Genomic DNA, 288358 nt, shown 5'->3' with positions numbered 1-288358 from the left:
ATCCGTATCAGGGATTACTTGCTTAGAAGAAAAAAAAAGTCATGAATGAAGCCTGATGTTTGACACTGTATTTTGAGATGTTCCTCAGAGGGCCAGAGAAGAGACTGCAGCATTGCCCAAAACAAAAAATATTTTCTTGGTTTTGACTCTTCATGATTTCAGATGGAAGCTGGATCTAATAGAAGGTATGGCAAATATCATCTTAAAAACCAGGACTCACCAAGGAAGATTGTAAATGTTGGTATAAATGTGAGCAGGAACTTTTCTTCGGTAACTAGGTAAGCTTGATAATCCGTGAAGATTCTTCCAATCCCAGGGAAATTCTTGCCTCGCCCAAATGAGAGTACCCTTCAAGCCTTATCTGTACCCTTTGGAGAAGTACGAAAGGGTCACTGCAGCTGTTAGGTTTCAGGGACCTTCATCAATGCTGTGTTTCAAATGAACCTCACTTGGCACTCAAGGAAAAATAAGAACAGCAAAAAGCGGGGAAATATAGGATATTATGAGAACACATTGCATTATGCCCTACACTATCTCAAGACTTATTTTGTCCTAATTAATGAAGACCTTTTTCTACTTCCAGAAGTGAATGCAAGCCTATATGTCTACTGAGAACTGGATGTAGGTACAGCAATTCCGAAAACCAGACTACGCAAAAAAACAATCCCCAAAAGTCAAGACAGAGCAGTGTTATCAAAAATCGTCATACAGAGGGACATCTCTTGATGGGCTCATTTCACAAGCCACTTCTAAACCTGTGTAGGCATTTGATTCTACAGTATTCCTGCACCAACATCTCTCTTTGCTTCAGAGGATAAACTATGGGAGATTATCAAGCACTGCCACCTATGCTATAGGAAGGCAAAAAGAGGCGATTACTAGCAAGCGCTTCTCCAACTACCTGCAGGACACAAAACTGCATTACATAGAATACATAGAATAAACCAGGTTGGAAGAGACCTTCAAGATCATCGCGTCCAACCCATCAACCAATCCAACTCCGCCCAAGCAACTAACCCACAGCACCAAGTACCCCGTCAAGTCTTCTCCTAAAAACCTCCAGTGATGGCGACTCCACCACCTCCCCAGGCAGCCCATTCCAATGTGCAATCACTCTTTCTGTATAGAACTTTTTTCTAACATCCAGCCTGTATCTCCCCTGGCGCAGCCTGAGACTGTGTCCTCTTGTTCTGGTACTGCTTGCCTGGGAGAAGAGACCAACATCCGTCTGTCTACAACCTCCCTTCAGGTAGTTGTAGAGAGTAATAAGGTCACCCCTGAGTCTCCTCTTCTCCAGGCTAAGCAACCCCAGCTCCCTCAGCCTCTCCTCGTAGGGCTTATGTTCCAAACCCCTCACCAACTTTGTTGCTCTTCTCTGGACTCGTTCCAGCAAGTCAACCTCCTTCCTAAACTGAGGGGCCCAGAACTGGACACAGGACTCGAGGTGCGAGTACAGGCTCAAGCAGTGAACATAATTTGTTAGCAAAAGTTGTAGTAAACTAAAATTAAATTTTAAAATTGCCACAAAGCTGGAGAAAAATTGCTGCATCCTCTTCCATAATGTAACAATTTCTGGTTAATTCTGGGGCCTTCGAAATATTTGTACATTATGATTTTAACTTGGCTGTAGGAAACTTGTGCAACAAAATTCTGAGAGATCTTAGGAAAGGGAAGATGGTATTCCTAAAAGACAAAACAAAACAAAAAACCTGACTACACTGTCTTTATTCACTCATACTCTCACACTTAACATACCTACAAGCTCCAAGTTTTCCTTATCAATACATTTTGTGGCTCCAGTTTGGTTCCCCATCTTCTTGGCACCTTATCTTTAAGGTTAGTTCTTCCTCTTCATTTGAATGAAATCACACATCTAGCATTCTGTAGCCATGAACAGCTCTCATTTTATCCCTTGTTCTACCATTTCCTCTACAACCAGTGCAAATACTTCTTTTCCCCTACACTAGTCCTAATATAGGTCTACATATTTGTAATAACACAAACAACAACAAAACCAAAACAAACAACCCAAACACCTGTACATGTTTATGTTCAGTTTGAGAAACAAGCTAGAGCTAGAAGCAATTAGAAATTAGGATACATAAAAATCCACAAATAAATTCCTAAAGAAGCATTTGTGATGCTATGACAAAAAAGCATCAAATGGTTCCTTGTAGAAGATAAATAAATAAAACCCTATCTACTAAATACATTTGTCCCTTGGAACAATTCCAGACACTTAACATGGTAAAAAGCATGAATATAATCTAGCATGGCTGAAGAGTTCTAATGACCACCAACAGGGAGAAACAAGTGATCCTAAATTTCTTGTGAAAGGAGAAAAGTAAATATTGGATTAAGAATTCACTCCTGCAGATATATTACTTTAGTAAAACTATACATACAGTGTGTAGCATCTGCATAACAGAGTGTTTGATTCATTTGCTCAGTCCAATTCTTTGTTTTGGTGGAAAGAAATAGAAATTAATTCTATGTGAGGAAGAAATCGATAACAACACTTTAATCACCAGCAGAGTCAGGACAGAAGGTACAGCACAGCACCAGCTCTGTCCCGGTAAGGACACCTGACAGGCAGATTAGTCACAACAGGCATTGATTATGGCCTGTCATATGACAGCCCCTCTGCTATTTATGTGCAATTAGTATCAAATTTCATCCTGGGTTATTGCCATTTTGGATTTGATTTTACTTGGATCTGTTTATACATGAATGCACCTTCTGCAGTTGCATCCCTTGATGAGAGCTGTTTTCTCTTGAAATTGATGGGATATATTTTCAGTAAGGGCATAAAAATGCTGTAATATGTAATTTCTGCCTTTAAACCACTGCTTTCAAAATGCACACATCGTTAGTCTTGTGCTCAAACACATAATCAGACAAGGGCACAGACATGAACTCAGATCAAGGCTCACTTTAGGCTTTTCACCCCTAAAAATGAGATGAAGTTAATACTTCACCGTGTTAATTTGCACCTGTGTTATGGTCAGCTCAGGAAAAATGCAGGCTTGCTCTGCCAGAAGCATGAATAATCTCAACAAAAAATTACATGGATAGATCAGCAGCTGTCTCCCAAAATGCTGGGACCAGACCCCCTAAGTGTAAAAGTATTTTTATTCTGAGGTTGTTACATTACTGAATGCCTGAAAACATTTGAGAGCTGCAGAATGCCAGCCCTGCACTTGAAAAGAGAGCGGTAGTGAAGCTCCACAAGTAACTGGGTTTCTTCAGAATGTGAAAGGCAACAAAACTCCAACAACCACCAACCAATCAAAAAAACTCTCCAAAACCAAAATGCAAATTAGTCATACGTGATTGCATTTTGATTCACTCATTTTACCGTTTGCTAAAAGGTGGCATACAATACGGTTAAACTTCAAACTCCATAGATGCGTGGTTACCAAATAATACAACTAATAGCTAGCATTGAGAAGTAAAAAGGAGACAAAAAGCTAAAGGAGATCAGGCTTTGCTACTTTTCAGATACATCATAGTACCACTTAGAGTTAACCAAACTACTTTTAGATACCATCTCTTCCATGCAGGCTTCATGTTGGATTTATCAACGTAGAACATATCTGATCTTGCCCTTCATTCTTCACTGCCCTACAGTCACCACACTGCTAAGTTTGAAGGTATTTAGAACGTCATTGTGAGGCAGTGATATGATAGGCCCAGGGGACAATAGCTCATATTGCAATATAATAATACACTAGTGTGGTAGCATATAGAGTACTAACAATTTATATTTCTATGGCCAGCACAAACATTATGAATCAGCTTTGAATTTCAGGGTCTTTCGCATCACTCTGATGAAATCCCTAAAGAATTATGGAGGGAAGAAAATAAACCTGAAATGTGAGCATACCAGATGAAATCTGCATTGGCCTACAGGTTTCCTGGTTTCAAGTACATGTATACAAACTGATTGCAACTGGACTTAGGAGATTCATTTTGGACTCAAATGAAATAGTTGTCAGCTCCTGATACAGTAAAAGCTCAGAAAACAGAATATTTTGGGGTTTCTTGGGGTGAGGGTCCAGTTTAAAAGACTGGAAGTCTTCCATCCAAATGCACATGGTTTTTTTTCCCTTTAAGACAATCTGTTACCCTAGGCAAGATTTCTTCCGACCATTGTCTGACTATGATTTAGTCTCCAGCTGAAACTGGTGGTAAATCTCTTCTACCTCTCCCAAGTAGGTCATAGAGCACTCCTAATCAGTACCAGTGTGTTGTTTTTGGTTTTGTTTTTTTTTTTTTCATCTGGGGCCACTTACTGGCCAGGAATGGATGTCAAGGTAAATTGATAGCCAAAACACTGTCATGAACTACAACAAACTATGTTACTACTAGAGATGACCTCCTGCAATCTCAAGGAAAGCTAAATAAGCAAACCCCTGCAAATCTTTACCATTCTGCCAGACTCATGCAAAACAACCTCCTTTATACAGATAATAACCAAGTTATTCTGAGAGCAGCCTGTGTTAACATCGGAAACTGAAGCCCCATGAAAACAGCCATGGTCACAGATCATCTCTGGCAGCACGCAGAGGCAGCTCAGAAATGGAAAAGTAACACCCACAGAATCACAGAATGCATCAGGCTGAAAGGGACCATCTAAGGCCATCTTGTCCAACCCCCTGGCAGCAGTCAGGGACATCTCCAACTAGATCAGGTTGCTCAGGGCCCCATCAAGAGTGATCCTGAATGTCTCTGGGGATGTGGCCTCAACCACATCACAGGGCAACCTGTTCCAGTATTTCACCACTCTCACTAAAGAACTTCCACCTTATGTCTAACCTAGACCTACCCTGCTCTAGTTTAAAACCATTGCCCCTATTGCTACAAGCACTTCTAAACAGTCCCTCTCTATCCTTCTTGTAGGCCCCCTTCAGGTATTAAAAGGCCTCTATTAGGTCTCCCTGGAGCCTTCTCCAGGCTGAACAGCCCCAACTCTCTCAGCCTGTCTTTGCAGGAAAGGTGCTCCTGCCCTCTTGATCACCTCTGTGGCTTTCCTCTGGCCCTGCTTCAGCAGGTCGCTCTTGTGTTGGAGCCCCAGGGCTAGATGCAGTACTCCATGCGAAATCTCACCAGAGCACAGAGGCAGAATCAGATCTCTTGATCTGTTGGCCACACTTCTTTTGATGCAGCCTAGGATGCCACCGGCCTTCTGGGCTGCAAGTGTGCACTGTTGGCTCACATTCAGCTTTCTGCCCACCAGTACCTTCAAGTCCTCTTCTGCAGGGATGCTCTTAATCTCATCATCCCCAGCCTATACTGATACCAACCCAGCTGCAGGACCTTGCACTTCGCCTTATGGAACCTCATGAGATTCTCCTTAGCCCACTTCTCTAGCCTGTTTGGATCCGTCTGGAATGCATCCTATCATTCAGTGTAATTAACTGCACCATTCAGCTTGGTATAATCTGCAAACTTGCTGAGGGTGCACTCAATCTTCCTATCTATATCATTGCTAAAGATACTGAACAGTAATGGTCCCAGAATGGAACCCTTGTCACCCATCTCCATCTGGACAATAAGCCATTGACCACCACCACTCATTGGTGTGCTGCTTATTTCTTGCTTTATCTTGAAGGGATCTAGCACTGTTTGAAATTTAAGAAACACATTTTGCCTTCAAGCATCCTCGGCACTTGCCCAAAGTATTATTCTAAAGAGCAACAAAGGTTGCTCTTCAGGTTGGACTTGATGATCTTTCAGGTCTCTTCCAACCTTGGCGATACTGTGTGAAAAGATCTTCCTGTTCACCTTTCTTAATGGACCTATGTATTCATCCAGACAGCATGTTTCAATGTCATCTCTCAGTGCTCTACACTGAAAGTCTGACATATCTTTTTATAGCCAGTCGACACTATAGTACATTTCTGGTGATACTTCCAAAGGTAGCCAGAACTGAGAACTAGATTTTGAAATCGAACAGTAATTTGTATCTAAGCCCCACAAAAGAGAAGGAGAGGAAAGAGATTCTTCTCTTTGTACTTTAGCCATCTGGTTGCTGAACAAAGTTACCTTTCCACATGATGTGACTGTTAGAGAATGGGAATCCCCACATAGCAAGGAAACTTTTTGGGGTTTAACCCAAGGCATCATTTGTGCCTGAGTTTTTTATTTGGCTTTTGGGTGTCTCAGAAAGCACAGCTCCCTGCATGTACTAAAACCTCACAATGCAGTGTCAAATATCATTATTACAGTCTTCAAGGGAAAAGAATGTGGTTAGATATTTCCTTAAGTTAATGTGGACAGAGATACAGTGCAGAGTAGTATTTTTATCTGTTCACTGATATAGGAACAGAGCTCATGAAAAGCAGTCAGTGTCCGTTCAAATGTTCAGAAACAAGACTAGAAAGTAGACCTCAGCCTTTTCCATTTGGTCCCCTTATGGTCATCCATGGACCTTACCCATGATATTTCATGGAGCAGTCCATGAGTAAGGCCTGAGGTTAACAATCTCATGGGTAGTATAGATCATTAATCAAGATTTGGAGATGTTTTGGGGTCTAGAATTTCCCTTGCTCCCTTTACCACAAAACTGGGTAGCCATTCAAATTAGTGTAAATTAGCCTGCCTGAAGCTGTCTTTCTGTGTAAACAGGAGATTAGAAGCATTGTATAAAAAGTAGTGAAGTAATGTTTGAAATGCTGCAGTTACTGCATGAGCTTGTCATTAGTGAGTCATGTTATTCTTTCCTAGGCTCAGTGTTAACAAGCTGCCTCTCATAAAGTGGTGGTGTGCAAAATAGGAGCAGGTGAAAAATACTACTTGTCAGTAGTTTGCAAGACATTGTGGAGTATTCCCAAAGCTCTGCTATCAGTTTGTTCTGACCAGTACTGTAAATTACATCTATAGTGATAACCTAGACTACTGGTATTTTGAATTGTCACAGCATCAGTTAGTGAGGCACTTTCCACATACTTGTAATCATACTGGTAATGCCCTGTCTTTTAAAATTACCCTGAGCTGACAGGGTGCTCTTATCTTTTCTGATAAGAGATTTTCTATGAAGATGCAGGTACTCAAAAAACACTGTAAAATATGTCTGTATTATTTGGTGTATCTGAATAGGACAGCCAAACCACTTTCAGCTTCATGATAAAACAGATTACTGCTGGTTTAAGTCTCACAGGGTTCCCAAGATTATCAAGTTCCTGATCATTTTTCTTGTCTTATTATTGCCTTTGGAAACTACCAGAGATTCATGGCTGGGACAAGAGATTGTCAGGGCTGTATATTTGCTGAAGAACTGTATGCATCATTACAAAATGCAAAAAAAGGAGAAGTATTTATCAGGAATTCGCTTAGCATATTTTCCAGTAAGGTCTCTGGTACTGACTGTGGTAGAGACAGCATTTCATGAACACTTCAAAACTGTTTCTGAAGAAGCCAAATGATAGAATAAGAAAAAGGATAGATAAAAGTAACCCCTCTTTAGCACCAAGTAAAAAGCCTATGCTCAGCCTGTGCTGTCAGGTCTTTCTTCATTGAAAATTGTCTTCCAGGTTAATTTTACAGAGGACTTCATCTGAAGATGATCCAGGTGTGATGGGAGACGTTTGGGGTCTATGCACCCCACAAAGCAGTTACACCTCTATGTCACATGGCATGGCTGTGGATGGCTATTTTCAACTAAAGGAAGACAGGCAGAGAAGCAGAGGGACTTACAGCTGAGGAACCAAAACAAAGGCCAGTACTTGCTTCTACCAGACTTATCCATGATTTTGATTAAAAGTCACTCAGTATGCCTTCTCGAAATGGGAATAAGGACACTGCATCTCATTAATTTAACTACATGCATTTTGTGGCATAAACCAATGTCACAGTATGCTTGCCACAGCTCAATGCCATTTGAATGCAAGTTCAGACTTACGGCACTACTGAAATATAAGCAATGACAGTTGCTTTATGCTAAGGAGATGCTTGCCCTTTCTAAAGAGCCAGACCCAAAACACGCTGCATGAACCACAGCTCCAGCTACAACTGCAAAATACATCTCATATGTTTTTTACCCTGTACTTCTTATTTCAGAGGTTCACAGTAGTGAAATTTTTCCTCTCTCTGTGGTACATTCATTCAGAATGCATCGGGGAATTATTACTTCATGCCGGTCAAACAATTCACTGATTTGTTTACAGAAAACTGTGCTAAATAGCTGGACTGTTGTCATGACCCTTCACCCAGATCTTTTGATAGTGGTTACTAGAATGTCATGTAAAAATAAATTAAACAGCATCAAATAAGTTCCTCCTAAAAGCAGTTAGTGTAAGCAGAAAGCCAAATTTCATACTACATCCAGCAAATTAAGTTCTTCCACAAACAGTTCTTGTGAATGAACTAGTTTCACAGCAACATTTACCACTGAGTAGTCCACATCCCTATGAAACACAGATAGCTACAAGCAAATATTATTGCATAACTGCATATATATGCTCCGATACAATACTCAGCAAAAGACTAAAGAAAATTCTTAACAAAGCACATTCCTAATTCTTTAGATCACTTTTCTTGTCATGCTTGCTGTGATTTTTCTGCAGAATTACCAGGCTTAAGAATCATGGTAGTTTAAAGTGAACAAATATTGGTAAAACACATATGTTGCAGATTCTGAGACTACATTTAGCAGATTTAGATTAGGGCAATTAAAGCAAATTTCCTATATTAAAAGAATGTGAGACTTAATCCCAAACTCTCTTCCCCCCGCCAAATGAAACCAGTCCTTTGCAACACCACTTCCAAGAGCACTCAGCCTTTCTTACGCTGAATCTCTTCGGCAGGTATCACATTTCTGAAGGAGTAGGGCAGTTCTTGCATGAGAAGCCATCTGCAGCCCAGCGGAGAGCTGTAACTTTCCATTGCCAAGACTGCTCCTCCTCGTTGTGTGCCGCCAGGCTGGCCTGACCTTTCAGCAGTGCAGCCCCTGTCTTTGTACCCTGTTTATGTGCATTCCAGCAGCCCAGCGCAAGGTTAAAACCAGGAGAAGGGGACAAGGAGAAAGGTGAGGAGACAAAAAGCAAATGAAAGAATTGAAAGGCAAGATGAAATCTGGAAGCAAGGGGATTTGCTACACAGTTACAGCTGTAAATAAGAGACTAATTCAGTTTCCAGTGAAGTTTGTGTTGCAGTTACTATAATCACACAGCACACTTTTTCAGTCAAATCTCTTGCCTAACTTGCAAATGACTTTGCAAATTGGGGCCCTAAATACAGAGCCCTCTGCTGAGGGTAGTTGAAATGTCTTCAGTGTCTTTTTTATTTATTTATATAAATACCATTCTCCCTCCTTCCCCCCTCCCTTTTTTTTCCTAATTTTTAATTGACAACTTCAGATGGAAGGCTACACACACTACTTCCTTTCTTGTCCTTATTACAACCAAACCATCCTTTTCCCTTATCCTGTCTGACCTCCAGGGAGAGCAGCCAGTGTCTGCCTAGCTGTGCTATTGAGCTCACCATGAACAGACAGGAGCCAAAAGAGGAGCAGAGCCATGGGAATATCAGGGCTGCACACACTCTTCCTACCATGCAAAGTGCTCTGCTCTTAAGTCCAGATCAAAAGAATCAGATGCCTGCCTTGAACAAATGCTCAGTACATCCTCCTTTGCCTTTCCTTCTCTTACTTTCTAACATAATAAGCCCTCCTCAAAGGGCTAGACCCTATGCTAAGCTCCTTTTAGCTCCCAGATTAAGGCTATAAATTGTAGGAGCAAAGAGAAGCCTGACTCAGAGTTTGCTGGGCTTTAAAAGCCAGCTGTCTGCTCCCTGTTGTCCTGGAACCTGGAAAGGAGTGGTGGTGCCATACCAGGCATATGAAATACCTAGCTGTATAAGCAGTAATAGAAGTCATATGAGGTCAGAGGAGGAGCTTGGGGTCACTTTTTTTTTGGGACTGATTCTAAAAGCTGCGCTGTACAGTCAGTACACAAGGCAGCAAACACTACAAAATGAAAGTTTCATTTTAGTGGGATAGGGAAGTTTGCTTTCTAATGTGCAAAATATCAGGGAATACATAAGACAGAAAGGAAGGGTTGACACAAGATTCAGGAAGACTGCTCCTGACTTGTTTGGCCCCAGAGACTCAGCATTTGCAAAATTTAATGACAACAGAAATATAAGACCCTATAGTTTATTGCCTTACCATGCTCAATGTTCTGTATCCACCACGTTTTCATATACAAAACATAACTCCATGAAATTAACTCAGTTTGATTTTAGCTACAGAAGTGACTATTTTCTTACAGGGAACAGCATGAGGCTTTTGGCAGTCCAAGGGTTTACCATCCTTTTTCTGTCCAGCAGAGTTCCCTTAGGATAAATGACACCTGCCAAAACCCAGACAGAGGTGGAACTACTATAGCCAGAGTAACTTTTCCAGTTATTAGTGATTCACAATGATTAATGCACTCTTTCCCCCCAGAAAAAAAAAAATAAAATTCAGAAAGTCCAGAACTATTCCCTGGTTTTGATTGCTCTCACTAATGCAAAACATGAGCACCTTCTCATGACTAATCTCCTATCTCAAAGTGGGTCCAGTACGTGACTGTTGAGCACTACACTAAATCACCATGTGCAGTTGGAGCATAGGTCATAACTCCTTTTTCTTCACTTTTCTGATCCTCTGAGGCCCTATGGTCTCAGGAGGTCTAGCACTCAGCTGATTCTGAGGGTGTATTTTTCCACTGATGGTAATTTCTATGATTAGTTTTTGGATTCTATGATTAATTCTTACACAAGTATTATCACATCATCTCTTCTCTCAAAGGGCATTTATCATCTTAATAACTTCTATCATTTAGTTACAAGGTTAAAAGATTTATTACAATTGGCTCTTCATAGCTTCCTGCAGTGTCTTAGCTGGTCTTCACCATTCTAGTCTCCTTCATTATGTCCTTCCAATACAAAACAGTGTGCTCACTAATCTAGGTCACGAATTGGTTGTCATTGCTTCTTGTCTTCTCTCAACAAGAAGAAATCCTGCTATATGCCATGAATCCTTACAGGGATGTTTTTACAGCAGCAGTGGACCTCAGGACTCCTGCTGCTGGAATTAATGAGAACCTGCCAGTTCCTGTCACAGAAGCAGCCTGTCTACAGATAGGTACCACTTTTATATCTCTCTGCTACAAAAAAAGGAAGACTTGTTACTGAAACAATAAAACATGCCATCAGAAAACAAGGACTTCAGGTTAGGGTTAAATGCAGACATACAAACAACACAAAACTAATTTACTACCACATTATCTTGAAATAGATGGACTTGCTAGAAACATCCTACCTATGTAGTTATTTAATGTTCAGACAGTCTCTGGACTGGAAGGACCCCATGCCCTACTGCAAAGGTGTTAGCAGGCGACACTCCAGCTTTATTTAATTCTTTGTGAGTCACTTTATACCTCTGAAATTTTATTAATGGAGTTGTATTTAGTTTGGCTGTTGAAGGTGGGGTTTTTTGGTGTGTTGTTCCCCTCCCCCTCCTTTGTTTGGGGTTTTTGTTTAGTTAGGTTTGGGGTTTTTATGGGGGGGAGGGGGTGTACACTAGGAGCTGCAGAACTCCATGGAAAAATTAGTGAGCAAAGCTTCAAAGATGTGCCCAATCAGAAGAAAGGATCACAGAAAGCTACCTAGGCAGAAGATAAACTGTCTCTCTTGATTCCTAAAATTCTTGAAGGATGGCCTAAGGATATATTTGGCTTCAATTCCTGGCTTCTCTAATACTAGAAAACACACCATCAATCCACCTGTACTAGGAGCACATACAAGAAGACTGTGCTTTCAACGGACACAGCCCTTGAAGCAAGGGACTAAGGCATTTAACTCGATGAAATTTGGCTCCTGTTGTGTTTTAAGAACAAGTGTATGTATACAAAGCATAGGTGAGCTGCGTGGGAGTTTTGTCAGTTATATCCCTGACATCAAGACAAATGCAGAGGAATAGAAAAATGTATTTGTAATTTAGGAAGAAGAAACCAAATTGGTGAAAAAAGAACTCCCTATATGAAATTAATTCACTCAAAACTAGGTAAACAACATCTCCTATTAAATTAAGGGTCTTTTGTTGTGTGAGTGTACTATGAATTTGTAAATCCACAGAATTAGACAAACCTTTTGGAACTTAATCCAGCAACATGCTTGTAAATCTGGTAAAACCAGTAGTTATGAATAATCATCTTGCAGTAGTACCTATAAGAAAAATGTTAGTATAGACCTGCAAATTTTGAACCATCTATAGCTATTTGCTCCCAGTTTTCAGGAGGCTGCAGACAAAACATGCTTAGTACAAAGAACATAAAAGTTCACTGCAAAACTACGAAGCAGTTTCCAACTTGCCCAGAGTAAAGGAGTGTTCTTTTCTTCCAGCAATACAAAGTAGATTAAATTTAGATTCCTGCCCAAAACAGATGTCTATAATACTTCCCATAGTAATGAAACCAATCCAAATTCATAGCCTTTTAAATATTATGAAAAGAGTAAGTGTATTGACACAAGTCAAAGAGGAAAATAAGAAGAAAGATAGGAGTCAGAACCTTCTTCTGGTTTAGACAACAAAAAAGTGGGATGTGCCAGAGTCCTACTGGAAATACATTTTCAACCTTGCTACTGGTTGGAGCTGGAGGCAGGGAGCTGCACCATTGTTGCCTGTTTCAGGCTCTCAGATACAATTTGGTATCTTTTCCTCTAAGAATATTATGAAAAATCCTCCTGGCCAATTCCATCAGACTTAAGGGAAAAAAAAAAAAAGAACAATTAAGAAGAGTTATAATACAGTGTTGGAACCCATTTGACTTCAAGTCATATAGACAATTATATACTTCACTTGGATGAGTCATTGCTCCGGTTGTAGAAACCATAATGTTGCAATAATTAACTATTAACTAATATGAAAAGGTTTATTTCAGTAATTCTTTCTTCTCTCTGTACATAACAACCATAACTAGAGGGACATTGGACCATGTGCAGATCTGCTATTTATGTCCTTGAAAGATAAGCAAAAAGCAACAATGAAAGAAACAAAGCTCACTGCAGAATAATATTTATTAGAATGTGCACAAAGTGTATTGAACACACAAGTGATAAGAATGATAGTGAAACAACTAAGAACTGAATGTGACATCTGAGCTTTATAAAAATCACAGAAGATACAATAGCCCATTATGAGGCTGTAGGATACAAAGACGTTTCAGCTAAAAGGCCTTAAGTAACCTTGCACTGTGCTACACTGAAGGGCCCCCATACTAGCAGCTCTATTACTTCAGGCTGGATATGGAAATAGAAAGAATCCATAAGAGAGAATGTGAGGGAGTTTTATACCCTTAAGTGAAAGTGGCAATGGGCTATATTGTAATTATGAATTACTATAAAGAAGCATGAGTCCCTCTAACATGTCTAGGCAAACTGCGTTCATAATCACAAGACAGTCTACACCAACACTGACTGTTAAATTGTTCAAACATGACTGACATAGCAGTAACAAACTTCTCCAGACTCTATGAAAATTAATGTTGTATGGCATGGGTGGGAAGGCAGGGGTGGGGAAAGGGTTAATGTATAGTTGGCACTTTCAATTAGAAGATTTAACATTACCTACTACTGAATACAGAGAAGATATGAAAAACTAGGTGTGTGCTAGTTATTTACAGCAAGTTTCCTCCTTTTTCCATATTGTGAAGTCACAATTCAGCTGTGAATTGAAATGCAGATCCTATCCAGACCAGTAGATGGCACAAACCATTTATTTCACCATATTAATCCCATTCTAATGCTTTTTAATCACTCATACTACAGTACCTATGAAATGCACATCATTTTGGTGCCCAGTCAAACACATCCAGTCTACAGGAAAACCAGTAGGTTTTAAATGCCAAAACCATCTAAATATTTACAACCATAACAGTTCATCTTTGGGCAGACTTCTGAGCATATTCCTGCACAAACCACTCATAGCAGAGTCACTCATGGGTTATCAGGGTCTGCAGAAGATTTTTCTAAGCATGAAAAATAGGTACTAAACTATAGATAGAATGTTTATGATTTCAAAAAGAATACACACTCCTGAAACATCAGTTCTTTGCTATTACAAACATGTTGGAAAACTTTAATTCTTGGAAAGAAAAGGGAACAAAGGCATTGAATCACACTATAATAGAGGCCTGGGGAAGTCTGTTCTGAAAAGCATGGCTCTTGCTCTTGTACAATTTTGACAGAATTCTTGGAATACTACAGGAAAAAAGATTCAGGCCAACTGACTCCATTTTCTGGGTTGCAAAGATAACCTACAGCTACATAATTATAGGATTTAATGATACTTAATTTTAAATTTTCAAATACTGTGACATATCATTGTACAGAGCAAATCACTTACCTTTATAGATGTTATTCTCTGCAGAAGCACTATAAAGAGCTATGCAATCAGAAATTAAATAATGCTCATATCTGTTGGTTAAACTACAGCTTAATAGCATGAAAAAATCTGTAAATTACGTGGAGATTCATGGTTTAATTTTAATAGCAAGTAAGTTATCAAATAATTATGAAAAAGAATGAGCCAGGTCTAATGGGTTGGAATATACATGCAAGAATGTTTTTCTGAACTGAGCCAAAAAATTCTGAACTAAAATGTTAATACTAAGAGCGTATTGATTTTTCCTCTAATCCAGTAGAGCTGCAGGTAGACAAAGCCCCAGGCAGTGCTCATCCCCCCACCTCTCATTGGATCTACTGTGCATGCAGATCTGTTCAACAGGTTGCTCTGAATGGAAATCTTTGGTTTTGACACGTTTATTTTCTGCTGAACCCATCCACCTTCTGCCACATGCTTGTTAGATCCAGTGCAAGGGTAGAATAGAACTTCAGATGTCCCAAACTTCAGTGTAAAGCCTAACTCTGATTAGAAAGTGGGACAATGTATTCTGGGACATTAGATGAGAGTATTTTAATGAAAACAATCACAATTTTACAGATAAAACTGAAGACAACAGACACTTTCTCACTGCTGCAAAAAAATCCTATTGGCATAAATAACGACCTCATGAAATGTAGTGCTGTTTTCAAACCAATATTATTACACCACCATGTAGGTGGTTAATACCATAGTTTTACTGCAGGAACGGACAGCAGGGCTGTTTGCCTTAAATTCTGAACAGCTCAGACATCCACAAAACATTTTCAGGTTGTCACAGAGAGCAGTAACCTGGTGAGCAAAAACCAAGAAAATTCTCCCCCTTGTCACTCTCAACCATCAGGCAAAGGTTCTAAATTCACTGATCTCCACCTACCTGGCAGTATGAATTTGACTCTTGTGACCACAACTATTTCTGCTGCTTTAGCCTGAAAGTAACTGCTCCTTGTCTGAAGAGATTTATTCTTCCTCTGAAGAGCTGGTTTGCTGAAGGTGGCAGTAAAGGTAGCCTTCAAAATTTTGATCATCTTATTAATGGCTGAGGAAGGGAAATCAGAGATACCAGAAAGTTAACAGGAAGCAGAGACAAACATTTATACATCTCCAGGACACTATTTCAGCTGAAGAGGCTGTGCTGTCTCTCCATCTAAGACACACTTTCTTTGTAACACATTTCTGCTAAAATGAGATGCATTGGTGTATACCTGCTACTAGAGTTGTTTATAGTAGCCTGCCTCATTTTGACTTAATTAGTAAGTACTTGCCCTCAAGATAAGTGAAATTTGCTTCCAGACTCAGCAAATCTTCAGTGTTCTACTCTAAAAGAGCAGAATAGTTACCTAGTGTTGAAGTTTTGCTTCTCACAATATCCTGTCAGTGGTGATTTCCTGACATAGAGAGAAAGCAGAGCATAAAAAATACAAACTAGGTACTTGTGGTGGTCCAGCAAAAGAAAAATGGTGGTATTTGACATTTCTTTGATGACTGTGCTGAGAGATTATATTTGTACCTCATGAAGGATGCCCCTATATACACAGAAATGGATTGAAATTTGTTTTGTCACAGCCACCAAGAGAAATCCTGGTCCAAAAGCAGCTGGTAGAAAAGTGTTTTTCAGCTCAGTTACATCAATGTTAGTTCAGGTGGAACAGCTGATCTCATTCTATTAGGACCAGATTATTTCTTGGCTAATCTAATCTCCCTTCAACTTTTGGGAAACGAAAATTCAGTGGATTTCTCCTTAAGTCAAACACTTAGGATATAATAATGACTTTGCTAAACTTACACCACAATTACAAGCCCAAGTTTACAGGACAGGCTTGGAATTTCACAGGACAAGACCCTTGCACTGTTGGCAGAGTACTGAACTGTAAACCAAGCATACTTAACATTAGTATTCAAGCAATGAACTTCAAAGAGCAATTTGCCATTTTGAATCAGTATTAATCTAATGGTAGACTTGTAGTAGGTGAGTATCCATAAACCCAATTTTCTTAACATGACACAAGGATAGAAATGGGAAAATATTTGCTCAAAGATCAAATCCCATGGTCTCTAAAGAAGAAGGAAAGTGCTGGATCAGAAACAGGCTAAAAAGACTACCTCAGCAGGATACTGGAGAAGGATCAACAAGTGGAATTGCTCTCTGACAATGAGTATTGCTGAGATGAAAAGCACAAAGTACTGGCTGACAAAAAGAATAATGATTAGACTCACATGCTTTTTAGATACAAGATGGAGTAGACTGATTTATCCCAGCTGAAAAGCAAAATACTGATTATTGGTTATTTCCTTATAAACTTGGATGAACAGCACCCTCCAGGCTACAGGAATGCTACAAACATTTGGTGGAAAGTTTTCTTCCAGTAAGCAATGTAAACACTATCCTCCCAAAACTCTAGTAAAAATCTGTGTTAAGAAAGGAAATATGAACTGCATTACAAAGGTAAGTTAGTTAAAATAGAAAGCCACTTCACATGACTACATAGGTATGGGTATCCAAGAAGACTTTAAATGTTGTTTCTCCCAACACTGTACAGAAATAGTAGGCAGTCCAAGGCAATAGTAGGCATTGAGTTTGCAGACTGGTCAGCAGCAAGTTCCAAAAACTTTCCAAGGTCCTCAATTTTGTTTTCTGAACAACAAAAGACTTCCAGCAACAATAAGTGCTGGAATTAGCTCCTCTGGGCCAGGGATTACTATTCAAAGAGTGATTTCAAATTTGAGATTTTTTTCCCCTAGCCAAGGAAGGGAAACAAATGCCATACTTAAGTATTTTAGCAACTCTTGCCACAGAGACAATTTATTGTCTCAGAACAATAAGCATACATACGAAATTAAGTACTCAGTGGATAAATCCTGGCTACAGTCTGTAAAAGGAAAACAAAACAAACCCACAAACAACAAACCAACAACCCAAAGCAGAATAAAACCTGCTCCTATGGAGCCCTCTCAGCTTCTCTCCAACATGCTGATTTTGAATGCCTTGCAAGGCTACCACCTCACCTGTTGTGACAGTGGTCTTTCCTCCAACTAACATGCTTGACTCCACAGTTTCAGGTCAAAAATATTCCTCAGTATGTATGGACATTATTTTCTGTCTCAGTAAATTTGGGAGTATAGCATCTGCTATTGCCTATGTAAGTGCACTATGCTGTGAATTATGAGGTCCAACAACTGGCGTTACATTGAGTCATAGTAAAAAAATAAATAAAAATGATACCTCAGAGGTAAAAGCACTCCTCTTTTCCTCTTGTGGATAGCTATTGCAAAGCTACAATTAACCTCAATTAATAGGGAGGGTAAATGATACAAAGAATAGAATAGAATAGAATAGAATAGAATAGAATAGAATAGAATAGAATAGAATAGAATAGAATAGAATAGAATAGAATAGAATAGAATAGACCGGGTTGGAAGAGACCTTCAAGATCATCGTGTCCACCCCCTCAACCAATCCAACCCACCTAAACAACTAACCCATGGCACCAAGCACCCCATCAAGTCTCCTCCTGAACACCTCCAATGACGACTACTCCACGACCTCCCCAGGCAGCCCATTCCAATGGGCAATCACTCTCTCTGTATAGAACTTTTTCCTAACATCCAACCTGAACCTCCCCTGGCGCAGCCTGAGACTGTGTCCTCTTGTCCTAGTACTGGCTGCCTGGGAGAAGAGACCAACATCTGTCTGTCTATAACCTCCCTTCAGGTAGTTGTAGAGAGTGGTAAGGTCACCCCTGAGTCTCCTTCTCTCCAGGCTAAGCAACCCCAGCTCCCTCTGCCTCTCCTCGTAGGGCTTATGTTCCAAACCCCTCACCAACTTCGTTGCTCTTCTTTGGACTCGTTCCAGCAAGTCAACATCCTTCCTAAACTGAGGGGCCCAGAACTGGACACAGTACTCGAGGTGTGGCCTAACCAGTGCAGTGTACAGGGGCAGAATGACCTCCCTGCTCCTGCTGACCACACTGTTCTTGATGCAGGCCAGGATGCCATTGGCCCTCTTAGCTGCCTGGGCACATTGCAGGCTCATGTTCAGCCTACCATCGACCAGTACCCCCAGGTCCCTCTCTGCCTGGCTGCTCTCCAGCCACTCTGACCCCAGCCTGTAGCTCTGCATGGGGTTGTTGTGGCCAGTGTGCAGAACCCAGCACTTGGATGTGTTCAATCTCATGCCCTTGGACTCTGCCCATCTGTCCAGCCTGTCGAGGTCCCTCTGCAGAGCCTCTCTACCCTCCAGCAGATCAACTCCTGCCCCCAGCTTGGTGTCGTCAGCAAATTTACTGATGATGGACTCAATGCCCTCATCCAGATCATCAGTAAAGATGTTAAAGAGCATGGGGTCCAGCACTGATCCCTGGGGCACACCACTAGTGAATGGCTGCCAGCTGGATGTGGCACCATTCACCACCACTCTCTGGGCTCGGCCCTCCAGCCAGTTCCTAACCCATCACAGTGTGCTCCCTTCCAAGCCAAGAATATGTTGTTCAAGTGTTCTTAATGAGTGCAGCACTTGGCACTGTTTAATCTGTAACAGGTAGCTCTGCTGAGGTGAAAATTGAAGTGGCTAATGCTTAATCCAAAAGGAAAAAAGGTGTCTCCCCCCTCCCAACACCAAAAGCAATTCTTCTAATGAAAGCTACCTAGAAAAGTTCAGAGTGTATTTGACTGCATCAGTAGGTCTTAATTGCCCTAAAAATGCCCCATCCAAGACACTCACCCACACTGTCAATGTCCCATTTAAGATCAGGTTGAAGGCCCTGGTCCTTTTCTGAAACACACTGGTAGGTTGGGTAGGTGTGTGTTCTGTCATGCACCCTGGTGTGCCTGACTTGAGTGGACTTCCTGCATCCCTGACCTCCAGGCTGCCTTATCGCCACATATGTAATTTTTGACAGTCATTACATTTCTGATGATCACTGGGCTGCACCCAGAACGTGTCAGTGTCACAAACCTCATCCAGTTACTGGAAAACTAATTTTCTGCAAACCTTACCTCAGACAGTAAGTAGTATAGCAATTAAGATCTTTTTAATTGTTCTTGCTGTTCCTTCCTCCCATTAAAATCAATTAAAAAAATATTTGAAGGGCCAACTTTATCTATAAGACTGGTGGAACAACAAAAAAGATGAGTTTCACTAAAGATAAAAATAGAGGAAAATTAAAGGGGTTAGTTCTGTACAGGAGTTAGTATAGTTTCTACTGTATTAACATTTTCAAGTAATGAAGTTTCCCTCAAAGCCCTTGAGATACATTTTATATTCCATACACAAGAACTATTTCTTACTGCCGTGCTCAGTGCTATTGCAGTTCTAGTAACCTCTTGTGGACTATGCAAAAAATAGCACTCCATGCCTGTTCTTTGTATCAGTTATACAAATGTCACATAAAACAGCAGTATTTACCTACATAGATTAATCTTTATGCCATCAATCCAGGCTGCTAATAATTTTCACTTGCAAATGAATTTTTAAGCAGCATTGTCCAAACTAGAATATCTTGGGCAATACATCACAGAAAAAAGAAAAATATTTCATTTGAAGGATTTTAATTTCTCTTATTCTTAAGGCCTTTTTAATTGAAAATGTCTCTGTGGGTATGAAATTACTTTGTTATATATGTATGTAACTTGGCTATGCAGTTGCATACTTTTGAGGAGGAGTTATATTGCATTCTATTTCAGACATACAACTCAGTATGAAGCAGGGAGCACCAACATCACGAACTGATTGGATGGCTGTTAACCTGGGAATGTCCTCTTCTAACCTACACATGCAGGTACAGCAAAAGATCCAAATAAGGTTGGGTAATTCAAGCATCTGATTATTATAAAAAGCTCCAAACACAGGAGGATATGTTTCTTTGTCTTATTTCGCCCCCAGTTTTTTGTATTTCCAAGTTATGCTTCTATATACAGTCAAGTCATTATGAACCTGTACTGCTGCTGCAAGAAGAGTTCTGTTGCCCTTCTCTACCCACTTAGTCCTAGCTACATACCTATTGCTACTGGTAAAAATGTTTTCTACAGCCATAGTGATCCATATTCAGGTTAAAACTAATCACTTTTTTCAGGTTAGATTTCAGTGCCAGCTTAAAGCATATGTGGAACTATGGCCTCATTAACAAGTAAATTTTATCTAATTACCAGAAGTCACAAGGGATGACCCTGCTACTGTAACGTTTCACAGCTTCCACTCACAAACTTTGTGGGTTCTGTTCTCCCCTTTCATCAAGCCTGTGACCCAAATACCAGCACATACTAACAAATTCTTATCACCCTTGAGACACGGGTTGTATCTGCAATGGTCCTTGTTTCATAAATTACTGCACTACTACACGGCAAACAGTTCTTAACAGAAATTTCTCACCCAATTCTGCAGGCTTAGCCTCAGGTGGTAGAGGAAGATGCAGTGTCGGGCTGGGAAAATTCAAACAAATCCTTCAAGAACCTCTTGTAAAACTGTTACCCAATCCCCACTACAGGCAATACACCTTCAGACTAGGAGATGGCCATTTCCCAGTTTGAAAATCTGTTCCATTCAGGATTCCAGAAGACAATAATTTTATTCCAGCTAAACTAGATACCTTGGTTTGTGTTTCTGCTACAAACTATTAATCTGCCATATATACAAGTAGCATACATATTGCAGAGAGGAAAAGCTTCGCTTCTGGACCATTTATGAAATAACAGAGGCCTTTTATGAGCTTTTATCACTAACCCAGGAGACTGGAGGCTAACAATAGCACATTTTATTCTGCAACAATTTACTGTATCCATTTTTTTACCAAAGAACACAACTAAAGTACTCTGAAAGTTTATAGATTATCATACTTACTTAAAATAGTTGAAACATTTCAGATATTTAAAATAGCTGAAACTAATGAAATAAAAACATTATCTATTTCCATGAGAAAATCTCCATGATTTCCCTTGAGTTTGCCTTTTGTGTGTAGTCTAGACTATGATAATAGAATTGCCAATTATTTTTATTACATAACTTTGAACACTAGACTCTCATAGAATTTGTTGTTAGAAATATTCTGCTCTGAAGAAGAGGACAATGTGTGGCTTAAAAAAAAAGAAAATCCTCTATTCTTGGTTTGCTTTTTCAAAGTCTGGAAAGCTGAATCCATTAAACATATTTCAGATTGTGCCATATAATTATCTATAGGAAGAATTCCTTTTCTTACACTTCTTCCTGTGCATAAGAAAGCAGTAGAACTCCTCAAGCAAGGAGAAACGGGATTTGGCATTAAATCACTATTCCAAATGATAAAGTGATCATCCCAAACCAACATTAAATAAAACTTGTATTCACCAATTCATCAAGTTATTGGATTGAAAAGAACCACATTGAAACTGTACATTCTACTAGTCACTCACAGCTAAAAAAATTAATTACTTTTTTCCATTCAGCCTGGAGAAGGAGGCTCAGGGGTGACCTCATTGCTCTCTGCAACTACCTGAAAGGTGGTTGTAGCCAGGGAGGGGTTGGTCTCTTCTCTTTAGCAACCAGCACCAGAACAAGAGGACACAGTCTCAAGCTGCACCAGGGGAAGTTTAGGGTCGAGGTAAGAAAGTTCTTCACGGAGAGTCATTCGTCATTGGAATGGGCTGCCCAGGGAGGTGGTGGAGTCACCATCCCTGGAGGTGTTCAAGAGGGGATTGGACGTGGCACTTGGTGCCATGGTCTAGTCATGAGGTCTGTGGTGACAGGTTGGACTCGATGATCTTTGAGGTCTCTTCCAACCTTGGTGATACTGTGATTCTCATTATTTACTCCTACAAGCAGGATATAGAATAGAATAGAAAAATAGAATATTTTTCAATTCTGCTGTGATTCTCATTATTTGCTCCTACAAGCAGGACATGTTTCCTACCACCCTGAGAAATTAAAGGTAAAAAAATAATTGTAGGGAAATGTTGCTTCATTCATGGCCATATTTCTTTATATACTTACTGTGCTTCTCAACTAGATAAGAGATAGGCAGGCTTACACGATTTACAATATTTTTATATTAAAAATAGGGTGGCTTTTGATGTGGTTTCTGCTAAGTACTGTTATATTAAATTATTTTTGGTCCTGTTTTGTCCTCCATAATGAGGCCTTCTGGATTACTTCTCTGCACTATTTTACAGTTGAAATGGATTTAAAAAAAACCAAAACACTTCTTAATGGTCAGTGTTGTTAGTGGAATCCTGCTAATGGTTTATTGATCATACTTGAACAATCTATTGAGTATCACAGGCACAATGTCCTTCTCCCTTTTAAGAATCTCATATTTTAAACCCCATCAACATTATGTGCTAATCATTTTCCTGAGGTAAAAATATTAAGCTGGAGGAGTTGGCATCACTACTTTTTAATGACAGCTTCTTATGCAGGAATTATTCAAATTCATAGAAACCATTTAGGAAAAAAAAAACCAACAGCCCAAACAAAAAACAAACCCAAACCAAAAAAACAACGAACAAGTACCCCCCGAAAAACCACAACCCCAAACAAGAAAAGAAACCCCCACCAAACCACCCCCTCAAAAAAACAAAACCACAAAACCAAAATAAAAATAAACACACAAACACCCCCCCCCAACCAAGCAAGAATAAAACAAAGCCCCACAAACAAAACCTCAAACCAACAAAAAAACAGCATGAAAGTTCATTATTTTGCCACAACCCCACACCTGTTTGGCTGCAACATTTCACATGAAACAATTGTCTATCTGCTCACAACTTTAAATCTAGCAATTTTAAATAAAGCAAGTGTGAAAGAATTAGCAGATGAAAATTAATTTTATTTCATGTACATTGCCCTAGAAATTTTTTCAGTTTTCTAGTTTGCACATGGATATGTGACTTAAAACTACAATTTAGAATCCAGAGTCCTTTTCCATCTACAGTCTAGAGCATTTTAAAGAGATCTGGGTTTAAGGCTAATAGCTGTTAGGTGACACTTACCTAAATGATATCATATTTCTTTCCTATTGCTGGAGACATAAATGCCAGTATTTTAGTTGTCTTCCATAAAAAAATACCTTGTGAAACAGGCTGGCCAGAAAAAGTAATCTACATATTAAATTCTGGTAGGGGAAAAGTAGAACCAAACCAAAGACTCTATGAATAACCAGATTTTTCAACTAAGTTTGTAATGAGGTTAAAATGGTTAACAGCACACCAGGATTGCATCTGTACAACACTCACACTGTGTTAATATGGGCTTTCATTCTGACCCAGACAGTTCACTGCCACACTTACAGAACACATGCTTCTAATTATCAATTTTCTCCATGCAGGAAGCTCTCAAGACCTGCATTTCCCAAACGATTGAAATCTAATTCCCCAGTAAGAAAACACATCCAGCCATCTAGCCTTCAATCCATGAGGAAAGATGAAATTATAAAAAGCCTGTCCATGAACATGTAAGAGCTGGCCATCCATACCTGCTAGCACCATCTTCAAATTTTGGGCAGTACAATTACTTTGACACAATGCTTTCTTACAGGGAAAAGTGCAACTAACTTTTGACATTGAAGGAGTCCCCCTTGGAAGTGTGAAGATCCCTGTCACAAGTGGAATGTGTGGTGGCTTCTGCCACAGCTTGCTAAAGCACAAAGTTCACCCAGACTCCTCTTTAACTCCTCCTCTGGACTTGAACTCTCGCTTGCTGACAGACCAGTCTAAATCAGTGGAAAGCTTTTGTTTTCCAAAATATATCCCTACAAGAAGGAAAATGTATACAACTAGTCATAAGATATCATCACAGACAATGGAACAGTCTGATCTACAATGTAATTGTGCACTGACAGACAAACTGACACCTTATGTTCTTTTAGAGCATTAAGTTTCCAACAGGTTTGGACACACAGTACTGCCATTTGCTTTGGGGTAGGATGATTTTGTTGACTTTTCTAGTCTGGATGACAAGTTTCTCATTCTATACTGCCTACAAAATAAACTGAATAAACTGCTCATTGATACCTGGACACATAGAAACAGATTACAGGGATGCTGACCACACTTCCCCCCACCAAATCTAACCCCCCTTTCCCACCACACCACATCCCCCTCCCCCCCCAAAAAAAAAGAAGAGTCGTCCAAAGGATTCTTACAAAGGAAAAAAAGGATTCTAAGGATAAAACCACTCTTTTTTCCCAGTCCTAAATTTCCCTTCAGAGTCCACACAGGACAGCCAGAAAGAAGCATGATCAAAGATTAAGTTTCGTCACTTGTATGAGAGAAACACACACACACACACACACACACACCAGCATTTGAGCATTTGAAAAACATAGCTTGCCAAAGGCTGAACATTAATATATGGTAGACTGAAAAGAGAGGTGAATAGAATAAAGATGACAACAGAAAACACCTCTCTAAGTCAAGTTCACTGTGAAAACATGGAAAACAAAAATCAAGAGCCTTAAATTGGATCAAGACTGCTCACACATTAATCATTAATAGCAGATCTACTCAGGAAGCTCTAAGATCATCTTCAGAAAAACTCGGGAAGAATTTTACAGGCTTTATGTCAAAACAGTGTTATTTGCCTAAAACTGAAATGTGCAGTTTCCTACAAATTACTGCTTAATATCACCTCTCCAAGAAAAGCCTAAGCAGTGATTCAGTTCATATTCCTTCCCTAACATTAAAAAAGAAAAAGTTCATTGATTTCCAAAAGCTAAAGAAACTTGGTTTGGAATTACAGTCAGGTGTTCATCACTTGTGGAATGAATTTTAGTTTCATAGGCTAACACAGAACTGGAAAAGAATCCTGATAGCCAAGGTATATGTATGACAGTATGCAAGGGTAAAGACAATGAATTAAAACCATGTGGAACTGCCCCAGGGTACTTCAGAGTTTAGGCTCAGTAATGATGTTATGACTGGATTGAGATAAATCAAAGTTATACAGTAGTCTCATTTGGAGGTATAACCTGTATTTTATCCTGATACTGATGTTTATGAATTTCATAGTCACAAAATCTATCAATTATCCTCTATCACAGTCACAGTCCTTGTATCCACAATCCCAGTTATACAAGGGGTGCTATTGTTATCTGCAGACAGAATTTTTTTTCAGATATGTCTTCCTCACTAGGCAGTTTAAATGAGATTAATTACTGAAAGATATGTATAGCAAAGCTAAAACAGCAAAGATAACTGGAAAAAATATTAGCTTTGACAGATTAAAAAAAATGAATAAATCAGTGTTATGCAGTTATTAAGCATTTAAAAAAAAATAAAATCAAAATGAGATAATCTCACCTGCCCTTACTTTTAGAAGTGAATGTTTCAAAGCTTACCAGATCTGCTTTACTGAACTCTGAGTTTACCTCCTTGCAAGATTAACATAGCTTCGTATCACTCACTGTTTGCAGAACAGCTCTGTTCTGGGACATACACCTGAGACTTACATGAGTTTTCTAAAGTGGTTTGGGCCGGCAGATATCAGAATCATTCATAGAGCTTTATTTGTTAAAATTTGAGTAAAGTTTATTACAGTTTAGTAGTTCTTGAATAACTTCAACAATTTAGTTAAAGATTTCTCTTTAGTTACTGAGCATTACTATACACAAACATTTCCTTTGCATTACATATATCTATGTCATTGTACACATATTTACACACTCAGTTCCATTTTAAAGGTTTTCAGTAAAAATACTGTAAATTCACTTCTTTGAAGGATGTGACTGGAGCAAAAGGGAAAGTTTCTTATCTTTCCCTTTGCCTCCTCACCACATTCAGGCATCAGCTATTCCAATGTATGTGGTAAGCAAGATTTGGCTAGCAAAAAAATTCCATCAGCAGGAAAGACAAAGGTCACACAGTTAAAGGACTGCAAAAGGAGAATTTGTCCCTTGCAATATATAGCAGGTTTTTCTCCACAGTGTTTTGCTTGACTCCCTCAAATTTAGTTTTCATCAATTTGTACGTATTGTGAAAACTAAATTTTAGTTTTCAGTAAAATGGCTACTGCTTATTTACAGATATTTTAATGATCTTAAAATAGTCATTAGTGTTTACACATCATAACGTCAGCAAATTTATCAATGACTATTCCCACCTAGTTTTTCCTCAGCCGTGTTTTACACACTTCATACCTTTACTCTCTCTTCCTAAGTGTTAATTATTGATCACCACCAAAACAAGCCCATTTGTTTCCAGCATACTGATAATGATATACCCAGGCTTATCTATAATATCCTAAGTGGTCTCAAAATGAGTTTGAGGTGATCACTACCCTGCTGCTGTTCAAATTGTTGCCCACAGATTCTCCCTAATTACAGTCTTTGCTCTGTCACTGAGCAAAGGCCTATCTAATTTGGTCTCAGCTCTCTCCCTCAGCTACTACAATTTTCCAGGTTTTCCCTTGTACTGAACTTACAATTTTTTCCCAAGGACACATGAGCTTATATTTTTCCTCTCCACTCAGTTACATTCAATTTCCTGTTTGCAAGATTTTTAGATTATGTTGCATTATTTCTTTCTACTCAGTGTTTGTAACACCCAACTTAAGATCATCTGAAAATGCTTTAAATATTAATACAGCCTCTCTGAAATAATTAATCTAGGATGTTCATGAAAACAGACAAATTGCTTTCTTCCACATAAGAATAAATTAAATGCAAAATTATCTTGGCCACACAGACAGTACAGTCAAGAGCGATTGTGATACTGTACTAACTTTGGAACATTTAACTAACATCAACTATGTAAAAAATAAGAAATTGTTAAAGTGGGCTTGAGAAGGAAGTTAAGAAGAGCAAATTGACTCTGTGGGTCAGTCTTTTCAACTGTATCACAGCCTAGCAAAGCATGTGCAAACAAGTTCAGCTAAAGGCCATAGGGAGGAAGAGAATGGATGCCCAAACAACAATCAGAGAACCCCCACAGTATAGAATGAGCATGCATACAGGAGATTTCATAGAATCAATAAGGTTGGAAGAGACCTCAAAGATCATTAAGTCTAACCTGTCACCCAAGACCTCATGACTACTAAACCATGGTACCAAGTGCCACATCCAAACCCCTCTTGAACACCTCCAGGGATGTGAATATGCTAATAGCTTCTTAGAAAAAGAATGATTATGTATGAGTTGTAAGCATACATTCTCTGATTTTTACTGGATTTGGTACATTTAGAGTGATCCCCTACGTGTCTGCCACGGAAATAAGGAAACACCTGCTTCCTAATATGTCATGGGTCTTGCCATATTCGGTAACAATTGAAAAATGAAATATGTAATTTAGAAGAAAAAACATAAAATGATTAAGAACAACAATAGATGCTCAATGAGAAGAGGGACACTTCAGCAATATTAGCTCTGCCATTTCTAGAATTACATGAAGTGAGAGTGTAAGGATAAAAAGTTTTCTACATTCCTTTCATTAGCCAAGCATTTACTAGTCCTACCATATTAATAATATGAGAATTAAGGCGGATAGCTGTAGAATCAAGTGGAAGCTACAAGGATTCCTTTCCCGCCTTCAGGACAAAGGTTTTGCAATGGACACTGTATGGTAAGGTAAAAACTCTGCAGTCATTACACCACCCCCCACCAAATGAATGGTTTTGGGAAATTACTTTTACTGAACAATGAGGTAGATGAAGCTGTTTGCAAAGATACTCATGACATTAACAGATTGTTTTAGCTGTGTGTTACTCAGACATCCCTGAAAATTTACAGCTGGCAATTTCCTCTGAATTTTGATTTCGCTTCAGCTGCACTCAACACCTGCCTTTTCTTTTACTTAGCTGTATTTTTTCCCCTTATCTGGTCTTTGTTTACTAATCCTGCTTCACTCAGTAAAAAAATTACGAGAGTAACTTCCTGTTTCTCTTACTTGTATGATGACTCCTGCTTTCAGAACATTTGCTTTCCTGGGTGCACACTGCCTAGTGCTAGTACACTACCCAAGAAAAAAGTCCTGCTTTTGAAAAGCTTCAGGAGATCAAGTTAACTGTAGCCAAAGACGACTGGCTAAATTGATATAGAAAATTTATAGGACCCAGAAAGTGTTCATCATTAAAAACAAAAAAGAAAAAAATTACATGGGATTATTTACACATACTTGGGTTTTCTTTTTTTGCAAAGGAAAGGTAAAGCTAAATAATTTTATTAATTTCCAGTTTCTGTGTAATGTCTCTTCATCTGCTTAGTGTGCAGTACCAGTGACACTGGCATACACTCATACATGCTTTAAAAAAAAGAATCAGCTCAAAGCACCAAATTTTCAGAGAATAAAGTAACAAGGGTTTGAATCATTGTGAAAGATCAGTACAGTAGATCTGTAAACACTGCTTCAATATAGCCCAACAATACAGCATGTTATAGTAGGGTACAAGGCAGCTAACCATTTCAGGATGCTTTATATAGGCCACAAAAATACTTGACAGCATTAAAATAAACATTACTAACGCCTATCAAACAAAGAAAATAATGTGATCACATTAGGAGTTAAACTGTTCAAAGAGACCAGAAGTAAGCAACATTTTCACATACAAAAATACTCCTGAAGAATTATATTCAAGTTTTTTTCAAACCACTCAGCCCGGAAGGGACCTTAGGATATCTCTGGCCTGACCTTCTACTCAAGGTAAGATTGATGGTCTGAATTCAGACCAAGATGCTCATAGCTTTTTTGTGCTTAATTATCTTGATAGTGAAAAACAGCCTCCTCATCTCCAGCAGTGAGAGTACGTCTGTTTATGCCTGCTGTCTCTAGTGGTACTACCATGTTCTCAATAACGATCACTATTTATTATAAACTCAACACAGGCAGTGAGGGCTCCTAGTAAGCCTTCCCTCACCCATCTCTTCTCCAGGCTGAAGAAGTCCAGGTCCTTCAGCACCTCCTTCATTTTGGTATCCAGCCTCACAGTTTTCTTGTGCTGATGGACCAGAAACCAGGCGTAGCATTTCAGATGTAGCTAATGAGTGCCAAACAGAGAGGAATAAGCACTTTGCTTGATCTACTGGTTATGCTCCTGTTGATACAGTTAGCTTTTATCACTACCAGGGCACTGATGACTTGAAACTCAAGCAAATTCTCCTATTGATTTCAGCAAGCTCTAAATACAAGATGGAACATCTAATAAAGGAGTCAACAGACAGAATGGTGGCAACAAAACAGCAAGCATAAGCTTACAACAACTACCAACAGTATGTGTGGCAGAAACGTTGCGCTCCAGACATATCCTGTTAAAACAGCTGCTTTTTACATGACTGTGCTCAGTTTCTAAACCAGCCTTTTCCTAGCTTTGTAGAGAAGAAAGAAATACTCCATTTTCTCATGCTACAGCATGTTCAGCCACAGCTTGCATAAAGATAGGAGGGCAATTTCAGGAAAAAAAAAAAATTAAGCTATGTTATTTGAGATAATCAGAGACAGTGATACTGCTTCCTACTACAGAAAAATCAGGAACTCCCTAGTCAAGTACAGGATTTAGCTGTTGTGCTGGTTACTGTTGCAAAGACCACATTTCACTCAGGGGAATTACCAACACCTGATGAAAATATGAAAAACCGTATCTGCTGATCTTAAATGGAAATAGTTAACATTCAGTTTAGCAAACCAATTTCAAGGATTTAAACTGCTTTCTCTTGCACAAACCCCAAACAAAATCAATAATAAAAAAGAAAATAAACATTAGTGAATGTTCTGCACAAGTCAAGGAGTTAAAAGGATCTCACTTTTTGGTCTTTTACATCAGTTTGCTTTGAACACCAGGCTAGCTAGAACATCAAAACACACATAGACATACTGTTTATGCTAAGTTACAACCCCATTTTAACCCATCAACAGCTTGCTATGTCTATTTGTGCTAATTGAAGCACTTCCAAATTGAACCCCATCAACTACAATGCTACCTTCAATTGTAAGTCACACTGCAGAAACTACATATTTGTTAATTCTTACACAAGCAAACCCACCAGAGCAAGATAAGGTGAGTTACACAACACACTTTGTTACCATCATGAGAGAGATGTTACAGGATGCAGTTACTTTCATTCATGACAAAAGACTGCAGGCATATGCTGCAAAAATTTTCCCAAGAGATTTAACTTCTGAATTAAGTACACAAAAAACCCCACCAAACTCACAAACCTAAAACATAACAAAAACCCACAAAAAAAACCCAACGAACCAAAAGCCACCAAAACCCTAGCCCTTTACAGTGACTCTTTTAAGACGGCTGTTGCTTGCAAGAAAATCTCAAAGTTAGTTTCCATTCATAATGAGCAGAGTAACTCACAATTTGTGAACTTGCTCACTACATAGACATCACTTGAATATGGGTCACAAAGCTTCTACAAACACATTCTTAAGCTAAGGCAGGATCAGAAAAAGCATAACTGTCAATCACACCTCCTCCTGCCCCCCAACTCTCCAGTTGACATGTGAGTATCCTGGTGGCATGGCAATTTCTCCAGTAATATATCACACAGGATCTAATCTGGTATTCCATGACCTTGCATCTCCCCAGCTTCCGGGCAAAATATAAATGTCTATTGGTTACAAGTGTCATTTCCCTAACTACTCCAGAATTGTACAGAAAACAACCACAAAACACAACCTCACAAACTGAAGATTGAGAAACTGAAATGCCTGCAATACTTTTAGGACTTGGAATGCAATTGAGAACCTTGTATACTACCAGAAAACTTTAGTGAACACTGTAGAAACCAGACGTTAAACTGTTAACCTTTCACAGAAGGAATGGATTTAAACCAACCAACCACCACCAACAAACAAAAAAATATATATGTAGGAAAAATGCAGTTTTGAAGCATGATCTAGTGGTTTCATGGTCAATACACACTACCTGTAAAGGTAGAAAGCTAAAAGAAAGATTTCAAAATTAAACAACTAAGAGTATTTTTTGTGACTTAGCAGAAAAAACAGTCTGATTGTCCAGTTTGTTTCTGCTAGGACACAGGTTTCACAACAATGCTAATTTACTGGTGATCTTTATTTATCCTAGTTGAGATTCTCTGCATCCTCATACTCTATGACCTACAGTATTAGGGAAGACAACTACACTGAAGCTAGTTTTCAGAAATAAAAGGAGCTCGATTTTTTTAGGCTAAACTGATGTATTGATTTAGTTTTGACAGACTTTCTCCTTGGTGATTCTCTGCTACTGAGAAAGTGTGTGGTAGGTTGAGAGAGGGCCCAGCTCTCCCTCCCCCACAGAGAAAGAAAACCACAGCTAACTCAGTCAGAGAAGCAAGCTATATTTACAAGCATATATAGAAAGCAGATTATATATAACACAATATATACAGGTATTTACAATATATGTACAGAAATATACAGCAAAGAAAAATAACACAACAAAATTCCCTCCTCAAGAGGAGGGGTTCCCTTCCTGTAACCCCCTCTCTCCCCCCTCTACCTCCCTTTTTTCCCAAAAAGGGGTTAGAGAGAGAAAGAAAGGGAGTTATTAAGGAAAAGAGATGTTATTAGGCTTCAAAAGCACATGCAGAATTAGTTTGCTTATCTCAAGGTCAGCTCTGCTTAGTTTGCTGAGAAGCAGGCAGGCAGAACAGGCTGAAACCCAAACTGAGAAAAAATTCCAACTGCCCCAAAACTTAAAGTTGCATTCTGCCCGTCCACCAATGAAATTCGTTTAGAATATCAGAGTGTTTTCGTTCTGGTACCAAAACATTCAGCCAGAGTGTTCCCAACACTGTCTCTCTCTTAAAGGCACAGCCTCAAATGGTCACAAAGTGCCTGTTCGAATAGGAAACACATCACATCATTACTCAGTATCTAGCTTTAATGGTGTAAAATGCCCTCCTTTTTTGGACTGTGATCTCAAATGTAGCCTCAGCTAAAGAAACATACGTACTGGGGTAAGATAGTCTTCAGTTAAATTTTGAACTACTGCATATACTTGGCAATGTCATAATTTCATGTGGTATTGTAGAGCTAGTAGTTTAGCTCATGTAACATAATGGAACAAGCTCTCAGCATGAATATATAAAAACCTGCTGACGGACTCCTGGTTGAAAGAGTTAGCTCCCACATAAATCTACTAATGCCTTTAATGCTTTTGTAGAAGCTAATTGTTTTTAAAGCAGCATGAGACTTTATTTAAAGGTAAGCTTTAAGACATTCCCAGCAAGCAGTCAAAATATTATACACATAAATTGTAGAGAATAAATTGTTCCAGTAAGGTTACTAATGCTGTCTTATAAAACTTCAACATTCATGTAGAAAGAACAGAGAAAAAGCTTTAAACTGGTGGTACAATCATCTCTCAACTTAAATACAAATTACTTTTGCCAACAAAAACAACCACCATCCTCCCCCAGACAACACCACCACCCAATAAGACAAAAAAAAATTACAGGATAATAAAAAGTAGAAGAAAATAAGGGAGATTGAGGCAGCTTGAAGTAAGAACTCTAGTGTTATTGAACACTTTATGTTTGCATTCACATCTTACAAGATGATCCCAAAGCCTTTTTCCAGAAAATTTTATTCTCCCCTCCCAAATGGCATCTCACCCTGCCCACCACTATCCCAAGCACACTATGGCCAAGCATTTCTTTATGTACTTTATATTCAGTTATGCAACATATTTTTAACAAGAGAACTTATGGAGAACTTATGGCAGCATGTTCAACCAAAAACTTCTTAACAGCCTCTAGGTGAAAAACAAACAGTAACTAAGAAGTTTGTATTTCACATGCTCAGACAACTAACAAGGCAGACCACTTAAACCCATAATCGATAAAGAAATTATATATATTTACATAGAAGCACAAATATTCACTCACCATTTTCCAATTCCTTTTTGTAACTTGTGTTTTAACTAACAGAACAGTAAGGAATCAAAAGGCTTGCTTTTGGTAAGCTTGTCTATTAACTCTTATAACTGCAATTTTATTTTACAGGCAGCTGTGATTTGCAGTGTAAGAAAACAGTTTTGCAAACAATAGTGGTATCAATCTCTATATAACCCACTCAATATTCCCGAGTAGTTCATGGGACTGCTAAGGACATTTAAAACCTTTTCCAGAAGACCAGTACTAGTACTTCCAGATCTTTGCTGGGCTTCCATTTTGAAACAAACAAAACCGCACACATTGCCTAAACAAACAGCAAACAACAAAAAAAGTCAGACACACTCCCTAAAGCCCTGAAAAAGTATTTGGCCAGTTTCTCAAAGACAACTTCAAAGGATTAGATTTTCTGTTTTAGAGAAGAGTGTAGACAATATAAAGAGACTAGTTTTGTGAGCAAGTCAGCATTTCTGAAAGGATAAAACTTATTTGCAAAGTCTCAAGCTCAACACAAACAATACAGCACTATTTCTATTTGGATACCATCAAGAAGACATGGTACGCTATGACCCAGCCAGTATGGATTTAGGAAGGGCAGGTCCTGCCTGACCAACCTGATCTCCTTCTATGATCAGGTGACCCACCTGGTGGATGTGGGGAGGCCTGTGGATGTAGTCTACCTGGACCTCAGCAAGGCCTTTGACACCGTCCCCCACAGCAAACTCCTGGCCAAGCTGTCAGCCCATGGGTTGGATGCGAGCACACTGCACTGGGTTAGGAACTGGCTGGAGGGCTGAGCCCAGAGAGTGGTGGTGAATGGTGCCACATCCAGCTGGCAGCCAGTCACTAGTGGTGTGCCCCAGGGATCAGTGCTGGGCCCCGTGCTCTTTAACATCTTTATTGATGATCTGGATGAGGGCATCGAGTCCATCATCAGTAAATTTGCTGACAACACCAAGCTGGGGGCAGGAGTTGATCTGCTGGAGGGTAGAGAGGCTCTGCAGAGGGACCTCGACAGGCTGGACAGATGGGCAGAGTCCAACGGCATGAGATTTAACACATCCAAGTGCCGGGTTCTGCACATTGGCCACAACAACCCCATGCAGAGCTACAGGCTGGGGTCAGAGTGGCTGGAGAGGCAGCCAGTACCAGAACAAGAGGACATAGTCTCAGGCTGTGCCAGGGGAGGTTTAGGTTGGATGTGAGGAAGAAGTTCTATACAGAGAGAGTGATTGCCCATTGGAATGGGCTGCCTGGGGAGGTGGTGGAGTCGCTGTCATTGGAGGTTTTCAGGAGAAGACTTGATGGGGTGCTTGGTGCCATGGGTTAGTTGTTTAGGTGGTGTTGGATTGGTTGGTGGGTTGGACGCGATGATCTTGAAGGTCTCTTCCAACCTGGTTTATTCTATGTATGTATTCTATGTATGTATGTATTGGAATGTGCTGTCCAGGGAGGTGGTGGAGTCACTGTCCCTGGAGGTGTTGAAGAGGGGATTGGACGTGGCACTTGAAGCCATGGTTTAGTAACCATGAAGTGTTGGGTGACAGGTTGGACTTGATCTCTAAGGTCTTTTCCAACCTTGTTGATTCTATGATAAACTCTATGAATCAAGAGTATCACTTCAGCAACAAGTTCAACTAACAGTGTATTATGGTTCCAAAAATCAAAGGGAAAGTTTTGCTTCAGACTAGGTGGTGAAAATAAAGTTTGTTCCTAGAAGGACATTTAAATACTTCACAATATTATCCTCCTCTTAGAAATTAAAGTTTTCATACATTTTAAATGGCTGGCTTTCCTCCCCCCCCCCCCCAGTAAGGAGATTAAGGCTACAAAGAAATGCATACACAGGTACTAGACACCTTCACTGCATGTTTTTCTATATGAAAGTTGGTAAGCACAATCTTCTACTCTTTCAGGTAGGGAGGCATATAACAATAGCCTGTTGAATTTGCACTACACTGAAAAGCCAGTCTTTGTCCTGAGCTCACCCCTGTTCACATCTGGTAGATGAGCATTCCTCACAGAATTCAAGATTTCTCTTATCTATAGACAAATCAGCCTTGCCTCAACCACACCTCAGAAAGCAACAGTGAAAGACCTGATGAACACAGATGCTGATGCAGGCTAGATACCCCATGAATGTAGGCATCCTGAAAAAGGCCACCCCTCCCCCCCCCAAATCCTTCCACCCTACAACAGGCCTTGGTAGAGGAAACTAGCCCACCGAGGTAAAGGATAAGCCAGCACCCCTCACTGTTGCCCCTCCTGCCCACACAGCTGAGCACTTAATCGTCTGCCGTCTGGGACGCCAGATTAGGACTACATCCGAGGGCTCACCATACACACCATAGACTACCCCAGCACCAAAGCGCCCTATGAAATAAGGCTCGCCATTGCCACACAGCCCCAAGCCACCCCCTCAGATAGCACCCAGGCTAGGCAACTCCCCCCTCAACTCAGTGCTGCATTCCCAGGGACACATCACCTCAGCGGTAATGGGATTTTAGATGAGCCATCCCAAACAGGCTGAGCTCTCCTTTTCCTCATAGTCCACGCGCCCCCTCATCCTATTCCCGCTCGGGCACGAGCCACGGCTCCCAACCGCCGCCACCTGCCCGCGAGTTGCTATTGCCCCTCCCCCACACGCGCCGTCCCCTCGGCAGCCTGACAAGCCGCGCTCACACACGCGCATCACACAGAGGCACTAGCCAACTAGGACCCAGAAACCCTGGCGCCCGCCGTTTGCGAATTCTAGGCGGTTCCGCCTTTGACCGACAGTCCATCTCGGCCTATCAGACAGAAGCGGCCCTCTCCCCCCTCCCCTCTGAGCGCAAAATGCTGCTGGGGAGGAGGTGGATCCCCTCCATTTTATCCACACCTCCTCCTCCCCCATCCAGCGCCCGCTCTCTCCCTCCGCCCCTTCGAGGCGCGCAGATAATCGGCAGATCTTCTGCCCAATAAGAGTTGAGGCCGCTTGCGCCGTGGTATGGCTGAGGACCAATGGGAGTAGCGACTGGGCGGAGGCCCGAGGTTTCCAAACGCTCCGAGGCGCCATGGGCTGAAAACTAAACCGAGATGGAATCTCCCAGTCTGAACCGGTTTGAGCCGGTTCCGAGTCTGTGGCATTAGGAGGGGGAGACGCGCCGCGCTCAGTCCCTGCTACCACTGCTGCCTCCACCGTCGTGCATGCGACCTGTTCGTAGGGGAGCCCGTAGGGGGAACCGCCGGTGCAGCTGAGGGGGCAAAGTTTAGTGCTAGCCGGGGGGGGGTGGGAATGGGGAAGAACTGAGTGCTGGTCAGGCCTAAAGGAGGGCGGCAGCAACAGGAGTAACGAGAGACCCAGCCGCACGGGCCCCGGCCTGGGCAGCCAGCGACGTGGGAAAGAGAGAACTGCGGCCCCACCAAGCCGAAGCCCCAAGCCAGGGCCACGAGGAAGGTAGAAGCTCTCCTTCTTCCCTACCCGGGGCCTTGATAGACCGGAGCTCTGCGCCGACCCCCTTCTCGCCCCGCACGGGAGGAGAGAAGCGCGCCCCGTCTCCTGCGCGGCCGGCGGCGGGGCCTTGTGCCTAGACTGAGAAGAAGGCACTGAGAAGAGACCCGCCGGAGGCCCGCAGGCTTGTTCTGGGCGCCTAGTGCAGTCAGGCCAGGGCACGCTGACTAGGTGGTAGTGTGGGGAGAAGTAACGCTCGTAGCACATACCCCACGGGAAGGAGAGTACTCTCGTCATTACCCCCCCCCCCCCCCTTCGGGTGTGGGTTTTTTATTTTTCCCTCCCCCCCCCCCCCCCCCTTTTTTTTTTTTTTTCTTAGTGGGGCGTGCGTGTTATTTTTGGTGGTGTTTATTTTAATTTTTTTGGCGTGTGGTTAGAAACTTCGTTCACCCGCCCCTACTTTTTAAAGGAGGAGGCTGTAAGAAATACCGAGGTAAGTTAGTACTGAGGTTATGGGGAGGGGGGGGGGGGGGATTGCGATGACTAACGCGGTGGGGGGTATGTGGGGAGATCTCGGGAGAGGGTGTGGGGAAGTGGGAGGGTACGGCTCTTCGTGTGACCGTGTGGAAGGAGTAAAGTCTTCGCTGTGGAAGCAGAGGCTTGATGGGCTCTGAGGAGAAACCCTGAGGAGGGAGGGTGTGCGGCGTTTAAAAGCAGGTTTGAGGTAGAAGCATCCTAGGCCTGGCAGAGAGGGTGCGGGGATGCTGGGGCCACGGGAAAGATGGCAGGAGGACTGGGAAGCCGCTGCTGAGGCGCACGGCGGGGGCCTGCCTCTCGTTACGAGGGAGGCTGAATGGTCTAGGAGGGTTGGGATCGGGTACGGGCAAAACGGAGGACATAATCTGTAAATTATTAGGAGTGGAAGTTTCCAGAAATATTTTTGTGTGTCTGTGCAGCAGTATTGAAACGTCCGCCTGGATCACGTGGGGGCCCTGTATAGAGCGCGGGGCTGGAGCGGAGGGAGGGAGCGGAGGGAGGGGCTGCGCCGCCGCGGGTCCGCTTCGCTCAGCAGGGCCCCGGCCCGCCCGCCATCCGCGCGAGGCTCCGCGGCTGCCGTATCTTATCCCGGACCCCCGGACCGGTTCTCGCACCCTCTGCGTGTCCGTCAGCTGGGGCTCTGGCCCTCGCGGGAGCAGCGCGACCCTGGCTTTGCGGCGGGAGCAGGGGAAGGCCTGTGCGTTGGGTGGGTGTGAGTTATTTCGGGTGCGGCCATGGCGAAAATGAATGCTCCGAGGTGTAGGGGAGATATTTGTGAGGCGGTGTTATTTAACCTCGTACGTGGGCACACGTGTGTAAAGTAGTGAGGGGAAGAAATTTTATTGTGATCGTGGGTGTGAAGTGTAATACGAATGTGTTTGTGATGTCCTCCGTTTCATACCATGTAGCTGGAGGAATTTACAAGTAATGCGACGAATTCGTTGGAAGAGGACAGAGAGGTGGTTATTTACGTTCAGTCGCGGAATTGCATGGCTAGAAATCGGGCAGTGACTTTCCCAGGGTTTCTTTCTTTTTTTTTTTTTTTTAATTGCTACCCCTAATGAGCATTAAGTAACTGAGTTGAAGGTGGTCTGTGCTTTATTGTGAATACTCAACACTTCTTACTATCAAAATGTATGTTTCTATTCCAATGTATTAAATCTGGGTATATCATAATAAGGTTCTGTTAAACTTAGAGGTACCAGGGTCATCGAGAGTTGGAATAACTAAGTAAACAGTGCTGTAAATGCAGTTCTTTTGACCTTCGGTAGATGTCAGATTCTTGCTACCTTGTAGTTCAGCTTTTTCCCCCTATTTTTTTTTCCTGTTTGTCTGTTAATTCGCAATGTTGAAGGGTTGATTAGTGATAGTTCTTAGAGCTGCGGTTTAAACCTGTTTCGGAGTTCAGGCATGGGGGGGGGAAGTATACAAAATCAAAGATCATAAACTAACGGGTGCATAGTTAGGAGAAGGTAATCGAGTTGATTTTAGTTAGTACTGACCACAAAAGCCGCCATTTCTGTATTTCAGTTTTCGAGTAGGTAGGTCATTTTGAAGATAATGCAGGGAGTGGCAGGGGGACCTATTCAAAACATTTCCTTTCTGCTTCCATGTAGTTAATAACTTCTCTTGGTCACGTGGCTCGTCGTTTGTGCTCATAGGGCTGCTAAAAAAGCACCGAAATAAGCTTAAATCTGAAATGAATGACCTTACCTGAGGAGCGGCTGACATACGACGTTTATTGTAGTTTGAAAACCGCTTTCCGGCTCACGGTTCAGCCGTGTAGGCCAGATGTGAACAAAAAGGGGCGTGCCTGAAAGCAAGCTTGGCCGGTGGGAGTATTAGCCGCTCTAAGCTGTAAAGAATATTAATTGGTGCAATTTACTTACAGTAGTGGTGCTTACTGATTATCTGCGAGATGAAATTGCTAAATGTTCTTCTGAGTTAAATGAAAGAAATAGGTTTTTCTTGTAGTTTTGTTGATTGCTTCTATATTTAACATAGGAATTTTCAGAACTTTAGTAGTTGAGTGGGGGTGTATGTGTATGGAGAGGATAGATGTGGAGTGTTAGTTTTAATTCATTTCGGTTTCTATTTGATGTTTATTCTCTTACATTTTTCAAGGTAGATGTAAAAAGGCTGACTGCATGTAGGGATGAAGCCCTAATACTGAGTTTTTACTTCAAAATAGAGTTAAAATGCTTGACTTTTGAAATTACTGTCATTCAGTATAGAAGTAAATGAAATTGATGTTACCTGCAAATAGGCATTTCTAAAGAAAAGATTTTCCTAGTCTGTATGCTACTGCAAGACTTTCAATTAATTGCTAATTACTTGGATTGAGGCACAAGTTTGTCTTGTTTTCAGTTTTGAACCTGACTAAAGTATGTAAGGCATGAATTCTTACATATACAGGATGTTAGTTAGAGCAGATCTGACTTCTAGCCTGTTATAAAGAGCATGGCAGGGACTTTCTCTGGAAGGATTTCAGATTGTATCACTCTGAATATGCATATCACTCTCATGTAACTCCGAGGGATCTTGGAGTTGTCCAAGTTGACTTCTGGAAAGGAGGGTGAATAGTAGGAGAGGCTCTTTAGGGGGGAGGAATACATATAGAGTTGCCAGTGATTGTGAGAATAGGGCATAAATGGTCTGTGCTCCCAACATAGGGGGTGGTGTGAAAAGGGTGAAGTGTGTATTACCATCCACAATTTTATGGCTCCTGGCCTATTTTCTTGTTTTTTCCTAATTGGCTTTATCTTGTACCAGTCTCTGTCTGGAAGGCATTTCACATGCACACCCACAATCGCACACACTCCCCCCTCCCCCCTCAACCTGACTTCCTTTGCATAATATTGAGGCTGCTGTATCTAGGACAAAGAGTTAATGCATATGTCGCTGGTTTTATGGGACTTGAAACTTCGAGTAGAATTCCACTTCAGTTTGAAGTGATCTAATGTGGCACAGGGGGTAACCAGCTGACTTAACAGTCCATCCCCTTCATCCTCTCCAAGTGCCTTTAGTTAACTGTCATAATTTCAGTGGTAATTTTTTTACTGTTAGATAGTTAATGTAAAGTGTGTTTTTTTTCAGGGTGGTTTGGAGGGTTTAGATCTTTGGTGTGGTTATTTCTTGTTTTGGTGTGGTGTGTTTCCCCCCCCCCCAAATATTCGAGAAATGCCTTCTGACTAATTTCTTACTGTGTATGTATAGGCCATATTTCAATTTCATAAACAATTGTTGAAAAGCTTTTAGAACTAATCTAAATGTTGGTATTTGCCTCAGAAACTCAAAATGGGACAGAGATTGCACCTTAGGGTTTTGGTTATGACAATACTAAGTATTTCTTCCAGCAAATTTACCAGTTTGTTCAGAGCCCGGTAAGGGTTCATACCTGCTTTGAAATAAGTTGTAGGTTGGTGATGATACACCCTGTTGATTAGTGGAACTTCCATGCTTTATTTGTTGAGGATGGGGTGTGAACTTTTTGTCCTGCTGCTGAGCCTTCTAAGGAGTGTTCTGTGCAGGGCTGTTACTACTGGTGTAGCTGCTCTCATTCAAATGGGGTTCACAAGTTGAAGCACTTGCTTTTACAAGTACATTTAATAATAATTTCTCATTAACTGATCAAAGTTCTGATATTTATTTTGCAGTAATCTATGCCAGCAATTATGACAATGTTAGCAGACCATGCAGCTCGTCAGCTGCTGGATTTTAACCAGAAACTGGATATCAATCTCTTGGACAATGTGGTGAACTGCTTATACCATGGAGAAGGCGCACAGGTAATACGGACTTGGAACCCATCTTTATTATGTGTGTTTAATCTTAGAACAAATCAGTAGAGCAAAATTCAATAAAAATCAGTAATATTGGTGTATTTACCCTGCTAGTGATTGGAATATTGCTAAGTATTCACATGTCCTGGTTTAAAGGCAGGCCTCTTGTGTAATGTGAACATTGAATTGATTCCTAAAACTGCTAGTTTAGTATGTTAATTTCTAGCATGCCTTCTGCTGTTGAAAGATACTATCAAGTACAATTTGGTAAGAGCACTTCTGCATGCAGCTTTCCTCCTCTGACTTGAGTTGTTCAGGAGGGTCTGAGCTAACCTGTTACGGACAGGATAGTGAAACCATAAGTATAATGCTAGGCTCACCGAAGGACTGTATTTTAAAGAAAAATCTGCAATCATGCTATGACTGTATTTATAGCTATAAAGAAGCATCTTGCTTGTATTTAAGACAAGAGTTCTTGTGAAGTTTTTTTCCCTCATTACTCTTTGCAGAAGTTCTTGCACTCTTTTCTTGGGATTTAGTGCAGATTGTGAAGTCTTAAGCTTGAATTGGGCCAATGTATTTATGTGCTTGCACATATTGTCTTAGATTAACCTTGTATTGCTTTTATCTATGTCTTGAACTACTCTGGAAATCAGGCTTAAATGCTGAAAGCAAGTATTGCTATGAGGGATGTTGGCATATATCCTCTTCTGGAAGATTTTAATTGTTCATACTTAGCACATGGGGAGTTTTGGTGTCAGGCACCTCTTGACTAAGATACTCTTGCAGAACAATTAGTAGTGAATTAAAACAAGACAAAGTATCTGGTGCTTCTGTATTCCTCCCAGCTGTTAGAATAAATAACAGCATACTTGCTTATGCTCATTTTATGTATCTCTTAAAAAAGCTTTTTGAGGCTTGCTAATGGGAGTTCCTACAAATTTTGAAATACCTTGCTGGTTTCTGAAATACTTATATTTTGAGTTTCTCAAGCTCAAAATAGTTACTTGGGTCTAATTTTTTTAATAATCATATGACAGGAAATTGCTCGTAGCCTTTTCCTTGAAAGTATGGACTTATGAGTGCTTGCTTTGTGAATAATGTTTGTTGTACTGCCTTACAAAACAGGTGGTATTTAGTATGAGTGGGGTTAAAGTTGGAGAGGTTTATAAGGAGAACAGGGTATTAACGCTAAGTCACAGGATACACCTGGTTGAAAGAGGCCTCAAAGATCATCCAACACTTGACCCAGCACTGAAGGGTCAACAATAAACCATGTCTCTAAGTGTCAGAGCCACACACTGCTTGAACACATCCAGGGATGGTGACATGACTACTGCCCTGGGCAGACCATTCTAATATTTGATAACCTTTTTAGTGAAGAAATATTTTCTAACATCCAGCTTAAACCTCCCCTCGTACAGATTGGAACCATTTCCTGTAGTCCCCTTGCTTGACTTGAAGGAGAAGAGGCAGGCCCCCTCATTGCTCCAGCTTCCCTACAGATAGTTCTAGAGAGTGGTGAGGAATCCCTTCAGCTGCCTCTTCTTCAGACTGAACAACCCCAGCTCCTTCCCTCAGATGTTCCTTGTAGGTCATGTGTTCCAGGCCCTTCACAAACCTCATTGCCCTTCTCTGGACATGCTCCAGCACCTCAGTGCCCTACCTGAAGAGAGGGGCCCAGAACTGAGCACAATACTTGTGTGGCCTCACCAGTGCTGAGTGCAGTGGGATGATCACCTCCATTTTCCTGATGGTCACTGTTTCTAAGACAAGCCAGGATGCCATTGGCTTTCTTGGCCACTTGGGCACACTGCTGACTCTTATCTAGCTGGCTGTCAACTGATACCTCCAGGTCCCTCTCCAAGTCACAGCTTTCCAACCACACATCCCCATGGCTATAGCTTAACATGGGGTTGTTGTGACCCAGGTGGAGGACCTGGCACTTGGCCTTGTTGAACTTCATACAGTTAGGCTTGGCCCATCGATCTAACCTGTCCAGATCCTGTTGTAAAGCTTGTCTACCTTCTTGCAGATTGACACAGCCACCCAGCTTGTCGTCATCTGCAAATTTGCTGCGGGTGCACTCAATCCTCATCCAGATTATTAATAAAGATGTTAAAGAGGACATGCCCCAGTACTGAACCCTGGGGGATGCCACTAGTGACTGGGCACCAGCCAGATTTAGCTCCATTCACCACTACTCTCTATGCTTGGCCATCTAGCTATTTTTTTACCCAGTGTAGACTGTGCTTACCCCGTGCAGAATCTGCTTAACTAAGCCTTGTGACATGAGTTGCTGAAGGAAAATGCTGCAGGAGATGGTGTCAGAGGCTTTACTGAAATCTAGGTACACAATGTCCAGGGCCCTTCCCTCATCCACTAGCTGGGTCGTGCTGTTGTAGAAGGAGATCAGGTTAGTGAGGCAAGACCTGCCTTTCATAAACCTGTGCTTACTGGGCCTGCTCACCTGCTTGTCTTGTATGTGCCATGAGATGGCACTCAGGATGACCTGCTCCATAACTGTTGTTTTATTGAGGTCAGACTGACAGGCCTGTAGTTCCCTGGGTCATCCTGCTGAGCTTTGTTGTAGGTGGGTGTCACGTTTGCTAGTCTGCTGTGAACTGGAACCTCCCTGGTTAGCTGGGACTGTTGACAAATAATGGTGTCTTGGTGAGCACATCTGTTAGCTCCTTAAGTAACCATGGATGGGTCCCATCTGGTCCCATAGACTTGGCATGTCTAAGTGGCATAATAGGTCATTGATCACTTTCTCCTGGATTGTGGGGGCTGCTTTCTGCTCCCCATCCTTGTCTTCCAGTTCCAGGGTGTGAACCTTCATGGAGCAGCTGGTGTCACTGACAAATACTGAGGCAAAGCAGCTTTTCAGCAGCTCAGCTTTTTTCTTGTCTTTCGTCACCCGGTTCACTCCTATATCCAGTGGTGGGTGAACATTATCCCATGTTGTTCTTTTGCTGTTAACATACTTAAAGTATTTTTTCCTTATCTTTAATCACACAGGCCAGATTCACTTCTAAATGAACTTTGGCCTTTCTGGTTTTCTCCCTACATATCCTTGCAAGACTTCCTGAGTTTCCTGCCCCTTCTTCCATGGACAGTAGACTTTTCTTCCTGAGTTCTACCCAAACCTTTCTACTTAGCCAGGCCTTCTGCCCCACCAGCTTGTTTTCTGATGCAGGGGGACAGCTTGTTTCTGTGCCTTGAAGATTTTGCTCTTGAGGAACATCCAGCCTTTCTGGACTTACTTATACTTCAGGACTGCCTCCCAGGGGATGCCATCAACCAGTCTTCTAAACAAGTCAAAGTCTGCCCTCTGAAAGTCCAAGGATGTAGTTCTACTGACTCCCCTCCTAACTTCAGTAACTCTACCATCTTGTGGTCACTTTGTCCAAGATGTCTACCAACCTTTACATTTACTAGTCCTTCACTGTTTCCAAGCAACAGGTCTAGTAGAGAGCCATCCCTTGTTGGCTCATTCAGCAGCTGTTACAGGAACTTGTCTTCCATGTGCTCCAAGAACCATTGGGACTGCTTCCTGCCTGCTGTATTGTATTTCCAGCAGATACATGGTAAATTAAAGTCCATTCCCAGCCACCTGTAAAAGACTTCACCAACCTCATGGTCCTGGTTGGGTGGTCTACAGCAGCCCCCCATTATGTTGTCTGCTTTGTTGGCCTTTCCCCTGATTCTTATTCAGAAGCGTTCAACCCTATCATCACGCAAAAGACAGTCGAGGCCTTCCCTGACATACAGAGACATGCCACCGCCTCTGTTTCTGGGCCAAGCCCATCTGAAGGAACCTATAGTCATCCAACACAGCATTCCAGCTATGGGATTCATCTTACCATGTTTCCATCAGGGCAATAATACCATAGTTTTCCTGCTGGACAATAGCTTCAAGATCTTCTCGCTTGCTAGCCATGCCTCATGCAGTGGCATGGATAACATGTCACGGGGGGCGTCTTTTTGTGGGGTCGGGGTCCGTTCCCTTTTTGGTTGCTCCTTGGGGCTATTGCGAGTCCTAGCTTGTCAGTGGCCTTAGCATCTTCATTATTTCATGGCCCACTATCCCCTACCTCTCCTGAAATAGCAGTGGAGCCATTACACTGTCCCACAGGTGTCCCAGGCTTGTCTCCAGTGGGCCTGGTCTTTCCCTCGTTTAAAGTCCTTTCAATGAATCCATCCAACTCCCATGATAAAACCCTTCTCCCCATTTGAGTGAGGTGTACCCCATCTGCTGCCAGCAGGCCTGGTATTGTGTAAATTGACCCATGATCAAAAACCCCAGAGTTCTTCTGGTGGCTCCAGGCTCAAAGCCAGGAATTAATCTCATGGATCTCCTTCAATCTGTGTTGGTCCCTGCTACTGGGGTTGATGGAGAACACTGCCTGTGCTCCCACGCCCCCTGATCAGTTGACCCAGGGCCCTCAAGTCCTTTTGGCAGCTCTCAGTTTTCTTTTTTATAGTTTGTTATTGCTGATCTGGAAGGTCAGTAACAGATAATAATCTGTGGGCACCCCACAAGCTTTCTTGCCACATCCGTAACCTGGGCCCCAGGGAGGCAGCAGACTTCCCTGGAGGATTGGTCAGATTGGCAAATCAGACCCTCTGTCCCTCTCAGAAAGGAATCACCACCAATAACCCTTCTCTTTTACTTGGTAGAGGCAGTTTTGATAGGTGGTGCTGACTGCCTTACTTACTTTTGTTAGCTCCTTGGGAGCATTTCCATCTTTGTCATTGTTTGACTGTCCCTCAGAGTCAAGGGCCTCATACCTGTTAGCATACTTGTCAACTGGAAGTGTGTGGGGTGCTAGGGCAGGAGTCGCCTGCTCTGCCATTTAGGGACCTGTTTCCATTCATTCTGAGCTCTTCCATTCATTCCATCCTCATTCTGAGCTCTGATAGTTGATCCTGCTTTGGGGAAAGCAGGGTGTGACTCCTTTTTTTTTTTCTCTGACTTGCCCTCCCTGATGCTTCTCGGCCTGCTGACCTGCTCTTGGCATTCTGTTACCAAGTGGATGAGCTCCTCTACCTGGGCATGTGCCCACAGGTGAGCTCTGTGCTGCCCTTTTGTCTTAGCTGAGCACACTGCAGCCTGATGCTTGTGTGGTTGCATGCCTTCCCTCAAGCTCAGTCTGGGTAGCTGAATCAGTGGTGGTGGGGGCAGCATGTGAGGAGGCTATCACCTTCTGCTGGGTAGACACCTTTGGTTCTGCAATGAGGCTGGTAGTTTTCCCCTGCCTGTGGGAACTGCTGTGCCATGCCCTTCCTGACATGTGGTGCCCTCTTTGCCCACCCTGTTCTCCAGCACTCCCTGGGGACACTTAAATGGTCTGTGGAAGATGTGTCACTGTCCATGCTTTGCCTGCCTCTTGTGAGAGGTGTTGGCTCAGAGTGGGTTGTGTGTGGGGGTGTCGGGTCTCTGCCATAGTTTGGAAGGGAAAAAAAAAAGAAACCCTGCCCACCAATTTTAATTTTTTGCTGCCTTGCTGAACTGCCACAGCATCCGTGTCAGCTCTGGAGGTTGATAGCAATGCGTTAGCTGAGATCAGATTGTCACTGTTCTGGTAGTTCGAGGTTCAGATCAAACAGCTGAGTAGTTTGCTATTTAGAAAAATAATGCACTAAGAAGCAAAAATTCAAGAGGTGGTGCTTAACTGGCAGAGGTGAACTATGATATAATTGTACTTTAAATACATGTGCTAATATGTGTCACTTGATTGAAACTGGTTTGCTGTTTCTGGACATTTCCAAAGGTGAAGACATTTCAGTGAGGCTCTGAGCCCTTCTTTTTAAGGAGTTCAAAAATCCCTACAGGAGAAAACACTTTTCTGTGGAGGCTGACAGCTCAAATAATGACTCAAAGGGTGACAGGAATAATAGAAGTTGAGGGAAGTAAATATTAAAATTGAAAGATTAACAGTGGTTTGCCCAAAAGTAGATTAGGGTAATGTTAGGTTAAAAAAGAATGCAGCCTGGATGGCTCATGCTGAACTTGCTTTCACATACATCACCTGTTTCCTTCTGTTTAATTTTTATCTCTTGCAAAATTAATAGATGCTGACCTGTACTTAGGCAAGAAAGAAACTGTTCTGTCCTAGATGTTTACCTGAGTTCATCCCAGACTCTTAATTCCATTGGTCTGTTGAATTGTTACATGTTCAGAAGAATAACTCGTTCCCTGATTTTGGTAGCAACCACACAGAGTTCAGTTTTGATCAATTATTACTGCTCAATTTTTATGTTGTTTTTATGAAACTAAAGGAATTAATGCCCAGAAAAGGGGTTAGTGGGTGTGTGAGAGGAAATTTTTTTGGTGAGAAGGATGTTGAGTCTTCTGTATTTTGTTGGTGTTGAAATTTGATCCTGTATGTCACTCCTACTAGAAGCACTTAAGGAGGCCTGTATAAAAAGACAGTCAGGTTGAACCTGGAAGTAGTAGCTGCTCTTTTCTGCCTTATACAAAACTGCATCAGAAGTGGTGGGTTTTGTTTTTCCTGCTGGGGGCATGGAGGGTGGGGTTGTTTGGTGATTTTGTTGTTAGTTTTTTTTGATTGGTGTTTGTTTGGTGGGTTTTAAGCTCTGATGTCATGCTGTGAGATTATGGTTGTACTGCCTTTGGATGCAAAAGGACTATTTGTGTGGTACTTTTCCATATGAAATCTACGGGGACTTCCTAGTCAATAACAGGCTGGGAGTTGCTCCACTACGCTCAGTTGTATTACGTAGGGATGCCAATTTTCTACAGATACTTCAGACATTGTTGCTCTTTACTCTTGTACCTTCCAATTCAGTAAATCCTATACCCATCTTAACTGTTCCTCATGTTATAATGTATATAGATTTGTGACCTTTTTGAGATTTCTGCCTTACCGAAAATACGTATTTTCCTAACACCAGGTGATTAGCTCTGGTATGTTCTGGCAGCGGACTATAAGTCTGTGTAGCTTATAGTAAGTTCTGTTGACTTTATTTCTAAAGTAAAGCTTTAACTGCTTAGTAATTCCATTGAGTCAGTTCTACAGTGCAGTGAATGATCCAGCTGATTTCTGTTTACTGTGATACAAAATGTTCATCTTGCAGGTGATAAACTTTGCAGCGAGATTCGTCAGTACACCTGATTTTTGGAAATGGCAAAGGGAATTTGGCTCCCTAAAACAACAAAACCAACTAAAAAGCACAAAACCTTATGGACTTCCAGGCTTTTGGGAAGGATAGTTAAAATTCAGCTATTTCAGTGTGTAATTACCTCAGATGAGGTTTTTGCAAGTTACCAAAACCATAGTATCTAGTACAGCAGCAATGGTGTCCCAAGGAAGAACAAATGATTACCATGACCTTCCTCCTTGCCCCATCAGTTTTTATTACTGTTAAATAAGCTGTTAGATACTGAAGGGATTCCTCAGAAGTGGAGGCTTGAGACTTCTAAGGCTCTGCTCCTTGGTTTTTTTCCCAAATAAAATACATAGTTCCTGCATTAATAACTTTGCATCATGCTGACAGTACTCCTTAAAGTTGGCATTTTACATGAATGCTTCCAGTAGAACTGGAAAGTTTGGATGCCCTTGAATAAAATTTTACCTAGGTGGCTTTCTTGAAGGGAAGAGCTCTTTATTTCCTAGTATATTTTCTGTCATGTGCTGTTTCTCCATGTTCACTGCTGGTTTAGGCAAATCATTTGGTATGGAAGAGGGACCTATGCAGATGACTTTTTCTGAATTTGGTTTTTAATAAACTTTTCAGTGGCATGCAGAAGGAGGCTTCAGAGACTTGATGCTCCTGATTGTGTTGTGCCTAACTCTTGGATAAGTGATATAAAGGGTGTACTATAGTGATGTCTTTGCTGACAATATATAATTTCTTAATCTAATGCTGATACTTTTATTCATCAAATTTGCTTTTAGCAAAGAATGGCACAAGAAGTCTTGACGCACTTAAAAGAACATCCTGATGCGTGGACAAGAGTTGATACTATTTTGGAGTTTTCTCAGAACATGAATACCAAAGTAAGCAAATTAACTTTTATTTGGTTTTCCTCTTTCTTCCATTCATGAACTTTGAGGAAGGTATCTCATTTTTAGCGACAGACTTTCTTGACTCAAACGACATTTTTTAATTGTCTTGTTCCCAAAGTTGGCTTTAAACAACTGTAATTGGAAATACAGGTGGATGGTGTTTTTTTTTGAAGGCATGTACAAGCATAATGCTAGTTCCAAAGATTAGTGTCTGTATCTATCTGAGTAATGAAGTCTCCTAGAGCCACATTTTGTCCTTGGGTGAGCATTTGGCTGTGTTTGATCATACTGAGAGCCATGTGCACTTAACTGAGGAGAGAATTTGTCCCTAGGCATACAAACCTCCTTGGGCCAAGAATTTGAGTGGTCAATGAAAGTCAAACACCCCAAACGCTCAATAGTACAAGATGAGTCTTTATTAATATGCAGAACACATTTGCTCTGTACTGCTGTTTAAATCCATCCATCATGGTGGAGACTAAAAGGGTGAACATCCTTTTTTTTTTTTTTGGTTGGTTTTTTTTTTTTTACAATTTTAAGTGCTTTACCTAAGACTTCTGAAGTTTGAACAGAAAAGTTTATCAGAATGTGTTTTCACTGTCTTAAGCTTGATGATTATTATCTCCAATAACTGACATGCTGCTTTTTCTGGTTGATACACACTGTGTTCGAACAGAAAATAATCGTGTTTGGATAGTTTCATGAAATAGTTCAATTTTTTTTTTTCATTGCTCTCTACAATTTAGGGGAAAACAGTTTAAAGAACTTCCTCAAAGTGCTAACCTTTAAGTAACAGTGTTTGCCTGTTTGCTTGCCTGGTAAACTTTGCTTTTTATACTGACAGACATTACTAATGTTTAAGTTGATTCATCAACAGTATTTTTAAAAACTCAAATTTGTCTTGTGAAAAATGAGATGATTAGAGGAACAGAAAGAAAGCAACAGGTAAAGAATTCTTCAATTTACATAAATTGCAAATGATTTGGTGCTAAATTTCTGCACTATGACATTTGGCTTTATGCAATCATATTTTTTCTTTAATTAAAGCTGTTAACACTACCTGATATTAATCATAATGTTCCATTATGTTGATTGCTTGTAATAGGAAGAAAAGGGGTGTCTTCCTGTGCAACTGACACAGCTAGGCTTTGACGGCAGGCCTCCACAAGGTCTACCCTTTTGATTCCCTTTAACTGAATTCTGTTCATCAATTGTTTTTGTTTCTTGGGAGGTGGGAGGGAAAGGGATTCGGTGCATAGCATAAGTAATAATAAGGGTGCCATAGACATTTCTACCATAGGGATCATTTCATGCTTTTTTTCAGTATGTGCTGTTACCTGTCCCTCATCTTCATAACTGGGCAGTTCTAAGGCAGTTACAAGCAAATGAAGGGCAAACAAATTTTGAAAGACTCCCATTTTAGGTGTAGTTGAGATGTGTTCACATGTACTGGTGCAGTAAACTGATAAAAAAAATATGCTTGTAATAGTTTGTGGCAGAACTCCTAATAACTCCTAATTGATGTCAGTGACTTTCTGGGCTTGGTGTGTCTTCATTATATGGAAAATACCAAAAATTAAAACCATTAAATCAAATGAGACTTTAAAACAAAAACCCCAGAAAGCCCCTTGCAGAGGGTTCAGGCAGGCTGCTGAAGCCCTTGAATGTTGTATGGTAAGAAGGAAATGTAGGTGAAGATTGTATCCAGTGATTTTATTACTGCTGCCATTTCATTTTGTGTGTGTTCAGAAAAATTAGTATTGCTAGTCCTGAGGAGATGACTAAGACCCTACCAGAGGGCAGAATTGAAGTCACCTATGTACAAAAGAATGTATAGGAACGTAGATATCAAGAATCTCTTCACAGTTTGAGGTGCATGAACATGAATTAGGTATTTGAGAACATACTGAGGGATTGAAGTGGCAGATTATTAGAGGTGACTGTCCTTATATTTGAGAAATCCTAAGTGGAAGGGGAAGGGATAGATTGTGAAGATGAAGTCTGTTCTTAGTTTTAAGTTTTGTTTGGTGATAAGTGTTTTTAGAGAATAAAACTTGACTTGTGGTTCTGGTGTTAAAAGCTAAATAAATTGACTTTTGGAAAAAAATTTGGAAGCAAACCCATTTTTTTGTTTAACTGCTATGTGAAAGGGCTATGACTAAGTATGCCTGTAGAATGTAAAAGTTAAGAGTTCAGATCTGCTTCAGGAAAGTCAGCACTGTCTAATTACTGCTTATATTTTCAGTGTTTTTAGGAGGTTTTGTAAGTATGTTTTCTATTGTGAGCCTAGATAATTGTGGGTGACACCTGTAAATTTATAGCGGTGACGAAAACCTATCCGGTGAAGTGAAGCATTTTCTTAAACAATATTTTCATACATTTTTCTTTATTGATGTTCCCATGATTTCATTTAGCTTTTGTATTAAGAAACTAATTAAATTTACAAATTAAAATCAAGTTCAGAAACTTTTGCTGCTGACCATGAAAAAAATGGACCCAGTTTCTATTAATGCATATTTTTTTTGGTACCCAAGGTTATGGAAAGTGATTTGAAAATGAAGGGTGTATCTTGTGGAAACTTGGGTCCCATAGAGAAGCAAGGGAATGAAAGTTATGTTAAGATGAGAAAACAAAAATGCTATTTTAATACAATGTAGTTTGGGACAGGCTACATTGTGTGCTTGCAATTGAAGCAAAGTTTATATGATCCCTTTGGTTGAAATTCTACTGATCCTACTTTGTATAACAACTAACCATTTTAAAGAGGAACTCTTATTCTCAGCCAACCTTTGTACCATGAAAACTTGAGTTTACCTTTCAGGCAATGATCGTATTTTATTTTTTTTTTCTTCCTAATCCACTGCACATAAAGTAAACATCAAACTCCTCGTCCCCTTTTCTCTTCTGTCTATTCATGCTAATAGGGTTTTGCTTATTAAAGTTCTTGGATCATATAATCACAAACTTCTTTCCCTGTTACTGTGAGTTGGCAGTAGGGACAAATGGGCAGAGGGACTGGCCTTACCGATTACTTTGCAAACGTAATGGTTTTGGGTAAGAACATAGGAAAGAATTCCTGAAAGGTAAAAGGATTTCCAAGAACTTACATTTTTGTTATTCTTTGACTGAGCACAAAAGTTCATCTTTAAATAGTAGAAATAGCTGCCATATTGGGGTGGGCATTGAAATTAAATAAGCCTGTGGGTTGTCTTGCTGTTCCTAAAGTAACATACCAGTGAAGTTTGGGAAATACTTTCTTTAGAAAGTGCCAGTGTCAGGAAATGTGATGCTTAGGACAAGATACTTAAATTTTTTTTTCCCCCCCCTCCCCTCCCAGCTCTTAGAGGAACAATAGGAAGCTTGAGACCATCCAAGCTGCTAAATATTTTAGAAGCCTGGTTGTGTTTATACGTGAATGTCTGAGCAGTCATTTATGATGCAAATTCATATCTGGCTGCTACTTTCTCTTTTCCAGATAGTCAAAATTGTCTGCCAAAGGGTTTTTTCTTTTTTCCCCTCCCCTCCTGGTGTGAGCATGATCAAATAGCAGGACTTAGTATAGCAAAGAATAAAACAAGAAAAAAAATAAATGCATGAAAACTCAGTAAATGGGTGAATAGACATGTATTTAATAAAATTATTAGTTTAATAATCTTGAAGTCTTAGCTGTTAAGTGTGAATGCCTGATTGAATGAGACTCCTAAAAATGAATTAATCCTACAGTAATGTACTCACATTTTGTTCTTCTCCAATTTCAGTATTATGGACTGCAAATCTTGGAAAATGTGATAAAAACAAGATGGAAGATTCTTCCAAGGAACCAGTGTGAAGGTAGGGAGGGATTTTTGTCTTTTCTTGTTTTGCGTATTAATTGAGATACAGACCATCAGTACCCAAATAAGTAATCTTCAGATTCAAAACCAACTGGGCTGGTAACTTTTCATCATGTCATAAGACAGTCCATGCTTTTTTTAGATGATGAAACAATGTCTTCCTTTATGTAGTAATGGTCTCAGAGGGGTGGTGAGCACTTGAAATTCTGTACATTAAAAGGGAAGGTACAGGGTGTGACTGACAGTATTGAAACATCATCACTTAAGTGTTGTACTGACTTACAGGCCAAACTTACCTGGAGAGGTCTAACCCTAGGCAGCCTATGAGGTTAACTTCTGGCTTTTGAGGTAGAGGTTTTGTTTTCCTGTGCTTGGCACCTGAGGCTGTTTTCAGGCAGTCAGATACTATGGAGTCTATGTAAGTCATGTTAAGTGTGCATGCAACTAGATTGTTGTAACTGGGAGTGCAGTGTAGGACAAACCCCAGTCTTCAGTCATTGCAAGAAATCTGGAAGTCTTAAAATAAATGCTGTGGTTTAGTTTTGTGTGATTTCCCTCCCTTCCTTACTGCTTGCAGTGAGTTGAATTTTAGACAGTAGCTATGATAAATGGTACGGGATTAGTACTTGTCCACATAGCTTTCTATTAAGTTATGATTAACTTGGAATTCAAATACTAAGTACAACTACTTCAAGTTGATGATGACTGTCACCATTCTATACTTGGGTTTTTACTAAACGCTAGTTTTGTAACTCACTCTAAATTCCTTCCTTTGTGCTGTGAGCTTTTGAGAATGCTAAGATGTGCTTTAAATTTTTACTGCCAGTGCTTTTGTTCTAAAACTGTATTGATTAAAACATAATTGTAAATGTCTATGAGAACAACTGTGTAGAGGGAGACATTTTTGCAATTATTCTTCTCAGGTTTTTTTGCCTCCTAAATATAAGTTGACAGATAAAATGAAGCTCTTTTTGGAAGCAGAAGTGAGGTTTCACATCCATTATATTGTTGGAGGCAGGCTCGCAGATTTCTGGAACAACTTCAACTATGCCTTAGATCCAATTATGTTCTTTTGAGAGGCAAAGAGAGCATCCTGAAGTTAAGTCATCTGTGTGTTTTTTAGTTTGGAATATCTCAGCGTATTCAGATCTTGTAACCTTCCTGGCTATGAGCACTTGGTTTCAGCCATAGGAAGTTCTGATTGTGGGAGCAGAGCAGAGAAAGTAAGGAGTCAGTAGTTTGAAGCAGTTCCTTAGCTTAGTACTGTCTGCTGGTAAAGGGAGGTGTAGAATAGGAGATCTCACAGAGGTAGACTTGTGTGGAATTGAAGTGCTAAATACAGAAAATGATTCAGTAATTTTAAGTTTTAAGATGACATGGACTTGATGCATAGAACAGCTGGGAAGTAGTAGGGGTAGGGTAAGGTTGCTGGCTGTGCTTTGGGTCATAACTGTTTGTTCTTGAGATGCCAAGATACTACTGAATACATACCTGAATGAATTCTGGAACTCACATATTGGAGATACTTAACTGCTTGCAGGCATGGTAGTGCTATTTGACTGGTTCCTGTCACCTGAGATGAAATAACAGTAGCTCATAGTATTGCAATGCAAAATAAAGTTAATATCTGCAGTTGTGCAATCAATTTTGTTTTATGCTTATTTTCTTGACTTGTATGTCTTGAAGACACCAGAGGGGGGGAAAAAATCCTAAGAAATGAGTGTCCTTATGTTAACCTTTTAAAATACTTTCCCCTTGACAGAACTAAACTGGCAATCTGGAATTTACTTTAATCCCCACATAAGTTAGCTTGCATTTGCTTGTCTGCTTTCATCTCCTCTATAGAAGAGGAACCAAATGTATTTAACATACCATGACATTGGATGCATCTTGGGCTCAATGGTGTAGGAGGGAGGGTAGGTCACTAATCCAATTTCATTTGGCTGCTGGTGGTGGTTGGATTTTACTTTTTTTTTGCTGATGATACTGGTTGGTACAAAAGAACTGTTCCACAGCTCATTCAGATGGTTTGATTACCTGGGAAATAAGAAAACGGCTTAAACTGAGGGGGGTTTTATTCCTATTTTAGTCATTCCATCAGCTCACAGGATTTCATTATTTGAAGTGCAACTAGTGAAATGCAGGTGCAGGAAACAAACTTGATACAACAAAATAATGCTTAGTGACAAAGCAATTTGGCTTCTAATTAAGTTACTATTATATCTTTATAAAGCAACATGTCTAATAGGATTTGTGCTGTGAATACTGCTGACAAATCTTAATTCTGGTTAAGATGGCACTAAATCCATTTATGAGAAAATAATTGTTTTGTCGTTGTAGCAATAGTAGTGCTTCAGAATTGAAGTTAAGGGCAGGCCTGAGTTGAGAAGTCAGTGAAGGAATATTTTTGAAACAGCCTCCCTAAAGTTTATTGGAGAAATAGAATGATGTCGTAAATTACAGAGCTTCAACTGACACCACCTGTTTCCCTGTTTCCCTTTTCTTCACTTCCTCTGTGGAGAAACAAACTGTTTTCCATTTTCTTATTTCCTGATTTTCTTGGACTTCTGAATCACCTACATCTGAGTGTAGCCGGAATGGACTATGAACTTTACTTGCAAACTGTAAATATTGTTTTAGATTGGATGGACAGTACGAACAGCCAATGAAATTGTTTAGAAAGGGGTGGACTGTGACTATTTGAGGCTGTGCCTTTAAGAGGGAGACAGTGTTGGGAACACTCTGGCTGAATGTTTTAGTACCAGAATGAAAACACTCTGATATTCTAAATGAATTTCATTGGTGGACGGGCAGAATGCAACTTTAAATTTTAGGGCAGTTGGAATTTTTCGGCGTTTCAGCCTGTTCTGCTTCTCTGCCTGCCTGCTTCTCAGCAAACTAGCTGGAATGACCTTGAGATAAGCAAAAGCTAATTCATGCATGTGTTTTTGAAGCCTAATAACATCTCTTTTCCTTAATAACTGCCTCTGTCTATCCCCTTTTTGGGAAAAAAGGGAGGTGGGGGGGGGGAGAAGGGGGGTTTTAGGGAGGGAAACCCTCCTCGAGGAGGGAGTTTTGTTGTGTTTTTTTTTCTTTGCCATATATTTCTGTATATATTTTGTAAATACTGTATACATTGTGTTATATATAACCTGCATTCCATATATGCTTGTAAATATAGCTTTGCTCCTCCAACTGAAGCTGCTCCTCCAAGAAGCTGTGGCTTCTTACTCTGTGGGGGAGGGAGAGCTAGGCCCTCTCTCAACTTACCACATTATTGGCGCCCAACATGGGGCTTGGTGATAAATTAGTTTGATTTATTTCTTGCTTGAGTCGGACGAGCAAACATGAAGGTGTTTTGGATTTTTAAGCAATTGCTCTTTTCAATTTTCAGTGTATTGATCTACAGATATTGTCTGGGTTTGATTGTCGATCAAATAGGTAAATATATAATGCAAAAATTATATTTGTGGTTTAAGTACAAGATTCAGCTTCCATATGATCGGTGCCTGGCATTCTTTTGGCTTAGAAGATACAGAAATGTGACCTTGAGTACTCTCCCAATTGAGATAAGGGAGTTTAAGATTCCAGTTGGTGAAAGAGTAATTTTAAGTGATGGCTGGGATCCAAAGCTGATTTTCTCGGTGTGTGGTCCTGCTATCGGTGATAATTAATGTGTGTTTGTTAGTAACACTGTACCGGGAGAGAAAAGTGTCAAAGGCCTGTTTTATTATAAAGCGTAGATCAAAGAGAAAGAAGCACAGCTCTGGCTCTGCTGACCACTGCAGGATTCGAACCCATGACCTCAGCACTCATAGTTCCATGCACTGCCAACTGAGCTACTGCACATTTGTGTTCGCTTTGGTTGGCTGATTTGTTTGTTTTTTTCCCCACTAGCCATACCTGAAGTTGTGCATCTGAATGACTTGTTAGGCCTTGAGGTTAGCCAGGGTTTTGTAATTACTTCTGTCAGAAGTTTCTGGGAAGTTTTAGCTTCTAGTCTGGAATTCCAAATGCAAATAGAATTTCTCCCCCCCCCCCCCAATGTGTTGTATAGACGCCATTACAATGTTTGCTTTTAAAATAGCTTTTAGTCTTGAGGTCTTCTAGTGCTGGTAGCTTTTAACTTGTAAATAGCTTTTCTCTTCCGCAGTTGTCACTGAATTTTGACGGTTGAACATTGTAAAGCACTTTCGGAGAGTTCATGAGTATCTTCTTGAATTTATTTGCATGTAGAGTTAGTACTTTGAACCAGTTGGTTATCTAGGCAAAAGTGGAGTTTATGGGGCACAGAATTCAGTTAAATCAGATGCCTGACCTGCATGTCCAGCCTTGGCATGTTTAGTCTTGGGACTACAGCAGTGAGTTAGACCTGGTATTTATAATGTGTTTAGTACTTCAGAGAATGCTTTGGATTGCTCTTACATGTGTGCTGATGGTGTAAGGAATGTGTTTTTCATTCAGACCTTACTGAGGGTGCTTTAGTGGAGGGCAGGAGGGTAGCATATTCCAGAACATCCAACACCGTGGTGAATTAGCCTTATTTCCACAACATTGTACTACCATTCTCAAGTAAAAATTCTCAGGTTGAGGGGATACTAAATTGCTTAAAACTGGTATTTTTTGGAGTTGATTGTTTAATAATACTTACAAAGTATGTAATAATGATTAGTGCTACAGTCTCAAAAGAATTTTCTCTTATACTGTGAAAGCCTGCCTAGAAATGAAGGGTTTCTTTGGTCTTCCTGTTCAGTGATATGTTTCATTAATCTTGCAATATGAAATTAAATTCTGTTCCAGTGAACAGAGTGAGCTTGTCTGGAGCGTTCTGAATTTGAATGGATAAGCACCACTTCATTATGAAACCTGAATTGCTTGTGCAACTTTCCTCATTCTGAAATGGGGGGGAAAAAAAGGTGAAGTGTTCAGAGAGAGATGTCGTTTTCTTTGCTCCCAAGAAGGTCCTGGAAGTAAGCATAAAGCTTTTGATGTGGAGGAAGCTGCTGTAGGAGAGATTTTTCTGTGGAGAGATTAGATATGTTAGTGGAAATATCTGGCCTGCTTCATGAAGAGTTGTGTTGGGTTTTTTTTTTTTTGTTTTTTTTTAAATTTATTCTCTGTGTAATGAAGGGGAGAATTAGCTATGTGGCACTTGGAGCATATGCTTACGCCATTTAGAATAATTTTCATGACAGGTCTTTCCCCACCCCCAGTTGAAATACAAATATATTAGATTGATTTGGTTCAGCATGAATGGGGAAAGATGATTTGCTGGCAAATATGAAAAAAGCATTGTTTCTTGAGACTAAATATTAAGATGGTATTGCCCACATTTTGGGACTACTTAAACAGTGCAGTATAAGTATATATGCATGCAGACATCCCTGGAGGGAACAAATGAGCTTTAGGATTAGAAATTCTTACTCTGGTTGGAAAACAACATGCTGAACTACATTGTTGACCTGCGTTATTTATGCCTCTTTGGCATAAGCAGATAATGTGTTAATTTTAGTGAACTAGTGAAAACTCAAATCTGCAATACCAGCTAGAATAATATTCAGCAATCATTATATGTTTTTTGCTGTGTAACTGTGTAAAAGGAGGTGCTTGTCTGTCTTAAGCATAAGAAATGGGGTTTGTTTACAGATCTGTGCTCTCTGTGTTTAGTTATGATGGGCTCAGGTTACACAGGCTAGGTGTGTTAATTGCTTCTAAAAGCACATCAAAAGATAGAACTGTAGGATTTCCTGCACTTCACCAATACAGACTGCAGAATTTACTAGTGTTGGATAATATGACGTTCCTTCCTGTCCCAGTCCAACTCAAACCATTGATTGAGTCACTTGTGAAAATGCTTGTTCCTTCCAGAAAGCATTTCAATCTTACTGTGTTGCTCTGTCAAGTAAGGGCTACAATATCTAACATGCATCCAGAAACCTTTAGAAAGTCCTTGAGTTAATGTCCTTGTGCTATCCTCCTTTTTTGGGTACTTTGTACAAAAGTACTTCTTGTACCTTGCTTAAAAGAAAACGCTAATGATGCTAGTCTAGGCCTTCTGACAATGATGGATGTCCAGCCTTTCTAATAACTACAACATACTCTGATATCGCAGCTATATTGATCCACTAATGAACTGTTGCAGATAACATTACTCCTCAGCTGTTCCCTTTCTAATGTCTCTGAGCCTGTAGTGACCATTCTCTGGCCCTTAGTGAAATGGTTCAGGGAGCTGAGCTGACAGAAGATAGTTTTGAAATAATTTTAGAACTACCAAACTACTTTGATAACTATTTTTTCTACTAGTTCAGCCTGTGAGCAGGTGGTCAGTCTGCCAGTGCTGTCTCAGTGGAAGCTTGGGAATGGGAAAAAGGATCTTCTCCCTTTGATCTTAGATTGTCCTGAGATAAGCGAAGTTTTAACATCAGGTGGTCCTTGAAGAATGGTCTGTCTTCTGAGTATTGTGGTGGCTGTGGTCAAGGCCAGATCTGTGGTAGCATGGAGCACTGGAGCCTGTGCCCTATGAGGAGAGGCTGAGCAACCTGGGTCTTTTTAGTCTGAAGAAGACTCAGAGGGGATTTAATAAATGTTTATAAATATCTAAGGGCTGGGAATCAAGTGGGAGGGGTCAGGCTTTTCTCAGTTGCACCCTGTCACAGGACAAGGGGTAATGGATAACTACAGCATGCAAGGTTCTACCTCAACATGAGGAGGAACTTCATCACTTTGAGGGTTAGAAAACACTGGAACAGGCTCCCCAGAGAGGTTGTGGAGTCTCCAAAGAAGACTTTGAGGACCCACCTGAATGTGTTCCTGTGTGACCTGTGCTATATTCTATGGTCCTGCTCTGGCAGGGGGGTTGGACTCAATGATCTTTGGAGGTCATTTCTAACCCCTAACATCCTGTGAGCTTATCTAAAAGTATTCAAGTTGCAACTAAACAGCATACTGCTGCTGATGAAGTAAGATGGGAAATAGTAGCTTTGGAGATGGAAGCCTGAAAACATTTACTTTCTAATTTCTTTCTGAAATGCAGAGTTGTGACTGTAGGCTTTCTTCAGTGGTTTGGCAAACAGTTACAATTGTCTAGCTTCTGGCACTGCAAACCTGTTTGCATAGTGTTTCAGGGCTTTCATTTGTGAATTACTGTGATGCCTCAGCAAACGGTGTGTTTGTTAGCTTTAAAATACTAGGGCAGGAGGCCTGTGATGTCAGACCAATGGTAGTGCTTGGCAATAACCCTTACCTAGTAACTGACACTGATACATTATTAATGGTCATTCTTCTGGAGTAGTGTGGATTGATCCCAGTTGATGATGATGAATAGTTTCATTTGTAATTAGAACTACTTGTAGAACAGCTTCTGTGTGTACATACCTAATGGATCGAAGTCTAGAACAAGTTTTTCCAGATTTCATGAGCATGCAATTACCAAGCTTTCTTTTAATTTCTTGCTCAGGCCTGAAATGGGGGTGGTGGTGGGATTAGGTTGTGGAAATGCTTTAAAGTTTATAATAGTGGCTAGGAGGAAAAAATTGTCTTCAGCTTAAGTCATTCTTCTCAGTAGAGTGACAATTTTTTTGAAGTCTCCAATGTCTGCTGCTTATCTGCATGAGTCAGTTGACTGTCTTGTTGAAGAAATCCTTGAAACCAGGTTTTGGGTTTATACGTTTGAACAGTGAAAGACACATCTGTTCTAAATTTACCTGTGACAGGAACTACTTGCCCAGTGTGAAGTGATTAATTGCTGGCATGTTCGGATTGATCACAGTCAAAGCTGTGTTGAAGTAGAGCTACTTGTAATACATAGTTTGTGATTTCAGATCTTCTGTCCATACCTTTTCTTGGAGTGAGATGTTTTTGTAAAGAATGGTTTTAGATACATGTATTCTGAAAAGTCACTTGGAGAGCCATTCTTCCATGCCTTCAGAAGCTAATTGGTTAATGGTTAGGAGATAAAGCTTTACCTTGCTACTGTGTTCTTTCTTTTGTGATGGAGCTGGAAACTAAAGTAATAAAAAATTTGTAGAAATAACACAACAAGATGAGTGATTTAATTATAGCATGTGCCCCTAATTGCCCAATTGTTAATTTAAGCAAAAATAATAAATTTGAATTAATTTAGGATTTTGTAATCCAAAATATCCATGTGTGCTATGAAAGCACAGTAGTCCAAATCCAAGTGCATTATGCTATATTGGTGAATTAAGTTCAAAGTTTTGCTATTTTAAGGCTATGCAGGGAAATGTTTGCTAATCTCTGGCACAAGAATTCACTTTCCAATAATGTATGTAGGAATTGCTTTGTTTAAAATGGATCACTGAGGTAAACTAGAGCATCTCTGAACTTTTGCAAGCTTTCTGTGCTTGGCATCAAAACTGAAGTTGTGCATAGAAAGCTCTATTTATTCCTGGACTCTAGTTTTTATTAATAAAGCATTAGTCAAAGAAGACAGAGGCCTCTCTTGCTTGTGTTTTGGCTTGCCATTCTAAATGTTTGGCTAAGGCATTAAGGCTATATATGCCGAGTTTGGTGGTATGATCTGAAAATGTAGAATGGATGGAAGTATTTCATGGTCTGGGGAGTGCTGGATACAGTCTTTTCTATGTTCAGCGTAATACTGTGTTGGGCAGTGTTGTCAGTGCACTGTTACTTAAAACTGTGTGCGGCCTTTAGAAAACTGACGGATTAATGTGCAAATTACTAAGTACACTCTAATCCTTAGTCTGTTTTCCTTTTTGTTTTATTGAAATAGCTCAAGCATAAAGCCATTTCATACTGTGATACATCCTTTTGCAGAAGTGATAGGAAGATGGATTTTTCCGATACAGAACAAAGTCAAGAGAGATGTTTGCTGAGCCATGCATATATGTTCCCTTTTAAAAAGTGTGAAGAATGTGAATTCAAAAATACTAATTTCTATGTTTGTATTACCTAGAATAGTTGAAAATTAAATTCCGAACTTTTCTGCAGGTATTAAAAAATACGTTGTTGGCCTAATTATCAAGACCTCATCTGATCCAACATGTGTAGAAGTAAGTGAATTCTCTGCAAGGGAGGAAGAGGGAAGGGACTATTATGCATAATCTGACTCTTCTCTTCTTCTCTCTAGAAAGAGAAAGTATATATTGGGAAACTGAATATGATTCTTGTTCAGGTAAGCTAGAGTTCATAAAGTTTTAAATCTTGTTGCTGAGTCTCTGGTTTTGTAGATACTATCTAACGTGGGTATTTCACTTCACAGATACTGAAACAGGAATGGCCGAAGCACTGGCCGACTTTTATAAGCGATATCGTGGGAGCAAGCAGGACTAGTGAAAGCCTTTGTCAGAACAATATGGTGATCCTTAAACTATTGAGTGAAGAAGTCTTTGATTTTTCCAGTGGGCAGATAACTCAAGTGAAAGCTAAGCACTTGAAAGACAGGCAAGTATATACATAGATATGAAAAAATCGTAATAATGTACAGTAGAGTTTGTACTTGCTGCTAAATAGTTGCACTTGCTACGAAATGTTGAGTGAATACTTGCAGCTCTCTAATGGGATTTTTGAGACTGAGCAGGTTACTGATTCTTCTTTCAAGCAGTGCTGACAGGTGATACCAAACTTGCTGCTTGCAATAAGGCAGATATATCTCTGTGTACAAAGCATCTATTGAGTGGTGGTTCCAGCCCTTTTAAGAGAATACTCTGCACTGCTTGTATTCCCAAGCCAAAATTTGCAGGCACAGACTTAAAGCTTCTTTGATGCAGAGATGTGTTGAGTGGCACAGTTTAACACACCGGCCTTGGTAGAGTTAATATTTGGACTCGATGATCTTAAAGGTTTTTTCCAACCAAAACAGGTTTCATGAAAATACATGTTATTACCATGAAAATCAGTAAAAGCCAGGTGGGTTGTGAATCTTTCCACGTACATAAGTCTTCAAAACCCATTCTGTGAGTGCATACACATTTTGATTAAAGTATATAGGATTGTTTATGGAATGTGGAAATGCTTTTTTCTTTTCTTTTTACAGCATGTGCAATGAGTTTTCTCAGATATTTCAACTGTGCCAGTTTGTGATGGTAAGTCTTATTTCTTTAATGAAGTGTTTAAAAATTCCACCCCATCATACCTAGCAATGTCATAAACACTAATGATCATTTACAGGAAAACTCCCAGAATGCTCCCTTAGTTCATGCAACTCTGGAAACTTTGCTACGATTTCTGAACTGGATTCCTCTGGGATACATATTTGAGACCAAGTTAATCAGCACGCTAATATACAAGGTACTCATGCAAAAATTGACAGCTCTTAAATTAAATTGCAAAAAAGCTTAGCATGCAGCAGTTTTGTAATGCTCTTCATTTTCTTCTTTCAACAGTTCTTAAATGTTCCCATGTTTCGAAATGTCTCTTTGAAGTGCCTCACAGAGATTGCAGGTGTCAGTGTAAGTCAATATGAGGAACAGTTTGTAACACTTTTTACACTGACCATGATGCAGTTAAAACAGGTAAAGTTTCTTCTAAATCTCTTTGCAGTGTTCTATTTTGCAAAATGAATCTTCTGTAGAGCCTAGTTCAGTTTACAAGTTCATACTCATTGTAGAGCTCATGAAAGGATAAAATACTGTTCTTCAGTGGTATTTATGGCTTGATCAGAAGATGCTCAGTGCATTTTTCTTGCTCTAGATCACAGCTGCATTTCTGTGGCATAGGTTGGTTTTGATTAACTTAAGGCCTTTTGAATGCTCAGGCTGTGCTGTCTGATGGGAGAAGCTGAGATGTAACAATGTGTACTACATGACTTTTAAGATTGGGACTGACCTAACTTTTGGCAGCTGCTGTTACATTGTTTAAATTGATAAAATGTTTGTCATGTAAATACCATACTTTAGATTTATATGATGAACTTTAAGCAATTCACATTCAAATACATGACTTTGTAGCTTTCCTCATTGTATTGGTGTCTTAGGCAGATGTTTGAAAGTCTTTTGACAATTAGTTCCTCTGTTTTCACTGTTGGTCCATCTTGGTTCTTTTGAATAGGCATGGTTCTTTTACTGCCCCACTCTTCCCCCAACTTGTAGTGGAGCTATAGGATTTTGATGTAGTTAAATTTTAAGGCAGATTTTTGCACAGAGCAGTTACTTTGTGTATCTGAACTTTGCCGCCTCGATTTCTACAGATGCTCTTAATTTGTAAATGATGCTCTAAATTTGAAAACAGGGGATACCACAAAATGCAGAAGGGCTTTTTTTGCTAAAAGAGCAAAATATTTGTTAATACACAGTAGTTACACTTCTGTATAAAAAGGGAAATTCTGTATTGTCTGTATTTTTTAATCAGATGCTTCCTTTAAATACCAATATCCGACTTGCATACTCCAATGGAAAAGATGATGAACAGAACTTCATTCAGAATCTCAGTTTGTTTCTCTGCACGTTCCTCAAGGAACATGGTCAACTAATAGAAAAAAGATTAAATCTGAGGGAAACATTAATGGAGGTAAGTTCCTCACTTTATCTGGTTTAAAAATGTATTGAGTGTGTTTTCATGCTTAAAGGATGTGACACTAAAAATCTCTAGATCCTTGTGTAAGGGGAAAAAAGTATAACCGTGTTCCCATTTCATAATTAGTCAATAGCATGAATACAAAAAAAATTTCAAGACTTTTCTTTCCTGCCATGCCTTATTAGCACTCTATTTTCAGTGTGTGAATACTGATACAGTGTATGAAGACTGAAGTCTCTCTCTCTCCCTCTTCTTACTTATTCCTCTTTTAAATTTTTCCATGGGTCTCTACATATTTTCAGTTTAACTCTTACAGAGGCATTGCTGTGACTTTCATGAATACTGCTTCAAAGTAGTTCAGTGCTTCCATCTTGTAGATTCCTGCCTAATTTGCCATTTCTCAAAGTTTAACTGAAAGGTTTTAAATACAATCTTCAAGGGTGTTTCTGTTTAATAAAGGCTATGCCAGGAAAGCTTAATGGCAGACCTGTACCAAACGATGATGAATGTTTCATTGTAGTATTACAGGTCTTGGAGGTGGGACTTGCAGGCCTCAATATTCGGTTATCTTACAGGAGTTACTGAGAATCAGAATTAAAGTGGTCCTTCCCCTTTGCTTGTTCCCTTCTCTTGGAGGTTGCTGTATTCTTTTCAACTTTGACAGTAAAGTGCACTTTCACTGTCAAAATGTGAAAGCTGTAGACATTACTGGAAATTCAGTCAATAGTGAAGGGTTGGAAAGGTTTAAATTCTAGATGACTGCGACACACTCAAAGTTTACCTCATAGTGGGGCTAGATCACCAAATTAGGGTGTTTTCAGTTATATGTTTTTTAACCGTAAGTAAAGATTTTGCTGAGGGTATGCTGTTCTATGGTGACTTTATTGCTAGCTCCCTCCTACTGCTGATGTCTGAGGGGATGAAACTGGCCCTGTAGGCCCTTGGAAGCACCACTTCCCAGGCCTGCCTCAAGCTGTGTGCAGGTATTGAGGTGATAGGATGAGGAACTACCCTGAGGCAGAGACGTAAGAACAAAACTGCAGTTTAAACCTGGAGCGCAGATTCTGGTGGGAGGGGGAAGTACATCTTGCAGATGGATTAGCTGAAATCTAATGTTTCCATCTGTATTCTAATCCATTTTCCAGCAACTTTTCTCAACACGTGTTTTCTGGAGGTACACCTGTACAGACAATGTATAGTACTAAGTTGGTTGCAAATAGCAATTTGTAGCTAATTTAGAAGCTGGACCAAGGAGTAGTTTAAAAAGAACAATGTCAGCAGTTCGCAAATAATTTCTGGACTTGCATGTTGTAAGCTTTCAAAATAATTTCCTATGGTGAAGCTTTCTTAGGAAGACCTGTATAAAGATCTGAAGCTGTTGCATGTCCTGTGCGATTGTGTGTTAGTTGAAGTGCAGTTTTCAGGTATTGACCTCCTCTCTTGTCCGTTATGACTTGTACTACATTCTTCAGGATTCAGTTTTGTAGACCTCAGTATGTCAAAGTTCTTAGGTTGGCCTAAAATGGTTGCAGATTTCACTTCTGTAAATTGCACTGTATAGAATATAATTACTCAGTTACTTCAAAAATTTCTATGGTATTCTAACTTGTTTATTCCTGCACTTTAAATGTATCAGGTATTCTGACATTGTTTCACAGATTTGTTAGAGATGAGTAGACTAGTGAAAGAAGCTACATAAGTTATTGCAAGTGAAATTGCAAACTAAAATTGCTCTAAGACTAATAATACATGGTTGTTTTGAATACCACTGTTGATGTTGCAACTTCAGATGTTGAATCAGGCCTTTACCATCTAAAATGCTCTGAGTTGCTCATATTACCTGAGTGATGAAAATGTCTTCAGATTCCTATGTCTCATTTTGTTTGTTCTCTGGTGGGCTACTGCTTTGATACCTTTCACCAGGGACTAGGCAAAAAAGGTTTTGCTGTGTAGTTCTAATGTCTGTCAGAACTGCATCTGTGACCTTCCCACCTGTCTGCTGTGACTGTCCTGTTGGTAAAGAGACAGATGTTCTGATAGATGGTTTCTGTGGAAAGCAAGTGAGCTGTATGGCTTTGATAGTTGCCTTCAGATCTTCAGGTTATAAGGATCTAGATCAAAGTAGTAGTAACAGAATAGCAGCAATTTTAAGTAGCTTATCAAGAGTTTTTTGTAAACCAAAAAAAAACAGGTGGCGAGTTTGATAGTTCAGAGGCTTATATTGGCTGTGGCATTTTTCAAGATGTCTTCAGGCTACTTACCTCTAAGAACTGGGGGAAAAAAAATGAAAACAGCAGTAGCTGATGGAGTGCTTTTTTTTGAGTTGCTCTGCAGGTTGTCTGACTTAGAGTAATGTCACTGCAACATTAATACCTCAAACCTTTTAATTTGGCATTTTATCAGCATTTGGATAAGTGAGCTTGAAGCCATGGCACTGTATCTGCAGAAGTAACCAGTAACCAGATGTTTAAACCACACTTTTCCAGGCTCTTCATTATATGTTATTAGTGTCAGAAGTTGAAGAAACAGAAATTTTCAAGATTTGTCTTGAATATTGGAATCATTTAGCTGCTGAGCTCTACAGGGAAAGTCCTTTTTCAACATCTGCTTCTCCATTGCTTTCACCAAGTCAACACTTCGATGTTCCTCCAAGGAGACAGCTTTATTTGCCTGTATTGTCCAAGGTAATCTATGCTGAAGTAAAGGTATTGTAAGGATTTAGATGCTGTTCCTCAATTAGAGATTATACTTCATGTGAGGAGTGACGTGAATGGAGTAGTTGGTAATGGATTCACCTCCACTTATTTAACGTGTTGCAATTGCAAAAGTACTTCTAAGATGACATGAGTATACAACAGAAGAATTATAACAGTATTTTTGGTTTTAAGATAATGTGAATGTAAAACTTGTTTTTAAAAACAATATTAACCTGTATTAGTTTTTTTTAAACAGATAAAGGCTGGAGTGTTACAGTTTGAAGAAAAAAGTGTGTATATAGAAAGGTCTTCGAAAGACTCCTAGTATCACATATGCACTTTAAAGGTCTAGAAAGTATACTTTATAGGTTCAGGTTTTTCTTCAACTACTCGACCTGTTCATGGAGAGTGAGGTATCAGGAGGTTCTGCTCTTAACATCTTTCTAGTTAACATTTTCCTGTGAACTCTTAGTAAGAGATAATCTCGTTAAGTGCTGGATGGACCCTTTATATGGGTCAGACTACTGGTGCAGAATGTTCTGGAAACACCCACGGAACATTCTCTATTGAGATGTTAGCTTTATTCAATTTTACCTTTCCTTTGCAACTACAGGTTCGATTGCTAATGGTTAGCCGTATGGCTAAACCTGAAGAAGTCCTAGTTGTGGAAAATGATCAGGGGGAAGTAGTACGAGAATTCATGAAGGATACAGATTCCATAAACTTGTATAAGAATATGAGAGAAACACTGGGTAAGTGTATTAGCTGGTATTCTGTGCTGTGCGTCTGTGAAGCTGCGGCATATATGTTACAGAATGTTAGATTATGATCTGGATTATGTGTAGGTAAAGTGATTATTGGTAAGGAGTAGTGTATATATGATCGAAAAGGAGGAGACAGTGTTGGTCTGAATTCTATTGTGTAATGTTGTATAATGAAGTAGTAATGCACTACTTCATTTTTTTGTCCCTTGCCTTACCCATTGAGCAGCACCTTTTCATGGTCCTTTTATGCACTTAGTTCAGACCCATGGAAACCTCAGATTTGTTGGAAAGCTAGTAAATTGGAAGGACTTCTCTGAAGAAGGCTTGTTGGTTGTTACTTCACTTGTATCTGTAGTCTTGTACAGACCAAGCACTCCTCATCAAAAATTATTTCATCTGAAATTTTTTTATAGTATTTTCAACCAAAACACAAAATTTCAGCCTGAACTTGAAGAATCTTTCTTCAGGTCTCAACTGTGACCATTTGATCAATGACTTGGTAGTCCCTATGTATTGTAATGGTTTTTTTGAGGCAAGGAAAAAAATTCAGAGGCCTAACTTCAACTTGAATGGATGTCAGGGTTAGGATCACATGTTTATGACATTAAACCTTCAATAATATATTTGTTTCTATCAAATTCAAATGCAAATGCTTTAGGGACCAGTGAGTGTTTAATACCAAGTTACTAACTAGGAGTGGCATGATAAAGTTGGGTTATGCAAAGTGCTTGTGGAATTTTTTTTATTCTCACATTTGTGCTTGTGGATAAAAGCCAGCATTAGATTAATTGTTCTAATGTCTTTTCATCTAGAAAATAAAAAAGAACCTATTCAGTGCATTAACCATTTTATTGTATTAAAGGTATTACTCCATAGCCTGATCATTATTCGTATTTCCAGATAATGGATTATTTGTATGGAAATGCAGATCAAGTGTTTGATTTCTGGTGTTAACTATTGCTTGTAGCATGTTATCTTTACTTGTATTATCTTCAAGATTCACTTAAAATAATTGCATGGAAACACAGCGGTACGTGAATTCTGTGGCACAGAGAAAATCCATTTCTGCATCTAGCCTTAAATTGCTTTTAACTAGCTATTTCAAATTTTGTATTGGAGATGCTTATTTTGGTAAGGATGGATGGAAGAGTCTGAGTGCTGATATCTAACTCTTGTCCTCTGGATCCAATCCTATTCAATATCGTTATTGATGATCTGGATGAGGGGATTGAGTCCACCATTAGTGATTTTGCAGACGACACCAAGTTGGGAGCAGGTGTTGATCTGTTAGAGGGTAGAAGAGCTTTCCAGAGGGACCTTGACAGGCTGGACAGATGGGCAGAGTCCAACATGATGGCATTTAGCAAGTCCAAGTGCTGGGTACTGCACTTTGTTCACAACAACCCCATGCAGCACTATAGGCTGGGGTCAGAGTGGTTGCAGAGCAGCCAGGTAGAAAGGCACCTGGGGGTATTGGTTGAGAACTGGCTGAACATGAGCCAGCAGTGTGGCCAAGAAGGCCAGTGGCATCCTGGCCTGCATCAGAAATAGTGTGGCCAGCAGGAGCAGGGAGGTCATTCTGCCCCTGTACTCAGCACTGATTAGGCCACACCTTGAGTAATGTCCAGTTCTGGGCCCTTCAATTTAAGAAGGGCAATGAGGCTGGTGAGAGGCCTTGAGCACAAGCCCTATGAGGAGGGGCTGAGGGATCTGGGGTTGTTTAGCCTGGAGAAAAGGAGGCTCAGGAGAGACCTTATTGGTGTCTACAACTACCTGAAGGGAGGTAGTAGCCAGGTGGGGGTTGGTCTCTTCTCCCAGGCAACCAGCACCAGAAAAAGAGGACACAGTCTCAAGCTGCCCCCAGGGAAGTTCAGGCTCAAGGTGAGGAGAAAGTTTTCACAGAGTTCTTGGCTGTTGGAATGTGCTGCCCAGGGAGGTGGTGGAGTCACCGTCCCTGGAGGTGTTCAAAAAAAGGATTGGATGTGGCACTTGTAAACCAAGGCTTCTTAGTCATGAGGTGTTGGGTGATAGATTGGACTTGATGATCTTTGAGGTCTTTTCCAACCTTATTGATTCTATAATCTAGAGTTGTTTAGGAGCATCATCTCCAGTTTGAGTGGGTTATTGCAACCAACAGACTTGACAACACTGAAAGAGCTGAAGAAAATAAGATCCTAATTTCCCCATAGACCATCAATATGCTTTTTGTTAATTAACTTAGTAACTTCACTGGTATGAGAGACATTGACTGATTTCAACTAAATGTTGCTTGCATGTGGTGTTTTGATGAGATCCTTCGGAACAAACATCTCGATGAAATTCGTATGTCTTAAAAATACAGTTTTAATGAATACTCTTTTCAGTTTTTAGCTAATGCCATCATGAATTCAGAAAGGATTCTTGCACTTGCCTAACAATTGGGTTCAAATTTAACTTTGCCTGTGGAGTTGAGATCCAGGTTGTTGCTTTAAAAGGTGCCTGTTCAATGTTGGTGTCTTTCAGTTTATCTTACACATCTGGATTATGCAGACACAGAAAGAATCATGACTGAAAAGCTTCATAATCAAGTGAATGGAACAGAGTGGTCATGGAAAAATTTGAATACCCTGTGTTGGGCTATTGGCTCAATCAGCGGTGCAATGCATGAAGAAGATGAGAAAAGATTCCTTGTTACAGTAATTAAGGTATCATGATGCAAACCTGACAGCTTTCTCACACTTTATAGCTTATGCTCAAGCAACTAAGCTTACAAAAATAGTTAAGTGTTCTTAGGCCCCTTGGATGGGCAGGCAAGTTGGTGTGAATGAAGTAATGGCAAATTGTAAGGCCAATAAAATCTTTATGCATGAATAATGCATTAATCCAGATAACATTTTTATAGTGAAAATTTCAGGGAGAAAATGCAATTTGTGATAAAGTGTTTTGGATGTTGAAGAGATGGAGAGAGGATTGTTAATGAAATAAAGGAGAATGGCAAAATAATCCACGTCTTTAAATACCTGGCACTGGTATTTTGCCTCATTTCAAATAGTGACCAGAATGAATTCTTGGTGGATGCATGCATGAAAAGACATTTTTTACAATTGTAATGGATCTTACAAATACAAAATAACACAGAAGAATTAGTTTGAATTATTTTATTTGATGTGGAATTTATTGGTAGCAACTGTGTGATCATTACTACATACTGTGAGGCTTGTTGAAGTCTTCCCTGAAAAAGTGTTCAGATGTTTAGAAAATGGTCATTCCGTAGATGAAAATAGCGTTCCTGGTATGGCTGAAACTTCAGTTGCATCATCCTGGACCTTTGGACTTTGAAACTAATGATGCAGCCCCTTTCTGTTATCTTCAGTATATGTCCTTGTAGGATTATATACTTTGCATTATAGTGGTTTTGATTGAACTGGAGAAACTTGGACAGGAAACTAAAATTATGTTATGTTGTAGGATCTCCTGGGACTCTGTGAACAAAAGCGAGGAAAAGACAATAAAGCCATTATTGCCTCAAATATAATGTATATAGTGGGTCAATACCCACGGTTTTTGAGAGCTCACTGGAAATTTTTGAAGACAGTAGTCAACAAGCTGTTTGAATTTATGCATGGTAATTCACTTTTGTTTTACTTACTGTTTTAATTGTTTAAAAAAAGAGTGATCACCATACACGCACATGTATGGGACAGTGGGAATATAAAGCAGTAACTGACTTCATTTGAATTTAGAAACCCACGATGGCGTCCAGGATATGGCTTGTGATACCTTCATTAAAATAGCACAAAAATGCCGCAGACATTTTGTTCAGGTTCAAGTGGGAGAGGTCATGCCATTTATTGATGAAATTTTGAACAATATTAATACAATCATCTGTGACCTTCAGCCACAGCAGGTATGTTTAATTTGGTGGTTGTGGATAATTTCTGAAGTTTCTCTATATTTTAATGTAGTAGCTGTTTTCAAGGCTTGACTTAGATTCCTTAGTTTCTTTTCAGTGACAGTTAGAGTAGTATTGGGCTGCAGTATTGAGTTCTCAATTAGAATATTTGGAAGGAGACCTAAAGTGTATTTGGTTGGACTTTTGATTTCTGGAATGTTTTAACAAGTAAATAAGATACACAGTTTAATTTTGTGGCTCATATTTGGGAAAGAGTAATAGCATATTATAATGGTATACTTACAGCTCTTCTATTGGTGAAGGGGGTGAGAAGCAGTCCCAAAGCAAGTACATCAGGAAAGGCTTAGCTCCTGAAGTGATGCAGTAGTAGTGTGCACATGTAACACAGTGAGATGTTGCAATAGTGTACTGAAACTTAGGGGAAAGTGGATCTGCCTTCTGGGAAAAGGTGCTTAAAGGAGTGATGTAATCTAGTCAACAGTTTAAATGTCTGGTAATATTTAGTTAGGAATTAAATAGCGTATGTCTGAGCTTACTGACTACAGTATATGATGACAGAATGAAGAGTAACTCTGGGATGTATATGGTAGTGTTTGTAGGGAAGGCGATGGAGGTTCCTTTTACATATGATGAAAGGAAGAAAAGAATGGAGAAGGATTTTGTGAAGTCAAGAGGGGGGAAAGGTAGTGGAAGTAATTTTCAGCCCTTAATAAATGTTCATAGCAGCACAGAATTTTCCTTACTCTTAATTTTTAACCTTTCTGTTTGACTTGTTCAATCAGGTGCACACTTTCTATGAAGCAGTAGGATACATGATTGGGGCACAGACAGACCAGACTGTGCAGGAGCATCTCATAGAAAAATACATGTTACTACCTAATCAAGTATGGGACAGCATAATTCAACAGGCAACAAAAGTAAGCTCACAAATTTTAAGTGTTTTCTCTGTTCAGGTGAAAAAAAACTGTGAAATATATCTCTTTCTCTGGGTTGATTTTACACATGGCATGACATTAAATGTGCGTAGCCATGGTGGACTTAACTAAATGGTGGCTACAGCTGTGTTTGACATGCCAGTGTAAGTGTTGTTTGAGAGAGGAAACCTAAATGACAAATTCTGGTCTTAATCTGATTTAAGGGACAACTCTGTGCCCTGTGCAGAATGTTCGATAGTTTGATTTCTGCCTTTTATTTTTTCCCCAAGACCCACTTTAACCTGGCTTAGAAGCAGGTTTTCTTTTAACAACAAAGTTTAAATGCTAAAAATACCATTTTCTTATCCTCTCTCTTTCCACCATTCCTTTAAAGTAATATTTCTCTATTTTTCTGGGGCTTTTTTTCCAGTCTTTTAAAAATACTGTTTCTTCACACACTGAAGAACAACAGTCTTGCACTGTACAAGATACATAGAATAATAATAATACATAGAATAAACCAGGTTGGAAGAGACCTTCAAGATCATCGCGTCCAACCCATCACCAATCCAACACCGCCCAAACAACTAACCCACAGCACCAAGCACCCTGTCAAGTCTTCTCCTAAAAACCTCGTGTCCATTAGGAATTAATTAAGATCTTGAAATTTAAGCAAGCCTGAGTTAAGGTTCTTACTCTATCTTAAACCAAGAATATACTGCATTTGAAGAACTTCACCTTCTTAGTATTTCCTTCTTAGTGTTTCTCTTGAACTAGAGTACTGCTTGTAGCACTGCAGCAAAAATACTGTTGCAGAGAAAGCAAAATTAAATCAGCTGAAGTTTCAACCTGTTTGTTTGAGGTAGTGGCAAGTGCAAAAAGTAAACCAAAGTGTGTGTGTGTATATGTGCTAAGGTCTGTAAATTTCCTTGACATATTAACATACTCTGTTAAAGAATATACATGTAAACTTATTTTTTTATACTGAAAACTAAAGCAAAGTTTTATTAACTAAACTAAGTGGACTAATTTTTTTAACAGAATGTTGATATTCTAAAGGATCCTGAAACAGTTAAGCAGCTTGGTAGCATTCTAAAAACAAATGTAAGAGCATGTAAAGCAGTTGGCCACCCCTTTGTGATTCAGCTTGGAAGAATTTATCTGGATATGCTGAATGTGTACAAGTGCCTAAGTGAAAATATTTCTGCAGCTATTCAGGCTAATGGTAAGAAATTTCATCTTGTTGAAAATAGGGGCTGGCAGTCTGTCATCAGGGTACATTCCAAGTAGACTAATTTTATACTGTGTTAATTTTCTTGTTTGGGGTAGTGGGGAATGACTGACAGTGCTCACTTAGGATTTTTATGTGTGTGTGTTAACCAGGTATTTTATTCAAATAAAGAATTCTTTATTTTAGAAAGAGCAAAAACCCACCTATAAGCAAGTTTGTGAAAAATGCAAAATGTCATAGATTCTGTTAGAATTAATAGGCATCTTGCAGAGACAAAGTTGTAGCATGTGTTTTTTTAGCTTACTCTAATGTGAACTATTAAAGGGCTCTCTTTACAAATAGAGTATCATTAAATTTTTCAGTGGATTTTGGCAGGGTTAGGCTATGACACTGTGCTATTAAATACTTTTATTACAGAAACATTACTGTAATGAAGATGTCTTAGAGTCATCAACCAGGCTTGCAGTAACTGAGAAGGAATTATCAATTACCTAACCTATTTTAACTAAGTATACCAGTGCCCACTGCAGGTGACCTCAGAATAACAAATGTTTAACATCTTTGTTGGCATGATGGACAGCAGCATTGAGTGAACTCTAGGCAGGTCTGCTGACACACTAAGCTGTGTGGTGCTGCAGACATGCTGGAAGGAAGGGATGCCATCCAGAGGGACCTTGACAGGCAGGAGAGGTGGGCCCAAGCCAACCTCATGAGGTTCTACAAGACTAAATGAAGGTCCTGTATCTGGGTCAGTGCAATTACCAGCACCAATATAGGGCAGCAACTGGCTCAAGAGTAGCCCTGAAGAAAAGGACTTGGGGATGCAGGTGGATGAGAAGCTCAACATGAGCCACCAGTAAGTATGCACTTGCAGCCCAGAAAGCAAGTTGCATCCTGGGCTGCATCAAGAGAAGTATAGCCAGAAGGTTGAGGGAGGTGATTCTCCCCCTCTAGTCTGCTCTGGTGAGATCCCACCTGGAGTACTGGGTCCAGTTCTGGAGCCCCTACTACAGGAAGGATCTGGATGTGCTGGAGTGTGTCCAGAGAAGGGCAGGCCATGAGGATGATTAGAGGAGAGTCAGGGCTATTCAGTCCAGAGAAGAGAAGGCTCTGAGGAGACTGTATTGTGGCCTTCCAGTATGTGAAGGGAGCCTACAAGACCGCTGGTGAGAGACTTTTTAGGATGTCAGGTAATGATAGGACTAGGGGGAATGGAACTAAAACTAGAAATGGGTATAGATTCAGGTTGGATGTTAGGAAGAAATTCTTCACCATGAGGGTGGTGAGACACTGGAACAGGTTGTCCAGTGAGGTGGTAGAGTAGAAGCCTCATCACTGGAGGTCTTTAAGGCCAGGCTGGATTTGGCTCTGAGCAGCCTGATTTAGTGTGAGATGTCCCTGCCTATGGCTGGAGGGTTGGAACTGGTTGATCCTTGAGGTCCCCTTCAACCTTAACAATTCTGTGATTCTAATATGCTTCTGTAGTAGCTAGAATCAGTTACTGAATTCTGTATTATGACCAGTTTTCTTGCCAATGCAGACAACTATATATGAAAATGGGAATGTAAATCTTGGTAATGGAGCGAGTGGTTTACCTTGAAGTAGCTTCTTAGAGTTCAGAATAAAAACTGGCTGAGCAATTGATACCTTTTGTTTCTGCAGCCAGGGTCTGTCCTGTGGCCAGGATCTGTCCTGGTTAGAGACAGTGGAGTCTCTGTAGTACTGATGTGCTACTTCATCAGCCACTACTGAGATAGCAGTTTCCTCTGAGGTGTAGCTGTCTTGCCAGCGGTGGCTCTGATGCCTGCTGTTTTCTGGCTGTACTCTACAGATTTTCCTCTGCATGTACAGTAATGGTTGCATGGCTGTGCAGTTAATTAGATCAGGTTTTGCTTGATGAGAGTACATTGACCTAGGGGAAGAAACTTCAGAACCAGGCTTCTTAAGGACAAGTGCAGACTTTACATACAAAGAAAAGGGATTATTTCTCTTGGATGAAATTAGGAATTTAATTGTTCTACCCTCCTTCCCCACATCTGTCGCTTAATGAGAATCAGATGTAAACTCAGTCCCTGTAGTTAGGTGCATATATGATTTCACTTCCTTGAAAAGTAAGTCGCAGCTTTGTCTTTTTAACTCTTTAAGTAGGGTACTGTCACTTGAAGTTTTTAATGGCATCTTGGATGTATGGAGCAAGAACGAACTGTGTGCCTAAGCCATCTTCAATAGCATTTGTAGTTAGGGCATAAAAAAGCAAGCATTCTCCTGTTTGAAATAACTTAATCTTTTTGTTATACTTTACCTGATTTAACTGAAGCTTTAAAACTTTTCAGGTGAAATGGTAACAAAGCAGCCCTTGATTAGAAGTATGAGGACTGTAAAAAGGGAAACATTAAAACTAATTTCTGGCTGGGTGAGCAGGTCCAATGATCCTCAGATGGTAAGTAGATTAATACAGATAACTCATGAAAACAGAATTGCAAAGAGCTGTGGTGATTGTTCTGTTGATTAAATCAGTTGGTCACAGGAACTTTGTTCAGGAGGTCTGTGAAAAACAGTAGAAAGTATGATTGTACAGATACAAACTTGAGCAGCCTTGTTTGGAATACCTCAGTTAATTTTAGTTGAGAGTGATCTTAAAGGGGAATCCAGGAGGTTTAAGAGAAGCCCTGGTGGGTGGGTATGGAGAGTGAGGAGTTAGTTTGTGGAAATGTAATATATTTAGGATACATTACTTGGGAAGTGTATCTCCCGTCGCTAAACAAGTAGCTTTGCTATAAACTGTATGCTACAGACTTTGTTCATAACTGCATTGTTATAATCATGGTTTACTCTTTCAATTAGGTAGCTGAAAATTTTGTTCCTCCCTTGTTGGATGCAGTTCTTATTGACTACCAGCGAAATGTTCCAGCTGCTAGAGAACCTGAAGTACTTAGTACTATGGCTATCATTGTAAACAAGCTGGGTGGACACATTACTGCTGAAATACCTCAGATATTTGATGCTGTTTTTGAGTGCACATTAAATATGATCAACAAGGTATTTATGTTTTAAATTTGGATAAGACATCTTCCTAGTGACCGAAAACAAAAAAAGGAGTTCTATAAGGTGTCTTGGCTGTTGGTGCATCTCTAATTGAAGAGGTCTATGATTCTAAGATACTCGTCTTGCGATGAAGGGAGGCAGTATGTATTGAATGTAGAGTTACTGATTACATAGCTTTTACCTTGTGCAAAATGAAGTGGGGGATTCATACCTTCTTCCTCTGAACATTGTTTCTATATGTAGTGTTTTTGCAATCACAAAATGCATTTTTGTCACTTGAAGTTTCTGCTCAAACATACACATTTTGAAATCTGGATGTCTAGTTAGATGTCTTAATATCATTGCCCTAAATTTCCCTGTTTAGCTCTAAAATTAAGACATACATAGGTTTTCCTGTTCTGAAGACCTGGAATGTTGTGGCTCTGGAAACAGAAGAGTACTGAAGTCAAATATCAGTGTAGGTCTAACTGCAGAATTTCATAAATACTTGTGAATATAAGTATTAATAAGTCATTTGGGACATGTTCTCACTAATGCACCTCTTAATTCTATGGTGTGCAATAGGTATTTGCATAATACTTGACCACTACTAGCTTAACTAATGCTACTCTGGAACAGGATATAACCAGAAATAGTACCTCTGTAGCAACATAGGTGCTTACCCAGCATTGAGACCATTTATATATGTATACTAGAGTAGTGGTTAAGGTTGTGTACCAACAAAATGTACCTCAGCCTCTAACTGTTGTGTAACTCTAGAAGATGGTTTTATCAAGCTTCAGTGAGAAGTTCGCAGAGAAATGTAACTACTACAGTTAGGTCTAAATGCTGATCTGTGTCAGCTACTGACCTACTCTACTTAGAGCCATCATAAGGTCCTCTGTTAGGAAGCTTATTATTCTTACCCCCTCTTCTTCTTTCCCGCCCTGCTTCTAGGACTTTGAAGAATATCCTGAACATAGAACAAACTTCTTCTTGCTACTCCAGGCTGTAAATTCAAATTGCTTCCCAGCTTTCCTGGCCATTCCACCTGCACAGTTCAAACTCGTTCTGGATTCTATTATTTGGGCTTTCAAACATACAATGAGAAATGTTGCCGATACAGGTAAAACAAAGTGTTTCATATGCAGACTTAATGTGCAGTATCAGGTGTTCTTGGCAGGTGGTTGTTTTTATGCAATTCTTTTTTTTAACCCAACTTATAATTCGAGCAACATGATTCTGTATGACATTAGCACAACAATATTTTCTGCTTCAAGTTGTCAGCCAGGTATACATTAATGGGCTTGAAACACTTGGCTGCTGCTTTGTCTCCACAGTGGTTTGAGAGCATTGCTAGAGTTTCTGCTTGCTTCCTTTTCCACCTGAGGGCTGGCACTTTCTTGAAATGGTTGAACTGATGCAACAGCTCACTGTTGTTAAAGCTGATGTCATAGCTCCCTTTATGTTGTGCTGCCTGTGGTATTTGGCAGTGGGACAGCTGCTCAAAAAATGAAAAATTGAGTGGAAAATTATTTGAGGCTGAACACTTTGCAGTCTTGACAGCAAGCCCATGACATAAGGGAAGGGAAATACCTTCCTTGATGGTTTGTTTCCCTTAGACAACCACAAGCTGTTTAAAGGATGAAGTGTCATTGAGCCGCTGACTCTATCACTTCTGTTAACAAACTTGAGTAACTAAAGCCCTCCAGAGGGTTATCAAGGATATCTTGTTGTAAAGCCACATGTGTTTTGGCCAGTTGTCTGGTATCAGGGTTTGGAAGGAATGCGGATAAAGAATACTTTCAGTGGCTTTTCACCTAGTAAGGTCATGATGATTTTGTGCAATTAAAAATAAGAAAACATTTTGCAGAATCAGATTTTCCTTTGGTTGGAAAAGATCCTTAATATCATTCGAGTCCAGCTGCTTACCTAACATTACCCATGACCATTAAACCACATCCCAAAGTGCCATGTCTACATGTTCTAGGAGTACCTTCCTGGGCAGCTTATTCCTAATGCCTAGCCACTCTTTGAGTAAAGAAATGTTTCCTCGTATCCAGTCTAAGCCTCCCCTGGCATAACTTGAGACAAATTCCTCTCATTCTATCATGTGATAATGGGGAGAAGGTAGATGTAAAGAGTAGTAAGGTCTCCCCTTGTTTTCCTTGCTTCAATTAGCAAATACTTATTTTACTAGAGGGTTTCTCTCACTTTAATTAGTTCCAATGAAGCAATGTGAATTGGTTCTATGCCTTTGTCAATAACACAAATTAGGATGCCATGTACATGTGGTGATAGCCCTCTAGTGTCTACTTGAGGAAGTGGCTGAGAACATGAATTAGATGGAACTAGCTGATCTTTAAGGTTCCTTCCAACTCAAACCATTCTATGATCATTGTATGTCTTTGTGCCAGTCAGAATTACTTGTGATATTTGTATCATTTTGAAAAAGACAAAATTGCTCTGTTGGTAATAATTTTTTTTAATGCATGTTTTCCAGGACTTCAGATACTTTATACTCTACTACAGAATGTTGCACAAAAAGAGACTGCTGCCCAGAGTTTCTATCAGACGTATTTCTGTGATATTCTTCAGCACATTTTCTCAGTTGTTACAGACACCTCACACACTGCTGGTAAGGATGCATGTCTGTGAGCTGGGTGATGAAAACAATCCTTTTGATGATCAGAATAGTGTTCTGAATAACAACTGTGTATGTATAACTTCGATCTGTTCAGGTTTAACAATGCATGCGTCCATCCTTGCATACATGTTCAACTTAGTAGAGGAGGGGAAAATAAGTACTCCATTAAACCCTGGAAATCCAGTGAACAACCAGATGTTTATTCAGGAGTATGTTGCTAATCTTCTCAAATCTGCGTTTCCTCACCTGCAAGAGTAAGTCTGCTGTGTTTCTTTTACTGCTCCTAAGTGGGTTCTTACATCTATGCTAACTGATGTGTTTACTGTTAGTGCCCAGGTTAAGCTGTTTGTAACAGGACTCTTCAGTTTAAACCAGGATATTCCTGCCTTCAAGGAACACCTAAGGGATTTCCTAGTCCAAATCAAGGTAGGTGTGATGTATTTTTTCAAGAAATGAAAAGTGTTTGTTTATATAATCTTTCACTGTGATTTAATTTTGTAAATTTGGCCCAACTTGTGCATACTATTCATATGTCTAAGATGGCTGCAATGGGAAATAAATCAAGTTGATTTTTAAGCAGATTTTTTTCAGTTCTACCTGGTATTGGGATGTCTTGAACCTTGCTAGAGGTGGTACTTCTGCTTTCTTTCTAAATACTCTAGAATTCAGGAATATTGTAGGAATGTATTTGTTAATTAATTTTGAGACTGCAATCATCAGATATTCAAATCTGTAATAAGTGTTTTAATGGTGATAGTCTTCAAAGGCTGTGTTACTAAAATATCCTGTGCTGTTACACTTAGTAAAGACCATAAAATATTTTCCCCGCCATTATACTTGGACCTTAGGAACCGAAAGCAAAATAGTCATGATGGGGAATGTGAAAGGAAGATGTTTTCTCTGTCATTCTGGATTTTGTAGGTTTATTACACTGACTAGCTGACAATAGTTTTTCATTAGTTTGACAACGAACTAACAATTCCGTATGAATTATCCAGGAATTTGCAGGTGAAGACACATCAGACTTATTCTTGGAGGAAAGAGAAACAGCCCTTCGGCAGGCTCAAGAGGAGAAGCATAAACTTCAGATGTCTGTACCTGGCATTCTTAATCCACATGAGATTCCTGAGGACATGTGTGATTGAAAAAATAAAATAAAACAAGTTTTGCAGTTTTCTTTCTGTACAGCTACTTTGTTGTGATAGAAGAGAACAGCACTTGGATATTTGTTGACCAAAATGATGCCAATTTGTAAATTAAAATGTCACATAGTGGCCCTTTTTCTTATGTGTTTTTTGTATAAGAAATTTTCTGTGAAATATCCTTCCATTGTTTAAGCTTTTGTTTGGTCATCTTTATTTAGATTTGCATGAAGTTGAAAATAAGGCATTTTCAAAGTAATTACTTCATGCCCATTTTGTGGCTAAGGGGAAAATAGGCAAAACTTAACTTGTAAAAGGCTATATTACAAAATAATACAATTTCCTGTAAGAGTTACCAGTTTAATTTGGGATCATTTTCTTTCTAGTCTGTCCTGCAGTCTAGAAGAAATGGTAACAAGTAAATAAGATTGAATTAAATAAGCAGAGGATTGTAGTGCTGCATTTGTTTTGATGACTTAGCATCTTTTTGGATTGGACTGAGTGGTAAGGCTAGGCTACATGTATTTGCAAGTTGTATGGCAAGTTTGCAGCAAGATCATGTGCATATCATCATCCCATTGTAAAGCAACTTCTAAAGAGTATGGGAACACAGTACAGTTAGTTATTTTTACACAGTTCTTTTGTTTTTGTGTGTGTGCTGTCGCTTTGTCGACAACAGCTTTTTGTTTTCCTCAATGAGGAGTGTTGCTCATTTGTGAGCCTTCATTAACTCAAAGTGAAATGGTTAAAATATTTATCCTGTTAGAATAGGCTGCATCTTTTTAACAACTCATAAAGTAATTAAAAAAAAAAAAGGAAAAAAAAAAGGCTTTTGAGATGACTTACACTAATTTACATTGTTTACCATGCTGTAGTGCTTAAAGAACACTACTTAAAAGCAAAATAAACTTGGTTTACATTTATTTTTCTTTCTTTGGCTTTATTCTTTTATTGGATGGAAATGCTGTAATCACATTTAAGATCTGTATATTGAAGGCATAGGAAAAGTTCCTTGAGGTCCAGCTAATGTGCTTTTGCTTGCATCACAAGGACTTTGGCTGTGCTTGAAGTTAATGTGAACTAAGTTGGGTTCTATTTGGAAGTAAAAGTAGCTGTTCTGTCTGACCTTCATGAGTAAATATCCATACTTACGTTACCATAAAATGCCAAGAGTAAGGTATTTTTGCTTTCTTTCTATATGGACTCCCTTGCAAATTATTTCAGAGGTATTGCACTGTATCTTGAATAAACAACTCTTACTAGTACATGTTAATAATATGTGTACAAAAGAGCTACCATTATTTTTCTATGTAAAGTTTTGTAGTTGAATGGTTTTCACAGGTTTATGAAGTGCAGATACAAGAAGAGTATGAACAGTAAGTGTGTTCAGTCTTAGCTTCCCTGTTTTTGTAACGTTCTCTATTTTCTCATAGTTGATGTTAAGCACTCTCAAAGTTTTTCCATTGATTTGGTCTCTAACCTAAAGATTGTTATTATGATGCAGAGTAATTCACAGCCATTCACGCAGAGCTGCAAAACAAGGTTAGGCAGTTGTGGTGTTCTATGTAACTTCCTTTTGAAGTAGAAATGCATGAGTTACCAGTGTTCATGAATTTAGCTATGACCGGATGTTTCTAGTCTTGAGTACTGGCTCCTTCCTGCTGGTGAACATCTCTCCATCTGTTTTACTTAACTGACCCTAAAAAAGCAAAGCTGCTCCTGTGTGGAGATCATTTCACAGTATAAATATGAGCTTGCAGTTGCTAATCTTTGGAGAGAAAGTTCCTCAAACCCTTTCTAAGACTTAAAAATGCAGTCTAACAAAATGGTTAATTATTTTGATAGTTAAAAGCTCTACTTTTAAAGCTCATGATTTGAGTTTTCCCATGTCTTCCATCCGGTTGATGTATAGCTTTCTCTTCCACTCAGTGAAGGTGGTGTCATCTTGAATAGTATAAAAATTTTAAAGTACTGTTGAAGGGCACATCTGCACCAAACACAAAATGTCTTGTGATGAGGCTGAATTGCAGCAGTGTAGAGCTACAGACTTACCAAAAGCTGCGCAGAGGAAAATTTTACGGAAATAAACACTACTGATAGCACAATGTCACATGCCATGAGTCACAACTAAACAGCAAATTGGTTCTGACATCCAGTGGCATAAACAGTGCATTGACAGTAGTTTTGAAGGAAATGCTTTACTTGTACGATTTCTTCCCATATTAAAGACAGCCTGATGTTCTTGGTCTGCTTGTGTACTGGAGAGTTAAATCTGACCTAAACTCTCAAACTGCAAATCTGAAATGTATTTTTCAAGTTGACTCAGAGAAGAGTTGTTTCATTATTTTAATACTTCTTGGATTGCCTAATAGCAAAAGTTAAATCTTAGGTTTTGGCTTCTTTTTAGATATGGAGCTTAACTATAGTCTTCACTTGTTATCTTAAGAATTGGTGCCTTTCTCTGATCTCTGCAGATGCTCTAAAAAGGTGGCTTTCTCAGAGCTCTGGATACCAGTAAAGATTGGAGTTGTGTGTGCATATTTCTAGTGCAGTTATCCTGAATGTTAAAAATAGTTGAAATGTACATTTGAGAAAGTTCTAGTTCCTACGCACACTCTGTAAATTACAATACATGGACAAAAAGCATGAACTATCACAAAAACATCTGTGTAACTTGTACTTACATGTAAACCAATGTTTTGTGCGTATTTATATACAGATTTTTCAAAATTCCCAATTCTATGTACTCCAGGTACATCCACAAATACTACAGGGTGTTTTCCGTGTTTACATAAATGGATTGCCTGTTAGCTGATGAAGACACCCCCAAGTAATTGTTTCAGACTACCATGATGTGTTTTTGCTACTGTAACTTAAGCAGATTATTTTCCAAGGCCTTTTAGATTAGTTTGTTTGGTTTATTTTTTAACTAGAATAATTTGATGTGTGTTAATCTGATTGGATAAGTGAACTATTTTCCAATAAAGCTAATATTTATGCAAAAAAAAATAAAAAGGCTTTAGAAAGGCTCATCTCTCAAGAAAGCTTTAGGAGTTACTGTTTAGCACTAGAGAGACAGTAAAGTTTCAGGTATGGACATCTTAATGGAAATGAAAAGGTTAGGAAAAGATGCTGTAAATAATGCAAAAAAACATAGAGCAACTGAGTAGAGAGAAACTTGTATTGGCACTGAAGTGTGACTAGGGGTCAGTCTGTCCTGCAGTCCATTTGGGATCTTTGCATATATGCCTGTTACTCACCTGAGACTTCTGGGGTGCTGTTTAGACTTTTTATTCCTATTTAGTATGTTTGTCTTCATATGGAGAGGAAAACAGAGCAAAACCAGAAATTAAATGCTGCAGGGTAACTGAAAAAACGTTTTGGTGCCAAACATGAGTAAAGGAACGTAATTCCTACCTGCCCTTTATGAATGTACTTCTGCATTTGATTTTTTTGACTGAATTTAGACTTGTGAGATTTAGGAGATTCTTACTTCATTATCTGAGGTGGATTATGGTGAGCAGTGTTTCTTTGGAAAAAGACTTAGCTATTCCAGTTGAGGCGTTCGTTATTCATTAATGTTCTACATACAATGCACCTTAAAAGCACATAAAATCACTGATGTTGTACATACCTGCTGGCCTTTGTACAGGGCTTTTGCTCTAAGCATATACCAGAAAATAGAGCACTACAGAAGCATGGTTGATGAATATTTTTCAAGTTAGGAGTATGGATGAGAATGATGGAAGTTAAAGATGAAAATAAGACACATCTTCACTTTTTTTTTTTTCAACCCCTTGTAAGTAAAAAGCAAAACAGGTTTTCCTAGGCAGTCCGTTAGGTACAGTCTCTTCCAAGTCCTCCAAGAGTTTGTATTTTGAAAATCTTTTAAAACTTAAGTCTTCAGATTTTTTCCCCAAGTCCTGCAGTATGTAGGCTTTCATGGATTCGGTCACTGCAGCAAAGACCAGTCAGGAGCAATTGGCTGATTTAGACTGGAAGAGGGAGGGAGGAGCCAAAATTGTTGGTTTTTTTCTGATGTAACTAACAATGTTAAGCATGTATCTGCACTATGAAGTGCTGACTGCAGCTCGCTTATTATCAATACTGATTATTTAAACACATGTAACAGGCAACCAGGCAGTAATGACCCGTTTTGTGGCATCTCTTCAGCATTGAATCTGGCTTGAGCATTTTTGCATCAACCTTTGTAACGGTTTGTTATGAGCTCAAATATTTGCAATTAGCTTGTGAACTCTACTCAGAGCTTTACTAAACTCTGAGCAGTTTACTTTCAAGCTTATCTTGAAACTGCTATCTTAAGTGGTCTCTAAGGGAACACTGTAAACAGGTGCTTTAACAGCAGATGTCCAAAAGAGGTCCAGATGTAAACATACACCAAAAAAACCCACCACCACAACAAAAAAAAACAACCCACAACAAAAAAAAACAACCCACAACAAGCCACCACCGAGAACCAAAACGGAAGGGAGGGCTTGTGCTGTCTCCTTCACTGGTAAGATGATTCAGCTGCTGGTGACACCATTGCTCATGCACAGATAATGGTTGTCTTGATTTCAAATGAAAAGGATGAGCCAACCAGTTACCAGACATCTACTTCATAGACTAAAATAATAAACATTAAGATTGAACCACACTGTGAGGGATACTGCCCCAAAATGGGGTTGAGGATGTGGGCAATAATCCTCAGGCTATCTTACCTTCAAAAAGCAGGTTTAGACTAGCTGCCTTGAATGTCACAGTCAAATCTCCACCAGACCTTTATGGGTATGGGAGTCCTGGATAAAGTAACTTCAACTGAATTCCTAACCAAGTCTGCAACCTAAGAAACAAATCTCTTAAGATGCACTCTGACACTATAAAGTGGAACTTTACCTGGGTGTGCAGTGTGATTCCTAACCACACCCAACAGCTGGCAATAATGCTTCTAACAAGACTTATTTTCCTATTAAAATGCTGAGCAGCCAATTAGCTCATTTTGGAACAAAATGTCTAACATGGCTTGGTGGTGTAGAGCATTATCTGTTCTTGCATGATGTTTTTTTGAGTGTATCCTCCACTATTTGGGCAAAGTTGTTCTGATTTTGTCTTCACAGGGTGCTGTGATACCACAGTGCAGTTGGACATGAAGCTTGTTAAATTGTTTAAAATGGTAATAGACTAGGGAAAGTGCTAAAGAAGTGTAAATTCAACACTTCACCCACATTTCATTGGTAACTTTATAGTTTTGAGGAAGTGACTTTGTTTAGAGAAATGAAGGGTTTCCTCGGTAATGGATTCTAACCCTTTCCAGTATCAGGCCCGACTGGAGGTCATCATAGAACTGAACTGGCTACAGTTCACCTTTTTGACATTATCCTTTGTACAGCAGAAATTACTTGTTTTCCAGCTGTCACAGCTCCTATCTCCTCTTAGCATCTGCTGAAATCATTAGAGTTCACCTTTCACTGTAAATCCTAGCAGCAAAGGAATAAAACATGCAATCCATTCAGCTGTTTCTGCTACAGGAATGGGAACCTACAGCAGAGCAAGAGGAAGTTCAAAAAGAAGGTGAATTCAGTCATCCTACAGCAGGCAGCTCTGGCTCTGAGTCATCAACTGTTACAGTAGTCAATGTGACTAACAGCTTTAGTTAAGTCTTTCAACATTCAACAATTCTGAGGTCAAATGACCAACTATGCATGTTCATGTAGAAAACAAAGGTTAAAATATAAAGTATGAGGCAAGCTAGGAGAGGCTGAGAAATACTGAAGGAAGAATAGAGGCAGTAACCAGTCTTCCCACCTCTGCTCATAATTCACCTCAGGGTGGTTGGTTTAATTTTGGTTTTGGAGAATGATTGTCTTCATGGTTACTGTAAAGAAAAACAGAACCTACAATATTAGCTCAGTGTTGACACAGTAGGCCATTCACTTTTGAAAATGTTTTAAGTTCTTAAGATCTTAAGGCAGTTCTAAGTTTGTATTTGGAAATCTAGTTTTGCTCTGGTCTAAGTTGCTCCTCTAGAAGAACTGTGCTGGCTGTTTACTAGAGCAAATCTTTCCAGATTAGGAGCATCACAATTAAAGGAAGGGAAAAGAGCCTCTTGGGGATCAAAAAAACTTATAAGGATGGCATATGAGGAGAAAATAAAGGTCAAGAGAGAGAAAAAGCAATGCATAGAAGAGCAGGAGGCTGATGATCACTGTAAGCAGGCCAGTTATAGCTCCTGTCTTCTGCTTGGAAGCTCACATTTAGTTTTAAAAAAGGCATTTCATCTCTATTTAAAAAAAATAATCTTATGTTCAGTAAGAATCTGGCTGGCAATATTCCAGTCTGCACAAAAGTAGGAGTGACTCAAGGTCACCCATCCTTTTACTGTATTTACTGAACTTGGCATGTGATACCATACATTAAAAGGCCCCTTCCTCATGCTGACTGGTGTTTATGTGGTGCTGCAATCAGATCGAAGAGATGATTTGTGAAGAAAAAAAAACACCATCTTTTGAGACATTTTGGCAGTTAATTTTAGGTCTATTCTAAAATTTACTGCAAGATCTATCTGAGGAAAAGGAGAAAGAAAATAATGCAAATACAAATTAAATCAGATCGTGTAGATTGTGGAACTATGTATTTGATCAAAAAAACGTGGTCTTTTTTCAGGCACAGAAAACTCACAGCATGCAGCCACTGAGTCACTCCACGCCAGTGGGAATACCTGTGCAACATGATGTGAGAGGTTAAGGAAGTAGTAGGTTTATATGATTTCAGTGTGGTGAAGTTAAGGTGCTTTCTAACAATTTGTACAGCTCTGACTTCCAACTTCAGCAGCTTTACTTTTAATAGCAAGGAGTAAAGGGATCCCAGTAAAGAAATACTGATGATTCAGAAAACAGCATGTGGCATATTGTAGACAAGTTACAGAAGTACAACGCTTTGGAAGGGATCTTTAAAGGTCATTTAAGTCCACCATCCCTGCAGCGAGGAGGGACATCAACTAAAGCAGGTTGCTCAGAGCCCCAAATAACCTGAGCTGGAATGTTTGCAGGGATAGGGCATCTCCCACCACTGGGCAACCTGTGCCAGTACTTACATCCTCACTATAAAAAAATTTATTATCTAGTCTAAATCTCTATTCTAGATTAAAACCCATCCCCTCTGCCCAGTCACAACAGGCCCTGACAAAAAGATTGTCTCCATTTTATAAGCCTCATTTAAGGTCTCTCTAAAGCCTTTTCTTTTTTCAGGCTGAACAATCCAAACTCCCTCTGCCTTCATGGCAGGCATATTCCAGCCCTCTGTTCATTTTTCTCATGAAAAAAACGGGGGAGAAGACAAAGATAACTGAAGCAATCTCAGATGTGTAGAACACATCCTAACATTAAGTAAAAAATATCATTAATCTTGGACCCACCTTTGACACACCTCAATCTTTGAAGGAGTGCTATAGAAGTGAAAGGTGGTTGGTACCTTAATTCAGGCATGTGTAAAATGTGATAGTTTAAATATTCTTGATTAGTCTTTTTTTCTGCCATTATACAAATTTTCAAGGCTATTTGGAAGAGATCACACAACAAAAAAAACCCAGACCAACAAACAGCATTAAAGTGTCAAGTACAGCTGTGTACGTTTAATGCCATTTTAACCATCTCACCAGTATAGAGGTTTAATAATTAAATTACGTAGTTTAATAGCTAATTAGCAAAGGTTAGATTTCTATCAGTAGAAAATGGTAGCGTTTAGAAAGGTCTATGCTAGGAAGTAGAATGTCTTTAAGTTACATCTAACATAAAATAACAGTAAAAGGTTACAGTTAACTAAAACCAGTTTAGTCCACTTGCAGTCTCTTGTATTGGCATCCTGTGTTATTCTTAGAAATCATGTTTGGTAAGTACTTTTATTAACATATGATGTGAAGTGAGAGACAACATGGAATGTGGGGCTCATGTAAAGTCTTGAAGTTAATATTCTCTATTAGTTTAATATAATTTAATGGCTATTTCAACAGGGAACGTTTAAGAATAGCTATTCCCGTTGATACTTTGAAAGCATTTCCAAAACAAGCAGTAACAAGAAGTCTAGGTGAAAGATTATTCCAGTTATGTTCCTGACTTCCACAGTAGTTATAGCTGAGAGTAGATCTGTGGTTTACAGGAACTTGTCTCTTTTTTAAAAACAGCAGTGGAGTTCTTTGTCTTAAACAAATGGATGCCTCGGTGGTTGTTAGAGCATTCCATGCACTTGAATGGGAAGTAACCACACTACGGTTATCAGACTTTATACATATACACATGGAACTAAGAAAATAGAACTGTTTCCACAATGGCATCAGACCTGTATTTTATGTCTCTTACACTTAAGTCCCCCCTAATTTGGAAACTTTGGTTTATTTTACTTTCTACTAAACTATATCGCACCTGCATTGCGGCTATTAAGAGATTTGTTCCCGTAATCCCATATACAAATCAGTAAACTGCAAGCCCTCGGAATACAGTAACTCACCACTGGGTGGTACTACAAAAATAAAAATCACTGTACGGTACTAGAGCAGTACCTACCCTCAGGAAGAAAAAGCCGCCAAGACCCATATTCCATCCGGGAGAACGGTCAAGCGAAAGGTTAGCAGATGGCACAAACAAGGCGGGGGACAGGACGGGACGAGGGGGACTCTCGTATCGAAAAATGCGATTTGACCGAAAACTTGTCTTCCAAGGGTCTGGAACCTTGTTAAAAAAGTACCTCGGAGTAAAGTGGTAGTTGTAATAATTATATTTCATATGACGTTTCATTTGTTCTGCGTGATATTGCCTTACCATAAAAACGTGGTATTTCCAGTTCTTCACAGGTTCTGTGCTAGCCATTAGCCATGTATTACGCAGAATGATTTAATTTGCATAGAACGCTACCGCAGCACTTATAAAGTTCATTTTCGGAAGGGTCGACGAGTGTCCGCTCCGCTGTCAGCTCCCGCTGTCCGCTCCCGCTGTCCTCAACCAGGGCTGGGCGGGAAGCAGACGGCCAACGACTCTTCCGTCCCCTCAGCGGAAATCCTGAAGAACCACCCAAATACGAAAGATCTGAAAACCCGCCTGAACTCGGAAGCTGCCGTGCTCTGCAACGCGCCCCTAAGGCGCCCGTCGGTGCTGCGCGCCCTTGCGTTCGGCGCTCTCTTCAGGCCGGAGGTCCTAAAGGTCCTCTGCACTCTAGGATGACTATTCCACCTCGGACGACGTATATCGTACCAATGGAAAAAAAAGCAGGAGTAAGTGGGCAGTGCTCAACACCCGCCGGCAGCCGGCCGAGCCTGCATCCGGGGTTATCCTCCGGCAGCCCTGGAAGAGGCGAGCACGGACAGAAGACAGGACGCGGCATGAGTCCTGCTCGAGCCTCCCGACAGAGGTGGGGAGTGGAAGAGCAGGCCTTCGCTGACAGCCGCTCGCTTTAAGCAGGGGAGGCCGCTCCTCCGTCCTGTGTCACAGCAGCGCCTGTGCGTTATTGGCGGAGATTCCCACCTCGTGGGAGGCGGGAAGAGGGCAGGGAAACGCGCTTCCCGCCCTACCTCCGGCGCGCGCCCAGCCGCAACTATCGCGGCCGCCATTTTACCCTCGCGGCCCCGGCTGCAGGTCCGCCCCCTTCCTTCTCCCCGCTCAACAGCCCTCCGCTCTGCCCGTGGTAGGGAAGGCGGGGCAAAAGGAAAGGGAGGAGGGGCTCGGTCACCTCCGCCTCGCTGCCTAGTCGGAAACTGCCGAGCTGAGCCCGAGCGCCCTGTCCCCCTTCGCTCTCGTCCCCTCCTCCTCCTTCCCCCTCAGCAAAATGGCGGCGCGTGGAGTCACTGGGAGCCAGTGAGTGACTCGGCTTCTCCTCCCCGCCGCTGCCGCTACCGCCGCCGCCACAGGCTCATTTGCATTGATTAACCGCCCCATCCCCCCCTCCCCCAGATCCCAGACCGGCCCCTGTCTCTCCTCCCCTCCCCCTTATCTTCCTATTCCTTCCCGCCCCCTCCTTCCCCTCCCCCCCCTCTCCCCCTCCACGACTGACCCCCGCCCCGGCCCCCATCAATCATCAATCAGCAGCACCGAGTGGATCAATCAATGGTCGGGAGGAGGCGGCGGCGGCGGCTGCTGCTGTTAATGAACAATGTGTGAGAGCTGCGCCGAGCTGCTGGAGGTGTTAAATGAGAGTAAGTGCGGCCGCCCTCCCCCGCTACCCTCCCCCCAACGCTCCTCGCCCCGAGCTGGGACCCCATGTACCCTCCTCTACACGGGCTGGGTTATAACCCTGCTTCATCTCCTTTTTTGTCGTTTCTTACGTTCCTCCTCCCTTCCCCCCCCCCCCCCCCCCCCCCCAGTCCTTTGCCTTTCCCTTTCCCTGTTTGTTGCCTGGCTTGGGCCTCCTGGGCGCGGGGGTACCTCTCTGCAGGGTGTCCATAAGGGGGAGATTCTACTCTGCTCTGCGGCTTGCTTTCTCCTTTGCTCTCTTCTCCGTACTGGGGCTGGGCTATTTGCGGCCTGAGGAGGTGCGCCGATGGGCTTCTCCGGGCCTTTCGCTGAGCGTCGTGTCGTGTGTGTGTCCCTTTCCCTTTTTCCCGCCTGTCCCCCGGGTGTCTGTGTGTGGGGCTGGGGCCGGGCGGGGACGTGACCCTGCCGTTGGCGTGAAGAGCCCGCTCCTCGTTCTGCATCCCTGCGAAGCCGCAGCGGGGCCTAGCTCGCTCCTCGCTCGGCTGCGGAGGTGCCTGGGAGCTGCTCCGGTTGCTGCTAAGCAGCTGGAGGCCGGGCCTGGGCTGGGTCCCTTTTAAGCAGCAGATGAGGCGGCTCTGACTGATCCTGCCTCCCCCCTCCTCCTCGCCAGTCCGCGGTGTGATGTGGTTTTCGGGTACCTATTTTTCCGAAGCGACTGCTTGGCTGTGAGGGAACTGGTGCCTAAAGGAGCCTCTCTCGGCTTTGCGAGGGCCGGGCTGGCGGCAGCGGCGGGGGCGGGGGTGGTTAAGGGGAGAAAGGTACTCCTGGGTGTTTTCGCTTCGGGGGTGGTCTCTTGATTCCTTCCGAAGTTTCCTCTTTACAGGTGTTACCTAAGCAGCCGGGAGGGTCGGGGGTTTAATACAGCAGGTATCCTCTCGGTATTGCTGAAATTTATCTTCGTTTTGGGAAGGAAATTCCCTTTGCCCCTATGCAGTAGGCCTCGTGTATCCCCTGAAATCTGCTCTATGTTCTCTGTGGTAGTCAAGGTACCTTCCCAGTTTCTCAGAGGCTTGTCTCCTTGCGCTGCTTCATGAACAAAGACTTAAAAACATGATTTGTAGAGATGCTGAATAATTTTAATGAACTTAGCAACTGAAGTGTGTGATTAGCGGGAAGTTTAGCTATCTCAAATCTTAAACGTTTTTCCGGGTTGCGTACTGTGGTCAGCTTAGAGGCAAATTATGTTCCAATGAAGTGAAGTACAGAATACTTCCTAGAAGAGACTCTGGGTAAAGTTTTCTTTTTCGTTTTTAAACTCTTGTGAGGCCCCATTTCATGTGGCGTTTGTTTATTCCTCAGATACATAAGTAGATACTATGAATGTTCTCTCTTTTTTGCTGGCGATTCTGGGAAGTATCACATTGGGTGATGGACAGTGTTCTATGGGAAAAGGAAAAATGTATGTGTTGAACTAACTTTCTGGAAATCCCAGAGGCTGCAATAAAGGTTAACATCAGAGAGCCGCTGGGTCGTTAAAATTGTATGCCAAGTTTGAGCTCGTAATTCCAATATCTCGTTTTGAACAATTGTTGTGATGTTTACTTCATTAAGCATGCATATCTTATCTTTCTCAGCCGAGAGGTGGGGAATAGGTTTGTAGTACAGACTGAAATGCTTATTTAAACAGTACATTCAAAATAAAACAGCTATCAATGGCATACTGATGACAGCTGTTTGTTTGAAGACATAACTTCACTTGTTTTTAATGGATTGGTAAATAATCATTGTTTAAACTTGGCCAAGATTGGTGTGATGAAATAGGAAAAAAAAGCTGTCTTAAATTTGATATTTCAAGATGTCTGTGTAATTCCATTATGAATTTGTTTTTAGAACCATTTTAAAGTAATTGGGATTTAGGCAGCTAGGTATTCCCTTATGGATAAAACAGAATCTTAAATCACTTTTTATTTTTGATGCATAACTATGGTGTGGATAATTTAATGGCTCTAAGATAAAATCCTGATACTATGAGAAAGAAATTTGGCTTTTAAAGTAAAATTTAATAGGGGAAGAATGTGTTATTATTGCTATATAGTTAGCTTCCAGAAATGCTGGTCAGATAGTATTTGGTTTGACCTTCCCTTCAGAGAAACAAGCACACTTTGAATAAAAATGAGTGTATTTTGTGTTTGGATATTCAGACATATATGATGTGCATTGTGTGTGCCACTTCTCACTGTGTGAGAGTGAGTTGTAAGGGAGGTATACTTTCTTTTGTAATTTAAAATTGCTTGCATTTCTTAAGTAACAGTTAAAGGTAATACACAAAAATAATGTGAAGCCTTGGTTTTTAAAACGCTGCAGCTGAAATGAAAAGTGGTAGTAAAGAATGAGGTCATGCCCAAAATGTGTGAGCCAGAGACTGCCAGCAGTTTCCTTTTCTGCCTGCTGAGCATTTGGGATCGCCTCTTCACTGAAACTACTGAAACAGTGTTTTGAACGAGGTCCAGGAAACATAATCTAGTTTGTTTTAGAAATTTCTTGCTGAACTAAGCATTTCTGCGTGAAACAGATACTTCCCTTTGTCTTAATTTACCTTAGTGTTTACAAAATAATTATTTAGCATCAGTTGTATGACAGGTCACTTAGTGAATTGACTAACAATTCTTAATGTAGTGTTTTAAAAAGAATACATGAGAAGCTCTGGTGGTTTTTAGAAGTTGTCAACTTATGGATGACAGAGGGATGGATTTGAAAATTCTGGAAACAGGATTTTTTTTTTTTTTTTACAAGCTTATAAGTCCCATTTGATGTGCAGTGCTAGAGCTTTTGTTGAGCAGTGACCTTCTTGTGGGCCATGGGTTTGTTTTGCTAAAGCTCCTTACAAGGGTACAGATTCTTAGGACTCGTTTTGAAACAGGTAGTTAATGGGATTGCTTCTGCGCTGCTCCTAAGTGCTGTCTGAGATTTAGTGTATCTGGAAAGCTATAGTTTGAGAAATTTGCTATTTGGCCAAAGGTTTGTCTGTATGTGTATATATGTTTCAACATAAAGCTTCATTGCTATGCTTAAGCATAAGAAGCAGGAAATGTTTTCTGGACGGAAGCAGCAATGTTAGTGTTTTTATTTTTTTTTCCTCTTGCAACATCTTTAGTGTTTGATCTGAGTATGAAACCCAGTAAATTCCCTGATCTTTAAGTTATTTCATGAGAAGTAGTAGATTCAAATTTTGATTTGATCCAGTGACATGGGTAAAACACAAATTCCTGTATGAGGTGCCCAGGCTTTAGACCAATTTTTGCATTGCAAGACAATCTATTGTTCCCTTGGAGTAAACAGTTTAATTTCAAATTGAGTGCTATAGGTATGTCAGCATCACTTATGTTTTACCAGTCAGGGGCTTAATAGGAGTAAAGTCTATGAAGAGTCTGGTCTAATTTCTGAATTAATCTTCCACAATATAAACATTGTTAGTAACCCTAAATAGCAAGTGAAAAAAGAGGAAGATACAGTTTACTTTTTAGGATGAAGGCATGCATTTACAAAAGACTTTAGAATAAGTGAGTCACTAATGCCATAAGAATCTAAGTGTACACACTTTTTAACAGGAAAAATGCATGGAGGACATGTATGCTTTTATGTTAATCTACAGCATTCTGTATCCCAAAGTGAACCCTGATACTGACACACTCTACATTCCTTGGTTTCTTTGGATGCCAGCTCTTGTCAACCTAGGAGGGATTATATTGAGTTACGTTTGTTCTTTAGTAATATTTACATTACTGTGCTATTGAGAGGCCCAGGTCAGGATAGATCTGTTTTGCTAGGTGCTGCAGATATCAGATAGTCTTAACCCTAAAGTAAGACAGAAAATAAATCAGCATAGCATTAAATGTGGATTTTGTCTTGCAACTTTTACACCACAGTTTTGCAGGTTGCTGTGTCACACCTGAAGCTATGGTAATAGTTTGCGCTACTTATAGAACAACATTGTTGCTGGACACTTCCACAGGCTTCACTTGACAGTAGAGTATGTGGCGCTCCATTATAACTGTTTGTTGCATCTAACATCATTGTGTGCCTGGGAGTGCTGCTTCATAGCTTGAGGTGGAAATGCAGTTTTCAGTCTGGTCCTGAACCAGTACTAGTCCTGGCTGTGGCGTGTCTCAAAGAGCCGGACTGGGCTTGGTTGCCTAAGAACTTTCCTTTGGGACTGCAGCTGGTGTTGATGTGTGTTGACTTAAAACTGCATAGATGATTTTGGTTTAGGTTTGTCTTGTTCTTGTTTGGTTCGCTTTTAATGAAATGAAGGGGAAAGAAAAAATTACAGCATAGAAAAATAGGGGTTGTTACACAAAAGCAGCTGCAGTTTTAGGTAACTTTTGTAGAGCTAGATCATTTCCAGTTCTGGGTTACTGGGGGCTAAGTTTGTTTTCTTGCCAGTATTCTGCTTCACTTTCTTCAATGATTGCCTCTTTAATCCTTTTGTAATCGTAGCAGCTCTGAAATCTTATAAAATCAGTTCATATTGACGAAAAGAGGCTTCTAAGTATTACTCTATTACACAAGCTTGTAGGCCATTTTTTGTTTTCTCTTAAACCACTTGTAAAACAAAAACATGAAACAAAACAAAGAAAAAAACAAAACCAGAAAAGCCACCAACCCAAACCAACTACAATGCCCCCCAAATAACCAAACAAAAAAACACACACAAAAACCACCAACAAAACAAAAAAAACCCCCACAAGACAATCCCAAAACAAAACCCACGTAGTTTACTCAAGCACAGAAGATGGATGTGGACTACTGTTGTTATTTTCTGTTATCACTATCAGCTGGCCTGCAGAACTGTATGATCATGTCTAGAAGATACTTGAGATGCTAGTGTTTTACTGCTTGTATAGCTTCAGGATAGCACTGAATTTGGATGCTGAAGAAGCTTGATTCAAGTTCTTGTCACATAATTTTGGCATTTAAGAGGTACAAAGATGAACTGGAGGTTGATTGAGGCTATATTTACCTTGAGGTAGGCAAGAAGTCTTCTGAAACATTTGTAGTGTTCCATTTACTCTGTGAGATCTGGAGATGATGAGTGTTTTATTGTGGATACTGAGTGTATGCTATAAGATTATTACAGATACTGCATAATTAACATCACTTGGTCTACAAGAGCTGCTGTCACTTGTTCAGTGCTTGAGCCCTAGAGTTGTGTGCCGGTCTAGTATTTCATTTGACTCTTTGATTCCTCTTGTGCAAAACTGTCAAACTTTTGTCTCTGTTGCATGGCTCTTCTCTTCCTTCCCCCCAACCCCAATTCACATTTTCTTTCTACTGACATGACATTTTTGTGTTCAGAACCCCTTCAGAGAAGCAGGTTTTGGAGTAACTGTCCAACTTCATTACTCTAACCTGAGTCATTGCTGTCTATTGCTGAAGAAAAGAAGCTCAATATTTATAAAACTTACCATTTACTTTTGTCTTTGACCCTTTTTAAGAGGATGAGAAGCCACACTTAAAGGAGAATGAAAATAAGTTTTTCTTAATAGCAGTATTGCCAAATTGTAAATTTTTCTGGACAGTGATGCAGCGTTACTCCAAATGAATCAGAGTAACCAGAGGCAAAAATAGTGGGTAAAGGAACTTGTATCCTTTCTAATTGTGAGCTCTCTGAAATAAAAAAGGAAGATGACACTGAGATTAAATTCTTTTAACTGGTTTGTAATTACAAAGCAGATGAAGGAAAACCTACTACTTTAATAGCTAAAAGGCTTCTAATTTTAGAAAGATACTTCATCTTTTGTTCTGTACAGTGATTTTGGTTCATGCCATTTGATGTGATCAAAAATTTTGTCCTGAAACTTTTCCTGCTAAGGATGCTGAGGACTGGTTCTTTCTCATTGCTCAAGCCACTTGATCACTGATGCTGAAGTTTAGTTCTAATTCTGCTGGGTTTTGTTGAGTGACAGACAATTGACATGAATTTACTGAGGTATCTTTCTCTTTGTGTGTAAGGACATTCTCTGTTGGATAAATATTTGTTAAAATAGACTTAAATGTTAGGATAGCCTTAAAGCTTAAGAAAGCCATGGAAGTGAACATCCTTACATTTCTTGCTACATTAAATATTAAGGAGATTAATTATTTTAGTCATAGTAGAGATTCTCAAATTTCATGCTTACAGACGCTCTTAGCTTTCCTAGTAAAGGGCTGGCACAAACTACATTTACATACCTGCTTAATTATTTGAATAACTTCAAGAAAATTCTCCACTGCATCTTTTGCATCTTTTATAAACATTTTGTTTAAAGATATTTGACTGGTGTAGAACTTCAAGTCATCCTGTTTCCTCTCTAGGAAAAACTCCTGTTAGATATATATATACACACACACTTGGGTTGTGGTGGTGGTTGTTTGCTTTTTTTGTTTGTTTGTTAGTTAATGCTTTTAGGTACTATTTGGCTTTTCTTCTGTAAGGGTAGTTTGCAAGTCATGGAAGTACCAAGAAATTCCTGAGACATGTTCAAGATGATATGTTTTAGGCTGTTGCAGATGCGTCAGTGTCAATTCTAGGGAAAAAACAAGCTGTCATTACTGGCCTTAGATGCTGAGGTGTCATGGAGTGTAATGGGTCATTGTTGGTAGGAGAATGCTTGAGCAGGAAATTTCAAGCTGTGGTTGAAGGGGCAGTACCTTGGAGAGAAGACATTGGCCCTCTTTCACTCTGCCTGCCTGGCTTTTGGATGACCAGCAGTTTTGCCTTCCATGGAGAGAGTTGCATGGCTGTGAAACTCCCTCTTCATTTCTAGTTGTAGAATTCTGTTTTTTGTTGTTGTTGGTTGGTTGGTTTGTTTGTTTCTTGTTTTGGGTTTGCTTTTAGTTGTTGTTTTGTTTGTGTGTTGTTTTTTCCCCCCTCTGCTGTGTTAAATGGTAAATATATTTCTTCCTTGTTTATACTGACTTTTCATTTTTGTCTTTTAATTCCTTGCTACTGTGGTTTCTCCACATCACTGCGGTTTGCTTCCATCTTCTATGCTCAAGTAACATTGAGTCAGAAAAGCATACCTTGCTTCTCAGAATCATGTTCTGTGGACAAATGATGAGATGTCTACAATTTGGCATTTCTGAGAATGTAAGGGGAAAGCAGTGTTTACTTCTTGATTCCTTTAATTTCTTGTATTTTCTTCAAGTACTCAGTTTCATTTAAATACTTGATAGCATTCATACTTTATTCTCTACCTCCTCTTCATTGCAACTATTCTGTTAGTTTTTAAAGTTTTGGGTGTTTTTTTCCCTGTGCTCTTCTTTGATGCATCTGTTTCCATTACACTTGTTATATGTCTAGTTCTGTGTCTTCATCCTTTAACAGGTTTCCATGATAGTGGTTTGGTTTTGGTTTTGTTTTTCCTTTTTTTTCCTTTCTCCTTTCTGGTGTTCTCTTGACTCTTTAGCCCTGATTCAGAAAAGATGGGTTTCTTAGTGAGGGAGAGAATGGCTTTTATGTTGTACTTTTATATATTTTTTTTTTTTTTTTAAATGCAGTTCATCTGTTAGTTTCACCAGCTCAGGTAGCTAGTAAGTAAGGATTTTTGCACAGTAAGCTCTGCATTTATAGTTCCCAGGATACTGGGACAAGGTGAAAAAAATCTTAACCATCTTCATGAGCAAGTAGTTGTGGTGATTACTCAATGCTGCTTATACTAAGACCATGTTGCAATTAAACATAGTTGTGGCCATTTAATTTCTGTTGTTTAATCATATGTTTGGGTAATTTCTGGTTTTCATTTTGTGTGGCAAATAGGCAGTTTCTAGAATCTAGTCTGTGAAGAGGTGAGATCCTGTTCTTTTAACTTCCTGTGTTTGGGAATTGATTTGCAATCTGACATACTACTGTGAGCATTGCTGGTTTTCTTAACACCATGGGAAAATACCAGCTTATTTGTAGTTTTACAAAGTTATACTCTTGGAATTTCCCAGATACAGCTTGTATGGTGAAAGGTGAACTTCTTGAGGAAATACGGTGCAAATGCATTATAACTATATGCATAGAACGCCTCTGGAAGATGTAGTGCTGGAACAAGTTGTTGAAGTTGAAACTTGTCAGAAAAATCCGCACAGAAAAAGCACTTTTGGGTGTTGACATTTAACTAATTTGTAGAAGGGGTCTGTAAGCAAGGCTTTAAAAATACATGACAGTTGAAGCATGATTTCTAGATCAGCATACATGCAAATCTTTGGTTCCCTGCTAGGAAGTGAGTGGCAGTATTTTTTGCCTCTTCAAACTAGATTGATGAAGCCTCCAATTCATTGCACTATTTTGTTAACTGACTTCCACTTGAGAGTTTTAAAATCTGTGGTTGCATACAGAAGCAGGGAAGGGTTTAGGGTGAAAACCGAAGTAGCAAAAGGCTTACCCTATAACACATTGTGAAGTATTTCTCTATGCTTACAAGAGCAGAATTCCTGCTTTTGAAGCTGCAAGTGAATTTTCCTTGAGTAGGTATTCTGTTAGCCTATTATATGTTCTCAGGAAGAAATCAGGTACAAGTATTGTACAAATTGCATGGTGTCATGCTTTATGTTGTGTTGTACAACACTAGTCTTTCTCAACTCATGCTTCTCAACTTGTTTTTGGGGAATTCAATTTTTAATGGCAGGTTAATTTTTGTGAAGTGGTCAGTTGTCTGCTTATTAATGTGTGATACATAACTCTTAAATTCTTCAGAATTTAAGTTACAGTGCAACCCAAAAGTTGATAAACTTTGAGTTATGTTTTCACCACTAGTGATTTTTTTTAATAGGTGTGTGAACTGAGTAGTTAGTATTTTTCCAAGTCGTCTTCTCCCAGTACTCTGTGCTTTTTACAAATCTGGTAATCAGCTTTCATTTTAAACTCTCATGACATCAACAAACCTGACAGTGCTTTCACTTCTACACTCTTTCTGCTTGTAGAAGCTTGAACTGTGCTGGAAATACACAATGGCATGTTTGTAAAGGAGAACAGTGCCAGAAAAGGGCCAGAATATTGAAGTCTACTGGGAATTTGGGAAATGGTCTGTGAAAGGCTTGCATAGTGCAGCTTATGACACCCCTTTTCAGTCACCTGATGTTTGGAACAAGAGCTGTATGGTGAAATTACGGTCTGAGCTAACAGTCAGCAGCTGATAAAGTTTGAACTTTTCTGTCTTGGAACCAGTGTAGAATAGCACAGGGGAGTTTGAGCTCAAAAGCTTGGTAAAAGTAAGGTAATGCCCTAGACTCTGCGCAGACATTGCCTTCACCCATCTCTTTCCATCTGCTAGCTTTCAGGGGGGAAAAAAAAAAAAAGCTTTAGTCAGTAAATTACTGAATACACCTTATGTTTCCATGAATTATTAAATACTGATTATCTAGCAAAAGTGAATGCAAAATTTGAATGTGTGTTTGAAAGTTGGGGGAGAATGCAACCCTGCTCCTTGACTAACCTTTTTCGATGTTCCCCTTTTTGAATGAGGATTACTTGTGTCTCTCTTGGTGGGGGGAAAGCTAATGCCTTGGAGTTCAGATGCTCAGCAAGCTCTTCCTGGACTTTAAACAAACTGCCGGAAGTCTCATTTACAGTAATGAACCATTGCTTGTTTATCAGTCTTATCTCCTTGTTCCAGCCAGCTCAAATATACCTTGTAAGAAATTAATCGTATTTGCCCCTCAAGGAGTTTGTTCCTAAAACCTGGAGCACCATCTTTAGGTGCTCTGTTAAAAATCTACTGGTAATTTGGTGCTTCTTACTGGCTGTGGGGGCTCAGTCGTGGGCCTTTTCTTTCTGGTTGTGAGGGGAAAGCAGTTATTTTTTTCTGTAACTTATTCATAGTGTGCCAAATAGTACAGCTGAATTAATTTGCAAGGTTCTGTCCTGAAAATAGAATGTTTCCTGGAGTAACTATTTTCATTTTTGTATTCCTTGCTACCTTTAAGTAAGACTAATACAAACCTCTTTAGTGTTTGGAACCTTGTTTATGCAATTAAATCTTTTACTTGCAAAATAGTTTGATAAACTTTGAGTTTTATGTTTCCACCTTAAAATAGTAGTTTTTAAAAGTTCAGAGCTGGATTATTTAAAGAAAAATAATTCAAAACCAGGGCCGTATTTTCAAAGTTATAACCAGCCCTTTATCAGAGCAGTAGTTTTGGTATTGACAGTGTCAGCCCTAGCTTCGAGATTTACCTTGGGGTAGTTAGTGATGTGCTAGGAAATTCTGGGTTTATGCAGTGCTTGTCCAATTCTGAATTGAATTAAGAAAATTGTAGTGGCTGCTGTCAAAATACTAAGATGAACAGCCTGACTCTGTGTTTAGTATACATTTTGGTGGTGTGAGGCAGACCTGATTGTATGGAAATGCTACTTAAAATGAGCTGATTTTTTTTTTTGTAAGAGGAACTTTAGCATCTTAATATACAGGTGAAAATGCAGTCTTCTCAGAATCACAATGTCTTGTATTGATTCAAAGACAATTTACAATACTGATGTTAAATAGAGCTCTTATATAGACTTCTATATTTTATTTGTAACTCCAACGAGTAGCAGAAATGCTTTGAAATTGCTTTATGGTGTTTTTTTTTTCTCCTTAGTAGGAGAACTTGTCTTTCTCTGTAGTAGGAGGGCTGTGATGTCTTTGCTGAAAATCCCAAGGTAACAGAAACATTGGAAGGTACAGTACAGAGATACCATAGATCTTTTCCTAGGCATCTTCTGTTTGACACATCTAACATAGAACCAGAGCTGAGACCCCCTGCTGGACTCAGGCTTACCCATGCTGTACTGTTAGACTGCAGCTCTCCTTGTTCAGGCTTCCATGGAAATGCAGCCTGGCCACACCAGTCTTTAGCAGGCTTTGTGCATTCCTGCTGTGTTGTGCTGGGGGGTTGAAAAGGACAGTGCTGAGACTCCTGATAGGTCGTCTTGGGTCAGCAAAACCAGAGCAATGTGCAGTTTGGCCCATTTTATTTCATCCACAACCAGATAATCCACAAACTGATCTTAAACCGTTTCCTACTAGTATGTGATCAAAAAATGCATACTTGATTACAGTTTACTGATGCAAGCTCATTATGCTGCTTGATAGTAGTCATTAACACTTCTCTGTATCCATGCCACTCCACTCTGGATGTAATACTGCTTGTTCTGCCACTGGCATAACTCAATCTGAACTGTTTATTTCATGTTCCCAGGTAGTCCAGATCAGATTTATCCTGCTAGATAGTGCTGCATTAATTCAGTCTTTGTGAACTTTGCCTGTCTCAGGGGAAGCAGTATGAGTTTACATAGCATAACTCAGAATTTGCTTTAGCTGCAAGTTGCAGTGCTGCATCTGGACTTGAACTGGTTAATGAAGTGGCACAGTTGTGTTTTGTGTTTGGGATGGTATATCTAAGAGCTTATTTAGATTATAATTAATCTAGGAGGCTCTGGTTAGGGCCAACTCCAGTGTTCTGGGAAAATTATCAGCTGATAATTAAGAGTTGATTGCATTTCAAACAATTTTGTATGGAACTGTTGTTGGAAGGGATTGCTGTAGCATGTAGTCTTTGGAAAGGTGAAAGTTGTGAGATGCTCTTAATAAGGACAGTTGTTGGCTTAAGAGAATGTCTACATCCATTGTAAAGGGGGCATTTTAACCCAAAGCAATGAGGGCCTAGCATGCTAAAAAGTTTAGGATGACATCACTTTTTAAAGGTGACAGTTCTTACATTTCCTACAGTTGAAATTTTCAGATTCAGCTTCTGTTGTTTTGCTCTGGAGTGTGTTAGTAAAAGGAAAATAGATGGTTGCTGGAGAAGATGAGTAAGATAGAATGGAAAAGGAAATGTTGAAATTCAAAGAGAGACAACTTGGTGGTGTTTGTAGGGAAACCAGGAGATATGTAAGAGTAGCAGTTACCTGATATCAACTGATTTGTCCTGTTTTGTCAAAGTCGTATCTTAAAAGGCTGCAGGGCTTGGGCTGTTTCTAGTTGTGTAATTACACTATACATTGGAATGCTGAATTAAAACTCATCAGTACCTTCTGATCCTGTGGCATCTATGAAGATTTATTGCAGGTGCTGCATAACCAACAGATGACTGATTTGGGGGATAGTTTGAGAGTCAGTTGTAACTGCTTTTTGCTTACTCTCAAGTAGTTTTTGTATTTCCATTCATAAGAACACAGTGTTGTGTAGACTTGCAAACTTTTGCCAGATCTGTCAAAATTGCTTTGATGTTCAAAAGTTTGTGTCTGACAGAGGCCAGTAACATGGTCAGGTTTTTCCCTAAGGAAATGAGATTTGAAGGGTTGCTAATTCCTGTCTTCAAGCTATTATGCTGTCTCTGCAATATTTACTTTGTAATCTCTGTATGCTTTGTAATCAAAAGCTTGCTGGAAAGCAAATTGGAATATTTATAAATACAAGAAGTATAGAGTTCAGTCTGGACTTAAAATTAATTCAGATGTGTTATGGAATGGTGGCAAGTATAGTTACCTGTGATGCTGTGCTGCATCAGTATGGTGAGGATGAGCATTGACAGCTCCGTATCTGAAAGATAGTGTGAAGACAGTGAGGAGCACCTTTAAACATCATTATAGAATTTTATTACTACAGTATTTTATATTACAGATCTTATTTTTTGTATGCTAACCTGTCATATGTACCATATTTCTAATACTGAAGAATTTACTAGTCTTTTTTTATTTGTTAGTGCATTCTGCAGTTGTTTTTCGTCACTCTTTGGCTATGTGTATCTAGTTCCTTTTCTGGGAGGCTTTTGATCTACAGAGACTGAGGAGAGGAAAGAAGACTCGCTGCTTCACTGAAAGTTGTAGGGAACCTTTGACAGTTAAATTACCTCCACTGAAACTTTTGAGTTGATGCTCTCCATTTAGATACTTGTTTAAGATGGCTTTGTAAGGTCTGGAAGACCTCTGGTGAATCAATGTAAGGCAACCACAAATTCTTTATAGTAAGAAAGGAATAATTCTAATAGATGAAAATAAAAAGGATGTGGGAGATGCTAAACTCTAATCACCAGGAAGTAAGATGATAGCCACATAAATGAAAAGAAAATCCCTACAAATAAGAGAAAATGCATTTAAAAAAATACCGTGCTGGTTTTCTGTATGAACAATAGTACTATAGAAGAGCATGTATGTCTATTTTTTTCCAGATTAGTAGTATTGTCCCTAATGCTGTTGCATTTAGTGCATGGATCTTGTTTCTTCTAGTCTGTATCAGGGAAGTATTTCTGTGAATAATGTCCATTTTGAAAATGATCTAGTCTTTCCCATGAGAAGCTGACACCAGATGAAGCTTGGGGAGGAGGGGGAGGGAACAGAATCTCTGTGCAACTATACTTCATTACAGTTTTGAATATGTAGAAATCAGTTATATATATTAAAGCTTTATATTGTTTACTTTCTACTACATTATGCTTCTGAATGTAGAGAAAGTACACTTAAAATGTTTTTACTTGCCATTTGATTTTTGTACTTAGTGTGATAAGTGACCTTTGGATATAAGATATTCCTCACATCTAGTGTGATAGTTGTCCTTGAGGTCTAATTACAGTTTGTTCCTTCAGCTCTGAATTCTTACTTATGATCTGAGCTTTATTTGCTCACAGTTGAAATTATATTGCCCCTTTTTTTGCAGCTGATTTATATTTTTCCCATCTTCTGTAATTTTCTTGGTTTAATAGCTTTATTAATGCTTTATTAGCTTGAGAGGTTGTGTTGTTTCTAGTACTCAAATACATTTCTAGAAAAGTGCCCTTTTGTGGAAGTTTGGGTAAATGGCCCAAGTTTTCGTTTAAAGCTGGGCAAGTACTCATAAGACTGGAGAAACAGGAAGGAGATGCTATTTATCAGCTACTTGAATAAGTTGTTACATTTTAAATATGTATGGGGTGGTTTTTTGTTGCTGTTTGGTTTTTTTGTTTTGTTTTGTTTTTTTAATAACACCTGAAAACTGAAGATGTTACCAAAAAAAGTCAAGCAGTTCATAATTATTACTTCAGGTCAGTTAAGCAGTTCTGCTCTTACAGTGTTACTTTGACAAATAAGAAAAATCTCTAAACAATTTTTCAGTAAAATGAAACAAAGCAAGAATGCAAAAAGACCTAATTTACTACCTTGCATTTGTAGAATATATTCAGCCGGAATTTACCTACATACCAGTCTGTCTTTCTGTTGTTCAGTTCTGGCTTGTATATATCTAAGACTTTCACAGTCCTGTGTTTTCCATACTCTAATAGTAAACATATCTTCAGGTTTTCTTATAGATGAGCAACATTAGGATGAGGTTACTTCAGAAGGAATAGGTCAAATTTATGACTGTAGTCACTACCAAGGTGTTTAATTCCTTCAGCTTCACACTCCTCACACTTTCCTTCCTGGCAATCCCAGCTTACATAGCTGCCCCTCTGAGTATTCAATGGCTTACAAAGCTAACAAAATTGTGGCTAGTTTTCAGTTAGATTGGTGAGTTGAATTTGCTCAGTTCCCAGTCTGGTTCTGGGTTCCTGCAGGAGCCCTGATGGTTGTTGAAATGCAGGGTAATGGATACTGTTAGTTGTGTGGACTTGAAGTGGGTTATGTTGATTTTGAAATTGGATCTAGCACAGGGCAGCGGTGTTTGTGTGTGTGTAAACGAAGAGGGAAGGTGAGAAGAAAAAATTGCTAGGGCAAATTTAAGGAAGAAGAAAGTTGAGCCCAGAGAACTCAGGAGTAAATGAGGGAAGGCATTTTTAATATTGCTAGCTTGTGAGTGTCTGGAGAAAAACAGCCACTGGAGCTGTATCTAGGATTGGAGTGCCACTGCTAAGGCATACACTAATAGATCATGGAATGACTGGCTGTAAAGCTCTAGAGCACACATTATCAATTCTTATTGATGAGCACACACAAGCTGCCAGTGTGATGTGCTTCAGAAGCTCTCAGAGCACATGAGTATGCCTTAGCATATTCTGTGAGAATTGTTGCCTCAGGTATGAAACTAGGGAAAGGCTTATCCACCAAATCAATTTCCAAGAAGGAGGCTCATCACAGAAAGTTTCCAGAAAAAGTTTGATATGGTTGTTACTGCTGGTTTTGAAACACTGGACGTGTGGGAGACTGGGGAGGCAGCAGGTGAAGGAAGATGGAAGGCAAGGTCTTTGAATATGGGAGTGAATAAAAGGGCATGCTTTATTTACCAGTGAATGGATCTTGTTTAAGTACTGACCCATTCAAGGTAGACAAAAACTAGCTTGGAAGGACAGAGATGTCATTACTTGGAAGTGAAATCATATGGAGCAAGGGAGTCCTTATAGAATGGACTAAAAGCAACAAAATCTGCATGAACGATACTGAGTGTAGTTGTTCCTACTGCTGTTTTTACTGGTACTGTTTTCAATTAAAATAATACTAGAAAGGCTTCATAAGCAATTGTTATTGTGCCTCAAGCTGCAGGTGTCCCTAAAGAGAGATACTGTAAATCAAGGGTATCCACAAAATTGGTATTCAGAATGAGAGAGGAATTTGAAAGCCCAAGATATGTACTGGAGTTATGAGAACATAAGTAGGCTGAGTTGAAAAATACAATTTCTGCTAAGGAGCATAAGGGAGAGCTTTAACTAAAGTTCAGGAGGAGCAGCACTGCCAGGTGTGTTGCTGCCCCTTTTGGTAGGCATACAGTCTAGTGTGTCAGCTGACTAGGAATCTTCAGCTTTGGTGTGTTTGCTTCTTTTTTGACCTTCCTGAGTGTTTTCAGGAACAAGAACAATATTATTTTTAGGTACAAAAGGGAAATCAGGTGTGTAGTCACTATGTTTATTAGCAGTGATTAGTAAATAAGACCACTTGAAATTGGTCTGCTTTTGACTTGTAGAGTGCATAAACAGGGAAATAACATTTTTTTCCCATCTAGTGCATATATCTCTTGGGTTTGTATGTGTTTATTTCTTTTTTCTTTTTCTTTCTTTTTTTTTTAACCTGGGGTATAAGCTTCCATAACTTTTACATTCTGTAGTGTGTGGCAGTTGTATCCTTTAAGGGACCAGTTTCCTTAACTTTCAGGTTTTGTGTTTCTTAATCTCAGAGAGATAAATCTGAGTATTTCAAACTATTGCAGTGAAAAGGCTACTTTGTAAGTTAGGAGTTACTGTCTTGCTTGTATGTGTTTAAGCAGGGTGATGTGGAGAGGAAGGTAGTTTTTCAAAATGTATGAATGTGTATGTAAGATCCTACAAGTTAGAATTAGGCTTGCTGCTAATAAGATGTCATCTTTGAAGGAATTCAGCTTCATGAAATAATGCTGGTTGTGTGTTTGGGCTGTGTTGGTTTTGTTTTGTCTATTTTTATATTTTGGTGGTGGTTGTTTTTTTCCCAGGTACTATCTATAATTAAGGATCTGTGTATTGTGGCATGCTTGACCTGAAATGTTTGACAGAGTTGTTGGTTTCTTCAGTGGTGTGCTTTGGTCTTAAAAGTCATGTCACGGTAATTTGTGGCATTTAAAATTAAAAAGTAGTATCAAGTGATGCCCATCATCTAGTCTGCTTGTCAGTTTGGCACTTTGTCCAGTGTGACATAGGGATCTTCAAAGCTTTCTAGGAGTTGAAGAGAAATGTGTGGGGTGTTTTGTTGTTTTTTTTGTGTGTGGGTTTTTTGTTGTGTTTTGGTTTTTTTTAATTTAATGGTATCATATCCTATTGAGACACCTTTTTTTAATATACTTCTATATTTGTTTATGTGCATGCATATGAAAATATGTATGTGTACATAAAATGCCCTTATTTCAAAGAACTCAACTATTTATTTTATGTGATACTTCTGAAGTGCATTGATAGATCACACAAGACTTCACAAGGCCAAGGCTGTAAAAGAGGCTGAGGTAGGGATTCTGAAGAGCTTGCTTCTGTTAAAGAAACTTTCTCACAAATCCTGCTTGTGAAGTAGATTTGTGAGCATGTAATACTTGAAATGTCATGCAAAGTGTTAAAATTAATACTTTTGTTGTAAGTGAAATGGCCATCTTAAAAGGAAGGCCGACATTCTTACTTTGTGTAGCAATTGGATAATTGTGGGAAGTGTGTGGCAATTTAGGACCAAGGATGAAATGAGAATTGTGCATTGATAGTTGGGGAGAGGTGTGTGGCCAGTGGATGGAATCCAGTGCCCTAATATACATTTGGTTAATGTGTAAGTTGAGATGTGGACTATTACTGATATTTGACTTATTAGAATGTGTAAGTAATTTTTAGATGGAAGCGGAAGGTATTTGGTAATACTTCACTGAACTATTTAGGGTTTGAATTCAACGTGTAACTGCTCTGGTTTCTGGCTGTAATAAATGTGGTAAGCATTTCTCATTTTGCCAATTAGTGATTTATTGAAGTTAAATTATCAGATTGGAAGGTAATAATCAAGAACATGGATAATCTGGAATTAATTTATATGTACATAGCATGTTATTCTTATCATGATAGTTTTGCTGTGGGGTTAGTGGATAAAGTTGTTGAGGAAGGTTCATATTCGAAAATGCCCATCAATATGTAGTTCCCAGTGGAGCTTATGAGGAGTTCTTGATCAGTAATTTTCACAGAATACTGTTAGCTTTATCTAACCTTCTGCTTACTAAAGCAAAAAAAATAGATTTGGTGGAGGACTCACTTAATTTTTCCATTATGAAAATATAGTTACACATATTTCATGCTATCAAAAATAATTCATAAAAACATAACAATTGCACGGGAGGGGTTTTTGCTGATATGTTTGTGTTTTCTTTAGTATCAGATGTTGAAGGTGCTGATGGGTTGCAGCTCAGAAAGGAACATGCCCTCAAGATATTTGCTTACATCAATTCCTGGACACAAAGGTAATTTTGGTTTGAGTTTGGGTGTTGATAATACTGTATTTCAACAGTAGGTTTCCCTTAAAAACAAGTGGAGTGAATTAGAATGGGCAAGTTACAAATGTGTTGAAAAGCGATACTTGGAGAGTAAATTAGAAAATTAAACGTGTTAGTGCATTTTAGTCAAAGTATGTTTTGAATCTGGTTGACATTCTGGATGCTGTAATAATTGTGTATCAATAAATAACTATATTGCAGTGACAAATACTGTGCGTTGCTGCTTTAGCATGAGATTTTCTGACTGCCTTCTGTGGATGTGGGGTAGGATAAGAAGACTTTAAGAAAAGATCACTATGAATGCAGCCATCATGTTAAATTTTACTGTGTCCTAATACACTGAGTCAAGATGATGAAAGGTTGCAGTCCATAGCTACTAAACTATGTCACTAAACATAGTTACTAAACTATAAAATTATTTGCTCATGGTTGTCTTACATGAACTACATTATTATTTATAATCTATGACTTAAATTGCTGTTCCTAGTGGTGTGTGTGGGGTTGTTTTTTCTTTTTTGTTTTAGTTTAAGTAGTTTTATCAGCTTTCTGCTTACTGCACAGGTACTCATTTTTTGGTTTCCAGCACAAGGATTTGTACATATAGTAGGTTTTCAAAAAATCTGCAGTAAGGATATTTGGAACTCAGTGTTCAGCAGTAGTCACTAGGATCAAACTGAATCTTAAGAAATACTGGAAAAAGCATGGAGAACAAACTGGAAAACATTATTCTTATATTTTGAAGACTCCAAAAGAAAGAAAACAATATCCCATTTTGGATACCTGCCCAAATCAAGCACTCAAAGCAAGTTCATTATCTTCTACAGTGTGCTGTTAGACACAGAGAAGGAATTTTAAGTCAAACAGCAGCAACAGAGACCCGAATACTGTCTTTTCTTGACAGATTCTAGATCCCGAGTTTGTCTGAGAACAATTACAACCTACTCGTTTTCCAGGTCGTCATCTGTTCTGTTCTGTGCAACAGCTATAGCTTCACAAATTCAACCTGATGAAAAAAATAGATTGGGTAACTTTTAACTCTTTATTTTCCTTTTACCTTCCATCTCTGTTTTCATACTATAGAAGAGAATAGAAATTGGTCCTTAACCTATTCAAAGCAAAGTCAAGTAAAGAGAGGCTGCAGGAAGGAGTTTTACTTTACATTTTAACTTAATGGGCTTTTGAGAGTTCTTGTTTGGTGCTTGAGACGTTCTGTAACTACTTTCCATTTTGTCACCTGTAGTTTAAATCTCTGCTTTTCTTCAGCAGATCAGTTGGCAATTCATCCTATAGAACACTTTTTTCCTTCCCTCTGCCTGCAGTATTTCTATTTCAGTTTTCTTCTGGAAAATGTTACATTCCAAGATGTCATATTTGTAGCATACTCCTTTCCTAGATACTTAATTTTTTCAGATACTTGAAGACTTCAAGGGGTTTACACATACCTCTATCCTGAAACAAAGAAAGTGCCTTTGCCGAATATAGAATTCTCCAATGTCTGCTGGTGATCACACAAAGATACGAGATCTATTCACCAGATTTTGTTTCCATTATTATTGAGAATAATTCATTACAGACAAGTGAGGGTAGTAATTTGTAGGCATAAATTGATTGTACATCTTTTCCCCCAAAGAGGATGTGTTTGGTTTTGTCTGAAATTTGTTGCTGTATTTTCATATCAATAAAATACATCTACAAATAAGTCACATGAACCTTTGTTTCAAATAGGTAATGGCACACTTCACTTAAACAACAGTAAAAGGATTTTGCTTTCTGCACAGATGGAACTAAAGGTTTTATATTCTTCTATCACTTTTTATGTGCCTGAATTAGAAAATACTGTAACCCCCCCAAAAAAAGTTACATGTATTCAGAAGGTATACATTTCAGGAGCTGTAGCTGAAGGGCATGTTAGTATTCCATTAAGAGAGGCAGCACCCTCTACCTGTCATAGTTCTGAATTCTCTTTTCTTAAATATTGTAATTTATGATGGATAGTTTCTAGATGAAATGCTACGCTTTGCAGAAGAATTTTTAATTACCACTTTTTGATAGCTTCTTTTGCCTGCTAATTTATTTCAGAAATGGTATATGTAATTTTTATATTATTTTTGGTATCTGAGATCTCCAGTCATGGACTGGAGTCCATTGTTCTCCACTGAACAGAAGGGTCTTCACTGCAAGACAGCTATCACTTTATATGGCAGTTACATTGTTTAGTAGAGTTTGAGAAGGAGCAGAGTCCATCTCAGAGATTGTTCCAAGCATGTAGCCTTTAATTTTAGTCTTCAGTGAAACACCCTTACTTACTGATTGATTGCTTCTCTGCATTCTCTAGGATTTAGGTCCTTTTAAGAGAATATGCTCCACCTTTTGTTCAGAATGAGGACGTTACTACTTTGCGTGGAAGAAACAAATGTTCCCAGACAATAGATTCTAGGATATCTATCTTGGGAGGTTTATACAATCAGAATCTCTTTGACATATTGTTATTCTTGCCCACAACCAGAGCTATATTACAGTGCTTTCTAGCTTGATGGTCTGATTTATTTTTCTTATTATATTTATAAAAGTGTGGGGTATAACTTCCTCCTTGTTCTTTTCAGTTTGCAGTATGTTGTTGGAGGAATAATCTCTGAAAATAATTAAGATACTTTATATTGCTTATGTTGATGGGGTTTCTACCCAAATGCACATACAGGAAATGAGCTTAAATACTCAAAATTATTTTTCTACCTTGTTGATTGAAATGTGCTAATAATTAGTTCTTACACAACTGACAAGTTTATTGTGGTAAATATCAATAGAAGAAACTAGATGAGGAAACACATTTAGGAATGTACTGAAGAGCATTGCTTCTTTAGTAGTACAGTGACCTTGCCAGTAAGATTTCTTGTGTACATTTTACTCGGTCACAGCTGCTAAGTGATAACAGGGACTGCCGAGATCTGATAAGCATTTGAAAGTAATGGGATGCTCCTAAGGCTTAGGGAATGTTTTGTGACTCTTACTGGTAGTTGAGTAGAGTCCCTTGCTTCCCTTGGTTTTCTTTACTTTTATGGATATGTCGGATGTTTTGTTTAAAATGTTTTAATCTGAAGCGTTGTTTTGGTTGGTTACCTGTTTTTATGTTAGCGACTTCAGAAATTTTTATTCTGATTTTTTTTTTTCTGTTTTCTTACAGACAATGTCTGTGCTGTTTCAAGGAGTATAAACATTTGGAGATCTTTAACCAAGTAGTATGTGCTCTTATTAACTTAGTGATTGCCCAAATTCAAGCTCTGCGGGACCAGCTCTGTAAACACTGCACTATTAATATAGATTCAACATGGCAAGATCAGAATAATCATGCTGATGAGCCCCTGAATGTAGAGAGAGAATCTCATGAAGAAAATGGAGAACGACAAAAATCTATAGAGAAAAAATTAGATTCTTCAAGAACATGTATCCTGACAGAGGAGGAGTCTGCAAAGAACGCTGAGGCTTTTAGCTTATGGAGCATTGATGAGAAGGAAAAGTTGTTGCTGTGTGTGGCAAAAATATTTCAAATTCAGTTTCCTCTGTACACTGCTTATAAGCATAATACTCATCCTACAATAGAGGTATATCTTATCTTTATGTGTATATTTAATTATTTTGTGGAAGGTTATTTGCTGTGTTTAACGAGTATACTGTATGTGTTTGGTGATAGTTGCTTTCACGCAGGATGGGCAAGCTCAGCTCTCCTGTTGACTTCAGTAGAACTTTTCAGAGAAACTTAAAATGACACATACTCTTACACTTTCTTTAAAATATGCTTAATTGTTATAGGTAATATATTGATAAGTGTTGGATGGAACTGTACACTGAAATTATTGTACTGTTTAAATAACAGGAAGGCAAAAAGGGGACTGTAGCGAAGCCTTTCTTCCAGAAGGTAACCCATTAATAGTTTACTAACTTATTTTCATTACAATCTGTGGTTTTAGAAGGAAAACTTCATGAACTAAGCTTTGTAGACAACTGAATGAACTTGTTGCAATAGCTGTTTAAAGTGATTGGAGTAACTGAGCTCTACGCAAGTAGCTTTGTTCTATGGTAGTGATTTTTCTCTGTGATATTTGTTATGGCTGCCATTCATATCTTCATATTTTTCTTATGAAAAAGCCAAAACCGCTGCCATCACAAAAAAACCCACCCAAACCAAACAAAATACCAAACAAACAAAAAACCCCCAACAAAACCAGAAACAACCAAACAGAACATGCCTCAAAAAAACCCAACAAAACCAAACAACAACAATAAAAACACCCAACACAACAAACCAACCACCCCAAACAACAACAAACCAAACCACAAAATTTTCAGAAATCCTGCAATGTTTAATTCACAATTTCCAAAATAAATATAATGCTGTTAATATTTTTGTAATTGAAAAGGTATAGGTCTTGAAAAACTTAGATTTTGATCCACCTTATGGTCAAATAACGTAGAAGCCGTCCTTTTGAGAGATTTGTGTGCAAAGGTGATATGTATTTTTACCTGCGTATAAAAGCAAACCAAATACTTGAGACAGTCCAAGTGAAGAATTAAAGTACTGTTAACTCAGCCTTTTTTTATTTGGACAGTTTTCAGAGTTCTGTTGAGGATCCAAGTAGTTAAGTTTGATTTTTCAAACTGAAGTCCATATGCTTAGAGGAAGAGCTACACCAGCTTCTCCCAAAAAAAGCAAATTATTGGCTGATTTGGTCTGTTGAGGAATATGTTTAGCTTAACAGTACAGATGACAAGGATTTCTATTTTATGATACCTTCAGTACTGAGTGCAAGCCTGATTTAAAGCAAAAAGTGCTCTCATAACTGAGACTGCTAAGTTGTCTCAATTCAATGAAGATGTGCTTAGGATGGGAATGCGGAATTAAATTCCGAACTTCAGTAATTGAGATGTGTGTGGTAGCAAAACGTTTTGACATTAAAATAGCTAACATTACTATTTCAGACTAGTAGAACTAGTGCTTCTGAAATACAAAAAATAATCTTAGTTTATGATAAATCCTGAGACCTTTTAAACAGAATCACAGAACTTTAGGGGTTGGAAGGGACCTTGAAAAATCTAGTCCAACCCCCTCCCGCTAGAGCAGGATCACCCCAGAGTACGTCACACAGGAACATGTCCAAGCAGATTTTGAGTGCATCAGGAACAGTATGGCCAGCAGGGCAGGGAGGTCATTCTGCCCCTGTACACTGCACTGATTAGGCCATACCTTGAGTCCTGTGTCCAGTTCTGGGCCCCACAGTTTAGGAAGGATGTTGACTTGCTGGAGTGTGTCCAGAGAAGGGCAACGAAGTTGGTGAGGGGCTTGGAATACAAGCCCTATGAGGAGAGACTGAGGGAGCTGGGGTTGCTTAGCCTGAAGAAGAGGAGACTCAGGGGTGACCTTATTGCTCTCTACAACTACCTGAAGGGAGGTTGTAGACAGGCCAGAGGTTGGTCTCTTCTGCCAGGCAGCCAGTACCAGAGGACACAGTTTCAGGCTGTGCCAGGGGAGGTTTAGGCTGGAGGTTAGGTGGAAGTTCTTCATAGAGAGAGTGATTGCCCATTGGAATGGGCTGCCCGAGGAGGTGGTGGAGTCACCATCACTGGAGGTGTTCAGGAGGAGACTTGATAGGGTGCTTGGTTGCATGGTTTAATTGATTAGGTGGTGGTGATGATGGGTTGGACACGATGATCTTGAAGGCCTCTTCCAACCTGGTCTGGTCTATTCTTTTCTGTTTTGTTCTATAGAAGTAGACTCCCCAACCACTATGGGCAGCCTGTTCCAGTGTTCTGTCACCTTCACAGTGAAAAATTTTTGTCCTTCTGTTCATGTGGAACCTCCTATGCTCCATCTTGCACTCACTACCCTTTGTCCTATTCTTTGTGAAGAATCTCATTCTGTCCTCCTGAGACTTGCCCTTTATTTATTTATAAGCATTAATCAGGTCACCCCTTAGTCTCTTCTCCGAGCTAAAGAGACCCAGTTCACTCAGCCTTTCCTCATAAGGAAGATGTTCCACTTCCTTATTCATCTTTGTGGCTCTGTGTTGGACTCTTTAAAGCAGTTCCCTGTCCTTCTTGAACTGTGGGGCCCAGAACTGGATATGGTATTCCAGATGTAGCCTCACCAGAGAGGTGCAATGAAAAAAAACAATTGCCCTGCAAAAAAAGAAAGAGGTTCATAATGAATGTGGCTAGCATACCTTTCTGAACTGCGTGGAAACAAAGTCTAGCAGAAAAGTAAAAAAGCTGTACTTCAGGAAAGTATTTTTCATTCTCCGCTTCCCTTTAAGCTGTATTTTTAGGGGTAGGTATGAATGTATTCAATAAGTTAAATGGTGTATAGTAGTGTATATACATACAATACATACGAGTATGTCTAGAGTTGATAGCCAATCACAGTACAGCAGTCTATAACATGTGTGTCCAAACCACTTTATGGCTCCACATCAAGTCAAAAATAAGTCCCTCCAAGCACATTGAGATTTTCTTTTCAGTGAAATTGAAAGCAAGGAAAAACAAATACTTTAAACTGTCATTTAAAGGTAGGTGATGTGCTTATACATAGAAAAGCTGTTCCAGGATTGTTGACTGCAAATTCCCTATGAAGCTAGTTTCAGTAGGAGTACAAAAGATAAGTCACTTTAGTCACTGATTTACTTTTCCTAGATGACATGATAGGTCTACCCTGTTGTACAGTTACTACTTGCAAAGGACTGAACTATGGATTTGTTTGTGTGGTGAAAGTTTAAAAGGCAGGCCAAAATGAATAATGGGAAACCTGAAATCCACAAATCTTTACTTTGTCTCATTTTTATATATACATATATTTGTGAGATAGCCACTGTTAATTTATACAGATATGTTTTGCAATAAAACAAAACCCAAAATCCATCCCATTCAAAAAAACTGCTATGTTGGCAGGTTTTAACTTGACTTATTGTGAGGTATGGCAGGATTCATTCAACAAGAATGAATTATATCTTGTGATCACCCCAGTGTACACAACCAAAAATTAGGTGCGTCCCAGAAAAAGGAAAATTTTCTAATGTGAAACAGACTCAATTCTCACCTCTCACTGACTTCAGAAGTTCCTTGTACCTGATTTTTGAGGTGAATTTATGCAACTTCATTGGGTCATCATGGCCAGTATGGTTTTGCTTTGCCAATGAGGCTGTCATTTACAAATTTCCACTGTAAGGCTTTCACACGGTCTTATTACCTTCTGGTACAACTAGCAGTCAATATTACTCTTAACCTTTGCTCTGTCTACGCTTCCAAGATCTTTGTTCTTATGACAGCAGATATCTTGAAGTCTACTCCTCTTGCTGGGTTCTTGCCAAAGCCATTTTACACTTGACCATCGAGTGGAGAAATAAACCATCCATCTTAAAGGAGGAGTTCATGACATTGGATGAAGAGCAAAGCAACATTTGTCTGTAGACAAGGGTGTTTGTGTATGATCCTATAGCTTCTCTCCTTAAATGATGCTGGTTAAGAACTGGTTTTGTCTTTTAGAACATTTCTGAAGTGAGGGAGTGATGACCATAGAAGTATGATTGGTAGTCAGAAGGGCTGTGTACTCTTGACAGAGGAAGCTACCTTAAACAAGTGGCTTTGCACGGGCTCTAAGTGCTACAGAAATACACTGTCTGTGAAGACAGTGAAACTACATCATGAAATAATCATACAGTCTTGAATATGAGTCTGTACAATACAGACAGCATGTCTCAGCTGTTCTCAGACTGATAAGCTTGCTGGAAAATATCTATCTTTTGAAAACTTTGGTATAGGATAGGTTAAAACTCTGTGCCCTCTTCTTTTCATACTTTGTGCAGCAAATGTAATACTTGGACACCTCATTGAGAATAAAACAACCTAGAAAATGGAAGCTCTTAAAATCCTGTAGAGAAAGAAGCAACAATGTAAAGTGTACTCCTGAACTTTGCACTGCCTTAGAGTGAGGAATGAATCTGAAAGGAATCACCTAGCCATTCAGCAGTTCTTAACAGAGGGTGAAATGAAAGAAAAAAAAATCAGTTGCTGAGGTGTCTGTAGCTGTAGTCTCTGATTCTTTGGAATCTTGTTATCTCTGCTCTGTAACAAGACTGTGTCCATGTCAGACCTCAGCATCACTCACTCTGAAGCGATGGTGGGTTTTACTACAATATTAGATTCCCACAAGTTGTTTTATTGCCATATAAACTTAAAGGAATTCTCAGTCTCTGTTCTGTTTCACATCTGCAAGAATCTCTCAGTCTCTCAACTGCAACACTTCTAGTAAGTTTTGCAGGACTTGCATGAACAGACTTCTGAGTTTTTGATTTCTTTATTCCAGTAACTGTATTTCAACAAGTCTCTATTAAAGCAAATGAAACAAATCCCTCACACTCTCTGCACTTTTCATGTGCAGAGCACTGAACACCTTTTCTTGCTACTTGAAAACATACCACCTACTGCCTTCAAAGCTTTTTTAAAAATAGCTGTTAGAGTATCACGCGTTCAGGCATGACTTAGAGTTCAACAGAAGAAAAAAGAAAATAAATGCTTAGCTATAATATGAGCATATTGAATAATTCAAAATGTTTGTATCGCATTTAATCCATCCAAAATTGCATGCCTGCAGTATCCTCTAATACAGTTTTAAGAGGCTTACTCCTACATAGGTATTTGAAATATGTTCGGGAAGCTTCATTTGAAAACTTAACTTGATGGTAAACTTACATTTGGTTTGTGAATATGAAAGCTAAGTGTTTGGCATGCAAGGATGGGAAGGAGGAGAATATGTGCTGTAACTACCTGCAAGTATCTGTGGAAATGTTGGGGGTTTATAGTCACATTTTATGATATATTCAGTGCCCTTTTGCCCCCAGCCGTATGCAGGGTACACACAGTGTCTATTACAACCATAATGAAGAAAGTTGCTGCTTTTTACTGCCTGAAAAGTGGATGTCGTGGCCATGAAAAAGAAAAGCTGTTCTACCAAATGCTTTTCAGTTCAGTAATTCTAGAAAATAGATTTCTTGTTGCAGCAAATAGCAGATTGGTAGCATGATGCAGTTCCTTACCCCTCTTTAGTTGGTATTAGAAGCTTATATTTTATGATGTGTCTTGTTATATATAGATTATAGTAGCTGAAGTTAATGAATTTTAATATTCTGATGGGAAAGAGTAATTTGAGGGTTTAGCCCCTTAAGTTGTTAAGTGTAGGATTGTAGAGCATCCTACATTTCATTTAAATTCAGATGTTTGGATATATGCCATATCTTTGTGCACAAATTGCATTAAAAAATACATAGATTTTTTCAGTTCTGTAATTCTCTAGCTGGTGTGCAGCCACTGTTCCAGACTGCCCCCTTTGCAGCTTTCCTGTTGGAAAAACTGTTGATCTGAAGGGGGCTGAGATTGATGAATGATCTGTTAACTGCAGCTATTGAGAGCCACTGCTGAAATTTGATCCTAAGTATATATTTGTGTACTTACTAATAAAGGTAAAATGGTGAACTGGAAGAGTATGTTTTGTAGTGTAAAAGCGGAGAAAAGTTTGAGTGTCTGGCTTCCTCTAAATTAAGGGTTTGTTTTTTTCTATTAGTTGACTCTAATGCCTGCTAATGGTCAGTTGTGGTGTTTTTGCTCTATAAATGTGTTTTTATTGCTTCAGTTAATTTTTTTCTTCTTTTTAAACAGGATATTTCTGCTCAAGAAAGCAATATATTAGGGGCGTTCTGTGATATGAATGTAAGTTGGCCATTTTAAAACAGGTGCTTATTTCCTGGAAACCTTAAAATAGCCATGTTTGTTCCTTTGTATAGCTTTGTGTTACACTAGTGTAGCTTTTGAATTTACAGGATGTTTGAATGCCTCTAGCATGGATTGTTCAAACACTTCTTTTTTTCTTTTTTTTTAAATCAAATATTTCTAGGATGTAGAAGTACCATTGCACTTGCTTCGTTACGTTTGTCTGTTTTGTGGAAAAAATGGCCTTTCCCTCATGAAGGATTGTTTTGAATACGGAACCCCTGAGACACTGCCATTTCTTATAGCACATGCATTTATCACAGTGGTATCTAATGTAAGTATTGGCTTCAAATCATTGAATGTTACAAAAAGTAAAAGGACTGAAGTCTGGAAAAATTCTGTGGGACCAGGGTGGGAGAAAAATGCTTGTAAGATTTTCCTTATTAGGAATGTGAGGTTTTGCTTGTCCACTGAGCATTTTATTATCCAAACCCTATACCATTCCTTTAAGCACACAAGTAGTTTTGGAGGTTTTTACCTAGATAGGAAGATTGTAACAGCCCCAGAAAGTACTTAAAAAATGTTGTCAAAGGATATTTCTGTCTCTAAAAGTGTGCCATGGAAATGTTTTAAGTTTTTCCAGGCTATATTAACTTCTTACCTGTTTCCTGTGAGGCACAAAGGAAAAGCCTATGGATTTCTTTTTGTCAGTGTCAGCATAGAGATAACTATCTTTTCACTTAGTTTTAGAATACATATTCTTCATCATTTCTTATTTTCGAAATAATAGTGTTTTTTGACTAGCAGAATTACAAATTGATTTCATTGGAGATTCAGAGGATATTTAGTGATACAAGTAAAAAACAATGGAGATTCAGAGGATATGGGTGATAGAAATAAAAACCAGTTTCTAGAGAAGAACATATGTAATGGGAGAAGTTGTGACTTGTAGATGTTACAAGTGGACAAAAATGAAAACAATTGTTATGTGTTGTATGAAGCAGGTTTAACATAACTTTAACATTGATTATAATTTAAAATACTTAAATCAGACTCTTCTTTCATTTAGCCTCCTTCCTTGTTGCTGTTACTGACTAGCCAGGATGGTTTTAAGTAAGCACTGGAGTATGTCTGCATAGAGGGAACCAGTGACTGAAGTAAAGCTGGTGTTGGTGATCTATATTGCTCACTCCTAATCCTATTAGTTTAATAGTTCTTAACTTGTAGGCCAGAGAATAAGTGAGTAGGGCCATGATGTGCTCTGTTCTTGTAAACTAGCACAGGAGGACTGTTGCAGAAACGCTCTACATTAAATTGTGGAGATAGGTTGTCTTCTGCCCCTTTCTGTATGTTCTGATGAGCTTTCAGGTGATGATCTGGTAAGTTCCTCATTCTCTAGCTATTGTCAGCACAGCCTGCAGTTTTCATCAGACCATCTGCTGAAAACGTGTGGTCTTATAGGTTATTCTGGTTTAGAAGTAAATTTCAGTCACGGAACCCAACTTTTCTGCATGTCTTGATTTCTTTGTGTGTGTGAGAATGAACAAAATGATTCTAAACACATCCTATCACACCAGTATTTTTTTTAACAACCATGCTTACTGCAAATTCCATTTCCTAGCTGCTGTATCAGTGAGTGTTGATAAACTTTCTGCCTTTCTTCTTTGTCCTTTTTTCTTGGTCATTATTTTCTCCACATAAATTATTTTTTTCATTCTTAGTGAAGTTCCCTAACCAAAACCACTTCTCAACAAAGTTTCTGCTGTCAGATAATTGTTTAGCAACTGTACATTTATCTTTTGTTCTAGTAGGTAATACGTTCAGTAGCCTTTCTCAGATATTTCAGATGAACAATATGGTTAAACCTGCCAGATAAAATGAAATTCAATATGAACCATAACCAGAAGTACTGTTTCTTCAACCTCTTCTAGGAGTGTATCTTTCACCATTCAATTAGAAGCTTGGTTTTGAGCTCTGTTTGGCTTTGCTGGCAAGTCTATGTGAGCTGGAGGAAAACTGTTGTGAAAACCAAGCCAAACAAAAAACCAAACCCAAGAAAACAACATTAGGTTTTATCTGTGAATTTACTACAGAAAGTATAAGAAAATGTTGTATGTGTACTATGCTTCATGCATTTTGGTGTCACTCAGTGTGCCCGTTAGCAGTACTTCTGATTTTCAGATGCGGTATGCTTATTATTTCTGAATGAGGCAGCTAATTTTTTGGATAAAATATGTTTTAACTTGCTGATACACAAAAAAAAAAAAAAAGAGATTTTTCTCTGTCACTATAATGGTGCATAAGCTTCTAATTTTGATGTAATGTTTCTCTTTCCCTGTCTCTTTTTATATAATTTCTGTATCTTAGATAAATATAAATAATTTAATAAATGTTTCTGATTGTCTGTGAAATTATATCCCAGTTCATTTGAGTTTATGGGCATTACAAGTAGTGCAAGATTTATGACAGACTATGTTGATAATAGCTCAGTGAACAACTCTGCGATGTCAGCTGTTAACTGGTTCACAGCGCATAGAGCCAGAACCACAGTTAGTGTATAGTGACTCTTAAACAGAATTTCACAGCTATCCTAACTCTTGAGAATGGCAGTTGAGTAGCCATTATTGTAAAGACTCCCTAGAAATACCCACGCTAGAATTAATTTTGAAGTCTGTGAGATGAGTGAGTTGTTTATCTGCTGCCTAAATGTTTCAAAAGTCTTTTCAAGAAGACTGTTGTGTGAACTAATCAACTTCTCATTAAAAGGTTAGGCTTATTAGTAAGCTGCAGATGAAGCTGGAAATGGTAAACTGAAATCAAAGAAACATTCAGTTTTTAGTAGGTAAGGCTGCATAGTGGTCTGTAAAGCATTTGCTCTGCTTACTCCACAAAGGGGGAGAGTATCTCATTAAGTGCACTCTACAGGTGCATGTAAGACAAGATCATTACCACAAAGTAATAGTCTGTGAAGAACTGAGCTACTTGTTTGTGATTACTGGTGTCTCTTTAATATGGAGGACATGAAAATTATTGTAAAGATGTTTCGTTGAATTTTTCTTTTATCCGGCAAGTGTCATTTGAGTAAATGTCTTCATCAGACAAGCTTATGTTTGTAATAATAAAGCTAGCAAGTGTAATATAATGCAACTTGCTTCACACAGAGAGTTGGCTAGTTGGCACTCTTCTTCTTTCTCCAGCTCATGGCTCTGTGGGATGCTTTCTTAAGCATCTATTGTGGTAGAGCTGATTATTCCTTCTTTGAATATTTCTTTGCATTTTTTTTTAGTTAGATACTTGGTTCCTCCTTTCTTCCCACATTTCATATTCCTTGGTATTTGCTCAGTCTGCTTGATGTTGTGTTGGTCTCCTTAAAGAACTAGCAGACATGGAGAAATCAATAACAGCATGTTCTGTAAGGGGTTCTACCCTTCATTCTGTACCATTTCAGTTCTGCAGGTGCTGGGGAGGAGTAACTCAGTGGAGAATTAATTGAAATAGTGCTGATTGTTTCCAAAATGTTTGTTTAATTGTACTGTATGAAAGTTCAGAACTTCAGTCAGAAGTAATAAGTGTTGAGAGATGTACTGCCTTTTAGAAAGGAACTGCCTAGATAAAGAAGAAATAATAAAACAAAAACCTCTGAAGCTTCAGAATAGAACAGATACTATAAATACTTTGTCTTAAAAGCAATGAAAGCAAAACCAAATTATGATAAAAGTTTTGACTTTTAATGTGCTTTGCATATGCTGGGTTTATGTCACTTATATAATGTCATTTTATTGAACTAACTACACATATTTTGAGTTCATGATGAAAATTACATTTTCATTTGTAATGAGAAATTACCCATTAATACACTTCTGAGGATCAAGGCTGTGAACATTACAAGATATAAAAATGAAATTATCAAAACATTTATTTCACAAATTTTTTTTTTCACATATTGCATATGAAAAAGAGCACACGGTGTTATAAAATCAATTTTGCGTAAATGCAATAGAGTCTTTGTTATCCTTGCAATTCCATGTCAAAAATGTTTTTAATTCCTGTTTCTGGAACGCTTTCTTTTGGATGTTAGCATTTTTGTCTTCTTGAGATTGCTGATTGAATCAGAAGCTTATTCCAAATTTTGTCTTTTTTGCAATGTGAAAATTTTTCTGGTTTGCCTTGCAAAGTAGGTTAGTATTGTTACTTTGTAGTGTTAGTTGAACTGTAAAATAGTATGAAAAAATCTTTTTCAGAACTAACTCAAGAAGTTATTTGGCTACTTCTGGAAATGTTCAACTGCTGGTGATACAGTTTTGTTACAGCCTGGTATTTTTCTTTCTTGGCAAGGGGAGAATTTAGATCTTTCTGCATACAGAATTTTCCAAAATTGTGGTGAGAGTTTAGTTCTTAGCTAGAGTTCATTACACCAATTGCAAAGATTAAATGTTCTTTTCAGAAACAACATGGAAATGTAAATTGACATGACAGCATTGAGTGACTGATGGCTTTACCTGTTCACAAGATTTGTGTGTGCACATGACTAAAATTATATGGGTAGTAGTAACCGCTGCTAATGTTTCATCTGTGCTCGATCCCTTACCTGGCACGTAGTTGTCTTTCTGTAACAGGTTTAACAGGCTCAGCTTTCCTTTTTGAAATGCAGATGGAACTTCTAACTTTGCCTGTGTAAGTAGTTTGGTTAGTCCCCTTTTCCTTACAGCAATGCTAAATAGCTGTTTCAGGGGTTTTATCTTTGCTTGTGTTTTCTTCCTGCATACAGTTTTGCAAAGGTGGTAAAAGCAGAACAGTAAATATTGGAATGCAAATATGGTAGTAAAAAACCCTGTGCTTAATCACTGGTTCTAAACCATATTTTTATTTTATAGGATATATAAGCCCTAAGAAGCAAGACATGTACATAAGTCAAGTAATTCTACTTGATGTAGGACAGATTTGTGAAGAACAGGAAGAATGGGATCATTTTCTTGTAGACTTTATAAGGAAAAGGAATAAGAAATCCCACATGGCCAAGTGGAAGTTTTTCCGACTGAGGAAACTACAGAAAATAAAAATAATGAGCTATCTGGGCAGTATGATACTAGACATACAAAGTTTGTATTTTCCAATTGACTAGAAGAAAAGATGCAACTCCTGTTTATAAGCCACAGAAGCATTTCTAACATAAGTTTTGTAAATTAGAAAATTAAGGAGTTGAAAGAATGAATGCTGAATGAAAAATTACACCAAAGCCTTTTATTAAAGTAGGGTTGCACATGTAAATGTACCAGTAATATTTTATTTTTACCATTCTTATTAAATGTTATTAATGACACTTTTTTTATCTATTTGTTTTTGCATTATAGATCAGAATATGGCTACACATCCCTGCTGTCATGCAGCACATTATACCCTTTAGGACTTATGTTATCAGGTAAATTTTTAAATTTTAGAATCTTTCTTGTGGGACTTTTTGGCGGCACCTATGTCTAATTTCAGTGGATACACTTTTAATTCTTTAAATTGTTGCTCTGACTGTATCATTTCATCATGGAGAGTGAAGATAATGTTTAGAGTTTGTTTGGGCAGCTCCTTGCATCTGTCTGATTTCAGTATCAATCAGATCAGTCTTGTTAATAGCATTTTTAGTGTGGCATCCAGCCCCATTCTGACATGTTGTGACAGGTTCAGTTGTAATACAGTTTCACGTGCTGCAGTATCTTCATAAAACTTTACGTAAAATTTACAATGAGACAATGTAAGTAGAAAGCATTATGTAGTCATGGAGATTTCCTATACTGAGTTTCACTGAGTTTTAACACTGCTTTGCATTTTGATGTTCTGTATTTCCAGCTGGCAGGAACTGAAGTGTGATCAGAAGTCTATTTGCACTTTTCTGTATCTAAATATATCCAGCCCCAAAGATTTTCTTTATGTCAAGTTGCATATCATGAAAAACACTTTTAAATTATCATGAAGATATTTAACTATACGGCAATGTAGTCAGTTTCTCAGGCCAGTAGAAAAAAAATTCAGTGAGCTGCTGATGAAATTATCTTGCAATGTGTATCTGCCCAGAGGTGGAGGGGTGTGGTTACAACTAATTCTCCTTCCAGTGGCCCAGTATTAATCATCTGGTGCAGAAAACCTGAAAGGCCACTGCTCTTGCATGGGTCCATATCTCCTCCCAGGCTCTGGATTTCCTGTCATTGGAATACTAGAAATGAGCTTATACTGATCATAGCTTGCTGTTACAGATTATATGTTCTTAACTATGCGAGTGTAAAATCAGACTCGTAACAAAAATAATTACATTGCCAATGAAAAAGTGCACAGAAAATGAGGCTCAGAACTGTGTTTCATATTTTAAAATGCTCTGGTTTTAATTGTAGAGAATTTTGACTAGTAGTGTAAGTACTGGCTTGACTGTTGATGTGTCTTTCTATAATGTAGTTTCTACCAAAATGGTATCAGCGGAGAGAAGAGTATGCTGACCTTCTATTAAAGCATGGCCCTTTTGACTTACAGTCCAGCTGTGTGCATTCCTTTAATGCTGATGTGTTATTTTTGAAGTCTTATAAAGGTAATAATGAATCATAAATCAGTCTAGGAAGGACAGGCAGAGGATCTTCAAGTTCTTGTCTCCATACATATTCCATTAATTGCTATTTGTGTACCTGGAAGTTTGGCTCATGAGCCTTACCTCTCTTCTTCTTGCAGCCTATGGAAATTTAAAAAGGCATTGAAGGATCAACAGTTAGAAATAGGTTAAGAGGGAACTTGAGTGAGACAGAAGGGCACAGCTTGCAGCCTTTGCTGTTAATTCTTGCTTGTTTATCCTATAATTCTTAAAGCATTTTCTGTTTTACAATTTTAGACATAATTAGGGTTACTAGACTGAATGGATTTTTTTCCCCTGTGTTTTTCCCCTTCCTTTTTTTTTTTATTAATTCATATCTTCTTCCTTACCCATAGAATCATAGAACGGCTTGAGTTGGAAGGGACCATAAAGATCATCTGCTTCCAACCTCCCTGCCATAGACCAGGTTGCTCAAAGCCTCATGCAGCCTGCTTTTAAACATTTCCAGGGATGAGCTGTTCACAGCTTCTCTGGGCAACCCATTTCAGTGTCTCACCATCTTCATAGTGAAGACCTTCTTCCTAATTTGCAATCTAAATCTACTCTGTTGTAGTTTAAGGCCATTGCCCCTTGTCCTACTACTGCATGCCATGATAAAAAGTCCCTCTCCAACTTTCCTGTAGGCCCCCTTCAGGTACTTGAAGGCCACTATAAGGTCTCCCCCAAGCCTTCTTCAGGCTCAATAGACCCAAATCCCTCAGGCTGTCCTGGTAGGAGAGTTGCCTCAGCCCTCTGATCATTTTTGTGGCCCTCTTCTGGACCTTCTCCAACAGACGCATGTCTGTCTTGTGTTGCCAGCTCCAGAGCTGAGTGCAAGACACAGGTGGATACAAAAATACTTGTGTCTGATTTAAAATGCGATTTATCAACAGCTTCTTGCCATAAATAATGCCCTTGATGTCTGTTCTCAGCATTTACAATACGTTCACATCAATCAACAAGATACATCAGTGAAAAACAGTAGCAGTTCAGAAAAGGAAGGTGATGTCCTTCCAGTTTCTGTTTTGCACAACTGCGTCCTGATGGGAGATCTGAGATTGCTCAACAGGACACAAGGCTTAGAGGTCATATAGCAAAAATAATCTCTAGTCCTATACCCTAAAATGGACAGAAGTTAACACAGTTCCTTTTGGTAAAGGATGACTTTCTTGATGTATGCAACTCACCCCATTTGGCTGTCTAGCTTACAGATCTTGTCTTAGCAGCTTGGGTCTCCAGGTCTCCATCTGCTTTTTAGTTCAGTGAGAAAAATAAAAGGCAAACAATCCTCAACGCAGCAGCACAGCACCTTTGAAGTAAATCCTGCAATAGCTTCTGCTGCTGTGCAAGTGAAGAAAGAGGGTTTGGAGAGAGTTTAGTCTAGAATGAGCTCTTGGGACTCCAGGTGACTTGTAGTCCAAATGGCTGCTCCTTGCAAGAACTGCATTTTGGCATGATGATCGGTGTAAGCAGAAAGTGAGATCGCCTGACTGGCATCTTAGCAGAATCTTTTATCAGATGAGGTTAACCTTTGTGTGCTGGTTATGTCATTATTTCTACTAGGAGTGAATAAAATTAATATCATGGTGTGCATTTGTGTAGAGGAGATCACTCCTGGAATGTGGAATGTGTGTAGCATTAGCACTACCCGATACTGCATTCAGTCCTAACCCTTTCTCCTGCCCTCCCTTTTTCCTCTCTCCTACTTCAATATGGATCTTGAGAGATTTTTTTACAATGGATTCATGTCTCTGCCCCAGTTATGGAGAAACAGAATGCTTTGTCCTCAAGCACAGTGGAAGGAAATGGCAAGTGGCCGTTGCTCCTGTGTTAGCACAAGGCACAAGCATGGTGTGGTATATATGCAGAGGAAGCAGAAGCTTTGAGTAGAATCATTGATCTGGAATGCTGTCTGTGGAATACAGTGAGAGAGAATTCAAATTGCTCTTCTGCTTAAAAATACTTTTTTAAAGAATTGGATTTTTGAGAGTCCCCAAGAGCACTCCTTCCTACTATCAGGAAGAGCTCTTATAATAAGTGTTAAAGTATTTTTTGTAATTAAAAACTTAAACTCTTCCAAAAGTCTTAAAATGTATGCTGTAGGTATGAGGAATAGTCGAGTCAGGAGACAACAGCCAGGCACTGAAGTGAATTCTTCATTTCACTGAGGAGCACTGACTCATTCTGCTACGTATCCCTTTTGTAGCTGTGGTCCACTGGAGTCATATTAAGGGAAAAAAGATTATTTCACAGCTGAGTAGCTGAGGTCCTGAAGTGCAAGATATGATTGTAAACATTACATCATCATGGAACTGCCTGTTTAAAACTGAACTCTCTCTATCCCCAAATACAGCGAATTAAAATAGTTCCACTAGACTAAACAAGTGTAAAATAAAATACATGTATATGTATGGCTTGCATGTAGATCATATGTATTCACTAGTTAGTTTAAGTAAGCCAGGATGGCAAGACAGGTGCTATATATACATAGTCTTTCCTTTATGTATATGTATAAAAAAAGCATATGTTTCTTCCTGAAAGTCTAATTTAGGCAAACCCATCGGATTTACAAAAATAAATAGATCGTGAAGTGTTGTTTATATATTCCTGTAAGACGCAGTGCTCATCAGAATCATACAGATAAAGATTTAGGAATAAAAGAAATTGAAAGAATGGAAGGTATTATTAAGCTGTTACATGAATCAGTCACATAGTCACATTTCTATACTATATACAGTTCTCACTGTCCCATCTTACAGAGATAATAACAGAACTACCTAGGTGATAGAGAAGGGTGACAAGGAAGTTAGAAGATAAAAAGTTACATTGATAGGGACATAGTCTAGGATGGTTTTTTTGACAGGGAAATAGTTGTTATATGAGTGATATTAAGAAAATAATCAGGGAATGATAATTCACAGTTTTTCAAAACTGAGAAATGAAGGACATGCAATACAGTTGTCTGGTTGCAGATTTAAGAGGAATTAAGGGAGACTCTTTTTCTCACAAATGTAGTTGTGACACTAACAGACGTTGTGTAATGAGAAAGCCAGAAGTATAAACAGAAAGAGATCAATGAATTCACAGTAGTTGATAGATTCATCCATTTTTTTATATATGGGATAAATTTTTAATTCACTTTTAGAGTGGCTGTTTTGGGCTAAATAGGGTAGTATCACTGTTCTTATGTAAGGCAATGGAGCAAATTTACAGTTAGTGTAAGGGAGGAAGTGTTAATTGCCAGTGATAGCTAAATATTTCTTTTTAAAAAAATTAATAATAACATTCTTCTGGTAAAAATGTAAAGTGGACTCCATTTACTGAAAGAGATGGGTTTACACCACCGTATCCTTCCACAACAAAAATGAGGTTTGGCCTACTCTACAAGTTCCTGTAGTTTATTTCTTCTAGTAAATACATAATAACTTTTTATTTATGACCAGTGTAAAAGTCCTAATAAATGTTCTAGTGTAGATGCAATTTACTGTCTTCCACATTTGTACTGCCTGAGGAGGTAGTGGAGTCAGCATCACTGGAGGTGTTCAGGAGGAGACTTGATAGGGTGCTTGGTTGCATGGCTTAGTTGGTTGGGTGGTGTTGGATGCTAGGTTGGACACGATGATCTTGAAGGTCTCTTCCAACCTGGTTTGTTCTATTCTATTCTAAACACTGTTCCTGGTTGCATTAAAACAACCCCAGGTTGCATTTTAACAAGTAAAAGGTACTCTTTTTCTCTGGAGCTTTCTTTAGGGACTTGGCAAAGCAGATTATACTATTGAAGTGCTTCTTTAGCTGTGAAAATGTATGTGCATAATGGTTTCAGTTACTCTAAAGTGTGGTTTTTTTCTTAAAAATTGCTACCTCTTAATGTTATAATACAGAGTGCAAGACAGTGGTCTGATAGAGACTTGAATTAAATACAGTGAATGCACTGAAAGAACCTCAAAAATGTTGTCGTAGGGATTTTATGAATGAAAGTAGGTTTACAATGATCCTTTTAAAAATCATTTTATTGTGTAAACCAGATTAGTATAGCTGCATCACCAGACTTCCTAGTGTGAGGAAGATTTCAGGTGAAAATCCTGTTACAGAAATCTAGTGAAGCCACAGAAACCCTAGAATAGAATAGAATAGATGTAGACGCAGGTGCATGTAGATGTGTCCACTTCTACTTGTCTGTTACATACAAGCACTCCTTATCTGCCCTACGTATAATGAGAAAATATTATTTCAATATCTTTGAGATCTTTAGAAATTCTTGACAAAACTATTGTCTGTGACTTGATGTGCATTGTGAACATTGGAAAACTTTTGGAACTAGGGCTGATTATAGCTTGCATATAAAAATGGGGAGATAAACCTCAATCTGAGGTTGCTTACAGTCATACCTGAGTTTATTGTGTTTTGTAACATGGACCAATTTTTTGATCACTATAACTCTTTTCACCCACCCATGGGTTAAAGATAGGTCACTGGGTCTAGTTTGCCACTGAACTTTTCCACGTGAAGATTCCCGTCTCAGTTAGTTTTACTTTGTTTAGTATTTATAGCACAGAAGCATTACTTTCTCGCCATGATTTGCTGTGCTGCACATGAGAAGACAAATTTCACAATTAGTAACAGCGTTAGATCTGTTTGCCTTGGCCCTGAACAGTCCTCCTACCATTAATTTCTATCTGCAGTCTCTATGATTATTGCACTGGATTCTCTTTTCTGTGTTTGACACTGTTAAGTATCATTTAAGTGTGTTTATTTTAAGTCCTCTACACAAGACCTGTGGAAAAAGGCCTCACTCTAAATAGGAATCAGGGCCTGTATTTTTATTATTGTATAAAATTTACTGATGTTTATATGATGTCAATGCAAAGGAATGGTGCATAAATCCAGTTAAGTGTAGTTTAATATCTCTTTGTGTTTTTTAAGATTAATGCATCTATTTGGCTGATCTCCAAGGATAGATCCAGGCTGAGGCTGTCAAACAAATGGATTTTTAACACATTTCCGTGTAGCTATATCTAATTTGGATATAGTGGAAACTTCAAAATGCTGAAGTACAGCAGAAAAAAGACTGAAGACTAAGGTTGCACTAGCTTCAATAAATTTCTATAATTGATTATTTCTTCTGCCTGCCATTTGCAGAGAATATCTGTACTGTGATTTGTTGTGCATGATTAGGTGACCCTGTGGTGGGCTGCCACACCCCTTATCTAAGATGTCTGCAGTAGGAAGAACTTAGCTGTTTGCGATCCTTAATGATGCTTCTCGTGCATCCTTACAAATCACAAATCAATAAAAGAAACAACTTGGGCATGTGTTCCTTCACCAACCCATAGCAAAAGCAGTACTGTGGCACAGGGAGTACTGGTATAAAAGCACAGATGGTGTATGATTATGGCAGGAAAAAAGTGCATGTACCACATTTAATTTTATGAGACCAAGATTGCACAATTATGATTTTTTTTTTTTTTTTCTGTTCTGTGACTGTGGTTGCAAACAGGGATTTATTAACCTTCAGAGTATTGTAACTGTCAGATCATGGCATATGTGGTCCACCACGCTGTTTCCAAAAATTCAGTTTCAAAGTATATTAATATGTTAAGTGGATTGTGATGTTTGAGTTTTAAATAAAGTAAACAAACATGATGTAGCTGTTTGGAGGGGGCACCTTCCCTTGAAACAGGTACGAGGTTTAGCCTTAAAACCTGAATTTCCGAAGAACTCTGTGGGTTTCCTGTCATTTGTGGAATTAAAGACATCTGCAGAGGTTTAACATAATAAATTTATTTACTTTAAAAAATGTTCTGCATAATTCCTTTATTCCTCAGTGATTTTTTTTTACTGTTGCAAACTTTTGAAAGCGTATTTTGAGACTTAGTAGTCTTGCAGCTATTGGAAATATATATTTGCATCAAGATGGCAGTTCCAGTTTGAATTATACTCTCTTTTTTTTTTTTTCTTCCCCCTTCCATTTGTAATTTATTCTAGGTATTTATGTAAACTGTCAGACCAGGAGTTGCGACAGAGTGCAGCCCGGAACATGGCAGATTTAATGTGGAGCACAGTTAAAGAACCATTGGATACAGCCTTGTGTTTCGATAAAGAGAGTCTTGATCTTGCATTTAAATACTTTATGTCTCCAACTCTAACAATGAGATTGGCTGGGCTGAGTCAAATAACAGTAAGAACTTTTTAAAATATAAATCATATTTAGAAAAAATGTTTCTTTTTTTTTATGAATGAATTACAGTCTTGTTTGGGGGGCTTTTTAATGCGTGAAAAAAGCAGAATTATGGCTATAATTAGAAATTATAGGCATGATTGTGAATAGATGGCTATGTTCTGCAGCATATGGAACTGTAACGTTTTTCCTGAACAGTTTGCGTGCTAAACACGTTGGACACGATGATCTTGAAGGCCTCTTCCAACCTGGTCCTGTCCTATTCTATTCTATTCTATTCTATTCTATTCTATTCTATTCTATTCTATTCTATTCTATTCTATTCTATTCTATTCTATTCTATTCTATTCTATTCTATTCTATTCTAATGTTTTGTGACAGTAATGTTGAAATTGAGTCCCTTGACGTGGCTATATTTGTTGTTTACAAGGGCTTTCAATCTGTTGTCACTTTTACCTTTACAGTGTCTTGACTCTACTGTAATTAGTTGCTGCTTTGTATTGTACATACCTTTCTTGTTTCTTTAATATTAGTCTGTTTCTTAAGAGAGCGTTTCTGTGTTAATTAGTAGATGACTGAATTGAAGAGATTAATATATGTAGCATCAGATAAAAAGATTAAAACCAAAAAAACCCCACCCTTCTTTTTTCCATTAAACGCTCCACATTTCTCAAGTCAAGATACATCTTTTGTCTGTCATTACTTCTTACATGTGTTATAGCCAGATTGTACAGATCAGAAATGACCATTTTTATTCATCTCAGTATTTTCAATGTTTTGTTTCTTCTGACACTCCTATATTTAAGATTTATAGCTCATATTGTCATGTTTGCCTTAACCACGAAATAGTGAATCATTACAAGGTATGTACTAGAACAGACAAACATAGCTCTTTACAAGTTTTGTAGTGTTTTATGAACGCGCTTGACTTTGTCTGTTCTGGCTGATTACATGGTATCACATAGTATGACTCTCCTCATTGCTGTCCATCAGTAAATACAAGTTTCTTAAAGTTTGATTTTTCTTCTCCCTGTATTTCCATATAAAAGTACTCATAATTGTTTTAATAAATTATTTAAGGTAACCTGTCAGATTATTGGTGGTTCTAAACAAAAGTAAATAATTTATGGAGGTATGTGACCCACTCAGTCATTTTGGTGTTTGGTTGTTTTGGTTTTGGTGTTGTTTTTTTTAAATAAGTCTATGAACTACATCAAATGTTATTCTAAGTGTAACTGCATTTATCAGACTTGAATGTGTTGGGCATTCAGTTTTACATTTATGTGAATGAAAACATAATGCATTTCATCCAGTACAGATGTTAAATCAAGATACAGAGAAAGTTAACTTTGGGAAGAAATAGTGACATTACTTGATTAAATCTTAGCTGAAAATGTAACATATATTTATATTCATGTTTTCATTGCTATGTGCTTTATAAAGTTAGAGATGTCTTATAATATCTGATACATTTTAAAATATGGCCATTAACTGGGCATAAAAATAACTTTCTGGGTTTTATTCTGCACAATTTTGGAAAAAATTCCTTTTCATTATTGTTGATTCTAAAGTGTATTTCCAGTGTTTGCATAGTTCCAATTGCATTATATTTTTATTTCTCTAAGTACTGTCCTTTGGGTTTATGCAATTGTCCTTGTTCAACTTCTAATATATGTCTTTTTGTATATCCTTACCAAAGGAAAGTCTGAAAATACGAATGCATCAGTTTACTTTTTCAGGCATATAGTTAATTTGAAGGTGTATGAAATGGCATAATTTTAAGATTGATAAATATGACTGTAAAAATGAGATTTTTCACTAACAGGCATATATTACCAGAAGCAAAATTTCCACAGTAATTTTAGCTTAAAGCAAGTTGGTTTCAACTTTTGAAAAAAAGGAGTATCATTAATAAGTTATTGAGACTTTATTTTATACAAACAGTCTCCAAAACTGCTCTGGAACACTGAGATGTTTTATTCTTCATATTGAAATCATAGGAAATTTTCCGTTCTTTGGTTTTCTTTTTAAAGATCTTATCGTGATATCCTTGGAAGGATCTTTTTTGCTTGACCTTTTGAGTCTGAGAAGCATTTTGTTTTAATTTTGTGTGACTTGTCTAGAAGGACTTGTAACTGCCAGCTTTATGCAATTTGAATGTGAAATCTGAACTGCAGTTCAGAGATATGTTGGCTACTGAAGTTTTCTGCTCTCTTCGCAAACAAAGATGTGATGTAGTTCAATTCCATTAGTATTTTCACACATCCTTCTCTATTACAGATGACTGCTTTTTTGAAGTTTCTTTTTGCTAAAAGTGAAGTCTGTGATGACTCAATTTTTCCAAATTAATTTCACTGAAATGTTTTTCCCAACCAACACAATTTCAGCTTCCCGTTTATATTCAGGACTTCAGAACTACAGTATCTGTTTTTCATTCCTGGACTTTAATTTGTCAGAAATTGAGCATTTCTTAATTTCATTTTGCAAACAGACATGAAGATTCAAAGAAAATTTGTGAAATTATGTGCAATATAGTTTAAAGTATATATACTTTATTTCAAAGAAAATTTTCTTCTGAAAATTCATATAGGTAGTTTGCTCAGATGCAGATTCTAATTTAAACTCACGAGATCAAGAGTACAATAGATTGATGAAATAATTTCTGTAGCTTGCCTAATTGTTTCTAGTGGAAGATAAACATATGTTTGTTCTCAGCATATAGACAGAATTCTTTGACCAAAAATATCAGTGAATTTGAACAGATGTATCTCTCCTAACAGGGAGGTGTTGATTTGCGTCTGCCAAGAGACTTTTTTTTCCCCTGACAGCTAACATGACCAGTCCTAAAATTAAACCTTTCAGTTTCATGGAACTTCTTGAGACTCATAAGAGTACATGCTGCATGGCGTACAGGGATTATGCTTCCTTGAAGAGTAACATATACATAATGTGTAATATAATCTGACTAAAGTTATTATTTACAAATAAAGGTCAAAGACAGACGCATGAAAGTTAATTTTAGCAAAGTGGAAGCATGTCTGGTTGAATATGAAGTTGGAAATACCTACAGAAAAGAACAGCAAAATGTATACCAAGCTGTACCTGAAGCTTTACTTTTGCTGTTGGTTGTTCATCTGATTTAATCTCTCAGTCATCAGTTCGGGTGGTTCAGCTCCAAAATACCCTTTTCTCTCTACTTATCCCTCATAAATAGGACTCTCTGCTTTCCTGTCATACATTTACAGATGAACTTAAGCATATGAAAAGTATCATGCATCACTGATCTAGTCATCCTTCGTTTTTCAGTTTTTCAACCCATTTTTTGCTTTGTACTGTGCATTAGTAACATTGTTGGGTTTCCTGAACAAATTTAGTGCAAAACTCAAACAGTGCATATTTATTCTTCTTGCACGGGGTTTGCATGTAGTAATTTTCATTGCTTTTGAGCAATGTTTTGTCTTGATACAAGACTAGTTAGGGAGATGATTTTTGTTCTCGCTTCCTTTGCTGAAGACTTTACACCTTTGTAGGACTTCATAACAAAAACATTTGTGTGTTACATTAATCAAATATCAGGTCACAGACATCTTTAATTTCTTAAAATGTTTCAAATATGCTAATAAATATGTATTTTTTTCTCTGTGATATTTCTTAGTAATGAAACAAGAATGAAATGTTAGGACATGAGTGAGAATAAGGTGGTAAAACACTATCCTGTGTGTAACTCATTTTGCACTGTTGTGTCAGAATTCTAAGACTTTTGTTAAAATTATTGTAAAATTTGAAAATTCCAACAAGAAAGAACACTTTTTGTCAAAATTCCTTTGGATAAGGATTTGGTATGGGAAATTCAGATCCTGGATTCCCCCCCTTTTTTGTTTTGGTAACACTTCAAAGTTGTATTTTTATTCCAATACTTATCACAGAAGAAAATCTCAAATCTAAAAATTCATTGAAGCATTGCATTGTATCAAATGATGAATAAGCAGATGGCACCACTGTGTGCCTTTACAGGTCATTGACCGACTTGCCAGCTTATAGAGTTGAATTGAATTGAATTGAATTGAATTGAATTGAATTGAAATATACCAGGTTGGAAAAGACCTTCGAGATCATCGAGCCTAGCCTATCATCCAGTACCATCTAATCAACTAAACCATGGTACCAAGTGCCTCATCCAGTCTCTTCTTAAAGACTTCCAGTGATGGTGACTCCACCACCTCCCTGGGTAGCCCATTCCAATGGTCAATCGCTTTTTCTATGAAGAACTTCTTCCTAACATCCAGCCTAAACCTCCCCTGGCACAGCTTGAGACTGTGTCCTCTTGTTCTGGTGCTGATTGCCTGGGAGAAGAGACCAACCCCCACCTGGCTACAACCTCCCTTCAGGTAGCTGTAGACAGCAATGAGGTCTACCCTGAGCCTCCACGCTAAGAAACCCCAGCTCCCTCAGCCTCTCCTCATAGGGCTTGTGCTCCAAACCCCTCACCAGCTTTGTTGCCCTTCTCTGGACACATTCCAGCAACTCAACATCTTTCCTAAACTGAGAGGCCCAGATCTGGACACAGGACTCAAACCTAACCAGTGGCCTAACCAGTGCTGAGTACAGGGGCAGAATGACTTCCTTGCTCCTGCTGGCCACACTATTTCTGATGCAGGCCAGGATGCCATTGGCCTTCTTGGCCACCTGGGCACACTGCTGGCTCATGTTCAGCCTACTATCGACCAATACCCCCCAGGTCCCTTTCTGCCTGGCCACTCTCCAGCCACTCTGACCCCAGCCTGTAGCACTGCATGAGGTTGTTGTGGCTAATGTGTAGAACCTGACACTTAGATGTATTAAATCTCATGCCCTTGGACTGTGCCCATCTGTCCAGCCTGTCAAGGTCCATCTGAAGAGCCCTTCTACCCTCTAACAGATCAAGACCTGCCCCCAGCTTGATGTCATCTGCAAATTTACTGATGATGGACTCAATCCCCTCATCCAGATCATCAATAAAGATATTGAACAGGATGGGGCCCAATACTGATCCCTGAGGGACACCACTAGCGACTGGCTGCCAGCTGGACATGGCACCATGCACCACGACTCTCTGGGCTTGGCCCGCCATCCAGTTCTTAACCCAGCACAGAGTGCTGCTGTCCAAGTCACGAGCTGACAGCTTGGTCAGGAGTTTGCTTTGGGGAATGGTATCAAAGACCTTGCTGAAGTCCAGGTAGACTACATCCACAGCCTTCCTCACATCCACCAGGTGGGTCACCTGATCATGGAAGGAGATCAGGTTGGTCAGGCAGGACCTGCCCTTCCTAAATCTATGCTGGCTCGGCCTGATCCATTGGCCATCCTTTAAGTGCTGTGTGATTGCACTCAGGATGACCTGTTTCATAATTTTGCCTGGCACTGTGGTCAGGCTGACAGCCCTGTAATTTTCTGGTTCCTCCTTCCGGCCCTTCTTGTGGATCCAGTCATCAGGGACCTCTCCAGTGAGCCAGGACTGTTGAAAAATGATGGAGAGTGGCTTGGCCAGCTCATCTGCCAGCTCTCTCAGCACCCTAGGATGGATCCCATCTGGTCCCATCGACTTGGGTCACAAGTCTTCAAAAACTTCCCAGGTCAAACTGGTCATAAGAGTTTTTTCATGAAGTTCTGTTCACATTCCACTCCTAAATATGTTTCACTTGTATTTGTGAAAAACCTGTCTATTAATAATTGTGTAATCAGGCTGACTTCAAATGCATGTTTTCAGTTTTGTTCAAAAACTTTTTTTTCCCTATGAAAATTGACAAGATTAGGCATAAGAGATGTTTGTGTAAAGACTGCAGGTATTAGCTGTTACCTGAATTACAGAGTGCATGTACCAGATTAAATACTTCAACAAAGTTGCACAATAAGTTTAATTTTAATTTCAAACATTCACATTACTGTGTCTTTAATTCTCTTGAAAACAAGGTGACAAATGTGTCATACATAATAATAAGTTTTTTTGCAAAACACTGTGTACATGTAAAGAACTGGATACAGAGCCACCTCTTTATCTGGAAAGCTGAGGAAAAGGGTGGATATGGCATGTAAGCATTTAACAAGCTTTTTTTTTTAATCTCCTCTGGGATTTTTTGAATTTATTAATTCAGACACCTTTGAAAGCTTCATTTAATATAAAAATATATAGTTTTCCTTCTCCACTATTGTAGTTTCAGCGCTGATAATGTGACAAGAAATCTTTACTTTTGTAGTAAATGTTACGAGTAATGGGCAAACTCATCCTAAAATATCCATTGCTAGAGTATGTGTTTCATTTCTCGCAAAAAACAATGTGAAAAGTGACTGTTGCACACTTTGTTTTGATTTCAGGAGTGGATATAGCTTGGTAACATCATTCAGTTGCTTTACTGAAAGAAAGGTTTACTAAAAAGGAAAACTGATCCCTCTCGCCTGCTAAAATGCCTGTTTACATTTTTGCAAAGCTATGTATTTAAAAACCTTTCAAAGTACCAGAAAGTTTTGTTTGCTGCCACTAATGCTATTTTTAAATATAAGAAAACTAGCTCACAAAATGTTTAGATACAATTTTAACTTTTTTCTTCCTTTTTCTAACTGTAGAACCAACTTCATACCTTCAATGATGTGTGTAATAATGAGTCATTAGTTTCAGACACAGAAACGTAAGTAGGAACATTATTATGAATACTTATAAGTGTGCTATAAGTTCTTCTGTATTGTCATTATGAATGATACACAGTGGGGAGTTGTGATAATCTGAGGCATTTATTAGAAATACTCTAATCAGTGGTTTAATAAATGGTTTTCAGTAGTAACTAAATGTTTCTGGATTTGTTTTACTGTCTTGAAAGATAGAGCCAAGGTAACCTTTAGAAAAATGTAGATACTGAATACATACAATGGGCTGTTATCTCCATTGTGATATATAGTAAGAACCACCTAACTGATACCCAAGTAGTATTTTTGCTACTTTCTTATTTCTTACTTGTCTTTCCATCACCAAATCTCCCAACCTTGTTGCTAGTTTTCCACCAAGTCTGTGAAGGTATGCTACTTACTGTTTTTCTTCAAAGTCCTTGTTGGTATAATTCAGGTGTGTTTAACAGTTCTAAAGGGAATTCCTGTAACAGGAAGATTCATGTGTGGTATCATATTCCAGTTAGGAAATGTATTGATTTTTGTAGTAACTCTGAACTTACAATCTTAGAACTGTCTAGAATTTAGACAAAAGTATATCTTAATTAGGTGAAATAACTTTCTTTTGAAATAATAGGCAAAAATAAGTAAAATCTAGGATTTCAGTTGTGTATCCTCTTTATGTTTATCTTGGAGTGTGACCTACTCTTTGCATTTCTCTTGGGGGTTGTCTCCATGTGTGCATCTATCTCACTACAAACACGCTCTCCACCATCTTTTGCTTGTTAATGAGAAACCTGTTAAAGCACCAGTTAACTGTTTTTTTTTCTCTGGGTTTTATTTTAATACCTGCTTATTGAAGGTCAAGACCACAGTACTGTAGATTTCATATAAATAACATCTTGAGTATTTGGAGTAAAATGTATGGTAACAGGTTATTATTTTAAAAATAAAAGAATCAGAACCTAGGGCAGTTTTGCTTCCATCAAGATGAGAAAATACCTTGAGAATACAAAACAAATAACCAGTTGTGATCAGCTTTTTCTTGTCCTCTGGCAGTAAATCAATACATGAACATGAATTCATGCTTTTATTTCAAAGTAGATTTTGATACATTATGTCAGATCATCAAGAATTTTCATCATGTATGGCTCAAATTTCATACTACAATCTGACGAAACCTGAGTGTCATGTCCTTAGGTTCATGTATGTTTTAAATAAACCCTCACATGGAATTACACATTGATTAGTTTAATATGATACTAATGTAATATATGCTCATATATCAATATTATTTCTATATTTTGTATCCTGGGAGAGGTGTTGAGTTTTATTCAAATCCTCCAGTTCCATAGCAGTAGAAGGAGCATAACATGCTGAATCTGAGGTGTCATGCTTGGCTGAGATGTTTTCAAAGTTGTCCTGCCAGTTTATGGTGTACTGTTACACTGGAACTGCCCAGTCTGCTTTTTCTGTTCCTTCTCCTCCCTCCTTCATGTTGAAAATCTGAAATTGAGGTGTTTTGGGTTATTTTATCTTCTGAAACATGTGGTTGCAATAGTTTTTAACTACTAGTAACTAACTGAGGAACATTTACAAGAAGTTATTCTACCAGTTAAACCTGATAAAAAGCTGTTTGATTTTCTGTCTCAAAATGAAAAAAGGAAAATTCTTGACAGGGAAAAAGAGAAGGGTGCCTATATTTCCCTGTAGAAAAGCAGATGTACTATGCAGGAACATCAGAGTTATTTTAAACCTGAAGGAAATTGTCAAATTCTCATTTGGGATATTACTTTCTTGGCAAGGGCATCTGTAAACAGCCTGTCATTTGAAAGGAATGCAGCATGAACAGAAGACCTTCTTTTCCACTTCTGTAACATGTGGGGCTTTTTTATTCTGAATTCCAGTCATTCTGGAGTTTTACCTGAAACATTTGGTACAGTTCTGTATCGGGTATTGCTGTTCATCTTCAGATATCTTTTGAATTCACTGATTTCTTGCTGTGAATAATCAGAAAATGCTGGGGCAGAAAATGGGGGGGATGTCTTACTTCTACACTTTGTTCAGTACAAAGCTACCCTCTCATTAGAGAATCTGTTCATGAGGAATTTTTGGATGAGAAGGCACTTAAGGAGTTGGCAGTGATTGAATGAGCAGTAAAAGGAAAGCTTTTCATTCCTAGTTTCTTTCCTCAGTGCAGAAAGCAAGTCTAAGATTTATTTTGTACCTTTGCAGCCTCTGCAGATATGTCAAAGGAAGATGGTTTGCATTATATCTGGTCATCCCCATTATGTGTTTTGACTTTTCCAGATGCGTTTGGAACTGTCAACCTTTGGGATTTCTCCTTCTGTATCTTGATAAGGTGGGTTTGCGGGAGGTATCTTCTTTTACAAAAAGAGCTATCAGGTTAGCCTTGCTCTTCCCTTTTGTTTGGAAGTATCATCAGGATTTTTTAGCAGATAGTTTGCAATGGTAGCTTCCCACCTTTATCTGCATGGTTGCAAATTTTTTCACGGTGTAGGAGAAGCTAAAGTATCTTCTGTCAAGAAAAACATTGGTTTTCACAATTTTCGCTTCAAAGCACCAGACAGCTTAAGACAGAGAAGTCTGTTTTCTAGCTGTAAGTATTTGTATGTCTTTTTACATTTAGTTTACCTGACTGTCTTCTCTAGGGTTGAGCATTTGTGGTGACAAAGTATATGTATCATATAGATAGGTGCAATGTCTCAGTGGCTCAACTTCGTAATATTCCTCAGAGATACATTGTTATTTTAGCATTCCTTGCTTTTAAGATAGAATCAGATTCTTGGCAATCTAAGGTACTGAAGAGTACAAAATCTATTGAAGCTAAAAATAACAAGACTGAACAGAAGAGTCTTCCAAGTCTTTGAACAGTGATTCCTAAAACTATTTTGCTGATGTTACTTAGTGGAAATATGGTCATGCCTTTCAGGGAGGGAAAGATTTGTTGTGTGCGTGCTGTTTGGACAAGAGGCAAAAGTGGTGGTTTTTCTCCTAAATGAGGACACTGTCAGCTTGTGGAAATAACATATATAAAGGAGTATTTTGTTTTTGTTCTTCTCTTGGAAGGCTGCCAAGCATTAGAGTGTCAGGGTTGAGGTTGATCCTGAGATGACCTACTGCTTCATTTAAAAACTTGATTGCTCTCATTTAAAAAGCTTCCTGCAGAGTAATTTCAGGTTGTCCGAAACTCTTTTCACCTCTAACAGGAAGATCTGGACTATTTCTTCTTTTTTCTCTCTTTTCTTTTATTTCTTGAGATACTACACTGCAAGTTTGGTATTACTTTTCCCCTTCACGACTGTTTTCTTAGCTTTTGCTTTCTCAGTTATTGTCTAGGCTCACCAACGGAATTTGTGGCAGTGTCATTTAAATCCTTCCCTTCTCTTTACTTCATGTTACACAAATATTTTCAGATTTCCCCTGAAAAAAACACTAGCAATTTTTTTCCTTCAGCTGACTAATGTTTCTTTCTAGCGGCATACACCTTTCTAGTGGTATTCAAAGATTAATAAATATATTCAGGATTATGTCAGAGTGGCGGTTTTAGAGCATCAAATAAGAAAATGTGTGCTCATATGCAAAAACAGGTGCTCAAGTGTGTGTTTAGGCAGGTGCCTGCTATATCCTCTTTGCATTTCTGATCCTAAAGAGTTGAGATCAGAGTTTTCCATCTGTTGTTATGCTGTGGGTCCTAATTCAGTGATTTTGTCAGTAAAAGTCAGTCTTCATTCTTGCAAGCTGCTTGTTACATTTCTACATATTTTCTTTTAAGGTTTCAATTACATTTTTCAGTGATGTTAACTTGCTGTCATATTTCATCCTGTACTGAGCTGATGTGTGTTTGTGCCTGTGTGATGAATTCTGTTGGGAATTGACTGGTTGGATAAAGAAGTTTTTCTTTGGGAGTGTTACTTTGCTTTGGGATTTGTTCCTGGATCTGGGTCATCATGTGGCTTTCACATATTGCACCATAGCCTTAGATTAAAATGCTTCTAGAAGTTTAACCCAGTCCTCTTACTGAGAGGCATTCTTTGACCTATCAGGAAGATGTGTAAACAATAGCTTTCTTCTGGATAGTTTTATTTACAATAACGAATCAAATTCAAGCTCCAGTATCCACTTTTCATAGCACCATTCACAAACATCAGGTTATATCACAAACTACATAGCTTCTACTCTTCCCTGCAATCTCATGGAATGCCTGGGGAAACTAACATCGAAAGTGCTTGACTTCAATTTCTTGGAAGTAAACCAGTTATTTTTGACAGGCACGAACTCTCAGTGAATTAAACTGCAAGTTTAGGGGTAAACTGATTAAGTCTGGAGATCATACAGCCCAATGTGTGTGTAGATTTCCAGCGTGAGAAAGATTTAGAGATAACTAAAGTAGCTGCTGCCTTTACTTTTTCTGTCTCTTCTGCTCCTTCATCCATGACACAGACTCATAGAATGTGTCAGGTTCTTTAAATGACTTTTCCTCTTGTTATCCCAGTTACTAACTCTGTGAAAAGTACATAATATATGTTATTACCAAGGTGAATGTTCTTACTATTAAGGCCTACATGACTTAGCTATCAAATCTGTAAAAAACATTCTTTGTACTGCTGCCTTCATATTAGAAGGAAAAGCATTATCTATACTTTGATCATAATGCATGCTTTTCACTCCCACTGTTCCCTTCATTGCAAAGGAAATCATTTTTTTTTTTTAAAGAACTTTTGGAAGAACTGCATTGAAAAGAAAATTTAAGCATATTTTAAGTTTAAATTGAGTTGTTGTGAAGCTGCCTGAATTTGTAGTGGTATCATATAGGAATAGTCATAGAATAATTTGCAAATAGCTCTATGAAAAACTACTTTTGAATTATGAAAAATGCATTCTATATGAAAAAAATCAACACAGTTAGAAATTTTAATGAAAGTGCATTGAAAAATATTGAAAATTACACTTAATAAAAAGCTATCCAAGACTGCCCTGATTATTTGGGGCAGCTCAGAACTCAGTGCATTTGTATGAACTTGAGTGTATCTGAAATTTCCTACGGCTATATGGCTTTTGATAACCATTTAAGTAAAAATGGGATGAGTGACAATACACAAACTTAAATTGTACAATAATTTATCCACATGAGAATTTATTTATATGAAGTTCTGGAATCACGTGAGAATTAAGATGTTCACTCTGTTAGAAAGTCAGGAAAATTAGCAAGGAGCTGGAAAACCAAAAAGGGAAATAAACTTACTGTGTAATGGAAGTGCTCCAGAAATAAGTCATATATCCTTCACTTACACTGAAATTGGTTTTCTTTGGAGAATCCTTGGATCTGCTATCATAAATGTATTTATTAGAAATCAGAGAACAAAATACTTACTGATGGTAGTAAGTTTATCATCTTAAAAGGTAGTATATTTAGTGACTGCTGTGCCCTCAGCAAAAACTTTCTGGGAGGAGCAGTGCTCTCTGGGAAACACAGAGACTACATTCTGCCTTTCACAAGGATCCTCTTGATTTTGGTCATCCTCAGCAAATACATATCAAATGAATGTTTACCTTCAGAAATATGTGATGTCATTTTATCCCAGTTGAGCTCACCAGTAGGATAAAGAGGTTTTTACCTCTGAGAATGTATCTAGTAAACAAGGCATTCCTTCAAAAGAATAATGCGTTATATCTCAGTAAAAGAAATGGTGCAGACTAGAGATAGAGAGCTGACATAATCATGTAATAAAATATGATGGAATGCACTCTGTAAGAGAGGTTTTGTTCTTCCCTTTGGAGTAGCTAAAAAGGAACATAGGACTCTGGATACAATATCTAATGGATGTTGTGCTCCTAGCAGAAGTATTTGGGTTTAAAAGCCCCTGAGCAGTGTATGTGCTTTCATATTAACAATTCCCAGTGAATCTAGCAGTGTTTATCTGGGATTCATTCTGAAAGCTACAGGTTTGAAAAAATCATATCCAAGAAGAAATTAAGTGATCGTGGAACAAAATAGCCTCTATTGACTTATGACTCAGGTTTTAGGGCTTTTACCTTTTATGGAGGACCATAAGCGATGATTTCTTTCATAACCAGAAGTGAATCCATTCACATCTCTTTCATCTAGTGGGTGTTTGTTCACTCATGTGATCAGATCTCTCTTACCTTTTATGTGTGAAAAATGCAAACTATGAGGCTTTCTGCTTTTATTTTGGTCATGGAAGATGAGCATTTCTGCTCACAGCAAGGGGAAGCAACGTGAAGCCCTAAGGAGGGTGTGTGAGCAGGCTGTAAGTTCAAGAAACTTCTTTGCAGGCGGCATTCAATTTTCAGACTGTGGATTAGGTACTTGTGATAGTGTATTAGGTACTGTGTAATATGAAAATACAAACTGTGACGCAGAATGGAAAGTATCACAGTCTCTTGAGCTATATGGTCACTTGGGCTTGTCAGCATGGATGCAGGTGGGCAAGAATGTTGTTTAGAGCCATGTCAGTTCCTTAAGGAGACACGTAACATACATTTAAATTAATATTCAGTGCCTTTAGTTGTAAAATCTGCAACATTGCATGTGTAAAGGCCTTCAGATTTGTTAGAAAACCTAGCCCTGAGTGACTGTAACATGCATGCTCTAAAGTTTGCTTTGGGATGGTATTGGATTTTAGTTTTGTTTTGAAATGAGGCTGTAGGCAGTTAAGTAGATCTGCATTTTGTGGAACAGATCTGGCTTAGCATTTTCATCCATCTTTGAGCAGATACCCTGTGAAACTAACTTTGCAATATATGAAATAATTTATTATTAAGACATTGTTGGTAAACTGTGTACCTTGCAAGTCAGTTACTACCTAAATGTTAGAGAATGTGATCTTTTTTGAACAATATAAGAATATTTGATTCCTCATTTTCTAGAATTAGAATAGAAAAGGACTGTATAGGAATGGTGTTGAGTAATAGGAACTTTGTTCCTTGAGTTCATCCATAGGCATCAGGCAATTTAAAACTATTGAAGAACTGGCAACATGTCTTGGAAAAGTGAATCCTTTTTGGAAAGTCTACAAAGGCAATCTCTTTTTACCAGAAGCATCTTACTTTCCTATAAGGGATGATAAAAGATTGGCAATCCTGGAATTTTAATAGTGACCATAAAAGTGACATGGATGGCAGTGGTAAAAATAAGTCTTCCTGTAGTCCTCTAAGACACCCCCTCCTTCATATCTTCTTCTCCTTATGAAACAGAGTGCTTTTATTCTAGGGCCGTTTCAACTACAGTCTGTGCTTTTAATATAGTGATGTCTTAATTGCTTCCGGTGCCATAATCTGGGTAAAAAAATGCTTGCTTGAAAGGAAGGAATAGGAAGGAGTTTATGCACTGATTTCCAGACAGGGCAGTCCTTTCTGGAAATTCAACTTTTATTTTGCAAAATTCAGTTTCCATGATGAATGTTTGCATATGGATTGACAGTGGGTATATTTCCCTGTTATTATGGACGAAATAATGTCAGAATTTTGAAGCATCTGTGTGCTGTATGTGAGAACAGGATTTTAAAGCTGCATCAGTTGGTATTCAAAAGAAACTAAAAATATTGCAGTAGCTTTCTTTAAAAAATAATTTCTATCGCTCCCAGTTTTAGCTATGTTTGTGAACTCAGTGGTCCTGGAATTTCATTCTGGATTTGGGTTAAATAGCAGCATACATCAAAATGTTGCCTGTGTGGTCTTTGAAAGCAGTCTATGTGTGGTCTGTAGAGCTCTATTAACTAATAACATTGGTAGAGTTGGCGGTTACAGGTTAATAATCCAAAGGGGAGAATGGGCAATGTTGATATGTGACGTAAGTCTTCTAGGTAAAGAAAAAAACATGGAAATAATTTGCTTACTACCTGAATTGAATGAATGTTGAGTATGCTTTGTGTTCAAAAAAGCTTTGGTATGCTTACTACAGTTGCAGATCTTAGTTTGAAAGATGTACTGTGCTAAGGAAGAGCACAGAGCATATACCATAGGCAGATAATTTTACCTGTTTCCACTGTTCTTTCATCCCTAGGTCAATTGCAAAAGAGCTTGCAGACTGGCTAATCAGCAACAACGTAGTTGAGCACATTTTTGGACCAAATTTACATATTGAGGTTTGTCTTAATAATATTATTATTTTTAATACAAAACTGGAGCAAGTAACTTCTTGTTCTAGTAAATATTTCCTCAATATGTTCTCACTTTACAGATCATCAAACAGTGCCAAGTGATTCTGAATTTTCTTGCAGCTGAAGGGCGACTTAGTACGCAACATATAGACTGTATATGGGCTGCTGCACAGGTATGTATGGAATGTTTATAGTTTCAGGGGTGATTACAGAAAAAACAAACCAGTGAATGGCAAGTGGATTTTGGAGTGTATTCATAAAGTTGAGTTTCTTACTTGTCTATGTGTTTCGATGATCAACATTTTTTTAGGTAACTGCCACAGTTACTGGCTTTTCATTAAATGCAAGAATTCATCTAGGCTATTTTTATACAAGAAAAAAATGAAGTTGTATAGCAAAGACTGTTTCCACTGAGAATGGGGATAAAGATTTGTGGGGTACATGTCATATCCGCACCATTGTGCTAAACTGCTTTGCTCCTGTGTAATGTAGCTTCCATTTCTGTTACTCCTGATAGGGACAGTCAGGTGAAAATTGTGACAGTGAAGTTTACAGCTGTGCTACAGTGCTGATGTTAATAATCTGTAGAAAGCCCTGAGAGGCCTTTATGAACCAACCGAAAAAAACCCACACACACCAAAATCAAACCAAACCACCAACCAAAAAACCAGAAAAACCCTTTGAGGTTTCAGTATGAAGGTCAGAGAAATAAAATTGATCTTTTTGAATAGATATAGGGAACATAATTTTACACAGATTATAATATGAAGGGGTATTGTGTGTGTGTTTTCATATTTCTCTACAATTTGTTTCAGTCAAATACTACTGTAGACACATTCTGAAACCTCTGTAGTCCATTGTCATTATAACATGTAGCTGGTGTAGTAAGAAATACTCATTATAACAGCATTCACTCTAATATGTTCCAACAATTTTCTCTATCAGAATATAATTAATAATTGCTTACTTCACATTTTTAAAGTGATATTTTACTTGATGTAATACTAAAATACACATACAGCAACTCACACTAGTGCATTTTTTCTATCTTTTATACTATTTTAAGAACTTAATATATTTCCATGGATGTGATAATCCTTTTATAGTTCACATGTTCATTTTCAAGATATGTATGTTTGGTATCAGAATTAAGTATATCATAATTACTTCATTTGAAAGGTTTAAACTTCTGATACTGTTTAAAAGGCTGACACATTTAGATTAAAAGAAGGCCTTAAAGAATGTATTTTCCACTTTTTATACTACTTTTTGACAGAAATATATCTTCTCTGAGTCAAGGCAGGTATCTCAAGATGTGTAATGCATCCTTGCATAGAACCCATATAATTTAATTCCAGTATGAATCCTGTGAAGGATGGCCTTTACCCCATAAGCTGCTGACAAAAGTATTTTATATGGCAGGAAGGAAAAATAAAATAAGTAAAGAATGAGGAAAAATAATCTTTTGAGGTGCATATTTGTTTTTTTCTGGAAGCTTTCTTTAACCATTATTACTATTTTTTTATTATCAGCATCCTTGCAAACATAACAAAACCCTTTGAGTGACTATGAAAAGCAGCATTTAATCGAAGAGGAAACATTTAGGAGCAGTGTCACCTTAATGTGTAAATAGAGTAGTGAGCTAAACACATTGTCACATTTTTTGACATCCATTACTGCAAGGAAAAAAAAACCAACTTAAATAACACACAATTCACTCAGTCTGTTTGCTCAATCTCGTATTAGTCTGCAATGTCTTTATTTGTATATACAGCTGCTAATAAGATAATCATTGCAAGTGTTATTTACCTCAGGATTTAGCATCTACGTTAATATTTTATAAGTTATATTTAAGTTAAAATACAAAATAATGTTCCAATTCTTCTTTTCACCAAGTCTGTTAGAACTGGAAGTAAGGAAGGTATTGTTACTTTGACACAGTATACAGTATATAAATTAAGTTCAGGCAAAATTGCAAGTCTAGTGTATCTTGGAATTATTGAACAAGTGCTTCCTGAGGATTTGTGCAAAGATACTGTTTAATTGCTGCAATTTTACCAATCTTTGAATTATTTTTTTTTGTTTAGAGTTCATTTTGCTTCCTGTTACCTTCTCTCTTTGTACTTTGTAGCTAAAGCATTGCAGTCGTTACATACATGACTTGTTTCCTTCTTTGATCAAAAACTTGGACCCTGTCCCACTTAGACATCTTCTTAACCTAGTCTCAACTCTTCATCCAAGTGCTCACACTGAACAGGTAAAGGCAAGGTGAATGAAAAGAAATTATGTTGGTGTGTTAAACAAGAATTATAAATTTGTCTGTCGAAGGGAATGCATGTATAAGTAATACTAATGCATAAAAAAGGAAGCTGAGTAAAGTTGTTATGTTTCTTCAAGTAAACCTTTTCTGGCTTTTCAATTATCTTTTTTTTTTTTTGGAGATTTTTGAAGACACTGTAACCACTGAGATTTTAACTTTGTATCTGAAGTGAAGTCTTTCACGCATGATTTTGTGCATTCATTTATTTTGGTGACCTGTAGAATTGGCACATAGAAAGATTAACATTGGATCTTTACATAGAAAACCTGCTGCTTCTTAATGGCACTGTTGTCTGGTTTTGCTTGTAGACCTTGTATTTGGCATCAATGCTTATAAAAGCACTGTGGAATAATGCACTAGCAGCTAAGGCTCAGCTCTCAAAACAAAGCTCCTTTGCATCTTTACTGAGTACCAGTCTACCCATGGGAAATAAGAAAGGTACGTGGTTTTCCGATAGATCTGGTAATTGACATAGCCCCCGTGTTGGACAAAAGGGACGTATAAAACTTTTTACTTGAAGTATTTTTACCAAGTGTCATGCTGGCATATTTTTCAAGCAGGAGTTGTGGATAAAGACAAGAGCATTAAAACTTTATAAGCACATTTGGAAAGCTTTTTATTTTGGATCAGTTCTGTTCCTATATCTAAAGCAGTATGGTTTTTGTTTGTTTTGTTTTGTTTTTTAATTCAGAGGATGGTCCATAACTCATCAATTAACTATTCTTATCCCACTGAATATCTGTAGTATGCATAGCTACATAAAATCTTACAAATGCTTACCTAATTTTTACCTAGTTTTTGATACTATATGCCATTGCTGGTTTTGGTGGTATTTTTTTGGTTTCTTTTTGTTGTGTTTTGGTTTTTTTACTTGACTGTGTTTTGCCCACAGTCATTACTAAATGTACTTCCCAGCCATTTTACTGTAGTTTCCCTTTCTTTCCCTACTGCTGATTTTTGTGAATCATGGACAACTATATGCTGACAAAAAAATTTTTAGTCACTTATTTTTTTCATCCTGCTTTTTTCCTTCAGAAGAAGAAGAGCTCAGAAGAGCAGCCCCTTCACCTTGTAAGTATAGTTTTAGAAATACACCACAATCTGATAAATTTCATAGCACAATGTTTTTCTACAGCTGTTGAATTTGAATAGTAAAAGTTTGAAATTATGTTTTTGTGAGAAATCAAATGAAAATTATATTTCATGTAGAAGCTAGGAAATTCATGTAGCTCTGCAAGAAGAGACATTAGAATACAAATTTTGTGTGAAGTGCTGTGTTATAAAAGGAATTTTTAGAGTTTTGGGATGTTGGAGTTATATCCCTTGTTCAACTGTTTGCAGAAATAAAACTTCTGAGGTAAAAATTTGAGGCAGATTCATGTAAATGCTGTTACAATCCAGTTAATAGATATCCAAAAGTAATCGGGCAATGTGGTTTTGAACTAGGGTCACCAGCAGCAAGCCCTCAAAGTAGTGACAACAGTGACACCCATCAGAGTGGGGGCAGTGATATTGAAATGGAGGAACAGCTTATTAATAGAACAAAACATGTCCAGCAGCGACTTTCAGATACAGAGGTAAGAGTGTATGTCTTAGCCTGTGAATTTTATTGCTGATTTGCATATTGTTAGCTATAGAAATAATTTTTCTTCTGTATTAATTTCAAAACCTGAACAGATACATCACATCTGCTTACCTGCAGCAGGACAGTGGATAGCTAGAATCCTACATTCTTTACAGTTTGTTTAGAATATGTTGTACTTTGTCTGTGAACAAGTGCACTGTGAAAAAACACCTTAAACAAACTGATTCTTGCTTTGAAATTGTATTTCAATTAGATTAATCTGTTAGTAAGGGGTTGCAGAACTCACTGCTTATGAGTCACAGTTACTCTCTGAGCAAAGTCTGTACATAGCCCTATTATAAGTAAGGTAATGCGAAAGTAAAATTATTAAATCGTTTTGTCATTTGCCAACCAAATTGAGAAAGAATGAATGATGATTTGTGGATTGAACGTATTTCCTCCTAAATGAAGAGTAGTGTTTGAAGGATGATGATATCGATTATGTGCTTTCAGTGGTGTTTTATTTGTCCACCAATCTTTAAAAAAACCAACAATTTCAGGAATCCATGCAAGGAAGCTCGGATGAGACAGCCAACAGTGGTGAGGATGGCAGTAGTGGTCCTGGTAGCAGCAGTGGCCACAGTGATGGATCCAGTAATGAGGCCAACTCCAGTCACGCAAGCCAGTCTGCTGGAAGCCCTGGCAGTGAGGTGCAGTCTGAAGACATTGCAGATATTGAAGCTCTCAAAGAGGAGGAGGATGAAGAGGAAGAAGATAGGAGTCATAATCCCCAGAAAAGCAGTAGGAGCACAGAACTACGAAACCGGAAACTAGAATCCCAAACAGGCATTTGTCTGGGAGATTCACAAGGGGCAGTGGAGAGGAGTGGTGCAAATAATGGGGCAGGAAAGGACCATGTTTTTAGCACTGACTCTGTGACACCGGTGGATAATCGAATTAGAATGCTGGATGCTTGTTCGCATGCTGAGGATGCAGAGCATGATATGACAGGGGAAATGAGCACGGCTCACATCTCACAAGGGTCTCAAGATTCTTGTATAACTCACACAGGGGACTTCCTTGGGGAAACTATTGGAAATGAATTGTTTAACTGTCGACAGTTCATTGGGCCACAGCATCACCACCACCATCACCACCACCACCATCACCATGATGGGTAGGTAGCTTGATGTTTCTTCTCATTCCTTCTCTAACAGAAATAAAAGTGGTAGAAAAGCACACACTCTGGGCAGAAATTTCAATGGACATTTTGCTCTCGTTCAGGATACTTTTGTCTTACAGAAATTATAGTTACCACAAATAGTTACACAGTGATCTGTTTTGTTAACATCTGATTAAAGGGCTTTATGAAGTTTTTGTATTTAATAAATAAGACTGTTATTAACAAAATGTTAAAATAGTTCTGGAAAATGCTCTGTTGAGTTAGCATTAATGGAAATCAACACAATCATTGTGATAGCGAAACCTTCATTTTATGTGTAATAGTTTCTCAAATTCATACAAAGGTTTGTTGTTCGGATAGATGATTCATCCTAACTTTAGGGAGATGTTTGCTCACTTGTAATCTGCTATAAACAGCTTTCTCTTTGATATTGTTCATTCTAACATTCTTTTACAGGCATATGGTTGATGATATGCTAAGTGCAGATGATGTCAGCTGCAGTAGCTCCCAAGTCAGTGCAAAATCAGAGAAAAATATGGCTGATTTCGATGGGGAAGAGTCTGGCTGTGAAGAAGAGCTTGTACAGATTAATTCACATGCTGAGCTAACATCTCATCTTCAGCAGCACCTTCCTAATCTTGCCTCTATCTATCATGAACATCTTAGTCAAGGTAAGACTGATGAAAACAAACAAGAATGATGTTGTACTTCTAACTGTTATATATAATTTTGAATTAGTCTTCAGTAATTAAAATAATAACATTATTTAACCATACGTGTATATTTGTCCAAACAAACTACAGTGACCACTGAGATTTTACTGCTTCTCCTAAAGATTAATTTTTGTATCACATGAGATTCAGCTGTGTTTACCTTCTAAATTTCCCCCACTTCTACTGGAGCTTTTAGTGCAAGTTAAAATAAAGGCAATAAAGAGCCTAACAAATGTTTTTTTCTAATCAATTATTAAAGTAAAAAGAGAGATGGTACTCAAATGCAATATAGTTTTTCTTTTTTCTTTTCTCTCTCAAATCCTATTCAGTATTTCTTCTGATGGATGGATCTTACTGTGATTCTGTATATTTGTCATTTTAACTGAATTAACTGTAATAGACTGTACAAAAGATAGTTTTGGGAAAATGAGTTAAAATATAATATTATATCTTATGGAGCTGCCTTAAAGGCCATTTTATGATATTTCATCTTACACTGCCAAATCTTCTAGTTTAGTTTAGGGTGTAATTTAAGATGCTACTGAAACACTTCTCAAGAATTGTATCATCTCTCCATATGCTATTGTGGCAGTTTATTTTCTAGTTTATTCTCCTTTTAAATACAACGGAGGGTATAGTTGGTGAGTCTTTGACATTTTTCTTCACTGGTCTGGCAGAACCAAGTTTGCTGTCTTGCAGCAGACAGTAAACCCAGTACAATTTATATCTGTGCCTGAAGCACAGTTGAGTAAGAAGTCTCTTCTCTACACTTAGTGCTTCTTGTTGTGTGGAGCTGAATTATAATTTCAGCCTGACACTGAAAATTTGGAAGGATTTTTTTCCTACAATAGAGAGTTGAATAAACAACTAAAACTTTGTCCTTAAAACATGCTGTAAATCAGCATATTTTTTCAATATTTTCCATAGATTCTACATATCTCACTGAAGATCCAAATTATTGTTTGAGTATGAGGCCATCAGTGCAGATTAGTTTTGACACCCCTAGTTTGCACGTGCAAATAATTAGTGTTCTGCATGCAATCTAAATTTTCTGCTTGACTTTGCCATGGCGTGAAAATAGTATCAAATAGTAGATAAATGAATGGTGCCAGCTGTGGCCATATAGAAGAAGGAAAATGTGTCTCAGTGTTTATGAAACATGATGAGTTTCTGAAATTGTGCACTTTGATACTCTGTAATAGATAAAAATTAGCATTTGTTTTTCCTGGGTTTTTTTAGTTAGATATAGGAGATCATGCAGTATGAGGGGAACTTATTGAAATGTGCTTCTTTCTTCCTTTCCAGCCATGGTAGTTATAAAGATACTTCCCTTTAGATCACAGCATTGCAGAAAGACCTTACAAATATTTTAATTACACTACAAATTAAATCTAGTTGCATTAAAAAGAGATTGCACTTACATCTGCAGTTCTTTAGTAGTGCTTTTATTGCACCTCGCCATTATCAAAACCAGTATACATATTGGCTTAACTGTCCTTGTGGCTTCTTGTGTGTTCATAATATTTTGCCTTTAAAGAAAACCCTCTTTGGGAAAAGGCTGCAATTATCATGGTGTTGTGCACACTTCGAAATAGCTGAAATCACAAACAAAGCCTGTTTTTGTTCATGCAGTTAGGGAATAATGTCCAAATTAGATAGTTGCTTCTGTTTATTCAATAATGGTTTTTGTTTTTTGTTCAGGACCAGCAGTTCATAAGCATCAATATAATAGCAATGCAGTGACGGACATTAATTTGGATAATGTTTGTAAGAAAGGAAATACCCTTTTGTGGGATCTGGTCCAGGATGAAGATGCAGTAAGTTGAATGCCAGAAAATAATATTTTTTTAAAAAGAAAATAAATATATACTATTCAGTGACCTCTCTTTCTACTTGCTGTAGATTCATCTCTCTGAAGGGTTAATAAATGAAGCAGAGAAGCTGCTCTGTTCTTTAGTATGCTGGTTCACTGACAGACAGATTCGAATGAGATTTATTGAAGGCTGCTTAGAAAATTTAGCAAACAACAGGTAACTTAAATTATCTGTTTCTGCCTTTATCTGTTTTTGCAACATAGAGGAAATACAAGTTGATTGTAACAGTTATTTAATTTTACAGGAAGACAAGTTAAACTAGAAAAAAAGGAGAAGGATAAAAACAGTACTCAAGGTGTTAACGGATGTATCTGATGTTCCACTTTTCTATTCTGTCAGTGTTCTTAATTTCTCTCATCTTTGCACTTGTCTGTTCCCCCTTAAGCTAGAGGTTCCTGCCTTCCTACCAGCTGATAAATTTGGGTCTAGATCTTAGCCAGTTGAGCACAAGGTCAGGTGCCTTAGCATAAGCATTTTGAGTTGAGTATTTCAATTTTACTTGCAAGTGGCTGAGGAGCAGACAAGTTCTTTTCCACCAAAACTATTGTGGGGTCTAATTTCTGTGAAGAAGCAGCTGCAGGTAGATGTGGGAACTTGACCTCAGATAACTTGTTTTAATGTAAGCTGGAGCTATGACACTGTGCAGTTTGAAGACTAGCAAAAGCAGGATTTATTTTGTTGATAGAACAAATCTGCTGGGTATCACCTTTTAGCTAAGACTTGTATTTGTGGGGTGAGTTACAAGTATATTGATATCTTTATTACAGAAAAAATGTGAATATACTTATCACTGAGGTGAAAGTTCAGTTACATGCAGTTTATGCACTTTCTGAGTTTTCCTAAATAGTTGCCTTACAGTACACACCTACTTGTATCTGTAAGGAATTTGAGGCAGATATATTTCTCCTTTGTCATCTTTCTGTAGAAAAAATACACTTATTTTGCTGAAATTTTAAAAGATAGGTATTATGAAACTGAAAAAAAATTACCTTTTGAAATATGTACTGGTTTATTTTCAGACTTGTCCAAGAGTTGTGTCTGTAAGGTATTACATGTAAAGAATTTGAGGTATGTGTAGTTCAGATTCAGAGAACTAACTGACATGATGGTGAGCTTAACACAGATAATTCCAGTGCTTTGTTAGCATATTTGCTCACTGAACCCAAGCTTCTCAAAGTACTTTTAAATTGACTACTTAATCTTGTAACAATCATATATTGTCATCATTTCTCTCTTTCTCCTTCAGATCAGTAGTAGTTTCACTTCGTCTTCTTCCAAAGCTGTTTGGTACATTTCAACAGTTTGGGAGCAGTTATGATACACATTGGATAACAATGTAAGTAGCCTCTTGTCTGCAACAGACTAACGGAAGTGATGACATTTGGTGGTGTGCTACAAAGCTTGCTTCTTCAAAGTGGTCCAAATTAATAATGACCTAAGGTTATCGTCCGGCTTTGTACGTCCTGGATGTATGACCTTACTTACTCACTCAGGCCGAGATTCCTTCGTAATATGCACTACTCTTCCAGCTAAGGTGAAGACTAAGTTGTGGTTTCTTTTAATCTCCACTCCTTTAAATTCCAAAGGACTTGCAGAGAGTACTAGACATCAAGTAGTTGTAATAATTTAATATTATGTCACTGTTCTGATTGCATATCAAATGCTTCTCAGTAATAAAACATTTAGTTTATAAGAAAACCTTTGAAATGTGAAGACAGATCATACAGCATTCCCTGCCAGAAGAAACTGTATAACTAGCTGGTCTAACTGTAGAGAACATACTACTGAAACATCTGAGAAAAATTGCTGATAATCACTGCAGTCTTTCTTGGCCTTTTTGACATGGCATTTAAATATATGCCCAGTTCTGAGTTTTGGCTTTGACTTTTTCTGAATTAGGGCCCTTAGAAATAGTTTTGTAGTCTCAAAAAGGAGTATTCTACATCAGTCATGTTCCTGAAAATGGTAATGATGACAAGGAAGAGAAGAGTGCTGTACTGGAAAAATACTCCTGAACTCATGGTTGAGAGGAAGTGGAATGTTTACTTTGGGGTTTTGCATATGCAGTTTTTAATGACTTTGTAATTTCTGTAGCTTTTCTGATCTTTTTAAGCAAACCATAATAATTTCTGCCCTTTAAATTGACACAGGTGGGCAGAAAAGGAACTTAATATGATGAAACTTTTCTTTGATAATTTGGTACACTACATTCAGGCAGTCAGGGAAGGACGACATAAACATGCATTGTAAGTACACAACTGGCTTTATGTGTTTGTTGTTTTATGGTTTAAATGATTCTTTTCCGACTTTTCTGGTGCTTCTGATGTGTTCATAGAAGTAAATACTTCTAATAGGGATGTTAAATACTAACCCCAATTACAGACAATGGTCTGTAAAACCAGTAATATTTAAAATAACATTCCTTTTCCTTGAAAAAATCCACACAACTCTCGTGTCACTTTGTTAGGCATTAGGTCGACTAATTGTTTATAAATAAAGCACAAATATTTTATGTATTCAAATCAATTTAAAATTATTTCATATAATAATACTATTTAAATGTTTCACTTTTAAAGTCTATTATTATTAACCTTTGTAGTAGGTTTTTTTCCATTTAACACATTGATCTGCACTCTCTGATCTGTATGATTAAAAATAGGTGCATATATGCAAATGACACAACTTCTAGCTTTCCTAATCCTGGAGTAATAGGCTATTCATGTTTTGACAATTGTCAAAATCAATGTGTAAATATGGGCATACACAATTGAAAAATGGTGCTATTTATGAATCAAATTTCTACTTTACCATACTTGTTTACATTGGGCATTGCTCTAGTGAGGAAGTACTTCAAAAGCTGTTTGAAAGTGGTATTAATTCCTTTAAACTCAGGCAAAAGACTATGCTATTCTGGTCCTTTGACCAATAAGCTTCTACTTTATTTATAAGTTAATGTTTTAATACAAATTATGAAAATGTTTTTATAAAGAGTACATATTGGAGATTGGAAGTTCTGAGTAGGAATATCACTATTTTACAAGCTAGGGAAAAATGAAGGTCAGATTCTGAAAGGCACTAATGACAGAAAGATGCACTTGATTTGGACTGAAAGGCAAAACCCCCATAATCTCACTCCCCCCCTGCAAAGAACAACAAAAGAAGTACCTTAACTGGTAACAACTGGCGTGTCATTCCAATAGTTGCTGTGGTTGTGTAATGTTGTGCAAGTGGGCTGTAAACTCTATACTGAACTAGAAATTCAGAACGAAGTTTAGAAAAGAAAAAAGTATTTATTCTTTAAGACACACATGTATGAGTGGGAACAAAAGTTATGCCAGTAAACAATTAAATAAACCTCTGGGAACAAAAGTTATGCCAGTAAACAATTAAATAAACCTCTGGTTTTATACAAATTTAGATACAGCCACAGTGCAGAAGTTCAGGTTCGTCTTCAATTCCTGACATGTGTGTTTTCAACTCTAGGATCACCAGACCACTTCAGTAAGTATTTGAGGTACTTTATAGTGAGGCACCTCACAGTAAGGCTCATATAATTCTTAATAATTAATGTTGCCTTAATAAACATAATATTTTAAACAGATGCTGTTTTAAATCAACTCTGGTACTGTCTCAAAAGAAGGAAGACTTTTTTTTCTAACAAAAGCACAGAACCAGCATTGGAATTTCGATTTCTATTGCAGTTCTGTGAGAACAAATTTTTGTTGTCTGTGCTTCAGTTTTTCTAAATATTAGAATTGTTGTAATTATGGAAATTAGGGGTTTTGTTTGTGTCCATAATGTTACCAGAGATCTTTTACTGGAGTACACTGTAAGTTATGATACTAAACTTACTATAGTTTAATACTGTTGAAAATTGGTTTGCTGTGTAGTAGTTGATCTGTGCAGATGCTGAAATCTTTTCAGTCTAAATGTTAAAAATGGAAATATCTTGATGTAGCTGCTGGAATTGAAAGCAGAACATGATTTACTCTGTTTTTAATAATGTGTGCTGACTTTCCTTTCCATAAATTGTTTTGTCCACTCTTTTCTTAAGCCCTTGTAAACTGATAGCTTTCAGTGTTGTCTCAGCATCAGCTCTGTACAGACCTTCAGTTGATTGTATTGAAGTAATTATTAAAAGGACGCAAGGGAGGAGTCATTTGGGTAGTCTCATCATAATTATTCAAATTTGGCATACAGTGCTTGGCTTGTCCCTGTGGTCATTAGAGTACAGGAAGGAATGAGAATATCTGTAGCTAAGAGAAAGACAAACAAACAAAACTTGTAAAAATACATTTGCTGACAGGGCAGGCACAATTCTTCTTAAAGAAATTTGTTGGGATCACAAGTGTATATGCCAGCAAAGAAAACAAACCTATAGTTTTCTTGAAAGGATTAACAATGAATTAGTTACAGTGATACTATTTTCATCCAGTCTCAATATCCAGCTCAAAGCTAGACTTCAGGTTGTGCCAAATTACTGTGAATTGAGGAGCAAGCTGCCATTTGGTACAAGATATCATGCCATCGTACTCTACTCACTGGTATAGTACAAACTGCCAGCACTAATGACCAAAAACTGTAGCTGATTGCCAGCTCTAAGAGGGGAAGAGTCTGTGATTCCTGATTGGTGGGTGTTGCATTTTTCTTCTGTTCTTTTCAAAAACTTTTTGTCTTAAACTGTTTTTTCTGGATATATTCTTGGGGTTTTACAGAATATCACTGTACGTATTTAGTGTTAAGGAGTAATTAAAAGGACCTCCCTTATTTTAGGGTTGAGTTTAGAACAAGTGGACATACTGTGGCACTGCTTAGTAGAAGATTCTGAATGTTACGATGATGCACTACATTGGTTTTTAAACCAAGTTCGAAGCAAAGATCAGCATGCTATGGGTATGGAAACTTACAAGCATCTTTTTTTAGAAAAGGTATGTAGAGAGTTAATTGCAGCCTTATTAATGCTAATAAAAATGTTTGTCTCTGAATAAGCGCTATTTAATGTAATGTTTCTAGGAAAGATGCGTCTTCAGTAGACTGGGAGGGCCCCATTTGTCATGCAATAATTTTTCTCTGCCTGGAGGGAAGAGGGGAACAGATTCATGTGAGGTTTTTGAGTATTGCTTTGCCAACTATCCTGTGTATTGTATCTGAAGCTGTGTAACACTTTTCAATTTGGAAAAAAAAAAGCCACTCTAAACTGTCCTTTCTTTTATGATGTATAGTTTACCTGGCTGAAAAAATAACTACTTCTTTTTGGGAGTGGTATATAAATCTTATCCATCCACTGAAAATAGGAACATGCAGCAGTAGAACTTTTTGCAAGGAACAACAAACGACAGTACAAAAAGGATAGATTGTGCAATAATTAGTAAAGGGGATTTTTTGAGGTTGCACTTATTTTTGTCTAGTTTTGTAAGTGTCTGAGTTTTTGAATGGACACTTCATGTATGCTAACAAATTGTCCTACTATTTATAAGCAGCTAATGTTACGATAATACTGCAGTAATAATGTTACAATTCGCTCTGCACTGCTAATCCAAATCAGTGTTAGAGGTTTGTTTAAGCCAACTGTAGTTTGGTTTTTTATATGATGTGTAAAACTCAGAGACTAAGATCTTTTGCAAGAATATATTTTAATTGATCATCTACTTTCAGATGTGATTGGTAGTAACAATGACATTTATCTGTCCTGCTGAAACAAATGTCCTGTAATTCCTATTCATTCCACCACTGTTTGTTGGGGTTTTATCATACTAAAATGCATGTATTTTATTTAGATGCCACAACTAAAACCTGAAACTATTAGTATGACTGGCCTAAACCTCTTCCAACATTTGTGTAATTTGGCTCGATTGGCTACTAGTGCATATGATGGTGGCTCAAACTCTGAGGTAAGCCTAGATTCTGTGCTCACCTTTTTCTTTTTTCTGAAGGAAGGCTAAAGTTAAATTACTTAGGCACAACAACATATCTCTTGAGAACTTACTGACTGGAATATTTACTGGTTCAAGATAGTAATGCCACAGCCTGTAGTCATGGGAGTCTACAAAGATTTCTGTTTTGAGGAGAGCTCTGGAAGCTCAGGACTCAAAAGTTCCAAATGCTTGGCAGTGAAATTGCAGTAAAAGAGGCCAGTGATCCTGACTTTACACATGTGGCTTTTATACCTAGAGACAGGGATAGGAAACCACAAAGAAAGTGATGCCTGGTGCGCACATATATTTGTGCAGTTTACAATGTTCTTAGCGTAACTGAACTATATTCACTAATGTGTTTACAGAGTGGGTTTGTAACGTTTACTTCTATAAATTTGAAGATTAGGCATGTTAAATTCTGACTAGAAATCATTATAGAATGTGTCTCCATTTACATATGATGTGCTGCAGAAGTTTTTCTTCTGTAGCTTATTTATACAGGGAAAAACTGTCTTAGAAATAAAACAATATGTAAGATATTTTCCTGTGAACTGATTTGAGGCAATTTTTAATTAAAATTTCTATTATTGCCATTAATACCACTAACAGATGTGGTTTTAAGACTTCATTTAAAAGTGTTCCTGTTTGTCAGAAAGGAAAATTCACTCATTTAAATTTTAACCAGTTTTCCTCATGCTTCAAAGTATGAAAATACTTCTGTGAAAGTTAGAACTTTATGGCAATTGATATATGCCATGGTGAGAGCATGAGCAGAGGAAAGCTAAATATTTTTAGTAATTTTGCCAAGAGGCAAATGAAATCTCTCTGGTTAGAAAATTGTCACTCCTAGTAAAATTATGAGGCAATGTTTTGTTTCTGTGTTTCTTTTCCATTTGTCAAAACAGTTGTGTGGCATGGACCAGTTCTGGGGTATTGCTTTAAGAGCGCAGTCTGGTGATGTCAGTCGAGCAGCTATCCAGTATATCAACTCCTATTACATCAATGGTATGAATTTTCATTTTTGTTTTCTGTTTAAAATGTCATGAGGAATATCTATTGTCATGCTCTTTTTATTCTTAGTATTAAAAGATATAGTCTCAAAGTTGTGCTTACATGGTTTACTTTAACTGGTGTTATAGGTAAAACTGGTCTTGAGAAAGAACAGGAGTTTATTAGCAAGTGTATGGAGAGTCTGATGATAGCGTCTAGTAACCTCGAGCAAGACTCTCATTCAAGTCTAACTGTTATTGAAAGAGGACTCTTAATGCTGAAGACACACCTGGAGGCTTTTAGGAGAAGGTAAATAGCTCAATTGATATATTTTGATTTATAATGTATTCCCTTTCCACTTGTAATGATTAATGAGTTGTGAGTCATTGTTTCAGGTAATAGCTAATGGGTTTTCCTTTGCGTATAGGAAGGACGGACAGTAGTGGATAATTTTGAAAGGTAATACATAAGGTTTAAACAGTTACAGGAGTTGCCCCTTATCCTTGTATAAAGGTGTGTGGATGTGGTTCATGCTTCCTCATCCCTCACCAAAGAAACTTTCTCAATTTTACTCTTTTTTCATTTTTCAATAGTGAGAATAGGCAAAACTTCTCTTAGTTTGAACAGACTGCAACCTTTGTCTTTCCACTCATTGTTTATTAAATACTTGTGTTAAATATGTCATGACAAAAATACTTTTTTTGACGTTTTTACCTGCTGCTTAAGGTTTGCGTATCATCTGAGACAGTGGCAGATTGAAGGCACTGGTATCAGCAGTCACTTGAAAGCCCTGAGTGACAAACAGTCACTACCACTACGAATTGTATGTCAGCCAGCTGGTCTTCCTGACAAGGTAAGCCCTTTTGCAAGTACCTCCTACATGGTTAAGTTTTGATAAGTCCACAGTACACTTGGAAAAATAAAATGTATTTTATTTCAGATGACTATAGAAATGTATCCTAGTGATCAGGTGGCTGATCTACGGGCCGAAGTCACTCATTGGTACGAAAATTTGCAGAAGGAGCAGATAAATCAGCAAGCACAGCTTCAGGAGTTTGGCCAAAGCAGCCGTAAGGGGGATTTCCCTGGTAAGCTGTACTACTTAAAACTGTATGTTTCACCCTTTGAGGTTTCATCCATTTAGAGCTTAGAAAATGGTTTTAATTTGCCCCAGATATGCTTAATAAACAAGCATTACCATATACTTTAAAACACCTGCCTTGGTGTTCTGCTTGCTTGCTTTCTTGTTATGAGCAAGAGTTAGTAAATGCATATTATCTGAACAAGTTTTGTCCATTTATTCTAGTTGTAGCTATAGTCAGCATCACCTTCAGTTTTTTATAAGAGCATTGTTTCTTCAGCCACTACTGTTTATTTGAAATTGCAAAGAAAATGTAGATCTAACAAACATCTTTAGATCTAGCCAAGTGCCAACAGGTCCCCACATTTTCTTCTCATGATTGTTATAATAAATTGGGCTTTTTCTAATTCAAAGATTCTGTTACACAAAAGTTCCTTCTGTGTTTTGTGAAATACACACCTTTCTGGCCCTGCCATTAATCCAGAATTTGAAGTCATACACCAAATTCATAATTGATACTCTGTATATATGTATTCCTGTCAAGTGTAAGATTCTCCTTACTCCTGCAACTGCTTTTTAATGATGCTGATTCTGTATCAAAAATGGTTGTTCCTTGTATTTTGATGCTCTTAATTTGGAATATCATTGCTCCTCAGGTGGTCATTGATTGCTTTTAGTGTGGTGAATATTCAGTCTGTTGTTGTTCACTTTCTTTTATGTGCTTTTGAGTGAATGAAAAATTCTGTTGTTGCTGTTCAGAATGTTATTACTTTCTGAATTATCTTCTCCTTAGTGTCACGCTTGCTTTCTTGTTATGAGCAAGACTTAGTATGTAGTGTGTATTATCTTGACAAGTTTTGTCCATGAGGATCTTTTTCCAGCACTGCTGACCATTAGTAAAGATGTAAACATGGATCTTACTTTCTTTTCCTAGTTAACAGTTTAAAAAAAAAATAATAAAGGCAGACAGAATTTTAGACAACATGTTTATCTTTGTTGTGAAGTCCTTTTCCATTCACTTATCAGAAGCCTTTTGGTAAAGTCTTATCTTGTCCTTACCTTATTTTGCATTTTGCACCAAGTGTAGCCATGTAGCAAAAAATTTTATCTTGGTTTTAGATAGGAGTTTAGAAAGAAGTAATTCAGTGAATTAAGAATTGCGCTGCTACATCCTCTTCAGTTCGTTCATGTTCTATATGTATGATGGCTTTTGTTTTGTAGAATGCCTGTGCTGATACCCATAATTTTGTGCACTTCTTGTGGGTGTTGTATTATTGGGGAAGGCTGTGGATGTAGTCTATCTGGACTTCAGCAAGGTCTTTGATACCGTTCCCCAGAGCAAACTCCTGACCAAGCTGTCAGCTCGTGGCTTGGACAGCAGCACGCTGTGCTGGGTTAAGAACTGGATGGAGGGCCGAGCCCAGAGAGTAGCGGTGCATGGTGCCACGTCCAGCTGGCAGCCAGTCACTAGTGGTGTCCCTCAGGGATCAGTATTGGGCCCCATCCTGTTCAATATCTTTATTGATGATCTGGATGAGGGGATTGAGTCCATCATCAGTAAATTTGCAGACGACACCAAGCTGGGGGCAGGAGTTGATCTGTTAGAGGATAGAAAGGCTCTCCAGAGAGACGTTGACAAGCTGGACAGATGGGCACAGTCCAATGGCATGAGATTTAACTCATCTAAGTGTCAGGTTCTACCCATTAGCCACAACAACCTCATTCAGTGCTACAGGCTGGGGTCAGAGTGGCTGGAGAGTGGCCAGGCAGAAAGGGACCTGGGGCGTACTGGTCAATAATAGGCTGAACATGAGCCAGCAGTATGCCCAGGTGGCCAGGAAGGCCAATGGCATCCTGGCCTGTATCAGGAATAGTGTGGCCAGCAGGAGCAGGGAAGTCATTGTGCCCCTGTACTCAGCACTGGTTAGGCCACACCTTGAGTCCTGTGTCCAGTTCTAGGCCTCTCAGTTTAGAAAAGATGTTGAGTTGCTGGAATGTGTCCAGAGAAGGGCAACAAAGTTGGTGAGGGGTTTGGAACACCAGCCCTATGAGGAGAGGCTGAGGGAGCTGGGGTTGCTTAGCCTGGAGAAGAGGAAGCTCAGAGGAGACCTTATTGCTGTCTACAACTACCTGAAGGGAGGTTGCAGCCAGGTGGGGGTTGGTCTCTTCTCCCAGGCAACCAGCACCAGAACAAGAGGACACAGTCTCAAGCTGTGCCAGGGGAGGTTTAGGCTGGATGTTGGGAAAAAGTTCTTCACAGAGAAAGTTGTTAGCCATTGGAATGTGCTGCCCAGGGAGGTGGTGGAGTCACCATCACTGGATGTGTTAAGAAGAGACTGGATGAGGCACCTGGTGCCATGGTTTAGTTGATTAGATAGCGTTGGGTGATAGGTTGGAATCTCGAAGGTCTTTTCCAACCTCATTAATTCTATTCCATTCTATTTTTAATGTGCTTATTACGCTAAATATTATCATACCATAACTGTGTGACTCTGGAGAACTATATAATTTGTATCTATTGATTCATAAAGCCCAGTGTCCTTTGCTAAGTTTAAAGCTGTATTAATGACTCTTAAGTGCTTTGTCTTGTGATTGATATATGTGTTTGCTTATAGATGCATAAAATTCTGTAAAAGGTTAAATGTCTTACTAACCAAACTCCTGAAGAAGTCTGTCTGCTTTGTTTTCTGTGTGCCACTGTGCTTTTTGGAACCAAACTTTTTTGCTGCTTTGCTGAATTGCAGAGGATGTGAGATTTCTGTATTATTTTTGTGGATGGTGTGTTTGCCTGTCTTTATCTGTTCGAAATTATTTTGCCTGACTGCATCAATACATTTCAAAGCAGCCAACTGAGGAGATTTGGAACAGTGGTACATATATAGAATTATTCCCAACTCTGTATAAAAACTTCATAGTTTTATTTGTAACGGACAGGTGTCCTTGGAGGGTTGCTGTCTATCCATTTTTTCCCAAAAGCATTCCAGAAATTTTCTGACTACATGCAAGTAAATTTAGTTGAGTGTAATAACCAGTTTTTGCAAGGAAACTGCATTAAGTTATTGCCTCATTGTAAGGGCGACTGAAGGGTGTACTGTAAAAAAACATCTTAACACTTTCATTAGAAAATTAAACTATGATTCCAGAAATCTACTGAAACATGTTTTATCCTAGGTGGCCTCATGGGACCTGTAAGAATGATTTCATCTGGACATGAACTGACAACTGATTATGATGAAAAAACGCTTCATGAATTGGGTTTTAAGGATATGCAGGTATTACTGGCATATAGATAGCAGTCACTGAAAATGATGGGTTGATGTTGCAGTTGTCTTGTGCAGCTGATACACGTAGCGGTGGTAGAATGTATGTTTTCCTTTGGGAGCATCCTATAGTTTTCTGAAACTAGTTGTTGCAGGCTATCCAGCACATGCCTTCTGTAAGCTCAAACCAGTGCTGTCAGTCCTTACTGCTGTCAGTCTTAGGCTTTAAAAATTACTAAATTCATGTTAGCCAGATGTGTTTTTGTCCAATTTCCTTAGCGTACTGAGCAGTTTGACTAGTACTAGGGTCTCCCCAGCAAAGTAAGGTATCAGGGACAAGGAAACAGAACTGTCTAGTCTAACTAAACAAACAGCTTATGCAACTGCTTCATCAGTCCTTAAGGGAAAGCAAAATGAAGCTTTAATTACAACTCAAAATATTGCACAGTAAAGATTTAACAAGAAGGGTATCAGTATATCTTTAAGTTCTTAATTATGAGCCTATTGAAAATAATCCATGGTTTATCATAGACATAACATGGTAGAATGGTTTAAACTGGAAGGGACCTTAGAGACCATCTACTCCATCCAACCTTCCTGTCATAGGCAGCGACACTTCTCAAGTAGGCTTGGTTGCTCAAGGCCTCATCCAGCCTGGCTTTGAACACCTCCAGGGAGTGAGCATCTACAACCCCTCTGAGCAACCTATTCCAGTCTCACCATCCCCATACTGAAGAACATTTTAAGATTTCTCTCATCCTCCTTGTTTCTGTTTCTAGATGGTCTTCGTATCCCTGGGTGCACCAAGGAGAGAACGTAAAGGTGAAGGTGTTCAGCTTCCAGCATCGTGCCTACCTCCTCCTCAGAAGGACAACATTCCAATGCTTTTACTTCTGCAAGAACCTCATCTCACCACTCTTTTTGATTTGTTAGAGATGCTTGCCTCTTTTAAGCCTCCTTCTGCAGAAGTGGCTATGGAAGATAGTGAGGTAGTATAGCCTAATATTATTAGAATAATTACATTTGCTATTGTTCAATTGGCTCTATTTTTCCTGTCTAGTCTGCTTCTTGTGTACTCTAACCAGTTGTTATGTATCTATCTATTCTATTTATTCATATTTAACTTATGATGTAATAATTACAATGAGTTTTCTGATTTCTTAACGTTGTTACAATATTTCAAATGATCTCAATATTGTAGAAGCTACAAAGGAGTAATCCCTAAGAAAGAACATCGATTATTTAAATACATGTAGTGACTAATAATAGGAGTTGGCTTGAAGAAAGGTTTATAAAAACCTCAAGCTTTCTGTGTTATATGGCATCATTAGCTTCTGGGAAATCAAATAATTACTAGTAGATTTGAAGCAGTAATTTATAAAGTGTTATTTACACTTAAATATTTTATTCGCCTGGAGAAGAGAAGGATCAGGGGTGACCTCATTGCCCTCTACAACTACCTGAAAGGGGGTTGTAGATAGGAAGGGGTTGGTCTCTTCTCCCAGGCAACCAGCACCGGAACAAGGGGACAGAGTCTCAAGCTGTGCCAGGGGAGGTTTAGACTCGAGGTGAGGAAAAAGTTCTTCACTGAGCGAGTCATTCGTCATTGGAATGGGCTGCCCAGGGAGGTGGTGGAGTCACCGTCCCTGGAGGTGTTCAAGGGGAGATTGGACATGGCACTTGGTGCCACAGTCTAGTTGTGAGGTCTGGGACAGGTTGGACTTGATGATCCTTGGGGTCTCTTCCAAACTTGGTTATACTGTGAAATATGTGGTAAACTAAAGATAATGCGACAAATTCATGCAGGTTCAGTGGGACTATCATCTTCTATTTATGGATTTACAATACCGCTTCTTAGCTAAGAATAAATATTTGTTTTTAAACTTTGAAATCTTATTTTCACAATGAAGTTCACAATAACAGTGCTTGTTTTGTGATTTGTCAGAGTGCAAGGTGTGAAGAACTTCATCTCCACGCAGAAAACTTATCCAGACGTGTCTGGGAACTGTTAATGCTTCTGCCCACATGCCCTAATATGTTGCAGGCATTCCAGAATATTTCAGATGAGCAGGTGAACAAAGAGTGCTTGTTTCATGTGTTTGTTATATGTGGATGTTTTAGTGTCTAACATATTAGTTGAATTTTCCCCAAATAGGAACGTTAAATAGTGTTAAATATGCTGAAACTCAAGTAAACCTAATAAACTGAATAATTCTTACAAAATTAAATTGAACACAAGTGTCAGCTCAGGTCCCAAAGTTTCTGTTTTATGATTATTTTTTTTAAGTTTAATGAATTAATAAATAGTTGATACTCAGTCACAATCTTTTGTCTTGAATTGAAACAGCAGTTTCTTCATCAGCAGACTTGCTTTTAACGTTATAACTGGCGTGACAATAATTCTTTTGTGCTCTCTCTCCTGTAAGTTCAAAATGTTGATAGCTACCTTGTTTTCTTGCCCTATAGATGAATATTTTGCCTCTTTTGAAGTTGTAGGATTTACAATTAACAGTTTTAAGATATTATGATTCTTTGTGGATGTAGGCATCAGAGTTTCAGTGGAAGTTACAGTTTAGAGTATAACATTTGTCCTCCTCTGCTTCAAAATTCTGCATACTTCAGCTTGTAGTGAGTTTATTCAAATTTCATTCCTGAGTGCACATGATTAAAATTATTGTGTATAGAAATACTCATGAAAATTATCTAATTTCAAGTAATAGATGAAATTAAACTACATAAAAAAGAATCTCCTTGCGTTTTTTAGATAGATCTGCAGTGCATATAATTGTGTTAATCAATTTCTGCCTTTTTTACCTTTCAAGGGTAATGATGGCTTTAGCTGGAAAGATCTTCTGCGAATAAAAAGTGCCCATAAACTTCTGTATGCCCTGGAAATTATTGAAGCTTTAGGAAAGCCCAACAGGAGAATAAGACGTGAATCTACGGTAATATGGTTTCTTGCAGAGAGTATATGTTTTTCTCTCTGAACCACAGTACATATTGATGAGTTATTTTATTTCTTTAACTATTTTTACAATTACTTGTTTATTTTCAGGGAAGTTATAGTGATCTTTACCCAGACTCAGATGATTCAAGTGAAGATCAAATAGAAAACAGTAAAAACACATGGAGCTGCAAGGTTTGATTTTCCTACACTATTCTGTGGTACCTAATACACTTTTTCAGAAAAGATATAAAATTAAAACCCATTTAAAATACTATCTAAGAGGTTTTGATCTTAAATATGGGTATAATATTTTAAAGTTTTTCTTATCAGGCCTGTAAATTTGTCCTACTTGTGTACAAATCTTACTTCCCTCTCCACCCCCCAAAATGCTTAGCTCAATAGTTGTTGGGGGGGGGGGGGGGGGTGTTTATTACTTATTTGTAATGCTTAGCCTGGTATCTGATTGAACCAAGTGATATTTCTGTTTGCTTTTTCTCACACTGGTTCCATAATATACTTACAGTTTGTTGCTGCTGGAGGGCTCCAACAATTACTAGAAATTTTCAATTCTGGAATCTTAGAGCCTAAAGAGCAGGAATCATGGACTGTGGTAGGTTTTTATTCACCCTTTTTCTCCAGAGTAACATAGCTGTCATTTATAAAGACTTCCATTACTTTCATCTTTGTTATAATTAATCTTTTCTGTAGTAAGTGAAATCAATTCTTTAACTGAAACCACCAATATAATAGCATCTCTTTCATGAGTATTTTATATTCTTGGAACAATTTATTGAAAAACAAAATCGTTGTATTTCTGCTTTTTATACTTTGAACCCATCCTTTATATTTTTTGTGCATTTTTTTTATTTACTTTCTGGTCCAGTCACAGAAGTCCTGCTTTGTAGTACCAGGATATTTGTAGGTCATGGGAGCATCTTAGAGATTAAAACTGGGTTCCAACTTCAGCAATGACTGCTGCTACATTAGTAACACTACTGCATATCACACTTCTTTAAAAAAGAAAGTATTTACTAAACAAGAAGAGAGGATAAAAAATACTATTTTCCCTTGTCAGCATTGAGACAAAAGTGGTATGGTGGCTATGCTATTAATAAAGACACTTTTCAATAATAAACTTAATAATTAGTCATTCTGATATAATGTCTTTTTCATCACTGTCCTGTTACTAGTTTCAGCTAAATCCATATTGTGATGAAAACGTTTTTAAATTAGCTTTAATTTTTCTCATGTTTTCAATTCTGTGCCTTTTCATTTAAAAATAGAACTATCTCGAGGTCTGAGTCATCTGTACATAAAAAGATGTACGTGAACAAGCATATGCATGTATGCCTAAAAACGACAGTGACTGACATGCTAAAAGAAGGCAGATACCCTTTTTATTAAAAATTCTAGAATTATTGAAAGTTCTAAAATGATTAAATTTTAGGAAAAAAAATGTTATTCTGCGTATTCAGTATGTAAACACGAGTTTGTGTGATTGCCTTTATTGGTCCGCCCAGAAAGTGTGCACAACACTGAAAATAGTAATAGATTAGTTAGTACAGAGTCCTGACTTAGGCATGTACAGGTGCTGGATAGCTGACCTCCTTCATGTGTTGTTGTGACATACCTCTTAATTTTCGCTTGTAACCCACCTTCAGCTGGTGGAGCTCAGCTCCAGATGCTGTGTGTAGTCATAGCCACTGGTGAGGCACATGCAAATTATCTCAAGAGTTACTAAATGAATTGATGGTTTCCATCTAACGAGATGTTATAAGAGATGTAACAGAGATATCTATGCATGGTTAAATAGAATCAACTTGAAAATACTCCTGTATACCATACTTTTTACCCTGTGATATACAATGCAGGAAAGACTCTTAACTGTTGAGCTTTACTCCTGTACTGTTTCCTCTGTGTTACTTCATAATAGATACTGAATAATAGAATGTCTTGAATGCACTGTTAATAGGACTAGATCATGAAAATGGATTCATTATAAGAAATAAGTAGATTTTTAATACCCTTCCTCTTCAGTGTCTATTCTGGTGAAGTTTTGCCTGTTAGTTCTAGTTAATTATAACTTACTTAAGCTTCTAATTTCAAATTCTGTAGTAGCATAGAATTGTGTGTGAAATAAATCCCTGAAAAAAAATAACTTCATTTCCTTCTCGCAGTGGCAGCTAGACTGTCTTGCTTGCTTGCTGAAGCTTATATGCCAGTTTGCAGTTGATCCTTCAGATCTGGATTTGGCTTACCATGATGTCTTTGCCTGGTCTGGTGTAGCAGAGAGTCACAGAAAAAGGACATGGCCAGGCAAATCAAGGAAGACTGCAAGCGACCATGTGAAGGGCCTTCATATACCTCATTTAACAGAGGTAAGAATAAGTGTGTCCATTTTGTGACCTTTAGAAAAATGACTCCTTTGTTGTGTGAAGCCTTTATTGTAGTAATTAATGTAGTGAAAAAATTACTAATATTGATCTGTCTCCTACATGTTATTCTCCTCTAAAACATATTTTAATTGCTTTAAACTTGGCAGTTTTAAAAGGTATGACCAAAAGGTTTTTTAGGGATTAGTGAGCATATGAGTTGGAAATTCAGAATTCTGGTGCTTTATTCCTGTTTCTTCCATCCTATTTTCCAAATGGATTGCTCCTTTTTTTCTTTTCTTTTTTTTTTTTTTTTTTTTTTTTCTTTCTTCAAAAAATGACAACCTGTTAAGCAGGCTGTTCCCATCCTCACTAAATCCATTTTATATTCCCTTAGTAAGCACTAAAATAATTTACTCTGTTAAGGATATCTGAGTGTGCAGTAAACTTACCTAAACCTGTAACCTTCCTGCCAGATTCCTGCACTTTTACTTTCTAACATAGACCAAACAGATGTAATATTTTGGCATCAGTGACGCATTCACTGTAAACTGCCTGCTCTTAGGCACAGGACCAGCTGTGATTACCAGAAAGTATAGATTTGCACTGAACTGAAGCCAAACTTCTGTTTGTCAGTATTCTTCAGGTATTAGGTATTCTGGACAAAAATTGCCAAAGCTACTATGATACAGGGAAATGATCAAATGTATTAATTTTTTTTAACAGTGACCGTGTGCAAATGCTGCTTTCAGTTTTTAGAACTGGTTTTAAATTTTTAATTTTCAGTTGCTCAATATTTTTGTTGGCAGTGGGTTTGCTATCTAAAGATTTTTAAAAGTTTTTTCTGCAGACTTTGATTTGAAAATTCCATGTAGCTTGTCGGGTTCTCTAAGGATGAATAAGTGAATGTATTGTGAATAAAATGTGTTGGTTACAGAGACAGGCAAGGTGTACACATACATCCAACCTCATTGTCAAGCCTAAGATTTTTAAAAGCAAGTGAATAGTCAATACTTTAAAAATCCAAACTGTGTTTTTTATGGAAAGGATTGAATAAGTGGTTAATTATTCTATTCAGCTCGATTGTCTTTCTCAGAGAATTAGAATGAAATTTTAGCATCTAGAATTAGCCAATGAAACACAGGATTTTACATCCACTTTAATAAAACACAATACAAGTTTTAACTACGGAGATGCTATGATTTGCTCTTCTCTCTACACAGGTGGGTTTGTTTTAGATTCACACAGTGTGTATAATTTAAAAACAGATCAAAAAGCTTGTTGTTATATTAACTGTTTTTTTGTTTTTGTTTTTGTTTTTGTTTTTTCTTTTGACTTCAATTTTTAAAGGTGTTTCTTGTACTTGTCCAGGGAACCAGTTTGATTCAGCGACTTATGTCAGTTGCTTATACATATGACAACTTGGCACCTAGGTACAATATCTTTTTATTTTTGTAATAAAGCTAATCAAGTGTGCACAATTTCATCACTGCTTTATATACAGTAAACAGCTCTTTCAGTTATAATCCCCATTAACACCCATATCAGAAATTTAAGTCTATAGGCATTAGACTTGCTTTTCGTAGTCACCTCTTCTGGGAGAGCAGTGAGAATTCTCAATGGTCAGGGTGTAAGACAGAGAGCAACAAACTATTATTGTAGTACGTTCTCATAAATCCCCATGCCAAAACTAGGTTTGTTCTCCCATGTATCAATTACCATTCTCAATTTTATGGCAGTGTAAAGGGGAAATTAGAATAAATTCACTTCTAAGTTGCTTAATCATCTGCTGGTTTTGACTTATTTTTCCCATCCTATATAACATTATCTTACTACTGCTGAAATTGTCCTTAGTGGTGTGTTCTTTAGAGTATGCATGTACAGAAGGCAAAAATTTATCTCCAGAAACAGGCTATCAGAGATTTTTGTACTTTCTTTTTGTCCTGAGAAAATCTGACTCATGGGAGTCATACTGTTGGTGGGGGAGGTCAGGAGTTTTGCTGCATTTGGTGTTGTAGAATTTCTTGGAATATTCCAAGTTATGGACAATGTATTTTACCATATTTTAAAGAGATTGTTAAGGACATTCAGAGCATTCCCAGTCAGATCTGCAAGTGTGCCTAACTTTCCTGTAACTCAGCTAGAGGGTAGTAATTTTAAACATATACAGTATGGTTTTGGTTTCATAACCTTTTACTGAAATTGATAAAAATGTAAGTAAATAAATGCACCGTCCCTTTTTGGGGTAAAATAGATTGTGGGAGGTTTTCTTGACTACTTAGTTTGTAGTCAATAAATCTTTGAGGAGGTGACTTGAAGATTTTCATTATTTTATTACTGTTGCTAATTTTGAATACTGCAAGAAATGAGCCTTTATATTATTAAAATTTCAGTTTTCTTAGTGGGTATTTAAGAGTAACTGTTGTTGTGTATATGTACTTGTATTTCTAAGTGATAATCTATTGCAGTCTGTGATAAAGTTCAATTGACCTTATCTTCTTCCTGTTCAGGGTATTGAAAGCTCAGTCTGACCACAGATCAAGACATGAAGGTTAGTGCTGCAAAACAGCTGGCTGTCATGAATTAATAGTAGTAAAAAGATACTGAAGATAACAAGTAACATTCTCAATTTATTCCACCATTACAATGCTACAAAAATGTGTTTCTTGGTAGTGTGAGGGCTGTTAGAATCTAGGTGGGAATACAGGGACGTTGCTTCTCTGGAAATAATTTTATATGAATTAAAATTTTGTACTATACCTATGTCTTCATCTCCAGAAGAGCAGCATATGTAATACCATAATAGTCACCAATAGTGACTGGTTTGCAGAAATCATTCTGGGCCCAGAATTCCTTTGAGCTCCTGCATCTGTCCCTTTTGTTGAGAATTTTTACAAAAGATCCGAATTAACCTCTGTCAGATTAAGTCTGTGTCACAGTAATTGTCAAAAGTACAGCAGAGGTGTGCACAAATATAGGTATGATGTCCTCCTAGGTTTATATGTTGCCTTCAGTTTTTCCACTTTTTTTGTCCTCTGCAGATATTAACATGTATGAACTCAAATTCTCAGTAAATGCTATGAACCACCTGCTTACTTCTAGTTGTTAAGAATTGGATATATACACTGGTTAGTCCAGGGAAATGTTCATGTTACGACAGCAGAGTACCAGCTCACTACTTAGGAAGTAGAGATGAAGGAAAGGACTGTGCCCCAGATTGGTAATACTTAGAGTAATCTAATTTAATTGTCATCAGGTCAATATGTAGTAAGCATATTGGTAAAATTCTAAGTTTAGATTGTATCTTACTTGCAGGAAGAGTTTAGTCCTATACATTAATGTGACTGAATCAAACATCATATGTACTAGAAACATGCAAATCTTCAACATGAAAAAGCATACTCTGTTAGAGCATGATTTACTCTCATCTCAATTCCTTTCAGTCACTCATTATTCAATGTGGCTCTTGGTGAGTTGGGCTCACTGCTGTTCCTTGGTGAAATCCAGTCTGGCGGACAGTGATCATTTGCAAGACTGGCTAAAGAAACTTACCCTTCTTATTCCAGAGGTATGTTAAAGGAGCGGCTATTGTATTATTAATTAGTGCATAATATGAAACAAGATTAACTTTGGTTTGAAGGTACCATTAAATTGAAAACATGCTGTTTCCTGCTAAAATTAGGCAGGATCTGGCTCAGTTACTTGAAATCCCTTTTAAGAAGTAATCAGTTTTAGTTAAAATGCTACATTAAGTGGCCCCTTTGTTGGTCAGTTGCAAACCAGTTTATGAACTCTTGTCTTTGCTCTTGGTATCTGTTTGAAGGTAATTTTTTCATTGTAATTTTCTGAAATTGCTATGCAATGTCTTCTAATGTGGTTTAGTCTATACATACTTCTACCTTCTTTCTTTTTCAGCTAAACTTTGTATCACAAAATGAAGTGAATGAGAGCTGATATAAAAATGTTCAAGTACATTTTCCTGATGTAAAGAGAACTCAAAAATTGCATAAAGATATGAATAGTAAAAAATTTTTGAATCTATTAGTGAATGCTTAAAGGTGCAATATGGACATGATGTGATAATTACTGCCTGTTGTTTTATTACTCGAGCACAGAAAAAGCTTACATGCTGACTCCATTTAAAAGCTCTGGAAAACCAGAGGATCTTTAAACTTCCAGACCTGTATTAGAGATAGTTGGTGAATATTGAATATTTTCCTTAAGAAAAGAATTAAGAGAAAAAGAACACAATTCTTTTAGTGAAATTAAACAAATTAACTGTATAGCTAAGTGCGGTGGGTTGAAAGGAAAGGCTTCGCTTTCCCTCCCCCACTGAGAAAGAAACCGCGGCTAGGCCAGTCGGAGAAAGGAGACTATATTTTACAAGGAAACAGATTATATGTAACACCACAAATACAGGTATTTTACAATATATACAGGAATATACAGCAAATGAACTCAACCAGAAACCAGACCCCCAACAGGAGGGGGCTTCCCCCTGTGCCCCCTTCACCCCCCTACCTCCCTTCTCCCCCAAAGAGGTAGAAAAAGAGATACAAGGGCAGTTAGCAGGACAGAGAAAAAAAAAAACAGAGAGGCCTTGTACAGGAGTTAGTATCTCTTATCTATTAGTTGGCCAGAAGCCCAGAAGAAGTCCAGCCGAAAGGGAGAGCGGATAAAGGAAGACTTGAGAGAAAGTCCCAGCTCCTCTGGGTCCAAGACCTTAATTAGCCAATGAAATTCATTTAGAATACCAAAATATTTTATAAACATTTAGCCAGTGTGCCCCTTCCTTAAAGGCACAGCCTCAAACGATCACACTAAGTGGAAATTCCAGCATCATACAGATATCTCTAATTTGCCCAGATAGAAGTTTTTTCTGTTTTAGTAGCTGGCTGTAAACTTTGCTATAGAAAATATGTAACATGACATGAGGCACAGACAAATCAGACTTTTCATTAGGATGGTATCTTTTTGCATTTTTCTGTAATTAAATGCATTATTTCTAATGCATGTTTTTGGAATGATGTGTTCTACCTTGATAACCTGACAGATACTATGAGAGGAACTTACTAAGTACATATGGGATTAAAGAAAAGATCTTCTAAACAGTATCTGTAATAATGCTTTTATTTTTCATGAAGACTGCCGTTCGCCATGAGTCTTGCAATGGTTTGTACAAGTTATCTCTCTCTGGTCTGGATGGGGGAGACTCAATAAATCGATCCTTTCTGCTACTGGCTGCATCCACGTTATTAAAATTTCTCCCTGATGCTCAAGCTCTGAAGCCAATCCGGGTAAGAATTTGAAGAAATTTCAAGACTTTATGAAAGATCTATTTAAAGTTACTTTTGTAATATCAAAAGCACATTATCATTGTCTGACATACTGTTACTGATACACTGAGATATTAAGACTTTCATTTAGATGCTTCCAGAAACTTCATAAAAGTACTTAAAGCTGTGATTTAGACTAAATTTAGAGCATGCCTATACTTTGTAAAATGCAGAATAACATTTAGGAAGTGCTCTTTTTCTGGAAATTTAGTGTCCATGTAACATGGACATGTAAAGAATAAACAGTTGTGTTTTCAATATATGCCTCAACTTCAATTTTAAATGTAAGTCAGTCCATAAATAAAGTAGTATGTTGTTTTACTTGTATATAGGTACCTTCTCTTGAGTGGCTGAATGCTACTCTTCTCCAGTCAATTGCTACTGTTTCTCTTGGAGTGCTACCATCCCCACAGTTCTGCTAAGCAGAAGAAATTTGTTTTCTAAGGGTCTGGCAAATAATTCTCACAGTCTTTCAAGAAAATTAATAGATGCTACAGAAGAAAAATAGAACATAACACTCTTACCATTGTAAAGTACATTCTTCTTGTACTTGGTTTGTCTTAAATAGGGACTTCAAGAAAGTAGTATGCTTGTCATGGTTACTGAGTTTTCTTCGGGTTTTTTGATATACAGGGGGGTTTTGTCTGATTTGTTTTCACAGGTGGAGGATTATGAAGAAGAAACAGTACTGCGACCAGGTTGTAAGGAATATTTTTGGCTGCTGTGCAAACTGATTGATAATATACATGTCAAAGATGCAAGCCAGGTAGGTTTTGCTTTACATTCACAGGAATGTTAGCTTTTGTATTTGTTTCAGTATTGTATTTGTTTCAGTATTGAGACCTCTTTTACTTCAGTGAGATATTTTTACTTAAGGTCTGGTGAACTGCTGTGAACAGCTCTTGGAACCTTCTAGCCAGCTTGCTTCCCTTACTTTCAGATGTCTCTTTAGTAGCTTTTGGCCAAAGGAAGCCTCAGATACTGAATAAGGGAGAATGTGTATAATATGTAAAAAGGGTGAACTTAGGTGAAGGTAACAGGCATTGGGAATACTGTAGTTATCTGTGAGATTCACTGCTGATAATTTCAGTGTGGTCTAAAGAGGGGTTAATCATGTGTTTGATTAAAGCTTAAAGAGTTAAAAAAATCACTTCGCAGTCACTTAGCACTGGTTAGAAAACTTACAACTTTCAAAAGATGAAGTCACCTTTTTTGGCAAACTTCACAACTGCTCGTGCTGTTGTGGCCCTGCAGAAGTCTCTCTAGCTCATTTTCAGTGTTGTGACAGTAGTATGGGAAGGAAAATAAAGCCTTAATCATAGATTCTCCAGAGGGGAAAAAGTTTTGTCCGTTCCTGACTCTGGACATTCCGAGTAGAGTCAAAAATTTTCTCTCAAAATACTCTCAAAACTCATTTGAAACACGAGTTTTAATTGCCCCTGGTTTTCTGTGTGCAGTGACAAAATTTCATCCAGAAGGATAACCATGGTTTCACACAAGGCTTATAAATTGTAATTCATGAAGCACATAATTCTTTTCCATTTATTTTCCGTTTTCTTTATTTTCAATCAGACAACACTGCTTGATTTAGATGCACTAGCAAGACATCTTGCTGACTGCATTCGGAGGTAAGGTTTGCTAACAGTAAATTCCCTTGTAAGCTGCATTATATTCATTGTTAGCGAAACAGAGTTTTAATATTTCTTTTTTGTATATGTATGTAGCAGAGAAATCCTTGACCATCAGGATGGTAATATAGAAGATGATGGACTTACAGGACTGCTTCGTCTCGCAACAAGTGTTATTAAGCACAAACCACCCTTTAAATTTTCTTGTGAAGGCCAGGTAAGAAAAGTGCACAAACTGTGAAGAGATCAATAGTGTCACCTATAGCTACTATACTTCCTTCATTTTACCTTTTTTCCAACAGGGCTCAATATATGAGAGTACATCATATTTCTAGCCTTAGGATGATGGATAAAGATATGCATATCATTCTTTTAAAAGAAATTGTGCATACAGCCCACAACAACCCCATGCAGTGCTACAGGCTGGGGTCAGAGTGGGTGGAGAGCAGCCAGGAAGAAAGGGACATAGAGGGAACAATTGACAACTGGCTGAACATGAGTCAGCAGTGTGCCCAGGTGGCCAAGAAGGCCAATGGCATCCTGGCCTGCATCAGAAATAGTATGGCCATCAGGAGCAGGTCATTCTGCCCTTATACTCAGCACTGGCTAGGCCACACCTTGAGTGCTGTGTCCAGTTATGGGCCCCTCAATTTAAGAAGGACATTGAGACTCTTGAACATGTCCAGAGAAGGGCAACAAGGCTGGTGAGGGGTTTGGAGCACAAGCCCTATGAGGAGAGGCTGAGGGAGCTGGGATTGTTTAGCCTGGAGAAGAGGAGGCTCAGGGGAGACCTCATTGCCCTCTACAACTACCTGAAGGGAGGTTGTAGTCAGGTGGGGGTTGGTCTCTTCTCTCAGGCAACCAGCACCAGAACAAGAGGACACAGTCTCAAACTGCACCAGGAGAAGTTTAGGCTTGAGGTGAGGAGAAAATTCTTCACAGAGTTGTTAGCCATTGGAATGGGCTGCCCAGGGAGGTGGTGGATTCCCCATCCCTGGAGGCGTTCAAGAGGGGATTGGATGTGGCACTTGGTGCCATGGTTTAGTAGTCATGAGGTCTTGGGTGACAGGTTGGATTTGATGATCTCGAAAGTCTTTTCCAACCTGGCTAATTCTGTTCTATTCTTTCTACTTATGTTTAATTTCAGGGTAGAGTTCCTAAATCCTAAACACTTTATTTATTAATAATCTTCAAACGGTTTTAGTATTGATCAGCATGAGCCAGTTCAAACATCATTAACAACTGCTTCCTCTTGACCATATCCTGGGACAGTTGTGATCTAGAAGTGTTTTTAAGCTCTGCGTCTATACAGTGGTTGATAACCTATTATAAGAATATTACATTCCATCTGTGCTTGTAAGATGGGAGAGTGACTAGGCAGAGGAATCTGATAAAAAAATTCTACTTTGTGTTTTGAAGCAACATTGTGTTAAAAAAAAAAAGTCATGGTGTAAAAAATAGAGTAAAAGCTGATTTTTATGGATTTTTTTTCTGTAGGTTGTACCAAGCTTCTGATTGGCATTTAGTGAGGTTTCTCCAGGAAAATAGCCCTCTCTATCCAATTAATAGAATAGAATAGAATAGAATAGAATAGAGCAGGTTGGAAGAGACCTTCAAGATCATCGTGTCCAACCTATCATCCAACACCACTTAATCAACTAAACCATGCAACCAAGCATCCTGTCAAACCTCGCCCTGAGCAGCCCCAGCAACGGCGACCCCACCACCTCCTCAGGCAGCCCATTCCAATGGGTAATCACTCTCTCTGTGTAAAACTTCCTCCTAACCTCCAGCCTAAACCTCCCCTGGCACAGCCTTAGACTGTGTCCTCTTGTTCTGGTACTGGTTGCCTGGGAGAAGAGACCAACTCTTCCTGACTACAACCCCCCTTCAGGTAGTTGTAGAGAGCAATAAGGTCACCCCTGAGTCTCCTCTCCAGGCTAAGCAACCCCAGCTCCTTCAGTCTTTCCTCATAGGGCTTGTGCTCCAAGCCCCTTACTAACCTCGTCGCCCTTCTCTGCACACGCTCCAGCAAGTCAACATCCTTCCTAAACTGAGGGGCCCAGAACTGGACACAGTACTCGAGGTGCGGCCTAACCAGTGCAGTGTACAGGGGGAGAATGACCTCCCTGCTCCTGCTGGCCACACTGTTCCTGATGCAGGCCAGGATGCCATTGGCTGCCTGGGCACACTGCAGGCTCATGTTCAGCTTACCATCAACCAGCTTCCCCAGGTCCCTCTCCACCTGGCTGCTCTTCAGCCACTCTGACCCCAGCCTGTAGCTCTGCATGGGGTTGTTGTGGCCAATGTGCAGAACCCGGCACTTGGATGTGTTAAATCTCATGCCGTTGGACTCTGCCCATCTGTCCAGCCTGTTGAGGTCCCTCTGCAAAGCCTCTCTACCCTCCAGCAGGTAACTCCTGCCCCCAGCTTGGTGTCATCAGCAAATTTACTGATGATGGACTCAATGCCCTCATCCAGATCATCAATAAAGATGTTAAAGTGCATGGGGCCCAGCACTGATCCTTGGGGCACACCACTAGTGACTGGCTGCCAGCTGGACATGGCACCATTCACCAATTATGATCCATATATCATGTTTTCTTGCTCTATTAGCCTAAAATGGCCCTGAAGGCAGTCTTACTGTCTAAAAGTTTTAATAGTGTCTACATTGTGCACTACCTAACATAAAGTTACATTGCTGATGGCATTTCAAAAGACTGCTACTATATTGTTCTGTAGGAATAAGTGTATTTTAAGTATGGAGAGTGGATATTAGGAGGCTGTATATTAGGAAATAGTCGGGAAATATGAAAGGATTCTCAGACATTGGAATGGTCTGCCCAGGGCAGTTGGTGAAGTCACCATCCCTAGAGTTGTTTAAGCAGCATATGGACCTGGTGCTTAGGAACATGGTTTAGTGTTAATCCTCCAGTGATTTGTTGAGGGTTGGATTGGATGATCTTTGTGGTCTCTTCCAAACAGATGTTTTCTGTGATTCTGTGACTGTGTGCTGTCTTTCAACCAGGACAATCTAATCTTAATGTTACAAAAAATGTGTGTGGTTTGTCAAATTATGGATCATAAATAAAGCATAATGTGTCATGCCTTCTCAGTGAACATGTTTCTCTTTAGACTGTAGCATGGTTACAGGCCACATCACATAGTATAAAGTACATTGATGACATTTGTATTTCAGAAATAGTATACAAGCCAGAAAGTTCTAGACAGAAGTCAAAATGTCTATAGAAGTTTCTACAAGATCGTTAATGCATGACTGTTGTCTTTCAAGAATGTGTTCAGACTGCTGAATGTGCTGATGGAACTGTTTTACAGGAGTTTCTGAGAGACATCTTCAATCTTCTGTTCTTGCTGCCAAGTCTGAAAGACAGACAACAGCCGAAATGCAAGTCACATTCTTCAAGGGCTGCTGCTTATGACTTACTGGTAGAGATGGTCAAGGGGTCTGTGGAAAACTACAGGCTGCTCCACAACTGGGTTATGGCACAACATATGCAATGTAAGATCCTTTGTGGAGCTTTTGAGTATTTTGTGGAAAACTAGGCCTTTTATGTTCTGTTCATTTTGATGTTTATTTTGAAGTTTCAGATTTACAAAGTTCCGTAAGAAAATAGGGGTGTATGTACACTCCTGAAGACTGCATGTTTATGGTGGGAATGGGCAGCCACCACTGTGAACAGGACTGCAGTCATGGAGTTTCTGTTTTCTCTAAAGTGCATAAGAAGTGTGCACATTTAATGAATTCCTAAACAACAGTGATCTGTTAAGAATGCAGAGGTGTAAACAGGGAAATACAAAGGTGACACAGTATATTTTTTGACTTCCACTAAATAGTCCTACTTTGTAATTAATAAGACGTTGTTGCCACTAATGTAGCTCTTAAAATTCCACTTTGCAGCTCTGCTTAACCACCATCATGTTAGTGCTGCAGAGGAAGCATCTTTTCCTCAACTAACAAAAGAGTGGATCTAATCCCATGTATAATTTTTTATAATCTGTTCTTAAATATGGGTTATATAAAGTATGTGCTCTTGTTCAATGACATCAACACACAGGTAACGTTAAAGTGAATTTTGTATGTTTCTTTGGCTTATGCTGGAATTTGATTTCCTTTTCTAACATGAGGAAACATGGTATGTTTACATATAACCAAAGTATATAAAGCACACTGCGGTACTGTAGGTGTTTTGGCTATTAACAGCACTACCGTGTTTTCTAAGCCTCTAGGATATTTGGAGTCGTCTTCAGTTTGTACCCAGGTGTCTGCATGAGGTGCTAAAACAGTTTCGCTATGCCTCTTGGTTTTCACACTTCCTGTTTTAGAAACACAGTTCCCTTGTATAATCTGTAAATTACCAAAATTTGGAGTTAGTTAATATTTTATCTTTGATTTGCAAGTTCTCATTATGTGCTTTCAGCTTTCCTTTCACATGCCCAGTTTTAATTCCTGTAACATGAGGATCTGTAATTTATTGTAATATATGAAATTGATTTAGTGCCTCACACAATTCAGGAAAGAGAAATCTGATCGTAGTAATGTGTTTTGTTCTCTACTCATATGCCTGGGGCTCCTAAAAAGCCTCCAAAGTCTCCTGTGTTCAGGGATAATATTACAAAGAATATATTTTATGAAAATAATTGGATAGATCTGTTTGCCACAAGTACGTCTTCTGCTGCTGGGGTTTGTCTCTATCTCTCCAGGTGCAATCGTTCATTTTTTTTACAGTTATTATTTTTCTTACTCCAGATCCCTCTGATAATTCCTGGGTGCTGATGTTATCCATAACATTTACCACACCTTTTAATTCTTTTTAATTCTGATGTGCAACTGACACAGGGCTTCCGATACCTCATTTGTTGAAAGTCTTGTTATCCCTTTAATATAATACAGATTCTTAAAACTGAATATTCCCACTTTGCTTATCTCCTTAATCTTACTGGCCTTTAAAAAATCTCGGTGTTAGGCCTGTCTGTGTGTTCTTTTTAGGAGAACCATTACGGAAGATGAAGTTTTAAGTCTGTCTTTGCTTTTAGTGGTTTAGTTTTGCCGATTTTGATCCCACTATTTGTACATTTGTTGTCCTCCAATCTCACTAATTGCTGTCACTGCTATTCAGGATGCTCTTAAGAGATGGCCCAAGTTTAAGACCACAATCTTCCACAAGAAAACATCTTATTACAGGATACCTAGTCTATTTCCCTTCACATAAAAAAAAAAATTAAATAATTCTAATTAAAAAATATGTTAACAAGGCTCTATTCTGGCAGTTATATCAAAATGTACATCTGTATACTGTTCTTCAGGCTTGGACTTGTATGAATAATATAAAGCAGCTGAGGCAAAATTTTAGCTGCAGCAACGTGTTTCTTTAGTTTCTATTAAAATACCACCGCTGATGAATGGAAGAAGAGAATGGCTTGGGTGCTTTTTTTTTTGTACTTCACAGTTACAGGGTTTTTAACGAGAGACGTGGGGATGCCCTTATGCATTTTCAGCAAGTGATGCTGTAGGAAATGCACTGTGAAGCAGCTGTATCACCTGACTTCTCTCCTTCCTTTCTGCAACAAGGAGGGGAAATTAATTCAGACTGTGATTTCATCAAAGAGGGGATTTAGATACCCTCTGTTTTTCGTGAAATTTCTTAGTGTTCTGGTGTTCTGGTTTGGTTTTGGTTGGTTGGGTTGGGTTGGGCGTTTAAAGACTTAAGACTAATAAAACATACCTTAAAAAAGAGGGAAATAAGACCGGCTGTTCTGCTTTCTGAGAAGTTTAAGATAGTGTCTGATGCTGTGTTTTGGGCAGAAGCATGATCAGAAGTTGGAATACAGAGAAATGCATGGTCATTTGAAGAGGGAGAAATTCAGGTTATGCTTGAATTAGAATGTGAATATTGCAAGTTTGGTTACAAGTTTCCCCATCTTTTCCTGAGAAAAGGCTTGTTTCTGTAAGACACTGAGGAATAAAGATAGACAAAGGAGGCTCAAATTTACCATGCTAGGTAATACCCATGTGGAAGAAGCAAAAATGTCATCATGAAAGGCAGTTGCTTAAAAATCCCATGGTGGAGAAAGGAAGATCTTCCTGAGAAATTCCTTGTCAAATTTTTGAAAGCCTTTTGTCAGGTTAAAGTAGGAGGAAGATACTTCCAACTGTTCTCATGAAGTATAAAGAAGTCGTCTGATTCTTTGTAATTACAGCTTGATGGGCTATAAGCAGGATGATGGATGCTTAGTTGTTACATCAGAAAGGGTGAATTAAGATGTTGCAATTCAAGGAGTTTAACCAAGGGAGGGAATGTTTTATTCTTCTGCCATGCTAATTACTTTCTTTAAGAGGTTAAATGTGGAAGAGAGCTTTGTTTCAACTGGCCAATCAGTGTAGTGTAACCAGGTAACATGAGGTCACACTACTGAGGTTTGTTGAACCCTTCCCTGTTTGAAACTGAAAGGCTAATAGTTCCTTTGATGCTGGTGCCAACATGAAGATTACAACAATCATTTGTTGTGCAACAGAACTTCTTGTGGGTCTGGTCTCTGAAGATGTAAGGATCTGCTCAGAGTATGCCAAAGAGTTTCCTGAATTTTAGCTGGTAGCATGAATTGAGAAGAATCCTTACTGAGCTTAGTAATCTTTGACAAAATAACAAATTATTTTAAAATTAAATCTTGTACTTGTGTGCATTGTAAAGTAAGTCCAGGATACTCTTTTTTTCTTTCACCTGTTTTTATATATAGATATATATATATATATATATGAATGTGTGTTTCAGTGGAGGTGCCAAATTAAGTGTAGTGGACACTGCCTTTTTGGAGAATGACATCCCTGGGGGATGAATAGCAAAGCTAGATGCATTGCAAGTTTTCATGTCAAGCATCTTGTATACCAAGGAAGATAGGCTTCAGTGAATGTCTTTGGACACTAGATTCTTCTGCTTTTATCCTCTAGTTGCCTTTCCAACTCAAAATACTAATTCCTCATTGCCGTCTCCTGTGTGGGATGTTAGAGAGAGAAGCCTGTCAGTGTCTGGAAGCAGTACTAATCACTTAACAAATGGTTTGTCTAGTCTGGTTACTATCTACTTGACTGATTTCTTGGCAGCCATATCAGAAGGCTTATTAAGAAGTGTCTGTCATGCTTGCCTATCCTGTCTAATGCCATGCTGTATAAGAAATAGATTGCCACATCTCATATGAAATATACAGGAATAGAAAACTTATAGAAAAGGAAAATGTCTTTTCAGTCTGATTCTCTAGGCAATTCACTTCTTGCTTATCCTGTTTTTCCAGATTTCTTTGGTATATATAGATTTGAAGTGCAATAAAAACTGTTTTTTCTCTTCCTATAAAAACTGTTGCCAAGTTTATTCAAGCCTGTGTACAGCCAAGCTCTTCATATCACTGCACTTGTGCATCTTATCTCTGATAAGCATCTATCCATCTTCTGTACTGGGCAAATAGATATTTTGCTAGTCTGACAACCTGTATAGTGGGCGTAATTCTGAAACCAGATTCTCTTTTTAGAAGAAAGGTCTTACTTCAAGAGTGGTTGTCTCAGATACCAAATCTTTGTTTTGTCATGTGAATGGAAGTGGCCCTAACTTGAGTCTTTGTGTAGCAGCTCTGCTTTGCTTTCTTTCAATATACAATAGGGAATGGATAATGGGAATCATGAGTCATTTTTGTGCTGGGGAATGACTAGTGTATATTTGGGAGCTCCTAAATGTTGTATGTTATCCATTAAAAGTATATTCTTAGTGATTTAGGCAGTGCAAGTGTTGAGACAGCTGTGGTTGGTGTATATTAGAAAAAAAAACAAACCACCCTTCTTAGGTAGACAATGCATAGCAGCTAGTGTGTAGCATTTATGGATGCTCTTGATTATGTGGTTTTCCCAAACTTTATTTTAAAGATCTAAAGGCTGGAAAACCATTACAATGTCTAATAGTACTACTAGAACAAGCATGAGAAATGTTACTTGCCGCAAGTGATGGTTTGGAGAGCACAGCAAGTCACTCGCAGTGCAAAGTCACATGGCATCTCAAAATGCATTTCCTGATGTACCCATAGTGCATTTTCTTAAAGAGCAACTATACTCTGGCTCTTGTCTGGAAATGTAGAAAGCATTTTATTAATGTAAGCATAAAGCTTTTAATTTGGTTTTGTAAATTGTATTTTGAGTTGTTTTGTAGGGTTTTTCCTGCATATGTGATTGATGTTTTTTACAGCTTCCCATGCTCCATACAAGTGGGATTATTGGCCACATGATGATGTTCGAGCTGAATGTAGATTTGTGGGTCTAACTAATCTTGGTGCAACATGTTACTTGGCATCCACTATTCAGCAACTGTACATGATACCAGAGGCCAGACAAGCAATATTTACTGCAAAGGTATGGTTTTGAATATGTCCACCTGTGTGGATTTTGGTAGAAGTTTAAGTTAGAGTCTGTGAAAATGCTGATGAAGTATAAACTTACTTTTTAAAAGACTTATTTCTTGATAGAGAATGAGACTATTTCTTCAGGATCTAGTTTGTTTCGTGTTCAGTTGGATTATTTTGCTGATGTCTAAAATGAGGCACTTATGTTTTTAAATATATTTGTAATGAAGTATGTTCTTCAAGTGGCATTGTAATGAAACTAGTTTTATTCAGATTTGATTTTACATGAGTTGTCGGTTGTGTCTTACCCCCTAATTTGTCATTTTGTTACAACACATGTCATTCTTCTTGAATGCTTGCAAAGTCCCAGGGCATGTATTTCATGCTACCAGAAGTACAAGTCCTGTAAATTATTCTGCATTTGCTAACTTTCAGAAATACAATGTTTTTACTTATAGCTATTCATTGCAAAAGAGAAAGCTCTGCTTTTGTCTCTGGTATCAACAAGGCATATTTAATGTGTGAAATGCCCTAACTGGCAATTACCTCATCATTTTTTGTTATCATTAAGTTATGGTAGTTGTTACTTAACTTCATCTAGAGTTGGCCATTTCTAAATAAAATTTAAAAAAGCAAGGTGGAAACTGCTGGTCTGCATGTGAAATGCTTTATATAGGCAGTTGATCAGAACTTCCCCATCTATGAACTGAAAAAAATTGTTCCAAATTTACTACAGACTCTTGTAGTCCTTTCCCAAAAGCTCCTAGCTACAGTAAATTTTTTGGAAATAGAGTAGTTTTTTTTTCACTTAGGTTTGATGTTGACATGCCAAAAAATGAGCAGGTAGTGCTTGTTACACAAGCATAAAATAGCGTGCTGTGTATTCTTGTGATTTTTCTTAATTGTCCATGATAAAATAGTTGCATTTTTTTATTTAAAAAGATGTTTGTTTCATCTTTTTTAAAGGCTGTTTTTGGAAAGTCATAAGCAAAAACATAACATCTTCTTTTATGGATTTCTTTCAGTATTCAGAGGATATGAAACACAAGACCACTCTACTAGAACTCCAGAAAATGTTTACATACCTGATGGTAGGTACAAAGCAGGTACTTTATAAAATACCTGTTTTCTAGAGAAAAAGAAAGATGCAGCAAAAATGTAATTATTGTTCTGTGTGTAAATTCTTGGCAGCTGTTGCAGTTTGAGCTGGGTGCCCCCCTGGTGTGTTCACTTCCTGTGTCCAGAAGTCCAGCCCAGAGGGATGGACACAGGAAATTGTGTATTTCCTACCATAATTCTTTGCACCACTATAAGATCCAGTGCGGGGTCTGGCACTTCCTCTTTCCTTCCCTCTCTGAGACTTGGTAACTGGGGGAGAGATCTCCCGGCCATGGGCCTGATTGGGCCCAAGGCCACAGGGGGATGGGCAGTCTCAGGCCTGGCCAGCTGAGACTAGCCCAGCAGAGGGAGGGGGAAGAAGGAGCCCTGGGGGTTTTGGATGCACCCTCAGGTGGGGATGGGATCTTTCTTTGTCACTGCGCTTTGGGTTTTCTGTAACATTCACTGCTTTCTATTTAAACTTTCATCACTTCTGCAATCCGTTTGCCTGAGTCGTTATTTCTGCCTGTGGTGGGGAGGGGACCTGCCCCAACCCATTACAGCAGCATAAGACCATTGTGCCCAAGTTTTGTAAATGAGTGTAGTTTTTACTGAAATAGTTTTTACTCCCGTCAAAGCTGTTACTCAGCAAATCAGCTGACATAATATTTGTTATTAAGAGGCACTGTAAATCTGAATCTAAGACAAGGTGTAACACTGGTCACCGAGACCAATCACCAGCTGTTAGTGTTAGTAGTTGTCTACTGTGTTCTTAAAAAAAAATGCTTGTGAAGTGTATACATGGGAATGTCAGGTTCAGGTGCTGCAGTCTGAGCATCCTTCATTTATTTAAACTTGTTATCCCTACCATATGAATCCTCCAGTGAACACAGTTACAAGTGAGTTACAAGTATGGGAATCAAGTCTGCTTTTGAAGTTGCAGTGTAGCTGGATATCAGGGTTGTACGCATACCCTCTGCCTGTACATTGCTAAATCACAGAGTCATCCAGCAGCATCTCCTTGCATGCAGTAATGGAGCAACTTGAGACAATGGACAAACGTAAAACTGGGCAGTTGATTGTACCTTCCCAGTGAAGTATTTGACTGATTGTTACCAGCAGTAATCTGGGACAATTCTACTATTGCCTCTGCTGTGTCTGGTCCAATTTCCACTTCAGGTTGGGTAAATGGTCAATAGAAACTGTTTCTGCAGAAAGGACTGCACTGGACAATCTTTGTATGGAACTAAGATGTTTAAATGATACTTTGAAAGTAGTTAAGGTGAATCATAGTAATGAAACTTGCCAGCTGGATTATGAGAATTTAGCAAAATGTTGATTTGAGGAGTCTCGCCATGTCTGACTGAAGCTAACCACTGCAATGACCCTAGCACAGACTCCCATCACCAAATACTGGCTGACTGTCCCATTAGGATATGTGAGCACCGTGCAAAGATCCCAATAAATTATTTTTTCTTTTTAACAATCACTCTGCCACAAGTGTCTGTCCAACACCATTGCTATTCATCTTGTTTCGTGCAGACCTTGAGGTAAAGGGTTCTGAGCTTGGAGTCGTCATTTAACTGTGGAACAACTTGTTTGCCCCAGTTTCCCAGATGATAAAAATATATTATTTTTGTTCATTGTATTTTCCTTGCTCCAGTGTTCCAGAGGTTAATCTGTTGAAACAAATGAGTAAAATGCAGCTAAATTTTTTGTCAATTCCAGAGCCTGAGGAATAATATTGAGGCAGTTCCCAGGTGTTGTTAAAATGGTTGTTAAAATAGTTCTGAAATAATGAAAAAAGATAGCTGAGGAGAGCAGAGTGGTTTTGTTCTCAGCACTGGGTTTCATGAAATAAGCATAAAATAATACAGGACTACAGAATCATCTGAAGGTTTACCTGGAGAGCAGTCAGGTGGAAAGGGACCTGGGGGTGCTGGTTGATGGTAGGCTGAACATGAGCCTGCACTGTGCCCAGGCAGCCAGGAGGGCCAATGGCATCCTGGCCTGCATCAGGAACAGTGTGGCCAGCAGGAGCAAGGAGGTCATTCTGCCCCTGTACACTGCACTGGTTAGGCTGCACTTTGAGTACTGTGTCCAGTTCTGGGCCCCTCAGTTTAGGAAGGATGTTGACTTGCTGGAGTGTGTCCAGAAAAGGGCAACAAGGTTGGTGAGGGGCTTGGAGCACAAGCCCTATGAGGAGAGATTGAGGGAGCTGGGGTTGCTTAGTCTGGAGAGGAGGAGACTCAGGGGTGACCTTATTGCTCTCTACAACTACCTGAAGGGAGGTTGTAGTGAGGTGGAGGTTGGTCTCTTCTCCCAGGCAACCAGTACCAGAACAAGAGGGCACAGTCTCAGGCTGCGTCAGGGGAGGGTTAGGCTGGAGGTTAGGAGGAAGTTTTACACAGAGAGAGTGATTGCCCACTGGAATGGGCTGCCTGAGGAGGTGGTGGGGTCGCCGTCGCTGTGGGTGTTCAGGGCGAGGCTTGACAGGATGCTTGGTTGCATGGTTTAGTTGATTGGGTAGAGTTGGATGATAGGTTGGACATGATGATCTTGAAGGTCTCTTCTAACCTGGTCTATTCTATTCTATTCTATTCTATTCTATTCTATTCTATTCTATTCTATTCTGTTCTGTTCTACTCTGTTCTGTTCTGTTCTATTCTGTTCTACTCTGTTCTGTTCTGTTCTATTCTGTTCTATTCTATTCTATTCTATTCAATATTAAAACCTTAAAGAGACTTGATTCCAAGAGTCCTGTAATATTTACAGAACTCACTGTCCTGGTACATATCCATTGAAGAGAACAGTAGATAGATTGTTGTTTACAAGAACAGGTTCCTTCTGCTGTAAATAAGTTTGCATTCCCAGTGTGCAAGGCAGTAGAATGGGGGATGTACTCCAAAGAATTGCTTTATACTGCAAATTCTTTTCTCTGAGGACACACAGTTGAGAACAAGATGATATAGTTTTATACCATAGAGAAGTCTGAAAGAGAATTAAGGACTTGCCAGGATCTAAGTTGCTAGTGTCCAGAAATACATAAATACAGGCTGCAGTTTTTCATCCTATGTTTTGTATCTGAACATAACATGCTGAAACTGGATGTGTCACATCTTCAGCCAAATTATTTTATTTTAATGATTCATTTTATTAAGCATTCATTAAATAGTATTTAATACTATTTTGTGTCTGCTGTTATAATAAGGAGTATCATAATCGGTTAAAAATTGCATTACATTTAATCAGAAATGTAAACAACTTTGTTGCCTTGTAGAAATATGGAGATATTGTGTGTAGATTTCCTTCTTCAAGCAGTCATTCATGTAGATATATTCAATGTAGCTAACTTAAAAATGCAAGACTTTGTGTTGATTTGTTTTGTTGGATACTTTTTACTAAAGGAAAGTGAATGTAAGGCATACAATCCAAGGCCTTTCTGTAAAACCTACACCATGGATAAGCAGCCACTGAACACTGGAGAGCAGAAAGATATGACTGAGTTCTTCACTGACCTAATAACAAAAATAGAAGAAATGTCTCCAGAACTGGTGAGTTATTAAGAGGGGGCAAAAGGGAGCTTAGAAGCCTACCAATTTGCTCAAATTGCCTTGACAGAATTTATTAATTCATTCACAGAAAAATACAGTGAAAAGTTTGTTTGGAGGGGTTATCACAAACAATGTTGTTTCTTTGGTAAGTGTTCTTTCCCTATCCTTATCTTTTAAAGATGTTTATTTAAATCTTCAAAAGAGTTATTTCATTGCTTTTCCTTTTCATTGCTGTGTTTTAGGACTGTGAGCATGTAAGTCAAACTGCAGAAGAGTTCTATACAGTGAGATGTCAGGTGGCAGATATGAAGAATATTTATGTAAGTAATGCCAAGCTGAGATGCGTAGCATAGATCCCAATTACAAATGGGCCCACTCAAGTCTAAAAGACTGAATCGTATGCTGTTGAATATGATGATGCTTTCTTTATCTGTTTTGTTGTACTTTTAGTTGAATTGTTTCATCTTGGCAATGCAACATGCTTATCAGCTGGTGCCATTTTTAGTTGACTAAAGATTGTGTTACAGTCATTAAATGCATACTCACTTCTGCATTTGATAAATGCTGTGGCCATGTGTTATGTGAATGTCAAAAGATGTCACGTGCACATGTACTATTGCTTACGAAGTTAATTTGAAACTTACACCTCCATAATTTCACATTATCAACTTTTTTAAGAATCTGTTAATCCCCATAATTGGAATTTGAGTTTCAATTTAATTCTTTGGGGCAGCTTAAAATCTTGAGTACAGTTTTTCTGAATCAGTTCCTTAATTTTGTGTTTGGGTTATGAACTGGTGGCCAGTACCAGAACAAGAGGACACAGTCTCAGGCTGCACCGGGGGAGGTTCAGGCTAGATGTTAGGAAAAAGTTCTATACAGAAAGAGTGATTGCCCATTGGAATGGGCTGCCTGGGGAGGTGGTGGAGTCGCCATCACTGGAGGTTTTCAGGAGAAGACTTGATGGGGTGCTTGGTGCCATGGGTTAGTTGTTTGGGTGGTGTTGGATTGGTTGATGGGTTGGACACGATGATCTTGAAGGTCTCTTCCAACCTGGTTTATTCTATGTATGTATTCTATGTATGTTGAACTTTTCTCTTAGTTCAGGTGCATGCTCTTCCAAACTTTTGGTGACCACCTTTACATTCATAATTTGTGGAAATGTTCATTAAACTTACTTTAAGATTGAGAGAGAGTGGCTTGTAAAGGAGGCCACATGAGCACAAGATACAAATCCTTAAGTTGAACAAGCTCCTTTTATTGTTCATTATATGTAGGAATCTCTTGATGAAGTAACTATTAAAGATACCTTGGAAGGCGACAACATGTATACATGTTCTCATTGTGGAAAGAAAGTACGTGCTGAAAAAAGGTATGATTAAGAAGTAAATGTGTTTCCTTTTAGCAAAATACTGAATTTGCTGTTGGAATAAGAGTAATCCTATAAATGAAACAGGATTGTGGTTTCATTCGGTTTGCTGCTGGGTATGCCTATGAGGATGTGGCCCTCATGCAAGTGAGCGGATAAGTAAGAAATCAAATTTCCAAAGCAAGGAATATAAGGTGTGTTAGCGAAAGATTATTTAGACAGTAAAGTGTTCTGACCTTTTCTTAAAGAAAACAAAAGGACATTTTTAGACATTAGTACCTTTCAAAATCTTCTACTTCTCGCATTTACAAAGAACAGATTCTTTCAGAGGTTGTTCAGTACTTGTGGCATTCGTTATTCAGGATAATTGCTGATGTTTCATACTTAACCAAAAGTTTCTTAATTAAAATTGGTAGTTCTAAAAATAGTCCCATATTTTAAAAAGTCTGCTGACAAAGAGAAAGCTAAATTAAAATTTTATGCTATCTTTATATTGCAGCTAATTTATCTTTTTGTGATGAAAGCCCTCATAGCTGGTTTTGTACCTGATAAGATGACATGGGCAAAGGAGTAACCTCCTTTAAAATCATTGTTGTGAAGTTTGAGACTTAATACAAGATGCATTCGGCATTAAAATTTGCCACTTACAAGATATTAACTCTGCCTAGTGAGGCAGTTTATAGTGTTAAAACTGTTTGTGGCTCATTTTACAATACCGTTTTAGAACACTGTCATGTCATGCCATATGAGTAAGTTTGATGTTTCTTCCAAGGCATGGTTAGGATTGTTCAACAGGCTAAATCTGACCTGTCTGCTGCTGCTTAGACTGTCCTGCTCTAGCACATTGTGACAGGTGAATTTCGTAGTTGTGTGACTTAGCAACGGATTTCCAATGTTCAGCTTGAAACAAATGTTTTAAAACCTTTGTGAAAATACAGTTGAACCTACTAAGCTTTTGTTGATCATGATTATTTCTAATTCTTCAGGGCATGCTTTAAGAAACTACCTCGTATCCTAAGCTTCAACACAATGAGATACACATTTAATATGGTAACCATGATGAAGGAGAAAGTCAATACGCATTTTTCATTCCCTTTGCGTTTGGATATGACACCTTACACTGAAGATTTCCTCATGGGAAAAACTGACAGAAAAGAAGGTATGCTTTATGAAATGAATTGGAACAAGCTTCGTCTTTTTCATTTGTGTACCACTTTCTGCAGATGTAACCTAAGTCAAAAATAGTGATTTTAAGCCAATAAAGTCCAGTATCGTTTTAACCTGTAATCCCAAAGTCACACACTTTATTTAATAAATGTGAGGAGCAAAATGGCCAATTTGAAGTATTCTTAAAATTTTTTTTTTTAAGAATGAAGGAAATTACAAATAGTTAAATAAAATTTGTTATTGGGATGTTTTGATTTTGCAGAGTGATACTTGAGCAAAAAGCTGACTGCCATCATAAAGAAGTGCTAATTTGGAATAGCTTTTTTTATTAGTCCTCATGTCTTCAGTATTGTGTTTTGAAAAAAAGAAAAAGAAAAACAAAACAGTAACAGTTCCACAGAGTTGGGATCTGTGCTGCTTTTTCTGGGCACAGAGCTTCCTTCTGTCATTGGGGTGCAGTACTGAAAAGACGACACGTTAGGTGCAACTACAAGAAATGTGCGTGTAAGTCATGCTAATGATGAAATTCATGTGCTCAGGAACTAACTGCTTAAATATTATATCAAATTATTTCAGGTTTTAAGGAAGATGGTGATTATTTGAAAGAAACTGAAAGTTATGAGTATGATCTGATAGGTGTAACGGTTCATACAGGAACAGCAGATGGTGGCCATTACTACAGTTTTATCAGAGATATAGTCAATCCCCATGCATACAAAAACAACAAATGGTGAGTTATGCAAAACAACATTTTGTAATTTCTTACTTTAAAATAACTAAAACTTGTTGACTTTGTCAGATGCAGTTGTATAGGAGATAAATGTGCTGTAGGTTCTTCTCAAAAGCATCAGATGTTGGAATTTAATAGATTCAAGTGTATTTATTAGCATTAAAATTTGTGTGCTGTAGCTGTAATAGTTACGGAGTGCCTTGGACACAGGGGCAGCAGGATAATGCTGTGGTAGTCTTACATACATCCAGTGCTTGTTTCTTGACAGGACTATTGACTATATTTTAATCTATTTTTATTTCAGTTTTATTCAGATTGAAAAGGAAAAGCCAAATCTTCTTGGCTGCATTAAAGTGTTATCTGTACTAGTGTCAGACTGGAAAAATGGTGAAAATAATGTGTCTCTTGATAAAGAGAAAAATCAAGAACTGTTGAAATACTGACTTCCTGATCTTACTGAAAGGAGGACACTTCGGGGATCAGTTTTCAGTTTGCTGTGATTCCAAAGACATTAGAAGTTATGGAAAACTTGAATCTGAAGAGTCATTTTAAGTGCTTGTTATGCTTTATTTGCTCTTGTGTCAAACAGAAGCTGTTTGAAAAGCTTACTATTTTACAGGTATCTTTTCAATGACGCTGAAGTAAAACCGTTTGATTCTGCCCAGCTTGCTTCAGAATGTTTTGGTGGAGAAATGACTGTAAGTTGACTTCTCTATTTATCCTGTTCAGTACAAGATCTGTTCTGAAGACTTTAATGAATGATTCCAGACTGTTCACCTTTCGCCTACTATGTGTCATGAATGCATGTGAAACAGTTAAAGTGTTAGCTGGGTTTTATTAAACCTTTGTCATCTTCATTGTGCAGGTGATCCTCTGTCTTAGGTTCACGTAGATAGCTTTTCTTCCACCATCAGTCTCTTCAAAGGGTGTGCAAGATTATTTTTTTATATATACTTTCTATGGAACAGAAGTTAAGGTGATAAAGGAAGAAGAGTCTTAATTTGTCCTGTACCAACCTCCTGTTATTTAATTTGTGAATATGAATCCAGGTATTTTTATGTATTTTTAAAATACAGGTATTGGAAGTATAGTATAGGTATTATTAATGAACCTAAATGAATTAACGAAATCTTTCTCCAAAGAGGAGGTATTTCTTCATTATATCTGGGTTTTATCATCATTTTATTTATTTATTAAAAACTGAGCATTTAAAAATCCTTCTCTTCGATAGCTGCTTTGTTCAAACTATTGACTGAAAGAATAATAGCTTCAAGCTGAGTCCTGTCCTGGAGAAACAGGGCTTTTTGATCTTTGTCTGTGCCTTATGTCAGAAATGTCCAGGTTCTGGTCTGTGAACATTTTAGGGTCACAACCTTTTTCAGTGGTGACAGAAATTAGCTAAAATCTTGTCAGATCTGTGTACCGCTCTGCTGCAGTTTGAGCTCTGATATTAGTAAGTGATTTTCAAGCTAATGAATCCACAAATTTAAATAGATTTGCATGTTCTTTTATTGTAAGGAGGTAAAATTTCTTAAAGTTATGTCTGTTTGCTTTTAGTAGCATAAGGTTTTTAAATACATAAACCTTACTATTTCTTTATATTGGCATAATTTTTTTTTTTGGTCATGGCACTCAAATTTATAATTTCTTCTAATTTTTGTCTTTATATAAAACATATTCTTAATAATCAGTGTCATACTTAAAACAGTTCTGTAAATAAGAAAAATCCTCTTGTCTGATAAAGAGAAATAAAGACAAATGACTTTGACAAATTAATAAAATACCCGTAAGTGCCTGAAATAGGCAGGAAATTACTTGAGATATAAGTCACAGTGTTGAGTAACCAAATGAAGAATCAGAATAGGTGACTGTGTAAGAAAATAAAGACGACTACTTTGAGCAAGAAATAAATTGTCAGCAGCCTCTCTGGAAATGTCCTGAAATAATTGTCAATAACCAGGCCATTTAAAAAGCTTGTAATTAATGGGTTTACTTTCTTCTTGACAGACAAAAACTTACGATTCTGTTACTGATAAATTTATGGACTTCTCCTTTGAAAAGGTATTACTCTTCCAAACACTTGTTCACGTGATTATATTTCTACTTCCATAATTTATCTCTCAAAGCAAAAATTATACAGATGTTTTTCTCTTAAAGACACACAGTGCTTACATGCTGTTTTATAAACGGATGGAACCAGAGGAGGAAAATGGCAAAGACTACAAATTTGATGTTTCATCAGAATTGCTGGAGGTACAAGTTGATTTGTTTTAACACCAATTTTAAAATACTATAGGAAATCCTAAACAAATCAGGAATCTGAATAAACATAAGAAAGCAAATATAATTTAAACCAATAAAGCGGTCCTTTCATTTAACTTTCTTCCTTAAGGAGAATATTATGTGATAGAAAGTAAATTAAGATTTCGACAGTATTTCAAGTTTAGAGGTTTTTTCATTCTTTCCTGTATCTTTCAATCTAGATACATGAATCATTCACTTTCCTATTTGTAAAGAATGGTAGAAGACTGTTTGTTTGGGTTTGGGGAGAGCTTAGCGACGTTTTCTGCAAAATTGCAGTATTACAGGACGTATTCTTATTAGCCATAATCCTTTTTTCATCTTTCAGTTCCTCAGCAACATGTTGCTTTGAGGAGGGATAGAATAAGAGGACAGTTCCAGCTGTTTGTTTGCACTTTTGCTAGTGGGTTGTGAAATTCTAAGTGAAATTCTGTAAGATCGTAACTCTTTGTGCTTATGATGGTGAGCATCGTTCAGAAAAGAATCCCTTCCTTCCCGGAGTCATAGAGTAGCCTAGGTTTTGGTGAAAGGGACCTGTAGGGGAAACAAAACCTGGAATCACAGAAAACATCTGGTTGGAAGAAATCTCAGAGATCCTCCGGTCCAGCCTTTGACCTAGCAGTAAAGGGTCAATACTAAACCATGTCCCTAAGTGCCAGGTCCACATGCTGCTTAAACACCTCCAGGGATGGCGATTCCACCACTGCCTTGGCAGACCATTCCAGTGTTTGATAACCCTCTCTGTGAAGAAGTATTTCCTAGCATCCAGCCTAATCCTCCCCTGGTGCAGCTACATCTTCCTGTTCTCCTCAGTGATGAGGGCTGATCTTAGGATCATTATTAAGACATATATGACCTGAGGAAGTGGAAAATGCAGTGTACAGGAGCAGAGTATTTCACTACAGATCTAGTTGTGTAACCCCGCTACGGGATCTGCAAGACATTCCTCTCCCTTATTAGTTTTCCTGCTCCCTCTGTCCAGAAGTGTTGTTTTATCATCTTTCACATGTTAGGTTCTTAACTTAAAAAGACTCTTCATCCCTAGCCAACAAATCAGGTCATGCTTTTTGTCCTTCCTCAGTCATGAGAATGATAGATAAATTGTAGCAGAGTTAAAACTTTAAGATGTTTTTTCTGTGTGAAAAGTGGTCAGAAACATCATTTTGGAGAGAGGAACAAAGAGAACCTGTCATGAAACCCTTTTGTAGATAATGATGGAGTTTTTAAGAATTTGTCTAAAGTTCACAGAGCTAATCAGACTTTGGTCAGAACTTCTCCCTTTGGGAATACCTAGTTAGAGTACTGAAAAGTCTTGACTGATGTCAGTGAAACTGTTAGGAAAGTAGGTTTGGGTTTTGAAGTTAGTGCATTATTGCAGACATCAAAATATGATCTTAAACTCTCGTTCTTTTTTAACCTGTTGTAACAGTTTTCAGGTTTCACCCTGAAAATGTGAGTATTTAAGTTGTACTAATGAGATGACAGAGCGAGAGGGTTCTGAGCTCTTTTCTGCAGTCATATGGCAAGCAAAGTAATATCTGCTATAGTATGAATAAAACAACCTTGAGCCAATCCTTTAAAACAAAATGTGTCCAGAAAAAAAATTTTCCACAAGAAAACATTTTGTTTTCTTAGCCATGGCAAGCATTTAAGTATTCTTGAAATCATGCTTATGTAGTGAAATAAACTGCTTTCTTGTATCTGATGTTAGCATTTTTTCTTCAGTGGATATGGCATGATAACATGCAGTTTCTTCAAGACAAGAACATTTTTGAACATACATATTTTGGGTAAGTTTTTCTTAAAAAATGTAATATTAATGCTTCTTTTCTTCTTGCAGATTATCATTATTTATTTTAATTAACAAATAAAATTACTGACTCTAGGTTTATGTGGCAGTTGTGTAGTAGCATCCCAAGCACACTACCAGATCCAAAGGCAGTTTCCCTGATGACAGCAAAGGTAAGTACTTCAAAACTATATCATGCATGGTTTAATTTTCCTTTGTTTACATTTTCATTCAGGCATTCTGTATTTAACGGTGCAATCTATTTTTTTTTTTTCAGTTAAGCACTTCCTTTGTACTAGAGACATTTATTCATTCAAAGGAGAAGGTATACTATTTACTTGTAAATCCTTATCAACTAACTGCATGAATGTAGTGAAAAATACCTGTATGTTTTAATTTCAAAAGTGTAATTTAGAGGTGTATTAAATAACACAGACAATACAAAGTCAATGTTTAAAGAGTGTCATTTAACGCATTTCTAGTAAACACTGCACAGCAAAAACAAGTGGTTGCTGTGCCCCCCCAGCACTGCAGCAGGAACAAGAGATGTCTTGTTCTTTCATTTGAAAATTCCTGGATGATTCAGATATTAACTTGTTAACATTTGATGTAGAGGGGAGTGTTTACCACTGAGCAACAGCTGTGCTCATCAGTTTTTAACTTAGAAATTGCTTGTTGTTCATGCTAGTATTTATATCTGAAGCATTTTTATTCTCAGTCAAACGTTACTTCTTTCTCATCTATGATGGCATAGTGCTATTAATCCTATAGTGTGTGGGATTAATAAGAATATTTAATAATGTGTAATTAACAGTCCAAAGGAGAAGGTACTACTTGCATTAGTTCCAATGTACGTACTGTTACTTTTGTGTAGGTGCAACATATTACTAGTTTATAAAACATTTAGTGTTTGTAACTAAAATGTTTAATATTTTTAACTGTGTTTGTAAGATTCAGTTCTAACTGACCCTTTAGAAATGTTTAAAGATTATGTTGCCATTTATTATTTTAAATTATAATTTTCTCTGTATTTCTATTTACAGCCTACAATGCTTCAGTGGATTGAACTGTTAACAAAACAGTTTAATAACAGTCAGGCAGCTTGTGAAGTAAGTGATTTAGGAACTCAGCAAAGTACAAACCAACTTTCTATATATTGTTTAACTTTCCTGGAGGTTCGTATCCCTAGAATATTTTGGACTATGAACAACTGTATTTGGCATATTTGTGCACTATGAGCTTAAATCCATCCTCTCTGAATACTGCAGATTCTGGGGAATGACCTGACTTTTATTTTCAGACATCTATGGTGAGACCACAGGCCAAATTAATTTTGTCACTAGAATAGAAGGCACAGTGTCACAACCTCTTTATTTGATTATTACCATACAGGTTTGTGTAATTAAGAGGAGTTTAAATGAAGTGACAGATGAAAGACTCATGCACAGCCTAGACATGTTTAAGGACTAGAACAACAGGGACTGGAGCTGAACCCAAGGGGAGAGGACAGTGCAATAAAAGGCTGTGGTGCAGTGAAGAAGCTTGTAAGGGGAATAAGAACAGCTAATGTTAGACTTGGGTGAAAACTAGTTCATATTGTGACTTGCTTATGAAGATGAGGATCTTGTGCCAAATTTGTAGAAAGACTGAAAATGCCTAGAAAGAGGGGAAAATGGAGGAATAGTTTTTATATAAAATTTTTCAGAATACTGCCTGAAGGGAGTCTGGGACAAAGTGGAGAGAGACTGAGAAACCACAGACAAAGAATTTACTGTGGTGTTGGTGAAAACAATTTTGAGATACATAAGGAAAGTTGATATGAAATTTGTCACAGACTATCAGTGATAGTTTGCACGTGTAAGGACCCCAATGTGTATATATACTGTATCTAGCTTTAGGCCTTATTCAGTAATAATTAATAAAATATTGTTTGATAAATTGGTTCTAGGTTGTTAAATTACATAACATTTCCTGCTTGGGTGATGCAGTTTCACTAGTGGAGGAATATAGTAGCATACAGTAATACATACATATATATATATAAATACTTAACTATAGTTAATGTAGTAAAAAATGGGTACAATGAAAAGAAAAAGAGCAACAACTTGGATACTTTAAATTGTCTTTCCTTGTGAATAAAGTTTGTGGTATCAGCTGCATTATGTGTGGAGTCTGGCTTTGAATGAATCATTCTCTGTTATTTCTGTACTTTATTTTTTGTCCCTGGGAATAGTAAGGCTTTTTTCCACATTTTAAATTTCAAAAGGGATCTAATTCAGGATCTATGTTCTTGTTTAAGCCTATCCCTATTCTACAGCTTCTTCTTCAGCTTATGTTTCTTTGTAAGCATTGTTTTTATTCCATTGACATGGCTTTTCAGGATAAGCTTGTCCTTCCAGAGATCTAAGTAATGGCATGCAGAACCCAGGGATGAGAAGATGCTGGATGTAAACTTAAATAGATGTTTACTGCTCTTGTTCTTTATTCCTTTCTTGTCATGCATGGAAGATGTTTAGATTTCCCATGGATTAATACTTGCTTAATCCTTAATATTAGTGACATCCGTTTCTCTTCAGACTTTAATATCATGCAAAAAAGGTGATTGGACTACATCAAGTTTGGAACAAAACTAACAAAGTATGTATCTTCTGCAGTGGTTTTTGGATCGTATGGCTGATGATGATTGGTGGCCAATGCAGATTCTAATAAAGTGTCCCAATCAGATTGTGAGACAGGTAAGAAAAAATGTGACTGTCTGACCCATGAACAGAAGCGGACAATTATCACAACATATACAATGATTCCGAAAGTTTATATCACTTCCTGCAATTATTTTATTCTCTTTTTGCTATGATTTTGAGAATGTATTTGGCCATGGGAGCTTTATTGTTATTTGAAACAAAATCACTACTGCTGTAGTTGTACAGCCAGGATCACAAGGTGTCATGAAAGATACAAATCAAAGATTCTACAACTCCCACATGATCTCTAGAAATGTAAATACTTTACATTAATATTTTTTTTCTTCTGAGTTGGTTCAACAATAATGCATAAAAACACATTCAAGAGAGAAAAAAGAAAAGTACATTCAGTACTCCTAATGGAAAGCCTCATTTCTAAACTTCTGGCTTTCACTTTCATTAATAGATTTGATTTTATAACCTTATGCCACAATGTTTTATCAATACCCTTTTCTGGAATTACCTCAAATTGAAAAAAATCTGACATTAGTTAGCATTTGGTTATTCACAGATACAAATACTGTTAATAATTGCACTTAAGTAGAGTAGAATAGAATAAACCAGGTTGGAAGAGACCTTCAAGATCATTGCATCCAACCCATCATCCAGCACCATCTAATCAACTAAACCATGGCACCAGGCACCCCATCAAGTCTCCTCCTAAACACTCCCAATGATGGCAACTCCACCACCTCCCCGGGCAGCCCATGCCAATGGGCAATCACTTTCTCTATGAAGAACTTCTTCCTGACATCCAGTATAAACCTCCCTGGCATATACTGTCTTTACAAGTTGTTTATGTTAAACTTTGAAGCAATTACTTTATCTCCCCTCAGCCCTTCAACTGGTTTAATGTTTCTGATCATTAAAGTGATATTTGCGTATAGAACCATACATAGTTCCTGTATGCAGCCCATTACTAAAGGAATGGGAGAACTCTATGCAAGGCCTTAGGCAAAGTTCTAATCCTTGATGAATGTTTTATGAATTAAAAATTACTGGAATTTCCTTAGAATTTTCACATAAATTCAGCCCCAAAATACCTTAACATTTCAGAAAACAGAGACTGAAGAAAAAATGTTTATGAGCAGTAGTCTTAAATACATTTCAGTATAGTGTACACTGATGATGGCTTCCTCCATCAGATTTGTTTACAAAACCAGGTTTCACTGTTTGGTTAAAATACAATGTGTAACTAAACTAATTAATGGAATGTGGGCATCTCACCTTTAATGCTGAATCATATGGAGCTGGAAGCAGTACTTAGAGACAGGCTGTTCTTTGCTCAGGTAATACATATTGACATGTATGTAAACAAAGGAACGTGTGGTGTTCATTTACTTATGCATTTACAGATGTTCCAGCGTTTGTGTATTCATGTGATACAGAGACTGAGGCCAGTGCATGCACATCTTTATCTCCAGCCAGGAATGGAAGACTGGTAAAATGATAGTACCTATTCATTGGTGCTTTTTTTTAAACAAATTATTCAAAATGGTCTTGTTAACCTAAAATGGTATTGAGTTAATTGTGCTTTATTGTTCTTCCCCAAATGCTCTGATTTATTTAAAAATATTACTGTGGCTGGAAAACTGAGTGTCTAAACATATATTGTTTGAAACATTTGTTCCCTTAGGTTAGATTTTCAGCATAACCTTGATTTTTCACTGCCAGTAATTCACTGCAAGTGTAAATTTCACTACTTACACATGAAAATCTGATTGTAAATTGGGTCCAGAGGCACACAGGTGCAAATTTTAATTTGTATATCCAGTAAAAGAGGTTGGAGATGACAGTTTGGTCCAGTGTCATATAACTAAGTCACAGTTTTTGTCAGAAAGCAGGAAGAAACTTAGATGATTTTACTTTGTTCTGCTAATTATCAAGAAAATGGTCATTTTCCAATTATGAAATATTCTTTTTTGATACGTAAATAATAGGAAAGTGGTTTTGCTTTCATCTCTTAAGTTTATGAGCCAGATAAAGTTTTTTCAGAGCAAAAATGGCAGAGATTGTAATAACTGCACTGCCATAGCAAAATTCAAGCATGAAGATACAGTTTTCATGGCAAAGAGTAAAATTTAATTTTCTCTGGAAGCCTTACTTTACAGAACTCTGTCACTTGCTTTGTTCATTGGTAAGATCCAACTTTCAGTAGATGGAAGAGGTTGAAAATGCAAGTTTTCTGACTTGTCAGGATCTTGTGTAGGTGTTTAGGAGACAACCTTTCCTTAGCTCCACAGTAAAATTTGATGTAACAGCTGTCTTGAAGCTCAGGAAACTGAGCATGCAAATCATGATTTGAAGCAGCAGATTCCCTAATACCATTCTTTCAAGAAGACTTTTCAAGTCTTTTCTTGACTAGAACCTTGCCACATTTTGAGTGAAAGATTCTACTTTATATTAAGTTGTGTGGGTTTTGAGGCTATACTTGACATGAAAGAAATTGTCAGAGGTGTGAGCATGATAGTAGGACAGAGTAGAAAACTAAATATTTTTGAATTTGTATAGGAGGGTGTGGGGTTTTTTTAAGTGGTTCAAGCTCCATGTATTGTATGAAGTGCCTAAGTTGGATTTTGTTTTCAGTTCGGATGATATGGATGGTCCTGTGGAAGATATTGGCAGTCGCTCGTGTGTAACACGCTTTGTGAAGACGCTCTTGTCCATTATGGATCATGGTGTTAAGCCACACAGTAAACATCTCACAGAATATTTTGCCTTTCTTTATGAATTTGCCAAAATGGGAGAAGAGGAAGTGAGTAGAGTCTTGTAGTTTGGGGCATTAGGCATGTGTACACAGCTATGTATTTACAAGTAATTTAATATCTACATATTTCAGAGCCAATTCTTGCTTTCGCTGCAAGCCATATCCACAATGGTCCATTTCTACATGGGAACTAAAGGACCCGAAAATGTAAGTTTGAATATCTTGTGTGAGAACTAGTCCTTCATATTTTACATGTGTGATCATTAGTGCTGTGTCTCCTGAACCATCTTTCAGCTGTTAACTTAAAATTGCTTCACTCATGCAATCTGGTTAATTCTATTCTATTCTATTCTATTTCTATTTCTATTTCTATTTCTATTTCTATTTCTATTATTTCTATTTCTATTTCTATTTCTATTCTATCTATTTTCAGTGTTTTAAGTCAACATGAAAATCAAGTGATTAGCTAGTTCCTTGGTTTATTAAGTTGTTTTGAATGAGAGAGAGGTGGAAATCTATGCAAAACCACGTAGAGGCTCTCAGAAATGAAGACTCAAAATGTTCATACTGAAGTGTGTGATTTTTTTTCCTTCAGCCACAGGTTGAAGTACTTTCTGAGGAAGAAGGAGAGGAAGAGGAGGAAGAGGAAGATATACTTTCTTTAGCAGAAGAAAAATACAGGCCTGCTGCACTTGAAAAGATGATTGCCCTGATTGCTCTTCTAGTTGAACAGTCTCGCTCAGAAAGGCAAGAGCTTCAGGAAAAACAAAATAAGTTCTAATCTGCAATAGTTCAGAAAGGAATTCGGGATTGTGTGGGTATAGGGGGTTTCTGGTGGGCTTTTTTGACAGCCTAAATGAGTTTGTATAGGGTTCTGTTGTACTTCTAGCCATTTAAAAAGATGAATGTTTTGGGTTTGTTTGACCGAATGAAAGACTTACATGAAAACATCAAACCCATTCAGTTGCTTACTTTGGGATTTCTTTTTTTATTTAGTTTACAATTTATTTTTTTTTGCCAGTTTTATGTCAATGTCTTTTTTATCTCTTGTATATTTTAACACTGAAGAATATAAACTTAGTTCTGTATTTCTTCTTAACCTTACTTTTAATAATTGCTGACGAAAAATGATAAATTTGGTGGGGTTTTTTTCTGGTATTTTTCAGGCATTTGACTTTGTCACAAAATGATATGGCAGCATTAACAGGAGGAAAGGTAATTTATCTAAATGTGACTGTATCAGCCTAAAAAAAAACCAAAACAAGCACATGTGTATGTGTACATACATAACTGTAGACAGTGTACTAATGTCTTACTATTCATTGCAGGGCTTTCCTTTTTTGTTTCAACATATCCGTGATGGCATCAACATCAGGCAAACTTGCAATCTCATCTTCAGTTTGTGCCGGTACAATAATCGACTCGCAGAACATGTAAGTATCAGAAACTACAGCTATTTGTTGCAAATCTTATCTAGCAAGTGTAATGGGGTGATTTTTATTATTTTAACTTAATAAGCACAAGTCTAAATGAGCTTTGTTTGTTTTGTTTTTAAGATTGTGTCCATGCTTTTCACATCTATAGCAAAGTTGACTCCTGAGGTATGTAAACATGCTACATTAAATAATTTGTATTCATATTTTCTCGTTCAAATTACTTAAGTCTTTGTTCATCAAAAATCTTGCATGGAAGATGATCCATGGAAGTTTTTGTGACATTAAATGAACTGCACTGTATGTTAAGCTTTCTAAAGCAGAAATCTGGTATGCAGTTTAAGATGAAACTTTTATTGAAAGCCAAATAACATTTCTAGATTCTCCACCTCTATGAATTAAAACCAAATAAATTGGTAGCAATAAAAATTGTATGTGTGAATAAGTGGAGATACATAACTGTCTTCTCGTTGTTCCAAGTTTTGGGGCACTATTTTGTGATTTTGTGCATGCAGACACATTTCTTTGAATAACTACCTGCCCTGGCAATGACAAAAATGCTGAGAGTTCCAAATAGATTCTGCATGAAAAATATATAGAGTGGAGAAATGTATGCTCACACAAGGACATTCTCATATGGTGCTGTCAGAAAAGAAAAACTAATCAGGACAAATCGAGGACACATCTAGCAGGGGAGGCATGATCACGGTTTGCAAAGAAGCATACACTAAATCATTCTCATGACAGCTTTGCTTTGTGTGATAGAATGGGCACTATCAGCTGACAGTCATGCTAACATTTGCTGTATTTTTATGCTTTTTTTCCTGCTTTGCACATTACTTATGCAGCAGAGACATTTTTGGTGAGGTACAAAATATCTTAAGAATAGTAGTAGCCACTCATTAAAAGCTGGGTGAGTCTTAGCAAACTTTAAAATTCATATTAGATCCATGTGTTAGAGTAGAAATATTGGTGGTTTCAGAGGAAAACAGTATGCCAATATTAATGATCAGTGTAAACCCACAACATGTGATGCTTTTGGATAAACTTTTCAGGATCCATGTTAGAAGCTATGCAAATACGCAAAAATAGGAGTGTCACTGAGATAGTGGAATCTTCTAGATATGTAAAACAGGATAAATTGGTGAATTCTTCAGGACTATACTGTTTGGTTATTCCCTCCCCACTTTGTTCACAACAGTGCAGTTTTGTCAGATGTGTGCTCTTCTTTGTAGCTATATATTTCTACGTGACTGATCCCATCTAGTATTGATGTATTGCCTTACACTACCTATAAAAAGTGGTTAGTTCTATGTCCACGTGGGGATACAGTAGTATAATAAGGGATTAAAACTAATAGAACTGTTCGTGTCACAAGTTCATATTTTTATGCAATTGTGGACAAAATGAACTAGATCAAAATTGGTATTTTTCCCTTTATCAATTTCAGGCAGCCAATCCTTTTTTCAAATTGCTGACCATGCTAATGGAATTTGCTGGTGGACCTCCAGGAATGCCACCGTTTGCTTCTTACATTCTGCAGAGGATATGGGAGGTACAACATGTAAAAGAAAAGAGAAGTCTTTCTCTTGTTCATTTTCTTATGTCTATGAAAGGGTTTTACTTTTGTCATCCTTCCTTCAGCAATTCATTATTTTATGACCATTTCTTAGCAGCAGCTAATAGACGTTTAGAAGTTCTGCTCTAACTTTTAATGTTATTTTAACATTGGCTGGTATTTCAGTTTATACTTTAGTTTAACGAGAAATTAATTGATTCATAATAAGGGCCTAGAATGCTTCTAGGCAAGTTCTGCTTATTTGTCTCAGTTGTCCTGTTACAAGGACTGTAAAATGTTTCAAGACCCATTGTTTGTGGGCTTTGTCCATTATGTATTCATTCTTTAAATATTCATTTGACATATTCATTAACATTTTTAATCCCTAAAAATAGTTCAAAACTGAATCTAGTGGGTAATTGCTATGGTGCAGGACCATTCTTGCTTGCATTTCTGAAGTGAGAAAGACTTACAAACCAAGTTGGCACAGGCATAAGTTGCTTGATCTGAGCAGTAGATTGGAAGCCATCAGTTAAATCTCTGTTGTTGCCAGCATTATTATCTTTTCCTTGCTGACACAGGTCTAGAGATACACCTAGTGTTGGCAGGGGTGAGAAGCCCAGTAGTTAATGCATAGACACGGATTTAGGGTGCAGGACCTACTTTTGTAGCCATTTTGAGTTTATGGAAGTTGTTAAAAAGTGATTGAGCTATGAAGACACTGAACAGTGAGAGTCTCTTTCTTGAAGATGCTCTCCAGCTATTACAAAGGAACCATGACAATCAATTTGTCGTTTCCAAAAAAAAGAGAGGAGATTATTCTCATTGTGTTTATTTCAAAATTGAGATTAAAATTTTATAAGTATAGTTTGGCCTTGTCAGCTGCTCATACTCTTCAGATGGATTGCTGTAGTTGGGAACAGCTTCAGCAATCCAGTTACTGCCTGTGGTTTCTTAGATAGATAGAGTTCCCTTTTCCTTGTCTGGGCACCTGGGCCTTGAGGTAAAAGAAAACAGTTTTTACAAACTAGCAAATGAACAAAGTACATCTATTGTCCTAATATGTCAACAAATTCTCAACTACACAGAAGCAGACAGGCATAGGAAGCTACATTTTCTCCTTGATAACTGTACAAAAGCATTCCACAGGCTTTTAATTACCTTTGAAAAGCATTAGATTAATTTATTCCTTGAATTGCATATTCCTAAATACCATTACTGTTACCCTCAGCATTGAGCTATATGAAAATATTTGCATACCAGTTGTGTTCTTTTGGTATAACTTGTGTAAGAATACTGATTCTGTGTTACAGTTTTGTGTTAGCAATTAAGAAAAAAAAAAGGGAAAGAAAATATTTACTTGCTTATAAAGATGAGATTGTTCAGTTTTCTAGGTGCTTAACTTTTCAACTCATAAATATCTCCAAATATGCAGAAGGGATGTGTATATTAACTTCCTAGACTTAGCTTGAGCTTTCAGAAGCTCTGAAAAACATTCAGAAGCAGTTTCTCTGTTTGCCAGAGCACCTCAGTTTTGTAGGCACTTTGATAGGCCCAAATTACTTCAGAAGTCTTATTTAATTCTAGGGGTACAATCAGTACATAGTATCAAGGTTAATGTGTTCTTCTTGCTTTTGCCACTCTTCTTTCAGGTCATTGAATACAACCCATCTCAGTGCCTGGATTGGCTGGCTGTGCAAACACCTCGCAATAAACTAGCTCACAGTTGGGTGCTGCAAAACATGGAAAACTGGGTTGAACGTTTTCTTCTGGCACACAACTATCCTAGAGTGAGAACTTGTAAGTTAAGTTGAAGAAAATTGTTGTTCTGTTGTCACAAGTTACTATATGTGGGGTATTCCTGTCACAAATTAAGTATGTGCTTGTGTGCTTGTCTTTTGTTCCTTTTCCAGTTGTTTTAGAATTGCTGTATTTTAAAAACTGTGGTGCCTTACCAAGGCATGCTACCTGATTTTGCTGAAAACTGTTTTGATTTTGTAACTTGAATGGTACAACACATTAGCAGACTCTTTTTCTTATGTGATTAATCTACAAGATCCAGGAAAACCCAAAGAAGAAAAAGAGCTAATCCAAGAGGTTTTCCATAGATCCTATCCCATAGTTGCACTGGAGGTAGCAGTAGTATGTGTTGTTCTTTCACCCCTCACAGAATAATCCTGAATTCAAATCCTTTGAACATGTCAATTAAGGCAAAGTTTATGCTTCTCCTCAACTCCAGGGTGTCCTGACTCTCTAGTTCATTCTGCCAGGAATCATTCTCTCAGCTTCCCAGATCACCTTTTCAGCCTTTCTTGTGTCTAAATCTTTCTAATAAAGGAGATTCCACAGTAAGAGACCACACTGAACTTTAATGCATTTTCTGTGTTTCAAGGAGATGGAGACTGGAGGTATATCTCTGAAGAGCAAATGCCATCTTGATGGTGCAGTAGACAGTTTAGATGTAGAAAACATCTGATTTTATATTTCTGTGATGGGATGCGTTGTGTTAGAACAGTTAGGACAAGCAGGAATGGAGGATGAAGAGGCCTGAAAACAAATCTCAGCGCCACTTTTAATGTTCTTTGTGTTAGTCTTACCCACTTTGATGCATTTTCTTCTCTAGTGTGAATATAGTAATAAAAGATTCTGTAAAATGCTTTAAAATCTGTCAGTGGAACATGCATTCTAATTTAACTTCTGTTTAAAAGGCTGTTAAGCGTGATTGTTATTTCCAAAGGTGTAACAAACTTGTTTTTATTTGAAGCTGCAGCCTATCTCTTGGTGTCGCTTATTCCAAGCAATTCCTTCCGTCAGATGTTCCGATCGACCCGCTCTTTGCACATCCCTACACGCGATCTGCCCCTCAGTCCAGATACTACAGTAGTTCTTCATCAAGTCTACAGTGTGCTTCTTGGCCTTCTTTCAAGAGCTAAGCTATATGTTGATGCTGCTGTTCATGGCACTACAAAACTTGTGCCCTACTTCAGTTTCATGACATACTGTTTGATCTCAAAAACTGAGAAACTCATGTTTTCTACTTACTTCATGGACTTATGGAACCTTTTCCAGCCTAAGCTTTCTGAGCCGGCTATAGCCACCAACCACAACAAGCAGGCTTTGCTATCTTTTTGGTACAACGTGTGTGTTGACTGTCCAGAGAATGTGCGCCTTATTGTACAGAACCCCATGGTGACAAAGAATATTGCCTTCAATTACATCCTCGCAGACCATGATGATCAGGATGTGGTGCTCTTCAACCGTGGGATGCTGCCTGCCTACTATGGCATCCTGCGCCTCTGCTGTGAGCAGTCCCCAGCATTCACAAGACAGTTGGCTTCTCATCAGAATATCCAGTGGGCCTTTAAGAATCTCACACCACATGCCAGTCAGTACCCAGGAGTAAGTAGATTGATACCAAAAATTACTGTTTCCTTGTTGGTATTGCCTCTCTTAAGGAATGCCTCTTTTAATGAAAGACATTGAAAATACTTATTTAACGTATCTGGTGGTGATGAAAGTGTTGTATTTTGATTTCCTGGGATAAGTAATTAATAAGCTTAGATCTGATTACCACACTTTGGGATTTTTGACTTTGCTGCATAGTAGTTGGAGAAGCAGAATATTTTTTTTTCTCTGGAAGCACCCACTGGTGTTTCCACTGCTCTTCAATACCCTATGTGCCATTCTAGTTATAAGAAACAAGGCATAGCCTTTAATGGTGATCTCCAGAAAGTGTGTTGCTTTCTAATACACTAAGTTGGAGGAATTCCCAGTGAGTTTCTTTTTTGCTTTCCATTTTTGGGATAGGGCCAAGATTCAGCCTGTTTCATTCAAAAAGAGTATGGCGTGGTGTTCACATTGGGAACGCTTGGGTACCTTTAGCAAAACATTGATACACTAGGAGTTGCAATGTCTCTACATGGAGAAGGAGATACTAGTTAAAATAGATTGTGTAATGGTGAAAAAACAGGCTGACAGTTTTTAAAAGGCAAAATACACATTTTTGTATGGTGACTCAGTGAATATTGCTGTGGGGTCCTCTATAGGTGTGCAAGGACAGAAAGAATACAAAGATTTCCTTCACTGTGTAGAAGAGGAGGGAAGATTATTGGAGGGCTATGTGTTGAAACATCTGTCTAGTTCAGATCACTCTTGACAGTCCTGGGAGTATTCCTTCTGCTTTCATTGTTTGCATCTCCTCTTGAAAGTCTCAGTTGGGCTTGCAAAGGGCTTTAGGTACTCCACAGTGTCTAGTGTTTCCCATGTGTGGGGGACTTCAGCAAGTTTTAGCATAAGCAGCTTTCTGAATTTTGTCTCTTGGTTATCATCAGAGAGTGCATATAGATCACCCTCTATATTCCTTAGGGAAAGGTGAAAACTTTGGTCATATGGATCAGGATTTCAGATTCTCCTGTATATATATATATGTACAGGTGTATGTGTGTATGCACATATGTGGAAATGAGCTATGCTGTTAGGAAGCATGAAAATAGCCACCAGAAGTTTAGAAGAGTTATCTCAAATATCTGTATCATCACTCACACAGTAAATAGGAAAGGCTAAAAGCAAGCTACATTCAAGGTCGAGAAGAAATATCTGTGATTTTTATGTCAAAATTTTAGTAGTTAAGAACTATTTGGTTTTAATTATTTAAGGTTTAAATGCTGTCTGCTGACTTTGTTACTTCATTGTAATGTTTTAAAATGTATTCCCATTCAAAGCTGCTGGACAAATGTCCATTTGTTCTATATGTTATACTTGTAGAAGTAATACACAATAAGTAATACAAATAACATATAACCCATAACATACAGCCGGACATTAACTTTGTGGTTTTGTGTTTTAGGCAGTAGAAGAGTTGTTTAACCTCATGCAACTGTTTGTAGCTCAGAGACCAGATATGAGGGAGGAAGAAATTGAAGATATAAAACAATTTAAGAAAACAACCATAAGCTGTTACCTGCGCTGCTTGGATGGACGGTCTTGTTGGACTACTTTAATAAGGTACGTAGGTAGTGAAAGTTGTAGGGTAATAATTTAATCCTGTTTGAATAAGAACTATTATGTTACAAATGTGGTTTGATAAAAATTAGTGTTGTTACTTTGGCAACCTTCTTGAAAAAACCCCAATGAACAGGTATAACCCACGATGTATATTGTTAGGGGTCACAAAGAAACACTGACAAAATTGCATCAGTAGAGCCCCTGGGAAAAAAACTAAACCCAAGTCAATCAATGCTCTAATGCAGCATCTAAGCTGAAATTCCATTTTCACTCAGCCATGATTGGTCGAGATGGGCAAAGCAGTAATGTCAGCTGCTGTCGTTGGCATTTGTTAATTTGAGGCAGAAATGGGTTTTAGAAATTGTGCTTGTGGGACAGAGGTCTGTTGTGCCTTCAAATAGTTTTTCATTTCTCATCTTAGTTGTACATCTGCAACAGTCTATTCCTTGGGTATTTGCAGTGTAAATTGCCTCTTTTCCCCTTTTCCCCAAATGCTCTGCAAGAATTATTGTAGTGAAGGAAATCGATCATTAGCATGATCCTTTATTTTCTGTTCTACTGTAAGCCATTAACTGTTCTGATAGAAATGTTCTTATACATCTAAACACCTGCTTCACTGTGCCTGTTTAAGTCTATCACTTGACAAGCATAAGCTTCTGACTTGAAGCACATTATATTCTACATTTTTTCCCCACACATTTAATTGGAAAATAGTTCTATAAAGGTGGTTTGTGAATTACATTTTATAACTTAAAGTTGACACAAAGGAAGCTGACAACAGAAGCGTTTTTCCATGAGAACATGGTGGGGAGGATGAAGAATGAATTATGTTCTTTGGGGGTTTCTTTGTTCTTCTGTGATTATTTCCCAAAACACAGAATGAATGTAAAAATTGTACGCATTTATATGAGTGATGAAAAGATGATCTGTAATTTTCAGTGTTCTCAATGTTTGGATTTTTGTCCTAGTGCCTTCAGAATATTATTAGAATCTGATGAAGACAGACTTCTTGTTGTGTTTAATCGAGGATTGATTCTGATGACTGAGGTAAAGACTTCATTATTTAATTATAATAAGTATCTTGCTTTCGCATCAAGTCATCCCTTCCTTCCTGACAGTGTGTTTGCTTTACATTATTTTAAGATGGTATCCTATGGAATATATGAAACATGCTGATTAAGTAGTGGCATACATGTAAAACCATAAAGAATTAATGATCATAGGAAAGACAAAAAAAAGATTTACCGGCCACCTTGTGTGGCTAAACACTAGTGCAGGAGATCAAGTGAGCAAATTTTAGGCAATACAAATCTTAATATAGGATAAAGATAGGAGATTAGTTGATAACAGTGATTTGGTAGGATGACTGCAAAAGGATTTAGCTTAAATAGGAAAGATAAGAAATATAACACATAGCAAGGACAGATGCAGTTGCTCTAAGATTCATAATGGAGAGGATTAATACTTCCAAACGCTTCTTTGAAGTACTTCTGAGGCAATTCTCCCTGTCTTGCCTACCTGTTGTACTTTTGTTTGCAAGAAAGAGGGAGTGTGGTCTAAGAACACTCAGACAAGATTTCTTTCTTGATGAAGCTAAACCTAGGCTGCATTTCTGGAGCATATAGTGTATTCCAGTTGTAAATGGCTATTTGGTCTTCCATGAGACCAGACCAGAGTTAGTTTAAAGTAGAGAGGGGAAAAAAATAAAAAAGAAGAAATAACGCAGCCCTGAAATGGCAGAGTTTTGATGTCCAGCCCTTGCTCACCAGTGGTTTCAGTCTACAGATCTGTCTATACTGCCCTGCAGTATAAACTGCTCACCAGTGGTTTCAGTCTACAGATCTGTTTATACTGCCCTGCAGTAATACCGAAATCCAAAAAGACATTGCAGAGAAAGCTCTGAACTGTTAGTGGCTGTTTTTTAAAAGTGAGAGAGGTATCAGAAGTTTGAAAGAGTTTTGCAGTTTTGTTGGGTTTTTTTTCTTTCTTCTTAAAACAGGTATGAGATCTTGTATTCTGTTTAGCACTTTCATTTTGACTTGATGAATGAAAACATACTTATTAAATATACTGTCAAAGTGAAATAGGGAAGGATGCTATAGAGCCTTTTGAAAACAAGAGTAAAATCCAAAGTAGCCTGGATATGTTGGAGAAGGTGTAAAAATAAGGTGCAGTTTAGGCTTGGTGTATGTAGAATGGTGTATTCAAGGTGAGATAGCCAACTGGAAAAAGTGCGTGGTGCCAGAGGTGTGGGTAAGGAGGTAGGTACATCTGTACAGTAACTGGGATATTGGCATAGATTGTGTCAGCCAACACAACTGGAAGTCATCAGGAGGACTTTGAGCAAGCATCTGTCAAGGATATAGAGCTATTTACTCTGCCTTAAGGTACACGGATGGACTAGATGATGCTTTGAGGTTAATTCCAACCTATTTTTTAAATGTTTTCTATTAAAAATTCTCTTTTATTATCTCACTAGTTCATGGGGTTTTGGGGAAATGTGTGATAAAAAAACCTGGAATTCCAGAATCGGAAAAACAAAAATTACACTGCAGTGCTCCTTGAAAATGGAGTTTTCAGGAGCCTGTGATAAATGTAATCCTATTAATTAATTAACTGTAGTTAATTATTCCAGCGTATTTGTTCCCCATTGTCTTAAAAATGCCTGCATTTCCTAAACTCTGTGAAAAAGTTAGGCACTGATCTATAACTTCATTCACAAATGAAAAGTGTAAGTATTCTAAGATGCATATATATATATACATGTGTATAAAAAGATCCATACTACCAGTGGATAATTTTGTTTATAAAGAATGTGTAATATAAGATGCAATTTATGTCATGTAAAACATTACTATAAAGGTAAAGATAAAGATAAGGTAAAGATAAAATGAATGTTGCTTTGCAATCAAATTGCCAGGCCTTGTATGTTCAGTTGTTTGCTGAAAGTGTTGTGTGTGGGAAATATAACTCACTGAGTTGCTGTCACATCCAGAGAAGTCTTCCACAGGTCTGGCTGCTGATCTTCTCTCTGCACTGAAATACAAAAATGCCATATCAAGATTTTGCATTGCAGGAAATGAGATTCATGTTTCTTTAAAATACCCCAGCAGATTAAATATCTTTTCTTACGTCTTGTGCCAGAATTTTGACGGTTTGGAAATGAGCTGCTTTTCCATCCCAGTGTTTCTGTAAATCATAGATGCCCAGAAGGTACTTTAGTTACAAAGGGAGAAGTAGTTCATCTGATGGATGATCACATGGTATATATTCTTAGGCAGCATTTTGAAAAATGACTGGCATCTATATTAATTTTAGGGTTGTTTTTTTCCCCCAAATTCACATACATCTGTTTGTCTTTATGCATCTCTAAATAGCACTTTTTATGTTGGTACAGAAAGATTCCAATTTCAGGTATATAAACTGTCTCAGATTATGCTTTGCTTACTGGGTTTTAGATAAATCTGTAAAACTATGCAATTACTTTGAGCCACTAATACAAAACTTCTGCCTTGAAAACAAATTATGGCTGCTTTTAAATGGTACTCTCTGTAAACTGTACTTATGTGCTCACAAAATGTTCTTTTTTTTATTTGAGATAGGCGGTGTAGCCCCCTGTAGGGAAAGGTTAATGTTCCAGTAGATATTAGAAATTCTTTTTCCCTCTGTGTGCAGATGAGAAAAATTGAGAACTTGGGTTAGGTGAGACAAGTTTGAGCTGAACCCCTTATATAAGACTACCTGTGGTTCAGTTTTGCCCAAAACTCAGTGTCCTGGTCAACAGTTGCATTTGGTTCTTCTAGAAGATGCCTGGTTGCTCATTTGTTCTCTCTTTCCCTTCTCTCTTTCTGTCCCTTTGCCCTGCTCCCCCTTTTTATACTGGTTTTGTAGCCAGTTTTAGTCTTCTTAAATAATATCCGAGTAATTTCTTGGTTACATCTAGCACGTGTATTTTGGATAGAAACAATAACAAGCATGTTACTTTAGCAGTATAAATATTTGGCATTTTTCCTTTGCAGTCCTTTAACACATTGCACATGATGTACCATGAGGCCACAGCTTGCCATGTGACTGGAGACCTGGTAGAACTTCTGTCTATTTTCCTTTCAGTTCTTAAGTCAACACGCCCCTATCTTCAAAGAAAAGGTTGGATTATAACACTTCAAAGGATTATTATGCCTTTTGTCTGTTCTTTAATTTTCATAAGCTAAGCCCTAGTATTTTGCTTATTATGTGTGTTTTAAAACTTCCCATACAGTAGGATACAGGATTATTAACAGGTTATTAAATTGTTATTTATTAAACTGGTTATTGATGTAATATGAAACTAGATTAATAGCAGTAGACCAGTGAGATGTAACAAATTTCTAGATTAAAATCACGCTGGATGGAAAAGAGAGCAATAAAATGCTGTGTTTTATTTAATGAGCTTTTGAGCAATGAACTAATCTGATTTCTCTGGTTTTTGCCCTGGCAGATGTGAAGCAAGCTCTCATTCAGTGGCAGGAGCGCATTGAATTTGCCCATAAGCTCTTAACTCTGCTAAATTCCTATAGCCCCCCAGAACTTAGAAATGCCTGCATTGGTAAGTCATGAAATTGTAACTGCAGTCAGGGAAGGCCTGTTCTGCACAGCTACATACCTGCTTTGGCATTTAAATCCCATTTGTGCCAGTGCAAATCCTTACTAGAGTCTCTCTAGATTGGGATTCTTTATATTAATATTGTTAGTACCTCAGTATTGCCATTGTTACTGTCCTAAATAACTCTGGATTTGTCACCCTAAAATGAAGATTCCTGATTACCCAGGCACACAGCCTGTGTGCCCCAAAAATCAGCCTTCATTTTGAGAGACTAATTTGCTACCTGATGAGGGGCACGATTGAGGAATAACTCCTGGATTCAGGTGCCAGGGGGTTCAGAATCAAATCCCAAATCTTACGTTAAAATTCAGACGGGTGCATGATGATCTTGTTAGTCTGAATAACAGCTTTTAGTGTTTGGTTTGATAATCCATTACCAAAAGGTGTCATTATAAAGTAAAGCTTTTAGAATGGAATGAATTTGCTTTTCTACATTGTGGATGTAGGCATTAGATCTAAGTTTCCCTTTTGCATTAGAAGATCTAGTTCAAAAAGGTCTAAGTTTTTTCTAGTTTAGGCCTTTTTCATATTATTGAATGGATACAATCTACATTTTTATGCATGCTGATGAAGGCCTAAAACTCTGTCCAAATTACCTTTTTTGTGTGTGATTTGTATGCATCTTCCCCTTATTTTGAGTGCCTTTCTTACTGTCCTCCTGACTGCTGCTGGTTGACATTTTCCAGGCATCAAACCTGATGGGCTTAAGAAGGCAGCAAAAGGGTAACTTTATTGAGCTTCTTTCTACAAGTTGGCACCCCTCTCACTGGTGGTTGATCACCACTGAGCAGGCTTTCTCCCAGTGGCAGAGGTGAAAGGAGTCTGGATTCAGGGGTGTTCAGGGGTGCTCTTCATAGTGGAGCCTACAGTGCACACTAAGTGCAGTGAAAGTGGTGTGAAAGAGAGTTTGCACATGCATGAACCTTAAGTTAAACTGTTTGCTGTTAAGAAATAACAAACAATATGTAATAGCAAAACCAACTTTTTGTTTGTAGATGTCCTCAAGGAGCTTGTACTTTTAAGTCCTCATGATTTCCTACATACTCTGGTTCCATTTCTACAGCACAATCATTGTACATACCACCACAGTAATATCCCAAGTAGGTATTTCAGCGATTGTATTTTGAAGTTCTCTTACGCTATTCTTACTCTAGCATGTTCCTTGATGATATGAAATATTGACCTTTTTAATATATTCCTATTTTATCCTGACTTACACTACAGTGTCTCTTGGACCTTATTTTCCATGTCGTGAAAATTTGAAATTAATAGGAGGGAAAAGCAATATTCGTCCTCCACGCCCTGAACTTAATATGTGCCTCTTGCCCACCATGGTGGAAGCCAGCAAGGTACGTAAGCATGTGGTCTTATAAGAGCTATTTCTCTGTTGTTTTCCCATTTTTCTCGAAGTATTCTAAGAATCCAGTAGCATAACACATTTACGTTTTATTTGTAAACAAAGCATAATTCTTCTTCAAGATGTGTTGTCCTCATATACTCCATTCTAGATGTGCACTCCAGAAGCACCATTTCCCTGCCCTTGGTGATACACAGCTTCATATTCCAAGCGCGATAAGGGTTTGAACCTTGTGTTCAGATAACAGACAAAACACACATTTTGATAGTCATTCAATCTGTCTGTGGCATTTATAAAGAAAATGCAGGAGCCGCCCAGGGATCATCCAGATGGGGTTCAAAGTGTGCTACAGATTTATTGCCAGACAGCTAAGTAGATGGTCCAGCTTTGACTGGAGTCCATTCTACCAGGACTGAGACACAATCTACTCATTGTTTGGGCAAAATACCAGTACCTGAAATACTGTGTAGGGTTTAAAGTCTTTCCCTTCTGTGGGATTCCTGATGGGATGCCAGCTTCAGTGGGGCTACTTTGTAGTCACTTGCCACCTCCCGTCATTAGTTGTAGCAATGGTGGGATTCAGCTCACGTAACTTTGCCTATCTAAAAATTCAGCTCTTCCTATGGCTAATGGCAATAAACAGTTACCCTCAGAAGGAGATAAATAGTTACCCTCCTTCCTGTCCTAGACACCCAAGTCCACACAAGGTGACTCTTCCTCTGGGGAGTCTGTCTTGTTCTCCACTGACTGCAGGGAACATTGAAATGACTAGATTTTAGATAGCTAAAGTCAGGTAAGGTGAATCCCACCCTAAAAGGAATATGTATGGACAATCATTTGAAGAAGGAAAACTGGTTACTTGCTGTACAGTAACTGTGGTTCTTCAAGATGCTTTGTCCACACAGATTCTGTGGTCCTCCTCCTGTGCTAACTCCAAGTCCTGTCATAGGGGATTCTTATTGGTGAAGGAATTGAGTGGTGGTTGAAGCCGCCATACCCCTTATGCCCTCAGGTACAGTGGTCGCAAGGACACACTGGGTGCAGGCACAGCCCCAGTGGACACTGCTATTCAGAAAGAATCCAATCTCCTGCACATGGGGCCTATGTGCACGTAGATGGGAATCTGTGTGGGCAACACATTTCGAAGAAGCACGGTTACTGTAGGGTAAGTAACCCTTCTTTTTTAAAGCTTTCCAATGCTGCTCTCTAGATTTATGCACCACTGAATTTAAAAATGCATAGAGCCAGAAATGATCTGTAGTGGGGGCTTTTCCATTATGTATCCAGAAGTAATGGATGTGGTGCTAACTAATGTAAACTCTTGAACTCTCAAAGTCACGTTGTATGACATGGTATTTTACACTTTGTCATGGATTCATATTCACCAGGAAGCAGAAGATTTTTAAGCCTCTAAAACCACAATTACGTTTCCCTGTGGTTTTGCGTGCTTGTTTTGCATTCAAGTCTTCTGTATGAGACTGCACTTGTTTGCCTGAGCGTTTGAGATTTCCTTTTGGCTATCTGGTCTACTGAAACTGATGCCATTTTAAGCACATATATCTAAAATACATTAAAAATACTGACACACAAGGCCCTTAGCATATATTTATCATTCAGTTTGAGACATTCCTGAAAATGGTGCTTTGAAAGCTTGTGAAGCTTGGTCTTGAGAAAATTCTGACTTCTACCGATTGGAAATGATAAAATATGATTTTAAAAGCAGTAGCATATATGTGTATTTAGGTACCTCTACAGGATTTTAAATTACTGCGTTCTTTTCTTTTTCATCCTCAAGATGTATTCACACAGCTTTGCATCTTCTCAGTCTGTTGATTCAGAATCCTGCAATAAAGGTTTTTACTGGTGAGGGAATCGCATTTGCTAGCCCTCCTTCGATCTCACTGTTGTGCTGGCCAAGGGCTCTGCGAGGAGACACATCTGGCCTGGGGTAGACCTGGAAAATCCCATTGTGTTTTCCTGTAGCATTTGATCAAATGTTTTAGGGCAAGAAGTGCAGTAGCACTTGCTTAGGAAATCTGCTTGCTCTCTAGTTGCTCATGTAGTTTAAATAAAGCTCTCTTAAATCTTCAGGGCAAAGATGATGTTTACGATCGCATGCTGCTAGACTACTTCTTTTCTTATCACCAATTCATCCACCTACTATGTCGAGTTGCAATCAACTGTGAAAAGTTTACTGAAACTTTAGTTAAAATGAGTAAGTATGAAGGTTAAACAGTTCAAGGATTTATTTTTTTTTACTGTGATAACTAAGTGCTTCCCCACCAAGTTTTATATTCAGAACTTTTGAGAAGCAGCAAAGCTTGTGATACTTGCTGCTTTAATTGTTCTGGACAGTATTTTTATCCACAAAACAGCGTGGTCTGTATAATGTAATGCAGTCTTGCCTTGAATGGCTGTCACCCCCTATCCAGAAAGTAGCTGAGCCAACCAGTGAGAATTTGGTTTCCTTGCAAACATGGAATTTAATACTGGAATCACTGAAGCTGTGTTGGGGTTTGGTTTGGTACTTTAAATCGCCTTCGATCAGTTTCTGGATTCTCATGCCTCTGCTGATGGCATCAGTGGGCAATCTGCCCAGGAGCACGCATGACCAGCCAGCCAGCCACAGCTGGCACTGGTTCTGTTGTACCAGCCTGGGTATGTTCATAACCCTTCAGTCCTGTAGCTTGTACCTGTTACCACTGGTATTTGGGCTTCATCCTATTGCAGTGTAAACCTATTTGTTGGTATATGAACAAAGCATTGAAGGGCATTACCTGCCTGGCTGCTCCAGTCGTTTAGCTGGTTCTGTGCAGAACATCCTGCCTGGAATTGCCCCATTACATCTACGTGCTGCTCCAAAGGCACATTTTCTGGTTTATTTTCTGCCATGAGTGTGGTAGGTGCAGATGCACATACCTCAGTGCCACACAATTACATGGACACACAGAGTGCATCCCACCTCACTTCATTTGTCTAAAAATGAGATTATAGCCAGATTTTCCTCTGTGGTCAGTGGAGCGACACCTTCCAAGAGACATACATTTTCTGGTTCTTAAGTACCTTCAGCAGAACAAACTTTTGATCCCTGAATCACCTGTTTGCTGTTTGTTGTACTCTCCTGATGGTAATTCTAGCTTCAGGATTAGCCTTTACTACAGGTTGTATTAAAGTGTGCTGGGAATGTGTGTCATTTGCTGTTGTTTTGTGAGTCCCTTAGCTCTTTTTGAGTTTAGAGAACAAGGTGCTTGTGTTGATTAGTGAAGATAACCCTTTAAAAGTTATATACTGTTTTTAAAAACAGGTATTTAAAACCATTAAGTGTTGTAGGTCAGCAGTTCAAACTGTAAGACAGTAACAAAATAATCTGATTGCAAACCCAGAACTAAAGCCAGCTTTCTTTGTTTTACATTTCTCAGAAACACTGAAAGGAAGTGTGTGTCTATTAATAATGTCCTGTAAAAGCTGAAGATGCTAGGTCTTGCTGATCACAGAAAATACTTTGGACCTGGTCTTGCAAAATGATAAGGCACTGTGGTACTGATTGTACCAGCAAGTGAGGATGTCCAACGAAATTTTCACGCTGTAACTTGTTCTCTCATAAAATTTCAGGTGTCCTGGTTGCCTATGAAGGTTTGCCACTTCATCTTGCACTGTTCCCCAAACTTTGGACTGAGCTTTGTCAGACTCAGGTAAGAGTCAGCAAGTGTGAGAACTAACAGAATGTAGAAGAACTGTGAAACAGGTTAACCTGTAAATTGTTACTTGAATATAAAATACCTGTGCGTATGTTACTTGTCATCTTAGAAAATGTGATAAATCAGATATAAAAATCTGGCAAACTGTATTTGCCAGCAGCATGCTCTAGGTCCTGCAAAAGCTTACACAGCAGCTCCACAGTCTGCAGTGCTGGCAGGATGGCAAAGGAAGTCCTTGTATCTGGCTCATGAATTGGGACATCTCATCCCTGCACGTATCTCATACTGACCATGACAAGCTGGCATTCCTATGGCATAAGCTTCGTAAAAGGGAACTGTGAAATAGTAATTGACAATAAATACGTTGTGCAGTTGAGTGATGGCTGATACACCTGAAGTATTTTTATCAGTAAAAACGCTCCAGTACGTGAGTGGGCCTGTTAGATGTCTACAGCAGGGGCAGCCATTGCAGGCAGCACTACCAGTGCTGTAGTTCAGCGATGACATTGCAGTCTTCTTTCTCTTCACAGTCTGCAATGTCAAAGAATTGTGTAAAGCTCCTCTGTGAAGATCCAGTTTTTGCAGAATATATAAAATGTATTCTGATGGATGAAAGGACCTTTCTGAACAACAACATTGTGTATACCTTTCTGACTCATTTCCTTCTCAAGGTGGGTGGTCTTCTAGTGCTAATTTCTGTTTTATGAATGTGGTCACATGCATGCTATTTTGGCCAGGAATGCTATCTTCACAGTTCTTTATTTTTGTGATTTATAAAAGACCTTTTTTTCACAGGTCCAAGGACAGGTGTTTTCTGAAGCAAACTGTGCCAACTTAATCAACACTTTAATTACAAATCTAATAAATCAGTATCAAAGCCTAGAATCTGACTTCAGCAACCAGAGAGTTGAAATTTCCAAAGCAAGCTCTACTTTAAATGGGGTAAGTCTTTTCTAAGCCATTCAAATACCAGCACCATTTAGGAGACAAATTATTTCCTGTGGCAATGCCTCAGTGCCACGTGCCTCTAACTAAAGAGGTGGGCACCATTAGCTGTACTTTGTAGGTAAAACACCGCAAGATTGCCGTGACTGGCTGTCTGGAAATGTTAACACTTACCAACAAGACAGTTGTAAACATATGGAGAAGCCATCCGAGTTCTCCAGAACTCTCAATTCCACCTCAGCCTCAAGCTGATGGAGGTGATAAGACTGGGGGGAAGCTGACTTGTGAGGAAAACAAGTAATGCAAAGTACAGCAGAGTTAATTGTAGAAATGTTCTAAGCCAGCAAAAGATTTCATCTTGTGGCGAGCAGCATGGTATTGTCATCAGCTTAGGACAGAACTATGTTAAGGTCAGTATTTTAGTGGTGAGTGAGAGGTGTTGTTAGTGTATGTATGTTTAGAATTCGATCTTTTGGATGTTGAGACCGTGTTGAAGCCTCTGCTTACTGCGCCGATCTCTCTGTGTGTAGGATGAATCAAGTAAGATTTGAAATAAGGCTAGTTAAGTCTGTTTCCTTCTGTATTTTTAGGACCTCCGGGCACTTGCCTTGCTGCTTTCAGTGCACACTCCCAAACAGCTCAATTCAGCCCTGATTCCAACATTGCAAGAGCTTTTAAACAAATGCAGAGCTTGTCAACAGCAGAGGAACTCATTACAAGAGCAAGAAGCCAAAGAAAGAAAAACTAAAGGTTTGCCTTCCATAATGGTGTCTACTGCAGTGGACAAAATGTTATTATGGAGCTAATATTCTGGGCAATTACGAGTTTTCTGCAAGGAAAGGTCATGTAGAAGAGGATAAAGATGTGAAAGGCCTCTTGCTTGGTTGTATGGCATGAAAGCAGTGAGTATTCCCCTAAGGGAGTTTTTCTTTTTCTTACAGATGATGAAGGAGCTACTCCTGTGAAAAGAAGACGGGTCAGCAGTGATGAGGAGCACACTGTAGATAGCTGTATCAGTGACATTAAAACTGAACCCCGGGAGGCACTGACCCCAACAAGCACTTCAGATAATGAGACACGGGACTCTTCAATCATTGATCCAGGCACTGAGCAAGATCCTCCCTCCCCTGAAAACAGTTCTGTCAAAGAGTACAGAATGGAAGTTCCACCTTCATTTTCAGAAGACATAATGTTAGCTACACGGTCACAGCACATGGAAGAGCAGTCAGGAAATGGTAAATTTGAGGAATGCAAAGAATTTAAGGACCTGCAGACTTCCAAGGATTCCATGGGAGCTGATGAGGACTCGGAGTTTCCTTCCACATCAATTTCAGCAGTTTTATCTGACCTTGCAGATTTGAGAAGCTGTGATGGTCAAGCCTTACCATCCCAGGACCCTGAAACTAGTTTGTCACTCAGTTGTGGCCATTCCAGAGGACTTTTTAGTCATATGCAGCAGCATGACATTTTAGACATCCTGTGTAGGACCATTGAGTCTACGATTCATGTGGTCACGAGGGTATCTGGAAAAGGAAACCAAGCTGCTTCTTGACATTAGATGGAGCATGTCTGCTTTTAAGTCTTTTTTTCGTTTGGTTGGTTGGTTGGTTTATTTTGGTTTTGTTTCCTTCCCTCCAAATGCTGTTTGTATAAGTTTCGCTTATTTCTGTTTTGTGCTTCAGTTTGTCCAGTGCTCTCTGCTTGAATGGCAAGATAGATTTATATGCTTCATTCTTGGTCAGGCAGAACTCCAGATTTTATTTTTTTGGCATCTACCATACACTTTTTAAAGGGCAATCAAATAATGGGTATGTTTTATGTAATTAAGAGTTCACTGTAGTGGCTTTCATTTAATATGGCTGTCTGGGAGAACAGGGCCTCCCTGCCCTGGATGATGTAATTTAAACTTATGACATTTTTACTGTGTATAATATGGTGTCCTCTGTGCCAGTTTTGTACCTTATAATAGAGGCAGATTGCCTCAGATCGCTGTGGTTCTTATTATCAAAATTAAGTTTACTTGTATACTAAACAACCACAAGAAATTTGATTCTGTAAAGAATCCTCTTTAGCTGTGGCCTGGCAGTATATATATGGTGCTTTATTTAACAGAATACCTGTGGAGGAAATAAAGCACACTTGATGTAAAATTAATTGGTTTATTTTTATTGACATGATCAATTGCTATTCTGTGCACTTCATTAAACTGATTGTGATGACTTTTCATTTGTTTATAAGATGTTGCTTTAGTCTTTGGATTTCTCATCAAAGACAACTCCGAAAGTGAAACAGCTGCAGCAAGAAATGATCTAGTGTATAGTACTGATGTAAATCTTGGTCCTTTTCTGATTTAGTTGTACGAATGTTCCCTCACGTGGCTGAGGGAGTGATTAGTTACTTTTTTCCCCCCACTCTGTTAGACCGTGGGGTGGTGTCAGACACCAGTGGAACTTCTCATTTCAGTTCTCTGTTTTTAACCCATGTTACTGTATTTTTCTCCTGCACCATTTGCAGGCTGATCTCCTTTAGCCCCTCTGCCCATGCCACCCCTTGGGCCTGTCCATCTGGCTTCACCCCCTGCAATGCTGGAATGCCTTTATCACTTTTCCCTTGCTATTTCTGGGCAATACCCATTTCCTATGTGACTGTCAATGATACTGGTTGCAATATTCAATTAAACTCCATTTTCAGCTTCGCTTTCCAGTCACTTAGCTCATTTGTTCTTGTCTCCATAACACATCTTGTTTTCCCCCAAATGCCTTCAATCTACCATTTAACGTAGTTTAGCATCATTTTGCTTCCCCATGATCTATTATGTGATGCTTTTGTGACTCCTACTACTCCTTGAATCTACTCTAATTTTCTGTAATGATGAATTTGTGTCTTTGAAGGTTGCGCTTTGTATTCCTCTTTGTTAGCACTCTTATTCCTGTTTTTACAGACACTGTATTGATGCTGGTGAGTGCTTAAATTGGTTTCCTTATTATTCAAGCATAAGTTTTTTTACTCCCTTCAGGAATAATTTTGTTATCCTTTCTCTGATCAACTTCTCCAGAGATTTTAACTTCAAAGAAATCAACAGCTTCTAGTCAAAACTCTTTAGGAAGATACTCTCCTATTGATCTAAAATCTTCAAGAGACGAAGCAGCAGCCACTATAACCCTTTCGTGAGTAGAATCAATTAATTGCTTTTCTCAGACATGTGCCATCTGATTTCTGGTATGTTGTCTGACTTCAGCTTTCAGCTGTTGCCCTTTTAACTTCAGCTTCCAACACAGGATGAGATCATACCCTAAATCTGTACTGGAAAGGTAGGATTATGTCTTTCTTTTGTGACATTTTTTTGTGACATCAGGGGAGGTTTAGACTCGAGGTGAGGAAAAAGTTCTTCACTGAGCGAGTCATTTGACATTGGAATGGGCTGCCCAGGGAGGTGGTGGAGTCACCGTCCCTGGAGGTGTTCAAGGGGAGATTGGACGTGGCACTTGGTGCCATGGTCTAGTTGTGAGGTCTGTTGGGACAGGTTGGACTTGATGATCCTTGGGGTCTCTTCCAACCTTGGTTATACTGTGATACTGTGATTTCTGCTCATTCTTTTGAACCCCCTCTTTGAAGTGTACCAAGACTAACCAGTCTTTCATCATCATTTCATAAATGACACATTAAGGAAGTAATACACAATTCTTCCCCTTCCATGTTGCCAGATACATCGACCCTCCTGTGTCCAGTTGGCACCGACTATTGACTGGCTGCTACAGGTTATTGTGAGGACGCTGTCTCTGAGCAGAGCACCTCGGCGCAGTAAGGTACGTGTCACACATACAAACTGTGTTAGCCAGCTCTTGCCTTTTGCACGCTTTCAAAAAGCTGGCTCAAATCTGACGGGACAGTAAAAAGCATGTTGGATAGCTTGAATGATTATCCTGGAGTTCTGCACTGGCTGAATTGAATACTGGCTTCTCTATTGTTTGCTCAAAAATTCTGTCAAGATTACCAGACGTATGATTCTTGCTGTTCTTCCCTTAGATTACCTTCCCATTTCTCCCTCCTGCTATTTTTACTGGTTTTTCCCAGTATTTCACTTTTTAAAACAAAAGCAGTACCTGCACAAACTTGTCTGCTCTTCCCTGTCTTTGTTGGCACCTGTGACTTTATCTTCCAGTGTTCCTCCTTTGGCATGTTCTGTAAGTGATGTTTTCTTCTGTAGTATTTGCCACCTTTCAGTTTTCTGGTTTGTATTTCTTTGCCCTCAAGAAAGCTTTCCTATCCCCATCTTTGAAAACCCACCTTGAACTGGTTTCCTTAGTCACTCAAGTTTTTGTTCTCTTCCATGGCTCATCTCACCTCTCAATTCTGTATTTCTTTCTGGAGTCCCACTTCCCATCTAACCTCTTCAAAATGTAGCTTTTATATTATTTTCTCCTCCCGTTGTCCTCACTGTGCATGGTGTCCCCCCTCAGCCAGCCCTCACCTCATGGACTCACACTGTCAAGATAATGCTCCATACTGATTTTTAGGTATAGCCTTACAAGGCTTTCATATGTAATTATCTTTCCTTTTGGCTTTCTCAGAGACCATGTAGTTAAGACAAGCACTACATCACAGAACTGTCTTTCCTCTCTGTCACTTTTGTCATACTGCTTGCTACCCATGGAATGTCTGCTGTGCTTGTCAGTGGTCCCTAAAACACAGGAATTCCAATAAATGGTAGCATATTCCCCATAAACCACCTCCATCTGTCTCCACTCTTGTCTGCTCTTTTGCTATATTGGGGAAATTTCAGGATAGGGAGCCCTTCACAGGGACCTACTTAGTAGCAAACGTGTAGTTTGTTTCCTCTCATTTTGTTGCACATTTTTGTGTCATCAAACTGTTAGTAAGTGACGCAATTTCTAACACTGCTCCATCTGGCTCAAGGGCTGAGGATAATCAGTAGTGTTTTATTAAATTCTTGCAGAGTCTATGAGCAATTTTTACAACTCAAGAATAAATTGCTTTGCCTCTCCAAGACGGTGATTGCCCCCTTTATGCTATGGCTGGCTGATAGCATGAGAAATCCCCCTGAAGGCCACCTGCTAAAATGTGATACTGCAAAATGAACTTCTCTTTGATTTTTCTTAGTTCTAAAATACTGTGTGCAGAAATGGTTGGCAGCACAGTACTAAGTTAGCCAAGTTGCAGTGCATACAGTGAAGATGGGAAGAGCGCAGAAGTGCTGGTGTGGCAAAAAGAGAAGATGCCCTTTCTTTGCCTGCAAGGACCAGCAACAGGGGCTGTCTGGAGGCATAAAGCTGTCTGCCCATCACATACACCAGGCTGGCTACAGGCAGGGTGACATGGTAGGTACTTCATGTCTTTTAACTTTAGCAAGCTTGTATATATTATCAAACTTAAAACTGTCCAGGCATGACAGAGCAAGAATACTTAAAGAAGATGTGTCATCACTGTCCTTTCCTCAAGGAGGAAGTGAGGCCTGCCTGGGGCTGTTCCTCCTTGCGCAGGCTTGGACCTCACAGAAGCAGCTGCAAGGTTTTGTGGGGGTCGTGACTGTCCCACACCTGGAGACGAGTGGCACAATGCTCGGAACACAAGTCAGTCACTTCTTTTTTAACACTTATTAGCAATTGGTCTGGCTGCTTACTCCTGATAGAGGAAGAGACAAGAAAATTCAAACTAGCAAAGCATACAAGTAGTGGGCACTTGTCACCCTCAGATGGAAAGGTTTTGAAGGAAAACTGGCCCACTTCCTTCCCAAAGTACCAGGGCTGTAGGATACGCTGCTTGAACAAACCTGTGAATAGATTTAACAGTCTGCTCTCAGATAGTAATTGTCACAAGAGCCTCTTACTATGGTCTGCACACAGAACTGCTTAGCCTGATCCCTTCCTGAACCTAGATTTTCTATTTTTAAGGATTGCCCCCTTTGTCAGCCAATACACTAAATCATTTCTGCACTTAACATGTTACACACTTCCTCCTTGAACATTTATCAGAAAAGGTGACTTACAAAACAAAGATGATAGAACATCATGTTTCTCAAGAGGTTGTTCTCCACCCTCTTGACACCTAAAACACAAGTCATGCCATTCTTGGTAAGCAGTCTGTCTGTCCATCCTGTCACTGTGAGATGCCTGGTCTTGTTACAACAAACCTCACCTCACTTCAAAGTGGGTAACTGACTGCAAACATCTTGGGGTAAGCCTTTTCTGTAGAAGAGAGAAGCACATCCCTGCCTTCTGGGTGATAGAAGTTTGTGTGCAGTAAGAGTGCCATGTGCTGGCCTCCTGTGAAAACAAAAAAACGTATACACAGTCCTTTAGCTATACTTAGTATCAATGAATGGAGAGAAGCTATGTATAAACCAGGTACTTTATTGAGCTGACCAGAGTTTCCAAAAGCAGCTTGCCCTTTTTTGGTCAATTTGTTTTAAATGGCATATTTAATTCATACACTTGTAACAAAGTATTGGAAAACTGAGTTATCCTTGCTAACCCCTCTCCTTGCTAGCGACTCTTTCTTTCAATACTTCAACCTCACTCCTGTTTCTCTACCAAACAGCTGCTCACTTTAATCTGAGCTGCAATATTGCAAAGTGCCATACATGATTCAAATGGAAGGTTTACAGAATGGCAGAAGAAGCAGTATTATTACTGTTTGTTCCTTCCAAAGTAATTGTCACACTGAGGTCAAGTAAGGGAGCACAATGCATGCAGTCTTAATAGTGGATAGTGGTAACCCTCATATCAACCAGAATTACATGACATCATAAATTATCTTTCCCTAAAAAGAAGCCAACTCAGTCTGTAGTTAAAGCAACCTTAAGACATATTTAACAAGGCTTATCCCCCATATTTCCCTGAATAGCTAATATTTCAGCAGTTTTATAATCCCTTTCAGTTTACCTCTGGTAAGAACCCCATCTCCAAGAAGGCTTTAATTTTGCCACTTCATACACAGAATATTAAAGAACAGCAAATGCTTCCTACTGATTCGTGTAACTTAACCTACCTACGATGGTACCTTACTGTAGCTGAATCGCCATTACACTGAAGCTGTCTCACGCAAGCCCTTTATACACACAGTCTGCCTTACTTGCCACCTCATTGACAAATCCATAAATAAAGCTTAAATTATATACAGTAGGATAGAAGTGGTTCTTTATTCTTCCCACAAATAAATTACTTTTTTTATAAAACCAAATGTTAATAAAGTATAAAAAGTAATGCCCTAATAAAACTGCAGTGCTGCTATCATTCCATGCTGGCTTGGGACTGCTGCAGTAAGGTATGGATTTCTTCAAAATACTGCTGCTTCCAACATTGTCTGGTACTGTCTTCGTGAGAGACAGGCACGCCTTTACACTCCAATTGCAGTTCTGTCTGCAGAGCCATATCCTTGAAATTTAAGGAAACTGTTGCATAATGCTCTGAAAGAAATAAAACAGGACATTTCAGTGAAGTGGTTTTTAACAGGTTATAGTTGTTACTCATTTCCTATCTGGTTTTGCCTGTGTCTGAAAAAAGCCTCTTTTCACAGATGAGACCTGCTCTGGACGTTGGCCTGTTCTCCAAGGAACACAGTCTGAGTTAGCTTTCAGATAGCAACACCTATCATGTTTGTTTCTTCTAATAGAAGCTACACTTGTCAGAGAGAGCTCCTCAAAAAGACTCACCATCAGGCCAGCTTCTACACCTCCACTTCAGGACAATTCTTTGACTTGGGACCTGTAAGAAGATAAAAGGTTCTTGCAGTGGGCATTTGAGATAATTCACATTATGACTCAATGCTAATTCTCCCCTGAAAAACAAGGAGAGGAGCATTATCTTAGGTAATAATACACACGCTTGTAAGCAATACCAAGACTGGTTCTCCTTTGTGGTTGGTTGTTTTTTTCAATAAACTTTCCACCAGCTTACTCCATTCCACTGTTTTGTTTTGTCTGTGGGAAAGGTCAGGCTGATTCCTTAACTAAGCAACACGTTGGGTTTCTCACAGACCTTCAGATGGGCAACAGTAAGAGTCACATGGTCACCTCAGAAATGTGTAAGCATGATAAGAATATGCCCCTGATGTCCTTGAGTGTAAAAGTTGGGCAGTACTGCATAGAAAAAATTTGCAGCCTTACAACAGCTCATGAGCAGAAGAGGTACTGCCTCAGCAGAAGCATTAGGTCAGCTGTTGTGTAATCTAAATCAGGCTCATTGTGTTCAATAAGCCATTACATTTACATTTTGACTACATAATCTGAACAGCTCCTGATTTAATTGCAAAGGTTGGTGAAAACAACTGACTTCCCTCAGCATCCATAATGGGGTATTACTTGGCTAAAGAGCCAAGCTGAGGTGTAGCAGTGCAGCAGTGTGTTCGGTTCCAGACTGAGCCCCTTCTAGAGTCAGCAACAAGTTTTGTTATGTTGAACAGAGAATCCCATTTTCCAGGTCTTTGCTTCTCTAAAAATTGTCCAATTGTTAGTGATCTTTTCTGCCTGTCATCTGGATGGATGTGTCTGAAGCTCAGCAACTGTGAAAATGGTTTCAGAGTTTTCAAAAAAGGAGCTGAACTCAAATTATCAATTTTCCTTTCTATTTGCAAAAGTACTCAGATGGGGATAGTGTAACATTTGCCCTGAATTCACCAGAAATTATTTCCCTAGATACAGGTAGAACTGACAGGCATTTGGGAGATAAACCTTAAACCTGCTTTTTCTCACTCCTAGTAAAAAAGGATGAGAGTTTTCTTCCCAGCACAAGCACTCTGGTGTAGTCAGTGCCTGCCCTTCCAATGGGAAAGAAACATCACATAATATAATAATTTAATAATTTTGGCATTGAAACATAGGAACTGAATATGCATTAGAGAAGCTGAACTGTCACAGGCTTGTGCTGCTTTTTAAGCCAACACCCCCTCCCCATTTTTCAAGTGCAACGTGGGAGCTTTTTACCAGTTCTGCATATTCACCATTGACGCAGCCATCAAACATCTGAAGTTTGCCTCCTTTCTCAGGTTCAATCACAGCAGGACACTTAGAAAACTTCTGTACCGCCTATCAAAACACAAGTACAACATAAGGCAGCTAACTTTACATCTTGACACATACAGGACACACCATGTTGTGATGCAAGGGAGATCTGTAACTAAACTGCAATAATACACAGAAGAGGCTTCAAGCACTAATCGGGCTTTCCATTTTACTCAGGGCTGTGGTAGTAGCAGAGGCCACTGAGGTAATAAAATGAGAATATAAATGCTGGAAATCCTGGAGTGGGAAACAGACCAGTGAGGACTCTGGCCACCTGTGCAAGATGATCCATACATAGGTGTGATTTGCTGCTGATGATTTGGAAATGAGAGGGCAGAACAGCAGCTGGAGGAGGGAAGGCACACAAGCTAGTGCGAGCCATTGCTGTTACCCACAGGTAGCACCAGGATTGTGATTTTAACTGCCTCCAATACCAGCCCAGGTTCCTTTGAAGGGCACAACCCCCAAGTCAGTAATTTTATAGCGAGTATCCTGTATGCATATAGTATCATAGTTAATCTCATTAAGCTGTAATCTGTGGCTAACACCAGTGCTGTCACCGAGCGCTGCAGACTCCTGAATGCTATCTACATTAAAAAAGCTAAGCTGTTTCCAACTATCAAAGAAGAGTGTGATGGAACTGCATACAAACTACATAAATATGTAACTTTGCCTTATTTAGTTGGCTTTTCTTCATAATAAGGTGACAACTTGGGGAAAAAAAAAGGCAACAAAAAAAGGAAAACAACAAAAAACAAGGTCTAAGCCACACGGGTAAGCTCTCATTAAAAAGGTAACAATAGGATGATCCTACTGTCACCTTCTAGTGCTTTCTGCTTGCTATTCTAAGAACTCACCAACCAGGTCAGCTCCCCAGCCATTGTTTCTTGGCAGGAGACCAAACTGACACACAGCCTCAGCCACTGTCCACTGCTTTTGTGTTTTTACCACTGAAACTCCTCAGTGGCTTAAAGGGTGACACTATACAGCAAGGCTTGAAGAACAAATGATGACAATTAGAACTACAAGTACTTGAAGGTAAGGGCAGCTCATGAAGCCTTCGGTTCCTGGATGGTCACATGTCTCCATTTAATATACATAAGAAGTATTACCTGTACCTGATGATGTGAATGTGGCACATCTCTTACACAGCTATTTGGATACACTGAGTTGTATCACCTATAGAAAGTATCACTCACTTCCTTAGTTGTGAAGATACGATAGAGTTCCTCTGCTGGGGAATTGAAGATTTGTTTCATCAGTATCTTCACTGTTGGAATTTTTACACCAACTGGATCCAGAGATTGTGGTGAAACAGAATCCTGCAAAGCAAAAGACACTCACATGAATGAGTACAAGATCAAATACTTAAAGGTTCTGGAATGTTACATGTGCATTTGTAAAATCTGCGTTGTGAATACAGGTTAATCACACAGCAAACTCCCGTTTTTATTTAACAGTATTATTAATCAGGATTCACTACACTACATGAAAGAACTAAGTGCCCAATCTGTGAGGGGTCGTCTCAGTATGACAGGCCCTGCTCACCGCAATAAGGTAGCAGTTCTACCCCAAAAGTAATCACAGGAATAGGTAGTTGTTGCCACAGCAAAACCTGTAGGGACTGTATTTATGGCAACCCCAACACTTAAAGCCAACTTACGTGCACAGTGTTCCCACTTAGTTTCTGCTCAGAGGCCAGCTCCTGACCAACAGTACCTTTTGTTGGCAGAATCATCCCCATGGTAAACTCTGTAATGAAGAAAAGCACTTTTCAGTCTGAAATTGAGCTGTACCACCACCCTGATACTGACATATCTAATGAAAACTACTGGCCAGAACTGAGGGGAATGGGAGCATGGAGCAAGACACAGAGCTCCAATTCAGTTTCCCCACCTTACCCATACGTTTTTATTAACAGCAATTTCCCTTAAAAACACCAGCTTTCCAAAATTACCTGACCCACAACTACTACCATCTGCCACTGAAGGAATGCAATCTCTCCATAAACTTCTGAACAGTGCAGCAGAGAAGCGACCAGCTGAGAGTTAGGTGTTGCTTTGCTGTAGCCAGCCAGTTAGCCTTTATGCCTCACAGTGCCCCTGTGGTCAGCACGTGTCACACAGCAGACAGGTTCTGGGTAGCCACAGAACTGTCTGGATGCTGCCATTTTTGACAGCAATAAAGATTTAGACTGGTAGGACTAAGTTACTATAATTCAGCTGTGACAACTGAAAATAAAGCCCATATAAACCCAAGGAGCAGTCAGTGTGTTACACATGTTCAAGAAAGCAATAAACATAAAAACATACCTAGCACACTGGTTTAATTTACCTGTTTTAAGTGCTTTCAGATAATCTCTCAGGGCCTCTCTGACTTTTGTGGTTCCTTCAGTTCTCATGAGCTCCTTCAGAACATCACCTTCCCCTTTCTTTTTGCTAACATTTATCTAGAAACACAAAATTGCAAGATCTAAGAAGCATCTAAACATGAGCCCTTTGGGTTCCAGCAAATAAGGAGACTATTTTGGCTTTCTTTGCTATTTTCTGCACTTTCAAGTTCATGATCTTCTCAGTTTACCCTACCTTTGTTAAAAACAAGTCAAGTTCATCAACTAAGAACAGAGTTGCCTACCACACAGCAGAGGCTGAGGAACATGGAAGCCACAGTATCATTTGTGAGACAACCAAGAAGGAGATTCCGTAACTTCTTAGGTTCGGGCACTGCTTGTGGTTTTTTGTTTGGTGTTGGTTTTGGTTTTTATTTAAGGCTACAAAAAGCAGAGTTCTTATCAAATTTATAGTTAATATATCATCACAGATAGTAATTAGCAAAGAAAATTGTGAACATTCTTGGTAGGTAAATTTGAGAACAGAGGTAAGTCATTATTCCAAGTACAAAACCCCAAATCACTAAATAAACTATCCAAGTGTAATTATCACACTTAATTACAGAACAAATCAAAACATGATGCTCATATGTTGATTAATGCTTTATTTAAGAATTCTGAACCTATATAGCCATACCAGTATTTCACACCTACCTCTGTATCATCTACCTCATTTTCTTCTGACAGGTTAGGAATTTCAACAGATCCCTTATGTTTCTCACCAGACTCTTTCACTGTACCTGTATTAACATAATGAATTCTTAAATGCATTATTAAAAACTATTTCCCCCATAGCAAGAGTTTTATACTTGGAAATCAGTTGTGTAAAAGCATTACTTGAAGCAAGTTGCCTGGAATCTTATTTAAGAGAATAGCAACTAGAACTCTGAAACGTGTCACAGTACTGTCACAGTAAACTATTCTCAGTTTCCTGTATAGATGCATTAAGGTACGCACATGCACAGAGGTACATCTCACACAGCACAGTCTACGCTACCCTTCTGCTACTGCTCCCCCACTGTTACCCGTTCCAATGCTCTCCACTTACACAGGATGTGAATCGAGAAGTGTGATGGGGAGAAACAGTCTCCTCCTCTCCCTCAACTGCCTTTTATTTAGAAGCTCCCTAGAATGCTAACTATTCTTCCTTGAATAGCTGAAAAGCTCCCAACATACAGGCAGGCATGTTACCATAGAACATAAGGATGTATAATGGACAGGTGCACAGCTGAAATTTTTCAGAAATAGGAAACTTCACATGCAAGTTGTTTGTAATACACATTCTCACTCTTAACAACTTTACTGCAAACTGCCAGTAATCCCTGTACACACTACAAAAACTTTACACAAACACAAATGACTCTTCCCTTCTGCATTCTCCAGGGCAAAGGCCATCCACTATCACTGACCTTACAGCTCTAACTCGCTCAGCCTGGGCTATAAACCCTCTACTGTACTTCTCTGCCTCTGAACTTACAGTGAAAACACTGAGTTTCAGTTCTGACACCTTTTTTTGTGGTCTTTTTTTATTACACTGAAGACTTCTTCCCCTCGCCTGCAAAAGGGGTTAGTTGTTTAAATTAATTCAGTATGTAATCATGTTAAAATCTCTTTAGAAAGCAGTAACAGAAACAAGCACTTTTATCCCAAATCGAGTTATCCTTCATTTATTAGCTGAGGTGCCAAAACACAGAGAACAAGACGACTTATCGGTCTGTCAGCAAAACTCTAACATACAAACAACCCGTGGTTACATATGACTGCAGGAGAGGAATTATCTTGAAAGCAGGTGTAGGATTCTTCTGGACTCCCTCCTCCAATGGGGCTGCCTAGATCCACCTACTGAACTACAACCACCACATTATTAATGGAGCACTACACAGGGGTATAATGCCAGGTGCTACAGGCCAAGATCCCAGTGAAGTACACAAAGGCCTTGATGCTTCTTAGCAACAAAAAGAGCAAACAAAGGTTAGTACACAAAAATACAGAGCAAAGATCTCCTCCTAGCCAGCATCTAAGTCAATACAGCACAGCGCAATATGCAAAGTCTGTTAGTTCAGAAGCAGACACCCACATCCACACAGAGAAAGGTTATACCAGAAGACCTCTCTTAGGCTTCTCAAAGTCTCCCAGGATAACCTGCTAGCTCAAGTACAAGGCCATGTGAACCAGTTAATTACAACTGCTAAAACACTTCCGGGCCCAACACAAATCACATGCAGCCATCTTAATTTTCTCTTTACTGCTTTCTTCCAGCTCCAGCATTATTACACACCAAAACACAAAGCATTATCTTTGCAGGTAGTGAAACAAATCTGATTTTCAGCTACTCTTCCCCAAAATGAAGGGCAAGCATGCAGAAACTAGACTTTTAGGAGCAAAACAAAAACCTGACTTCCATCCATTCACCTACTCTTATTAACAATTTTCACAACATTTACAATAAAGATTCCCAAGTAACACAGGCCCAACAACACATTTTAATTCATAAAAAACGTAAACAAATGTGTTGCCCAAGGGATTAATGCAGATGGAAATCTGTGCTGGACACCAAAGCCCAACCAGCTAACAGACAGAGCTGAGTATTGAGTGTTACACAGACAGAATGTTGGTACAGCTTTGCATTCTTAGCATCACTGTAACACCAACAAAGCTATTCCCTTGTGATAAACAAACACATTATTTGTTTTGATCCCATGGAACTCCAGTTACAGACCTATGGAATAATTATTTCTTCATTTCCAGCCAATCCAGCATTTTAGCCAATCAGCAAAGAAAGCACACGGCTGAAAGACCTACCTATGGACCCAGTGTTGAATTACCCAAGTTTTAAAAGGAAATACAGCAGTTTTCATCAAGTGTCCATCAAAACACAGAGTAATACATTAAAAGCCTCACTACATCTTCAGGAAAATAACAGAATGGACATTTTGTTCAACTTCAGTACCATTAAGTTCCCTTAGTTCCTCACTTTCATGTTGCTCTGTAACCTGAATTGCTACAGGCAATGTTTTTCCAGCATTGGTCCAGATGGAAATTTCAGCATTTATATCATCTTGTCTTTATGTATCATAGTTTGAACCCCCAGTTATCCTAGAAGACTTGTAAAAGAAAGTAATTACAGCAATCAATGTTTTTAGCAGCTCAGTCTGTCTAAACTCTCTCAGAAAACACACAAAATGATGGCTACCAAATTTAGACAAAAAACCATCAGCTTCAGCTCTTAGAATTTCACTGTGTAGTAGCAAACTCCTTTAAAGCTTTCAAAGACATCATCCACTCAGTGCAACATAGAACTGAGCAATGTACCTAATGCAATTAATTATCCATAGTTAAACACTTCAAAGCATAAAGACTTAGCAGAGGAAAAAGGATTTGGAAAGACTTTGTATAGAAAACTAAGCCAAACACTGCACCTGCCTACTTCTAAGCTTTATAAATGGAAATAAAACAAACCAAAAACCCCAGCAAAAAATAAACTAGTGTTCAAAACCTAGATGATTTTAGCTGATCTTAAAATTACTCTGATTACCATTATTTAAACTACACTATACAAACTGCACAAGAGTATATAATGTTTGCCTGCCTTCCTCTCTGTTAACATTTAGATCACCATTTTAAATACCTTCTTAGATTTTAAGACATCTGTAACACTTAAGTAGGTAATTATCAACACAATTAAAAATAAATAATAGTAATTCTTTCAGTCCCTGTTATTGCAGAAGACGACTTTGGGTCCAAATCTGTTCCAATAGGTGTAATGACCTCAGCATATAAATAAACACTCATGTTCCAGTCAAATGAGGAAAAACATAATCATGAACAGCTGCACTGGAAAGGGTACCACGAAAAAGGAGAACTACTAAAGCAGTTTAAAGGGTTACGTGAAACACTGATTCAGAGACTACAGTTCTGGTTTGGGGCACACGAAGTAAGAGGGAAAATGAAGTATGGCCCTTGGCATTCCCTCCTACAGTAACGGCTCAGGCCTGAGAAATAAATGCAGAATTCTGGGGAAGAACAGCCTGTCATTTGGCATTAACATATCCAGACACTTTTAATCAGCTCTCCCTGCTTCTTACTCCAGTGCAAGAGATGGTCCATTATTTGCCATCAAATTTAAGCATGCAATAAATGGAAATAACTCCTGGATTTATTACCAAAATATTATCAAGTCAGTCTACAAATAAAGAGCTTGCCACAGAACAAGCAGAGCTGAAGATGAACCTCCAGGAGCTGGGGCTGCAAGCAGATGCAACACAACAAAAATGCAGGGGTAGGACCATGATCTTCTAAATAATCAAGAATCGTTTCTAGTTTCCCACTGAACAGTTTTTAATTCATGTAATTCATTACCCTCAGTGCAAACGACACTTTTTTTTTTTAAATACGTGCACTTTTACATTTCTTAGTTTCTCCTGATTCCTGCTATCTACATACATGCGTTAAGCACACAGCTGCAATCTGTGCACGCCGGGGAACTAGAGCCAACCTGAGCATCTCACCTCAACCGAAGAATTTACTTCTTGCAGAGCAAGAGAAGTAATGCTGTGCTGATGCGCTGTTAAAATAATGCTAAGAAACGCGTGTGGTACCAAAAAATGGGTGAAGGAGGAAAACCGACAAGCTACTGTTTCAAGACTATTTAAAACTACATGTTTATTAGCGTCCAGGCCCATGTCCCTCCTGCAATCCCCACACGATGCTGATTAACTGTAGCTCACTACAGCATTCCTGTTCTGTCAACCCAAAGGAGGCAGTTCCTTTCCAAAGTAATCATTCCTGATACTGCAGAGCAAAGGAGCAGAACCAGCTTTGCCAAGACCACGCTAAATTCGAAGGCAACCCTTACTAACGCCTATCTCCCAACGAAAAGTTGGGGCCATGGGTGGCACCATGCAGGGTCCTCAGTCCCTGCGCTTCCATCCATGAAAGTCTCGACAAGCTGGCGGAGTCTCTCCCACTGCAGACTGGGCGATTCCTCGCTGTCCGCGATGCCCTGGGTCAGAACGGCCGCTTGCCCCCGACAAACGCCTCAGAGGAGCCCGGGCAGGCACAGCCTCACCGCCCTCCCCCATAGGCCGGCGCTGGCAGGTGCCCCCCGCCGCGCCGGTCCCCTCACACCCGCCCGCCTCCCTCCTCCCCTCCCCCCCCCCCCCCCCCCCCCCGCACCTTTCCAGCTGAGGCGCAGGTTCCACTCGTAGAAGAATATGAGTTTCCCTTTGCGGCTATTGCAGGACGCTTCGCCTTCCACGTGCTTCAGGTCGCTGATCTCGCAGCGCCCGGCCTCGCCCTCCACCACCAGCCCTACCAGCACCTCCTTCAGCTTGCTCTTCGACCAGCTGGTCGCGTCCCGTTCCGTCCTGGACCGGCAAAGCAGGGCCGTTTAGCGCCGGCCCTCAGGGCGGTCCCCATGTCCCCCCTTTATCTTCCTTCCCGCCCAGGGGCCGCCGCCTCAGGAGCCCCGCCGGTCGTAACGGCCGCGCCGCGCGCCGCCCCTCACCAGTGCCAGTTGTTGACGTTGGTGGCGTCCGCGCGTTCCTCCACGATCCAGCGCGGGTCCCCCTGTCCCCACTTGGCCATGGCGCTGACCCCGGCCCGGCCCCGCCAGCGTAGCGCTGCCGCTTCCGCCCGCGGGCGACCCAGGCAGAAGGTACCAGAAACTTCCCCTCCCCCGTCCCTCGCTCCCTGCTGCCGGAGGAGGAGGAGGAAGACGAGGCAGCGCCGCCCTTCCTCCCTTACACATACTCCGCGGAAAGGGAAGGAGGGAGCTACCGGGACCCTCTCTCAGTTGTTGCGGAGCTCCTCCGGCGGCGAGTCGCTGCCAGGGGGTGGCACCGGCTGCCTCGGGACCTCCGGGACAAAGGTGGTGCTGGACTTGAGACGAGAGTGTCTTCTCTGGGGGTTGACCAGTGCTGGCGGGAGGAAAGGCACCACGCAACTAGGAAATGTTAGGCTTTGCTGTTCAAAAAGTAGACACGGCAAAGAGCAAAACGGAAGATTGATGCCTAAGAGCTAATCCAAAATAATAACGAGGCAGCAGAGCTGGAATTGGTTTTATTAGCTTGCCGTTTCACACATTATCATACGAAACCAAATAGATTGTAGGAGAGCACCCCTTCAAGGAGAGTGACCATTCTGGAGGTTGACCTTTCTTGTCCCTCTGTTAGAGCACAAACTCCAGGCTGATCAAGAATTAAAAATTTAGATTGCATTCGCATGTCATTACTGCTCATTTAATTCTGTGGCATTTTCTTAAGCATTCTTACTGATGAAAAGATACGTCATCAAGCTCAAAATCTTCAGGCTCTGCATCCAAAATAACTGCCACTTCTGAAAATTTTACTCCTTTCAATTCTTTTTCAGTGGTATAGGGATCAGGTGTGAAGGGAAGAGCTGACTCTTTATTTGTATCGGTCAGAAAGTGATCCTGCAAGAAAACAACACACATGAAGGCAGAAAGCTGTGAAAGGGTGGAACAGGCTAATTCTAAGCAGTAAGAATCTTACAACGTGAAGCTTACAAAGAAAGCATCATTTTCAAGGCTGCAGGTTTTAGAAACAGCACATAAGGATTGCTTACACATTCTGTAAAAGCTGGAAGTCCCCATTCTCTGGCTCATACAGTTCTCATCAGAGACAAAACAGCTCCTCTTCAGAGATCTTTGTTATTTAACATAAGGCAGGGTTTGTTTCATTTTAGTTACATCCCAACTTTACTTTTGACAATTCTTCCAGTTATTTGTTGAACAAGGATGAAATAGCTTTTCAGATTCAAAGAATGGTGTGAAAGCGAAGTACCTGGTTTGTTGTGAATTCTGCAGCAGGCTGGGCATACACATTGCTAGGTTTGGGGGCTTTCCCAGATGCTACACTTTCTTCATGTTCACTGTTGAAATTTAATGTCTCAGGGCAATCACCTTGTTCATCCATCTGAAGGTCTTTATCAGCATCACCTCCTCTGGTGTTCCTCAGGTTGCTAAAAGCTATTACTTCACTTTTCCTGAAAGAGAGTTAAGAGAATTTGTAACACCTTGAGCTTGCAAAGAGTTCAGTGACAAAAATCTTAGGTTCTCTAAAACTGAGAGCAGTATGCACACTGATCTCAAAATCACTGGGATTTAACCCAGGGGAATGGTTAAGTAGCTTCTTGTATCCTGAAGGGGGTTTTCTGTATAATGATTTGCCAAAGAATAAGTAGGAATTTGTAATTTCTGAGACAAGATAAAAAAGTACTGGCTTCCTTCAAGTGTGGAAGTTTTAGCTTGTAAGAGTTCGTCAAATTGACCTATATGCTAGTGAAAGATGCAAGGAAAATCCTATGTTACCAGAATAAACTAGAACTTTAGATATGCTGTTTCTTAGAGATTTGTGATAACAGCATTCCACTTACGCATCATTCACGCACTCTAGTTTCCCTAAACCTTTCAGACTTCCGTTTTTGTCAGCTGCATATGGATTGTCAATTCCCTCCACAATTTCAGCTTGCTTCTTAACCAGATTCTCTGGATTGTACTTTCTGAAAATGAGAAATACATGAAAATAAAATTAGTTCTTTTCTATGGCTGGCTTGACAGTTGTTTTAGAAACAGAACATGAAGCACTTGTGTCGTAAGCTTAACAGACATTTATTTTCAGTATTATTCAGGGGACTAGTTCACAGGGATGGGGTTTCTGCCAGCTCTCTGCACAACCTGAGCCAGTGTTTTGCCACCCCAACTCGTATGTAGTCTAAATCTCCCCTCTTTTAGTTTAAAACCATCACTCCTTGTCCTGTTGCAACAAAAATCTTATCCCCATCTTTTTTATAGACCTTCTTTAAGTACTGAAAGGCTGCAGTAAGGCTCCCTTGCAGCCTTCTCTTCTCCAGGCTGAACAACCCTAACCTTCTCAGCCTGTCCTCATAGGAAAGGTGTTCCAAGCCATCAGATCATTTTCATGGTCCTCCTATGGACCTCTCCAACAGGTTAATGTTCTTCTTATGATGAGGGCTCCAGAGCTGGATGCAGTATTCCAGGCAAGGTCACACCATAGTGGAGCAGAAAAACAGAATCACCTCCTATTTGTCTTCCTCTATCTTGTGGACCTGCTGCCACTGAAGTTAGCAGCAGAACCTCCCATGGTTTCAGCATTCATGGGATTAGAGGAGACTTATGTGGGTATAATACAGTTACTTATGCCCCCCTTCAAAGTTCAAATGTCTGTGATCCCCATTTCTCTGTTTTGTAAAAGTACTTGTTTCTGTTGTTGCTGTGTGACAAACACAAGAAGAAACCAAGCGGTAGTCATGTGCAGTGTGTCCAGTATCTACAGCACAATGCCAGGCATTCTGATTTACAGCAAGTCTTGGGCAATACTGCACACAAATATCAATAATTCATCAGAGAAGTATTTTTCAGGTTGACATTTAAAGTAAACTTATTAGTTGTAAGTCTAAATTACGTTGTTAAACTATTTGTACCTGTTCCTTGTTGTACTGAAAACTATGTATGCCAGGAAGGCTATGAGAGTGCAGGCTAGCAGAACACCCAGCACGATGGTTGCAATGAGCTCAGGGGTCGCTGACTCTGCAGGAGGCTCTTCTATAGCAGCAGTTACAGACGTTGAAAATATTTTCTCCAGTTCCATCTCAATGTCACTGTTCTGCTCTCTTAGTTTTCTGAAGACAGAAGGGTAAAATGCTGTCGTTACTGACGCCATTAGTAACACCAGCCACTACTACTAGTTTAGGAGAGCTGTTGAGTCTGGAAATTACGTGTTTAGATAGCAGCTGCCCTTCACAGGATGTTTATATGAATATGCCACTGTCGTGTCATGACTGTAAAATACACCTAAAATACATGCTTTTCATCAACATTCTGCAATTCCAAAAGCAAAATCTACGTCAATTATAATCTTTCTGCTCCAGTTTTATTTAAAGCTGACTTTTGAATGTATTTTGCTTGAAGACCCTTATTCATGTTTTTGACAAACTCTGAAAATTACTTTTCAACAAAGAATGTAAGCTTTCTGAATTCTCATAAATCCATTTAAGCCTGGAGATAAATCTCAGATAAACTGTTATTTGCTCTAAACCTGTCCAATCCAAGCTACTAATAATTTTAAGGGAAACCAAACCTAGCTGCATAGCTCTGACACCCAGAGGACAAACTGTGCTATACAGACCTTTTTAAATCTTCTGCAGGTACTTCATTGTTTTTCTCATCAAAAGCAATGATTTCCATATAGGTTACATCAATGCTGCTTCTTGCTTTTCTCTCCAACTCATTGGAATGAATATCAATGACATATACTTTCCATGAGAGTTTATCTTCCAGAAGCCTGCCATCATATTAAGAAAAAAATGTGAATTAACTGGGCAACGACTAATTGTTTTACTCTGGAAATTAAGTTATAGTGGTTATGTTTTAAGAGCAGACAGAAAAAAAATGCTCTCACATAATTAGAGAGAAATGCAGAATTGTATTAAAAAAATATATATAAAATCCAGAATACATAAATCCATAATATATACTACACACCAAGAAAACTTCCCCCCAGCCCTAAGTGCTCTTTTCTCCTCCCCATGCCTCCTTACATTAGGCCCAACCAGCCCAGAATTACATAGAAAACATTAACTGGGCTGCTCAAGACAAAAGATAGGCCTGAAATCCTCCCCAGTACCAGATGAGAGCTCACACCTTCCCAGGAGAAGAGAGAAGCCAGCCTATAAAGGGATTGCAGAATTATGGGATAGAACAACAATTTACTATTTCCTGGGTCCTGTCTATCTCTTTGGAGGTCTGTGCTTTATGGTTTAAGACATCCCAGTGCCTCAAACCCACAACAGACAGGGAAAGTAGTATCTTTGCAGATATTTAGTATAATTAAAGCGTATAAAAATGCAAGATGGTATCATTGAGTGAGGAAAAAGTAACCCTGTCCTTGTCTCTGGTAAGCAAAGATAGTTTCCGTTAGTAGATGCTACATAACTTTTTTACACAGTCTGAAAATTCTTAGATAGGTGCCAATAGCATAACTGAGCAGTTGAAGCAGGGGAGGGTTAACCTTCATCCCTAGAGTTCATAACCAATGTTGTGTAGTATGTCATATATTTAGTTTCTTTTCAAAGAAACACAGGCATCATTTCGTGCTTGGCATTAGTTGTTATAAATACAAGCAGTGATACCTATATGGTATTATAAACAGTAAAGGTAGGGAGGAGGGAAATCCAGCCTCATAATCCTCATTGTTTTTCTCCTCCTTTGGCACAGATTGATTTTTCATCTGTAGCAAAGTTGGCTTTGGTTTGTGAATTCCATCCTGTCGGTCTCCACATTTGTATATTTGGCCTACTATCTGTGAAAAAGTGTTATCCTAGGGTGTTTAAAAAAAAAATAATCACAGAAACAGAGTCCTCTCAGAATCATCTAGTCCAAAGACCTCTGACATTCATCATCCCAGGGCAAATCCATGCCAGGGAAAAATATGGTGGATTCCTGTGAATTCCCTCAAATTATCTTGAGCTACATCAAGCTGGGCACTGGCTGTACCATCTCCCCTGTAGGCTGTCAGACTCCTGTCTCAAAGGGTCTCTACATTTTTAATCATTAGATGTTTTATCAGAATAAGCTTTAGAGTTTCAAAAATACCTTTTTATTCCAGGAATGTTTCTTTCAACAACATTGATCTTCTGATTAAGTACCACCACCACAATGTTGTTACCGGAACTGGAATCAACAGTTACCTAATAAATTAAGAAATCACATGTAAAATTTTCTAAGGTGTTTGTAACTCTCATAGATTGGCTTTCAAAAACAAGCAAAACAAAACCTCCAAAGAAACCCAGAAACCCAAACCCCTCCGATATAAAGTAATTGTCCTCTGACATAACACAATTGTCCTCTCAAAGTCACTCTTCGTGTCAATGTATCTTTATATGCCAATGTAAATGGCAACCTCATAATTCTGACCTAGAAGTATGTCATAAATAATGGTGATTCTGCCAGTCTCACTGTGAGGTGCTAAGTAATTTTTTTTGTCCTCACCAAACGTAGCCTGTCTTGCATACAGAGTTTTAACATGGAAGTAAATCAGGACTATAAATAGCAATCTTCCTTACGGTGACTGTTGTTTGGGCTGTGAGTTTTCTTGTGCCTTGGTCTGCAGCTTGCACTTCCAGATTGAATGTTCCCACCTTTCCTGCTACAGCAACTGTAAAAACCTGCCCCGTGTTTTCATCAATGTCAAATGCATTCATTTGGTTATTCACTAAGCTGTACAGCAGAAGTCCATTTTCTCCCGAATCTGGATCTGTGGCCTGTGTTTTTAAAAAACAAGCAAACAAAAAAAGATGATCTGTGAAACTCAGCTTGTGGCTTTTGGGGTGCACAGTGCTCTTCAATCATTAAACTCTGCAGCTGGTACTTGTAAGACAAGAAGCATTCTAGAACAGTGCTGTCACATATTTCAGTTTGCACTGAACAAAGTGGTGTCATTCTGGTAGTTTGTGCCCCGAAGATATAAAAGGGGAAACACATTTACCATAAAGTCTGGAGGATTCTGTGGCTGCAAGCATAAAAGGAGCAGGCTAGAACTGAACCAGACAGAAAAAAAAGGGAACTGCTCTACTTTGTAATTGATTTCCCTTTCAGGACTGAGAGATAAAAAAAGTGGTTAATGGTGCCAAAGAGAGCAGCAGTCTGTGCAGTCTGTAATCCATAACAGCAGCATGAGTCTGAACAGATTGTACAGCTCTTCTGACAGCCCCACTGGTAGGGCAGGTATAGGTCAGTTCCCTGAACACCTCATCCCCCCCACCAGCATTAGGATAAAGTGAGATGATGGGCAGAAGCTCAAGTATTCAATAACAGATGTAACAGCTCCTTTAACCCACTTTAACAGTGGGAAGAATACAAATCTTTCAAAAGATTTCTCTCCTCACAAAGAGCACAGATAGAGACTTTACCTGAACTTTAATTACAGGGTACTTGTATGGCACAGAATTTGGTATCCGAGCAGAGTAGGTACTGTTCAAGAATGTTGGCTCTTCATTTACATCCTGCACTGAGATTGTCAGCATTGCCACATTTGGGGCAAACAGGCCTGTTAAACAAACACAACTGCAACAATAAACACCAGCAAAGCACAAATTTCAAAGGCCCGGTCAGGCTGAAGCTTTGCAACAGGATCTCTGTTGCATGTGAGGAAGAGGGAGAAGAAAGGAGATGCTGTGCAGAGAAGCTCAATCCTGGGGCTTCAGTAAGAGTGGGCAACTCAAGGCAAAAGATGACAGCACCACTTGTCTGTCAGCCCTCTCCAGCTGGCTGTGCTGTACCAAGCAAGGGACAGGCACATTCCTCCAGCTCCCGCCCAGCTGTTATATTCTTTGCTGAGATGACAACAGGGCTCTGTGAGGGTTTGCACACATGAGGGAAGGCTGCTGGATTTTCTCTGCAGAACCTTGACCTTCAGCTTTTCATCCTTTGCATCAGACTTTTCAGTTAAAGAGAATCATGGTTCCTACACTGCAAATACAGAAGTTCATCGTGTAGAGTGTTCGTCACCCCTAATTTAAATTGAAATGTCCTTCAAAGAATGAAGTTACCTGAACGCTGGATGTCTGCAGCAGAAGAGAAATCTTCATTTGCCTCAATGAAAATCACATACTGAGAAACTTCCTCGTAGTTCAAATTAATTGCTGTTCTCAGCTGACCACTTTTTGGATCCAATCTAAAATGACCTGAAAGGAACAAATGTGCACCTTTGTTGTTATAGCTACAATTTATTTCACTGGTATCCCTCCTACCTCCTTGTGCCTTAGCTGCTCGTAGGCAGTTTCATTAGTCCTCTGCTCTTAAGAAAATGAAACACAACATTTCCCAGACCAAACAGGCTTTAAATAGGTAAAAGAGCAACACACTTGGAAAACAGAATTGCAGCTTCTTGTTGCACAACTCCTTTTTCACTGATTTCCAGGTTTTCTCTCAATTTCTAATGATTTCCTTCTTTTGTGCACCAAATGGAGTCACAGCACAGCTGCAAAAGCTTGAGGGAGTGCAGGTGCCCTTACAGGGGCAAGCATGAGGAAATGATAGACAAAGTGATTGGCAGGGAAGAAGCTGCTTGCTAACAGCAACTTCTACCTTCGCTCTCTCAATCTGCAAAGTTGTTGTAACTTAAGACTACAGGAACCCATTTTCTAGCAAGTTACTACCACCTCTTTAGTCAAAGACGACAAACAAGGTCCATGACCAAGAGCCTCAAGATAAAATCTTTGTGTACTTGCTTTTTCTTTTCCTTTTTTTTCCTTTTTTTTACATTAAACACATACAGCAGTATCTGCCACACAGAAGAGAGGTTATTCTGCTATATTAGCTATTTCTGCTCATAAGGAAATAGCACTCACCTTTTTCGTTGCCAGATACAATTGTATAATTTAACAATTTTCCAAGAGCTCCAACCACAGTGAAAGCATAAATGAAATAATCCACTCCTGTGTTTTCCAAAACAGAAATGCTAAAATAAATGAGAAATCATCATGTTACATCTTCCAGAAGTTGATGTATTGGCAAGCTTAGAAATTTAACTTTTTAAGAGCAATTTCTCAGTGGAAAATCCAGCCCACTCCCCTCTAGCTGTTTGCTAGAGCTCACTGACTTTCAGAGTGCAGTGTGAGCCCTGCTTTTCTAGCCAGACTTCTGTTTATCCTTGAGTAAAGCCTAGGGAAGAGGGTCTTATTAGTGTGCAAGAGAAAAATAACTAGGAATCTGGCTTATACAAGCTGCACAATAAAGAAGTCAAAGGCAATGCCTCACATCATGTTCACAGAACAACTGGCATAGCAGAATTTCATATTCTGCTGAAAGAAAACATGATGTCATTTCTTCTGCCTAGAAGAATACGAAAATTAGCTTCAGCTTTCAACTTCACTGTGTTTTTTTTGCTACCTGGAGAATATATACCAGTAATGTAACCTTAGAGGAAAGTCTCACCTGATTTCACACTCATTAAACCGAGGAACAAATGGACGGTTGTCAAACACATTCAGAGTGATCATAGCAGTGGCATTTAAAGATGGCAAGCCTTTGTCCTTAGCCATCACTGTTAAGTGGATCTCTTCAAAATCAGACAGGTTTCCAGTTGTAATTATTTTCCCCTCATGGATATTTTCTATCAGGAAAAATGGGCTGACGTTTCGATCAGGGAGGATGTAATATTCAATAAGGCCATTTTGCCCCTGCCGTGAAAGGAACAGAACTTCATGTAACTATTGCTTGCAGGACCACCTTGTTCCATTGTCCCAAGTCTCATCATACAGACTTACTGGGATCCCAGTATTTTCATACTTAAAGGGACAGAATGCCAGAGGTGTTTTTAAATAACTAGAGAGAACCAGGCTCAGAGCTGCTTTGTGCTTAAGGAAAGGGCTAATGGGCAGAGTTGCCCCACCTCCCCCAGATTAATTTATTGCTAATTCCCATAGCTATTAGCTATTGCTAGGGTAGGGTAGGATAAACACTGAAACAATAAATTTGACAACATTTAAATGCCTCTAAATAAATTTCTTTTGAGAGTGAAAGCTACCTATGGGAGGATAGGTGTGAATAAAACCACAGAGCAGAAGAAAATTCACAAGCAGTTTACAGTTACATAGTAATTAGGGGGGTGGGGAAGAAAAAATCTCTGATGAAAATAAGGACACATGGAGGGGGACAGTCAGAGCAGCAAGGCATCTAAAGGGGTGATGTCAATGAGAATAAGCCAAAGTCCCTTAGATCCTCTTCTTCACACCTTGAGGAGAAGCACTTCCTCCAGCTGCAATGAGAGCAAGTTGTATTCCTGCCTGACACAGGAGAGCTGGATACATTCTACCCTATGCACATCACTTCACTCTCCTGAGACAAGCCATTTTGACAAACCCTAAGGTTGGCCCTGTTGCACTGCATTCTGCACTTCTGAAAAGCATTGTCTTCTGTTCTTCCATAGCTCTGCAGCAGCAAGACCAAACTGTACCATGAACATCTCTTGTCATTAAGTAGCCTGTACATTTATAATTACTTCAGGAACAGGCAAAGGATATAGGCAAAGTGTAATCGTTTCAGTATTGGACTCTACCCCAGAATCCTGAAGGGGCAGCAAAGGATTGGCTGAGTGCTACTCTGCATGGCAGAGGACCAGGCATGTTATCTGAAGGATGAGTTTCAGGTCTCACAGCAACTTTCATCAGCAGTTTCACTTTTAATTAAAAAAAAAAATAATAATCCTTGAGAAGAATGATAAACTAAAAGGCCTATTGGATTATTTGCATTACTAGGTAGCAATTTTAACCCAGATTCTGGGTGAAGAAATAAGCACTTGATCCACCTATTTTGTTGTCACTTGTACATGTTTCATCTTTTAAATGACATAATTAGTAGTGATGTTGTCATGGTGATCTGGGTGACTACTGGAGCTCTCTGCCAGTATCTGGATACTATTTGATGGGTGTTGTACAGATATATCAAACAAAAATACTTTAAAAAAAATGGGGACAGGGAGAATTAGCTGAGACACCAAACTTCAGAGGCAGACATTTCCATATATGAGCCAGCTAGATGATGTTTAGCCTTCACTGATTCTTCTATTTCAGAAGTTCAAATAACTTCACAGACACTAAATTGCTTTAGCCCTGGTACACTCCTGAATGATCAGTGAAACTCCATTAAGGCTGAAGAAGCATGCCCAAAGACAGGGAGTACATAAGTGCCAAGGTGGAAACATCAGAAGTCCTAATTTCCAATTCACAGTGCTGTTAGTCAATCAGAATTCACTTTCTGCTACATTTATCATTTCATGCCTAGGGAAAAATATATTTGGGCTGCAGCTTAAAACCATGTCAAACTAAAGCAGGCGTAGTTACCTGATCTTTGTCGGTGGCACTCACAGTTATGACATGAGCACCTACAGGATTAATCATGTTTATAGAAGCAGAATAGGAACTCTGAGCAAATACTGGAGCATTATCATTCACATCAATCACTAGAACAGTGACATGAGTTGCTGCCTAGAAAACAAAATGGTTTTAGCATTTTAGACTATTTAGAATGTCTTGTTACATATGCAAATAATGAAAAAAGTATCACCAAGAAGCATAAATTAGACTCAGAAAATGCTGTGGTGAAATACTGTGTTAGCTTTTATTTTGTGAACTCAACATCAGAGGTGGCTACAGGATTTTACTACAAGAGAGGCAGGAATTCAGTGTTGCAGTAGGATTCTACCTGAAGGGTGTCTGAATGAGTAAGAAAAGGATGAGTTTACAAGGCCAACATGTCTTTCTGCTGCTGCTAGATACAGCTAAAGGAACCACATATATTCTAGGTCGATTACATAAATGCATAGTATCTTGTCAAATAAATGAATTAGAACAACTTGCTGAAAACTACATTTTCTTCCATAAAAAGTTATAGAATCATAGAATAGTTCTAGTTGGAAGAGACCTTTACAATCATCAGGCCCAACTATTAGCCCAACACTGCCAGGTCACCACCAAATAATGCCACTCAGCACCTCAGCTACACATCTTCTAAATGGCTCCAGGGTAGCGGCTTAACCACTTCCACAGGCAGCCTGTGCCAGTGCTTCACAACTGTTTCTGTGAAGACACTTTCCCCAATATCAAACCTAAACCTGCCCTGGCATAACTTGAGCCTGTTTGCTCATGTCCAATTGCTTGTTACCTGGCACTTACACAGCATTTACAGTACTAACAGCAGCAGGAAATAACACCAGCTCCCCAGCACATTAGCCTGCAAACAATTCAGGGTCAGTTTCTACTATGCATGATTTCAAAGTCTTTTAACCAATTATGGAGCATAATACTACTTAGTATGGACAAAGGATACAAAGGTCTGTCTGACCCTAAACATTATTAGGTGACTCAGTTATTCTACATAGCAAACATTTCTGATACATCTCCCTTCCACTAATTCAAAATCCACTCTGAATAGAAGACTCATTGTTCATTACAATAATGGTCTTTTACCTGATAGAAAGGGGCAGATTTATTGTTGACTGCATTCACTGTAAGGTTGTATTTATTCATGGTTTCATAGTCTGGAGGGTTCTTGATCTTAATGATGCCCTGTATTTCATCTATTTCAAATACATGTCCTCCACCACCTGAGATACATTTGAAGATTATCAGTGATTACATCCTAGAAACAATTACCTAAACTCTAAAATTATATGTTTACTTGTATCCTGAGCTCATTAAATTTTTTTTTAAATAGCATATAGATAACATAAGTGGAAAACAAAATATTTTAAGTGGATGAGTGTTTGCCATTTGAGCCAACAGAATGGGTTAAACAAATTTTGCAGTTACATCTGTCACACACAAAAAAGAGTAGTGCATGAGGCATGCAAATGATGGACAGCACACTGAAGTTCTGGGGTGAACCTCTGGAAGCAAGTTCCTCTAAGCCCACACAACTCCTAGAGGAGACTGGAGGTCTTCCTGGGCACTTCTATAGTCTGCTGACCTTCTCTGTGTCCAGTTTCATGTTTACTGGTTGCAGCAGTCAGGAAGCACAGTGCTCCTGCCAAGCTATCCTAGAGGAGATGTCACTGAATTTATTCTCTATAGTGAAGGTGGACTGAGTGTCACAGATAAATTTGACCTAAATGGCTTTTACTGGTTTTGGCCACTCTTCTCCAAGGCCACCTAGAAGTCTGTACACGTATTAGAAAATAAAAGACTCTAAAAACATATAAACTGCATACTTTTCACTCTTGCTGGTCCATACAACAAAACCAACTACTTCAACTACTGTGGGTCTTGGTCCATGGGGGTCTAAATCTCCATCTCTGTCAGATTTAGGGGCAGTGTCAAAACTTCTCAACTGTACTGCCATCAGCTACCACAGTTAAATGAGACAGGATGCACAAATTGGAGCTCTCAGCCACTGCAGTTCACAAGCTCATATATAATGTAAAACGAAATTGAAGGAACCTTTTACTAATAGCCTGGGCAGAGATCTGAGGCAGCAGAGTAGGTGACATTCTGTCTGTTTTGGCAATTCTGCTGCAGAGGTAGAGGTGTCCAGCACAAGGGCGAAGAAGACACCTCTCCAGCAGCCCTCAATAGTAAATTGGGTCCCTGACACAGCCATGATACCATTTACATCTGCTCTTTGTAGCTGTGAAACGCTCACAGTTCACAGGCTGAGGAAAGGCTTAATTTAGCAACATTTAATAACTGGCACAGACACAATGGGTTTTACAAGGCAGGGATGAATTATGAGACCATTATTCCTCATCCAAGAAAGCTATGGACATATTCTTCATTAAAATAACTTCTGATGATTGCAGCTACAGCAATTGAGTAGCTAAAGATACTATTTTTTAAAGCTATTTTTTACCAGAATGAGGAGTATGATTAAAAGCACAACAGTTTGTAGTTTCTGCAAAAGATGTTTCTAATTAATCAGTTTGAAAGCTGTATGACCATAAATTAGTAAAATTCCAAACAATGTGAAAGTGAAACTTCTTGGTTTACATGGAAAGGGGTTAGGAGGTAACAGACAATGCTGTTTGTGCTCAGAACAGTGACAGTTGTTCCCGTGCAGTGAGAGAATTCCTTGTTACCTGTGAGGTTGTATAGAACAAAGGCATTGTCTCCCGTGTCTCTATCGGTTGCTGTGATTTTTCCAACTACAAATCCCACAGGCACATTTTCATTTACACTGAATTCAGTTGCTGGATCAAAGACAGGTGGCCAGTCATTAACATCAATGATCTTTATGACAAGTGTGCAGTACCCTCTTTTCTTCTCAGGGATTCCATCATCTTCAGCATATATCACAAGCTGTAAGTTACACAATTATTAGTAATGAGAAATCATACAAATAGGTACTTGTATAAGGGTTAACAAAATGTTGCTGAATTTTAAACTTCAGAGTATTCTTAAAAATATAAAGTGAAATTGTGGATTCACCTCAAAATTATTACAGAAAATGTAATGATTATTTGGTCAATAAAAAAAGATCATTAAAAAAAAATCCAGCAGTGGCAGCAATAAAGAAGATTAACTGAGAATTGTATCTGCAAGATGTCAGTCCAGTCTGGGTTCAAGCAAATGGCACCAAACACACAAGCTGTCATTATGAAGTTAGTTACTCATGTGCTGAAGGGTTTGAGAGTTTGTAGGATAAGCAAACTTGAATTTCACTGTAACCTAAGTGTCTTGCTTTAGTAATGCAACACATCTTGAGATGCTCGTATTCTAAACCAGCACATTGGGTATTCAAGCAATATCAGACTAAACAAAACCAAAAGTGTCACCTGTTGTCCACGGGAAAGATAAGGAGTTTTGAACAATGAAGACTTAAGAAACCTAAAGCAAACCTGATACTCTGTAGGATCCTTTTCATAATCAAAGGAGACAGTAGAATACAGAATTCCAGTTGTTTCATTTATCCTGAATTTTAGTTCATCTCCTGTCAGAAAGCCATATGTCAACAAACCATTTCTTCCTGTATCATTATCCTGAGCTTTCAGCTGTACAATCTGAGTAGCAGGTAAATTCTGTGGATGAAGAACAGATTGAGGCTGTCAGAAACTGGGTGACTGCAATTTCTTGAATTATGTGAAAGGTGGAAGTAACAGATACTGCAGACACTTGCAACAATAAAGACATTTTGAAAATAAGAATTATGCAACTTGTTCAACTCAGTAAGAAAATCTCTTGTTTTCCCTAATTTACAGAAGAGAACCAAAGAACTGTTCACCACCGTGTGAGAGTCTAAATTCCTTGTATGACTCAACAAAGATAAAATCACTTGCTGCTTGCCCAGACAATACGTTGTATTCTGACAATACTTTGTCGGGCAGAGCAAAGACCAATCCTGGATGCAAATCACCTTGCGATTGCATCGTGATAACACTGGACTGCAGCTGGCTTACAACAATGGCCCAAGGACCCAGCCGTCACGCCTTCAAGACAAGATCATTTCCAGCTATCAGATACCCCCAGGAAGGGAGGGTGGTGAGACAATGGACTCAGCACCTGTTTCCTGATGTGTAATGGGTGTGTGGGCAGGTCTAGATGGAGAAGGGGAAGGTGGAGGCCCTCCCCCCCTCCATCTAGACCCCTGCCTAAACACACAGGAATACACAGAAAGATTTCCTGGGAAACGATACCTGGGTATTTACAGGAGGATTTCCTGGCTCCTAAATTCCTGAGGGACAATGCTTGGACACGTACCTAAGGACTAAAAACTGTATAAAAGACTTGACCACTACTGGCTCAGGAGGAAGAAAAACGCAGGAGAAGGACCATGCCGCTGAGAAGAAAGGAAACAGACTGAACCCTCTCTCCATGTCCTAAGTCCCGCTTGCTGCCACTCATGGAGCTGAAGAAGCTGCCCAGAGGGACCTCATCTCTTCTCCAGCCAAAGCCTCAGCACCCTTTCTCTACAAACCCAGCATCTCCTGCAGCACCTTTCCTCCACAGACTCAAACTGCCTTTGGGGGGTGTGTGTGTGTGGGGTGTGTGAGGGATGTGGTAATATAACTCCTTTCCTCTTCTCTCTCTTTCTTCTCTCTCTCCCTCTCTATCTTCTCCCTCTCCCCTTCTTATTTCCATTTTATTTATGTAATAAACAGTCTAGCTGTTGATATTTTGGCCTCGTTTGTGCCTATTAATTTCACAACACGGGAATAATAAAAAGAACTTAGTCTCCTTCCCTCTCCGGACCGAGACACACCGTCACTGTGTCATCAATTTTCAGGAAGAAAAAAATCACCGTGATTCTAAACAGGCTGAACGTTAACCTCAAGCATCGGACTTACTGTTGAGGAATTATTTGTGTTTAACAGCCTCTACTCCTACAAAAATGAACGAATGTTCTCAACTTCAAAATTGTGTTTCTGTCTGAACACTATTTGGCTAACAATTACTCTTTTCTATTTCTTCCTTTCAAAAACAGTTATTTGCATCAAGACTGACAGTAACTACCAGTGTTTTATGTGCATGGCCGTTTGACACCTGATCTGAAGTTATTTGATCCTCCTCTGTAAATTTCTACCATGTAAATATTTCACATATGTGGTAGGTTGAGAGAGGGCTTAGCTCTCCCTCCTCCACAGAGTAAGAAACCACAACTAGCCCAGTCGAAAGAGCAAGCTATATATTTACAAGCATATATGGAAAGCAGGTTATATATAACACAATATGTACAGGTATTTACAATATATACACAGAAATATACAGCAAAGAGAAATAACACAACAAAAATCCCTCCCCGAGGGAGGGATCCCCTCCTTGGAACCCCCTCTCTCCCCACCTACCTCCCCTTTTCCCCAAAAAGGGGTTAGAGAGAGAGAAGGGCAAGTTACTAAGGAAAAGAGTTGTTAGTAAGCTTCAAAAGCCCATGCAGGGTTAGTTTTTGCTTATCTGAAGGCCAACTCCAGCAGTTTGCAGAGAAGCAGGCAGGGAGAACAGGCTGAAAACTCCAACTCCCCCAACTCCCAAACCGAACTGAAGAAAAAAAAATTTCCAACTGCTTCACAATCTAAAGCTGCATTTTTGTTTATCAACCAATGAAATTCGTTTAGAATATCAGAATGTTTTGGTTCTAGTACCGAAAACATTTAGCCAGTGTTTCAGCACTGTTTGTTCTTAAAGGCACAGCCTCAAACGACCACAACAGAGAAATAAATTTTTAAGGTTGGAAAATGTGACTCTAACTCTCCCCCATCACACTAACTGGGAACGTTAAAAATAAGCTCAATTAAGCTCAATGTCAGAAATCAACCAGATTTTAAATCAGTTGTGGCTGTTAAAGAGAATGGGTATGAATCGGCTGGGAATCTCAAGGTACGTGCTGCATACATAATAGCACATGATCAATGTGCTTTTTATTAAAAAAAAAGAGCTAGTAGATTAAAGTGTGAAAAATGTTTTCTGAAAATTGAAGAGTGAAATGTTGAGCTAGATGGTTTTGCATAATTAAATGCTGTGGCCCCTTCTGTAGGATATCATAACAGAACAGCCACAGACCGAAATCTAGCTTGCTTTCTGCTGCTGGTTGTTTTTCATCAGGGAAAAAAAAAATCACAACAGCTTGTACCTGAGCAAGAGGAGAAATGGTGCTAAATTAGATACTTTTGCCTGCTGCTTCTCTCTACAAACCTCACTAACAAAATGCTGAGTGAGAGTCTATGAGGTACTCAGCATATCCACTAGATTTTGAGTGCACACAAATATGCAAAATCGAGTGGCTCTTTTTTCCCCCCACGGAGCCCCTTAGCGAAAGATTCATTCAATATGTCCACCCTTCTAGACCATTCTCTTTACATATTGGAATTTTCAGCTTGAAATAAACCTTAAAACAGAATAAAACAGCAAGCCTGTCCAGTTCCAGAATGTTTACTAGTATACTCACCAACTTTTTTTTTATTTTATTTTTTTTCTGGACAATTTACATTTGTGATTCAGTTTGGATAACATTTTCTTACCTCTTCCAAGCTTTCTTCTATTAGAGAGGATGGGAAAACTGGAGAGAAATAGTTTTCAACAATGACTTCCACATTCACAGACACTTCATTAAATAAGCTGTCATTAGACGAATCTGTTGCTCGCACAACGAAAGTGACCGGAAAATCTTCTGGTTTCAGATTCTTTGTTGTTTTTACAATACCAGTGGATGGATGGATGAAGAAATACCCTGGTTTAAAAGACCCCAGATTTCATTAGTTATGAACCCTTCAATGTCAACTATCTTATTATGCATGTGAGTATCATATGTTACAGTTTTCTTCAGAGAAGAAAATAAAATTCAGCTTCTATTTATGAGAATGTCACATATATCCAGTGCTGTAATTACCAAAACCAAATAATTCAGATGGGAACCAAAAGAGAGAAGTTCACTCCACCACTCCCCAATCAGGTGGGCTCCCTCTGAAACAGTCAGTTTGTCCATGTTTCAGTCAGAAATTATTTCACGGAGTCAAAGAATCATTTAGATTGGAATATACCTTTAAGACCCTCAAGTCCAACCATTAACTCAGCATGGCCGATTTTCTATGGAATCCTGTTCTGATGAGGAATTCTACAAGTAACTTCACAGAGAGCACAACTTCATACAAAAAAAAGTGGCTATGTTTGGTGATACTACAAAATAATCTCTGTGTTTAGTTACAAACAACACATGACAAAGCACTGATACACTTGATCCAATGTAAGGTTAGGCAACACATTGATGTTTGTTACAAAACTCTTGCTGAGTTAGAATATCTAATTCAGTATAAAGACTGCTGGTAGAAGAAGTTTCTCCAGTCACCATAATTTTATTCCTGATCTTCCTGTAGCAGACAGAGGAAAGCATACAGTCAGTGCAGTCAGCTCCCTATCATATGGCTCCAGCCAATCTGACAGAAATTCAGATCATGTGCCCACACCTCATTCATATCAGATGTGTATATCTGGTTGCTACACATCCAGTATTAATGGCTGTGGAACAGAAAAAATAGCAAAAAGAGAGGAAGAAGAAACAATCCAAAAGCTAGGTGCTCTGCAGCACCCTCTTCCTCATAAATGCACATAAATATCTTACCCTTTTCATCTCCAGAGACAATACTATATATAACAGGGGCCTCATAAAACACACTGATCTGTACAACAAATGTATCTGGCAGTGTCTTCACGCTCAGAGGGGCAGGCTGATAGATGGCTTCGGAGAAGACTGGGAATGAAATGTTGATAGGAGCGATCACTACTGTCACCTGCAGAAAACAGGTCACAGCCATGGGGGTTATGTTTTCATATTTGGCAGACTGCTACTGAAGTATGCAACAGCAGAAGTCCACAACACTGCCAGTAAGACAAAAAACTAGAATTGCTGCATGCCACGTACAGCGCATCTCAAGCGAATCGACTTGCTAAATAGCTCTCAGTGAGAGGGACTGATCAGTATTTGCAAATGTTTCAGTGGAGAATGTGTGACTAGAGAAAGAGCTTGTAAGTACACCAATTCTGTTGAATACAATTTCTTGTCCTTTGTTGTTTTGGTTTTTTTTTTAATTCTGCTAAGCTGTGATATTTAGTAACAGAAGATCACCAGCCTGTTATGAGCATTGTGCAAGAGAAATATTTCTTTTACATTTACATTTCTCAGTCTTCAATTTAGAGTTTATTTTATCTTGTAGTATAGGAAAATAAACAGAAACACATTGTTTGCTGTCTCCTGTTTATTCTATCACATACTTCCATTACATCCCCTCTGACTGTCCTACTCTTTGACCTTACACTGAAACCTCCACACTTCTGATCTTCCTCCCTCCTATTCTAGAGCTTCTATCTTTCTTTTCTGAAATTGAATGATTGAAACATTGATGGGCAGTGTACCAGAAATTTCTATAGCAGCATAACTTTGTAACCATTACCATCTTGTATCCTGTTCCTGGAAGAGAAGTGGGACTCTGACAACCCGATTCCAGTTTTACTAGTTTTGTCTCACTAATGGGTGTTTTCTCTAGTGTAGTCACACTCAGAATAAAACAAACAAACAAGCAAACAACTAGGGAATAAGCTGTGCAAATAGAGACTAAGGTAAAGGTTTTGTTACCGTTACAGAAGTTGAAAGAGGTGGCAGACCCATATCTGTAGCAGTGACCATTAAGGAGTAATACAGAAGAACACTCTGTTTGGATAAGTCTCTTGTTAATGTTAGTACTCCTGTGGTACTGGAAAGACTAAAGAGGCCTTCTGAGTTGCCACCTGAAGACAGAAAATGGTATAGATGTTCAACAGAGCCAGCAGAGACAAGCAACAGAATCATGCCCAGGATTTAAGAGCCAGGGGTTGAAATAGTAATCTGTATATGTGATTTGGAGCAAGACACCTGGCCTCTCTCAATTCTGTATAATAAAATCATTTAGGCTGGAAGGGCCATTGTGAGGCCTCTAGCCCAACCTCTTGGCCGAAAGATGCTTGAATGAATTTAGAGCAGGTTGCTCAAGGCTTTATTACATCAGGTACTGAAAACCTCCAAGGACAGCCTCTTTGGGCTTAGTTGTTCTCACAGAGGACTTTCTTTTTAACCCTTGCATACAGATAGAACTTGCCATGTCAATTTATGACCATTATCTCTGATTCAGGTGTCAGGCAGCTTAGCTGAAGAGTACGCAAGCACTGCAATAATAAACACCCGTTTTAGTAACGTACCTGAAATATTGTAGAAAATGTCTTCATCATAACCTTTGTTTTCATCTCTTGCATTGATATCTACTACCAGTGTGCCAGCCGTGGAATTATCTAGAAGGATCTGGTAATAGGAGGGCTTGTCAAATACGGGTCCTTCTTCATTGACATCTTCCACGTTAACTAAAAGAAGAAGGTCCATGTCTGAACATGAACATGAGTTCACCTAAACATTTGCAAGCTATTTCTTCAACTAACATAAACCAGCACTCCTGAGAGTTCAGGTGATCTCTCAGTTGGAGCTCTCAGTTTAAGCCAGGTGGCAACCTTGTGTTCTGTGCTTCAAAATGCTTGCCTTTGTGGATTAAATTACTTACTGCTCAAACAAGTTTACCACAATGGCTGCACTTCTGGCCAGCATGCTGTCACTACTATTTGTCATGAATAATATCATCAACTTGTTGCACTGGTGTACCTTCAGTTTACATATTCATCTGGTATTCTCTAGTCACTGGCTTAGATTGCAAGCACCATATGACAGGATTGCTTAGTTTTATATATGTATGTGACCTGGAACAACAGGGTCATGATCCATAATTACTGAGGCTGGCCATGCAGGAACATAAATAACACAGAACAAGAAGCAATAAATAAACCAATACTTCCAGTCATACAGATCAAAAGCAAGGCTGCCAAAATCTAGGATACAAACTTCACAGAAATCTTTCACAGAAACATTCAGGTTGGAAAAGACCCTCAGGATCACCAAGTCCAACCGTTAACCCCTACAAGGTTCACTGCTAAACCATAGCATGTTTTGTTGGGAAAAAAAAATATATATATATATTTTTTTAAAAAGGAATAAAACCAACAGCAATCAAGTACTGTTATTCTAACAGCACTAAAAATCATTGCCAACATTATTTTTACCACCCTGGAAACAGGTTTTCTGTAAATGAGCAGAAAAAGAACTAAATTCAGGTTTTGGAAATCTTTTGAATCAAAAAGTCAATAGGTACTCAGACAACGAGAAAAAAAAATGCGAATACATTTAAGTAATGCCAGTTTGCACCAAAACACTTCCTTTTTAACAAGCTGAACATATTTTAAGGAACACTTCATCAGACTGTAGTGAAAAGGTCACATGATTTCTGGTAACTTTAGCATAATGTATTACCACTGAAGGCTATCTTTATGCCTCATAATTACATATGCTGAAAGATTCTCAAAGGTAAATGAATGTAAAATTTTCTGTGGTAAAATAGAGCTACCTGTAATGTTTGCTGTGTCCTGCATGTATGGCTCTCCAGGATTGAAAGCTTTCAGAATAAATGTATACTGGGAACAGCTTTCATAGTCCAGAGGTTGAAGAACTGTAACATTTCCAGACAGTTCTCCAACGTGAAATAAAGAAGGCTCTCCAGTTGCTGTGTAATGAATAATGGCATTGTAGCCTATATCTTCATCAGTGGCTGCTGCACTCAAAATCTGAGAAAAATAAAAAAGGAAACCAAATAGCTAACAACAGCAAAAAAAAATCACCAGGTTTAGAGCAGCATGGAGACTGACAAAACACACACAAGACTAGTATTTAACTGTGTAGTTTCTGCTGGCTGAATTGCTACTATAGTCATTAATTGCATTGCTAGAATAGATGTTACAGATTCTTATGTGGAACCTTTCTTGACTCCTGTGAACCATTAGTTCACATCTGCAAGGCAGATATGGAACCAGGAATCATACACTGGAAGATGACAAAAAAAGCTTAAGAACTGAGGGATGCTGGATATATGCATACGACCTACAGCATTTCAAAACATGTTGACCATAAGTCCTCTGAAAACTAGATACACGCAGTGTGCGACTGCTGTTGCGGACAGGAGGAAGAGTGGGAGAGTGGCACAGGGGGCTTTAGGAAGAGTCAGTGGGATAGGCACTGCACTGTCATATAAATACAGCATACTGTGTGATTTTAAAGACTCCACCAAGTGAAAAAATATGTTCACCAGTGCACAATCATCATAGATCACTGCCATTTGCAAGAACACAACTGCAGAACAGCCTATTTATTCCTAATGCTACATACCACATGTGGAGGCTCGTTCTCTTTTACAGTTACAGTGTACAATTTCTGAGGGAAGACTGGTGGGTTGTCATTCTCATCTTCTACAGTAATGCTTACAACTAAGCTTGCATATTGTGACGGTTTGCCAGAATCAGTGGCCTGTGAAAAAACAGATTGTCAATACATGCAGTACTACGTGGATACAAAGTTATTTTACCAATTCAATTTGCTCCAAAAATTGTGAAAACTAGTCCCAGAGGACTTTCTGATGGGTCAATTACTGCTTGATGACATTGCTCTAGCCCTGTAGTTGATGAGGTGCTGCATGTCTTCCTGCTCTGCCTCATTTCATGACCAATGTATCTAAAGCTTAAGCCTGGATGCAGATATGTTATATGATCAGATGTGGCACTAATCAACATAAACCATAAGGGTATACCGAAGCATAACTTTGATGTGGCATTTAACAGAGTAAGGAAATCCCTAGCATTTTGGGGGTTTGAACTGTCTATAAAGCTGTGGCCCATTCACATCAGTTTCACATTGCACCACCATCCAGCACAATTTTCAATTAGTCTTAAAAAAGTGTCCATTTTTATTCATCCTAAAATTTTCAGAAGACAGTGTTCAGCTTTTAGCGCATTTCCTGCTGCCTTGAATGCATCCCACAGGTTCCTTGTGATGATTTGTTGTGGTTTTTTTTAGGTTGGGGATTTTGTGTACTTGATTCACATTTGTCAACTTACTATTATTTTCAATTCATAACTGTCGACCATCTCTCTGTCTAAGGATTTTTTTGTCATCAGCTTGCCAGTAGAACTATTAACGTGGAACATTCCATCAAAATCGTCTTGCAGGGAGTAGGTTATAAATGCATTAACTCCTATATCCAGATCAGTAGCAGAAAATAAACCCAAGTCTAGATTAGCTGCATTCTCAGGAGCTGATAGTTTAGTTGGATTCAGTGCAGAGAAAACTGGAGGATTGTCGTTGACATCATTAACTCTCACCATTACCTGTGTTAAAAAAAATATATATAAAAAAGAAAAAAAGAGAAAAAGAAACATATCTGAGGATATCCCAAGGAGAATTTTAGTAGGTGGAAGTCTATAGGAAAAAGCCACAAATAGCAAACAAAAACTCCCGTGTTTTTCAGCACTGGAGCATTTTCACCACTTGAGCATCACAGTATTTTTACCTCATTTAGCTGTTACAAATGAGATATGTACTCTAATGGGAAGAGATGAGCAAGATTAATAAGCTGGCTTCTTTGGCTCATCTGTTTCATGCATTTGACAGAGTTAGGCCCAGGAACAGTTTCAGTGTTAATCAGTTTCTCTGGTTATGGGTTGTCCATGAAGGAACTCTCAGCTATGTGGAACAATTTGTGAAGTTGACTTTATACTCCTCAGGGAAAAAAGAGGAAAATAAAAGGCTCTCAAAATCCTCATGTCTGCATAACAGAAGACACTTATGTGGATATTAAGGACATGATTTAGTAGTGGATTGGAAATGCTCAGTTAACAGTTGGGCTCAATTATTTTAAAGGTATTTTCCAACCTAAAGGATTCAATGATTCTATGCTATTACTTAATTTTAAATGTATATTTTAAAATATTTTATATTCCTTTTAAAATAATATTTTAAAATGCAGTATACTGTACCAAAGCAACAGCTGTATTGGGTGGCACCAGAGAATCAACAGCTTCTACAATGATGCTGTATAGGTCTTCCTCTTCTCGATCTAGTTTGACAAGAGCCACAATGTCTCCGTGGTCACCAACAGAGAACTTGTCAGTATGAGATTTCAGAGAGTACACTACTTGTACAGCTATGCTTCCAGTCAGAGCCTTCACAGAGCCAACAGTAGTCTCAGGTGGTTCATTTTCTTGAATACTGAAGTTGTAGATGGAGCTATCAAAAGTCAGTCTGAAGCTAGTGTCATTTATCAGCAAGTAGAGAGCAACAGAGGCTAATGAGAGAAAGCAAATTAAAATAGTGAGTTTTCTTCCGAAATCATTGTCATCTGTACTCTAAATCCCTACATTTTTGAGGAAGTAATAGAAAATGACAGAAAACAAGATGTAGGAATGAGGGGAAGAAAAATAATCAATAGTAGTAAGGTTTAATACGTAACACAAAATATGATGCCTTTTATACCTAATACTCTAGAATCTGCACACTTAACTGATTGTGGCAGTGTTGTTTCAATGTGATAGGAAAGCAAAGATCACCAGCTTGAAGTTAACAGGATATGTAAGTGTTTTCCACTCCTTAAAAATCTTATGCTAAATTGCTTGGTAACTAAAGAGAAGGAAGGTACATAAAGCCATACAGGTGCAAATTCTGTCCTGGCCACTCATCCTATTTTAAGAAGCTCAATTGTTTCATCTGTTCGTGATTAATCAAAGCTAACCCCTAAAAAATACATGAAAAAGTTACAGAAAATGCCACCTGACTGATTTTTTTGAAAGAGTAGAAACTCCTTTAGGGGTTATTTACCAGTTTCTAATTTGTTTAAATGTTTCCAATTGTAAGAAAATAAAAGAAAATTGAAAGAGAAGCACACATTATAAATATTGTTTTAATAAATCGTTTTAGAGTGGCTACTACACTGAAGTCCTGGGTTTTGTACTATAAGCACCACTGTAAGGGAAGAAAAGAAAAAAAAGAAGTACTATTTCTAACCAGAATTACTACACCAAGCTTTTTATTAATATAATGACTGGGAGGAAATCAAAGGATAAAAAGCAAATACTCATCGTTGCTGAAATGTAACACGAATCCTAACCACGATTTACTCAGAACAGTGATAGGATTAATTTCAAATATCGATGTTTGCAAAGGGAAAAAACAGAAGGTGGTGAAAAAACATCTTTTACCATTTGATGTAAGCTGAGGAATTCCGTGATCGGTAGCAATAACTATCAGTGTAACAATTGTGTCAGCTGTGATGTGATCCAAGTTACTGCTGAGGATGATGTCTCCAGTGCGGTTATTTATATGGAAATCATCAGAATGGTTGCCGAGGCTGATTGAAGATAAATCAGCATAACATTCATACTAATGACCTTGGAAGTATAATGTACTTACTTCTGTAACAAACACTCAACAGACAATATTTCTTTATTTGGCTAAGCAGTAGGTTTTAACTGTTCTGCCATCAGCCTAAATATCTTGGCCTTTTATTTTTCCAAGTAAGTCTTCCATCCTGCCTTCAATTCCCATTACACCCCAGGCTTCTCATCTTCCTACAAATAGCAGGCAGATACTCAACTTGCACATTCAGCAAAATAAGAAATCCAGGTGACATTCATCTGAAGACTACAGACATGCTGATTTCTAGTGTTCCGCTCACAAGGAAAGGCAATGTGTTTGAGGTAAAATGCCATCTGGTAGTTCAAAGGATTCTTTCAAGACAGTAGCTTGAACGTTTAGAGTCATTCAACCGTCTCTCTCAATCTCTACTTTTCTTGTCAAGGTATCCTGGTATTTTCCACAATACAGGACTCAAAAATTGTTCTTGATTTTTTTTAATACATAGCTCATTATGAAAGTTAGTATCTTTTGATCTCTTACTCTCAGCAAACAGAAGATGTGTGGAAAGACAGGCATTCTCAGAGATTCCTGTACTTTCTACTCAAACTCCACATATTATTAAAAATTTCAGAAATTCAAATATATCTTGGCTTTCAGATCTTGGAATCATAGAATGGTTGGGGTTGGAAGGGAGCTCCAAAAGTCATCTAGTCCAAAACCCCTGCAGTAATTAAGGACATCCTCCATTAGATTATGTTGCTCAGAGCCCTGTTGAACCTGACCTTGAATATCTCCAAGGATGGGGCCTCAACTATCTCCATGGGCAACCTGTTCTAGTGTTCTACTACCCTCATGGTGAAGAACTTCTCCTATTGCCCAACCTAAATTTACTCTTCTCTAATTTATAACCGTTGCCCCTCATCCTATCACTACATTCTTGTTGCTAAGTTTATCATTTGACTGCATTCTCTTTCTTATGATGTAATCGTGATTGATAAGCTCTGAATCACAGCTTGATGACTGTCCTTGTTTATACATTTAAAAATCATTACTGATTATAGCACTTGTAAAACATCTACAGACAAGTCTTATTGTCTTATGACCAATAAAAATCCATTGTGAGAAATAAAAATACCTTTCTGATTCTTTAACAAAAGATACTCATTAAGCTCACAGAAATTTACCTGTATGAAATAACAGCATTGTTCCCAATGTCAAGGTCAGTAGCAGACACAGATATTACAGAAAATCCTTCTTCTGCTGTTGCTACATGTATGCTGGCTGAGTATTGTGCTTTTGTGAACCGAGGAGGGTTATCATTCACATCTAATACTTGAATGCTGATGTATGTGAAATTCTGGTGTGTGACAGGACAAAAGCATGATTCAGAAAATGCACAGATGCTGGAATTTGTGAATAAAAGGAAGCTGCAAATGAAAATACATGGGTAGCTCTTTTTTACCTGCCTTTGAGGTACTCCATTATCAGATGCCACCACCAGCAGCTCATACTTCTCTTTAGTTTCTCGGTCTACATAGCCATTAGCCAAAATGGTTCCATTCTAGAGAAGGTAACGTGGGTCAATACACAAATCATTTTGATAACATTTGTACACCAGGTTCCCAAAAGAGATGAGGAATTAATTCTTCTCTGGACAAATATAGTTCAGATCCCAAGTAACATCTGACCAATGCGTGTTAGTTTTTGGATATCAACTTCTATCTAAACTATAGAGCACATGTTGGTTTTGATAGATCCTAGGATGGTTACTGCCTACTCTTTTCACATGATGTATCTTACTCTGTCAAGTGACTTCATAAAAAGCAGTATCTAACTATTGTTTACAGCATAGCCAAACACTTGCCTGTTGGATGCTATATGGATTATCCCCATCCTCAGCTGATAAATAATACATAATCTGTGCATTCTCTCCCTCATCCAAGTCAGTAGCAGTCACATGTCCAACTCTAGCAGGTGTGTCTGGTGTGTAATCTCCTTCTGGAACCGCAAAACTGTATGGCTGCATCTGAAACTCGGGGTTGTTATCATTGACATCTAGAACACTGATGTGGAACAACGCACTTGAAGTAAGCCCATTTATTTCAGCATCAACCGCCCATACCTGCCAAAGTAAGAAACAAAACTGAAATATTAGTGGACTGCACTGCCTTTTTAGCCATCTGATGAAGATAAAAAAAAAAAACACAAAAAAACCCCCAAACACACACACAAAAAACAAATACACACAAAAAAAAAAAACCAAGTTCAAGGGAATGAAGTAGAAACAAGCCAAATCTGTTGAATACTTGTAAAGTGAATCCAGATGTAGTCTCCCTGTCCAGTTCGGTGTCATTCCTTAACGAAAGTATTCCGGGGACATCTACAGTGAATGATGTGCTGTTATAAATAAAGTGTCCCTGAGAAAAGCCAGCCTAAAAAGAAAACACAGTTCATTTAAGATTAAAATGATGACTGTTTAAATTAAAAGAAAATAATCTTATTAACACCTGACATTTCTACAGGACTTCTCATTGCAGAAGTGTAAGTGCTTTGCAAGGTTTAATAAATACAATCTTGCACCCTGAACTACAGGAATAATTAACTTTTTTGGCAAACAAACTGGGGGAGGGGCAAGTCCTTGTGAGCTTCCCTGTTTGGCTCCTACACATTCCCTCCCTAAAGGTCTCTAAGACCAATCCCTATGCTGTGAGTAGCAGCATCACATAAATTCAGTGTAGTCTGAACTGGGAGAAGCATTTATGCTTCTTTAAAACTAACACTGACAAGAACATCAGAGCAAATCTGAAATATTTTCCTCACACCAGCTCTGTAGAGCCACAGCTACATTGGAAATTTCTTTATAAAACAAAGTGAAAGCAACAACTCTATTATGGAGCAGAACGAAGCTGTGTAATTTCCTAGTACAGAAGAAACTTTATGCAGCTTTACAAAGTGCCTTTCTCTCTGCCTAAGCAGATACTAAAGACAAGTTGACTTCTTTACAGAAATGCACTAACAAATATTCTCAGATAAACACAAAGTACCAAGCAATACGAAACCAGAATGGATTATTATGACATAATGAGAAATAACACAGAATTTAACAATCTGGTATCTAGCTGGTGTGACATCCATACATTTATCTCATATGCACGTGCACAGAAAGAAACAACTTTCTCTGTCTTGGATTAAGTTATGGATAGGAAGAGCAGCTTTCTGTAGCTTCTCTGATAGTAAACTATTTTGTAGGTCTTAACTTCATTGATTAAAGAGGTTTTATTGTTGGGTCCATAGAAAGCAAGATGAAGTTTCTGTAACCCAAAGCGTACCTACTGACAACCATTCATGAAATTTCGCTTTACCCATCTACTATTCTGCTTTTTTCAGGTTAATAGAGAAAATCATGTCATTTTGATTACTGGAAGAGATTAAATTTGGTACCTACCTCATCCTTGTCAGTAACACTGAATGTGTGGATAGGACTACCCTTACGCAGGTTTTCAAACACAAATATATCATAAGCTGCCTGATTAAACTCTGGAGGGTTGTCATTGACATCTAGTACATGCACAACAACCCATGTTGTAGTACTGAGACTTGGCTGCCCTCCATCTGATGCCTCCACTTCTAATTCAAACTGCTTTATGGTTTCGTAATCCAGCTGCTGTCTTAGGCTGAGCTGGCCTGTAGTCAAATTGACAAGAAACATTGTCAAGGAAGTTGGAGGTTGCTGGCTAACAATTCTGTACTTCACAAGAGCATTGACCCCAGCATCCAAATCAGTAGCAGATACTGTCAGCAGCACTCTTCCAGACACTTCATCTTCGGGGACATCCACTTCATATCTGCTTGATGAGAAGACTGGAGGGTTGTCATTCACATCATCAACAATGACTGTCAAATTGAGAACTGTAGACAGCACAGGTTGGCCTTGGTCACTGGCAATCACCGTTAAGTTATAGATGCCTTGTTTTTCTCTATCCAGATCTTTTTCCAGCAAAATTGATCCTGAGGTGTTCATATCTATTTTTCCTTCTCCACCCTTCAGAGTATAAACCACTAACCCATTAAAGCCCTCATCCACATCTGTAGCTGACACACTGATAATAATTGTTCCAGCTGGCATGTTCTCCGGAATGGTAATGGTTGTGTTGATTACACCAAACACAGGGCTGTTATCATTGATGTCTGTAACTTTGATGAACACTGTAGCATAGTCAGTAGTGTTTCCATCTGACAAAGAGACATTTAGGGTGTAACTATTCTGAGTTTCATAGTCCAGTTTGGTTTTTGTTGAGATGATTCCTTCTTCATTGATATCAAATGGAACAGATTCCGTCAGTACTTGAAAAGTAACTGTTATATGGGGGTATAAAGACTCGTACTCCACCTGTGTAAGACATAGCATGTTATCCATAAATTAATTTAAAACAATAAACCACTACCTAAAAATAAAATACTGGTTTAAACTATATCCAAGCTTATTTTACAAATCAATACTATTTTACTTGTCAGTAGTATGCAAAGCTCAATACACATAAAAGACAACATCTACATATCTATAACTCAGGGGATAGAAACATTTACAGCACATATTACAGGATTTTCTTCTAGCTGTCACATCCTGTGATCCTATACAAGTGATATAATAAAGTTGTTCTTACTCTTGCTACTTCAACAGGACTGACTAGCTCTTCTTCCACAGACACATTATATGTTTTCTGAATAAACCGTGCACTGGAATATCCAATTGCCATGATCTGAACAGGCACAGAAGAACTTCTGGGAATTGCTCCACCTGCAAGGGAAAAAAAAAAAAAATCTCACAGCAGATGCAACTTTTGTCTAAAAAAGTATAATTTACTTCTCCACTGTTACTTTTTTCTTTTTTTTTAATCCTTGGTGTTACTATTATGTTACTGCTAAGAGGTCCTAACCAACATCAGAGTTTCATGTATGGGGTGTTACACTTAGCATATATGAACCTGAATACCTAACAACAACATGAGCATAGACAGATGAAGGATGGACTGGTGAATTTTGTACCTTCTCCAGTACCCATTTTATGCACGTGGCCATAAATGTGAAGATGCAGAGCTCATACTGACCAAATAAGGAGAACATCAGGAGGCTGAAAAACACTTTGTATGCTCACGGAACCAGGAATGGGATGCCATTATAGAATGTATTTATCTCCACAGGTTATATTTTCTCTGTCCTTATTCATCACATTTTACTTTCATTTTACTCCCTGTTGACTGATAACTGAGTTCTAAATTCCTATTTTGTGCCAGAAGCTCTCTATTCTATATTGTGCAACACCAGCCAATAACTAAGTTAAAGAAAGATAGAGATGTATGGTACTTTGTCTGTTCTCCTCATAACCATAAAGAAAATGTAGAATCAATATAAGAGCATCAGCAGGAAGCAGTTTTACCAGAGACAGAGCAATTACTTTGGTTTAATAAACCAGCTTTTTTGTTACCTTCAACAAACAAGAGCATATAAAAATATAGGGTATTCTTAAAGTCTGGGAAACTATTTTGACAGCATTCATTTAAGTAAAACCAAAACAAAAAAAACCCACCACAAACAAAAAAAAAAGCCCAACGAACAAAAGAAACCCAAAACCCATCTCACCAGGAACAGCTCCATTGACCTGGACAACAAACTTGTCTTACCATCAATAGCTGTTATCCACAAAACAAACTTTATGGCCTGGTTGACTCCTAATGGGATTACAGTTTTTAAACTGATTTGTCCTGTGGCTGTATCCAATTCAAAATATCCTTCTTCATTGCCACCACTTAAGAGAAAGCTTATCTCTCCATTTGCACCATCATCTGGATCATCAGCAGCAACCTGAAGGAAAAAACCCCTAATTTACTCTAGTTTCTTTTACTGTTATCACATTACACTGAAGTGCATTCAGGTAGCAGCTAGTTAGGAATTAGTTGTTTTGAGTTCTTTTCCCCACTGTCATTTATCCATACCTATGATATGCCATAACTTTTTTATATATATGAAACCAAGCTAAATATAGCCACAGTAAAAGTCAGTTATAGCTTTAATGACTGTCTACTTCTTATATGATTCCTGGGTTCAACCTCAGTAAGAATGCTTGCTCTTTGGTGGACACACAATGTCATTCCAGCACCAAGAGTAAAATCCTGCCTCTGTGGAACTCCTGTTAATGATATCAATACTGTATCTTGGAAAGCTTGTTTCAGAGGTAGATAGTTCAAGGGGTTACATCTGAAGTGGGGAAATTCACTGGTTGTTTTTCACAACATGTTTTTCTTTCTCTTAGAATTTCTGTCTGTTAGAAAACTTTCCCAACAGCTAAGAGATTAGCTTCTAGATTTCTGGACATAAATAATGATGAGGCCTTGAGCGAAAGAAGATAAAGAGACAGCGACCCAAAACTTCAAAGGTGCCAAGATAAAGATTCAAACACCAAGAAACTGACGTCAACCAGAAGTAAAAGGACTTGCCCTGTGAGGACAGGCTGAGGGAGCTGGAGTGGTTTAGCCTGGAGAAGAGGAAGCTCGGGAGAGACCTTATTGCTCTCTACAACTACCTGAAGGGAGGCTGTAGCCAGGTGGGGGTTGGTCTCTTCTCCCAGGCAACCAGCAACAAAACAAGAGTACACAGTCTCAAGCTGCCCCAGGGGAAGTTTAGGCTTGAGGTGAGGAGAAAGTTCTTCACAGAAAGAGTAATTTGCCATTGGAATGTACTGCCCAGGGAGATGACGGAGTCACCGTCCCCGAAGGTGTTCAAAAAAGGATTCGATGTAGCGCTTGAGGCCATGTTTTAGTTAGTCATGAGGTGTTAGGTAATAGGTTGGACTTGATAATCTCTGAGGTCTTTTCCAACCTGGTTGGTCACACATCAGGTCATTAGATCAGTACACCTGGGAGTGAGTTTTGACAGCGATTCCCTATATATCTCAGCTCCTAAAGTTAGAGTTATCTCGGTTTCTTTTATCTGGTTAACTGCTTTACTATTGTACAAAAAGCATATTGTATCTAAATATTATCCACAATGCTTCAGCATTCAGAAGCCTTTCAAATTTTTTTTACTCTTAGTTCAATTTCTGGATACTAACAACATTCAGTTTTGGTTAAGCAACTTAGAAAATAAAATTCTTAAATTTAGTTGTTTTGTCTTATGTCTGTGGAATTCAGGATGGTATACAGCATCTAAGACCAAGAATAAAAATCCCCTATCATTTGCTCCCTGGTGTGAATGGACCATCCAGGACACTGTCATTATGGAATACCATTAGATTTTAAATGAAAGGTGGATTGCTTCTGAACTCAGAGCAGTTCAGAAAAGATCCCCTATTTAACAGGACTGCAAGGACTCATGCATACGTTCAACTCAAAAGTGTCATTTTTCTTTAGTACTTCTATTACCTGAAGAATGGTCATTCCTGTAGTCATGTTGATGAAAATATCTTGTTTATATGGCGTGCCTCTAAAAGTTGGGTTGTTGTCATTTTCATCTAGCAACATTATGTTGATTGTAGACTGCTGTTCATAGTAAGGTGACAGATGATCTCTGGCAGTGACCTTTAAAAATGGTGTAGTAACACTATTACTTTGTTCAAGTATGTGTTCTAGATGTAGTAAGAATGATGAACAACAATTATAATTACAAAACAATTACAATCTGAGTGAACTCTCTCACTAGTGGTATTTCCCTCCAAATAGCTCTCATGGGAAAGTCTTGATTTGATTATTCAAATAAACTCTTGGTCTGTATCAGGAAGTCAGTTTCTTGCCAGGACAGATCAGATATCAATCTATGTGCCTCAAGTTTCTTTAGTCAGGAGTAGGCTTATTTTTTAATACCTCTAGGTGAATATATGGCATTCTCTCTCTATCCAACAACATGGAGTTCTTCACAGTTAGGATCCCAGATTGACTTAGCTGGAAGGGACTGTCAGCTGGAGTGAGGATGAATGTTCCATTGAAGCCTCCCTGCAGACAGTAATATTTGTTATTAAATACACAATCCTTAAGCTAGTCCTTTAAAATGTTTTCTTATTATTTTCCTGATGGAGATGATATCATTTTCTGGTTTAGTTGAGGTTACAGTTCACACACAAAAAAGAAAAAAAAGGTGGGACAGGAGCAAACAACAGAGAAGAAATAAATCATGCAGGCTGAGGGTGACCTGCAACTTTGTGTCCATTTTGCACTTCTGCACTATCATATTCTGGACCTTATGCAAACCAGAAGAGACCAGAGAAACTCCAGAAACAGCCAAAATTGATGTTCTGACTGCAGTATTCTAGCCCATAAAGAAGTAAATTTAAGTTTGTTTTTCTTAAGCATGTTTAGGTAGTCAAAAAGAAAATAATCTATAGCATTATTCATGATACCTGTGTAATGCAAATGCTCTTTATATTTCAGAAGTGCAGTATTGATAGCAACCATAATGGCATTGTCATTTTACCTCATCTTTGTCAGTAGCTGTTACTTGAAGAACTTCCATCCCATTTGGGAAATTTTCTAAAACTGAGACATTGTAACTTGATTGTGAGAATACAGGAGGATTGTCATTCACATCTTCAATAGTAACCAGAACTACCGAATCCGCTGTTTTGAAAAGGTCGTCTTGTTGAGCTGCCTAGTACACAGAATTTTTAGCTGCAAATGCCATACCCTGGCAACAGTGAATTATTACAGCTTAACACAAGGATGTAACATAGAATGGTTTGACCTCTAAAGGTCATCTAGTCCAACCCCTCCTGCAGTTAAGCAAGGACATCATCAACCAGATCAGATTACCCAGAACCTTGTCGAACCTCACCTTGAATATCGCCAAGGATGGGGCCACAACTACCTCCATGGGCAACCCATTCCAGTGTTCCACCACCCTCATGGTAAAGAACTTGTTCCCAACATCCAATCTAAATCTACTCTTCTCTAGTTTGAAATTATTGCCCCTCATCCTATCACTACCGTAAACAGTCTCTCCCCATCCTTCCTGTAGGCCCCCTTCAGGTACTGGAAGGTCGCTATTAGGTTTCCCCAGAGCCTTATCTTCTGCAGGCTGAACAGCCTCCTCCTGTCTTTGTAGGAAAGATGTTTCAACCTGTGATAATTTTCTTGGACCTCCTCTGGACCTGCTCCATCAGGTCCAAGTCCTTCCCGTATTGAGGGCTCCAGAGCTGGACGCAATACTACAGGTACAGGTACCAGAGCAGAGCAAAGTGTCAGAAACACCTCTCTTAATCTGCTGGCCATGCTTCATCTTGCATTTTAATAGACAAGATGAAGCCTTGGTACCAACTGCCCTTAAACATTACTATGAAAGACAGTTTTAATGCAGTGAACTATAAACCAATCACTACCTGAATGCCCACAAGAAGATATGGACATTCTTCTCTGTCAATTGCAGTCTTCACTTCCAACTCTTCACTGTCCGCATTAAATAAAACAGTGTTTCTGTAAGCTGGGGGATCCACTGAAAGGGAAAAAATCACAATGGGTTAAGTGAGAGTGAACCAGAAGAGTCTGATCTGTGCTTTTTATGACTGTCACCTTCTAAGCCATAGCATACATGAACAGGCATTCCAGATAAAAAAGTTTTGGGTGTTTTTTTTTCAAACATTCTGTCCTCAAAACATTTTTTAGGAAACTCACTTGCACTTCAAGGGCCTCAAATTAAGTATCTCATGAGCTTTTAGCAAGTCTGCCAGGAGAAGAACAAGCTCCCAATGAAAATAATTTCTCTGAATGGTCCTGAATGGAAATCCTTTGATCAAATGCAAGCTTCTAAACAAAATTACACTTTCAATCAGGAATTGTTTAATAGACAGAGGTGAAGAACATCTAAACATCTTTAAAATGTTGGATCCTGCTTTACTGACTGACATTCAGCCACCTTATCTCACAGAGCAGCACTATAGTGAAGATACATGCAGTTAAACACATCTGACTGTACACTGCACTTTCTTCTCCTGCTCTTCAGTAATACAGACATCAGAAATTACTGTGTAAATGCCTAGAAGAAAATAGAAGCTCTTACCTAGTTTGATGCTGTAAACTACTTTTTCATTTATACCTGTGTCTCCATCTTTTGCCATTATCTTCTCTGGGAGAATAGACAGAGGACCCAACTAAAAAAAAAAAAAAAAAATTAACTTGAAAAAAATACACATAAATTTACATTTTTTTCACTAAGTCACACTTTGATTAAATGAACAAAAAACATGTATTTAATCTCCAGGATCCAGAAAAAACATAAAAATAAAAATAAATCTGCCATACATGCTTTACAGAGGAAAGCAGTGAGCAAAATACTTGATGGATACACTAGAAAAAACAGACTATGAAGCAGTAGTCACTGGTGGAATTCTTAAGTATATTGCATTTTTCAGTTTCATTCCTCTCCAGGAAGACAATATGCATGTCTATGCTTCAGTCCTAATATAATCAGTAATTTTTAAAAGATAAAAAAAACATTTCAGAATATCTAAGATGATTTCTTTCAGACAGTTAAGCATAAACTTCTAAGAAAAGGGATGTCAGTGGTAGAACACCAAATGTGTATGTGGTTTAAAATACATTAACATGAAGATAATAAAGTAGATAATTAACTATTTTAGTTTTAGTGGATTACTCTGGTAATACTATACCTTACAATGCACCAGTTAGCACAAAATAAAGCAGTCCTTCACTTTAGGCTGCTCAGCGACGAAGAAACCTTGTGGACAGGAATAACCTATTTACATTTGCAGCATTCAGTGAAAAGCTTTTACCTTGTTTTCACTGATTTTTCCATAGTATACAGATTGAGTGAAATAAGGGTTCAATGTATCATAATCTTCTACATGAATTAGTAACGATGCAGTTGCACTATTTTTTCCCAATGTTTCCTGCATCCCAAGAGAAGGAAGAAATGAAGAAACACTGTAATAAAGAGACATTTCTCAGTGGAAAATACATCAAAATATTATTATATGTGCTTTGCAGTGTCTAAGATTTTTTTTTTAATCTGAGAACTCTCATCCTGTCAGATTTTTTCCATTTCCAAGAAATCCAATCCTAGAAATAATACTATGAAAAGGTAATTATTCTTAGTTATTCATTCTATATCACGCACGTGGTACACAGTAGCACATAGAATGTAATAACTACATTTGCTGAAGCTCTTTGCTAGATATTTAGGAGAAGACTTGATGGGGTGCTTGGTGCCGTGGGTTAGTTGTTTGGGCGGTGTTGGATTGGTTGATGGGTTGGACGCGATGATCTTGAAGGTCTCTTCCAACCTGGCTTATTCTATGTATTCTATGTATTCTATACTACAATACATTTGGCAGAATTACATTTTAGTTCTAGAAGGAACAGAAGGCAAATATATATTCAAATCTCAAAAGAGAGACATGTAAAGAGACTGCAGATGGTAAGACACAGCAAAAATAGGATAGATACAGCAGAACAAATAGGTGAATATATGTTAGAATAGAGGAGAATAAATATGTACAATATTCTTGGATGTTAGGAAGAAATTCTTCACCATGAGGGTGGTGAGACACTGGAGCAGGTTGCCCAGGGAGGTGGTAGAAGCCCCATCTCTGGAGGTTTTTAAGGCCAGGCTGGATGCGACTCTGAGCAACCTGATCTAGTGTGGGGTGTGTCTCCCCCCCACCTGGAACTAGATGATCCTTGTGGTCCCTTCCAACCCTAACAATTCTATGATTCTGTGATTCTATGCTTAAAGAAATATACAGAGAAGGAAAATTGAGCTGGTATTTGGGGGGGAAGACTGCAACAACAGCTCAAATACTAAGAATGTGCTTCTTCGTCTGCAGGATAAGGCAAGATGCAAATCAAACTCCCCAAGTGGTAAATTTGTAAAAAACAGGAATCTTATAAAAAGGAAGTATCACTGTAGCACTCTTGTGGTTCTCATGTTTCTTTTAGTTTAGATCATACCTTCGCCTGGACTGTTAAATTGAACAGGTTGATCTTGTTGTAGTTCAATGTCTTATTCACCATGATGTTTCCATCTCCTTCCCTTATATAAAAGTAATCGGAGTTTTGACCCTACAAAAAGAATAAATCACATGTTTTACATTATTAACAATTAAATGCATATTCTTTTCTCTTATGATCTTATTGTTGGGCTATTCTTCATAAAGGACCAAGAATCTCTCAAACACTACACAGGAAAATACTTACTCTCTTCAAAACCTCTCTACCGCTTCTTTCATCAGCACCATTAAACTTTTATCTGATTTAGCTCATCCTATGGTCAAGAACTAAAGCAGACTAGATGAATGGCATCAGCTTCCCTTCACCAGCTAGAAAGGGAGCAGAGATAGCTAACTCAGTTGAAATAATCTTCCTTCAGATGGCTGACACGTATAGGATCTCAGCAGGACTGGAAACAAACAGCAAATTAAATGCAAACTTGAAAAAGAAGAGAAACTGTTTCACTCCTAGTTCTAAAAAGGGACCACCAAATTCTTCATTTGTAATTGAAGTGTACCACAACATGTTTCAAAAATGTTAAGAAACAAGATTCTGGGCTCACTGCATGTTAGGCTTATCCTATGGTATGAGTTCTAATTTTAAATGGTCTTTTTGATGCTAGCTTTTTACAGGTTCATAATCTGAATTGCCCAGTCAAAACAGCATACTTGGATCAGGTCTCAGGCTATATTTTGTATGAAATGGAGACAGGTATTCACACTGTCTGACAAAACATAGGGCACTCACCCAGAGACTGTATGTAATGAGGCTGAACACAGGTGAATAATCTTTATCCACAGCTTCCACTTTTATAACCGTGGAATTTATTGCAGATACCTAGAGGAATAAAGATCATTAAATGCTCAATCACAGGCCCTTCTTGGTATCCTTCCCAACTTCTGTCAGGATAGCTGTGCCACCTCCTTAGCATTACTTATAATATATAGCAAGGTCACAACAAATTATTAAAGGCAAAGTTTATTTGGTTGCCATTCTTCTACTGCTGGTACCCACCCAGCTAGATCCCACCATCCCTATATCTAACTCTTCTCCCTGATAGAAAATTGACAGAGAATATGTGTCAGAAGTGTAAAAAGTGTTTCCCACTTAGCTGTGCCATCTCCAAAGTCCATGTTAGGTTGGATAGATGAACATTTCTTCACCCCATGCCTCCAGCTGTACATGCACCCCAATTATTCTTTTCCACACCCACAGGAAGGTGTAGGAAAGTCCCATAGACGAGTACATGTGATGAAATAATATCAGTGTGGCCACCTTAGAACTTCATATGTTGCAATTAAAAAAATATCACAAGAAAAAAAAGCTATTTACATTCACCATAACCCACCTCTGAAAGTGAAGTGCTATAGCTAGTTTGTAGAAATTCTGGAGAATTGTCATTTATGTCTTCTAAGGCCAAAATCCGTACATTCTCTATCTCATGAATCTTTGGAATAGAAACAAAAGACACATTAGAAATTACAGTGGTGAGGTAGGAGAATACTGCTAATGTTTCATTTCAGCATATAAAATGAGATCTTACAAGATACACCCTTTCAGTTCTGAAAGCTAATATGACTTGCTGGAGCGTGTCCAGAAAAGGGCAACAAAGTTGGTGAGGGGCTTGGAGCACAAGCCCTATGAGGAGAGATTGAGGGAGCTGGGGTTGCTTAATCTGGAGAAGAGGAGACTCAGGGGTGACCTTATTGCTCTCTACAACTACCTGAAGGGGCGTTGTAGTGAGGCGGAGGTTGGTCTCTTCTCCCACGCAACCAGTACCAGAACAAGAGGACACAGTCTCAGGCTGCGTCAGGGGAGGTTTAGGCTGGAGGTTAGGAGGAAGTTTTACACAGAGAGAGTGATTGCCCACTGGAATGGGCTGCCTGAGGAGGTGGTGGGGTTGCCGTCACTGGGGGTGTTCAGGGCGAGGCTTGACAGGATGCTTGGTTGTATGGTTTAGTTGATTAGGTGGTGTCGGATGATAGGTTGGACATGATGATCTCGAAGGTCTCTTCCAACCTGGTTAATTCTATTCTATTCTATTCTATGAAAGACATGGACTACCATTTCTAATACTGGAGTAGAAAGTTTCTGCCAACAAAATCACTCACAGCAATTGGCACATTTAAAGAAATATACCTTCTACAAAGTACTCTTAACTTCCTGCACCATGCCTTTAAAGGGAATAGTATATCAGAAAATAGTAATTTCAACTTAGACAAAAAATGCAGTTGATAAAACATGTCTTTTACTTACCATTCCAATCCTTTGACAAACCACAGCATAAAAGAGCTGTTCACTCTAAAAAGTAAGGAACAAGCAAATAAATAACATCATTTATGAGTTCCTAATAGGATTGTCAAAGAATGTTTACATCAAAATCATAGAAAAAAACTTTTGGCACTTGAATCCTCACGTGTGTTGTACCAAACCACACTGCTTACAATGTATAGCAAAGTAATGACAGATTATTAATTTTAAAGTTTATTTGGCTGCCATTCATCTACTGCTGGTACCCACATGCCTAGATCCCACCATTCCTGTGCCTGACTGTTCTCTCTGATAGAAAATTGACAGAGAAGATGGTGTAAGAAGCACAAAAAGTGTTTTGACCCATTTAGAAAATAGCCATATAAGAAGGCTGGGGTTGGAGTGGCTGGACAGTGGCCAGACAGAAAGGGACCTAGGGGTACTGATTGACAGCCAGTTGAACATGAGCCAGCAGTGTGCCCAGGTGGCCAAGATGGCCAGTGGCATCCTGGCCTGCATCAGGAATAGTGTGGTCAGCAGGAGCAGGGAAGTCATTCTGCCCCTGTACTCAGCACTGGTTAGGCCACACCTTGAGTGCTGTGTCCAGTTCTGGGCCCCTCAATTGAAGAAGGACATTGAGACATTTAAACATGTCCAGAGAAGGGCAACAAGGCTGGTGAGGGGTTTGAAGCACAAGCCCTACAAGGAGAGGCTAAGGGAGCTGGGGTGGTTTAGCCTGGAGGAGGCTCAGAGGAGACCTTATTGCTGTCTACAACTACCTGAAGGGAGGTTGTAGCCAGGTGGGGGTTGGTCTCTTCTCCCAGGCAACCAGCACCAGAATAAGAGGACACAGTCTCAAGCTGTGCCAGGAGAAGTTTAGGCTTGAGGTGAGGAGAAAGTTCTTCACAGAAAGAGTTGTTGGCCATTGGAATGGGCTGCCCAGGGAGGAGTCACCATCCCTGGAGGTGTTCAAAAAGGGATTGGATGTGTCACTTGAAGCCATGGTTTAGTAGTCATGAGATGTTTGGTGTCAGGTTGGACTTGATGATCTTTGAGGTCTTTTCCAACCTTATTGATTCTGTGATTAAGAAATGTGAAAGTAGAAGGTGGAAATACATTTTCATCAATTAGAAGTCTCAATTTTAACAGTGATTTTTAAGACCTATATGGATCAATTCTGTCAAGTACAGTGCTACTGTGAAATAGTAGATGTATTAAATAAAACAAAACAAAAACAAACAAACAAAAAGTAGCCTCCACCTACTCTGCAGAACTAGCCAGGAAAGTATTACTATTGCTTCATAGATTCCTGGTAGTTCAACAGTGGAAGAATGGCCTCAGAAGAAGGACCTTTCCTTTTGTGCATCAGCCACCAGAAGCCAATGGATCAACTCATGTGAAGTAAAGCACTTGTGTAAATATTCACATATTCATATGATTAACTGCCAAGTTATATCTGGTCAATCTTGCTTTCGTGAAATGATTTATGTTACTGAGAGAAGAGTTTTAAGGAAAGTAGCACCTATCATCACAGTATATGTACAACTTCCATTACACGTGACAACACATGAGTAGGAATGAATCTGTGTGTCAGATGCCAGGTAAGTCTACAGTTATAGGAAAAGGACATTTAACATATTAACAGAAGTAGATACTGAAGTCTATGCTGCTCTTTCTGATGAGTCACTTTTGAAATACCAATCTGTACCATGAGAGTACAATTAAAATTTATGTCTTAGAGCTACTGTTTTCACCTGTCCATAAAACCTTTATGTCTAGGTTTTACATGAAGTTAAAAGAATACCTGAAGAGCATCAACATCCAGTGACATGTTAGTCCTCACTGTTGCATTACTAGATCCAGGACTATGTATAAGTTTCACATATGGTTTGTGCTCAGGGAACACATACTCTCTTAATTCCAAACGTGCATCAGGAGGGATATTTGTAATCCATTCTATATCACCTGCAAGAGAAAGTGTAATAAATTCAAGTGCTTTATGGGAAAGAAATACATGGGTTCATCTCATATGTATTGACAACTAGATTACTTGATTACCTTTGGTTACATTTTGTAGCATTATGCCATTTTCAGATGAACAATAAGATCTGTTAAAGTCCCCTTAAGTACTATGCACAAGTGTACCAATGTCTTAAAATCACATAAACCCACTTTTTCCAATGCATACACACTCTAACAATATGTCCAGAATTAAAAACCTTGGTGTTACTTACATCTAAATTTCTACCATTTTCTTGAAATAGATTCATGATGCAAAACTTTTTTTTCCCCACATTTAGTGTGGAAAAGTAATCAAAGTGTAATCAAAGTCAAGAAATGCAATCAAAATCAGCGAGAGGCTAGCCAGGGCAACACATGACAAGTTTCAGTATTTTCCAAACACAAAGGCATTTCATATCTCTTAGCTGATTACATCCAGCAGGGATAATTGAGTGTGCATCTGGATTCAGGCTCCTGGTTGTTTAAACTGTGATTTTGGTACAGGATGGTAAGTGTACAACCCCTTCTCTAATCTTTTCCTATAGGTACAGTACACTGAAACACAAAATCAATGCAACTTTTGCATCAATTTGAATGTGATTTTCTACAAACATGCATTTAGGAACTACTGTTTTGAAAACATTTAAACTTGTTATTTGCAATTACCATGGTTCATATTTGACCCATCACTTCAGTAGTAAGTGTATTGCATGCTTAACTAAACCCCAAATCTGTGTTTGAAATGTATCCTTTCCAACCATCCAGTATGGTGCTACTGGCAATTTTATTAGAGAGATTAAAGTTCCCTTGTTCATATTGTCAAGGTATTTGTGTGTATGAAACCAGAATCACAGAATATATCTGGTTGGAGGAGACCTCAAAGATCATCCAAGTCCAACTGTCAATCTGGCACCAAAGGGTCAATACCAAACCATGTCCCTAAGAGGATGGTGACTCCACTACTGTCCTGGACAACAATACTTATCTTCTCATGGAACACATTGTCTGGATTGGATATTTTTCAATACCTGAAGGGATCCTACAGGAAGGCTCAAGAGGGATTTTTCTTAAGGGTGATCCAGCAATAGGACAAGAGGGAACAATTTTAAGCTGAGAGAGAGTAGGTTTAGATTGGATCTTAGGAAGAAATTCTTCAGTATGAGGGTGGAATAGGTTGCTCAGGGAGCTTGTGCATGCCTCCTCTATGGGAGGTGTTCAAGGCCAGGTTGAATGAGGCCTTGAGCAGTCAAGTCTCATTTTGAAGCATCCCTGCCCATGGCAAGAGGTTGGAATAGATGATCTCTAAGGTCCCTTCCAACCTACACCATTCTATGATTGCAAACCCATAATCCAACCTCCTCTCTGATATCTGTCCTGAACATCCCAAATATTTTCGATGATCTTCAGGAAAACTGCTAGCTGTGTTTCTTTCTTACCCCAATGTTTTTTTACTAATTTAGGCTAGTAACAGTCCTGTCTCCACATATAGGCTTGTGGGCTTGGTCTCTAACCTTGTCTTCTTCCAACAGCAAGGAGTGTCTGGAATGTTGTCAAGATACCAGCCCAAAGATATTTTAGAACTATCATTGCATGTAAGGAGAAAGTCCAGTCAGATAGCAGTAAGCTCAGAACAACTGGGCTGTGTCTCAGCAGCACAGTGTTGTGTAGTATCACACTATTGTATCATAGTATCAGTCAGGGTTGGAAGGGATCATCTAGTTCCAACCCCCCTGCCATGGTGGCAGGGGACACCCCACACTAGATCAGGTTGCTCACAGTCACATCCAGCCTGGCCTTAAAAACCTCCAGAGATGGGGCTTCTACCACCTCCCTGGGCAACCTGCTCCAGTGTCTCACCACCCTCATGGTGAAGAATTTCTTCCTAACATCCAAGGATATTGTACATATTTATTCTCCACTATCCTAACATATATTCACCTATTTGTTCTGCTGTATCTATCCTATTTTTGCTGTGTCTTACCATCTGCAGTCTCTTTACATGTCTCTCTTTTGAGATTTGAATATATATTTGCCTTCTGTTCCTTCTAGAACTAAAATGTAATTCTGCCAAATGTATTGTAGTATCTAGCAAAGAGCTTCAGCAAATGTAGTTATTACATTCTACGTGCTACTGTGTACCACGTGCGTGATATAAAATTAATAACTAAGAATAATTACTGGCTGGCCAGAGCCTCATCCAGCCTGGTCTTAAACACCTCCAGGGATGGGGCCTCAACCACCTCCCTGGACAACCCATTCCAGGGCTTCACCACTCTCTTGGTAAAGAACTTCCTCCTCATGTCCAGCCTGAATCTCCCCACCTCCAGCTTCATTCCCTTCCCCCTAGTCCTATCACTACATGATATCCTGAGAAGTCCCTTCCCAGCCTTCTTGTAGGCCCCCTTCAGATACTGGAAGGCCACAATTAGGTCACCTCGGAGCCTTCTCTTCTCCAGACTGAACAGCCCCAACTCCTTCAGTCTGTCCTCATAGGAGAGATGCTCCAGCCCTCTGATCATCCTCGTGGCCCTTCTCTGGACATGTTCCAGCACGTCCATATCCCTCTTGTAATAGGGGCTCCAGAACTGGAGGCAGTACTCCAGGTGGGGTCTCACTAGAGCTGTGGGCTGTTTTGAAACTGCTGTAAGAAAACATTCTAGGAAAACAAGATCTGTCTTTGCCTGATGATACTCTGCCTAATCCTCCAGCCAGAGCTGAATACATTCAGACAAGAAGGGTCAAGGAAATAGTATTCTGTCCAGTGGAGAGAGCTTAACAAAAAGGGAGTGCTGGAGAAAACTGAAGCTGTTTGTCCCTCTTGCTTATTTACTACACTACACTTGCATATTCACTAGCAACTACACTTACACGTGACAGATTTTTCTAGCTGCTTAAAAATTAAATGGAGAGAAATGTGGGTGAAGGATAATTCTTTTCCTTTCTGTCTCAGTGCAAGTGTCACACAGCAGCTATGCCCTTAAAGGTTTGAAAGTAATGTTTCGACAATAGAAAACCCCACAGCTCTATCAAAACGGTTTTCTGTATCTTGGTAAAAGCCAGAAGCAGTGAACTTTGCCTGTGGGCAGTCAGCATGGGCCTAGCACATGCTTCCATGTGATCCTAAAGGCTGTGACATATCCTGAAGGGAATGCTTTGGCCATAACCTAATGCTTTGCCTTGTGAGATTACTGTATATCCATTAGACAAGTCAAATCTCAATTGTGGTGCTGCCTTTAACAGATGGCAAAGTCACAGAAAACAGCCCTACCTTTTACCTAACAATGACCTCTCTGGTTAATAGTGGGAGGAAAGGACAGAGTTATCTTCTATACTGCATTTACAATGTAAATACAAACTACAAAAAAAAAGTAGTCTGCTCTTCTGCATTGTGCCCTCTTGCAGCCACAGTACTTCCCTCAGTGTCAGATTTTGTTTTCAAGGCACAATCAAATTTCACCAGCCAAACTAAGGAGGCATAGAAAATGTGGGGATAAATTAATGTTAGTTCTCTCAGGTTACACAAATTAAATCATCATCAGAATAATACAGTGTGTGCCACACTAACAAAGAAAACTAGAATAGAAAATGCAAATACATCAAGTGGCCATTGCTGATCCTGTAATTCCCTGTACTTCAAGCCTGCTTGTTCCCCTGCACCCCACCTGCTCTCCTTGTTGCCCCAATAAAACAAAAATTGTCCTTCAGAGAGGTTCCAGTCTGAAGCAGCACAGAGCTCCTGAAACACAGCAGGGTCGTGGTGGTAGTGGTTCCTTTTGGTACAGGATGGAAGGAAGCAATCAGCTTTTGTGGGCTGACTGGACAAAGTGGACTGTAAATAATTTTTCTGTACTTGTTTCTTTTTTGCCCACTCGGTCTGTTCAGACAGGTAGATCCTTGGGTTGGGGAATTTTGAGGTTTATGGCATCCAGCCATGAAGGCTATTGTAAGTCAATTAATGATACATATACTGCAAAATACACCATTAGTGAGCAAATCAGACAATTCTAGGATAGAATCATGGTTTTACCTGTATATTCATCCAAAAAACCTGGCAGTGTGAGTGGGCTGGGTACTGTGTCACAGTTTATACTTGTGGTTTCTAAAAAGAAAATGAAAAATCATGTACAAACAACACAGAGGGTCTATTTCAAGAGATAATACAAGGTTAACATTTTTATGCTACATAAAACCACATGTACATACTAGTTCAAATTAAGCTGAAAGATACTTATCATGGTGGTACCTTGATATAATTTTCAGGATTTAAAACAATACAACATTACAGGCAGCAGGTAAACTCTGGTGTCTTGGACTCAATCTATCTTTACCCCAAAAAATTCTACAATGAAGGACTTCACAACTTAAAATGCACCTATGAAAAAGGATGTGAAAATACCTAGCTACAGAGTTACCCTTCCTTTGCACTCTGGCCTGTCTGAAACTTGGGCTTTATTGCCTGGCAATAATGAAACACTGTTGATTACCTGCTGAAACAGTTGGGGAAATCATAATTGAAACTACTTTTGTACCCTGACCTTATAAATGTATTCTACTCCCCAGAAAACTGAAACCACAAAGCTAGTCACCATGGAAACATTATCAAGAATCCTAGAGCTCAGTGTAAAGCTACAATGATTCATTTAACTTAAACTTTTATAAAAGTTAGTACTTTTGCAATATAATTTTTTTCCTGAGAAGTGGCTTTCATTACTGTTTTATTGTACCTCAGTGACCTGCCTGGCTAGGCACATACCATCGTATTTGCACCACTCTATAGGTTCTTGCTTTTAAGTGAGTGGTGGACAAGTTTCTATGTAAGCATAACAGAATACTTCCACAGTTAGAGGCTGCTAGTTATGAGTCTAATTCACTGCCTCCATCTCAGAGGATTCAAAAACCTATTTTAGAAAGCAGGGCTCTAGACTGATGAAAAAAGATCAAAAAAATGGAAGCTTGGAAGTGGTTGGAATTTAACATCATAGACAAATAAAATTCAGTAATTTAACAAATAGTCTTGTTATTTTTATAATTATGACAATATTTCCCTAAGACATTCCTGGTGATCCTCCAAAGCTCTCAGAAACAAAAGACAGACATTTGAGTATTTTCACTGCTGTGAAAATCCTCTAGGAAGGCAGAAGGACCAAAAGTATCTTAAGACCTCAGCACACAGACACTGTTTCTATTCATAGATTCAGCTAATGGATGGCTCAGTTTCCACTTTCTAGAAGCCCTCTCCTCAATACACAAAAGAAATTCTAAGGAAGCCCTTAGAACTACAATGAATAACAGATGTAATAGTGGTAACAAGTCCAAACAGACCAGCAGATTAACAGCAACAAGGAATTCAACTGATCCCAGCTTCAAAATTACACATCCTCAGAGTCAGTATCACCCTAAATATGTTAATACCTGCTGTAGATATTATCACCACCACCACTCCCTCACAACCCTCAAGTCAAAGAGAACATGTGAAAACCCACTGTACATACAAGAGCAGCGATTTTCAACTTGTGATCACTGAGCCCCTTAAAGCTCACAGCCAACTTCCATGGGCACCAGAAAGACTCTTTGCTTAGATGTTATTTTATCAGTCAACAGGGCAATGTATTTAAAATTTCCAGGATTGTGATTTGTATTAATTCAGCTTTATTTTGTTCCATTTCAACAAAAGCAGGGACAGACCCACAAGCATTTATAAAAACAACACTACTTACTTTGTGCATCAAGACAGGCGAACGTAACCCAGGTGATCAAAGCAAAAACCAGAAATCTAGAAAATGCCATGAACACTGCAGAAAAAATATCCTACCAAAGGCAAGAACAGATGGTTGTTTCTCACATGCAATATTTGTAAACAATTTAATTTACTGTTAATAAGTTCATTGCTATCTTCATAAATGCTTCACTGAGAACAAGGCAAAAGACTGAAATAAGCCTCTGAGAGAAATCTGAGGATTATATAATGCGTGTAATTTTCAGCTGTGAGTTCAAAGTCCCTTTTGGGTAATAAAACCCAACCAACAAGGAAACATCACTTTATGTCATAGCACAAATAACAAAGTCTAGTTTTATTTTAATATTCAACAGATAAATGAGAATGCATGAGTTAGCAAAATGTCCTGATCAACATGAGAGAAACTACGCACTCCACAGAACAATAAACAGGGTGTCAACAGGCAAAGGGAGCAACATTACTCCTTTTGATTTCATAACTATGGGAGAGTATCTTCTCATAACTCTGTTCCATGAGAAATAATTACAGAATTCCTGCTGCAAAACCAGTAGTTACTATCCAATGCAATAAAAGCAGAACCTCTGAACTATGCCTAGTATTTTACACAGTGTGCATTCAAAATGGGTTTAGCAACCAGTTAAGACATTTTCAATTAAATTCCTTCAGAAGAAAATGACACTAAGAGCTTGTAGACTGTTCAGACACTACAAAGGACACAGCTAACCATGCAGTTTGTTTCAAGCATTTGGAGGTAAATACACCTTTAATTCAAAGGAGCAACTTATTATGCAGTAAGGAAACTGCCCCTAGCCAAGGTCTTTTCACATTTGTGATACCATGTTTTGTCACCATGGATACTAAAGTAATAGCTACAGTTTGAATGAAAACAAAATACAATAAAATTGCCTATACTAACTATTAAGATCACTTTGCTTTCCTAGCCTTAAGTAATTGAAATAGAAATGTGGGAACAAGTCAAGGAGTGGTAAAAATAATAATATTAAATGCAGTTCAATCATGGCACCATCTCTTTGAACAAGGGCAACATCCAGCCTTGGTTCAGCAGTGTTTAGTCTAGAGCCAACCTCAAACAGTTATCTTTCCTCCCCTATGACCATGATTGCCAGGCCTCAGCAAGTTTGTGTGGCAAAATACAGAATACAGGTCTGTGCACAAAACACCTTCTGAGAAGAGAGAATTTTCCAGATCTTGTTCACCAAAAATCATCACATGCCTTTGTGCTATCATAGCCAGGCCAGAGGCTAGATATGCCACATTTGAACCAAAACAGTGCTCTTCTATCAACCAATCCTCTTGACCACTGGAAATATTTATGTGCTGGAATCTTAATCTGCGAAAGGATCTGCTTTTGGATATTCCAAATCACAGTGAAGGCAAAACAGCTTCGATGCTTTATGGACCCTTTGTTAGCAAGAGGCATCTCAGAGAGCTGGAAGCCCAGTGATGAGCAGAGACCTCAGAGGATAAAACTCCTACAGTTTCCTAGCTTAGAAACTGAAAGAAGTGAACACAGACCGAGTGCAAAATGAAACAGGTCACCTACAGGCAGGTACAGAATGAAGATTGGTGCTAGGATTTAGTGCAATGCTGTAATCTGCTCTCAATAAACTGCAACAGCGGTTCAGATGGGAGTGTTCTAGTTCAAAGCTGCTGTGTAGGATTCTTTCTGTTATGTGGTTTTGTCAAGGATCAGTACTCTTAAGCCCATACAGAAGCATCATGAGTGTCTCAGCCACTGCTGCTTGCGTCCTATAATGTAATCAAGCCCAGATGAAGTGCTTTTGTTTTCCACACTTAGGGAAAGAGGACAATGAAGACATGCACATTTAAGGCAAGATAATATGTAATACAAAACAAGCTATAAAACAGGCAGGAGTACAACCTGGCAAAGGTGGGGTGGTGGAAGCGCTGTTTTTGATTTAAAGTGACATTGAACACCTATAACCAGAATACAATCAGCCTAGCATCCAGCTGTGATACTGAGGACAGCACATCAGACTTCTCCCACATCAGACTGACAAGTGACGGACACCTACTCAGGGCTGTGTGAGAGTGCACAGGCTGAACCAAGGGTGCTGCCTACCTATAGCTGTAGCACCTAGCGAATTAGCGTTTACAGCCCGTGGTAAAGGAACTCACGCGGGTCTGTGTGACTTTGTCAGTTGCTGTAGTCTTCAGGCTGGCTAATGGTTCCATCCACTTCCACCATCATGATGCTCAAAGACAGGATGGGACAGTAACCTCAGGGCCACAGCCACGCTGTGCTGTTTCTGGGCCTCAAACCTGGAGAAGCCTTATTTATAAACAAAAGCAACAAGGGATTCAACAGTCTATCTATCCCCGCAGTATGGTAAATTTAGGAAATAAGACTGCACTCAATGCTGATTATTATGAACTAAAGAAAAAATCCTCAGAACACAGTGGTATAGTTCATACAGATTAAATTTCACCAAGAACAGCTGCAAGAGGAATGTCTTCAGTGCATGTCTACGTATACTGCTCTCTCAGACATCACTAATAACTTCAGATTTTATATTTCCCTAGAGCTGGGAGGAAAGTGCCTAAATGAAAGTGGGGAACTTTTATGTAATTGCTCAAGTAAACATCTGACGCACAGGAGCAGTTTCCCAACACTGTATGGTATGTCTGGACACTCAAGAACAGCTTTTGGCTAAGATAAGTGTCCTCTCAATTCACATCAAACATGCCCATGCTACTTGGGGCAACCATATGCCCACATTTCTCTTTACATGTTGTTTTTTTTCTGTTGGAGCTACTATTGAGTTTAAAATCCTGGCCCTTTCTTAAGATTTCTGGACATCAACCAAACACAACCCTACAATGCAGCAAGTTAAATGTACATGTGACAGCATGTGAAGCCTTCCCAGTATACCAACTGCACAGCTACAAGACATCCATATACCATTTTCTAGAAAGAGCATCATAAAAACTAATCCTATTCATAGATTTAACA

The 288358-nt window shown here is 38.7% G+C and overlaps 4 protein-coding genes and 1 long non-coding RNA gene across 13 annotated transcripts; 2 read left to right on the top strand and 3 right to left on the bottom strand.

Moving 5' to 3' along the window:
• The first annotated feature begins 36543 nt into the window (after positions 1–36543).
• Positions 36544–80789, top strand: XPO1 (exportin 1). Of its 4 annotated transcripts, XM_054180078.1 has the most exons (26): positions 36554–36658; positions 37090–37145; positions 40846–40977; positions 48897–48998; positions 52766–52838; positions 61811–61872; positions 61950–61994; positions 62082–62263; positions 62856–62904; positions 62990–63109; positions 63205–63333; positions 64169–64327; positions 66820–67017; positions 67643–67781; positions 70296–70477; positions 71241–71397; positions 71516–71679; positions 72468–72602; positions 73641–73824; positions 76164–76270; positions 76675–76869; positions 77812–77980; positions 79358–79492; positions 79596–79755; positions 79831–79927; positions 80500–80789. In XM_054180078.1, the coding sequence occupies exons 3-26, from the start codon at positions 40852–40854 to the stop codon at positions 80644–80646; spliced, it is 3216 nt and encodes a 1071-aa protein (XP_054036053.1). In that variant the 5' UTR covers positions 36554–36658; positions 37090–37145; positions 40846–40851; the 3' UTR covers positions 80647–80789. The 4 variants fall into 4 exon arrangements, with proteins under 4 accessions (XP_054036055.1, XP_054036053.1, XP_054036054.1 ...); XM_054180080.1 differs by lacking the exon at positions 37090–37145 and having other exon boundaries at positions 36544–36658; XM_054180079.1 differs by lacking the exons at positions 36554–36658; positions 37090–37145 and adding an exon at positions 37779–37895.
• A 9888-nt stretch (positions 80790–90677) lies between these two features.
• USP34 (ubiquitin specific peptidase 34) lies at positions 90678–223929 on the top strand. Of its 6 annotated transcripts, none has more exons than XM_054180071.1 (81): positions 90678–90823; positions 108598–108685; positions 111900–112317; positions 118418–118468; positions 118653–118802; positions 123820–123887; positions 131058–131250; positions 137851–137912; positions 145934–146015; positions 146111–146203; positions 148162–148287; positions 148659–148788; positions 149386–149421; positions 149797–149927; positions 150475–151091; positions 151554–151768; positions 153512–153627; positions 153713–153840; positions 154931–155020; positions 155835–155930; positions 157103–157185; positions 158458–158612; positions 159462–159575; positions 160505–160604; positions 160739–160898; positions 161316–161442; positions 161530–161677; positions 164842–164942; positions 165710–165919; positions 166876–167001; positions 167753–167875; positions 167986–168069; positions 168401–168487; positions 170055–170255; positions 171621–171682; positions 172760–172800; positions 173693–173817; positions 175394–175546; positions 176247–176351; positions 177158–177213; positions 177310–177430; positions 180550–180733; positions 185460–185623; positions 186639–186704; positions 190119–190265; positions 190354–190410; positions 190508–190585; positions 191543–191637; positions 192621–192793; positions 193378–193531; positions 194151–194229; positions 195539–195592; positions 195689–195784; positions 197558–197622; positions 197719–197794; positions 197899–197946; positions 198665–198730; positions 200276–200356; positions 201718–201803; positions 202949–203117; positions 203202–203276; positions 203665–203816; positions 204236–204284; positions 204398–204502; positions 204626–204670; positions 205953–206057; positions 207713–207860; positions 208825–209459; positions 210907–211064; positions 212033–212111; positions 215084–215210; positions 215542–215649; positions 216702–216806; positions 216931–217055; positions 218076–218228; positions 219155–219278; positions 220676–220755; positions 221292–221432; positions 221557–221703; positions 222297–222456; positions 222648–223929. In XM_054180071.1, exons 1-81 carry the CDS (start codon positions 90781–90783, stop codon positions 223256–223258), a joined length of 10785 nt encoding a protein of 3594 aa, XP_054036046.1. In that variant the 5' UTR covers positions 90678–90780; the 3' UTR covers positions 223259–223929. The 6 variants fall into 6 exon arrangements, with proteins under 6 accessions (XP_054036046.1, XP_054036045.1, XP_054036047.1 ...); XM_054180070.1 differs by having other exon boundaries at positions 171600–171682; XM_054180072.1 differs by lacking the exon at positions 149386–149421 and having other exon boundaries at positions 171600–171682.
• A 3553-nt stretch (positions 223930–227482) lies between these two features.
• On the bottom strand, positions 227483–238936 carry AHSA2P (Putative activator of 90 kDa heat shock protein ATPase homolog 2). The gene is made up of 9 exons (XM_054180077.1): positions 238621–238936; positions 238290–238480; positions 233769–233854; positions 233060–233174; positions 232389–232477; positions 231925–232047; positions 230648–230749; positions 229379–229430; positions 227483–229132 (listed from the first exon to the last, which is right to left on the bottom strand). The coding sequence occupies exons 1-9, from the start codon at positions 238698–238700 to the stop codon at positions 228957–228959; spliced, it is 1014 nt and encodes a 337-aa protein (XP_054036052.1). The 5' UTR covers positions 238701–238936; the 3' UTR covers positions 227483–228956.
• A 2609-nt stretch (positions 238937–241545) lies between these two features.
• On the bottom strand, positions 241546–270195 carry LOC128899913 (protocadherin Fat 4-like). The gene is made up of 29 exons (XM_054180178.1): positions 270139–270195; positions 269067–269247; positions 268050–268183; positions 266831–267775; positions 265692–265817; positions 265250–265507; positions 264848–264946; positions 264570–264742; positions 263229–263377; positions 262011–262318; positions 261093–261362; positions 260368–260505; positions 259553–259769; positions 258306–258464; positions 257707–257858; positions 256696–256864; positions 255599–255807; positions 252485–252664; positions 251726–251945; positions 250122–250258; positions 248997–249140; positions 247090–247334; positions 246504–246613; positions 245703–245837; positions 245064–245200; positions 244218–244415; positions 243748–243842; positions 242282–242437; positions 241546–241775 (listed from the first exon to the last, which is right to left on the bottom strand). Exons 1-29 carry the CDS (start codon positions 270193–270195, stop codon positions 241568–241570), a joined length of 5709 nt encoding a protein of 1902 aa, XP_054036153.1. The 3' UTR covers positions 241546–241567.
• A 6528-nt stretch (positions 270196–276723) lies between these two features.
• Positions 276724–279580, bottom strand: LOC128899461 (uncharacterized). The gene is made up of 3 exons (XR_008463108.1): positions 279430–279580; positions 277632–277676; positions 276724–276822 (listed from the first exon to the last, which is right to left on the bottom strand). It is a non-coding gene; the product is annotated as an uncharacterized LOC128899461 (long non-coding RNA).
• Positions 279581–288358: the final 8778 nt, after the last annotated feature.

Source organism: Dryobates pubescens, chromosome 3 (genome assembly GCF_014839835.1).
Source record: "Dryobates pubescens isolate bDryPub1 chromosome 3, bDryPub1.pri, whole genome shotgun sequence".
NCBI classification, from domain to species: domain Eukaryota; kingdom Metazoa; phylum Chordata; class Aves; order Piciformes; family Picidae; genus Dryobates; species Dryobates pubescens.
The sequence above is the reverse complement of the archived record's forward strand: the minus strand, read 5'-3'. Positions and strand labels throughout refer to the sequence as shown.

What these genes read in the sequence shown, in the direction of transcription:
- AHSA2P (XM_054180077.1), bottom strand. Translation starts at nt 238,700, where the DNA reads ATGGCCAAGTGGGGACAGGGGGACCCGCGCTGGATCGTGGAGGAACGC. An exon ending in AACGTCAACAACTGGCACTG is followed by an intron (nt 238,481 to 238,620) that starts GTGAGGGGCGGC and finishes TTGCCGGTCCAG; the next exon opens with GACGGAACGGGACGCGACCA. An exon ending in ATGAGGTAGATGATACAGAG is followed by an intron (nt 233,175 to 233,768) that starts GTAGGTGTGAAA and finishes TTGTGTTTCTAG; the next exon opens with ATAAATGTTAGCAAAAAGAA.
- USP34 (XM_054180070.1), top strand. Translation starts at nt 90,781, where the DNA reads ATGTGTGAGAGCTGCGCCGAGCTGCTGGAGGTGTTAAATGAGA. An exon ending in TATGGCACAACATATGCAAT is followed by an intron (nt 180,734 to 185,459) that starts GTAAGATCCTTT and finishes TGTTTTTTACAG; the next exon opens with CTTCCCATGCTCCATACAAG. An exon ending in CAAACAATGTTGTTTCTTTG is followed by an intron (nt 190,411 to 190,507) that starts GTAAGTGTTCTT and finishes GCTGTGTTTTAG; the next exon opens with GACTGTGAGCATGTAAGTCA.
- LOC128899913 (XM_054180178.1), bottom strand. Translation starts at nt 270,195, where the DNA reads ATGGCCTCAAGCGCTACATCGAATCCTTTTTTGAACACCTTCGGGGAC. An exon ending in AGGATCCTACAGAGTATCAG is followed by an intron (nt 251,946 to 252,484) that starts GTTTGCTTTAGG and finishes TGTAACTTACAG; the next exon opens with CTTGTGATATATGCTGAAGA. An exon ending in AATCTGCCCCTTTCTATCAG is followed by an intron (nt 249,141 to 250,121) that starts GTAAAAGACCAT and finishes TTTGTTTTCTAG; the next exon opens with GCAGCAACTCATGTCACTGT.
- XPO1 (XM_054180080.1), top strand. Translation starts at nt 40,852, where the DNA reads ATGCCAGCAATTATGACAATGTTAGCAGACCATGCAGCTCGTCAGCTG. An exon ending in TCCAAGGAACCAGTGTGAAG is followed by an intron (nt 52,839 to 61,810) that starts GTAGGGAGGGAT and finishes ACTTTTCTGCAG; the next exon opens with GTATTAAAAAATACGTTGTT. An exon ending in TCAGCACGCTAATATACAAG is followed by an intron (nt 63,110 to 63,204) that starts GTACTCATGCAA and finishes TTCTTTCAACAG; the next exon opens with TTCTTAAATGTTCCCATGTT.